This window comes from Carcharhinus amblyrhynchos, chromosome 12 (genome assembly GCF_965287045.1).
Source record: "Carcharhinus amblyrhynchos chromosome 12, sCarAmb.v2.hapA, whole genome shotgun sequence".
In the NCBI taxonomy this organism is placed as follows: Eukaryota; Metazoa; Chordata; class Chondrichthyes; order Carcharhiniformes; family Carcharhinidae; genus Carcharhinus; species Carcharhinus amblyrhynchos.
In genome coordinates, this window is record NC_137335.1 from 14,901,194 (window position 1) to 15,160,746 (window position 259,553).

The 259,553-nt window shown below is 47.3% G+C and overlaps 1 protein-coding gene across 1 annotated transcript; it reads right to left on the minus strand.

Moving 5' to 3' along the window:
- Positions 1-872: 872 nt before the first annotated feature.
- Positions 873-214,518, minus strand: esr1 (estrogen receptor 1). Its single transcript, XM_080200098.1, has 8 exons — positions 214,082-214,518; positions 201,840-202,039; positions 129,628-129,744; positions 94,333-94,659; positions 42,774-42,912; positions 33,925-34,058; positions 8,356-8,539; positions 873-1,230 (listed from the first exon to the last, which is right to left on the minus strand). The coding sequence occupies exons 1-8, from the start codon at positions 214,516-214,518 to the stop codon at positions 1,011-1,013; spliced, it is 1,758 nt and encodes a 585-aa protein (XP_080056224.1). The 3' UTR covers positions 873-1,010.
- Positions 214,519-259,553: the final 45,035 nt, after the last annotated feature.

The window sequence follows — 259,553 nt, forward strand, 5'->3', positions numbered from 1 at the left end:
CAGCAACAATATCTGGTTTAGTTGGCGGTATGCATTGTGTTGGCTATAATTAGTCCAGACCACATTTTGTGAAGTCCTAACTGAGTGTAAAGCAAGTACATCTGTTCAAATTAATAATGAACGGAACAGAAACAAAATTCACCAATAAAGATGATGCCAGAAGCATTGTCGCAAAGACCAACGCCAGTCTTAGCAGAAGAACTAAGCGGGGTGGGGAGGGGGATCGGTGGGGGGAGGGGGGCGACAGGGTCAGGTGGGTGATGGGTAATTCCACAAGGGGCAACGTTGTGAGGCTCACGGTTTGACCTTTTCCTGCTGAAGGTGAGGGAGCGATTGGGATTCAGAGTCAGAGCAAAGCTCCCCCTGCTCTGCGCCAGGAACGTGCCCCACACCTCAGAAGACTGGCACCCCCCCCCCCCCCCCCCCCCACCTCAACCACCCCCCTCCCCAGTGTGACGCCTCCTTTCCCCGATTTCCCACAAAGCCGTCCATCTCAGAGCCAGAAAGGTGCCTTTCTTTGGGAGAGGAACATCCAAAGACTCGGTTCACCTCTACCTCTTCCCTACCCGGCCTTCCATCCAAGCGGTCAACATTTGGACTTGACCTCGGGGTCGGAGGTGAAGGGTGAACTCAACCAAGCGTTTCTTACGAGACCAAGCACCATGCATTGAATGAAAATCAGTCCGACAGTTCTGTCGAGTGTCCGTGTTTCACGTTTCTCGCAGTAGTGTCTGTGCGAAGCATTTGGAATGGTGGTAACGTCTTCAAGAGTATGAGAGAACTTTACATAATTGCTGGGAACACGTCACCGCTCCTGCATTGTTCAGGAGCCCAAGGCGGTGGGTATACAAAATACAGGGCGTTCTGTACAGAGCAATCAGATGGAGTGCGTTGATAAAGCTGAAGCGATGTGATTGGCTGCAGTGAAGGTTGCTTCATTCGCAACGTGATCATAGGTAGTTTTTGCTGTTGGGATCTCCGTTAATACTGTCGACCAGTCAATCGGACACCTATCTGGATGTCTCAAAGTTCATGTCAGTTTTCTTTAGAGACAGCGAAGAGGAGGATGGCATGGTTCCTCTGTTCATTGGGCTGGCGCCATTGCCCCCAGGCTGGGCCTTGTCCATGGGAGTGTGCATTCTGTGGGCATCCAGCATCTCCAGCAGTAAGTCATAGAGCGGCACCACATTCTTACACTTCATACTGTACAGGTGCTCCATTCCTTTGTTACTGTTAATCAAAGAACATTACAGAGAGTTAGCTCGGCACACACACATACACACACTCACACACTCACTCACCCTCACACACTCACACACACACTCACACACATACACTCACACACATACACTCACACATGCACATTCACACTCACACACACACACACACATACACACACTCACACACTTACACACACACACACACACTCACACACACTCACACACACACACTCACACTCACACACACTCACACACACTCTCACACACACTCACACTCACTCACACTCACACACACACACACTCACACACACTCACACACACATACACACACACACACACACACACACACTCACACACACATACACACACACACACACACTCACACACACATACACACACACACACACACACACACTCACCCTCACACACACACTCACACACACACCCTCACACACACACACACTCACACACACACACACACACTCACACACACACACACACTCACACACACCCACACACACACACTCACACACTCACACACACACTCACACACACTCACACACACACACATACACACACTCACACACACACTCACACACTTACCCCCCCACACTCACACACACTCACACACACACACACACATACTCACACACTCACCCTCACACACACACACACACACTCACCCTCACACACACACTCACAGACACACTCACACACACATACACACACTCACACACACACACACATACACACACACACACACACACACTCACCCTCACACACACACTCACAGACACACTCACACACACATACACACACTCACACACACACACATATACACACACACACACACACACACTCACCCTCACACACACACACACACACAGACTCACCCTCACACACACACTCACAGACACACTCACACACACACACACTCACACACACATACACACACTCACACACACACACTCACACACTCACCCTCACACACACACTCACACACACACCCTCACACACACACACACTCACACACACTCACACACACACCCTCACACACTCACACACACACACACACACTCACACACACACACACACACTCTCACACACACACATCCTCACACGCATACTCACACACACACACACCCTCACACACACTCACACTCACCCACACACACACACTCACACAGACACACACAAGTTGACTCACACACACGCACACTCACACACACTCACACACACTCACACCCTCACGCACACACACAGACACTCACACCCACAAGTTCACACACACATACATTGACACACACACACACACTCACACGCTGACACACACACACATGCGCACACACACACTCACACATACACATATTCATACACACACACTGACACACACACACTCACACATACACATATTCATACACACACACTGACACACACACACAGTGCACAGAAAGATCCCAATCCTCCCTGGGCCATTGCCATGATTGCTCAGGGCAGCCAGCTCAGTCAATGTTAATTTAATATTAATGAGAACGCTTTAGGAAGGTAAAGGTGAGAGGATCACACAACTGGAAGTTGTAGTTGTACTGTCCAATGACATAATTAACCCTCCCCACACGTCACCCTCATCCCCACCCCACACTTCAACCTGGCTGCACCTGTTCTCACAATGGATAACTTCTCTCTCAACTAATGCAAAATGCAAATGAGCCGTAAGATAAGGGAGTAGGGTTAGGCCATTCAGCCCATTGATTCTCCTCTGCCATTCAATCATGGCTGATAAGTTTCTCAATCCCATTCTCCTGCCTTTTCCCCATGACCTTTGAACTCCTTACCAATCACCAGCCTATCTATTTCTCTGTTAAATGCACGATGGGGAGATGCCGGCGTTGGACTGGGGTGAGCACAGTGAGAGATCTGACAATACCAGGTTAAAGTCCAACAGGTTTATTTGGAATCAGGAGCTTTCGGAGCGCTGCTCCTTCATCAGGTGAATGGAGACTCCACTCCACACTAACACAATAAGAAATAGGATGAGGAGTAGGCCATTCGGCCCCTCGAGCCTATATTCCATTCACCCTGGTGATGGAGCAGCGCTCCAAAAGCTCTTGGATTTTAACCTGGTCTTACTATCTCTAATATACACTCAATGACCTGGCCTCTACAGCCCTCTGCGGCAATGAATTCCACAGAATCACCACCCTCTGGCTGAAGAAATTCCTCCTCATCTCTGTTCCAAAGTGTTGTTGAAAATGTCGACTCTATTCCCTCTCCACAGAGCCTGTCAGACCTGCTGAGATTTTCCAGCATTTTCTGTTTTTGTTTCGGATTTCAGCATCTGCAGTATTTTGCTTTTCTCCCTCAACTACACTCACTTCCTCCTAGGAAACGTGTTGCTATGGGAAACTGCGTGGGTCCTCACTCCGCCTGCCTTTGTGGGATGTATGAAGCATTCCATGTTCCTACTCGGACATCTTCCCTCACCTCTTCCTTCATTGAGGGAGTACCGGGGCCTCCAAACTCCAAACTGGGAGGTTTCATCAACTTTGCTTCTAATTTCCACTCTTGCACCCTGGTTAGAGTCATAGAGGTTTACAGCATGGACACAGGTCCTTCAGCCCAACTTGTCCATGTTTTTAATCCCTAATCTAATGCCAATTGCCCGCGTTTGCCCCATATCCCTCTATACCCATCGTACCCATGTAACTGTCTAAATGCTTTTTAAAAGACAAAATTGACCCACCTCTACTAACTATCTCCAACAGCTTGTTCCAGACACTTGCCACCCTCTATGTGAAAAAATTGCCCCCCGGACCCTTTGGTATCTCCCCCCTCTCTCACTTTAAATCTATATCGTCTATCTCTAGACCCCCTTACTTTTGGGAAAATATGTTGACCATCTACCTTATCTGTGCCCCTCATTATTTCACAGACCTCTATAAGATCATCCCTAAGCCTCCTACGCTCCAGAGAAAAAAGTCCCAATCTATCCAGCCTCTCCTTATAACTCAAACCATTAAGCCCTGGTCACATCCAAGTAAATCTTTTCTTCACTCTTTCTAGTTTAACAATATTCCATCTAGGCCCACCTCCTGCTCTCCCCCTCCTTGACATCTACAATCTCCAATTCTGGTGATAGGCTCTCAACAAATATTCGCCACAACAAAGTTCCCTCAAGCACACTTCCTCACACCCTGTTTCCTTGTGTGGGACCCCATTCCCTTCTCCCAATTTCCCTCCCCTTCACGTCTGCAATCTCCACATAACTGCTTCTGACAACTCTTCTTTTCTCTTCAATCGAGGATTACCCAACACTCCACCCCCATCCTCCCCACCACCACCCCCACACCAAGCAGGGCCCTCAACTGTGTCCACTCCATTTCCCCCGCTTCTACTCTCACCTCTCCCCACCTCGCAGAGCCATAATAGGGTTCCCTTTGTCCTCACCATCGCCCTCACCAACAGGCTCTGGGGGCGGCACGGTGGCACAGTGGTGAGCCTCACAGCACCAGGGACCCGGGTTCAATTCCAGCCCCGGGTTGCTGTCTGTGTGGAGCTTGCATGTTCTCCCCATGTCTGTGTGGGTTTCATTTGGGTGCTCCGGTTTCCTCCCATACTGCAAAGCTGTGCAGGTTTGGTGGATTGGCCATGCTAAATTGCCCTTTAGTGTCCAAAGATGAGCAGGTTAGGTGGATTGGCCATGCTAAATTGTCCTTTAGTGTCCAAAGATGAGCAGGTTAGGTGGATTGGCCATGCTAAATTGTCCTTTAGTGTCCAAAGATGAGCAGGTTAGGTGGATTGGCCATGCTAAATTGTCCCTTAGTGTCCAAAGATGAGCAGATTAGGTGGATTGGCCATGCTAAACTGCCCCTTAGTGATCAAAGATGTGTAGATTAGGTGGATTGGCCATGCTAAATTGTCCCTTAGTGTCCAAAGATGAGCAGATTAGGTGGATTGGCCATGCTAAACTGCCCCTTAGTGATCAAAGATGTGTAGATTAGGTGGATTGGCCATGCTAAATTGTCCCTTAGTGTCCAAAGATGAGCAGATTAGGTGGATTGGCCATGCTAAACTGCCCCTTAGTGTCCAAAGATGTGTAGATTAGGTGGATTGGCCATGCTAAATTGTCCCTTAGTGTCCAAAGATGAGCAGATTAGGTGGATTGGCCATGCTAAACTGCCCCTTAGTGTCCAAAGATGTGTAGATTAGGTGGATTGGCCATGCTAAACTGTCCCTTAGTGTCCAAAGATGAGCAGATTAGGTGGATTGGCCATGCTAAATTGCCCCTTAGTGAGCCAGGATATGTAGACTGGAGGGATAAATGGGAGAATACATGGGATTACAGGGATAGGGTAAGATGCTCTATTTTAGGGGCCAGTGCAGACCCGATGGGCTGAATAGCCTGCTTCTGCACTGTAGGGATTCTCTGATTCGATGATGATTTCTGCCACCCCAGTCTGATGCCACCACCGAACACATTTCCCCTCTCCTTTTTGCATTCCAGAAAGACCGTCCTGTCTGCAACACACTGGCCTACTCCTCACCCATTGCATATGGAAGGAGGTACAAACTTTTGGAGCACTGCCTCTTCATTGGGTGAAGGAGCAGCGCTCTGAAAGCTCGTGATTCCAAATGAACCTGTTGGACTTTAACCTGGCGTTGTGAGACTTCTTACAGTGCCCAGCCCAATCCAACACTGGCGTCTTCACGTCAAGGCCACCACCTTTTAGCCCCAAGAGCTCTATCTAATCCCTTCTTGAAATCACACAACGTTTTGTCCTCAGCTGCTTTCTGTGGTAGTGAATTCCACACATTCACCGCTCTCTGGGGGAAGACATTTCTCCTCACCTCAATCCAGAAGGTTTATCCCTTATCCCCAACCTATGACCCCTAGCTCTGGACTCCCCCACCATTGGCAACATTCTGTCTGTATCTACCCTCTCTAACCCTGTTAGAATTTAACCACTTTAATCTCTCTTGCCCTTCCCCTTTGACCTCGTCTCCTTTCCCCATGACAACGCGCACTTCCGCCATCTTCCAGTTGCCATGGCAACCTTTAATTGCTCTGTCTGCTTCTCTTTCCGCAGACACTGCTGAATGTTCCCAGCATTCCCTGTTTTAGTTTCTTAGCCAAGTGGCATTCAGAGATGGAATACTGCCCCAGGTAGTTAAAACTGTATAAAAAAATCAATGGTTGATTTAATTGAGATGTTTAAGGTGATCAAAGGAGGTAGTTGGGGTAGAACTGTTAGAGGAATCTTGAACCAGGGACAGTGGTGGCACAGTGGTTAGCACTGCTGCCTCACAGCTCCGGCGATCCGGGTTCAATTCCCGGCTTGGGTCACTGTCTGTGTGGAGTTTGTACATTCTCCCTGTGTTTGCGTGGGTTTCTTTCAGGTACTCCAGTTTCCTCCCACAGTCCAAAGATGTGTGGGTTAGGTTGATTGGCCAGGCTAAATTGCCCCTTAGTGTCCCAGTTAGAGGGATTAGTGGGGTAAGTAGGTGGGGTTATGGGAATAGGGCCTGGGCGGGATTGTCGTCGCTGCAGACACGATGGGCTGAATGGCCTCCTTCTGCACTGTAGGGATTCTATGATCTTGGGCGGAATTTTCCAGTCCCGCCTGCCACGGGACTCGTAGTGGGCGCAACACAGATAGTGCAAAGGTCTGTTGACCTCGGGCGGGGTTTTCCAGTCTTGGGGAGAGAGTGGCTGGAAAATCCCACCCTTTAAATTAGAAATTGGCTCTTCAGGAATGACTAGACAAAGGGAGCAGTGGAAAACAGAAATTCTCCTCAAAGCAAAGTGTTGCGGCTCAGTCAAATTTTATTAAGCAAGGCTGTAAAAGGTTGTGGAATTTAGGTGGTTAAGTCAAGATGCAGAACAGCTTTGATCTGACTGAATGCATGAATGACTAAATGGCCCATTCCTGTTCTCATGTTCTTAACCTCTATACCAAGGGGATTGTGGCTTGAAATTGTGACCAATTTTGAAGAGGCATTTATCTAATATGCAATAGGTTATCCATTGTGAATGTTCCACCACGTTTAACAGGGGCATGCAACTGTATCAACAGAAACAGGCTGAGCAGTTGGTTAAACATCTGCTTTTTCTGGATGACCTCCTTATGAATGCTTGGCTGAGTTCCAAGAAGGGTAATCAGTTCAGCAGGGGGTCTTGTTTACACAGTAGCTTCGGGGAATCTTAGCCTTGTCTGATTGACAGATTTGTATTTTGTATTTGGACAGGTTTAAGAGCTGTTAAGATGTATAAGCTTTATTCATTGATACTGTGAATCAGTTGCGATTGATTGACACTTTTATAAGGTTGTGAGATGAGTAGTTTTTTTCTCCCAAAGGAGATTCTTGAAGTTTCTTTGCTTATTGTGTCAGTTTCAGGAACATTTCAAATCATTGCCAGACTTGTCAGTGGCTCATTTCTTCTGTACATAGTGTATACTGGGAGAGTGGAGATGGAAAATGTATGGGGGATAGCGAAGGGGCATGGGGGTATGGAAGTACTATGGCAGGGCATGAGCAGCACGGTGGTACAGTGGTTAGCACTACTGCCTCACAGCGACAGGGACCCGGGTTCGATTCCCAACTTGGGTCACTGTTTGCGTGGAATCTGCATGTTCTCTCCGTGTCTGCGTGGGTTTCCTCTGGGCGCTCCAGTTTCCTCCCACAGTCTGAAAGACGTGCTGGTTAGGTGCTAAATTGCCCTCAGTGCACCCGAACAGGTGCCAGAGTGAGGCGGCTAGGGGATTTTCACAGTGACTTCGTTAGTGTGAGCCAACTGTGACACTCGCAAATAAACGTTAAACACTCTTGCAACTCCAGGAATCTACCCCTTAACCTGCACGTCTTTGGAGTGTGGGAGGGAACCGGAGTGCTGGGAGGAAACCCACGCAGTCACGGAGAACGTGTAGACTCTGCACAGACGGTGTCCCAAGCCGGGAATCGAACCCAGACCCTGGCGCTGTGAGGCAGCAGTGTTAACCACCATGTCACTGTGCCGTCCATGTCCTTTCAGCGACAGGGAGACGGTTGTTATTGTTAAGGAGGTGTGGTGATGTGCTGGCCGGGGGAGGTGGGGGAGGTGATCGGGGCTTGTGGGAGAGAGAAGAGATCGGCTCACCTCATGTGCCGGATGTGAGAGAGCAGGAGCAGGAGCTGGGCTAGTCTCCGGGACTGCTGTTGCAGCGAGAGCCCTGCCCTGGTGATGAAGTGGACCAAAGCATCAGTGATTTTGTCCAGGATGGTCTGAATCTGCTCACTGTCGTTCAAAGCCTCCATGGTGCTGGACAGGAAGGGGAACACACCTGCCGGATAAAGGAACAGAGCAGTTAGATAAAGAATAGCCAGAGGATCTGGAGTCTAAACACTTCTGCGGGACTGGAAGCCGCTCCCCCCCACCCCCCCCCCCCCGAAAACTACTGCTTGCATTTACATAGCGACTTTCCCATCCCAAGGTGTTTCACAGGAGAGTTTTTGTGTCGAAGGTGGTCATTGCTGGCCAGGCTGACAGTTATTGCCCATCCCTAACTGCCTTTGAAGTGATGCATTTAAAAGTCAACCGGGGTTCTGGACATGTAGACATTACAGAGACATTAGGGAGGAGGTTACAGAGAGGCATTACAGAGGAGATGTCAGGGGTAAGTTTTTCACTCAGAGGGTGGTGAGTGAGTGGAATCGGCTGCCGTCGGTGGTGGTAGTGGCAAATTCGCTGGGGTCTTTTAACAGACTTCCGGATGAGTACATGGGGTTTAATGGGATTGGGAGTTATATATAGTTCTGTGGCCTGGTAGGTATGGATATGATCGGAGCAACTTGTGGGCCGAAGGGCCTGTTTGTGCTGTGGTGTTCTATGTAGGCCGCACCTGAGGAGAGCAGATTTCCTTCCCGAAAGCACACCGGGGGAGGCGATGGCCTAGTGGTATTATCACTAGACTATTAACCTAGAAACTCAGCTAATGCTCTGGGGACCTGGATTCGAATCCCACCACTGCAGATAGCGGAATTTGAATCCAATAAAAAAAAATCTGGAATTAAGGATCGACTGATGACCATGAACATAAGAACATCTGGTTCACTAATGTCCTTTAGGGAAGGAAATCTGCCATCCTTACCTGGTCTGGCCTATGTGTGACTCCAGAACCATGGCAATGTGGTTGACTCTCAACTGCCCTCCAAGGGCAACTAGAGACGGGCAATAAATGCTGGCCAGCCAGCGACACCCATATCCCAAAATAAATGAAATAAAAATTAATGAACTAGATGGGTTTTTATGACGATTGACAATGGTTTCGTGGTCATTGTTAGACTTAAATCCCAGATTTTTATTTAATCCAAGTGCCACTATCTGCCAGAGTGTGGGTGAAACGCACATTCCCAGAGCGCTACACTGGGCCTCTGGATTACGAGGTAAGGTAAAAACACCACATTCCCGCAAGGCCATAGACTCAAAGGGGAAAGTTGATGGCGGTGATTTAACCTGAGATTCACCACACCTCAGGTCAAGGGCAGTGTGGGCTAGCTGGATCGAGAGGCACCCACACTGCAACCGCTCCCCTAGACATCACCAGCCCTGAATCACCCCTAGGCATCGCCACAACCCACCCCCCACCCCGATCACTGGCCCTGACCACCCCTTCCCTCGATCGCCAGCTCTGACACCCCCTCCCATTGCTGCCCTTGACACTCCCCCGATGGCCAAATTCCCAATAGCTGGTCTCGGCCTTCAGATCGCTGGCCCCACCACCAGCCCCCATCCCCTTCACGCAGAGTTCTCAGCTTCCCTCCCCTCCTCCCAAACCCATCCCCGGGTTTGGATCTACCCCTGTCTGGCACTGTCCTGCTGTGAAGCCACGGCCCCTCAGACCCCACCCTCTTGGCACTGCCCGGTGCTCGGCAGGCACAGCCAGTGTGCCAGGCTGGCAGTGCCAGGTTGTCACTGACAAGGGGCACTATCCCTGTGCCTCAAACTTCCCAGGGGGGAGCCGCAATGGTCATTAGTCCCACCAGCATTATTCGGGACCATACATGATCCCTGCCAGTGTGGACATCTGGACGATACTGTCCCGGGCTCGCTAAATAGATTGAGACAATCAACATTGTAATGAGCCTCACGCTGTTTCCCCTTCGTGAGACAGATTACATCAGAAAAAATGGCCCAGGAAGATCACCACTGGCCAGACTCCAGTCATGATTCCTATTTTTAGCCTCCTACTTAAATTTCCTGTCCTGCTACACTACTGGACCAGTGTAGGCAGGGCAGGAAAATCACACCCATTTGGCCAAATGTGGCCAAGAAATAGGTTTTTAAGAGTGTCCTACAGGATGACTGAGCAGTAGAGAGGTGGCGAGGCTTAGGGAGCCAATTCCATAACTTGGGGCCCCGGCAGCTGAAGACAAGTGGAGGGCGGCTGAGATCTCAGAGGGCCCAGTAAGTGGAAGAGAAATAGAAGCCATGGAAGACTTGAAGGTAGGAATTTTAAATTTGAGGTGTTGCTAGAACGGGAGCCTGTGTACGTCAATGGTGGGCAACCAGAACTTGGTGTGAGTTAGGATGCAGGCACCCGAAGTTCAGACGATAGGAGGCTGATTGGGATACTTACATTGGCTGAGGATTTAAAGCAACTATTCTTTCTTTCTTTCTCTCTCACTCATTTTCTTTCTCTCTCTTTTCTTTCTCTTTTTTTTCTTTCTCTCTTGCCCTCTTTCTTTCTTTTTTCTTTCTTTCCCTTTTCTCTCTTTCTCTTTCTCATTTTCTTTCCCTCGCTCTCTCTTTCTCTCTCTTTTTCTTTCTCTCTTTCCCTCTTTCTTTCTTTCCCTTTTTTTCTCTTTCTCATTTCCTTTCTCTCGCTCTCACTCTCTTTTCCTTTCTCTTTTTCTCTTTCTCTCCCTCCTTCTATCTCTCTTTCTCTCTTTTTTTCTCTCTTTCTCCGTCTCCATTCCCTTTGGCACAAAAACAGAAAATGCTGGAAAATCTCAGCAGGTCTGACAGCATCTGAGGAGAGAGAATAGATCTGCCAAAGGGTCATCCAGACTTGAAACGTTGGCTCTGTTCTCTACCCACTGGCACTGTCAGACCTGATGAGATTTTCCAACATTTCCTATTTTTGTTTCAGATTCCAGCATCTGCAGTGTTTTGCTTTTATCCATTCCCTTTGGCTCTGGAAGAGTCTTCTGTCATCCATCTCCCCTTTCTTCCAGCCTTTTAGTGATCTTTCTCTTGTTCTTGACCTAGCCACCCACATCTCTAACTTGGCCCAATTCCAATGAAAAAAGTTAGTGACCTTTCCGGGGTTCTCTCTCCACAGAGTTGCCGAGTATTGTCAACATATTCTGTTTTTTATTTCAGATTCCCAGCACCTGCAATGTTCTGTCTCACAAAGAGAAAAGATGGAGAATCCTGGCATCATCGCTGGAGGACCTGGAGCTGGGAGATGGCGGCCAAGATGGCGGTAGACCCAATGCAAGGCAGATGCGAGAGAGGGGGAATGTGAGAGGGAGGAAGAGAAAGAGACACTAAGGGTGGGATTTTACAGCCTCGCTCTCTCAAAAACCGCAAAATCCCACCCAAGATCAATGGACCTTTCCATTGTCCGCTCCTCGCCAGCTCCGATTCCCATGGTGGATGAGATGGTAAAATTCCAGCCAAAGAAATATGGGGATGATTGAGGAGGAAGAGTCTGAGAATCATAGAAACCCTACAGTGCAGAAGGAAGCCATTCGGCCCATTAATCCTGCATCAACCACAATCAGACCCTGGCCCTATCCTGTAACCCTGCTATCCCCCTGACACTGAGGGGCAATTTAAAATGGCCAGTCAACCTAACCTGCACCTCTTTGGAGTGTGGGAGGAAACCGGAGCATCCGGAAGAAACCCACACAGATACGAGAGAACGTGCAGACTCCACTCTAGACAGTGAGCTGAGGCTGGAATTGAACCCGGGTCCCTGCCGCTGTGAGGCAGCAGTGCTAATCACTGTGCCACCGTGCCACCCATGTCTTGGGAAAGGGAGAGAGAGAGAGAGGGTGCTGCAATGTACAGGGTTAACATTAAATATGTGAATAGAACAGTCGCCATCATCAGTGAAGATCATGTGACAACATAGAATGTTGAGCGATGGTTTTATGTAAAACCTCATGCTAAGCCTTGTACTGTACATCTTTAGTGTGACGTTTAATAAAATGTGCCCATGTCCTTGCCTCCTGTATCATAGAAACCATAGAATCATGGAATCCCTACAGTGCAGAAGGAGAGCATTCGGCCCATCGAGCCTGCACCAACAACAATCCCACCCAGGTCCTATCCCCTGCATTCTCTATTAACCCATAACCAAGGATATCCTCACCACAACGATAATAACACGGTTGGTAACACACAACATTGCTCACTTTCACACTTACAGGATAGCATTTTCCAGTCCCTCCGACCCAGAGACCGACAATTCTCGCCCAAGGTCACGGGACCTTTCAATGGTCCATCAAATTTTCCATCCCATCCGTGATGATTCCCACGGTGGGCGAGATTCCCCCCCTTAGCTGCTTTATATACTTTTCCAGGTTAAAAATAAAATCTTTATTTTTCCGTCTAAAACTCTCCTCTTGGGCATGCCTCCCAAGATTAACAAAGTACTGCCAGAACAACAGTAAGTGTTTCTATAAACATCCCATCCATAGAATGGTCTGTCTAAGTCTAAAGTTCATTTATTAATGTCACCAGTAGAATGACATTAACACTGCAATGAAGTTACTGTGAAAATCTCCGAGTCGTCACACTCTGGCACCTGTTTGGGTACACTGAGGGAGAATTTAGCATGGCCAATGCACCTTAGAATCCCTACAGTACAGAAAGACGCCATTCGGCCCATCGAGTCTGCATCGACCACAATCTCACCCAGCCCCCCACCCCCATATCCCTACACACTTACCCACTAATCCCTCCAACCTATGCATCTCAGGACACTGAGGGCACTTTTAGCATGGCCAATCAACCTAACCCGCACACCTTTGGACTGTGGGAGGAAACCGGAGCACCCGGAGGAAACCCATGCAGACACTGGGAGAATGTGCGGACTCCTCACAGACAGTGACCCAAGCCGGGAATTGAACCCGGGTCCCTGGAACTGTGCGACAGCAGTGCTAACCACTGTGCCACCGTGCTGCCCACACATAACAGGTGGGCTTCTCCAGCTGTTCACGCCAGCAGGATTCTCCAGTCCCGCTGCAGTAAACAGAGACTTGGCTGAGCAGCAAATTTTCTGTTCCCTCTGGCAGCAGCGGCAGGACATGAATGGCCAGCGAATTGACCAAGGTGTTTCTGACCATCGCATCGCATTCATTTTAAGAACAAACTTCTGTAGAAAAAGTTGGGAGACCAGTTGATCTGGAAGATCTTTTTTTGAGTTTGCTTTATTATCCGCCACCAGGAGAAGGAACGCTGGGGAAGGCGGAGGCAAAAGAAGGAAAATTGCTTAATTGTTGCCCAATCCTAGGCCAACTGTCCAGCACCAAGTTCGTGAATGTAGCCCAGTCCATCACGCAAACCAGCCTCCCATCCATTGACTCTGTCTACACTTCCCGCTGCCTCGGCAAAGCAGCCAGCATAATCAAGGACCCCTCGCACTCAAGACATTCTCGCTTCCACCTTCTTCCATCGGGATAAAGATACAAAAATCTGAGATTACGTACCAATCGACTCAAGAACAGCTTCTTCCCTGCTGCTGTCAGACTTTTGAATGGACCTACCTCGCATTAAGTTGATCTTTCTCTACACCCTAGCTATGACTGTAACACTACATTCTGCAACTCCCCCTTCCTTCTCTATGAATAGTATGCTTTGTCTGTATAACATGCAAGAAACAATACTTTTCACTGTGTACTAATAAATCTGATGATAATAAATCAAATCAAAAGTTTCTCATTGCTTTAACATGTTTTAGTGAAGGTGTAGAATGTTGAGTTAGAACGAGTTAGCAAGTTCCTGCAAGAACAGTTTGATTTCTAATTCACAATCTCCAAATCTGCCTCACCTCTGCAGAAGGCCTGAAAACCAAAAGGTAATTCCTGAAAATCAAAAACCAGGGGAAACCTCAGAAAGAGCCCACAAAAAGAAAAATTCACCCCTGGTTGAGGGTAGCATGGATAAAGGTTAACTATCAGAAAGAAACAAATAGGGATGAACGGGGCATTTTCCAGTTGGTATGGAACATCAGAATTAGGAGCAGAAGTAGGCAATTCTTCCCTTTGAGCCATTCAGGTTTACAGTTTATTTATTAGTGTCACAAGTAGGCTTACATTAACACTGCGATGAAGTTACTGTGAAATTCCCCTAGTCGCCATTCTCCAGCGACTGTTCGGGTACATGGAAGGAGAGTTTAGCACCTAACCTGCACGTCTTTCAGACTGTGGGAAGAAATCACAGCACTCGGAGGAAACCCACGCAGACACGGGGAGAACGTGCAGACTCCACACAGACAGTGACCCAAGCCGGGAATCGAACCCAGGTCCCTGGCGCAGTGAGACAGCAATGCTAACCAGTGTGTCACCATATTGCCGTACTCAATCAGATAATGGCTGATTTCTTCTTGGTCTCAGATCCACCTCCCCACCCATTCCCCATATCCCTTTGACCTCTCTTTTTTTATTAGAAATTTATCTATCTCCTTCTTGAAACCATTCAATGATTCAGACTCCACCGCACTATGGGGCAGCGAGTGCCACAAGTTCACTGCAAGAGTTATTCCTCCTCATTCAGTTTTAAATCTACCGCCTCTCAACTTATACCTGTGACCTCTTGTTCAACGTTGCCCCACAAGAACAAACATTTGGTCTACATTTAATCTGTCAATCCCTTTTAGCATTTCATATCCCTCGATCAGATCCCCCTCGTCATTCTAAACTCCAAACTGTTTAATCTCTCCTCTTACGTCAATCCTTTCATCCCCGGAATCAATCTGGCGAACCTCCTCTCAACTGCCTCCAACGCCTTCCTCAAATAAGGAGACCACACTGGACTCAATACTCCAAATATGGTCTCACCAACACCCTATACAATTGCAACAACACTTTTACACTTTTATACTCCAGCCCTTTCATAATAAATGCAAACATTCCATTTGCCTCTTTTATTACACACTGTACCTGCATGTTGACTTTCTGTGATTCATGGACAAAGACACCCAGATCCCTCTACCCAGATGCATTCTGAATCTGCTTTCCATTTCGATAATAACTTACCCCACGGACCAATGCTGGGGCCTCAAAAATGTGCAATTTATATTAATGACTTAGAAACGGAGACAGAGAGTGATGAATCTAAGTTTGCTGATGATAGATGAGAAGGTAAGCTGTGAGGAGGACACAAAGAAAGTACAAATTGAGTCTATATTCTCTGGTGTTCAGAACAATGAAAGTACAAGATAGTAAACAGGTTAAGCAAATGGGCAATGAGATTACCTTATGAAGTATAAAGTAGGGGGATTGTGATTTTCCTGTTAAGAATAGAAAAGAAAAATATCTTTATAAAGAAAGCCTGAAACCTGTAAATATTGATGCCTAGAGGGGGAAGGGTGTTCTTGTACAAGGAATTCAAAGTTAGCCTGTAGATGCAGCAAGCGATTAGGGATACAAATATCATGCCAGCCTGTATTGCAAAATGATTGGAGTACAAGAATAAAGAAGCCTTTAAAGGGCTTTAATGAAAGCAGCCTCTGGAATGTTGTGTGTAGTTTTGGTCTCCAAATTAGAGGGCTTTGTAGCACGGCACTGCTGCCTCACAGAGCCAGGGACACAAGTTCAATTCCACCCTCGGGTGACTGTGCGGAATTTGCACATTCTCCCCATGTCTGCGTGGGTTTCCTCCGGGTGCTCCGGTTTTCTCCCACAAGATGCGCAGGATAGGTTGGTTGGCCATGCTAAATTGACCCTAGTGTCAGGGGTATTAGCAGGGGTTACGGGAAAAGGGATTGTAGTCGGTGCAGACTCGATGGTCCGAATAGCCTCCTTCTGCACCGCGGGGGTTCTATATTTGCTTTAAGGGGTCGGTTAGCTCAGCTGGTTAGTGTGTGGTACAGATCAATACCAACAGCATAGGTTCGATTGCCTCAGCATCCTACCTGTGCGTGGGAGACAATGAGAAACCACCACTGTTAAGAAACTGCCAACAAAATGGTTCAGGATGGAGCATCAGCAGCCAATGAGCCAAGACCTTTGGGCAAAGCAGATGTGAATGAATGAATCATTATTATGGAGGCAGTGCAGTAAATGATCACCCGGTTAGTCCCTGGGATGAGGAGCAATGCCCAGTGATGAGAGGCTGAGTAAATTGGACCTAAATTCTCCAGCATTCAGAACAATGGGTGGGGATCTCATAGAAATGTACAAGGGCGGTACGGTGGTTCAGTGGTTAGCCTCACAGCGGCGGGGACCCGGGTTCGATTCCGGCCTCGGGTCACTGCCTGTCTGGGGTTTACACCTTATCCCCGTGTCTGCTTGGGCTTCCTCCGGCTGCTCCGGTTTCCTCCCACAGTCCAAAGATTTGCAGCTTAGGTGGATTAGGTTGTGGCAGATATGCAGGGTTACAGAAATAGTGCCTGGGTTGGAGAGCTGGTGCAGACTCGATGGGCTGAATGGCCTCCATCTGCACTGTAGGGATTTTATAAAGATTTGGAAGGAACTTGTCAAGGTAGACACTGAGAGGTTGTTTACAGTGGCTCAGGAATCTGGAACACAGGGGTGTCTCAGGATGAGGGGTTGAAAATTTAAGACAGAGTCAGAGAGAGGTTTCTTCACTCAGAGCGTTGGAGCTCTCAGTCCCACAGGATTGCTCGTTGTTCAATAGCCCTAAGGCTGTTCCAGACAGCACAGATTGCCTCTGAGGGGAATCAAGTGGGCTGGGAGGCAAGGAGTGGGAGGCAAGTGGGCTGAAGTAAAAGCCCAGCCATGACCGAAATGAATGGTGGAGGAGGCTGTGTGGTTATTGTAGTATAGTCCACAGCTGCACACATTTCTTATGTTCATATGTAACTGAGGAATCTGTAATGTATGTTATTGTAGCCACAGCTAGGTCAACCACTGAGTGTAATCTGGGCTAGATAACTCAATTCATTGCAGTTTGAGCTACATTGCCCAAGATATCGTAGTGTGGGCCATGCTATCCATGTTACTGTGCTGTGGACTAAATTACCCAGCTTTGTAGTGCGGGTTGTGGTACCCAGTTAGTGCAGTGTGGGCTGTGTTACCCAGTTATTGCAGTGTGGGCTGTGTTTCCCAGTTATTACAGTGCGGGCTGTGTTACCCAATTATTACAGTGTGTGGGCTGTGTTACCCAGTTATTGCAGTGTGGGCTGTGTATCCCAGTTATTACAGTGCAGGCTGTGTTACCCAGTTATTGCAGTGTGGGCTGTGTTACCCAGTTATTGCAGTGTGGGCAGTGTTACCCAGTTATTGCAGTGTGGGCTGTGTTACCCAGTTATTACAGAGTGGGCTGTGTTACCCAGTTATTACAGTGTGGGCAGTGTTACCCAGTTATTGCAGTGTGGGCTGTGTTACCCAGTTATTGTAGTGTGGGCTGTGTTACCCAGTTATTGCAGTGTGGGCTGTGTGACCCAGTTATTGTAGTGTGGGCTGTGTGACCCAGTTATTGTATAGTGTGCTGTGTTACCCAGTTATTGCAGTGTGGGCTGTGTTACCCAGTTATTGTAGTGTGGGCTGTGTTACCCAGTTATTGCAGTGTGGGCTGTGTTACCCAGTTATTGCAGTGTGGGCCGCGTTACCCAGTTAGTGCAGTGTGGGCTGTGTTACCCAGTTATTGCATAGTGGGCAGTGTTTCCCAGTTAGTGTATAGTGGGCAGTGTTACCCAGTTATTGCAGTGTGGGCTGTGTTACCCAGTTATTGTAGTGTGGGCTGTGTTACCCAGTTATTACAGTGTGTGGGCTGTGTGACCCAGTTATTGCATAGTGGGCAGTGTTTCCCAGTTAGTGTATAGTGGGCAGTGTTACCCAGTTATTGCAGTGTGGGCTGTGTTACCCAGTTATTGTAGTGTGGGCTGTGTTACCCAGTTAGTGCAGTGTGGGCTGTGTTACCCAGTTATTGCAGTGTGGGCTGTGTTACCCAGTTATTGTATAGTGGGCAGTGTTTCCCAGTTAGTGTATAGTGGGCAGTGTTACCCAGTTATTGCAGTGTGGGCTGTGTTACCCAGTTATTGCAGTGTGGGCTGTGTGACCCAGTTATTGTATAGTGGGCAGTGTTTCCCAGTTAGTGTATAGTGGGCAGTGTTACCCAGTTATTGCAGTGTGGGCTGTGTTACCCAGTTAGTGCAGTGTGGGCTGTGTTACCCAGTTATTGCAGTGTGGGCTGTGTTTCCCAGTTATTACAGTGCGGGCTGTGTTACCCAGTTATTACAGTGTGTGGGCTATGTTACCCAGTTATTGCAGTGTGGGCTGTGTATCACAGTTATTACAGTGCGGGCTGTGTTACCCAGTTATTGCAGTGTGGGCTGTGTTACCCAGTTATTGCAGTGTGGGCAGTGTTACCCAGTTATTGCAGTGTGGGCTGTGTTACCCAGTTATTACAGAGTGGGCTGTGTTACCCAGTTATTACAGTGTGGGCTGTGTTACCCAGTTATTGCAGTGTGGGCTGTGTTACCCAGTTATTGTAGTGTGGGCTGTGTTACCCAGTTATTGCAGTGTGGGCTGTGTTACCCAGTTATTGTAGTGTGGGCTGTGTGACCCAGTTATTGTATAGTGTGCTGTGTTACCCAGTTATTGCAGTGTGGGCTGTGTTACCCAGTTATTGTAGTGTGGGCTGTGTTACCCAGTTATTGCAGTGTGGGCTGTGTTACCCAGTTATTGCAGTGTGGGCCGCGTTACCCAGTTAGTGCAGTGTGGGCTGTGTTACCCAGTTATTGCATAGTGGGCAGTGTTTCCCAGTTAGTGTATAGTGGGCAGTGTTACCCAGTTATTGCAGTGTGGGCTGTGTTACCCAGTTATTGTAGTGTGGGCTGTGTTACCCAGTTATTGCAGTGTGGGCTGTGTGACCCAGTTATTGCATAGTGGGCAGTGTTTCCCAGTTAGTGTATAGTGGGCAGTGTTACCCAGTTATTGCAGTGTGGGCTGTGTTACCCAGTTATTGTAGTGTGGGCTGTGTTACCCAGTTAGTGCAGTGTGGGCTGTGTTACCCAGTTATTGCAGTGTGGGCTGTGTTATCCAGTTATTGTATAGTGGGCAGTGTTTCCCAGTTAGTGTATAGTGGGCAGTGTTACCCAGTTATTGCAGTGTGGGCTGTGTTACCCAGTTATTGCAGTGTGGGCTGTGTGACCCAGTTATTGTATAGTGGGCAGTGTTTCCCAGTTAGTGTATAGTGGGCAGTGTTACCCAGTTATTGCAGTGTGGGCTGTGTTACCCAGTTAGTGCAGTGTGGGCTGTGTTACCCAGTTATTGCAGTGTGGGCTGTGTTACCCAGTTATTACAGTGCGGGCTGTGTTACCCAGTTATTACAGTGTGTGGGCTATGTTACCCAGTTATTGCAGTGTGGGCTGTGTTACCCAGTTATTGTAGTGTGGGCTGTGTTACCCAGTTATTGCAGTGTGGGCTGTGTTTCCCAGTTATTGCAGTGTGGGCTGTGTGACCCAGTTATTGTATAGTGGGCAGTGTTTCCCAGTTAGTGTATAGTGGGCAGTGTTACCCAGTTATTGCAGTGTGGGCCGTGTTACCCAGTTAGTGCAGTGTGGGCTGTGTTACCCAGTTATTGCAGTGTGGGCTGTGTTACCCAGTTATTACAGTGCGGGCTGTGTTACCCAGTTATTACAGTGTGTGGGCTATGTTACCCAGTTATTGCAGTGTGGGCTGTGTTACCCAGTTATTGCAGTGTGGGCAGTGTTACCCAGTTATTGCAGTGTGGGCTGTGTTACCCAGTTATTACAGAGTGGGCTGTGTGACCCAGTTATTGCAGTGTGGGCTGTGTTACCCAGTTATTGTATAGTGGGCTGTGTTACCCAGTTATTGCAGTGTGGGCAGCGTTTCCCAGTTATTGTATAGTGGGCTATGTTACCCAGTTATTGCAGTGTGGGCTGTGTTACCCAGTTATTACAGTGTGGGCTGTGTTACCCAGTTATTGCAGTGTGGGCTGTGTTACCCAGTTATTACAGTGTGGGCTGTGTTACCCAGTTATTGCAGTGTGGGCTGTGTTACCCAGTTATTACAATGTGGGCTGTGTTACCCAGTTATTGCAGTGTGGGCTGTGTTACCCAGTTATTGCAGTGTGGGCTGTGTTACCCAGTTATTGCAGTGTGGGCTGTGTTTCCCAAATATTGTATAGTGGGCAGTGTTACCCAGTTATTACAGTGTGTGGGCCGTGTTACCCAGTTATTACAGTGTGGGCTGTGTTTCCCAGTTATTACAGTGCAGGCTGTGTTTCCCAGTTATTACAGTGTGGGCTGTGTTACTCAGTTATTGCAGTGTGGGCTGTGTTACTCAGTTAGTGCAGTGTGTGCTGTGTTACTCAGTTATTGCAGTGTGGGCTGTGTTACCCAGTTAGTGCAGTGTGGGCTGTGTTACTCAGTTATTGCAGTGTGGGCTGTGTTACCCAGTTATTACAGTGTGTGGGCTGTGTTACCCAGTTAGTGCAGTGTGGGCTGTGTTACCCAGTTATTGCAGTGTGGGCTGTGTTATCCAGTTATTGCAGTGTGGGCTATGTTACCCAGTTATTGCAGTGTGGGCTGTGTTACCCAGTTAGTGCAGTGTGGGCCGTGTTACCCAGTTATTGCAGTGTGGGCTGTGTTACCCAGTTAGTGCAGTGTGGGCCGTGTTACCCAGTTATTGCAGTGTGAGCAGTGTTACCCAGTTATTGCAGTGTGGGCTGTGTTACCCAGTTAGTGCAGTGTGGGCTATGTTACCCAGTTATTGCAGTGTGGGCTGTGTTACCCAGTTATTGCAGTGTGGGCCGTGTTACCCAGTTATTGCAGTGTGGGCCGTGTTACCCAGTTATTGCAGTGTGGGCTGTGTTACCCAGTTATTGTATAGTGGGCCGTGTTACCCAGTTATTGCAGTGTGGGCCGTGTTACCCAGTTATTGCAGTGTGGGCTGTGTTACCCAGTTAGTGCAGTGTGGGCTGTGTTACCCAGTTATTGCACTGTGGGCTGTGTTACCCAGTTATTGCAGTGTGGGCCGTGTTACCCAGTTAGTGCAGTGTGGGCTGTGTTACCCAGTTATTACAGTGTGTGGGCTGTGTGACCCAGTTATTACAGTGTGGGCTGTGTTACCCAGTTATTGTATAGTGGACTGTGTTACCGAGTTATTACAGTGTGTGAGCTATGTTACCCAGTTATTGCAGTGTGGGCTGTGTTACCCAGTTATTGTATAGTGGGCTGTGTTACCCAGTTAGTGATGATGTGGGTATGCCGGCGTTGGACTGGCGTAAACACAGTAAAAAGTCTCAGCCACTTCAGGTCTTGAACAGCAGGTTAGGTGTAAGGATTCGCATTCTAATCAGTAATCTCTAAACTGTCTGTGCTTCATATGCTCTGTCTGAGGCCAGAACTCTCCATTCACCTGACGAAGGGGCTAACCCGAAAGTTTGCGAGCATATTATCAAATAAGTAGGTTGGACTAAAACCTGGTGTCGTCAGACTTTTTACTGTGTTTAGCCAGTTATTACAGTGTGGGCTGTGTTTCCCAGTTATTACAGTGCGGGCTGTGTTACCCAGTTATTGCAGTGTGGGCTGTGTTACCCAGTTATTGTATAGTGGGCTGTGTTACCCAGTTATTGTATAGTGGGCTGTGTTACCCAGTTAGTGCAGTGCGGGCTGTGTTTCCCAGTTATTGCAGTGTGGGCTGTGTTTCCCAGTTATTACAGTGTGGGCTGTGTTACCCAGTTTTTGCAGTGTGGGCTGTGTTACCCAGTTATTGTATAGTACGCTGTGTTTCCCAGTTATTGCAGTGTGGGCTGTGTTTCCCAGTTATTACAGGGTGGGCTGTGTTACCCAGTTATTACAGTGTGGACTGTGTTTCCCAGTTATTACAGTGTGGGCTGTGTTTCCCAGTTATTGTATAGTGGGCGGTGTTACCCAGTTATTACAGTGTGGGCTATGTTACCCAGTAATTACAGTGTGGGCTGTGTTTCCCAGTTATTACAGTGCGGGCTGTGTTTCCCAGTTATTACAGTGCGGGCTGTTTTTCCCAGTTATTACAGTGTGGGCTGTGTTACCCAGTTATTGCAGTGTGGGCCGTGTTACCCAGTTATTGCAGTGTGGGCCGTGTTACCCAGTTATTGCAGTGTGGGCTATGTTACCCAGTTATTGCAGTGTGGGCCGTGTTACCCAGTTATTGCAGTGTGGGCCGTGTTACCCAGTTATTGCAGTATGGGCCGTGTTACCCAGTTATTGCAGTGTGGGCCGTGTTACCCAGTTATTGCAGTGTGGGCTGTGTTACCCAGTTATTGCAGTGTGGGCTGTGTTACCCAGTTAGTGCAGTGTGGTCTGTGTTACCCAGTTATTGCACTGTGGGCTGTGTTACCCAGTTATTGCAGTGTGGGCCGTGTTACCCAGTTAGTGCAGTGTGGGCTGTGTTACCCAGTTATTACAGTGTGGGCTGTGTTACCCAGTTATTACAGTGTGTGGGCTGTGTTACCCAGTTATTGCAGTGTGGGCTGTGTTACCCAGTTATTGCAGTGTGGGCCATGTTATCCAGTTATTGCAGTGTGGGCCGTGTTACCCAGTTAGTGCAGTGTGGGCCGTGTTACCCAGTTATTGCAGTGTGGGCTGTGTTACCCAGTTATTGCAGTGTGGGCCGCGTTACCCAGTTAGTGCAGTGTGGGCTGTGTTACCCAGTTATTGTAGTGTGGGCTGTGTTACCCAGTTAGTGCAGTGTGGGCTGTGTTACCCAGTTAGTGCAGTGTGGGCTGTGTTACCCAGTTAGTGCAGTGTGGGCTGTATTACCCAGTTATTGCAGTGTGGGCCGTGTTACCCAGTTAGTGCAGTGTGGGCTGTGTTACCCAGTTATTGCAGTGTGGGCTGTGTTACCCAGTTAGTGCAGTGTGGGCTGTGTTACCCAGTTAGTGCAGTGTGGGCTGTGTTACCCAGTTATTGCAGTGTGGGCTGTGTTACCCAGTTATTGCAGTGTGGGCTGTGTTACCCAGTTATTGCAGTGTGGGCTGTGTTACCCAGTTAGTGCAGTGTGGGCTGTGTTACCCAGTTATTGCACTGTGGGCTGTGTTACCCAGTTATTGCAGTGTGGGCTGTGTTACCCAGTTAGTGCAGTGTGGGCTGTGTTACCCAGTTATTACAGTGTGTGGGCTGTGTGACCCAGTTATTACAGTGTGGGCTGTGTTACCCAGTTATTGTATAGTGGACTGTGTTACCCAGTTATTACAGTGTGTGGGCTATGTTACCCAGTTAGTGCAGTGTGGGCCGTGTTACCCAGTTATTACAGTGTGGGCTGTGTTACCCAGTTATTGCAGTGTGGGCCGTGTTACCCAGTTAGTGCAGTGTGGGCTGTGTTACCCAGTTATTGTATAGTGGGCCATGTTACCCAGTTATTGCAGTGTGGGCTGTGTTACCCAGTTACTGCAGTGTGGGCTGTGTTACCCAGTTATTGCAGTGTGGGCCGTGTGACCCAGTTATCGTATAGTGGGCCGTGTTACCCAGTTAGTGCAGTGTGGGCTGTGTTACCCAGTTATTGCAGTGTGTGAGCTGTGTGACCCAGTTATTGCAGTGTGGGCTATGTTACCCAGTTATTGTATAGTGTGCTGTGTTACCCAGTTATTGCAGTGTGGGCTGTGTTACCCAGTTATTGTATAGTGTGCTGTGTTACCCAGTTATTGTAGTGTGGGCTGTGTTACCCAGTTATTGTATAGTGGGCCATGTTACCCAGTTATTGCAGTTTTGGCTATGTTACCCAGTTATTGCAGTATGGGCCGTGTTACCCAGTTATTACAGTGTGTGAGCTGTGTGACCCAGTTATTGCAGTGTGGGCTATGTTACCCAGTTATTGTATAGTGTGCTGTGTTACCCAGTTATTGCAGTGTGGGCTGTGTTACCCAGTTATTGTATAGTGTGCTGTGTTACCCAGTTAGTGCAGTGTGGGCTGTGTTACCCAGTTATTGTATAGTGGGCCATGTTACCCAGTTATTGCAGTTTTGGCTATGTTACCCAGTTATTGCAGTGTGGGCCGTGTTACCCAGTTATTGCAGTGTGGGTAACAAAGCCCACATTGCAATAATCTGGGTTAGCTGGTTGGTGTAATATGGGCAATGTGACTCAGTGTATTATAGATATGTTCTGATGTGCCTGGATACATTCACTATGTTTAGATGATGTGGGTTACAGAGGGCGAGATTAGTTGACCTGTGTTATTGTGCTCAGGTTTAGATGAGCCGGGTTGTTATAGGTTGGGTTAGATTACCCGTGTTATCACAGTCTGTGTTAGATGACGTGTGTTAATGTGAGTTGGGTCGGATGAACTGCGTTACTGTGGCAGGTTTAAAATTTTATCTTTTAAAAAACATTTAAATAGTTACATGGGTACAATGGGTATAGAGAGAAATGGGCCAAATGCAGGCAATTGGGCCGAAGGGCCTGTTTCCATGTTATAAACCTCTATGACTCTATAAAATGACCGGGGTTGCTATGGTTTGGTGAGCTGGATTATTTTAGTCTGGGTGAGATGACCTGCGTTAAAGTCTTTTAATAAGCCGTGTTATTGTAGTTCGGCTAAAGCCAAGGTTATTATTACCTGGGATGTTATCTCGTGTCCCCTGTCTTTGAGTGATCTTGATTATCCCAGTTTGCGCTCACAAACCTGGGCAGCTGGTTTTACAACCTGCTGTAGATTGCGCAGATCCCAGGAAAAAGCGTGCCGGCCTAAAAATCGGTATTGCACTCAGCCCCAGATGGTTTGCAGTTGTCTTGGTTCCCCCTTCCAATGGCACAGGCCAGATCCTGCCCAGAAAGGGTGTGAGGCCAATTGGCATGATTAAGTCTGCACAGCTCATTCCGTGCCGGATTCTCCCAGCTCCTGGGGTCTTCCGGCCTTTACCAGTGGAGAGCAGGCACTGTGGCCACTCCGGGGGGTGGGTGGGGGGAGATGTGTGTGTGTGTGTGTGGGAGGGGCTGATCAGGGTTTTAACTGGGCAGTGCCCACCTGGCCAACTGGCACCAACACTTTGTCAACTGCAATGCCAAGGTGGTGGAACCGGAGTAGGAGTTATGAAGGGGGAAGCTATGGAGGGGCGGGGGGGGATGGTGGGGGTCTTACGGTGGAGAGGGGAAGTGGTTAGTGTAGCTGTGGAGAATGATGTGGAGGGGAGGGGGTCATGAAGCGGTGGAGCATCCGGGGGCGGGGGATGGGTCATGCCAGGGGCCATGAAGGGGGGACCCATTGGGAAGATCCCAACGCCATGCTGCTGGCGATCCATGTTGGGGAGGGGGGGGGGGGTCCCGATGTCCGTGGGGGGAGGGCCGGGCTCTCGCAGTGCACTGTGAAATCAGCCCCCTTCCATGACGATGCCCAATCGCTTTGCAGCAGGCGTGTTTAGGCACTCCCCCCCCTCCCAGAACAGGTGCGCAACTCACCGCTCACCGAAAAGAATGTGTGGGACAATAGCGGCGCGGACCACGCCAAACAGACCAGCACAAGTCGCTCTGATATTCTCACTGTTCTGACATTTTGGGTGTGTCTTCGCGGCTGCCCGCAATGGTTAATCAGCGTGGTGAGATGGTAGATATGGCGAGAGGCGTAAAATCATATTCATGTCTGGTTTCTACCTCTCACGATATCGCCAACACTGCTTGGCCACTCGCAAGACTAATTTAAATATTAATGACACGCTTAACATGTCATTAACGAGCCCCAGACACAATATTTCAGGCTTATTCATCTCGCTCCCCTTGTCAGCTGAGGACCTCACCTCACCAACAAGGATCAGATGTAACGCCTCACCATGGGGGCCAGAGGCCATTGAAGCCCCAAGATGGTCCGAGCACAGCCGGGCAATCACAAGGGGAGAGGCCTGAAGCGGGCCTACTGGAAGCGGGGCCAGAGGGACTGGGGCCTAATGGGGGGAAAGGTCTAGGGGCAGGGCCTAATGGGGGTGGAGCCTGGGAAGTGCTGATCTATGACAGGGGTTGAGGTTGGTGGGGGGAGCTTCATAGGGGTGGGTGGTAAGGGGGGCAGTTGACTGGCCAAGCAGAGATCGGGGGTGGGGGCAACAAGCCAGGGCTGTGATCCGGCAGAGAGGGCAGGGGAGCTAATTTCAAGGCTGTGATCGGGTGGGCCAATTAGCCTGGGAAGCAATCCTGGGGGGGATGGTAGGCAGGGGGTGGTGACAGATCTCCCAGTATACTGTGAACACAGAGTGTACAGTTACACAGTGTATACTGGGAGATGGGGGCACCTGCGCAATGGCGCCCTCAGAGCTCAGCAGCCGGCCTCATAAACAAGTTGAGACTCCATCCCCCCCTCTACTGAAGAGATTCACACTGTATTGCACAGAATGCCATAAACTACCAGTACTTACCTCGCTGAGAAAGCCAGTGAGAAAACCTACCCTTTTACACTTAGAGTTCTTTTGAAAAAATTCCACTGTTTAAATCGTGCTCTTGCTTTCTGTTAAAGGATCATTGAGTTAAACATTGCTTCTGCCTCCACAGCGAATTCTGGACTTGCAAAGTATTTCCAGCACTTCCTGAGCCATGTTCTGGGGGAATGTGGGGAAGTGGGTCTACGTAGTCAGGGCTGGGGTGACCTGGGTTATAGTAATCTGCACGGAGACACCCTGAGTTAGTGACATTGCAGCTCAGAAACCCGAGTTAACCTGGATTGGGGTTTGTTAGTGTGTGAGCAAAGTGGCCTGGGTCATTGTAAATGACTAAATTCTCAAATAAATTAATAGATAAGAACCCATGATCCTTTTAGCAACTCTTGTTAACCATATTGCCTTGAGGCAGTCTGCATTGATTACAATCTGCAATTACTACTCCAATTCTCCCAAAACAAAACTTACTAAATCCCCTTTAACAACAGATTTTAATTAATTGGTGCCAAAGTTTAAAACTGGCTGTTGATTTGCTTGTAAATCAAACTGGCAAACAGCGAGTTATTTGAGGACTTAATGTTTCTGCCCTTCCTCCTCCATCCTCCCTTTTCCCTGTTGTTTCTTTTAGCTTCTTCTTCTCTATTTTAATACTTTTTCTCATTTGTATTGGAGGTGGAAACCATTATGTTAAAAGACCGTACGACATAGGAGTAGGCCATTCGGCCCATCGAATCTGATCTATCATTGGAGTACTGTGTACAGTTCACCCTATCATGGAAAGGATATTATTAAACTAGAAAAGATTTACCGGGATGCTCCCTGGACTTGATAGTTTGACTTATAAAGGAGGGGCTGGATGGACTGGAATTTTTTTCCCTGGAGCGTAAGTGACGTAGGGATGAACTTATAGAGGTCTATAAATAATGAGGGGCATAGATTAGGTCAACAACTTTTCCCAAAGGCAGGGGAGTCTAAAGCTAGAGGGTTTAAGATGAGAGGGGAGAGATGCAAAAAGGTCCAGAGGAGCAACTTTTTCACACAGAGGGTGGTGAGTGTCTGGAACAAGTCACAGGGACACATTTCCACAGTTCATCTGCTGTGATTTGGGAACAGAATGCACCAATTTCCAGATAAAAAATGGCAACACAGTTCACCAGGGTTTCTGTACCTGTGCATTGTCATTCTTATATCAAAAACAGGTAAGAATGGACTAAAATGCCTCCTTTTGTCACATAACATTCTTAAAGCGTTGGCCTTGCCTCAGTGGTAGCACTGAGAGAGAGTCATTGGCCTCTCAGTCAGAGATGTTTGGGTGCCAGTCCCACGCCAGAGATATGAGCCCATAATCTGGTCCAACATTCTGAGTGGGGTGCTGACGGAGTGCCGCACTGCCAGAGATGCTGGGCGGGATTTTACGACCTCACTCGTCCCGAAACTGTAAAATCCTGCCCGAAGTCAATGCACCATTCCATGGTCCACCCCTCACCCGCTCCGCTGACTGTAAAATTCCAGGTTAAGAATGAGACATTAAACCCAAGGTAGATCCTGGCCCTGTCGGGTGGATGGGAAGGATACAATCGCACTACTTTAAAGGACATCGGGCCCATTCTTCAGGACGGGTCATTGTCTATCACCACCAATCAGCGTCATAGATGACCAGATAATTGCTGTAAAACTCAGACGTGTGGATTGTTGGGACTAACACTGGCACTAGGGGTTGTAAATAGTGTTCACAGTGTACTCACACACCAGATGCATTAGCATAAAGACCGTGATGTCAATGAGCATGTGAGGCTCATTTGACACCATCTCTGACATTTAGAAGGTAAATACTCCAATTAGTGCCATTGTTTAAGCAACAGAATGGCCCAACAGTGCTAATAGAGAGGACCATCAACTATTTTCATAGAGTACAGAATCCCAACAGTGCAGAAGGAGGCCATTCAGTCCATCAAGAATTCACCAACAACAATCCCACTTAGCCCTTATCACTGTAACTCCACATATTTATCCTGCTAATCCCCCGACACTACAGAACAGTTTAGCAGGGCCAATTTTTGGAGTCTTGCAGCAGGGCTGTCTGTGTTCAAGCTCTAAGTGTTTAGTAGATGCCGATAGAGATATGTAAGTAACTAAGTGCTGAAAGAGTATGTATCAATAGAGGTTGTTGGTTAGTGAGTGATGGGGATGCATTGAGAGAGGACTGTCTGAAGCTAGTGGTGCAGTGACCGGCTCTGCCAGCTGAATATGAACTTGTTGACCTTGACTGTTGGTGTAAAATCATTGAACTTATTGCATTAGGGCTTCTGGCATTGGTGGCCATGGCTATCTGCTCCTACTGCCTCCTGGGGCTTTCATCTGGAAAGCCTCCTCTGCCTTTCCAGGTGTCCCTCCTTCTCTACACCTCCTCAACCAAGAGCTCCAATGCAGCTTGGAGGTGGCCATCCGCCACATTATTCCTGAGTATTTCCCAGGTCAGGAGCAGGTTTGGAATAGTTTCCAGCACCTCCTCTGTTCACAGTACACCTCTCCTTCAAGAGGCGTAAGCCATCCTTAAACAGCGCAGCCAGATTTAACCCATGCTAGCCTCACAACATTGGGTCCCCTGCTGAGATAATGTGCAGCCACACAACAGTGCAATTGCTGCAATTCTGTAAATAAGTAGTAGCGTGGAGTTTGCAAGCTATTTGCACAGAAAGCAACAGACGCAGGTTAAGTCCACATCAAAATTCCCGCACCCTTTTTAGGGGCAATCGGATTTAGCCCCCAGTGTGTTTTGTTTTAAATCACATTTTATTTGTGGGTGTTTGCTGTGCACAAATTGTCTATTGTGTTTTTTACATGACAACAGCAAATACACTTCTAAAGGATTCCATTGTCTGTGAAGCATATTGGGACACCCTGTGGCTCCAAAAGGTGCTATACAAATGCAAATCCTTTCTCCTAGAATTCCATAGAGTCCCTACAGTACAAAAAGAGGCCGTTTAGCCCATCCAGTCTTGGAAAGAGTATCTTACCCAGCCCCACCCACTGCCCTATCCTTGGAACCCCACACATTTACCATGGCTCATCCATCTAACCTATACGTCTTTGGACTCTAAGGGGCAATTTAGCATGGCCAATCCACCAAACCTACGCATTTTTGGACATTAAGGGGTAATTTACCATGGCTCATCCATCTAATCCGCACATCTTTGGACACTAAGGGACAATTTAGCATGGTCAATCCATCTGACCTACACATCTTTCGGACTGTTGGAGGAAACCAGAGCACCTGGAGGAAACCCACACAGACAGGGGGAGAATGTACAGCCTCCACAAAGACCCTAGATCGGAATCGAATCAGGGTCCCTGGCACTGTGAGGCACCACTGTGCCGCCCTTCCATTCTTTAACACATACAGCACCAACCTCTAAATGCAAGAAACCAAATCTGCCCCACATACATGTGTGCGTTTATGTTTAGAAGGCTTTTTTTCCACTCCTGAGGTACAGCGAGTGATGTTATTTGGATGTGATTGGCTAAGTGAGTGTGTATTCCATTGGTCCCACAAATGCACCTTGACGATCAGTAATATAAATTGGCCTGTGACTTCCCTGTGATGAAGGTTATTTTATAATCTTGTGTCACAATCCCTATGGCGGGATCCTGCATACCAAACTTATCAGTCAGCCCAACAAATGAAATTACTGACAGGATTTCAGTGGGGTAGATTTTGACAAACTGCACAAGGGGAAGATCTGCTGCAGGACCCTCAGATAGAGTACCGACAGAACCACTGGGGGGGGTGAGTGAGCAGGAACAAGTGATCTGGAAGTGCAGCAGCCAGAACCTGGTGACTAAATTCCAGCTCACATCCTTCCTGAGGAGCAGAGCCCTGGGATTCGGACTTCAGGTCTTCGCAGGCAAAAGAAGCATCAATCTGAACTCCCGCGCTCAATAAAAGTTTGCATTTGAAGTTCCAACCTCCAAGTCTTGTCCATTTTCAGTGTGTTCTCATAGTATCCCCACAGTGCTGAAGGAAGCCATTTGGCTCATTGGGTCTACACCGATTACAATCCCACCCAGGCCCTACCCCCTTAACTCCACTTATTTACCCTGTTAGTCCTCCTGACTCTAAGGGGCAATTTACTATGGCCAATTAACATGACCAGGACATCTTTGGACGGTGGGAGGAAACTGGAGGGAACCCACACAGACATGGGGAGAACATGCAGACTCTGCACAGACAGTCACCCGAGACCAGAATTGAACCCAGGTCCCTGCCGCTGTGAGGTAGTAGTGCTAATCACTGTGCCAGTTGGGGAGACAGAAAGAACGGGCCACTCTGTTAGACTTCACTGCTCTTTGCTGCACTCCAGTTTGCAATAGGTGATCCCAGCGATTGGACCCCACTAATTTCAGAGTGCTCTATTTCTGATAGGATTGTGGTGTATGCCATGTACCAAAGAGTAACAGAAATCCGCAACTCACTTCCCCATTGAGTAGGCCAATTGAAATTTCAAACCTGTGATTAATAATTTTTTGTTTGATAAGGGATATCAGCATCAAAACAGATCAATAGTGTTAAAATATTTAATTAGCTCATATTTTAGCTCATATTTTTCATATAATAGCCAAGATATAATTGAATGGGGGCATATGTGCAAGAGACAGAATGGCCTTCCTGGTGGCACAGTGGTTAGCACTGCTGCCTTATAGTACCAGGGACCCGGGTTCAATTCCTGGCCTCGGGTCACTGTTTGTGCGGAGTCTACACGTTCTTCCTGTATCTGCGTGGGTGTCCTCCCACAGTCCAAAAGATGTGCTGGCTAGGTGTATTGGCCATGCTAAATTCCCCCTCAGTGTACCTGAACAGGAGTGTGGCAGCTAGTAACTTCATTGCAGTGTGAATATAAGCCTACTTATGATATTAATAAATAACCTTCAAATAATTAGACCAAATGGGTTTTTATTTGCAAGCCTGCCATTTGGTAAATCATGGTAGGAAGCCTCACAACACCAGGTTAAAATCCAACAGGTTTGTTTGGAATCATGAGCTTTAGGAGCACTGCTCCTTCATCAGTGGTTCTAAATAAACCTGTTGGGCTTTAACCTGGTGTTGTGAGGCTTCTTACTGTGCCTATCCCAGTCCAACACCGGCATCTCCACATCTTGGTAAATCATGAACCTATTCTGAGCTTCTGGGAGGGTGAAACATGTAGGCAGCTGGATATAGCACTTGGGACAAATGGGATGAAAGGTTATGGGGAGAAAGCAGGATTGGGCTATTGAGTTGGACAATCAGCCATGATCGTGACGAATGGTGGAGCAGGCTCGAAGGGCTGAATAGCCTCCTCCTGCTCCTATCTTCAATGTTTCTATGTTCCTCTAAGCTAACCAATAGCTAGGCAATATGACCATAAGACTATAAAACGCAAGAACAGAAGTAGGCCATTCGCCCCATCGAATCTGCTCTGTCCACTATTCGATGAGATCATGATTGATCTGATGTGATAATCCTCAACTCCACTTTCCTGCTTTATCCCCGTAATCTGTGATTCCCTTCCTGATTCCAAATCTGTCTATCTCAGCCTTGAACAGTGACCCAGCCTCGACAGCTCTCTGCGGTAAAGAATTCCACAGTTTCACTACCCTCTGAGGGAAGGAATTCCTGCTCATCTCTGTTTTAAGAGGGCGGCCCCTCACTCTGAGATGCTGCCCTTTGACCCAGCCTCTCCCGCAATGGGACACAGCCGCTCAGCATCGACCCTGCCAAGCTCACTGAGAATGCGGTATGTCTCAATAAGGTCACCTCTCACTCTTCTAAACTCCCAATGGGCGCAGGCCCAGCCCAATCAGCCTCTCTTTGTAGGAAAATCCCTCCATACCGGGGATCAGTTCCACCTCCTGATGCTGTGGAGATGAGTGTTCCCCTAACCCAAGCCATGAGAGAGGTCAGTGTTCCTGGTCAGTTCAGGAGAGGGAGTCTCTATTCTAAGCCTCTGTTCTATGACCCATGTACTGCTTAGTACTCCACCATTCGACATGCCCTGTGCTTCACCCTGAGCTCCTTCCTCTGAACGGCTGATTAACTTTGTCTCTATCTGTGTGTTGGTGACAATGACGACCAGCGCTCTTCAGATTCACACTGAATTCAACCTCTCGCTCTGTGGAGATACTGGGTGGGTCATTATGGAGCATCTCAGCACGTTGATCCAGTTGAGTACAGTCTTATCAATATGTACAGTGTGTGTGTGTGTGTGTGTATGTGAGTGTGTGTGTGTGTGTGTATGTGAGTGTGTGTGTGTGTGAGTATGAGTGTGAGTGCATGAGTGTTTGTGTGTGTGTATGTGAGTGCGTGTGTGTGAGTGTGAGAGTGTGTGTGAGTGCATGAGGTTATGTGTGTGTGTGTGTATGTGAGTCTGTGTGTGTGTGTGTGAGTGTGTGCGTGTATGTGGTGTGTGTTTGTGTGTGTCAATGTATGTGCGTGTGTGTGTGTGCGTGTGTGAGTATGTGTGTGAGTGTGTTTGAGTATGTGAGTGTGTGTGTGTGAGTGTGTGTGTATGTCAGTCTGTGTGAGTGTGTGAGTGAATGTGGTGTGTGTTTGTGTGTGTGAAAGTATGGGTGTGTACGTGTGTGTGGGTGTGTGTGTGAGTATGAGTATGTGTAAGTGTGAGTATGTCTGAGTGTGTGGGTGTGTGTGAGTGTGTGAGTGTGTGGGTGTGTGTGTGTGTGGGTGAGTGTGTGTGTGAGTGTCTGTGTGTGTGTGTGTGTGTGTCTATGTGTGTGTGTGTGTGTGTGTGTGTGAATGTCTATGTGTGTGTGTGTGTGTGTGAGTGTGTGTGTGTGTGTGTGACTGTGTGTGTGTGTGTGAGTGTGTGTGTGTGTGTGTGAGTGTGTGTTAGTGTGTGTGTGTGTGTGTGTGAATGTCTATGTGTGTGTGTGTGTGAGTGTGTGTTAGTGTGTGTGTGAGTGTGTGTTAGTGTGTGTTAGTGTGTGTGTGTGTGGGAGTGTGTGTTAGTGTGTGTGTGTGTGTGAATGTCTATGTGTGTGTGTGTTAGTGTGTGTGTGTGTGTGAGTGTGTGTGAGTGTGTGTTAGTGTGTGTGTGTGTGGACTTGTTGATGAGAGCAGCAATCGCAGAAACTGCAATCAACAGGATAATCCAAAGGGAAGCTGGGACTGACCGGAATTGAGTAGGATGATGGCCTTCAGGCAGATGTACTCCTCACACTGGAGTTTTAGCAGTCGGAATCGCGACACTGTTGCTAGGAGCATGTCAAATATTTCCACCATCCCTTCAACACATTTCCCCTCGTTCCTGAAACAGCAAATTGGAAACACAAGTTCAGTCTTTACTTCTTAGAAAGAAGTGGGCAGCTTTGCAACTTCCTGAGATTTTATGGACTTGCAGCAGTTGAGAGCGGATCAGTGGATGCCTTTGTCCTCCTTCTGAGAATAACCAAATATGTGGACAGCATTAGAAACAGATCAAATAGGCAAACCTGTGGAAAACAGTGTGGACAAAGTGCAAGGACATGTAATTTTAACCCAAGAAGGATAACCAGTGACCAGGAACTGTGAAGGAGCAAAGAGATTTGGGAATCCAGGTACACAATTGTTTTTTAAGATAGTAGGCAGCTACACAAAGTAATCAAAAAGGCTAAATATTGGCTTTTATCTTCAAGGTGGACGAGACGCTTCTGTCTCACAGAATTCTGGTCAGAACCCACCAGGAGGACAGTGTTGAGTATCTCACCTGTGGAAGGATATATTGATCTTTGAGTGTGTACTGTACAGCTTGGTATCGTCAAAGTGACCGGGAGACTCCGAGAATTAAACTGTGAGGACAGATTACATAAACTTGCCCTCTGTACCCTTGAGTTTAGAAGGTTAAGAGATGATCTACTTGAGGTGTGAATTAGATTTGGAGGAATAGATGAAGAGGCATTTTTATTTCCTCTTGTGAGAGTGTCAAGGAGAACATAGTCTTAAAATTAGAGCTGATACTTAGGGGTGATATCAGGCAGCACATTTAATTGATTTGATTTATTATTGTCACGTGTATTAACATACAGTGAAAAATATTGTTTCTTGCATGCTATACAGACAAAATATATCACACATAAGGAAGGAAACAAGTGAATGTAGTGTTCGTTCATAGATAGAGTGCAGGAAAGATCAACTTAATATGAAGTGGGTCCATTCAAAAGCCTGTCAGCAGCAGGGAAGAAGCTGTTCTTGAGTCGGTTGTTATGTGACCTTAGACTTTTGTATCTTTTTCCCAATGAAAGAGAGAACGTCCAGGGTCTATGGGGTCATTGATTATGCTGGCTGCTTTTCCCAGACAGTGGGAAGTGTAGACAGCGTTAGTGGATGGGAGGTTGGCTTGTGTTGATGGATTGGGCTTCATTCACGACCCTTTGTAGTTTCTTGCGGTCTTGGGCAGAGCAGGAGCTGTACCGAGCTGTGATACAACCAGAAAGAATTCTTTCTATGATGTATCTGTAAAAGTTGGTGAGAGTTGTAGTGGACATGCAAAATTTCCTTAGTCTCCTGAGAAAGTAGGGACGTCAGCAGGCTTTCTTAGCGAAAGCATTGGGGTGGAGGGACCGGGACAGGTTGGTGGTGACATTCATATAAGACAGTGTAGAAACTTGGAACTCACTCCCCTAAGAGATGTTTCTTGGGTCAGGGGTACCAAAGGATACTGGCAAGCAAATGTAGCTTTACTTGAATGAACCATCTTAAGGAACTGAATGGTTAACTCCTCTTCCAAATGTTTCAATGTAAGGAAGTAACACAGTGGTATTGTCACTGGAATAGTAATCCAGAAATCCCAGCCAAGATCTGGAGACCTGGGTTCAAATCTCACCATGGCTGATGGCAAAATTTGAAATCAATAAAAAAATCCAAAATTAAAAGTCGAATGATGACCATGAAACCATTGTTGGAAAAACCCATCTGGTTCACTAATGTCCTTTAGGGAAGGAAATCTGCTGTCCTTACCCGGTCTGGCCTACATGTGACTCCAGAGCCACAGCAATGTGGTTGATTCTGAAATGGGTTAGGGTATATGCTGGGCCCAGCCAGCAATGCCCACATCACATAAATGAATAAAAACACAGTATCACGTCCTTTTAGAATGGGGTTTTAAAGGATGAGAGCATCCCCACAGTGCAGAAGGGGGCCATTTGGCCCATCAAGTCTGTATCAGCCACAATCCCACCCAGGCCCTATTCCCAGAAGTCCACACATTTACCTTGCTAATCCCCCTGGCACAAGGGTCAATTTAACATGGCCAATCAACCCAACCTACACGTCTTTGGAAGGTGGGAGAAAAATTGGAGCACCCAGAGGAAACCCACACAGACACGGGGAGAACGTGCAAATTCCATGACCCGAGGCCAGAATTGAACTTGGGACCCTGGCGCTGTGGGGCAGCAGTGCTAACCGCTGTGCCACCCAGTTTTAGTTCAAATGACAATGCTTTGTCATTGAAAACATATCAACATAAACAATTTGTACTTACTTAACATTCTTGAAGTGATAAAGTGTTGAAAGCCATTTCACAGGAGCATTACAAAGCAATGTTTGACATTGAGCCACACGATAAGATTCTAAAACCAAGGCACACATACTTGGTCAGAGAGCCAGGTTTCAAAGAGCAGGTTAATAGAGGAAAGGGAGGCAGTGAGGTTCAAGGAGATAATATCAAGGGTTTTGGCTGAACAGCTGAAAGCAAGGCCAACCGTGATGAAGCAATTGAAGTCTGGAATAATGAAGAAGATAACATTGGGGTGGCACGGTGGCACAGTGGTTAGCACTGCTGCCTCACAGTGCTAGAGACCTGGGTTCAATCCCAGCTTGGGCCACTATCTGTGTGCAGTTTGCACATTCTCCCTGTATCTGCGTAGGTTTCCTCCAGGTGCTCTGGTTTCCTCCCACTATCCAAAGATGCAGGTTAGGTGGATTGGCCATGCTAAATTGCTGCTTAGTTTCCCAAAATGAAACCACAAAGGTTGTAAAAGAAGCCCAGTCCATCACGCAAACCAGCCTCCCAAGCATTGACTCTGTCTACATTTCTCTCTGCCTTGCCTGGGGTCACGTACCAACTGACTCAAGAACAGCTTCTTCCCTGCTGCCATTAGACTTTTGAATGGACCCACCTTGCACTGAGTTGATCTTTCTCTACACCCTAGCTATGTCTGTAACACAATGGCTGAGATTTCCCCAAAAAATTCTAAGTGTCAATTTGCATAAAAACAGAAGTGAATCACATTGTTTTTAGCGGGCGTTTCAAAATGAATTTCCCACACTCCATGCAGTGCAGAGTGCACAAGCGTGATTCACGTTCAAAACCAGTGGGTGGGACCTAATCCCACTGGAGAAGCCAGCAGCGTAGTGCTGAGTGGGCCACTGCGCATGCGCCGATCTGTCAGCACCGAGATTGGCGCATGTGCTGTGGTCCCGCACTGCCAGCCCTGCTAAGCACACAGTAAACCCCATCACTGATTTGCAGGCCAACCCCACCCCTGTAACCTCTGGCCTCTGGCCCAGCCCTGACACACCACTCCCTGTCTGCCTCAATCTTCCTGAGCTCTCCCACCAACACACACACACACACACACACACACTTCCGGTCTGCGAATCCCCACCTGTTCTTGGCAGCCCTGACCCCCCTCCCTTCCCAGGAGTCATCCAGACCCCTGGCCCAATGAAGGAACAGCACTCCAAAAGCTCGTGAAAGCAAATAAACCTGTTGGACTTTAACCTCAACTTTAACCTTAATTGTTGTTGGAGATTCTAATTTTAAATGTACATATTATTTTGTTTCCTTTTCCTTTCTATCTCTTCTCTTCCTCTCCAAATAAAACCTTCCCTTCTCTCTTTTTTTTATTGCCCCTCTGTACCCAATTTGACATTGAGTTTTCCTGATCTGATTAACACTTCCTCGACAGTACCTGAACTGCTAATTTCACAATCCTAACTGGTTAAGGAAACACGCAGGGCGGGATTCTCTGGCTGCGCTCGCCTGAAAGCCGGAGATTCCCACCCGAACCCGATTTCAATGGACCTTTACATGGTTCCTGTGCCCCCTCCACACCACCCGCAGAATTCCAGTGGCGGGCAGGATAGGAGAATTCCGGCCACAGTTGCTTGCTGCATTCACTTAGATCCCAGATACCCACTTTCAAACCAGACCTTTCAGCAATTGCAGACAATTTTTAAACTTAGAAGTTGAAGGGCATGTCTAATTAATGGCAGATGCTCTTAGATGCATTCTTCCAAGCAAATCAGGCATTAATATCTTTGAATGAAATGTTAAAATGCTCACAGTTACTTAGAGAGACATGTTGCATCTGTTTCCACATCCTTGCCAGAGGCACAGTGTGACACAATGGTTAGCATTACTGCCGCTCAGTGCCAGGGACCCGGGTTCAATTCCCAGCTTGGGTCACTATCTGTGTGGAGTCTGCACATTCTCCCCGTGTCTGCGTGGGTTTCCTCCAGGCGCTCCAGTTTGCTCCCACAGTCCGAAAGATGAGCTGGTTATGTGCGTTGGCTGTGCTAAATTCTCCCTCAGTGTACCCAAACAGGCATTGGAGTGTGACAACTGGGGGATTTTCACAGTCACTTCATTGCAGTGTTAATGTAAGCCTACTTGTGACAATAATAAATCAACTTACACAACTTAAAGGAGGCTGGGTACAAAGCCAACCTGAAACAATTACAATGGGATTGAGAGAGAAAAGTAGAAACATGAGTTAAATGGGCGGCATGGTAGCACGGTGGTGAGCACTGCTGCTTCACAGCTCCTGGGTCCTGGGTTCGATCCCCAGTTCGGGTCACTGTCTGCGTGGAGTTTGCACATTCTCCTCGTGTCTGCGTGGGTTTCCTCCAGGTATTCCGGTTTCCTTCCACAGTCCAAAAATGTGCAGGTTTGGTTGATTGGCCATGCTAAGAAATTGCCCCTTAGTGTCCAGGGATACGTAGGTTAGCGGGGTTAGTGGGTATAATATGAAGGGATATGGGGATAGGCCTGGGTGGGATTGTGTTCGGTGCAGACTCGATGGGCCGAAGGGCCTCCTTCTGCACTGTAGCGTTCTATGATTCTAAATTGCAACATAGATTGGCCAAGTTTGCCTCAGGACGTGAGTGAGAAATATCATTACTTAATGGATATGGTCATGTAAAATAGGCTGCCAGTGACATTCAATAGACAATAACGACTATAAACTATACCAAAAATTTTAAGTTTATTTGTCAGTGGCACAAGTAGGCTTGCATTAACACTGCAATGAAGTTACTGTGAAAATCCCCTAGTTGTCACACTCCAGTGCCTGTTCAGGTACACTGAGGCAGAATTTAGCACGGCCAACGCACCTAATCAGCACCTTTCTGACAGTGGGAGGAAACCGGAGCACCTGGAGGAAACCCAGGCAGACATGGGAAGAATGTGCATACTCCACGCAGACACTGACCCAAGCACCTGGAGGAAACCGGAGTACCCGGAGGAAACCCAGGCGGACATAGGAAGAATGTGCATACTCCACGCAGACAGTGACCCAAGCACCCGGAGGGAACCGGAGTACCTGGAGGAAGCCCACGCAGACACGGGGAGAATGTGCAGCCTCTGCACAGACAGTGACCCCCGAGCTGGGAATTGGACCCGGCTCCCTGGCACTGTGAGGCAGCAGTGCTAACCACTGTGTCGTTGTGCCCTACATTCCTTCAAGACTCAAAGAAATATCAGCCAACTGTGGCTATGAGAGAAGTGAAGGATTGTATAAGATTAAAAGGAAAGGCTGGTAAAATTATCGGAAATAGTATTGACCCTGAGGATTGTGTTACGATCCCTCGTGATGTTGTAAATAGACCAGGCGATCCGAAAATGGAACCCTGGATCAAAAGACTGCACCTTTCACTCTTACAGAAAACCTGGAAGAACTGAGTCACAGCTTTTAACAACTAGAAAAAACATGGATAAAACATGAAAAGTTTGACTAGAATACAATACTCCATCACTCCTTCCTTATCTTCACAAAGCTACTCAGACTTCAAAGATAACACAGATTACACAATGTATCTTTTTTAAATTCATTCATGGGACATGGGCGTTGGTGGTTGGCCAGCATTTATTAGTCATCACTCGTTGCCTGGGGTCAGTTGAGAGTCAGCCACATTGCTTTGGCTCTGGAGTTATATGAAGGACAGACCAGGTGAGAACGACAAATTTCCTTCCCTAAAGGACATTAGTGAGCCAGACAGGTTTTTCCGACAATGACTTCATGGTTGTTAGTAGATTCTTAATTTCAGATTTTTTTCATTGAATTCAAATTCTACCACCTGCCATTGTGGGATTTGAACCCGGGTCCCCAATACATTAGCTGAGTTTCTGTATTAATAGGCTAGCAATAATACCACTAGGCCATTGGCTCCCCTAGTATCATATGCTGTAATATTCTCAATAAACATACAGTATCTGCATCCAGCAGGCTAACTGTGGTTCAACAGCACCCCACTCCGAACCCAGTGGCAGATGCCACTCAATCGAATTCTCCTCAAATTCTCCCTAGCTCATGGTCGTACGAGGGTTTCCAAACCCCACTCTCAGAAATGCACACTTCAAAATCTTCTTTCAAACAATACTTTTACTCAGCTGTTTTCATCAAGGATCCACCTCCGAGTTTTCCAACTCTCCTTTTAACATTCCTTTGTCTTGAAAGCTTTCATATTTTTCATAGAATCACAGAATTCCCACTGTGCAGGTGCAGCCATTTGGTCAATTGCACTGACTTTCTGACAGAGTATCTTACCCAGGCTTGCTCCCCTGTCCTATCCTGCTAATTAGAAATTTACCACAGCCAATCCCTCTAACCTGTACATCTTTGGGACACTAAGGGACAATTTAGCATGGCCAATCCACCTAACCTGAACATCCTTGGACTATGGGAGGAAACCAGAGCACCCAGAGGAAATCCACCTTGACACAGGTAGAATGAGCAACCTTCAGTCAGTCACCCAAGCTGGGAATCGAACCTTGATCCCCAGTAGTGTGAGGCAGCAGTGCTAACCACTGTGCCACCCTCAACACAGCCTTGGAGATCCAGCCAGCAATTGCCTCATTATTTCTTTCAACGATTGTCTCACAGGATATACAAGGATACCACAAACCTTAGGATCACATCAGATATCTTTGGTATTTTATTAGTCAACTTTACCAGTTGTTTAACTTTCCAGCTGTGTTTTTAGCTTTCTGATTGTTCATTTGACTTCTAATTTCCTGGAATTTCTTTTCATTCTCTCGTTTCCATAACTAGCTGTTCTTTATTTTCTAGTGTTCCTTTTGGGAAGTTTGCCTTTTTGTAGCACCCTTGTCCCGCTTCTGCTCCCGACAAAGCTGAGAGAAGTATTCTCTCTCTAGCTGAGCAGTCCCATCTGCCTGGATTCAGCTAAAATATCGTCACAAGGTCTGTCTCTCCCAAAGTGGCCCCTGGTTGCTAAGCACCACCATATTCTTTCCCCAGGCTCATGTTTACCTTTCCCGTTGTAAACTCTCTCTCAACGCAGTGGAAGCACAGTTTGAATTGAAATCGAAACCCCGTATACATGCAATACCTTTGTCTAACATGTGTTGTACCCTTTCCTACACAGAAATACTAAATTAAACCCTCTTAAATCTATAGCTTATTTCTAACAGCTAACAAATATAGAACATTTAAAACCAGCAGGACTTGATGGTTTGAGTTCTAGGGAGAGGTTGGATAGACTGGGACTTTTTTTCCCTGGAGCGTAGGAGGCTTAGAGGTGATCTTATTGAGGTCTATAAAATAATGATGGGCATGGATAAGGGAGATAGTCAAGATCTTTTCCCAAAAGTAGGGGAGTCTAGAAGGAGGAGCATAGGTTTAAGGTGAGAGGGGAGAGATACAAAAGGGTCCAGAGGGGCAGTTTTTCACACAGGAGGGTGGTAATTGTCTGGAACAAGATGCCAGAGATAGTAGTAGTGGGTACAATTTTGTCTTTTAAAAAGCATTTAGATAGTTACATGGGCAGGGTGGATATAGAGGAATATGGGCCAAATGTAGGCAATTGGGACAAGTTTAGTAGTTAAAAAAGGGCAGCATGGGAAAATTGGGCTGAAGGGCCTTTTTCTATGCTCTAAACCTCTATGACTTTATGATCTCTGCTTCTTGACAATTGGGAGGATTTTAGAATAGCAGATTGTAGAATCCCCCCAGAAGGAGGCCATTCAGCCCATTGAGCCTGCACCAGCCACAATCCCACCCAGATCTATCCACATAATCCCATGCATTCACCCGAATGCCCCCGACACAAACGGGCAATTTACCACGGCGAATCAGCCTAACCCGCACTGCTGCCTCACACTGCCAGGGACACAGGTTCAATTCCCAGTTTGGGTCACTGTCCGTGTGGAGTTTGGACATTCTCCCTGTGTCTGCGTGGGTTTCTTCCGGGTGCTCCGGTTTCCTCCCACAGTCCAAAGATGTGTGGGTTAGGTTAATTGGCCATGTTAAGGCGATCTTTAGTGTCAGGAGGACCAGCAGGATAAGTACGTGTGGTTACGGGAATAGGGCCTGGGCTGGATTGTGGTCAGTACAACCTCGATGGGCTGAATGGCTTCCTTCTGCACTGTAGAGATTCTATGATTCTATCTGGACCTTTCAGTATTCTGTAAATTTCAATGAGATTCCTTCTCATTCTTTAAAAATCCATTGAGGATCGATCCAAAGTCCTCAAACGCTCCTCATACGTCAAGCTTTGCACTCCCAGGATTATTCTTGTGAACCTCTTCAGGACCCTTTCCAAGACCAGCACATCTTTTCTTAGATACGGGGCCCAGAATTGCTTGCAATATTCCAAACGTGGTTGGACCAGGACCTTATAAAACATTGGCAGTCCATTCCTGTTCTTGTATTCTAGTCCTGTCAAACCAAATGCTAGCATATTTGATCAATGCACCATCTACGGAGCCCACAATGTGTGCAGCAATAAGCTAGGATGGGCATACCTGTCCAAAACCAGATCCGGTGCAAATATGAGCTTCCCGGGGTGTTCCATGGAGCGCCACACGAGACCAATCATCAGGATTTCTAACCAGCAGCATTCCAGCAACTGCACCTGGTCATGAAGGGTTAAATTCACAAATCCTGGGGGAGTGAACAGAAAAGACATACACATATTACACACAGACACCAAAGACAGTGAACACAAGATACTGAGCAAATACTGAGGCCGCCAGACCTTACCATCGACCAGCAGAACGAGCCGGCAAGATCACGAGAGCGCCGAGAAATCAGGTTTGTGCCCGATTTCGCGCCCCTCACAATCTTGCCGGCACCAGACATCCAGCGAGGTCAGCCTCGCACCCGAAAAGGTGGGACGCTCGGTCCGGGAGGGACGGGGATCGGACGCAAAGCCCTGCAGTAGCGGTGGGAGGAAAGAATCAACCACAAAGGCTGGCTTTAGCTGGGGGAGGCAGCCAATGATAGCTCTGCATTTGTAGTACACAGAGATCCGAGCATGCGCAATGGTGCCCTCTGCTGCAACCTGCTGGCTTTTGGCGAGCTTTGGGTCCACCCACTCCTGGCGAGAAACAGATTTAATTCGTTAGAGTGAGGTAAGATTCCGCTTTTAATTCGCCCAAAAACATCAAGATTGGTTCTCACCTGTTTTCACACTAGTTTGGCACTCGGAATATTTTTGGTCAGATTGCCCTGTGAGAATTCTGCCCACATTTGGAGATTGCAATCACATTGACAATATGGATTAAATGAAAATTGAGCCATTGATGCATCTTACTATGCTGTCCAAGAACAGTGATAATTTCTTCACATATAATTTGCAAAAAGGATGGGATTATGGACTAGGCTTGCATCCCCTTGAATGTAAAAGATGAAAAGGCAAACTAATCGAGGTGGTTAAGATGAGTTTGATAGACTAGATAAAAACTGTTTCTTCTGGTGAGGGGTATCCAGACAAGGAGATGTAGCCTGAATACTATACTTAGAGCTGTGCTGGAGTGAGATCAATGTGTGATGCTAAAGGGGACTAACAGGGTTGACGTAGAGTGGATATCTCCCCCTGTTGGACATTCTAAAATGACAGGTCACAGTTTTAGGTTAAACGGGGGGTAGATTTGAAACAGAAATGAGGAGGAATTATTCCACTCAAAGGGTCATGAATCAGTGGAATTTCCTACCCCAGAGTGCAGTGGACATTAGAGCAGCACAATGGCACAGTGGTTAACACTGCTGCCTCACAGCACAGGGACCCAGGTTCAATTACAGCGTTGGGTCACTGTCTGTGCAGACTCGGCACATTCTCCCCATGTCTGCGTGGGTTTCATCCGGGTGCTCCGGTTTCCTCCCACAGTCCGAAAGACGTGCTGGTTAAGTGCTAAATTCTCCCTCAGTGTACCCGAACAGGCGCCAGAGTGTGGTGACTAGGGGATTTTCACTGTAACTTCATTGCAGTGTTAATGTAAGACTACTTGTGACACTAATAAATTAACTTTATCTAAAGTGTGACTCAGTGTTATGTCCGTTCTCTTAAACTTTCTCTTCAGTGAAATGGGGGGATTTGTAATATTGTGTGCATGCCAATACAGATAGTGATACAGTTTAAAATCTTAAGTTTAACCATGAGATGGTGACAGCAGACAGTAAGAGACTGCGATCTTGATGAGTGAGCATTGGGATGAAAGCCCTGTGGTGGGCACTCCCCAATCTTCTGGTTGGCACTGCAGGTGGGCATGATGCCCATTAGCAGGCTGGATTGTAAACTGCTGCCTCCTCCAAGTCCTACAATAGAGCTACCTGATGAATTGTGTCATGTTCCGATTGATCCCGGTTGTCAGGGAGACAGGAATTTTAATACTGTAGCCTGTCTCCAGATTTGATGGGTTTTGGCCAGCTCGGAGAAAGGAAAAAGAAAGAACCATCTAAAGCTTGGCCAAGTCTTTCGTCTTTAATATCTTGTTTATTTTAATTTTATGGCTTTTCCCCTTTTGAAAGGTAGTAAAGACAAGGCAACTTGTATGCTTACTCGCTGTGCCTGGCTGGTTTGGCCAGACCAACATTGTTTCCGTTAAGATTTATAGACAGGGCATGGTTAAGAGGCTGATATCATCACGTTGGCTAGGATTGTGAGTCTAAGCTTCATTCTTCCCTTAGAAACCTGCCCTGTGCACTGAAGCTAAAAGAATATAGTGGCGCTACAACCACACCATCCACTCACACAGCACTCTAATCAAAATATTCTGCCACTTTTCCATCCTAATCGGTCTACTCCGGAAGTTCATCCGTGTTGATCTCCGAGATATTGAACAAGATGCCGCTGACCCCCAATGCCCCCTTGCACCCCCGCCCCCCCCCCCCCCCCCCCCACCATCTCCCAATGTCCATCAATGTCACCACAATGCACGGCCCTTGCTAACTGACTAATCCCAGCTAAACAGCTGCAGGACGGACACAGAAAGCACCATAAAATGGCGACTGCAGTGAAGGAGGCCCACTCTGTCCGTGCTGGCTCCCGGCTTTTACACTGCGCCACTGAAAGTCGCCTCCCTCCATTTACCCAGTTCTCTTTTGAAGGCTTTGGTTGAATCTGCCTCCACCGCATCCTCAGGCAGTGCGTTCAAGATCCTAACCTCTCACTGTGTTTAAAAAGAAAAAGGTTTTCCTCTTTTATCTATCACCTTATAGAATCATAGAAACCCTACAGTGCAGAAAGAGGCCCTTCGGCCCATCGAGTCTGCACCGAACACAATCCCACCCAGGCCCCACCCCCACATATTATAGCCACTAATCCCTCTAACCTACACATCCCTGGACACTAAGGGGCAATTTCTTAGCATGGTCAATAATCTAACCCACACATCTTTGGACTGTGGAAGGAAACCAGAGTACCCAGAGGAAACCCACGTAGAAACGAGGAGAATGTGCAAACTCCACACAGACAGTGACCTGAGCGAGGAATCGAACCCAGGACCCTGGAGGTGTGAGGCAGCAGTGCTAACCGCTGTGCTACCGTGCCTTAAACCAGTATCCTCTGGTTCTCCATCCTGCTGTGCAGGTGGAACAGTTTCTCCCTATCCAATCTCTCCAGGCCTCTCATGACTTTGAACACCTCGATCGAACAGCGGTCAGCACTGCTGCCTCACAGCGCCAGGGACCTGAGTTCAATTCCCGATCCGGGTCACTGTCTGTGTGGTTTGCACATTCTCCCCATGTCTGCGTGGGTGTCTTCTGGGTGCTCCGGTTTCCTCCCACGCTCCAAAGATGTGCCAGTTAGATGCATTGACCATGCTATATTGTCTCTCACTGTCGAGGGGATTAGCAGGGTATATGTGTGGGGCTATGAGGATAGGGCCTGTGTGAAATTGTTGTCAGTTCAGACTCGATGGGCTGAATGGCCTCTTTCTGCACTGGAGGAGTTCTGTGAAAGAACCAGATGACTTTTATGTGCAGTATCACCAAGTGTAATTGGTCATTTTTTTCCGGAATGTTTGTTTGATCATGGCTTTTGCTTTAAAATGATGGCGAAGAGTAAACTGGGGTGGTCAGTGCCGGGGGAGGGAGGCTAAGGCATTGGGCTGTTGATGAATGCGGAATTGGCATGGTGTTCACAGAGTCAGATAAATTAGTCACAGGCAGCCCATCCAGCCACTAAGGAACTGTCTAGGATACCTCCTCCTCTTCCCCCTCCTCTACCTATCTTCCTCCCCCTCTTCCTTCCCATTCCCTCCCTCTCTCCCTCCTCAGTTGGTGCTAAGAGATGCCCCTCGTAAAGCATGCAGGTGTTCAGGCAATGAAGAAGACACATGGTACATTATCCTTCACTGTTAGAGGATTTGAGTGGCACAGTGGTTAGCACTGCTGCCTCAGAGTGGCAGGGACCCAGGTTCAATCCTGGCCTTGGGTCACTCTCTGTGCAGAGTCTACACATTCTCCCCATGTCTGTGTGGGTTTCCTCTGGGTGCTCCATATTCCTCCCACATTCTGAAAGACATGCTGGTTAGGTGCGTTGACCCAATCAGGTGCCGTAGTGTGGCCACTAGAGGATTTTCACAATAACTTCATTGCAGTGTTAATGTAAGCCTTATTTGCGACCCTAATAAGTAAACTTTAGTTTTTACAGAAGCAGGGATGTGTTGCTGCAATTTTACAGGGCCACACTTGGAATATTGTGTGCAGTTTTGGTCTCCTTATCTGAGGAAGGATGTCCTTGCTATAGAGGGTGCACAGCTAAGGTTTACCAGGCTGATTCCTGGAATGGTGGGAACTGATGTATGAGGAGAGATTGAGGCGGTTAGGACTGTATTCACTGGAGTTCAGAAGAATGGAGGGGAGGACGGATCTCATAAGCCTGTAAAATTCTAACAGAACTAGACAGGGTAGATGTAGGAAGGATGTTCCCGATGGTTGGAATGTCCAAAACCAGGGATCATAGTTTAATGATATGGGGTATCTTGGACCAAAATGAAGAGATATTTCTTCACCCAGAGAGTGATAAGCCTGTAGAATTCGCTTACATACAATGTAGTTGAGGTCAAAACATTGGACCAGTGGCTCATTGGTTTAGAGATATGATTCTTGCTTCAAACTCCTCTCTAAATGAGTATGAGAGAGGTCCCGGTTTCGAATCCTGGATGAGATCTGTGTGTTGCCAATTTTCGTATCAAATGCCAGTTGTTTAAGGGCACGGTGATTAGCACCGCTGCTTCACAGCACCAGAGACCCGAGTTCAATTCCAGCCTCGAGTCACTGTCTGTGTGGAATTTGTACATTCTCTCCGTGTCTGTGTGGGTTTCCTCAGAGTGCTCCGGTTTCCTCCCACACTCCAAAGGTGTGCATGTTAAGTGGATTGGCCATGCTAAATTGCTTCTTATTGTCTCAAATTGTGTAGGTCAGGTGGATTAGCCATGGTAAATGTACAGTGTTACAGGGATGGAATAGAGGAGAGGGCCTGGATGGATTGGTCTTTCAGAGAGTCGGTGCAGACTTGATGGGCTGGATGACCTCTTTCTCCACTGTAGGGACAATATGGTTGTGTGGTTTGGTACTATCCTCCACCAAATTTCCAATAGGAGAATTGCTTCTTATCTAAGTGGATGTGGCCTCCTGTTAAGGGTCCTTTGTTGCCTTCTCCACCTCCTCCCTCTTCCAGCAGCTTGTCCTGTTCTGTGTCACCTCTACTCATTGTCCTGAGACACCAAAAGGGATATGAACTATTGTACCCATCCCTAGGAGCAAGTGACTTGTGCAGAATTCATGAAAGTCGGTACAAAACCCCACAGTACATACCACACTGCTGCCTATAGATTGAGAATTTTAAATAACTTTACAAATCTCCATACATCTCAGCCAGTCAAAATCAACCAGCAGCTCACCTGAAAGTAGTTGATTGTTTGTTTGTTCCTTGATCTCCCACACCGGAATTTCCCCGTCCAGCCTGCCACGGGAATCGTAGCGGGTGGGACAGAAAATTTGGCAGACCAGGCAAAGGTCCGTTGGTCTCGGGCGGGAATTTTGGGTCTTGGAGTGAGCGTGGCCAGAACATCCCCACCCCATTTCACCATAGGCATTGGGGGGGCTGGAATACTGAGAGGTCTAGATAGAGTGGACATGGAAAGGATGTTTCCACGAGTGGGAGAGTCTAGAACTCGAGGGCACAACCTCAGAGTGAAGGGACGCTCCTTTAAATCAGAGATGAGGAGGATTTTCTTCAGCCAGAGGGTAGTGAATCTGTGGAACCCTTTGCCGCAGAGGGCTGTGAAGGCCATGTCATTGAGTGTCTTCAAGACAGAGATAGATAGGTTCTTGATCAATAAGGGGATCACGGGTTACGAGGAGAAGGCAGGAGAATGGGGATGAGATTCATATCAGCCATGATTGAATGGCAGGGTGGACTCGATGGGACGAATGGCCTAATTCTGCTCCTCTATCTTGTGGTCTTATGGAAGGAGACCCAACTGGCAGCCAATGGCGAGTTGTCTCCACTACTGGAAGACCAGCCATGGGTGGGCTTAGGTGGGGAGCATAAAATCCCACCTCGAATTAGAGTAAAGAAAGAGAAACCCTTAGTTTTACCAAAAAGAGTAGGAAGCCAAATTCACCAAAAGCCAACCATGAAATCAATCGAGAGAAAATAGGATATGTGAGCGAACTAGCAAGAGACATAAAAACCGATGGTGGTATCTTCTATAGTTTTGTAATATGGAAAAATAAATCTAGGCCCCTCATAGGCAGAGAAAGGAGAAAATACGGGCTGGATTCTCCGGCCTCTCCCGCCGCTGGAATTCTCCAGACCCGCTGCAGTGAACCAAGATTTGGCTGAACGCCAAATTCTCCATTCTCGCTGCCCTTGTGAACGCCTGCAGAATTCTGCTTTATATACTTTTAAATTCTTTCATGGGAGGTGGGTGACACTGTCCATGCCAGTGTATCTATTGGCCATCCCTAACCATCCTTGAGAAGGTGGTGGTGAGCCGCCATCTTGAATGGCTGTAGTCCGTGCGGTGTAGTTACAGTGCTGCTAGGGAGGGAGTTCCAGGATTTTGACCCGGTGGCAGTGAAGGAACGGCCGATACATTTGCAACTCAGGGATGGTGAGGGTGGGCGGGGGAGCGGGGGTGGAGGAGGGGGAGGCAAAATACTGCAGATGCTGAAATCGGAAACAAAAACAGAAAATGCTGGAAAATCTCAACAAGTTTGGCAGCATCTGCGGAGACAGGATAAAGTCAATGATTGGAAGTGACAAAGGGTCAGCCTGACTCAAAACTCATATTCTCTCTCCACAGTGGCTGTCAGCCCTGCTGAAGTTTCCCAGGATTGTGAGGGGCTTGGAGGGGAACTTCCAGGTATGTGGTTTTCCCGGATATCTGCTACCCTTGCCCTTCCAGATGGTCGCAGGTTTGGAGGACGTTCTGGAAGGCAGTGGGGGAATAAGGAAATGGCACAGACATTAAACAAACGTCTTTATCTTTCTTCACAGTAGAGAACACAAAAAAACAAGTTTGAAATTATTGAGGCACTCCGGTCCAGGAAAATGAGAAACCGTTAAAAATTAGGATTTGCAAAGAAATAGCGCTGGTGAAGATGATGAGATGGAAAGTGGCCTGACCGGGTGGCTCACACGCTTGGGTTTAAGAAGAGACTGCAACAACAGAAGAAGATAGGCACCGACACCTCCTCCACGATCGTCTTTATCACCGGTGCCCCACAAAGCTGTGTTCTCAGCCCCCTTGCTATACTCCTTATACACCTATAACTGTGGTTAAATTCTTTTCCAACTCGATTTTCAAGTTTGCTGATGACACCACCATAGTGAGTTGGATCTCAAACTAGACACAGTACAGGAATGAGATAAAAAAATCTGGCAAACTGGTGCGACAACAACCTGTCCTGGTCCCCCCGCGCTGACACTATACTGAAGAAAGTCCACCAACACCTCTATTTTCTCAGAAGACTAAGGAAATTTGGCATGTCAGCTACAATTCTCATCAACTTTTATAGATGCAACATAGAAAGCATTCTTTCTGGTTGTATTACAGCTTGGTATGGGCTCCTGCTCTGTCCAAGGCCACAAGGAATTACAAAGGGTTGTGAATGTAGCTCAGTCCATCATGCAAACCAGCCTCCCACCTATGGACTCTGTCTACACTTCCCACTGCCTCGGAAACACAGTCAGCATAATTAAGGACCCCACACACCCCCCAGACATTCTCTCTTCCACTTTCTTCCATCGGGAAAAAGATGCAAAAGTCTGAAGTCACGTACCAAACAACTCAAGAACAGCTTCTTCCCTGCTGCTGTCAAACTTCTGAATGGACCTACCTTGCAATAAGTTGATCTTTCTCTACGGCCTAGCTGTGATTGTAACACTACATTGTGCACTCTCTCCTTTCCTTCTCTATGAACGGCATGCTTTGTATAGCACGCAAGGAAGAATACCTTTCTCCATAAGCTAATACATGTGACAATAATAAATCAAATCAAATCAAAAAGGTGACTACAGAGATAAGGGGTGGAATTTTCCAATCCCACCCATCCAGGACCGGAAATTCCCACCCAACGCCAACAGGTTCTTAATGGTTTGTCGAATTGTCCCCCGCCAACCCTGTGATGGAACTGGGACATTTTTCCCAGTTGATGTATTGATCTTCCAGAATTCCCTAGAATCCAGAATGTTCCCTGCGAATTGGAAAGTAACCCTACTATTCAGGAATGAGAGAGAAAATAGGAAACTAGCCTGACATTAATAAGTTTAAGCTTATGCTTATTTACTACTGTCACAAGTAGGCTTACGTTAACACTGCAATAAAGTTACTGTGAGAATCCCCCAGTCACCACCTGTTTGGGTGCACTGAGGGAGAATTTAGCATGGCCAACGCACCCTAACCAGCACTTCTATCAGACTGTGGGAGGAAACCGGAGCAAACCCAAGCAGACACGGGGAGAACGTGCAGACTCTGCATAGAAAGTGACCCGAGCTGGGAATCGAACCCTGGTGTTGTGAAGCAGCAGTGCTAACCATTGTGCCACCACATCGCCCTAGGCAAAATGCTGGGAGATAACATTAGAAACATGATAGAAAATTGTAACAGGATAGAGCAAAAGCAATACGGATTACCAAATGGAAATCAGGTCGCAGAGAGATTTTTGAGTTCGCAACTGGCAAAAGAATGCAATCAAATGCTACATATTATACAAAATGAGGGTTCAAGGAGCTGAGGGTAATCAGAGGATCCCTGAAGTACAGAAGGAGGCCATTTGGCCCATCGAGTCTACACCGACCACAAACCCACCCAGGCTCTATCCTCATAACACCATGCATTAACTCTAGCTAGTCCCCCTGACACTAAGGGGCAATTTAGCATGGCCAATCCATTCCTGTAACCCACAATGGCTTGGGTGGGATTGTGGTCAGTACAGGCTCAATGGGCCGAACGGCCTCCTTCTGTATTGTAGAGATTTTATGGGTTCAATGTCAGTGGGAATAGAAGGTGGAATTTTCCCATTCCACCTGCCGTGGGAATTGTAGTGGGCAGGAGTGGACCAGGTAAAACGATCTTGGGGCGAATGTGGCTGGAAAATCCTGCCCAAAATGTCTTCAAAGTCATGGGAGAATTGGGATTCAGAGGAACCTGAGTCTACTCATATCCAAATCACAGGAAGTTAACATGCAGGTACCACAAGCAACTGATTCACTCGATCTCATCCAGAAACTACTGCTTTGTCCTGTAAGGGAGGATTCAGTAGATTTGGCCTATATTTCCCAGAATTTATAAGATTGAGAGGTACATATAAAAATCTCAGGGGACGTGACAGGGTAAGATGTTGAGGATGTTTTCCACTCACTGGAGAGGCTAGAATTAGGGGTCAAACTCCCAGTCAACCATTTTAGACCGAGATGAAGTTCCCTCAAAAGATAGTATATTTTTGGAATTCTCTATCTCTCGGAGTGATACATGCTCAGTTGTTGAGTAAAGTTTATTTATCAGTGTCACTGTGTCAGGCTTACATTAACACTGCAATCAAGTTACCATGAAATTCCCCTCGTCGCCACAGTCCGTCACCTGTTCAAGTTAATGCACCTACCCAACAGGTCTTTCAGACTGTGGGAGGAAACCAGAGCACCCCCCACACAGACACGAGGAGAACATACACACTCTACGCAGACAGTGACCCAAGCTGGGAATTGAACCCAGGTCCCTGGTGCTGTGAAGTAGCACCGCTAACCACCGTGCTACTGTACCAATGTGCAAGTCAGCGAGAACAGTTACTATGGGAATGAAGGGATAGGGCATAGTGCAGGATGGAACAGCCATGATTTTAATGAGTTGTGATGCAGGGGCAAAGGCCTGAATGGCCTACTCCCACACCTGTCCTGGTAAGTTGTTGGAAGGTATTTTGAGAGACAGGATCTACAGGAATTCAGAGACACAAGGACTGATTAGGAACATTTAGCATAGCTTTGTGAGTGGAAAATCATGTCTCACAAATTTGATTGAGTGTTTTGAAGGCGTAACCATGAAGGTAGATGAGGGCATTGCAGTTGATGTTGTCGGCATGGACTTTAGCAAGGCCTTTGACAAGGTACCAAATGGTAGGTTGTTGCATAAAGTTAAATCTCATAGGGTGAGGTAGCCATATGGACACAAAATTGGCTTGATGACAGAAAACAGAGGGTGGTTGTAAAGGGTTATTTTTCAAACTGGAGGCCTATGACCAGGGGTGTGCCTCAGGGATCAGTGCTGGGTCCACTATTATTTGTCATTTATATTAATGATGTGGATGAGAATTTAGTAGGCATGCTTAGCAAGTTTGCTGATGACATCAGGATTGGTGGCATAGCGTACAGTGAAGAAGGTTATCTAGGATTGCAACAGGATCTTGATCAATTGAGCCAGTGGGCTGATAAGTGGCAGATGGAGTTTAATTTAGATAATGCATCACCTCACATTTTTGGTAGCTCAAACCAGGGCAGGATTTACTCAGTTAATGGGTGTAAGGTTGTGGAGAAAGTTATAGAACAAAGAGATCTAGGGGTACAGATTCATAGCCCCTTGAAAGTGGAGTCACGGATGGACAGAGTAGTGAAGAAAGCATTTGGCACACTTGGTTTCATTGGTCAGAACATTGAATACAGAAGTTGGGACATCTTGTTGAAATTTGTCCAAGACATCAGTAAAGCCACGCTTGAAATACTGTGTACAGTTCCAATCACCCCATTATAGAAAGGATATTATTTAAATAGAAAGATTGCAGAAAAGATTTACTAGGATTCTACCAGGACTTGATAGTTTGAGTTATAAGGAGAGGCTGGATAGACTGGGGCGTTTTTCTCTGTAGCGTAGGAGGTTTAGGGATGATTTTATAGAAGTCTATAAAATAATGAGGCGCATAGATCAGCTAGGTAGTCAATATCTTTTCCCAAAGGTAGGGGAGTCTAAAACTAGAGTTTAAGGTGAGAAGAGTCCAGAGGGGCAATTTTTTCACACAGAGAGTGCTGAGTGTCTGGGACAGGCTGCCAGAGGCAGTAGTAGAGGTGGGAATAATTTTGTCTTTTAAAAAGCATTTAGAAAGTTACAAGGGTCCAATGGGTATAGAGGGATATGGGCAAATGTGGGCAATTGGGACTAACTCAGGGGTTAAAAAAAGGAGTGGCATAGAGAAGTTGGGCTGAATGGCCTGTTTCCATGCTGTACACCTCTACTACTCTACGCTTCTTAGGTTCCTGTGCTCTGTATGGGGAGTGAGTAAGAGCAGGATTAGATTGATTGGAATATCACAGGGTGATGGGAAATAAGCAGGAGAGTGGGGTTAGAGAAGCCTGTTCTTGTGCAGAAAGACATCAGCTCAAACCTGATGAGCAACGTGACCCATCTTTAATCTGGAACATTCTGTGAAGAGGAAGGCTGGAAGTACAGTTGATGCTGAGATAGGACACCACCCAGAAAATTACAATAGGCCTCTACATTGCCAGCTACAGAGGGAGAGATCAGTCAGCTTGAGTTCTTGGCATCAATTGCTAACTAGTGACCCCACCCCCCCCCCACCACCCCGTCCACCCCCACGCACTGCAAATTTGACCACGAGGTCAAAGGTTGTGCAAAGTCAGCATTATGCTTGCCTGCGCAACCCACCCCCCACCATAATTAAATTAAAAAATTGACTACCTGGTCAACTTGATGCCTTTGGGGAAATAACCCAGCACAAGGCTGTATCATCAGTGAGGGCCATGTTGGTGAGGGGGGGAATTCAAATCTGAAAGTGTAAGTAGCACGGTGGCGCAGTGGTCAGCACTGCTGCCTCACAGCGTCAGAGCCCGGGTTCAATTCCTGCCTCGGGTCACTGTCTGTGTGGAGTTTGCATGTTCTCCCCGTGTCTGCGTGGGTTTCCTCCAGTTTCCTCCCACAGTCCAAAAATGTGTGGGTTAGGTGGATTGGTCATGCTCAATGGCCTCTTAGTGTCCAAAGATGTGTAGGTTAGATGGATTAGCCGTGGTAAATGTGTAGGATTACAGGGATAGTGATGGGGAAAAGGCATGGGTAATATTGCCTGGCAGAGAGTCGGTGCAGACTTGAATGGCCTCTTTTTGCACTGTAGGGATTCTACGATCAGTTGTTGTTCAATTCGTAATTAGCTCTGAATCAGAAGGGAGTGGGCCAACATTTTGCACTAGAGACTCAAGTTCATGATCTAGGCTGATACTACAGCTGGAATGGTGGAACTGTTCTATGAGGAGAGATCGAGGAGACAGGGCCTCTAGAGTTTAGAGGAATAGAAAATGGAAACATGCAAAATTGTTAGTGTTCAAGGTGCAGGAAGGATGTCTCCCCTCATTGCAAGGTTTAGAACCAGAGGATACCATCTCAGCCTAATGGGGGGAGCCATTTGGGACCAACATGAGAAGGAATTACTTCACTCAGTAGGTGGTGAGTCTTTGAACCCTCTACCCCAGAGGCCTGTGGAGATTCAATCAGTGGACAAGTTCAATACAGAGAGAGATTGTGTGATAGGGTGGCACTCCTAGAAGTTTACAGCATGGAAACAGGTCCTTCAGCCCAACTTGTCCACACTGCCCAGTTTTTATCACTAAGCTAGTCTCAATTGCCCCTATTTGGCCCATATCCCTCGATACCTATCTTATCCTAAATGCATTTTAAAAGACAAAATTGTACCTGCCTCTACTGCCAGACTTGGCAGATCGTTCCAGACACTCAGCACCCTCTGCGTGAAAAAATTGCCCCTCTGGACCCTTGTGTATCTCTCCCTTAAACTTCTGCCCTCTAATTTTAGACTCCCCTACCTTTGGGAAAAGATGTTGACTATCTACCGTATCTATGCCCCTCATTATTTTATAGACCTCTACAAGATCACCCCTAAGCCTCCTATGCACCAGGAAAAATGTCCTAGTCTATCCAGCCTCTCTTTATAACTCAAACCATCAAGTCCTGGTAGCAAATCCTTTTTGCACTCTTTCTTAATATCTTTTTTATAATAAGGTGACCAGAACTGTACACAGTATTCCAAGTGTGGCCTTACCAATGTCTTGTACAACTTCAACAAGACGTCCCAACTCCTGTATTCAATGCTCTGACCAATGAAACCAAGCATGCCGAATGCCTTCTTCACCACCCTGTCCACTTGTAACCCACTTTTAAGGAGCTATGAACGTGTACTCCTAGATCTCTTTGTTTTATAACTCTCTCCAATGTCCGACCATTAACCGAGTGAGTCCTGCCCTGGTTCAATCTATCAAAATGCATCACTTCCAGCAACATAAGGTACTTCAGCTTTGTTAGCAATAATAGGTATTTATTGATGAAGAGAATTCAGGTAGAGAGATTGCAGCCCATGGCAGCCTCAGGGCAGAGCTCCAGTCCTCATATGCTTACAACATGGCTGCTCGATGATTCTGCACCAGGGAGGAATCCACTCTCTGGAGTCATCACTGTCTCTGAGATCCCTTGGTCCCTCAAGCCAGGCGACCCTCTTCTGCTGTGCTGGCCACTATCACCACAGATACATCTCCAGCTATTAAAGACATCGAGGGATATTGGGAAGTGTCGCCATATCCCCAATTCACCTGGAAAATGTCATTGAGGTGGAGGATCAGCCATGATCAAATTGAACAGCAGAACAAACTCAAGGGGCCGAATGGCCTACACCTGCTCCTATGTCCTTAGGTGCCACTTTTCAGAAGGGATGTTAAACTAAAAAAGCCTTTTTGCTGACTGCAAAAGAATCCACTGCACTATTTGGAAGAAAGAGTAAGGGAGTCCTCCCTCGCATCCTGGCTACTACTTGTCCCTAAACCAACAACGCCTTCTCCAACAGCAGTCATGTTACTGTTGATAGGAGATTGCTGTTTCCAAATTGGACAGCTGTGTTCTGGACATCAAAACAGTGACTACTTAGGTTGATTGGCCGTGCTAAATTGACACTTACGGGGGAGTTTCCCATCCTGTCCGCCATGGGAACTGTAGCGGACGGGGACATGGACTATGCAAATATCTGTTGATTGGCCATGCTAAATCGATATTTTAGGGGTGACCTTTCCCATCCCGCCCGTCACGGGAATTGTAACGGATGGGGGGATGGAGGGTAAGGGGAGTGGGGGGGGGGGAGGAGGTGGAACATGCAAAGATCCATTGACCTCGGGTGGGATTTTGGGGTCGAGCCGGAACATCCCACCTTTAGCTTCAAGGGGGATTGGCAGGGTGGGGGTTGCGGGGATAGGGTCTGGGGTGGGATTGTTATTGATGCAGGCTGGATGGAGCGAACGGTCTCTTGCTGCACTGTAAGGGTTCTATGATGCTATGAGTACCCGTGAAAAACCATTTCTCTCAAAGGCACAACCCAATTGCAAGTCCCTTCTCATCTCATGCGGGGAAGAGGAAGATCTGTCTTTCTTTGGCTGTTGGCAATGAAAAGCTGGCTGGAAAGCTCTCGCGTGTGATGAGGGTTCAAATCCGAGAGAAGTCTGAGTTCGGTGAATTACAGATGCCTCTGGCAACTTCATCAAGAATGATCTAACTCCCTACCTGATATTTAATGGAAAGCCAGGAGCAAGGAGCAAGGATTCAGGTCACTATCCGCACTCTGGGCTCAGATTTTAGCTATTTGACTTTCTTTGCGAATTCAATGTACAAAAACAACCTGACCTATCCGAAAAAATGTGTTTCTGGATCCCGCTTTTGAGGTTACCTAATAAAAAAGAGCACAATTTATATTCCTAGTTATTGCACGATGCTATCATTTATTCAGGCCACTGCCAAGTTACATCTTAAGAGGGGGCTTTATCGATGGAAATGATCTCTCAGACAGATCAAACACTGGATGGGAGAGAGCCCATTACAGCTGTGCTCTCAGACATGGCTATCTGAATTGTTGGAACAAAGCCATCAGATAGGACACAATAGTCGGCCAGGAAATGCATTTCTGTAAAGGCGGTGTGGTGGCGCAATGGTTAGCACTGATGCCTCCTAGCATCAGGGACCTGGGTTCGATTCCCGATTTGGGTGCATTGAGTCTGCACATTCTCCCCGTGTCTACATGGGTTTCCTCCAGGTGCTCCAGCTTCCTCCCACACTCCAAAGACATGCTAATTAGACGCGTTGGCCCTGCTAAATTCTCTCTCAGTGTACCCAGACATGCACTAGAATGTGGCGACCAGGGGATTTTCGCAGAAACTTCATTGCAGTGTTAATGTAAGCCCACTTGTGACACTAAGGGGCAATTTAGCATGGCCAATCAGCCTAACCTGCATATCTTCGGAGTGTGGGAGGAGACGAAGCACCTGGAGGAAACCCAGGTAGACACGGGGAGAATGTGCAAACTCCACACAGACAGTGACCCAAGCTAGGAAGTGAACCCGGGTCCCTGGCGCTGGGAGGCAGTAGTGCTAACCACTGTGCCACCGTGCCACCCAGTCACGTCCTCAATGCTGCACAGTTGGAGGATCTAAACGTAAAGATATTGGAAGCCAGTCAAAGATGGCCCTGGGAGTGAAAGTGAGGCATGATGCTAGGGTAGCGTCCACTTGGAGCTCATTCCTAAGGCCAGTGGCACAGTCAGTGTCGCTACATTGGGCTTTTTGACGTAAGCACCCACAGTCCAAAGATGTGTGGGTTAGGTTGATTGGCCATGCTAAGAAATTGCCCCTTAGAGTCCAGGGATGCGTAGGTTAGAGGGATTAGTGGATATAATGGGGGTAGGGCCTGCATGGGATTGTGTTCAGTGCTGACTCGATGGGCCGAAGGGCCTTGTTCTGCACTAGAGGGTTCAATGAGTTTATCTGAGGCAGAAGTGGGGTTCTCTGATCCTGGGGGTACCCTGCCCGCTGCGAGTGAGAAGGGAAAATTTCATTCACTCCCGGCAGCACTGGAGATTCCCAGCCCGGACAAGGGTGGAGGTCTGCGGCGATATTTCAGCTTTCAAGTGAACAGGTAGCAAGACCTGTGAGCTGTCAACGCTGTGATTGGTGTTTTGTGCACATTTCAACCCAGGAAGTGTAACATTCGCACCCTTTTAATGAGTTTAACAGCCACATAGGAAGTGGTAAAGGAGTTACATTGCAGTTGATGCTGGGGGACTAAAGGCCAGTTTGCTCTCAGTAATTGGGGTCTGGTTTGGTCAGATAAATTGCTGTTCTTGAAAAGCACTTTCGTCAACTGTAGCCAAGCAGACTTGTTAACAAGACATTGATTTTCCAGGGGTAAACAGCATTCACACGTTCCCAAGTACGATGCTGAGAGAGAGGGAGCGAGAGAGAGACAGGGAGAGAGAGAATGAGAGAGGCACACATAGAGAATTGGTACCTAAGGGTGGCAGAGGCACCGCGGTTAGCGCTGCTGCCTCACAGTACAAGGGACCCGAGTTCGAATCCCGGCTTGGGTCACTGTCTGTGCGGAGTCTGCACCTTCTGCCAGGCAGGAATTTTACCACCACACTCACCCGAAGTTTGTAAAATAGTGTCTGAGGCCTGCGGAGAAAGCCATTTTAAGAGCCTAGCCTGCTCTAATTCCAGTGGGAAGAGGCAAGCCGGTAAAATCAGAGCCCCACGTCCTCCAAGCGCTTCAATTTCCTCCCATAGTCCGAAAGATGTGCTGGTTAGGGTGCATCGCCCATGCTAAATTCTCCCTCAGTGTAACCCGAACAGGCACCGGATTGTGGCGACTCGGGGATTTTCACGGTAACTTCATTGCAGTGTTAATGTAAGCCTACCTGTGACACTCAGAAATAACATACCAGGAACCCTGAAACAACAATCACATCAGCTGCACAAAATGGGGTGCGGTTGGCAGTGCCAGGAAGTGATGGGGTGGCTTACAGCAGCCCGGGTTTGAAACATGGAGCCCGAGAGAAAACATGGGCACCTCCTCTGCCCATTTCCACGTCCGGTTAAGTAAGGAAACTTTACTGAGCTGCTCTGGTGCCTGGGAAAGCACTCCACAAGCAGGTGATGGCAAGGGGTGACCGAAACAAAATGGGGTACGGTGGCAGCCATTTTGTGATGTACCTTCCACACGCCTGATGAAGGAACACCATTTCCAAAAGCTTACTATCAAATAAACCTGTTGGATTATAACCTGGTGTTGTGAGATTTCTTACTGTGGCAGCCATTTTACTAAGCCCTCACTCGGTGGCCATTTTGGATCTTTCAGGCCCTGTTTCTTAGGCCTGTGGGACAGGGGCTACTACTTGCCCATTTCGCAGGCCCACAAGTTAAGTATGTTATATTAAGGTAGCCGAAACAGGAGTTAAAAGGTAAAGGCAAGCAACGCTGAAATGGACCTAATCTCCCTGAAACATTCCAGGCCTAGATTTCGACAAACTGAGTTAAACACGACAGTGCAACATGAATCATCTGTATCTTTTTGTTTGGAGAGTTTTATATGAATTCATGAAAACATCATGTTTTTTTTTAATACATATTCTGACCTTCGCTCGGCAAATAACCAGGGATGGGCCAATAAAAGAAAAAAAAATTGGATAAGACATGTAGCTGTAAAGTACATCAAGACCAGATGTTCTTTAGAAAGGAGAACAGACATCTTACTGACGGGAAGATGCACTAAACACCCCCGTCATCTTCTGCTGCTTCACTGACCATATCCAAGGAGAAAAGAGGGGGGGCTGTAAGAAGAAAGAGGTTTTAATGACCATAAAATAATTGCATGACCACGGTGGAGAAGGAACTAGGCCTTTTGGCCTTGCTCGCTCCATTACATAATACCAGGGCTGGAACGTTCCCGTCCCTCCCGCAATGGGAATTGTAGCGGGCGGGACAAGAGCCGTTCTGTTGACCTTGGGCGGGATTTTCCAGTCTTAGGGCGAGTGTGGCCAGAAAATTCCACCCTGGGTGTCTGTGTGTCATCGCGGTTAATTCTAGGGCTGAGACTACATGGCTGACTGACAGTCTGACTTGGAGTTCACACTCGTTGTCCGCACGCGCACATTTAGACGTGTCCTCCCAATCGCTCCACTTCTGCAGACACTGTCTTTTCATGTCCTCATCGTAACACTGTGCGTTACTTTCTAACTGGGCTGCAATGTTTGCATTGGCTGAGCAAGGAAGTCTTCCTCTGCAACAGTAACTGTGATATGGGGGAGATGGAGCTGGTAAAGACAGGTCAGTTTGTCTGAGATGCTTTAGACGGAGCACTGCGTTATTTGGCAGCAGCGATAGGGGCTCAATGAGGTTGTGCAGTTAGAGAGTAACAGTCCCATCCAAGTTACCTTTATCCACCACATACTGAATTGTAACGTGAGTGATCCCAAATCCTCCTCTCCTACAGGTAATGTTAATTGTGGACACCTCAGCTTCACAACCACAGGCTGACACACGCACTCATACTCGCATACATTCATACACACACTCACTCACACACACACACATACTCACATACACACACACAGACACACGCACATTCACACAAACACACACACACAAACACGTACTCACATACATTCATACACACACACACACACACACATACACACACTCACTCACACGCACTCATATACACACACACACTCACACACACACACACACAAACACGTACTCACATACATTCATACACACACACACACATACACACACTCACTCACACGCACTCATATACACACACACACTCACACAGCACACACACACACACATTCACACAAACACACATGCATACTCACACACACACAAACACACACACATACTCACACATACACACACACACACTCATACTCACAAACACACACATATACATTCACACTCACACACACAAACACACACACACACACACACACACACACACACACACACACACACACACACACACACACACACACACACACACACACACACACACACACAGGATCTGGAAGATTTCTCACCGTACATGAGGCAGTCAAAGTCTGTGTCTATTTTCTGCAGTTGTTTTTCCTGGAACAGGGAGCTAGCCTGAAGCTATAACTTGAGGGACACCACTCCACATCAGGCACATCTGCCCAGGAGTCTCTCCCACTCTGTCCATGGAGTATGTCAGATGGATTTGGAGTTTGATTATCAATGCCGATAACTTTCAGAATGCCTTCAAGTCCTGGAGTGGGGCTCGAAACCAGAGCTTATACATCATAAACAGGGATGCTATCTGTGCCACAAGATCTACATGCAAACACACACGCATGCACACATGTACATGTAGATAAACGTGCAGAACACATTTCTGAATACATAAACACATATGCACAAACACATGGGCAAGCACATGCAGAGGAATGCACATAGATACACACAAATGTGTAACATACAGAGACAAGCACACACTCAATCATAAAAGCATACACATTGACAAAGACACACATGAACATGTGCTTAAACACACACACACACTGGCCCAACCATCTTCAGCTGCTTCATCAATGACCTTCCCTCCGTCACAAGGGGATGGTCGCTGATGATTGCATAATGTGTAGGACAGCACGGTGGCACAGTGATCAGCACTGCTGCCTCACAGCACCAGGGGCCCAGGTTCAATTCCTGGCTTGGGATCACTGTCTGTGCAGAGTCTGCACATTCTCCCCGTGTTTGCGTGGGCTTCATCCGGTTTCTTCCCACAGTAAGAAAGACGTGCTGGTTAGGGTGCATTGGCCATGCTAAATACTCCCTCGGTGTACCCAAACAGGGGCCGGAGTGTGGCAACTCGGGGATTTTCACAGTAACTTCATTGCAGTGTTAATGTAAGCCTACTTATGACGCCAATAAATAAATAAACTTGAAAAAAACGTTCAGCACCATTCACAACTCCTTAGATTCTGAAGCAGATGCAACAAGAACCGAGCGATATCCAGGCTTGGGCTGACAAGTGGCAAGTAACCTTAGCGCCACACAAATGCCAGGCAATGCCCACCTCCAACAAGAGAGAATTTGCCCCTATCTCCTTGACAGTCAATTGCATTACCATCGCTGAAACCCAATTTCAATAGCCCGGGGGTAACAAATAAGCAGAAACTGAACTGGACGAGCCATGTATAAAATAGATCAGAGGCTGGCAATTCTGTGGTGAGTAACTCATCTCCTGACTCCCCAAAGCTTATCCACCCTCAACAGGGTACAAGTGTGAGGAACACTTGCCACTTTGCCGGGATAAGTGGGCAGCACGGTGGCGCAGTGGTTAGCACTGCTGCTTCACAGCGCCAGGGACCCAGGTTCGATTCCTGACTTGGGTCACTGTCTGTGCGGAGTTTGTACGTTCTCCCCATGTCTGCGTGGGTTTCTCTGGGTGCTCCGGTTTTCTCCCACATTCTGAAAGGCGTGCTGGTTAAGTGTATTGACCCCAACAGAGTGTGGCGACTAGGGGAATTTCACAGTAGCTTCATTACAGTGTTAATGTAAGCCTTACTTGTGACCAATAAGTAAACTTTAACTTTGAGTGCAGTTCCACGACACACAAGATGGTTGACAGCATTTAGAACAAAGCAGCCCGCTTGATGGGAATCTCATCCAATCACCTTAAACATTCACTCCCTCCACCATCAAAGCACAGTGGCAGTAGTGCTTGCTGTCTGCAAGATATCCTGCAGCCACTCACCAGGCACCTTACAAACCCGTGACCTCCACCACCTAGAAGAACAGGGGTGACAGGTATATGGGGGCACCACCATCTGCAAGTTCCCCTCTGAGCCACTCACCATTCCGACTGGGAAACGTATCACCATTTCTTCACAGCCGCTGGGTAAAAGACAGTGGTTGAAATGGGGCATCCAGGTGGGAAAGGCCATAGATATGCGAAAGATATGCTGTATAGGGCATTGGTGAGGCCGCAGCTGGAGTACTGTGTGCAGTTTTGGTCGCCGTACTTACGCAAGGATATTTTGGCCTTGGAGGGAGTGCAGAGGAGGTTTACTAGGCTGATGCTGGAGTTGAGGGGGTTGAGCTATGAGGAGAGGCTGAATAAACTAGGCTTGTACTCGTTAGAGTTTAGAAGAATGAGGGGAGATCTCATTGAGACGTATAAGATGATGAATGGGATGGATAGGATAGAGGTGGAAAGACTCTTCCCGCTCAAAAAAGACAGTAGGACTAGGGGGCACAGCCTCAAGATAAAGGGGGGGCAGTTTAGAACGGAGTTGAGGAGGAACTTCTTCACTCAAAGGGTTGTGAATCTCTGGAATTCTCTGCCTGTTGAAGTGGTGGAGGTTGCCTCGCTAAATATTTTTAAGACGCGGGTTGATGGGTTTTTGATAAGAGAGGGGATTAAGGGTTATGGGGAGAGGGCGGGAATGTGGAACTGAGCCACGACAGATCAGCCATGATCTTATTGAATGGCGGGGCAGGCTTGAAGGGCTGGATGGCCTACTCCTGCTCCTATTTCTTATGTTCTTATGTTAAAGGCTGGGTTGCGAAACCTCTGAATCAACAGTTTGTGTGTTCAAGTCCCAGTCCAGGATTTAGAATCATAGGAAACCTACGTTGCAGAAGGAGGCTATTCAGCCCATCGAGTCTGTACCGACAACAATCCCACCCCAGGCCCTATCCCCACAACCTCTGACCTGCACATCCCAGGGCACTAACGGGCAATTTTCCAAGGCTAATCAACCTAACCCGCACATCTTTGGACTGTAGGAGGAAACTGGGGCACCTGCAGGAAGCCCATGAAGACACGGAGGGAATGTGCAAACTCCACACAGACAGTGACCCAAGTCTGGAATCGAACCCAGATCCTTGGAGCTGTGAGGCAGCACTGCTAACCACTGTGCCACCGTGCTACCCATATTTTAATTGAAGCATGTGAGTTAGGGCAATGCTTCAGCGTAGGATGACATGCTGGCACAGTGGTTACCTCTGCTGTCTCACAGTGCCAGGGACCCGGGTTCAATTCTGGCCTCTGGTGACCATTTGCATGGAGTTTACACATTCTCCCTGTGTCTGCATGGGTTTTCCCCGGGTGCTCCAGTTTCCTCCCTCAGTCCAAAGATATGTGGGTTAGGTGGATTGGCTATGCCAGGGGACTAGCAGGGGAAGTATGTGGGGTTACGGGGATAGGGCCTGGGTGGGATTGTTGTTGGCGCAGGCTCAGTGGGCCAAATGGCCTCCCTCTGCCTTGTAGGGATTCTATGATGGGGACAATGTGACAATGTCAGAATCTCTTTGCTCAAGCGTTGATGCATGATCTTATGTCTTGGCTTCATGAATATAAAAGATCATGTCTGTACAATGGAAAGAAGAGCAAGGAATTCTCTTGATTATCGGGGAGCGGCACGGTGTCACAGTGGTTAGCACTGCTGCCTCACAGCGCCAGGGGCCTGGGTTCAATTCCAGCCTTGGGTCACTGTCTGTGTGGAGTTTGCACATTCTCCCCGTGTCTGCGTGGGTTTCCTTTTGGTGCTCTGGTTTTGTCCCACATGTGCGGATTAGGTTAGCATTGGCCATACTAAATTGTCTCTTAGTGTACCCGAACAGGGTAAATATGAAGGGTTGCAGGAATGGGGTCCGGGCGGGGTTGTGGTCAGTGCAGACTCGATGGGCCGAATGGCTTCCTTCTGCACTGTAGGGTTTCTATGAATCTAAGATTATTCTTCTCCTGAGCTGACAGTACCATCACAGTCCACCATCTTCCCCTTGCATGTGATTCCGGCCATCCCAACCATTGCTGTTTCTGGATCTTGGTGCCACTTGATGAGGGCTCTCCACCTCCCCCATATCGTCTCCCATCAGGGGATTTTCACAGGAGCACATGTCAATAGTCATATTAAATTAAAACAAAAAGTTTCAACAGATTTCCCTTCAGTGAATCCTTAGAGGTTTTAGTTTTTTTATTAGTGTCACAAGTAGGCTTACATTAACACTGCAATGAAGTTGCTGTGAAATTCCCCTAGTCGCCACACTCCGGCGCCTGTTCGGGTACACTGAGGGAGAATTTAGCATGGCCAATGCACCCTAACCAGTACATCTTCCAGACTGTGGGAGGAAACTGGAGCGCCCGGAAATGCAAGTTTGTGGATGACTATTGCCATCCTTACTGGTTCTTTTTGAACCTTTTGGCGAGCTGCGCAGCACGGTGGCACAGTGGTTAGCACTGCTGCCTCACATAGCCAGGGACCTGAGTTCGATTCCCAGCTTGGGTCGCTGTCTGTGCAAAGCCTGCACATTCTCCCCATGTCTGCATGGGTTTCTTCCGGGTGTCCTGGTTTCCTCCCACAATCCAAAGATGTGTGGGTTAGGTTGGTTGGCCATGCTAAATTGCCCCTTAGTGTCCCGGGATGTGTATGTTGGAGGGGTTAGCAAGGTAAATGTGTGGGATTTTGGGGATAGGTCCTGAGTGTGACTGTCGTCAGTGCAGACACGATGGGCTGAATGGTCTCCTTCTACACCAAGGGGATCATACAGAAGGAATACGCAAGGTGGATAGCGGCAAATACAAAGTTTGGCCGAAGCTTCTGCATTGTGAGTTCTGCAAAACCTCTGCAAGTAAGCTGAGAAGTGTTTTGTCCAAATGTATGTATGATTGGGGGATGGGGGAAGAGGTTAGCAATGGAAACATGTTGGGGTGTACAGGGTTGGAGTTGTTGGATCTTGCTGTGCACACTTAGCTGAGCTGTGTCTGCTGCCAGAGATAGTAGTGGAGGCGGATACAGTTTTGTCTTTAAAATGTGTTTAGACAGTTACATGAATAAGATGGCTATTGAGGGAAATGGGCTGAATGTGGACAATTAGGGGTGGCTTAGTGGCTAAAAAAAGGGACGGCATGGACAAGTTGGGCCAAAGGGCCTGCATCCATGCTGTAAGAACATAAGAACATGAGAAATAGGAGCAGGAGTAGGCCAACTAGCCCTTCGAGCCTGCCCCGCCATTCAATAAGATCATGGCTGATCTGTCGTGGCTCAGTTCCACTTTCCCGCCCTCTCCCCATAACCCTTAATCCCCTCACTTATCAAAAACCCATCAACCCGCGTCTTAAAAATATTTAGCGAGGCAGCCTCCACCACTTCAACGGGCAGAGAATTCCAGAGATTCACCACCCTTTGAGTGAAGAAGTTCCTCCTCAACTCCGTTCTAAACCGCCCCCCCTTTATCTTGAGGCTGTGCCCCCTAGTCCTACTGTCTGTAAATCTATAAATCTGTATAACTCTAGGTGCTTGGCTCTGCAAGAAGTGTGATCATGCTTTGAAAGCGTTTCTTTGGATCTCGAGTGCTTTGAGATACCCTGAGAGAGCGGCACAGTGTGATAAAAGGAGGGGGGACGGGGGCATCATCCCAAAAGGACGTCTTTACCTGACAGCTACAGAGCCGATCTTTGAGAAATCAAAAGGAAATGTCAGTGGATGAAAGAGTGAGGACAAAACTGAGTTTACAACTGAAAGCCTCTCGCTATTTCAGAAAGTCAGATGACACCTCACCACCAACGTGACCTTGGGAAACTTGAACAGAGTTGTGCTTGGTATGCAGAGAATTCCAGAGGGAGAGTCCATAGCTTGGGTTCAACGGCGCAGAGCATCCAAGCAATAACCGAAACCTGAGTGGGGTTTTTTTTTCTGGCGTTTTCTTCTTTCATTAGCTGAGGACCAGAACGCGATCATTTATTCCTAAGCAGTTGGTGAGGGCCTTTGATCTGCAGCCAATATTTGAATGTTGCTCTCTGCTGTACATCAAAAGACAAGCGGGAGGAATTATTCCAACAATTTCCGTCCGTTGCCCATAAATGATTGGAACTGTGTGGGAGTTTCAGCGCGCGAGGCTGTTTGCAAGTTGCTCTCGAGACTCCTTGCTGTACATCAAAGAGACACGGGGCAGGGGGTAGGAATGGCGGGGGGGACAATAAAATAAGCCATCATTTACCCCACTCGCTGGCCACGTGGCCTGAGTTCTTCAGCTAGCGTGTAGGAGTAACAGTATGTGGAGGAAAGATGTGCACCCAAAATATATCGCACTTGATCAAAACACTTAAGACTCTGATGGGCAGGATGGACGTGGAGAGGATGTCCCTCTTGTGGGGGAATCTAGAACTCGGGGGTCACTGATTAAAAATAAGGGGTCGCACATTTAAGATGGAGGTGAGGGATTTTTATCTCTCACAGGGTGGTGGGGTCTACATAGAATTATAGAAACCATACAGTGCGGAAGGAAGCCACTCAGTCCATTGAGTCTGTACCAACAACAATCCTGCCTAGGCCCTATACCGTAACCTCACATATTTACCATGGCTAATCCCTCAGAACTTAGGTGTCCCGGGACACTAAAGGACAATTTAGCATGCACCTAATGCACCTAACCTATACATCTCTGGCCACTAAGGGGCAATTTGGAAATGGGGGAGGAGGGATCAGGATATTGAATTTGATGATCAGCCATGATCAAAATGAATGGTGGGGCAGGCTTGAAGGGCTGAATGGCCTCCTCCTGCTTCTAGTTTCTATGTTATTCTGTTATTCTTTCATGGGATGCAGACATCACTGGCTGGGTCAATATTTGTGCCAATCCCTAATTACCCTTGGACTGAGTGGATTGCTCAACCATTCCAGGGGCAGTTAAATGGGTCAACCACATTGCTGTTGGGTGTGGAGTCACATACACACACTCACACTCAGACACACACGCGCACACACACACACACACACACACACCTGCACACACACATACGTGCACACACACACAATGCACATACAAGTGCACACATGCACACACACACATGCACGCACGCATACACACACATGCACACACACATGTGCACACACGCATGCGCACACATGCACACACATGCACACATGCACACACGTACATACACACACATGCACATATGCACACAGACACATGTGCACACATTCACACATACATATAGACACACACACTCGCACACACACGGAAGGAAACTACATTTAGTGATCCAGATGGGTTTTTACAACAATCAATGTTAGTTCCACAGTCCCCATTATTGAGACAAGCTTTCAATTCCAGATTTGTGAACAGATTAGAATTTCTGCTATGATGGAACATGACCCATGATCCCAGCTGGGCCTTTGCAGAATCAATCCAGCAACATTCCCACGGCACTATCATCTCCCAGATAGACTTTACATACAATCTCATAACTCTCTGAATACAGACAATGCTTCCAGATTACTTTCTGGATATGTTACTTTGATATATATTGATAAAATATATATATTTATATTTACAGATTCTAGTTTTGAAGTCCCTCATAACTGGAAATATTTTCTCTATTTCTACCTTCTCGAAACAATTGATAATTTTAAAGACCTTTATCAGATCACTACTCTGAGTGTGGGTCTCTGTTCAACCTTCCTTCAAAGTTTTACCTTCTTAGTTCTGATATCATCCTCATGAATATTATGCTCACCTACTCCAGTGTCTCTTTCAGTGTCTGGGACTGTCACACAAAGGGTTAACGTGGTGTTGGGTACAGTATTACCCACAGAGGAATACAGAACCTGAGGCTAGAGGGCAGTCTTATACTGAACAGAGACTTGTGTACAGGTAAGCATGGAGGCAGCTCCCAGCTTAGACCTTACACTGTACATATTTGGGGTAACGCAGTGATTGGCGCTGCTGCCTCACAGCACCAGGGTTCAATTCCAGGCTCGGGTGACTGTCAGTGTGGAGTTTGCACATTGCCCCCATATCTGCGTGGGTTTCATCTGGGTGCTCCTGTTTCCTCCCACTGTCCAAAGATCTGCAGGTTAGATGGATTGGCCATGCTAAATTGACCCTTAGTGCCCAAAGATGTGTAAATTAGTTGAATTAAACATGTAAATGCACGGGGTTATAGGGATAAGGCGGTGGGGGAGGGGTGGGGGGGGTGTGGTGGGTTGGAGGGTGCAGGGTAATATGCTGTTTTGGAGAGTCAGTACAGACTCGTTGGGCTGAATGGTCTCTTTCTCCATAAGGACTCTATGGTTTTATATGTATACAGTTACAAGTAGTTAATAAACACTCACTATTAAACTATACAAGACTCAGAATCCCTTCTTTAGACCTAGTGGTATACAACAACATCTTACAACATGCAGGCAACTATCAGAACAACTCAGGGCCGCACGGGATCTGGAGAGCGATTACAAAACCGGAAAGACTGAGGCCGGGATTCTCCGACCTCGCCCGCGATTCTCCCTTCCCGCCGTTGTGAGTGGAAATTTGGCTGAGCGCCAAATTCTCCGTTCTCACCGGCAGTGGTGTGAGTCCGGAGAATTCCAGCCTGAGAAAGCAGCCTCGATGAGCCTGACCTGGGAGAAAGCACCACAATCCTGGGTGGAGGGCATCGCCAGACTAAAAGCAGGAACCAGAGGTAAAACTCCACACTTCGGCAGGTAAATCCTACGGGAACTCAACCTCAGTACCCAGAGAGCGCAGAGTCACAAGATCTACCAAAGATGAACTAAAAATATCTCCAAGTCTGGACCGGAATGAGCTTGCAAAATCTCCTACGTCAACTATAGTCAAAATTGTACTTTAAGTATCACCACAAAGACCCCAATTCCCATGGTGATGCCTGACCATTTTTTTAAAAGTTTATTTATTTAGGTTTATTTATCAGTGTCACAAGTAGGCTTACATTAACACTGCAATGAAGGTGCTGTGAAAATCTCCAAGTTGTCACACTCCAGTGACTGTTCGGGTACACTGAGGGAGAATTTAGCACCCAACCAGCGTGTCTTTCAGACTGTGGGTGGAAACCGGAGCCCCTGGGGGAAACCCACGCAGGCATGGGGAGAACGCGCAGACTCCATACAGACAGTGACCCGAGCCAGGAATCCTGGTGCTGTGAGGTAGTAGTGCTAACCACTGTGTCACCATGTCACCAAACTGAGAAATACAGGAAACCTTGTTGAGGAGAAGTGTTTGGAAAAGCCATTTTGGATTTCCTAACAGTATCTACACCTTCTGGATTTTAAATACCCATTGATCAAAAATCTACCCTTCCAGACCAGTTTGGACCCATTGTAGGCCCAATCCAGTCGCAGAATTGGGGGTGTTGAGACAGAGATACATGATTGCTTCAGATTCAGACAAGAAAAAAGAAGCTGATCAGGTTAACACACTGTTCTATTCGGTAGGTCCAATACAAACATATGAACATGTGAACAAGGAGCAGGAAGAGGCCATTCAGCCCCTTGAGTCTCTTCTGCTATTCAATAAAATCATGGCTGGTCTGATTGTAACCTCAAATCAGCATCCTGCCTACTCCCGATAGCCGATCACCCCCCTTGCCGACCAAGAATCTATCAATTACTTCCGTAAAAATATTCAAAGTCTCTACTTCCACCACCTTTTCAGGAAAAGAGTTCCAAAGATTTATGATCCTCTGAGTGAAAACAATTCGCCTCATCTCGGTTTTAAATGGGCTACCCCCTTATTTTTAAACAGTGACCCCCTAGATTCTCTCACAAGGGAAAACATCCTCTCCACATTCTGTCAATGCCCCTCAGGATCTTACGCGTATCAATCAAGTTGCCTCTTACTCTTCTAAACTCTGATGGATACAATGGATATGGCCTGTCCAACCTTTCTTCATAAGGCAACTCACCCCCATTCCAGGTATTAGTTGGATAAACCTTCTCTGAACTGCTGCCAACACACTTACGTCCTTCCTTAAATAAGGAGACCGGTACTGTACACACTACTCCAGATATGGTCTCACAAGTGCCCTGTGTATAATCTCCCCATTTTTATATTCAGTTCCCCTCATATTTAATGATGACATTCTATTAGCTTTCCAAATTACTCTCTGTACCTGTATACTAGCTCTTTGTGATTCATCCCTTCGTATCTCAGAGCTCTGCCAACAACATAACAGCGAGACAAAGGTCCAATGAATCCTTAGCAAAATCTGATGATGTTTTAAAATCATTTGAGTCATTTTCATTTGAGGTGGAAACGGATTCTTGAAAGAGCAACATATGTTTATATATGCATCCAAAAGACAACAGGACCTGGTGACCTCCTGCATTGAGGAGCTTTACAGAACAACTGAAGGTTGTGACTATAATGACCTAAAATCAAAGCCCATCAGGGACAGACTTGTGGTCAGAGTTTGTTTTATTAATTCCTGGGCCATGGGCGTTGTTGGCTGCCCAACATTTGCCCATCCCTAATTGCCCAAGGGCAGTTGAGAGTCAACCACATTGCTGTGGCTCTGGAGTCACATGTAGGCCAGACCAGGTAAGGATGGCAGATTTCCTTCCCTAATGGACATATGTGAACCAGATGAGTTTTTATACCAATCGACAATGGTATCAGTAGATTCTTAATTCCAGGTATTTTTTGTTGAATTCAAATCCCACATCTGCCGTGGCGGGATTCGAACCCGAGTCACCGGAACATTAGCTGGGTTTCTGGATTAATAGTCCAGTGATAATACCACTGGGCCATCGCAGATGAAGCACATTCAGACATGTTAAGGGACATTTGACCCCTGAAAATGGGAGGCGGTGGTTCAGTGGTATTGTCACAGGACTAGTAATCCGGAGACCCAGGGTAATGCTCTGGGAATCCTGGTTCGAATCCCACCATGGCAGGTGGTGAACTTTCAATTCAATAAAAATCTGGAATTAAAACTTGAAACCATTGTCAATTGTCGGAAAAACCCATCTGGTTCACTAATATCCGTTAGGAAATTTGCCATTCTTACCCAGTCTGGCCTACATGTGACTCCAGAGCCACAGCAGCGTGGTTGACTTGTACCTGCACTCTGGAATGGCCTAGCAAGTTCAAGGGCAGTTAGGGATGGACAGTAAATGCTCAGATCCCATGAACGAATTAAAAAAAAGGGCTGTTCAGATTGTCAAGCAACGCAAAGCCCATGTGCAGCGCAGATCCAACACAAGGAACGAAAGTAAGTCATGCTACAGAGGAACCCCCATTGACCAGCTTGAGTGCCAGGACACTCCAGGCCATGCAAAGTAATACCTTAACTGACCACAAGAGGGTGAGCAAGTAAGCCTGCACTGTGGAGCCGAGTGATCCTGCAGCCATGATCAATGACTAGTGGAGTTGGGCGGCACATCAGCCATGATCTTATTGACTGGTGGAGTGGGTACGAGGGCCTGAAGGGCCTACTTCTAAAACAAGAACAAAGAACAGTATAGCACGGTGACAGGCCCTTCGGCCCTCCAAGCTTGCACCAATCATGTTGTCCTATCTAGACCAACTGTCTGCATCCCTCTATTCCCCGCCTGTTCATGTGTCTATCCAGGTAAGTCTTAAATGTCACGAACATATCTGCCTCAACTATCTCACTTGGCAGTGCATTCCAGGCCCCCACCTCCCTCTGTATACAAACTATCCCTGCACATCTCCACTGAACCTTTCCCCCCTTATCTTGAACTTGTCCGCCCCTTGTAATTGTCATTTCTGCCCTGGGAGTAAAGCTTCCAACTGTTCATCCTGTCTATACCCCTCATAATTCTATAAACTTCTATCAGGTCACCCCTCAGCCTCTGTCTTTCCAGGGAGAACAATCCCATTTTATTCAATCTCTCCTCATAGCTAATACCCTCCATACCAGGCAACATCCTGGTAAACCTTTTCTGTACTCCCTCCAAAACCTCCACGTTGTTCTGGTAGTGCAGTGACCAGAATAGGACACAGTATTCCAAATGTGGTCTAACCAACATCTTATATAACGGTAACATAATTTGCCTGCTTTTATACTCGATGCCCCATCTGATGAAGGCAAGCATGCCATACGCTTTCTTCACCATCTTTCCCACTTGTGCTGCCACTTTTAAGGATCTGTCGATCGGCACGTCCAGATCTCTCTGTGTATCTATGTTCCTAGTCAGAACTGGATACTCCTGAGACCCCCAACAGCAAAGGTACCCTCGACTGGGATCTCAGTTCAGAATTCTCCCCTCCCTTTGCTGGTTTGCCCACTTTATTGGCAGGTGTCGGAAGATTGTCAGGCCAGCATACTACTTAGTTGGTTACCACAATGCTTCAAGTTGATGACAGCCAAGAGGCATGGTATGGTAGTACAGTGGTTAGCACTGCTGCTTCACAGCTTCAGGGACCTGAGTTCGATTCCTGGCTCGGGTCACTTCCTGTGTGGAGTTTGCACATTCTCCTCGTGTCTGCGTGGGTTTCCTCCGGGAGCTCTGGTTTCCTCCCACAGTCCAAAGATGTGCGAGTTAGGTTGATTGGCCATGCTAAAATTGCCCCTTAGTGTCCTGAGATGCATAGAGCTATCTTGGATCTGGTGCTATGTAATGAGGCGAGTAGAATTAGGGACCTTGCGGTGAAGGATCCTCTTGGGGAGAGTGATCATTGTATGGTGGAGTTTCTGGTGCAGATGGAGGAGGACAAAGTGGGTTCCCGGACGCGCGTCCTTTGTTTGAATAGAGGGGAGTACGGTAGGATGAGAGAAGAATTGGCGAATGTGGACTGGGGGAGCGCGTTGGAGGGAGGGTCTGCTGAGGAGCAGTGGAGGATCTTTAAGGAGATCTTTCTTGGTGCTCAGCGGAAATTTATTCCGATGGTCAAAAAGGACAGTAGGAGGAGAGGTAATAAGCCGTGGATAACGAAGGAGGTGAAGGAAAGTGTTAAATTAAAAGCGGAGGACTTTAGAGTAGCTAAGAGTAGTGGGCGAGAAGAGGATTGGGAGAGGTTTAAATGTCAACAAAGATTGACAAAGAAGATGATAAAGAAGGGTAGGAGAAACTATGAAGCTGGGTTTGCGCTTAATATAAAAAAGATAGCAAGAGTTTTTATAAATATATAAAAAGGAAGAGGCTGGCTAGGGTGAACGTTGGTCCCTTAGAGGATGAGAAGGGGGACTTAGTGGTAGGGGATGGGGATATGGCTGAGGTCCTGAATAACTTTTTTGTTTCTGTCTTCACGGAGGAGGACGTGAATAATTTGCCGGGTGTTAGAGATGGAAAGGTGGTAGGACTGGAGGGTCTTAATGACATTACTGTTACTAGAGAGGAGGTGCTCGACAGACTGGAGGGACTGATTGTGGACAAGTCGCCAGGACCGGATGGAATGCATCTGAGGGTTCTGAAAGAAATGGCGGAGGTGATAGTGGATGCCTTGGTGGTTATTTTCCTGACGTCGCTGGATTCCAGGGAAGTGCCGGAAGATTGGAAAGCGGCTAATGTTATGCCGTTGTTTAAGAAGGGTGCCAGGCAAAAGGCGGGGAATTATAGGCCGGTTAGTTTAACGTCTGTTGTAGGTAAAATGTTAGAATCCATCATCAAGGAGGAAATAGCGAGGCATCTTGAGAGGAATTGCTTGATAGAGCAGACGCAGCACGGTTTCGTTAAAGGGAAGTCGTGTCTGACAAATTTACTGGAGTTCTATGAGGATGTGTCTAGGGCGGTGGATAGAGGAGAGCCGGTGGATGTGGTCTTTCTGGATTTTCAGAAGGCGTTTGACAAGGTACCTCACAGGAGGTTATTGCAGAAGGTCAGGGGACAGGGAGTTGGGGGTAGGGTGTTAGCGTGGATAGAGGATTGGTTGTCAAATAGGAGGCAGAGAGTGGGGGTCAACGGGTGCTATTCGGATTGGCGGATGGTGACTACTGGAGTGCCTCAGGGGTCGGTGCTGGGGCCTCAGCTATTTACCATTTATATAGATGATCTGGAGGAGGGAACCGAGTGTAGGATGTCGAAATTTGCTGATGACACCAAGATTGGAGGAAAGGCAAATTGTGCGGAGGGTGTGGAGAGTCTACAGAAGGATCTAGATAGGCTGGGCGAATGGGCCAGGAAATGGCAAATGGAATTTAATGTTGGCAAGTGTGAGGTGGTCCACTTTGGTAGGAATAATGGTAGGAAGGATTATCGCTTATGTGGCGAAAAACTGCAGCAGGCGACGGTGCAGAGGGACCTCGGGGTCCTTGTGCATGAGTCGCAAAAACCCAGCCTGTAGGTGCAGCAGTGGTCAGGAAGGCGAATGGGATGCTGGCCTTCATAGCGAGGGGGATTGAATATAAAAGTAGGGAGGTCTTGCTGCAGCTGTATAGGGCATTGGTGAGGCCGCAGCTGGAGTACTGTGTGCAGTTTTGGGCGCCGTACTTACGCAAGGATATTTTGGCCTTGGAGGGAGTGCAGAGGAGGTTTACTAGGCTGATGCCGGAGTTGAGGGGGTTGAGCTATGAGGAGAGGCTGAATAAACTAGGCTTGTACTCATTAGAGTTTAGGAGAATGAGGGGAGATCTCATTGAGACGTATAAGATGATGAATGGGATGGATAGGATAGAGGTGGAGAGACTCTTCCTGCTCAGAAAAGACAGTAGGACTAGGGGGCACAGCCTCAAGATAAAAGGGTGGCGGTTTAGAACGGAGTTGAGGAGGAACTTCTTTACTCAAAGGGTGGTGAATCTCTGGAATTCTCTGCCCGTTGAAGTGGTGGAGGCTGCCTCGCTAAATATTTTTAAGATGTGGGTTGATGGGTTTTTGATAAGAGAGGGGATTAAGGGTTATGGGGAGAGGGCGGGAATGTGGAACTGAGCCACGACAGATCAGCCATGATCTTATTGAATGGCGGGGCAGGCTCGAAGGGCTAGAAGGCCTATTCCTGCTCCTATTTCTTATGTTCTTATGTTCTTATATGGGGGTAGGGCCTGGGTGGGGTTGTGGTTGGTGCAGACTCGATGGGTTGAAGGGTCTCTTTCTGCACTGTAGGGTTCTATGATTTGGTGAGATGAAAGATTGGCAAGAAGAACCTCAAACTCTGGCTCCAACATCTGTCGATAAGACATCACAACACAGACCTCTGGTTAATACAACCATAGCTAGGACAATGCTGGAAGAGGGAAGCAGCCATCGACTGACTACAGCACACCTCAGTGAGGCAAGGAAGTAACCCAATCAGGACAGAAAGTTAGACTGCAAGGTAAGCCCATTGATATGTCACACCCAGACAGGAAGAAATGTCACAACGCATTGAGAAAAACAGAATAAGAACCACAGACAGAGAATTTGATCTCCCCGCAATGAACGGGGTAAACTAAAGATCATCTATGATGCAAGACAGGGAGTTGGGAAGGAGCAGAGAATTCATGTCAGCCAACTCCAAGCCAGAATGACCACATTTTTTATTCAGTCATGGGACATGGATACCGCTGACTGGGCCAGCATTTATTGCCCATCCCTAGTTGAGAGTCAACTATATTGCTGTGGCTCTGGAGTCACATGTAAGCCAGACCAGGGAAGGACAGTAGATTTCCTTCCCTAAAGGAAGGGTTTTTCTCAACAATCAACAATGATTTCATCATCATCAGTAGATTCTTAATTCCAGATTTTTTAAATTGAATTCAAATTCTACCATCTGCTGCGGTGGGTTCAAATCCGGGTCCCCCCAGAACATTAGCTGAGTCTCTGGATTAATAGTCTAGTGATAATACCACTCAGCCATCACCTCTCCTACATCCAACACAACCTTCTATTCACCAAGGCTTACCCAGTACAAAACAGCTCCTTCAAACTGCTGTGAAGACCGGGAAGAATTATAAAGCCTGCAGACCACCGAAACCTGCAAACAAAGTCTTGACGGGCAGGGGGGGAAGGATGGTGGGGCAGTGGGGGGAGGTAGTAGAAATAATATAAATTAGTTGGGGAAACAGGAATTCATTATAATACGTTGGGTGAAGATTTGGTGAGAGGTATATATAAGGATTGGGCATAGGCAGGGTTGACATGGGACTGGGTACAGTCCTGCCTTTAGTACATCATCAATAACCTGTCCTGCTCCCTCCACACCAATACTATAGTTAAGAAACCCCAGCAATGCCTCTGCTTTCTCAGGAGGCTAAGGAAATTCGTCATGTCCACGTTGACTCTTACCAATTTTTATGGATGCATCACAGAAAGCATTCTTTCTTGTTGCATCACAGCTTGGTATGACTCCTGCTCTGCCCAAGACCACAAGGAACTATGAAAGGTTGAGAACGTAGCCCCAGCCCATCATACAAACCAGCCTCCCATCCATTGATTCCGTCTACACTTCCTACTGCCTCAGAAAAGCAGCCAGTATAATTAAGGACCTCATGTACCCTGGACATTCTCTCTTCCACCTTCTTCCATCGTGGAAAAGATACAAAAGTCTGAGATCATATATCAACTGACTCAAGAACAGTTTTTTCCCTGCTGCCATTTAGACTTTTGAATGGACCTACCATACATTAAGTTGATCTTTCTCTACACCATAGCTATGACTGTAACACTACATTTTGCACCCTCTCCTTTCCTTCTCCCCTATGTACCCTATGAACGGTACGTTTTGTCTGTGTAGCACACAAGAAACAATACTTTCCACTATCCCAACACATGTGGCAATAATAAAGCAAATCAAATCCAATCAAAAAATATGAAGAAATGCATGACCCAAGCCCAGAGGGTAGTTGTGTACTGAATAGGCAAATGGTATATGATTATAGAAGGAAGCCATTCGGCCCATTGAGTCCACAGTGACAATAATCCCACCCAGGCCCTGTTCCCATAACCCCACACATTTACCCTGCTAATCCCCCTGACACTAAGGGACAATTTAGCATGGCCAATTCATCTAACCCACACATCTTTGGAGTGTGGGAGTGTTGTGAATCTGTGGAATTCTCTACCTCAAAGTGCAGCGGATGCTGGGATAGTGAGTAAATTTAAGGAGGAGTGTGACAGATTTTTAATTGGTAATGGGGTGAAGGGTTATGGGGAGAAGGCAGGAAAGTGGGGGTGAGGACCATGATCGAATGGAGGAGCGGACTTATGAACTTATAAAACCGGAGCACCCGGAAGAAACCCACAGAGACACGGGGAGAACGTGTAAAAGGACAGGGACTTAATGTCGGAATCAAACCCAGGTCCCTTGTGCAGGAGGCAGCAGTGCTAACTACTGTGCCACCATGCCGGCTCGACAAGATAGAGATGTGTGTAGCAGCAAACACGGAGATGGCTCCCAGCTTAGACCTTATTTATATATATTTGGTAATGAGTAGTTAATAAACACCTATTCCTAAACCAAACTAGGCTCAGAACCTCTTCATGAAACCTACTGAAATATACACGACATCTTACAACGCCTCTACATCCTTATAGCGACCAGAACTGGGTATAATGTATGATACAGTGAATGTAATGTATTCTGCACTGGGAAATGTATTATAACCTCAGCGGAAAATGGTGCTTTTGCTTTGATGGTTCTGATTCAGGGCGCAGCAATTTCTTGTAGGTACACGCACTGAAATACGAGTACACACCACGCCAATCGAGTGGAGAAGAGCTGCTCACTGTGTTCTCATTAGCTGCATCATTGATTTCCTCTGAAGTTTCAGCCACCTGGACTTTGCTCCCCGTGGTACGGTTTTCTAATCAGCTTCAGAGCTGCTGGCTGGACAAGTTTCATTTTGCCTGCGAGTCTTCCCTTGCTGAGAGACCCAGAAACGTTTATTGAAGGCTTCATTCAAATATCCGAGGGAAATATATACATCGCTGGTGTCAGTGCCCACGAGAACCTGGAGACGATGTGAATGGCAACCTTCAGGTCAATTCGCCGCAGCGCATCATGCCTGGAAGGACAGTAGTGAGGACACTGCATGCGTGTGCCGGAACACACACAGCATGGGCAGATCATGGTACCACTCAGTGCCCAGCCCACCATTTTGGACACTGTGGGCTGGCTCATATGTCCCACTTCCTGCTGGCAGGTTTGAATGTTGGTGACTTAGTGATCCAAAATGTTCAGGTTAGGTGGATCGGCCATGCTAAATTGTCCCTCAGTGTACCCAAACAGGCGCATTGAGTCCACAGTGACAATAATCCCACCCAGGATACAGTAACTTCATTGCAATGTTAACGTAAGCCTACCTGTGGCTAATAAATAAACTTTATAAATGTTCATCATAACTTCCTTGCTTTGTACCTGAATTCATAGGTCATAGAATCATATAGTGCAGAAAGAGGCCCTTCGGCCCATCGAGTCTGCACTGACCACAATCCCAATGAGACTCTACCTCCATATCCCTACATATTTTACTCGCTAATCCCTCCAACCTACGTATCTCAGGACACTAAGGGACAATTTTATCATGGCCAATCAACCTAACCTGCACATCTTTGGAGTGTGGGAGGAAACCAGAGCACCGGGAGGAAACCTACGCAGGCACGAGGACAACATGCAAACTCCTCACAGACAGTGACCCAAGCCAGGAATTGAACCCAGGTCCCTTGTGCAGGAGGCAGCAGTGCTAACTACTGTGCCACCATGCCGGCTCGACAAGATAGAGATGTGTGTAGCAGCAAACACGGAGATGGCTCCCAGCTTAGACCTTATTTATATATATTTGGTAATGAGTAGTTAATAAACACCTATTCCTAAACCAAACTAGGCTCAGAACCTCTTCATGAAACCTACTGAAATATACACGACATCTTACAACGCCTCTACATCCTTATAGCGACCAGAACTGGGTATAATGTATGATACAGTGAATGTAATGTATTCTGCACTGGGAAATGTATTATAACCTCAGCGGAAAATGGTGCTTTTGCTTTGATGGTTCTGATTCAGGGCGCAGCAATTTCTTGTAGGTACACGCACTGAAATACGAGTACACACCACGCCAATCGAGTGGAGAAGAGCTGCTCACTGTGTTCTCATTAGCTGCATCATTGATTTCCTCTGAAGTTTCAGCCACCTGGACTTTGCTCCCCGTGGTACGGTTTTCTAATCAGCTTCAGAGCTGCTGGCTGGACAAGTTTCATTTTGCCTGCGAGTCTTCCCTTGCTGAGAGACCCAGAAACGTTTATTGAAGGCTTCATTCAAATATCCGAGGGAAATATATACATCGCTGGAGCTGTGAAGCAGCAGTGCTAACCACTGTGCTACTGAGCCACCCTTCATAAAGCCCTGGATCCCATGTGGCTTTTTAACCACATTCTCCACCTGTCCTGTCACCTTCAATGACCTGGGTAAATATTCTTCTCCGCACCCCCCCAACCCCTTCTTCCCCTCTCCCCACCCACTGTCTGTCCTCCTGCACCTAACCGTAACTTGCCTGCTACCCTGAGGAGGGACTATTGGGATGAGACCACCCACACATTTTTAATCCCCCTTCCCATTTTATTTTCCACCGACTTCAATGTAGAAAGAGTGGGCCATCTCAGTTCCCTGCCCCCACCCCCACTCCGTGTGGGTTTTTTAAACTGGTCTCTCGCTTAGCTGCACGGATACAATGAAAAAGAAGGACCTCGGTCTGGGTCCACCTTAATTGAAAACAAAACAGTGTGCAAATGAACACATCAGAGCCCACTCATAGAATCCTACAGTGGAGAAGGAGGCCATTCAGCCCATCAGGTCTGCACTGACCACAATCCTATCCAGACTGTATCCCCATAACGCCAAGTATTTACCCTAGCTAGTCCACCTGACACTAAGTGGCAATTTAGCATGGCCAATGCACCTAACCTGCACATGTTTGGGAGGAAACTGGAGCACCTAGAGGAAACCCACACAGATACAGGGAGAACATACCGACTCCACACAGGCAGTGACCCAAGCCGAGAATTGAACCCAGGTCCCCGCCACTTGAGGCAGCAGCACTAACCACTGTGCCACCTTCTTGGAACTTTCGAATGCAAGTGGCCTCAATTTCTTTTCATACATTTTCTGTTGAGCCTGTACAGTAGAATAGAATAAAACCTCTACAGTGCAGAGGCAGAAGGAGACCATTTGGCCCATCGGGTCTGCACCAACCACAGTCCCATCCAGGCCCTAACCCCACATATTTCTTGTGGCTAAAAACCTCTGACACTAAAGATTAATTTAGCATGACCCACCAACCTAACCTGCACATTTTTAGACTGTGGGAGGAAACCAGAGCGCCTGGAGGAAACCCACGCAGACATGGGGAGAATGTGCAAACACCAAACAAGTAAGTGGGAGCTCTGTTCACAAACTCCCACTTACCTCATGAAGGGGCAGCACTCCAAAAGCTAGTGGCTTTTACATAACATAAGAACATAAGAAATAGGAGCAGGAGTAGGCCATCTAGCCCTTCGAGCCTGCCCCGCCATTCAATAAGATCATGGCTGATCTGTCGTGTCTCAGTTCCACATTCCCGCCCTCTCCCCATGACCCTTAATCCCCTCGCTTATCAAAAACCCATCAACCCGCGTCTTAAAAATATTTAGCGAGGCAGCCTCCACCACTTCAACAGGCAGAGAATTCCAGAGATTCACCACCCTTTGAGTGAAGAAGTTCCTCCTCAACCCCGTTCTAAACCGTCCCCCCTTTATCTTGAGGCTGTGCCCCCTAGTCCTACTGTCCTTTCTGAGTGGGAAGAGTCTCTCCACCTCTATCCTATCCATCCCATTCATCATCTTATACGTCTCAATGAGATCTCCCCTCATTCTTCTAAACTCTAACGAGTACAAGCCTAGTTTATTCAGCCTCTCCTCATAGCTCAACCCCCTCAACTCCGGCATCAGCCTAGTAAACCTCCTCTGCACTCCCTCCAAGGCCAAAATATCCTTGCGTAAGTACGGCGACCAAAACTGCACACAGTACTCCAGCTGCGGCCTCACCAATGCCCTATACAGCCGCAGCAAGACCTCCCTACTTTTATATTCAATCCCCCTCGCTATGAAGGCCAGCATCCCATTCGCCTTCCTGACCACCTGCTGCACCTGCAGGCTGGGTTTTTGTGACTCATGCACAAGGACCCCGAGGTCCCTCTGCACCGTCGCCTGCTACAGTTTTTCGCCACATAAGTAATAGTCCTTCCTACCATTTTGCTATCAAATAAACCTGTTGGACTTTAACCTGATGTTGTGAGACTTCTTACTTTATCCCAGTCCAACGCCAGCATCTCCACATCATGGCTTTTATGGCCAAAAAATTTGCCGATGACACCAAGATTGGTGAAACGGCAAATTGCTTGGAGGGTGTGCAGAGTCTGCAGAAGGATCTAGATAGGCTGGGCGAATGGGCCAGGAAATGGCAAATGGAATTTAATGTTGGCAAGTGTGAGGTGGTCCACTTTGGTAGGAATGATGGTAGGAAGGACTATTACTTACGTGGCGAAAAACTGCAGCAGGCGATGGTGCAGAGGGACCTCGGGGTCCTTGTGCATGAGTCGCAAAAACCCAGCCTGCAGGTGCAGCAGGTGGTCAGGAAGGTCAATGGGATGCTGGCCTTCATAGCGAGGGGGATTGAATATAAAAGTAGGGAGGTCTTGCTGCGGCTGTATAGGGCATTGGTGAGGCCGCAGCTGGAGTACTGTGTGCAGTTTTGGTCGCCGTACTTACGCTAGGATATTTTGGCCTTGGGGGGAGTGCAGAGGAGGTTTACTAGGCTGATGCCGGAGTTGAGGGGGTTGAGCTATGAGGAGAGGCTGAATAAACTAGGCTTGTACTCGTTAGAGTTTAGAAGAATGAGGGGAGATCTCATTGAGACATATAAGATGATGAATGGGATGGATAGGATAGAGGTGGAGAGACTCTTCCCGCTCAGAAAGGACAGTAGGGCTAGGGGGCACAGCCTCAAGATAAAGGGGGGGTGGTTTAGAACGGAGTTGAGGAGGAACTTCTTCACTCAAAGGGTGGTGAATCTCTGGAATTCTCTGCCCGTTGAAGTGGTGGAGGCTGCCTCGCTAAATATTTTTAAGACGCGGGTTGATGGGTTTTTGATAAGCGAGGGGATTAAGGGTTATGGGGAGAGGGCGAGAATGTGGAACTGAGCCACGACAGATCAGCCATGATCTTATTGAATGGCGGGGCAGGTTCGAAGGGCTAGATGGCCTACTCCTGCTCCTATTTCTTATGTTCTAAATCCATCTAGCTAGTGAAATTAGTGAGATATGACCTCTCACACACAAAACCATGCTGTCTGTCACTAAGAAGACATTCAGTTCCAAATGTGTCTAGATCCTATTCTTAAGAATCTTCTCCAACAATTTCACTATCTATGACGTCAAGTTCACTGGCCTATAATTACCAGGGTTATCCTGGCTACCCTTCTTAAATAACGGGACAACATTAGCTATCCTCCAATCCTCTGGGACTTCACCAGTGGCCAATGAAGAAACAGAGATTTCTGATAGAAGCCCAACAATTTCAGCTCTTGTCTCCCTCAGTAATCTGGGATAGGTGCCATCTGGCTCTGAGAATTTATCTATCTTAATGGTTTTTAATTCGCCTAACACTTCTTCACTCATAATGATGACTTGTTCTAAAGGGTTTACATTCCCCTCCAAGACATCATCAATCGACACGTCCCTCTCCTTTGTCAATACCGATGCAAAGTCCTCGTTAAGAATCTCACCCACTTTCTTTGGTTCTACACATAATTTCCTTTCTTTGACGTTAAGTGGACAAACTCTTTCTCCAGTTCCACTCTTGTTCCTAATATGTGTATAAAATGCCTTGGGATTCTCCTTAATCCTGCCTGCCAAGGACATTTTCTGACCCTTTCTTGCCCTCCTAACTCCCTGTTTGAGCTCTTTTCTACTTTCCCTGTACTGTTCAAATGCTTTATCTGTTTTTAGTTGCCTAGACCTCATGCGTGCATCCTTTTTCTCACGAATTCCCTGGTCATCCACGGTTCCTGAATCCTGCCTTTTCTGTCCTTCTTTTTCATCGGCACATTCCTGTCCTGCACTCCTATCAACTGCTCCTTAAAATGTGGATTTACCCTCAAGTAGCATCTCCCAACAACAGCCTCCAAATCCTGCCTAATTTGGTTGTAGTTAGCCTTTCCCCAATTTAGTAACTTAACCCTAGTTCAACACTTGTCCCTTCCCATTAGTATCGTAAAGCTTACGGAATTTAGGCATCATCTTTGGACTCATCTGATGAAGGAGTCGTTCCAAAAGCTCATGATTCCAGATAAACCTGCTGGACCTTAGCCTGGTATTGTGAGACTCCTTATTGTGCCCAGCTCAATCCAATGCCGGCACATCCACCTCATCGTTGGCTCAATGTTAGGGCGGCACAGTGGTACAATGGTTAGCATTGCTGCCTCACAGCACCAGGGATCTGGGTTCGATTCTGGCCTTGGGTGACTGTCTGTGTGGAGTCTGTACATTGTCCCTGTATCTGCATGGGTTTCCTCAGGGTGCTCCAGTTTCCTTTCACAGTCCAAAGATGTGTGGGTTAGTTTGATTGGCCATGCTAAATTGCCCCTTGGCGTCCCAAGATGTGTAGGTTAGGGGATCAGTGGGGTAAATAGGTGCCGAATGTCCTCCTTCTGTACTGTTGGGATTCAATGAAAAGACCAACTTTAGCAAGGCATCTATTGTGACACTACGGTTGGGATTTTCCGGCCACGTTCACCCCAAAACTGGAAAATCCCGCCTCAGGTCGACAGGGCTTTTCATGGTTTCCCCACCACCCCCCTGCCCCCCCCCCCCCCCCCCACCGCCCCCTCCCACCCCCCCCACCCCCTCCCACCTCACCTGCTGCAATTCCTGTAGCAGGCAGAATGAGAAAACTGCCCCCTCCTGTGTCTTGAACTGTTAGAGATGTCCTATTTTGAATGAGATATTAAACTGAAGACTCTCTTACCCACTCGTTCTTCTATTTATTTATTTATTAGTATCACAAGGAGGCTAACATTAACACTGCAATGAAGTTACTGTGAAAATCCCCTACACTCCGGCGCCTGTTCGGGTAACACTGAGGGAGAATTTAGCACGGCCAGTGCGCCTAACCAGCGCGTCTTCTGGGGTGTGGGAGGAAACTGGAGCACCCGGAGGAAACCCACGCAGACACGGGGAGGAAGTACAACTCCGCACAGACTGTGGCCCAAGCCAGGTATCGAACCCGGGTCCCTGGCGCTGTGAGGCATCACTGCTAACCACTGTGGCACCCTAAATGGAGATAAAGGGAGGATAAAATATCCCATTGTGCCATTGGTCAACAGGCCGGTTTCCCAGGTAGACATTTATCCCTCAGAAAGGATCACTACAACAGATTATCCAACCTCCATCACATTTCTATTTACTGGAGCTGCGTTGCGGAGGTGGGGAGGGGGATCTGTGTGGAAAATTGCTTGTTGTACTTCATGCATTGCGACGATAACTACAGTTCAAAAGTTCCTCATAGGCGTAAAGTGCTTGGGAGTTCCAGTGCTCACAAAAGGAGCTATATAAATGCAGCTTTTCTCAGTCAAGCCTGCTGGGCAAGTTGCCTTGGTGAGTCCGTGACTCGTTCCCAGATCTCTGTACATGAAGCCACGGTGGCTACATTGGCAGCAAGCAATGGAAAATGGAGGACAGGAAGATAAAGTTTGAGCGCAGCAGTTATAGATTCGTTGGGGAAAAAAGCGGCACCAGGCCAGTTCCGCTCAGGATCTTTCCACAAAACTGACAGAACGCTGCCTCAGTTATTAATAACACAAATCAACCGAGCTTTCCAATGACTGCAGAAAACTGCTGGATGACATTAGAAAGGCTGCCAAGAATCAGACTGCCTCCAGTTGCAACTGGAGCCCCCTGCCAATTTCAGAAAGCGGTGATCCAATTGGGAGAGAAAGTGCCTCGGTTCCTCAAGGTGGCAGCCAGAGCAGCTGAAAGAGGGGCTGAAATTAAACTGGAAGGTTCTAGAGAATCCCAAGTCTTTGTTCATGAAGGAGAGGTGCGGTCACCGTTTGGTAGGTAAATCTCCTGGTGTTTGCTGGAAGCGAACTAGCTTCATGCCTTCCCGAGGCTTTCTTCAGCAAAAACACCCCTTGGGACAATAGGAGATGATAGTGCAAGGGAAAGGATACATTTTGTACCCCATGCATTCAGGATTTCCCACACGCTTTTTAACCCATAAGATATAGGAGATAGGAGCAGAATTAGGCCATTCGGCCCATTGATTCTGCTCCACCATTCAATCATGGCTGATATGATGCTCATCCCCATTCTCCTGCCCTCTCCCCTTATTGATCATGAATCTATTAATCTCTGTCTTAAAGACACTCAATGACCTGGCCTCCTCTGCCGCTACGAGTTCCACAGATCCACCAACCTCTAGCTGAAGAAATCCCTCCTCATCCCAGTTTTCAAGGAGCGTCCCTTCACTCTGAGGTTGTGACCTCGAGTTCTAATCTCTCCCACTAGTGGAAACATCCTCTCCACATCCACTCTATCCAGGCCTCCCAGTGTTCTGTAATTTTGATCAGATTCCCCCCTCATCCTTCTAAACTCCATCGAGTACAGACCCAGACTCCCCAACTACTCCTCATATGACAAACCCTTTCATTCCTGGGATCATTCTTGTGAACCTTCTCTGGACCCCCTCCAAGGCCAGCACATTCCTTCCTTAGGTATGGGGTGTAAGGCCCCTAAGGAAAACTTTTCCTTCAAGTGACACGGGAAGACTAACCCTCCCCACTTCCTCTCACCACCGCCCTCCCACGACCCCACTGCCACCGTCTATTTTACCTCACCTGTTTGACATCTCCAGTTGCGCCAAGCTGCCCAATTCTGATTTATTAATTTACAACTGGGAAATGAAAGAAATAAATCAATACTATTTTCGGCCCTGAGTGCCAAGAATGAAATTTGTATTTATGGAGCATTTTTTTCAGTTTCTCAGCCTGTTCCCAAAACACTTCATGGTCAGTGGATTAACCTCTGAAGTGGACTCACTGGGGCTCAGTTTCTGTGATTGTTGCCCCAGTCGATCACACAGTTTGAAGTTTTCTCATTTTATTTATTCGTGTTATATGTAGGCTTACATTAACATGCTTTCTGGGCTTCCTTTGTAGCCGACTTGCATCCTTGGGGCTCAAACAATGCCGAGACAGAGAACAGGAATGAGATAGACAGTCTGGTGAACTGGTGCGGCGACGATAATCTCTCCCTCAATGTCAACAAAACGAAGGAGATTGTCGTTGACTTCAGGAAGCGTAAAGGAGAACGTGCCCCTGTCTACATCAATGGGAACGAAGTAGAAAGGGTCGAGAGCTTCAAGTTTTTAGGTGTCCAGATCACTAACAACCTGTCCTGGTCCCCCCATGCCGACACTATAGTTAAGAAAGCCCACTAACGCTTCTACTTGCTCAGAAGACGAAGGAAATTTGACATGTCAGCCACGACTCTCACTAATGTTTACAGATGCATCATCGAAAGCATTCTTTCTGGTTGTACCACAGCTTGGTATGGGCTCCTGCTCTGCCCAAGACCGCAAGGAACTACAAAAGATCGTGAATGTAGCCCAATCCATCACGCGAACCAGCCTCCCCATCCATTGACTCTGTCTACACTTCCCACTGCCTCAGCAAAGTAGCCAGCATAATCAAGGACTCCACGCACCCCGGACATTCTCTTTTCCACCTTCTTCCTTCTAAAAATGATACAAAAGTCTGATGTCATGTACCTACGGACTCAAGGACAGCTTCTTCCCTGCTGCTGTCAGACCTTTGAATGGACTTACCTTGCATTAAGTTGATCTTTCTCTACGCACTAGCTATGACTGTAACACTGCATTCTGCACTCTCTCCTTTCCTTCTCTATGAACGGTATGTTTTTGTCTGTATATAGTGCAAGAAACAATAGTTTTCACTGCATGTTAATACATGTGACAATAATAAATCAAATCAAATCAAAATCTTCGCAATTTTGTCATCAACAAATGCAATAACTTTGCCTTCCCGGGAGTCTTGGGCTTCACAAATAGAGGTATCGAGTACTAACCCAGGAAGCTAAAACTGAACTTTTACTAAGTTGTAGTTAGGTCACATAGAGTATTGCAACCAATTCTGGTTACCACATTTTAGGAAGGATTTGAGAGTCCATGAAAGGTTGTAAAAGGGATCTACTGGAATGATTCTAGGGATGACGGAATTTAGCTATAAGGTCAGGTTGGAGACGCTGGGTTTGTTCCCCATGGAGTAAAGGAGAATGAGGGAAGATCAGAGAGAAGTGTATAAGACAGGCTTAGTCAAGGAAGATTACAGAGAAGCTGTTCCCATTAGCTGATTGGCTAAGGACTAGGGGGACACAGGGTTTATGGATTGGAGCAAGGAAGGATGTGATGAAGAACACTCCACACAGCATATGGTAAAGTTTAAATTTCCAAAGTTTATTTATTAGTACCACAATAGGCTTACATTAACACTGCAATGAAATTACTGTGAAAATCCCCTAGTCCCCACATTCCGAGTATACCGAGGGAGAATTTAGCATGGCCAATGCATCTAACCAGCACATCTTTCGGACTGTGCGAGGAAACCGGAGCACCCGGAGGAAACCCATGCGGACGTGGGGAGAATGTGCAGACTCCGCACAGATAGTGACTCAAGCCGGGAATCGAACGCTGGCCCCTGGTGCTATGAAGCAACAGTGCTAACCACTCTGACACCATGCCACCCTACACCAGTTATAAAGAAGGCATCAGTGTTAGTATTGAATTGGGTTGCAATCGAACATATTAAATTTGGTAATTAAGCACAGCTGTTCCCCCATGGGGAAAGGTTGAAGGAATCATTGCAAGATGATATAAACCAGTTCACTTTGGGTGTTGGGGAGGAGCTGGGTGAGTCTGTAACTTTGCATTGCTATCTTTGGATATAAACCTGGTTTAAGACAGTGGCTAGCTTCAGACGCAGTCCTCCTCAACATTCCATCATTGGAGGTAACAATCTGGATCTCTTAGCTTACCATTGCTATCTGAATTCCCAGTCCTACCCTATTCCTATCTAGAAGTGCAAATGACCCTTTCCTCTCTGAACTGACTGCAGGGTCAACATAAGCAGGTCAGATGGGGGAGGCACGGTGGCACAGTGGTTAGCACCGCTGCCTCACGGGATCAGGGTACAATTCCCGTCTTGGGTCACTGTCTGTACAAAGTCTGCACATTCTCCCTGTGTCTGCATGGGTTTTCTCCGCGTGCTTTGCTTTTGTCCCGCGGTCTGGAAGACGTGCTGGTTAGGCATGTTGGCCATGCTAAATTCTCCCTCATGTGTACCTAAACAGGCGACTAGGGGATTTTCACAGTAACTTCAGTGCAGTGTTAATGTAAGCTTACTTGCAGCACTACTAAATAAACAAAATAATAGATTGCTAACCTAAGAAGAAAGGCTTACCATGTTATTATTGTCACACGTATTAGTATACAGTGAAAAGTGTTGTTTCTTGCACGCTAAAGATCAAAGAAAATTGCAGCACAAGGACAGGCCCTTCGGCCCTCTAAGCCTGAACTAAACCCCCTACTCTTCCAGGGACCATATCCTTCAATTCCATCCAATTCATGTATTTGTCAAGACCCCCCTTTAAAAGTCTCTACCATATCTGTTTCCACTACTCCCCCCGGCAATGAGTTCCAGGCACCCACCACCCCCCTGTGTAAAAAACTTGCTTCGTATACAGACTGTAAACACAAAACATACCATTCATAGAGAAGGAAAGGACAGCGTGCAGAATGTAGTGTCACAGCCACAGCTAGGGTGTAGAGAAAGATCAGCTTAATATAGTTCTTGGGGGAAAAGGTTCAACAATAAAATACAAATGCGTTTCGTGCCCTGGTCGTGACATATTCGAGTGTCATGGCAACACATTCCAGTGCATTGCCCACCAGGCAAATGGGTACCTTTCATGACCGAGACCCTTCTTAATCTTTCCGCTATCCTTATAGTTCCACAAATCCTACAGAAATACAATAGCTGCCAAGATGTCTCGCCGTGAGCCAGGCATTTCATCACAAGAGGGCAGAAACAATTTGTAAAAACCAACCAAGCACAGAGTTCACAGCACAGAAAGAGGCTGTCAATCCTTCACTGCTACCAGTTCCTGACACACACACATACCTACGCAGGTGGGATATTGGGGCAATGGGGCCAGAGTGACAGTACCTGGCACACACACATACCTACGCAGGTGGGATATTGGGGCAATGGGGCCAGAGTGACAATATCTGGCACGCACACATACCTACGCAGGTGGGATATTGGGGCAATGGGGCCAGAGTGACAGTATCTGGCACGCACACATACCTACGCAGGTGGGATATTGGAGCTATGGAGCCACAGCGACAGTACCTGGCACACACACATACCTACGCAGGTGGGATATTGGGGTGATGGGGCCAGAGTGACAGTATTTGGCACACACACATACCTACGCAGGTGGGATATTGGGGAAATGGGGCCAGAGTGACAGTATCTGGCACACACACATACCTACGCAGGTGGGATATTGGGGCAATGGGGCCAGAGTGACAGTATCTGGCACACACACATACCTACGCAGGTGGGATATTGGGGCAATGGGGCCAGAGTGACAGTATCTGGCACACACACATACCTACACAGGTGGGATATTGGGGCAATGGAGCCAGAATTACAGTTCCTGACACACACATATGCCTACGCAGGTGAGATATTGGAGCTATAGAGCCACAGCGACAGTTCCTGACACACACACATACCTACGCAGGTGAGATATTGGAGCTATAGAGCCACAGCGACAGTTCCTGACACACACACATACCTACGCAGGTGGGATATTGGTTCTTTGGAGTCAGGGCCACGGTACCTGACATGTTATCCTATATAGTCAAACAGGCCATCAACTCTGTGCTGTCATTTGCTTCTACGTGAATCCCCCCTCCCCCCAGTCTAATCCCCCTCTCCTTTCATATAACCTCAGCAATCACCACCCTTTGACGTTCAGTGTGTTACCATCACTGAATCCTCCACATTCTTGGGGTTACCATTGACCAGAAACTCAACTGGACAAGTCATATAAACACAGTGGCTACAAGACACGTCAGAGGCTTGGAATACTGTGGCGAGCAACTCACCTCCTGACTCCCCAAAGCCTATCCATCATAGAAATCAAGAGGATCCCTACAATGTAGAAGGAGGCCATTTGGCCCATCGAGTCTGCACTGAAAGCAATCCATCCAGGCCCTCTCCCCATAATCCCACATATTACCCCGCTACAAGGCACAAGTCAGGAGTGTGATGGAATACTCCCCACTTGCCTGGATGGGTGCAGCTCCAACAACACTCAAGAAGCTTGACACCATCCAGGACAAAGCAGCCTGCTTGATTGACACCACATCCACAAACATTCACTCCCTCCACCACCAACGCTCAGTAGCAGCAGTGTGTACTATCTACAAGGTGCACTGCAGCAATTCACCAAAGATCCTTAGACAGCACCTTCCAAACCCACGTCCACTTCCATCTAGAAGGACAAGGGCAGCAGAAACATGGGACCACCAGCACCTGCAAGTTCCCCTCCAAACCACTCAGCATCCTGACTTGGAAATATATCGCCGTTCCTTCATAGTCGCTGGGTCAAATTCCTGGAATTCCCTCCCTAGCGGCATTGTGGGTCAACCCACAGCACGTGGACTGCAGCGGTTCAGGAAGGCAGCTCACCACCACCTTCTCAACTCAGGATGGGCAATAAATACTGGCCAGGCAGCAATGCCCGTGTTTCACGAGTGAATAAAAGAAAATGGTTTGTGGCAATGATTTGTACCTGTAGTTTAAGATTACTCTTGTAACTGCGCATGAATGTTTTGTCAGATATCAAACCCACACAATCCTGTTGAGGCACATGTTCTATGCCTCTCACACATCTCCCAATTTTGTACAATTGGACACAACATGCCACACATTCCATTATAACAATGGTTTATTCATCGCCTTTCAAACCAAACACTCTGCATTCTGCGTTGAGAGAGGCTGGCACTGTGTTCTAGCCAGTAAAATAAGATCCCAAAAGAGAAAATGCTGGAAAATCTCAGCAGGTCTGGCAGCATCTGTAAGGAGCGAAAAGAGCTGATCTTTCCAGTCCAGCTGACCCTTTGTCAAAGCTAAAAGGTGTAGAAAGCGGGAGATATTTGTACTGCAGGGTGTGGGAATGAAAGATGAGTCATAGCCACAGAAACCAGGGGAAATGCTGCTAATGGCAGCCCATAGAGAGAACAAAGGGTGTGAATGGCCAAACAGAAATCAGAGGGTAAACTGTGACAGATGAAGATGTTGGAGGGAGGGGGAATAGGTGGGTGAGAGGTAAAATTTAGAAAAAGGGGGAAAGAGGAAGCAAAGGGAGAGAAAAGGTAATAAAAGGGGATAAAATAGGGGGAAAGAATTGGGGAGAAAAAAATGAAGAAAGACAATAAAGAAATAAAAGGCAGAGATTAGTAAAACATTAAATAAAATGAAAATAAAGGGGTCAAGGTGGGGTAGAGCTAATCTTGGGGTCAAGCTTCTCTCTTTGTCTTTTGGTTTCAGATTCCAGCATCTGCAATAATTTGCATGTATCCAGTAAAAAAGATATTTAAACATCAAAGAAATGATGTGTGATTTCCACGGACTCGAGCAGTTTGAGATTTGTACATTTGGCAGAGATAACCAAGGTAATGTAAGCTGCATCGCTCTCAGTCTTTGTAGCCAAGGCACGAAAGAACACTGAGCAAACTTGGAACAAGGTCATATATCAGAATGAAGGTTATATTTGAATATATTCATTCATCTGCCCTTTGTTCTGACACATGTCACATTTAGATAAACGTGAGGCGATTTTGGTAGTTCGAACCAGGGCAGAATTTACTCAGTTTACTCAGCTGGCGTTGGACTGGGGTGGGCACTGTAAGAAGTCTCACAATACCAGGTTAAAGTCCAACAGGTCTATTTGGAATTACAAGCTTTTGGAGCGCTGCTCCTTCATCAGATGAGTCTGACTCTTGGTCTGACTCAGGTTGACTCAACTGAGGAAGTAGCAGTGCTCCAAAAGCTTGTGATCTCAAATAAACCTATTGGACTTTAACCTGATGTTGTGAGACTTGTTACCCAGTTACTGGTAGGGCACTGGGGAGAGGTACAGAACAAAGAGATGTGGGGGCACATGTTCATAGCTCCTTGAAAGTGGAGTCACAGGTGGACAGGGTGGTGAAGAAGGAATTTGGTATGCTTGGTTTCATTGGTCAGAACATTGAGTACAGGTGTTGGGATGTCTTGTTGAAGTTGTACAAGACGTTGATAAGGCCACACTTGGAATACTGTGTACAATTCTGGTCACCCTATTATGGAAAGGATATTATTAAACTAGAAAGAATGCAGAAAAGATTTACTAGGATGCTACCGGGACTTGATGGTTTGAGTTGTAAGGAGAGGCTGGATAGGCTGGCACTTTATTCCCTGGAGTGTAGGAGGCTGAGGGGTGATCTTATCGAGATCTATGAAATAATGAGAGACATAGATAAGGTCGATAGTCAACATCTTTTCCCAAAGGTAGGAGAGTCTAAAACTAGAGGGCATAGGTTTAAGGTGAGAGGAGAGAGATGCAAAAGGGCCCAGAGGGGCAATTTCTTTCACACAGAGAGTATCTGGAACAAGATGCCAGAGGTAGTAGCAGAGGTGGGTACAATTTTGTCTTTTAAAAAGCATTTAGACAGTTACACGGGTAAGATGCGTAAAGAGGGATATGGGCCAAATGAAGGCAATTGGGGTTAAAAAAAAGGGCAGTATGGACAAGTGGGATTGAAGGGCCTATTTCCATGCTGTAAACTTCTATGACTCTATGTCATCTCTGCGTATGCTCATGCGATGACCTTTACTGTTGCGAGTTAGAAAAGACATTGAAGAGGATAGCAAAAGCCCTCTGGTCCTACCTGGAACTTTCTTAGCCCAGATGATCATGTGTACCAATTCCTTATCGGCCAGGTTTGTTAGCAGAGTCATCATGGAGGCCTCGGTGAACGGCTTGCTGGGATCGTGTTCAGAGTAAACCATGGGTGGCTCGGCCTCCAGCAGCGTGCTGAGAATCTCATCCGATGTCAAGGCCAGCACCGAGCTCTGCTTGGCATTCCTCTGGACTGGGCACAGGCTGCTGGTGGCTGGCCGGTTGGCGACCCCGGGACTTTTGATGACGTGATCCTTCTCGTCTTTCCTCCGCTTGTGTTTCAGCATCCTCCCGCCCCGCCGGTCCTTCCGGATACCTGGCAATCGGAGAGAGGAAAGGTAAAAGCCCAACCTGCTTACAGGGTCTGCATCGGCCAGTCAGAGTCCCGGGGCGTGAGCGTACCGGCCACACTCCCACTGCCACAAGGTCGGAGAATTTGGAGTCCAACCTTTAAATGTGACCTTCAAACCCATCTAACCTCTTGGGTGGATGTTTTGTTTTGGTTTATTATTGTCACACGTATTAACATATAGTGAAAAGTATTGTTTCTTGTGCGCTATACGGACAGAGCATACCATTCATAGAGAAGGAAAGGAGAGAGTGCAGAATGTAATGTTACAGTCCTAGCTAAGGTGTAGAGAAAGATCAACTTAATATATGGTAAGTCCATTCAAAAGTCTAACAGCAGCAGGGAAAAAGCTGTTCTTGAGTCAGTTGGTACGTGGCCCCAGACTTTTGTATCTTTTTCCCAATGGAAGAAGGTGGAAGAGAGAATGTCCTGGGTGCCTGGAGTCCTTGATTATGCTGCCTGCTTTGATGAGGCAGCGGGAAGTGTAGACAGAGTCAATGGATGGGAGGCTGGTTTGCCTGATGGATTGGGCTACGTTCACAACCCTTTGTAATTTATTAGACGGAGCAGGAGCCCATACCAAGCTGTGATACAACCAGAAAGGATGCTTTCTATGGTGCATCTGTAAAAATTGGATGTAAACTATTTAGTTGGACGGGGAGCAGGAGAACTCTCCCTGGTGCACTGACCAATATTTATCCCACAATCAACATCACAGAAAAGCAGATAACTTGGTCACAATCGCATTTTTCTGTTTGTCGGAGTTTGCTGTGCGCAAATTGGGTGCTGTCTTAGCTACTTTAGAACATGCTTCGAAAGTCCCACAAAGACTGTGAGACATCTGGAGGTCACAAACAGTTATGAACTCGAGTCTCTCTCGCTCAGATTCGATCTGATCGCTCTGCCTGCATTCCTCCTATCCTCCAGAAGGCGGACTCATGAGCACTCCGGAGACGGGAACAGCAGCCACTGATATGAAGCCCGTGACCAAACAGAACGCCATGAGCACAATGACCTTTCAACCTCTTATCCTTCATCTTAACATCAGAAATAATACAACTGAGCCCATGGCCTAAGGGCCTAACCTTCAAGTGAATGGCCAGTGTTGCTGCACTGACTCTCCAGAGATAACATCCCCTTAAACTCTTTCAAGCTCAAATGTTTCACCTGGTGAGAGAGAGAGAGAGAGACACCTGAGGTAAAGTCTACCCCTTCCCCAACTCTCTGGCCGGAATATTACCACCTCGTCCGCCCCTGCTCGCAGAACGGAATTCTCCATTGGCAGGATTTTATGAGCTATGCCCGAGCGAGGTCGTAAATAGCAGTAGCTGTGTCAAAGGTCAGCTTACTGCGCAGTGATATCAAAGCTAATATCCCCCCCGGATGGCAAGGAATCCGCATGCCTGGTTCTCTCTGGGATTCATGTTGGACTCAATCAATCTCAGCCATTCTAAGAAAATAGCATGATGGGTACAGCCGTAGGCCATTCAGTCCCTTGGACCGATTTACAGAAACCTTACAGTGCAGAAGGGGGCCATTCGGCCCATCGGGTCTGCATCGAGAACTATCCCAACCAGGCCCCATCCCGGTAACCCCAAATATTTAACCTGCTAATCCCCCTAACCTACACATCCCGAGACACTGAGGGGCAATTTAGCACAGCCAACCCACCTAACCCGCACGTGGGAAGAAACCGGAGCACCCGGAGGAAACCCATGCAGGCACGGGGAGAATGTGCAAACTCCACACAGACAGTGACCCAAGCTGGGAATCGAACCCAGGTCTCTGGCGCCATGAATGTTAACCACTATTGTGCTATTCAGTTAGATAATGGCTGGGTTGTACCTCAGCTCCACTTACTCTCGTTCCTTCCACACTCCTTGATGTAATTACCCATCAAATCGCTATTAAGGGGTGGAGTTTTCATTTGGGGAATATTTTAACAGCCTGAGGTTACAGATGAAAGTTTCCCTCGGAGGAGCTGGGGAATGTCATTGTCTCAAAGCCAAGGGGTGGGCTTAAACCCCACCCCAGTAACTAAGCTGAAACTTCTAGTGCTGCGCTGAGGGAGCTCTGCGCTATAAAAGGCAAGGTCTTGTTGGCCCACTTGGGTGGCCACTATTTGTTTTTTTATTATTAATGTCACAGATAGGTTTATATTAACAGTGCAGTGAAGTTACTGTGAAAATCCCCTAGTCGCCACATTCTGGCGCCTGTTTGGGTAACACTGAGGGAGAATTTCGCATGGTCAATGCACCGAACCAGCACATCTTTCAGACAATGGGAGGAAGCCATGGCACCCAGAGGAAACCCACTCAGACATGGGTAGAATGTGCAGATTCTGCACAGACGGTGACCCAAGCCGGGAATCGAACCCGGGTCCCTGGCACTGTGAGACAGCACTGTCACTGTGCCACCCTGAAATAGGGCCGAGAGGTTCCCTCAACCAACAACACCAATAACAAGCTGTCTGCTCATTAATCTCAATGCAGTTTGTGGGATCTTGCTATGCATACATTGGCTGCTGTGCGTCCCATGTTAGAACAATCACTGCCCTTCAAGCGTAGTGCATTTGTCGTGAAGAGATCCTTAGATCCTGAAGGAAATGTGAGATTTTATTCTGGTACACAGGGAAACAGGTTTATGATTTGATCGGATAGTTAGGCAGCGGGTCTATACTATGGAGAAAATGTTACCAGAACAAATGTGTTCGACAGTGTGCAAGTGTTTAAAAGGATACAGGAGCAGGACATTGTGTAAGTACTTTGGGTATGTATAAATGGGGACCGCTGGAACACCAGAGGGTGTGAGGAGAGCAGTGAGATTGACCAATGTCAATATACTCTCTCAGTAAAGAAAAACTCTGTGTGGGTGTGATCTTATCCAACATGCACGCCACGCTCCCACTGCAGCAAGCTCGGAGAATTTGGCAGCTAGCTAAATCTCAGTTCACTGCGGCGGGATAGGAAAATCCCACCAGTGTGAACGGTGGTAAGATGTGTCTTGATTTTGACTTCTTCAACTGGCTTTGGTCTCTATTAACGTTAAACAACCGTGCGCTTCCTCTTCCTGCATCTCCTACATGCTACACTATGGCTACAGCAGAGATAGAGACAGGCTGCTCACATCCCTGCTCCTACTGTTCTGACGCTCTTGGCCAATGTCCTTTGTGTTTCGAAGCCTGTGCGGGTGCTCTGCAGGCTGTTCCTCCTGCACTGCACAGGGGCAGACCCAGCCACTGGAAGAGGAGGCAGTGTGTGAGGTATTGACCCCTGGTGCGGATGGGGTGTTGTGGCAACAGGTGAGAAGTGGAAAGTGCATTAAGCAAGTTCCCACCTCCACATTCCCTTTCCCCACCCCTGGCCCACTCACATTTTTGGGTGGATTTTCAATGGCGCACTGAAGGCCCATAGAATCCCTACAGTGCAAGAAGAGTCCACTCGGCCCATTGAGGCCACATCTCTGAAAGAGAACCTCCCTTCTGTCCTTTCCCTGTAACACGCATTTACCATGTCTAATGCTCCTAACTCGCACATCTTTGAACACTAAGGGACAATCTAGTGTAGCTGATCCACCAAACTTAAGCACCTTTGGACAATAAGGGACAATTTCCCATGGCCAGTCCACCTAACCTACACATCTTTGGACACTAAGGGGTAATTTAGCATGGCCAATCCACCTAACCTTCACATCTTTGGACACTAAGGGGTAATTTAGCATGGCCAATCCATCTGACCTGCACATCTTTGGACACTAAGGGTCAATTTAGCATGGCCAATCCACCTAACCTGCACATCTTTGGACACTAAGGGTCAATTTAGCATGGCCAATCCACCTAACCTGCACATCCTTGGACACTAAGGGTCAATTTAGCATGGCCAATCCACCTAACCCGCACATCTTTGGACACTAAGGGTCAACTTAGCATGGCCAATCCACTTAACCCACACATTGTTGAACACAAAGGGACAATTTAGCATGGCCAATCCCCCAAACCCTCACATCTTTGGACAATAAGGGACAATTTAGCATGGCCAATCCCCCAAACCCTCACATCTTTGGACAATAAGGGACAATTTAGCATGGCCAATCCACCTAACCCGCACACCTTTGGACACTAAGGGGCAATTTAGCATGGCCAATCCACCTAACCCGCACACCTTTGGACACTAAGGGGCAATTTAGCATGGCCAATCCACCTAACCTACACATCTTTGGACACTAAGGGACAATTTAGCATGGCTAATCCACCTAACCTACACATCTTTGGACACTAAGGGACAATTTAGCATGGCTAATCCACCTAACCTGCACATCTTTGGACACTAAGGGACAATTTAGCATGGCTAATCCACCTAACCTGCACATCTTTGGACACTAAGGGACAATTTAGCATGGCCAATCCACCTAACCCACACATTGTTGGACACTAACGGGCAATTTAGCAAGGCCAATCCACCTAACCTACACATCTTTGGACACTAAGGGTAATTTAGCATGGCCAATCCACACATCTTTGGAGTATGGGAGGAAACCGGAGCACCTGGAGAAAACCCACGCAGACACAGGGAGAACATGCAAATGCCACACAGACAGTGACCCGAGGCCAGGGTTGGAAGATCCCACCACTGGCCAGTGGGCTCTGCTGCTACACGACACAGGGTTGGTGGGGGGGGGTCAGAAAATCTTCCACCAAGGAAGACCTGCATTTATATAGCACCTTTCATAACCACAACATATCCCAAAGCGCTTTACCTACCAACACAGTGCTTTTCTTTTTAGGTGTGGTGATCCAATTTGTGCACAGCAAGATCCCACAAACACAGCAATCAGATAACAATCAGGGTCGTCTGTTTCTGTGATGTTGGTTGAGGGATAAGTGTTAGCCAAGAGGGTCTCTCCGCCCTCTCTCAGTATTGCGCTTTGGGATCTTTTACCCCACCCTGAGAAGTTTCATCCAAAAGGCAGCATCACTGGCAGCTCAGCACTCCTTCAGTGCTGCACTAAAGTGCAAAGTGGAACTGGAATAAGAGTAATGGGAATGAGAGGAGCACAGATAAAAGATAGGATGGGCAGAGGGGAGGGGGCAGAGAAGCAGAAGTAGGTAAGTGACGGGGGGAGGAGTGGGGGGGGGGTGATCACCAGATTTTACAGATAGAGGAATAGAAGAAAAGGAAGGGGGGAAATATCTCACTGTTGGGAAATGTCAGCTCAAATGTAAGGGGGAGGGGGTGGTTTCACGGGAGGGGGAGGGACACAACTATCCATTTACCCCGTCTACACTTCCCGCCGCCTCGGAAAAGCAGCCATCATAAATAAGGACCCCACGCACCCCGGACATTCTCTCTTCCACCTTCTTCCATTGGGAAAAAGATACAAAAGTCTGAGATCACGTACCAACCGGCTCAAGAACAGCTTCTTCCCTGCTGCCATCAGACTTTTGAATGGACCCACCTTACATTAAATTGATCTTTCTCTACACCCTAGCTATGACTGTAGCATTACATTCTGCACTCTCTCCCTTCCTTCTCTATGAGCGGTATGGTTTGTCTGTATCGCGCGCAAGAAACAATACTTTTCACTGTATACTAATACATGTGACAATAATAAATCAAATCAAGTCAAACCAAAAACATCTAAGGGTGGCACGACGGCACAGTGGTTAGCACTACGGTCTCACAGCCCCAAGAACTCGGGTTCGATTCCGGCCTTGGGTGACCGTGGAGCGATTCTATAACGAAACCATGAGGGGCCTGCATGGGGTAGGCAGACGGGAAGGAAGTGTGGCCCTCGGCAGGGGGCTGAGAGTCAGAGGTGATTAACAAAAGAAGCAAAGAGATCACGAGGAAGAACACTTACTGCGCAGTGAATGGTTAGGATCGGGAATGCACTGTCTGAGAGTGTGGTGGGGGCTGAGTCAGCCGAGGCTTTCGAAAGAGAAATAGAATTATTATCAGAGGAGGAAAGGTTGTTGAACAATGGGAGGGAAAGTTGGGAGCATAAGGATTTGCTCCTGCAAAGATTTGGCACACCTACGTGTGAATTCGGAGCCAGAGTAGGCCACTCGGCCCGTCACGCCTGTTGTGCCATCCAGTAAGGTCATGGCTGATCCAATTGTAACCTCGACCTCTCCAATAACCTTACACCTCGTTAGTCAGGAATCTATCTCACTCTGCCATAAAAATATTCAAAGACTCTGCTTTGAGGAAGAGAGTTCCAGAGACTCACTACCCTCTGAGAGGAAGAAATTCTTCTCGTCTCCATGTTAAATGGGCGACCCCATATTTTGAAACCGTGACCCCTCCCTCCCCCCCACTTTCTAGATTCTCTCACAAGAGGAAACATTCCCTCCACCCTGACAATACTCCTCGGACTTTTAAACGTTCCGATCAAGTCGCCCCTTATACAACAGGCAGAATGTCTTTCTCCTGTACCACAACTCCGCTACCAAGCTATGCTTCCATCACTTCTGTGCAGCAAACAACAATGGAATTTACGACCAGATAATCTGTCTTGGTGATGTTGGTTGAAAGATAAATACTAACCAGAACACTGATAAGTACTTCCTCGTTCTTCTTCAAATTAGAAACGTAGAAACTAGAAGCAGGAGGAGGCCATTTGGCCCTTCGAGCCTGCTCCCCCATTCATTTTGATCACGGCTTATCATCAAATTCAATATCCTGATCCCCCCTTCCCCCCCAGATCCCTTGATTCCGTTATCCTCAGGAGCTATATCTAATTTCTTCTTGAAATCAGACGACATTTTGACCTCAATTACTTTCTGTGGCAACAAATTCCACACATTCACCTCTGGGTGCCCTCCTCACCTCAGTTCTAAAAGGTTTACCCCTTTCCTCAACCTATGACCCCTAGTTCTGGATTCCCCCACCATTGGGAACATTCTTTCTGAATCTACCCTGTCTAACCCTGTTCAAATTTTTATAAGTTTCCATGAGATCCCCTCTCACTCTTTTAAACGCCAGTGAATATAATCCTAACTGACTTAGTCTCTCCTCCTATGACAGACCTGCCACCCCTGGGCAGCCCAGTGGCAGAATGGTTAGCACTACTGCTTCACAACGCCAGGGACCTGGGTTCAATTCCCGCCTTGGGTCACTGTCTGTGTGGAGTCTGCACATTCTCCCCATGTCTGCGTGGGTTTCCTCCGGGTGCTCTGGTTTCCTCCCACACTGGTTAGGTGCATTGGCCATGCCAAATTCCCCCTGAAAATACCTGAACAGTCACTGGAGTGTGGCGACTAGGGGCTTTTCACAGTAACTTCATTGCAGTGTTAATATCAACCTACTTGTGACATTTTAAATTTCAGCCTGGTAAACCTTCGCTGAATTTCCTCTACAGCAAAGGCCAAAGGTATGCTGGTTAGGTGGATAGGTCATACTAAATTGTCCCTTCGTGTCAGGAGGACTAACTAAGGTAAATGCATGGGGTTATGGAGATAGGACCTGGGTGGGATTGCAGTCGGTGTAGACTCGATGGGCCAAATGGCCTCATTCTGCACTGTTGGGCACTGTCGTGTGGCGATTAGGGGATTTTTGCAGGAACTTCATTGCGGTGTTAATGTAAGCCTTACTTGTGATTAACAAATAAATAAACTTCAAATTTTCAATTTCCTCAGATAAAGACTCAAAAGGTTTGGGATTTGGGTTGGCAGGTGAATGGGGGGGGGGTGGGTCAGTGCTGGTCTTTTGTTGGGGACTGGGGGAGCTGTCAGTGGAGGGGGGGGAAGGTGGATTGTTGGTCCGAGCCTCTGTAAGACAAACTAGGCAGAGACGTCAGATTTCCCGATACTGCGGACCTGCCAGGTACAAGCTGTGCCTGCGATGGAGGGTGTGTCTGCTGGGATCTGGGCCAGTGCAGCTTTGGATCCAGTGCGTTTAACAATTCTCCTGTACTGAGAGTGCAGTTCACACGTATCTGTTCACTTTATCACAGCCCAGGAACATGGGTGGGCCAGTTTTGAGTACGCCACACCTGGAATCTCGGCAGTGTGGACTGCTGTGTACATGTTCCAGGTTACAGTATCGTGTTTCTAATCACTCTTGTTTCTTGTTTAACACAATCCATGGCTCTGATCTTCACAGTTCAATTACTTTCTGAGTAAATAAGCTGTCCAATGGGCAGAGCATTCAGTAAACAACACAATTTACTCCTGATTAATCCTTTGATTTCTATTACAACTCAAAACAAGAATGTCCAACCTCTTTTTTTTCAATCTGTTCTGTGACTCATTTTATACTCCACGGACTATCGTCACTCTGATTGATGGATTGATTTTTAAAATCTTACAAAGAACAAAAGTGTGTTACTGAGCCAGCTGGCAATCGCCTTTGACTGTCCCCCAATTTGTGGATGACGGCTGCTCTGGGGAGGGTTGCGGGCGGGGGGTGGGGGTGGGGAGGGTGGTGGTGTCGTGTGTTCCTGTCATGGGTCTTCATGCGTTGAGGGTGGCACAGTGATTAGCACCACTGCCTCACAGCGCCAGTGACCCAGGTTCATTCCCGGCCTTGGTTCACTGTCTGCGCCGAGTCTGCACATTCTCCCCGTGTCTGCGTGGGTTTCCTCCCACGGTCTGAACGGTGTGCTGGATAGGTTGATTGGCCCATGCTAAATTGCCCCTTAATGTCAGGAGGATTAGCAGAGGTCGTCAGGATAGGGCCAGGGTGGGATTGTGATTGGTGCAGACGTGATGGGCTATATCAACTACTTCTGCACTGTAGGGATTCTGTGATTCTGTGACTGAATATCTCAACCTGGAGATCTTTGGGCACATGAAGCAGGGCAGACCATAAATTAATGGAATCCAGAATGAGTGATACAGACATCACTTAGATCTTTACTCCTAATGATGACATAATCCAGTCAATGCATTGATTTAGGATGCCTCCATGTTGATTTGCAGTAGACATGACATATGTATATATACTGTATGTTGGGGGTTTGGAGTGCGGACTGCCCCTTTAAGAGTGCAGGTCAGGTGACCCCTAGGCAATTAGCTCCTCCCTGTGTGAGACCCAGTTGTGCAATCTGAGATCTGACTATGAATGAGTGCACGCCTTAAGTGACCAAGCCTACCTCGTGATTCTTTATGCTCCTTAGTCCAACGGGGCACACATAATAATAACAATGGCCTAGAGGTAATATTGCCGGATTATTAATCCAGAAACTCAGCTAATGTTCTGGGGATCCGGGTTCAAATCCCACCATGGCAGATGACAGAATTTGAACTTAATCAAAGGTATCTGGGATTAAGAATCTACTGATGACCATGAAACTATTGTCGGAAAAACTGATCTGGTTCACTAATGTCCTTTAGGGAAGGAAATCTGCCGTCCTTACCCAGTCTGGCCTACACGTGACTCCAGAGCCACAGCAATGTGGTTGACTCTCAACTGTCCTCTGGATGGGCAATAAATACTGGCCAACCAGCGACGTCCATGTGTCAGGAATGAATAAAAAAAGGAGACGGTACTTTGTTACCTTTGGGCCACTTTGTCATCAGGAGAACAACCCTTTTTCCCAATGCCCAGCCCTGGCACTAAGTCCCCGGGAGGATGACTCTTTCCTGTTTTGGGATGGCAGTGAGTTCTTCATCCTCAGCAAGGTGTTCATTGGGCACAAAACTCCCAGGACTCTCTTAAGGTTAACATGCAGGTTCAGTTGGCAGTTAGGAAGGCAAATTCAATGTTAGCACTCATTTCTAGAGGGCTAGAATACACGAGCAGGGATGCACTGCTGAGACTGTAGGGGTCCAGAGGAGGTTCACAAGAATGATCCCAGGATGAAGGGTTTGTCATATGAGGATTGGTTGAGGAGTCTGGGTCTGTACTCGATGGAGTTTAGAAGGATGAGGAGGGACTAATCAAAACATATAGAATACTGAGAGACCCCGATAGAGTGGACGTGGAGAGGATGTCTCTACTAGTGGGAGAGACTAGAACTCAAGGGCACAACCTCAGAGTGAAGGGACGCTCCTTTAAAATTGAGATGAGGAGTAATTTCTTCAGCCAGAAGATGATGTATCTGTGGAACTCGTTGCCACAAAGGGCAGATAGGTAGGTTCTTGATCAATAAGACGATCAAGGGATACAGAGAGAAGGCAGGAGAATGGGGATGAAAATGAGGATGGGGCGGCACAGTGGCACAGTGGTTAACTCTGCTGCCTCAGAACCCCAGGGACCTGGGTTCAATTTCCCAGCTTGGGTCACTGTCTGTGTGGAGTCTGCACATTCTCCCTGTTGTCTGCATGGGTTTCCTCCGGGTGCTCCGGTTTCCTCCGACAGTCTGAAAGCCGTGCTGGTTAGGTGTATTGACTATGCTAAATTCTCCCTCAGTGTACCGGAGTGTGGCGACTAAGGGATTTTCACAGTAACTTCCTTGCAGTGTTAATGTAAGCCGATTTGTGGCAAATTAATAAACTTTAACTTTGAGAATCATATTAGCCATGATTGAATAGTGGAGCAGATTCGATGGGCTGAATGGCCTCATCCTTCTCCTTTATCTTATGGTCTTATAGAATAATGCTACACACTTGACTCTTGGTTAGTTTTTTTGTCTTCTATTGCATTGCAAAACATGTTCTTTATCTTCTTGATCAATCTATTCTATGACTCATTCAGAATTCAAGACCTATCGTCATTGCGATTGTTGGATTGATTTAAAAATCTTACAACAGTGACTGAGCCAGCTGATGTGCGTATAATATGTAATCATTCACACGATCTTTCATTGGGTCTTCCAGATCCTGTTCTACCAAAAATTAAGAGCGATCTAGCCTTCTAAATGCTTTGATGTGAGTTTGATCACCAGTTTATTGGTGGGGCTTCCAAGAGTTGGGATTAGCACATTTTATAGAACATAGAACACTACAGCACAAACAGACCCATCGGCCCACAAGTTGCACCAATCATATCCATACCTACCAGGCCATAGAACTATCTGTAACTTCCAATGCCATTAGATCCCATATACTCATCCAGAAGTCTTTTAAAAGACCCCAGCGAGCTCGCCTCTACCACCACTGACGGCAGCCGATTCCACTCACTCACCTCCCTCTGAGTGAAAAACGTACCCCTAACATCTCCTCTGTACTCGCTTCCCAGCACCTTAAACCTGTGTCCTCTCGTAGCGACCATTTCAGCCCTGGGAAATAGCCTCCGAGAATCCACCCTATCTATACCTCTCAACATTTTATAAACCTCTATCAGGTCGCCTCTCAACTTTCATCTCTCCAGGGAGAAGACACCGAGCTCCCTCAACCTATCTTCATAAGGAATGCCTCCCAATCCAGGCAACATCCTTGTAAATCTCCTCTGCACCCTCTCAATAGCTTCCACATCCTTCCTGTAATGAGGCGACCAGAACTGCACACAGTACTCCAAGTGGGGTCTGATAAGGGTCTTATAAAGTTGCAGCATTACCTCCCCACTCCTAAACTCAATCCCTCGATTAATGAAGGCCAGTACACCATACGCCTTCTTGACCACATCCTCCACCTGCGAGGCCGATTTAAGACTCCAATGGACCCGGACCCCAAGATCCTTCTGTTCCTCAACACTGCTAAGACTCCTACCCTTGATATTGTACTCCTGCATCCCATTGGTCCTGCCAAATTGGACCACTACACATTTGTCCACATTGAAGTCCATCTGCCACTTCTCCGCCCAGTCTTGCATCCTATCTATGTCACGCTTCAACTTCTGACATCCCTCCAGACTATCCACAACACCACCAACATTCGTATCGTCGACAAACTTACTAACCCATTCCCTCCACTTCCTCATCCAGGTCATTTATGAAAATGACAAACAGCAAGGGTCCTAGAACAGATTCCTGGAGCACTCCACTGGTGGCCGACCTCCATGCAGAAAACGACCCATTGTGAGCCCTTAGAATCTTCTTTCTTTCAACAGTTAGAGAGTTGGTACTACAAGACTCGAGTATTGCTCAGAAAAGAAGGATGCTGTCAAAGTTTTTCATCTTGTACTCATCAGGACAGACCCCAGAATATCAAATTACAAAGGGAACAACAATTTATACCGCATGAGAAGAGAGCATTGATTGATTGGCAAGTCACCAACCAACCGATGAGTGTTTGCTTCTTAAACATAGTCTGTAATAGTCTTTGCTTGCAGGAGGGCAATCCCAGCCTCCCTGGACTCTGCGCACAATGTTGTATCTGAGGTCTAGCCAGTGATGAATTCAATTGATTCAATTCATGGAATGTGGGTGTGATTGGCTGGGCCAGCATTTATTGCCCCTCCCTAATTGCCCCTGAACTGAGTAGCCCACTAGGCCATTTCAGAGTCAACTATATAGATCAGGAATTACATATCAGCCAAATCAGGCAAGGACAACAGACCTCCTTCCCTAAAAGGACATTAGTGAAGGGGCGGCATGGTAGCACAGTGGTCAGAACTGCTGCCTCACAGCGCCAGGGATGCAGGTTCGATTCCTGCCTTGGGTCACTGACTATGTGGAGTCTGCATGTTCTCCCCATGTTTGTGTGGGTTTTCCTCCGGGTGCTCCAGTTTCCTCCCACATTCTGAAAGACGAGCTGGTTAGGAGTATTGACCCGAAAAGACGCCAGTGTGTGGCGACTAGGGGAATTTCACAGTAACTTCATTACAGTGTTTAATGTAAGCCTTACTTGTGACTAATAAATTAACTTTAAATTTTAACATTTTACCCCAATTGTTTTGTGGTTATCATTAAACTTAAAACTGAGGTCAAATTTCACCTTATGCTGTGGTGGGATTTGAACCCATGTCCAGGTTTCTAGTCTAGTGCCAATACCACTATGCCACCACCTCCGCTACTGAGTGCACAACGAAACACTATTTACCACAACGGCACAGTGGTTAACACTATTGCCTCACAGCGCCAGGAACCCGGGTAAGATTCCAGCTGGGGTCGCTGTCTGTGTGGAGTTTGCACATTCTCCCCACACTGTCTGTGTGGTTCCCTTTGGGTGCTCCAGTTTGCTTGCACACTCCAAAGACGTGCGGGCTGGGTTGGTTGGCCATGCTCAATAAAATTGCCCTTAGTATCAGGGTTAGCAAGGTAAATACATAGGGTCACATAGAATCTAGAAGCAAGAGTAAACCATTCCGCCCTTCGAGCCTGCTCCATCATTCATTGTGATCGTTGAATTCAATATCTGATCCTCCTCCCCTTGATCCCTTTAGCCCCAAGGTCTATATCTAATTTCTTCTTGAAATCACACCACGTTTTGGCCTCAATTACTTTCTGTGGTAGTGAATTCCACACATTCACCACCCTCTGGGTGAAGATATTTCTCCTCAGCTCAGTCCTAAAAGGTTTGCCCTTATCTTCAATATGAGCCCTAGTCCTGGACTCTCCCACCATCGGGAACATTCTTTCTGAATCTAACCCTGTCAGAATTTTATATGTTTCTATTGGATACTTCCTCACTCTTCTAAACTCCAGTAAACATAATCCTAACCAATTTAACCTTTCCTCATATGACAGACCTGCCTTCCCAGGAAACAGCCTGGAAAAGCTCCGCTGCTCTCCCTCTACAGCAAGGGCATCCTTCCTCAGAGTTATGGAGATATGGGCTGGGTGGGATTGTCTTTGATGCAAGTGCAATGGGCTGAATGGCCTCCTTCTACATGGTAGGGATTCTGTGATTCTATGGGTCTCAGCGTTTGTACTAGGTGTAGCCAAGTATGAATGTTTAGAGCCACTCTCACCCGGAAGGCTAGTGAGGAGGTGAGGATTCCAGGAATTCATGGAGAGGGCATCTCCATGGATCTTTATCTCAGCATTAACATCCCACTTCCCAGCTAAGTATGGCAGACAGGTGCCCTTAAGATCCACACCCAACTGTTCAACAATTAAAAGGGACCCAAGTGAGGGTCTGAATGGAACCGTTCTACAACAGACAACTGGAGAGGTAGCAACTGGAATCAAAGACAGAAGGTTGGCACCATGTCTCTGTGAGGCATCCCTGGAGATCAAGCTGTTACCTGTAAGGGCTCACAGCAGTGACCTAGGCTGGTGAGTGGGTCATCTCAGTGGGGCCACAAGGTTAAAATCAGGCTTGTTCACTAACTGTGACATGTCCATTGACTCTGTCTACACTTCCCGCTACCTCGGAAAAGCAGCCAGCATAATTAAGGACCCCATGCACCCCAGACATTGTCTCTTCCATCAAGAAAAAGATACAAAAGTCTGTGGTCACGTACCAACCGACTCAAGAACAGCTTCTTCCCCACTGCCATCAGATTCTTGAGTGGACCTACCTCACATTAAGTTGATCTTTCTCTACACCCCAGCTATGACTATAACACTACATTCTACACTGTCTCGTTTCCTTCTCTATAAATGGTATGCTTTGCCTGTATAGCATGCAAGAAACAATAGTTTTCATTGTATGCTAATATATGTGACATCAATAAATCAAATCAAGTCAAATGACGCAATGAATGAGATTAAATGCATTTCATACATTTCAAAATGCTTCATCGTTTCTATATTAATAGAAATGTCATCAACTTCGAATGGTAAAAACATAAGAAATGTTTAGACTTTGGGCACAGATTCGTTTCTCACGGTCAACATTGAGAGCAATCAACACTCACCTCACTTCACTTGCACTTGCTTTATGTGTGAATTACTTCAGTCACACCCGGGGTGGGGGTGGTGGGGGGTGGGGATGTGGAGAAACTATGCAAGTGGAAATCAGCAAAATGTGGCAACACCACACATGGGTGACAGTCGACAAAATGTCACGCAGGCCGCACTCAGAACCCACACGTGGCCCCTAGACCACAGGTCGTCCAGCACTGACCCACGGGGAGATACTGCTCCCAGTGAACATGAGAATACAGCCCAGCTCTGAAACTAACAAACATTGCTAGTTGAAGCAGAGGGGGTGAGCAGCAAGAGTGTGCTCCCTTGCTCATGGGCCAGTGCCGTAAGAAGTTGAATGACCTCATCGAGCCAGGGGAGGTAAATTGCATGCCACATTTAAGTGCCAACTCCCTCATTCAAGCTTCCCCAGTCTTCTCTTGCACAGTGTTCCTTGGATGAGCGCACCTTTGCAGGTCCAGCTATCGCTCTCTTTGCCTCAGCACCTCCTGACAACCCCACCTGAACAGCCAACACTCAAAGTCACCATCCGCAGTCATTCCATTAACGCATTCTATTTCTCACACTCATCACTATAGTTAAGAAAGCCCACCAACGCCTTTACTTTCTCAGGAGGCAAAGGAAATTTGGCATGTCTACTACAAATCTCACCAGCTTCTATAGGTGCACCATAGAAAGCATTTTTTCTGGTGGTATCACAGCCTGGTATGGCTCCTGCTCTGCCCAAGATCGCAAGGATTGTGAATGAAGCCCAGTCCATCACTCAAACCAGCCTCCATCCATTGACACTGTCTACACTTCCTGCTGCCTCGGCAAAGCAGCCAGCATAACTAAGGACCCCACACACCCTGGACATACTATCCATTGGGAAAAAGATACAACAGTCTGAGATCACATAGCAACTGACTCAAACACCACCTCTTCTCTGCTGCCATCAGACTTTCGAGTGGACCTACCTCGCATTAAGTTGATCTTTCTCTACACCCTAGCTATGACTGTAACACTACATTCTACACTCCATGAATGGAATGCTTTGTCTGTATAATGCACTGTATCCAATCCATGATAATAATAAAGCAAATCAAATTAAATCATTGCCTTCTTTTCTCTCCTTGCAGGAGAAGAGGGGACAGAACTCCAGGACTGGCACCACAAGAGGCTCAGTTCTTGTCCCCTTCCCAACATGTCAACCTCCTTCCCAAAATGTCAGCCATTTTTGCTTCTTTAAGTGGACTGACACCCATACTTGACAGATTAAAACTCCCTCACTACATCTCCATGTGGACAGTCCATGCGTCCTTATCTAATGACATTCACACATCACAGGCAAATTTTCCCATTCCGCCCACCATGGGAATCGGAGTGGGCGAGGAGCGGACCACGAAAAGGCCTACTGACCGCGGGCAGGATTTTCCCGTTTGGGGGTGAGCTCAGTCGGAAAGTCCCACTTTACATATGTGACCCTTGCACTAGGAAAGGATTCTTTTAGCAAGCTTTAAATGATAGCAAAGTCTTATAGGATGAAAGAACTAAGTTAATTAAAAATACTCCTATCCATTTTTGGAAACAATAGTCATCTCACAGAATGGTGTTCAATGATTCACGGGCAGTTAAAGTTCACTGTTTGATGACTAGCAACTCCAATGTACTGGATGGAGGTCACAGAGGGCAGGATCTTGGAGACCATCCAACGGTTACTTCTGGCCAGAAACCAGGATTCCTATCGCATTTCAAATATATCGAGCCGAAACCCACACAAACTGCTCAACTGGGCTGTCCTTTAAATAAACAGCAATCTCCACAACTTCAGGAAAATTACCGTGACGCAGGGAGTTAGCATCCCGGCCTCTGAGTCAGAAGCTCCGAGTCTGAGTCCCACCCAGGACTTGACGGCCAAAGAAGGTGCGTTGATTAGGCAGCCAAATAGGTTGAGTGTCAACCTGTAAAGTCCTTCCAAACTCACCAATAGCTGGTGGTAAGAGCGGGAGAGAGTCCTGGTCAGCCACGCATGATGTGGAGTGGCGCTCCTCGAGCTAGAGCCTCAGGCTCATGACCTGTTCCAGGGAAACCAAGCTATGGAGACAGGAACCATGGAAACAGGAAGCTAATCAAGGATAAGCAGCAATAGGCTTTGCCAAAGACATGCTGCGCCTGACCAACAAGATTGGATTCTTTGATGAGGCAACGTAGAGGACTGATCAAGGTCATCATCATAGAAAAATCATCATAGAATCCTGAAAGTGCAGAAGGAGGCCATTCAGCCTGTCGAATCTGCACCGACAGCTATCCCAGCCAGGCCCTATCTCCGTAACCCCACATATTTATCTCGCTAATCCCTCTAACCTATGCATCCTGCGATACTGATGGGCTATTTAGCATGGCCAATCAACCTAACCCGTACATCTTTGGACTGAAAGAAGAAACCGGAGCACTCAGAGGAAACCCATGCAGACATGGGGAGAATGTGCAAACTCCACACAGACAGTGACCCAAGCCGGGAATCGAACCCGGGTCCCTGGAGCTGTGAGGCAGCAGTGTTAACCACTGTGCCACCGTGCTGCCCACTGAGGTCACTGAGTTAGAGTGTCTCTAAAAGCAGTAAACTTCCACTCTGCCTCACAGCGTCAAGGATCTGGGTTCGATTCCCGGCTTGGGTGACTGTCTGAGCAGAGTCTGCACATTCTCTCTGTGTTTGCGTGGGTTTTCCTCCAGGTGCTCCAGTTGCCTCCCACAATCCAAAGATGTGCAGGTTAGGTGGATTGGCCATGCTAAATTGTTTTTTAGTGTCAGGGGCACTAGCCAGGGTAAATGTATGGGGTTCTGGAGATAGAGCCTGGGTGGGATTGTGAGCAGTACAGACTTGATGAACCAAATGGCCTCCTTCTGCACTGTAGAGATTGTACGATTCTAAACAACCCTAAACGTGATCAAACCATATTTGACACTGAGCCACATACGGGTCTATTTGGGGCACATGACCAACTGGTCAAAGAGGTAACACTGATGGAGTGTCCGAAAGGGATTCAGAGCATTAGGGAGCTGGGTAGAGGTCGGAGGGGAATTACACAGCTCGGAGCTGATACGTGGAGTGAAAAGTCAGAGGTGCTGGAGAGGAGTTCTGGTGTCTTGGAGGATTGAGGAACGGGGGTAGTTCGCAGAGGGTGAGAGGGGGTGAGGGATGAGAATGTTGAAGGTGAGGTTTTGTTTAACCGGCAATGAGAGTATGTCCACATGCACAGGCACCATGAGCCTTTCTCTTCCATCTGCCAGTCACCAAACAAAATCAATGTTCATACCCAGATATCCAAGCTAAACTCTCTGGCGTAATCGCACGGATAGTGTATAAGCCTCCTGTGAAATTCCTCTGAAGGCAATGTTTGGCGATAAAGGCTCTGATAAGGTTCAGTTCCAGAGTCTGATCAGAGAATCCATGGTTGCTTTATGGAGTGCTTTAATCTTCCACCTTTCAGCTCCCTGAGTTGCTGTTACAAGCCTGCTTTGATGTGCGCTGTCATAGAATCAGAGAATCCCTTCAGTGCAGAAGGAAGCCATTCGGCCCATCGCGCCTTCACCGACCACAACACCACCCAGGCCCTATCCCCACAACACCATGCATTTACCTTGCTAGTCCTCTTGACATAAGGGGCAATTTAGCATGGCCAATCCACCTAACTCGCACCCCTAGGGGAATTCTATAACTTTATTGCAGTGTTAATGTAAGCCTTATTTGTGACTAATAAATAAACTTTAAAACTTTAGTCTTTGGACAGTGGGAGGAAACCAGAGCACCCGGAGGAAACCCACGCAAAACCACAGGGATAATGTTATCTCCTGGTCACAGCAGACACGGCCTCTACAGAAGCCCATTTGTTCCACAGGGGTACTGGACTCCCTGGGTAACTTCAAAGCCCGCAACAATCCAGAAGGACATGGGCAGAGTACCCCTCCCGCAAACATCCACACCCTCCATCACTGACACAGAGTGGCAGCCGTGTGTACCATCTACAAGACGCACTGCAACAACTCACTAATGTTCCTGTAAGCAACACATTCCAAACCCACAACCACTACTGTCTAGAAGGACAAGAGGAGAAGATACTTGGAAACATCACCATCTGGAGGTGTTTCTCCTCCAAGTTGTTCACCATCCAGATTTGGGAACTTAGGTCAGAATCTTATTTCCAGTCTCGCTGATGGGATTTTCCAATCCCGCTGACATGAATGGAGATTTGGCAGGGAACTAAATTCTCCATCCTCGCTGCAGCATGAACAGCTGGTAAGATGGCGCCCTTAGATTTCGATGAGGTAACGTGTTTAGAAAAGATAGAGAGGGGAAAAGGGGGTGGTGCAGTTGTTTAGCCAGGCAATGGCTTCCAGATTGGGTCTGAGCTCTCCGCTGATGGGGCAGAACCACAGCAGCAGGCTGGGTTCCCCACAAGGTCCTATTCGTGGCCGTTTGTTGCAAAAAGGCCTTAGCCAGCACAGAGGCGGATGGGAAGTGCCCATAGTTGGCGTGGAAACTTGAAGCCGGCTATGTGGAGTGTGGGATCTGTAATGAGGAGGTGGTTAATTGTGCTGGCCTGCAATTAACAGGGATAATGTAACAATGGCAGCAAAAGGGATATAGCAATCGACAAGAGGAAAACAGAACCCACATGGGCGGCACGGTAGCACAGTGGTCAGTACTGCTGCTTCACAGCTCCAGGGTCCTGGGTTCGATTCCCGGCTCGGGTCACTGTCTGTGTGGAGTTTTCACATTCTCCCCATGTCTGTGTGGGTTTCCTCCGGGTGCTCCGGTTTCCTCCCACAGTCCAAAGATGTGCGGGTTAGGTTGATTGGCCATGCTAAGAAATTGCCCCTTAGTGTCCAGGGATGTGTAGGTTAGCGGGATTAGTGGGTATAATATGTAGGGGTATGGGGTTAGGGCCTGGGTGGGATTGTGGTCGATGCAGACTCGATGGGCCGCAGGGCCTCTTTCTGAACTGTCGGGTTCTATGATCTGATCTATGATCTATGAATAAAGATCAAAGATAGTGAAGGATTCATCAGATAACTGGGTGTAGTCTCCACACCACCTAATAGTGGAGGAAAGAATATGCTGACAAATTAGGGAACTGAGTAAAAACATATAATAATCATGGTGGATTTCAACTATCCTGATATCAATTGTCCTGATATTAATTGGACAGAAGAGGCTAGTAAAGGATTAAGGAACCGCAGTCCCTACAATGACCTTTCTAATCGAATATGTAAAAAAGTCTAACAAGGGATATTCACGGTAGACTCAAGTATTGGGGAATGGTCCAGAGTAGACAAAAGAAATAAATGTCGAGGAGCATCTAGACAATACTGATCATAATATAATAATGACCTCTGATGATGTTAGAGAGGGACCTGGGTTTGATTTCCAGCTTGAGTAACTGATAAAGCTTCACTATACTCCCTCAATAGGAGGAGTATTGAGGGATATACTCCTTCTTCCTCAGATAAAGACAGACCTGCCATCTCTGGGAGGCATGGTGCCACAGTGGTTCACACTGCTGCCTCACAGCGCCAGGGACTCAGGTTCAATTCCTGGCTTGGGTCACTGTCTGTGTGAAGTTTGCACGTTATCCCCATGTCTGCATGGGTTTCCTCCGACAGTCTGAAAGATGTGCTGGTTAGGGTGCGTTGGCCATGCTAAATTCTCCCTCAGTGTACCTGAACAGGCACCAGAGTGTGGCAACTCGGGGATTTTCACAGCAACTTCATTGCGGTGTGAATGCAAGCCTACTTGTGACACTAATGCTTAAACTTAATTCCTACATTTAAGATAGGGGATTGAGCATTTTCTGGGAATTACAAACCAGGCATTAGTAGCAGGAAAAATAATGGAATTCCTGCTAAAGGAGATCGGAAAAATAAATCTAAGAACGACAAATATAATCATGACAGCATGGATTTCAAAAGGGAAAATCTTGTTCAACCAGCCTTATTGAATGTCTTGAGAATGCCACACATGGGGACATGACCAGATCTTTTCATAGAATCCCTACAATGCAGAAGGAGGCCATTTAGCCCAACCCACCCAAATCCTATTCCTGTAACCCCACACATTTACCCTTCTAATCTCCCTGGCACGGGGGTGAATTTAGCATGGCCAATCAATCTAACCCGCACATTTTTCGGACTGAAGGAGGAAACTGGGAGAACCCAGAGGAAACCCACGCTGACACGGGGAGAACACGCAAACTCCAAACAGACAGTGATCCGAGGCCGGAACTAAGTCTGGGTCCCTGATGCTGTGAGGCAGCAGTGCTAATTACTGTGCCCCCATGCCATGAGGTGGAGGGGCATCTCCTCCATTGTGCCCGTTTGACACTTGGGTGGATAGTTATAAATCTGCCATTGTAGAGACTCCTCCAGCCAATGGAGACTAACTCTCATTCCATTTATAGATACTCAAATCAGAAGTAGCGAGGGGTAGGACATGTGGCATGAACTTGTGTTGAAACTGGGCCGTGGTCCCTATCTGCACACAACTCACGGGCACAAACCCATTGTGTAGAAGCCACCATGCATAACTGAAATACCCTGCGTAAATCTTGAACAAAAAGCATTATCTGGGTTTTCTATTGTACTTGTTTATTTTTAAAAGAAACGCTACAACATTCATTCAAAGCACCATTATTGAAACAGCACACTCATTACCGGCAGTCCATCAGCCATGAGTACAAAACGTGCTTTGATGTGACTGATCAAAGTGGTCTAGACTACTTAAGGTGCCACCATGCAGAGGATCCTGGAGAAGGAGTTGGCAAGATGCGGGCAAAACAATGGCAGCAATGTTCCCGCTTTCTGGACAGACCCAGCCTGGTTTCGGCCCAGTCAGTGGGCAGCTCACACCGGTTTGTACCAGCTGATGCCCGGGCTCCCGTTTGTGCCCACCGCCCCAGCAGCAGTGAGCTGGGTCAACCGGAGGGGAGGCATGTTAGCCATTTGATTACCCGTACTTCCTGGGTCGAGGGTTCGGGTGTTTGATACAAGACTGTTCAAAAGAAATTAAAAATGGAGGTATAGTATATATACCTTGTGCATTGCCAGTTTTAATATTGCAGTTCTCCCTTACATAGAAACATAGGGGATAGAAGCAGGAGGAGGCCATTCAGCCCTTCAAGCTTGCTCCGCCATTCATCATGATCATAGCTGATCATCCAACTCAATAACCCAATCCTGCTTTCTCCCCATAACTTTTGATCCCAAGTGTTATATCATGCTGCCTCTTGAATACATTTATTATATATTTGTTTATTAGTGTCAGAAGTAGGCTTAAATTAACATTGTAATGAAGTTACTATGAAAATCCCCCCGTTGCCACACTCCAGCACCTGTTTAGGTACACGGATGGAGAATTTAGCATGGCCAATGCACCTAACCAGCACGTCTTTCGGACTGTGGGAGGAAACCGGAGCACCCGGAAGAAACCCACGTAGACACAGGGAGAACGTGCAAACTCTGCACAGACAGTGACCCAAGCCGGGAATCGAACCCAGGTCCCTGACGCTGTGAGGCAGTGTGCCTCATTCAATGTTTTGGCATCAATTACTTCCTGTGGTAATGAATTCCACAGCCTCACCACTCTTTGGGTGAAGAAATGTCACCTCAACTCCATCCTAAATGGATCTATCCCAAATCCTCAGACTGTGACCCCTGGTTCTGGATTCCCCCACCATCGGGAACATCCTCCCTGCATCTACCTTATCTGGTTCTGTTAGAATTCTGTAAGTCTCTATGAGATCCCCCCCCTCATTCATCTGAACCCCAGCAAAAACAATCCTAAACTAGTCAATCTCCCCTTATACATCTGTCCTGCCGTCCCTGGAATCAGCCTGGGAAACCTTTGCATTCCCTCGAGAACAAGAACATCCTTTCTCGGATAAGGAGACCAAAACTGCACACAATACTCTAGGTGTGGTCTCACCAAGTCCCTGTTTAATTGTAACAACACACGCCTGTCCCTGCACTCCAAACTTCAATGAAGTTCAACGGCAATGAAGGCCAACATACCATTTGCCTTCTTTACTGCCCGCTCCACCTGCATGCGTACCTTCAGTGACTGGTACACAAGGACACCCAGGCCCCGCTGCACACTCCCCTCTCCCAATTTACAGCCATTCAGGTAGTAATCCTTCAGCTCCTTAGACCCTAAACTTTAGATTGGCGTCTCTCAGGCTATCATTTCCTCCATTAATATATCCCTCCTAACCTATCTCCTTGGCCAAACATTTATCATCCACCCTCATATCTCATTAGGTAAGTCAGTGTCAAGTATTATCTCTCTTGAAGGACTTTGAGACATTGAAGGCATTATATAACCATACATTGTTGCTGTTTTTTGATACAGTAAATTACATTTGTATAGCACCTTTAACATAGAAGGACACCCAAAGGTGCTTCACGGAGTTGTGGGCAATATTAATGGATGCCAAGAGATCTTAGGACTGTCCATCAAAAGTTGATCAAAGGACTAGGTTACAAAGATGGTCTCACTGATGGAGCAAACAGTTGGGAGCCTGAAGGGAAAGGGAATTTGGAGGAATATCGGTGATATGAAGCCTAAAAAAGCGGAGGCTCAGACACCAGGAATGGGATGAAGGGAAGCATGGAGAGAAGGTACAGTCTTATCTGGATCAAAGCTAGCCTCTGACGTTAAAACCAAGGTGTGGAGATGCCAGCGTTGGACTGGAGTAAACACAGTAAGAAGTCTCACGACAGATTAAAACCAAGGCACAGAGCTCTTCTTTGTTCAGAGAGTTATTGACTTTGTACATTCTCATAGCTCTCCCTCTCCGCCCAGTGTCCCAGCTGTCCCCTGTTTCTACACGCTCAAAAGTATTTAATGAAACAATGCCCCCACATCTTAACAATGTGACAAGCACGTCATCTCCACACAATGTGAAAAGGAATTTGGAGATGGGGCTGGAGATCAGGAAGTGATTCACAAAAAACACTCCCGGCCATAACAAACGGCCCAGGCAACCCTGCAGAGTTCTCCTCACCAACTCCGAGTAAATTGAGCTGTCCCACAATAAATACTTCTGGTCACCCTATTATAGAGAGGGTATTATTAAACTAGAAAGAGTGCAGAAAACATTTACGAGTCTACCAGGACTTGAAGGTTTGAGTTATAAGGAGAGGCTGGATAGACTAGGACATTTTTCCCTGGAGCGTAGGAAGTGATCTTATAGAGGTCTACAAAGTAATGAGGGGCACAGGTCAGCTAGATAGTCAATATCTTTTCCCAAAGGTAGGGGAGTCTAAAACTAGAGGGCAGAGGTTTAAGATGAGAGGTACAAAAGGGTCCAGGGGGGCAGCTCTTTCACGAGGGTGGTGAGTGTCTGGAACGAGTTGCCAGAGGTTGTCGTAGAGGCGGATACAATTTAAGAGATACATGGGTAAGATGGGTACAGAGGGATTAGCACCAAATGCGGGGAATCGGGACTAGCTTAGTGGTTTAGAAGAAAGGGCAGCATAGACAAGTTGGGCCGAAGGGCCTGTTTCCATGTTGTAAACCTCTATGACTCTATTAACTCTAATAACCTTGCAGAGTCATGCCCATGGAATCATATCTTTCAGCCAACCTCCCAGACTCATTCATGACCATCCCTGGGCATGTCCTATCGCATCAGCTAAAGCGAGCCAGCAGAACTGGTGGCGCAGTGGTACACAGTCGAGAGGGAGTAGACCTGGACGTCCATAGTATTGATTCTGGACCTCATGAGGTCTCGTGGCATCAGGTCAAGAATGGGCAAACAAACCTGCCCACCTCTCACTGCCCACCCACTCACCTCCTGGTTGAAACCATGGGTGAGATTCTCCAGCCTCCCAGCCATGTGGCGCTGGCGGAGATGTGGAGATTGTTTGCTGGTGGCAGGATTCTCCAGTCCCGCTGCTGTCCATGGGAATTCCTTGGGACTCTCTGTACTCTGGGACATCAGTGTCCATCATTCTGACTGACACTGCCGACGTATCTACCAGAAAGGCCTTCAGCAGATGCTGAAAGAACTCAGACAACGGAAAAAACCTACTTGATCTCATCCTCACAAACTGTGATGGCTTCCATCTTATAAATCAATGGTTTAAGTCTTGGTGATCAACTTGCCCAGTGGAGTCCCACTCTGGCAGGGCAGTCTTTGCCAGGTTTGCTGTGGGGGACATCGGTGGGCCTCTTCTTTAAATTAATTTATGGGATGTGGGCATCGTTGGTTGGGCCTAACATTCATTGCCCGTCCCTTACTGCCTGCCTTCCATTTCAGAGACAGTTTGAGAGTCAACCACACTGTTGTGGCTTTGGAATCACATGTAGGCCAGACCGGGTAAGAACGCCAGATTGCCTTCCTTAAAGGACATTATCACAGAATCCCTACAGTTCAGAAGGAGGCCATTCAACCCATCAAGCCTGCACCAACAACAATCCTACATAGGCCCTATCCCTGTAACTACACATATTTACCCCACTAGTCCCCCTGGTTCTAAGGGGCAATTTGGCATGGCCAATCAACCTAACCTGCACATCTTGGGACACTAAGGGACAATTTACCATGGCCAATCCACCTAACCTGCACATCTTTGGACACTAAGGGACAATTTACCATGGCCAATCCACCTAACCTGCACATCTTGGGACACTAAGGAGCAATTTACCATGGCCAATCCATCTAACCTGCACATCTTGGGACACTAAGGGACAATTTGGCATGGCCAATCAACCTAACCTGCACATCTTGGGACACTAAGGGGCAATTTACCATGGCCAATCAACCTAACCTGCACATCTTGGGACACTAAGGGGCAATTTACCATGGCCAATCAACCTAATCTGCACATCTTCGGACACTAAGGGACAATTTACCATGGCCAATCCACCTAACCTGCACATCTTTGGACACTAAGGGACAATTTACCATGGCCAATCAACCTAACCTGCACATCTTGGGACACTAAGGGACAATTTAGCATGGCCAATCCATCTAACCTACACATCTTTGGAGTATGGGAGGAAACCGGAGCACCTGAAGGAAACCCATGCAGACACGGGGAGAACATGAAAACTCCACGCAGTCACCCAAGGTTGGAATTGAACCCGGGTCCCTGACGTTGTGAGGCAGCATTCTACATGACAACAAGAAGCAGCTTAGTGAACTGGATCTGGAAAAGTCTATGGTTCTCGAAAGCATCAAGGCATAGTGTTGAACATTTGTGTGCCAGGACTATCAACACTTCCAACCAATGTATCCCTGTACAGCTACAACACTGGCATCCTGGCAAGGTGGCAAATTGCCCAGATACACGGTGCCCACAAAAGGCAGGAAGGATACAACTGGATTAATTATAGCCCCATCGGTCTAATCTCAGTCACCAGCAAAGGAATGGATGGGGTCTTGCCCATGCTATGAAGTGGCACAGAATCACCAACAACCTGCTCACCAACCTCGGTTGGTGGCTTGTGCCAAACTGTCTCAGGTGAATTGCTCTTATGGAGTGCCAGGACAGACACAATGGTCTCACTCATCAGTGCAGCCTGGGACAAAACGTGGACAAAGACGGCCGAATTCCAGAGGTGAGAGTGACCCAGCCAGACATCAAGGCAAAAGTTGACTTATAGTCAACATCAAAGAGCCCTAAACTATTGAAGCTGATGGAAATCAGGGGTAAAACTCTCCACTACTTGGCACTGAACCTCGCACAAAAGGAAGATGATTGTGGTTTTTGGAGGCCAGTCATTTCAGCCCCAGGGCATCACTGTTGGAGTTCCTCCAAAGAGTGTCCTAGGCCTTGCTTCATTAATAACATCACCTTTAATATAAGATCAGACACAGCTGATTGTCACACAGTGTTTATTTTCATTTGCCACACCTCTGCTAATGATATAGTTCCTGTCCACAGGCAATAAGAAAGGGGATTCAAAACTAGAGGGTATAGGGTTAAGATGAGAGGGGGAAGATTTAAAAGGGACCTGAGGGGCAACTCCTCACGCAGGGGATGGTGCGTGTATGGAATGAGCTGCCAGAGAAATTGGTTGAAGCAGGTACAGTAGCAATGTTTAAAAAGAATTTGGATAAGATGGATGGGAAAGGTTTAGAGAGATATGGGCCAAACATGGGCAATTGGGATTAGCTGGGAAGGCACCATGGTTGGCGTGGACTGGTTGGGCCAAAGGGCCTGTATTGCTCTATGAGTTTAAGACCTGGACAAAATGTGGGTTAGGGTTGATAAGTAGCAACACCTTGCCAAGCATTGACTATCTCCAAGAAGGGAGTCCGACCATCTCCCCTTCATTCCATCATTAACTCTTTCTACAATCAGTACCCTGAAGGGAGAGGGTAGGGAGAGTCACCATTGACCAGAAAAGTGGTCAATACTGTGCCCAAAGGGACAAGTCTCAGGTTGAGTATTCTGTGGTGTGTGACTCACCCCCTCAAGCCCACCCACTTATCCACAAGTCAGGAGTGTGATAGAATACCAGACTCTTCCCGGATGGATGCTGCTCCAACAACATTCAAGGAATTTGACACCATCCAGGATAAAGCAGCCTGCTTAATCCACCATCTAAAGAATCTTCGAATGGTTACGGCACATAACGAGGCCATTTGTGTCCATGTTGGCCCTCAGCAAGAGTAACTCACTTAGCCCTACTTCCCCATTCTTCTAGTAAAAACTAAACATGCAAAGATATATAAATGAACACTTACTCCCTCCGCCATTGGTGTGCTAGGATTGAGGTGTGTGCAATCTACAAGATGTAATGCAGCAACCTTCCAAACTCACAACCTCGATCCCTGAGGATAAAGGCAACACCTCCACCTGCAATTTTCCTCTCTGAGCCACATTCCTGAGTTGGAAATATATCGGCCGTTCCTTCACTGTCGCTGGGTCAAAATCCTAGAACTCCCTCCCTAACAGCACTGTGGGTGTACCTACACCACATGGACTGCAGTGAAGACAGCTCACTGTCACCAGGTTATAAGGGGTAGGTAACAAATGGGCAGCACGGTGGCGCAGTGGTTAGCACTGCAGCCTCACGTTGTCAGGGATCTGGGTTCAATTCCGACCTTGTCTGTGTGGAGTTTGCACGTTCTCCCACCATGTCCCTCCGGGTGCTCTAGTTTCCTCCCACAGTCCAAAGATGTGTGGGTTGGGTTGACTGACCATGCTAAATTGCCCCTTAGTATCAGGAGGCCTAGGAGGCTAAATACATAAGGTAAAGGGGATAGGGCCTGGGTGGGATTGTTGTCATTGCAGGCTCGATGGGCTGAATGGCCTCCTTCCACACTGTGGGATTTCTATTCTGGATTCTATTAAATGCTGGCCAAGCCAATGATGCTCACATCCTATGAACAAGTAAATATAAGTACAATTTGACAAGAGTCCATTAGCAGTACCTCCCAAACCAATATCAAACCTTGGTTAGGCTGTATTTGGAGCATTGTGTGCAGTTCTGGTTGCCACATTACCAGAAGCTTTGGAGACAGTGCAAAGGAGGTTCGCCAGGATGTTGCCTGGTCTTGAAGGTGCTGAAAAAACTCGGATTGTTTTCACTGGAAAGACAGAGGCTGAGGGGAGACCTGATAGAGGTTTACAAAATGATGAGAGGCACAGACAGAGTGGATAGGCAGAGGCTTTGTCCCAGGGTGGAAGTGTCAATTTCACGGGGCGTAGGTTCAAGGTGAGAGGGGAAAAGTTTAAGGGAGATGTGTGGAGGTAGTTTTTCACACAGCGAAGAATGTGAAATCAGGCACATTAGCAACATTGAAGAGGCATCAGGATGGTTAAGTGAATAGGGAGGGAATAGAGGGATACAGGCCAAGTAAGGGCAGAAGGTTTTTTTGAAGTTTAGTTAGGGCATCATGATCAGCACAGGCTTGGTGGCCTGAATGTCCCGTTCCAGTGCTGTACTTTTCTTTGTTCAAACCTGTGACTTCGACCATATGGCAGAATAAGGGAATCAGGCACGTGGAAACACCACCCCTGCAAGTTCCCTCCCAACTTGCACATCATCCTAACTTAGAACTTTATCGCCATTCCTCCACTACAGCTGAAGTCAAAACTCTGGAACTTCCCCAACCAGCAGAACCATGGGTGTGCCTACACCACATGGACCTCACCAGTTCAAGAGCCTTCATCTTCTCAAGGGCAATTAGAACAAAGAACAAAGAAAATCACAGCACAGGAATAGGCCCTTTGGCCCTTCAAGCCTGTGCTGCCCGTCTGAACTAAAACCCCCTACTCTTCTGGGAACCAAATCTCTCTTTTCCCATCCCATTCATGTATTTGCCAAGGCACCCCTTAAATGTCACTACCGTATCCGCTTCCATTACCTCCCCCGGCAGCGAGCTCCAGGCACCCACCACCCTCTGTGTAAACAACTTTAAACCTTGCCCCTTGCATCTTAAACCTATGCCCCCTAGTAATTGGCTCTTCCATCTAGGAAAAAGCTTCTGACTATCCATTCGGTCGATGCCCTTCATAATCTTGTAGATTTCTACCCAGTGAGAACAAACCAATTTTCTCCAACCTCTCCTTATAGCTAATGTCCTCCATACCAAGCAACATCCTGGTAAATCTTTTTCTGTACCCTCTTCAAAACCTCCACATCCTTCTGGTAGTGTGGCGACCAGAATTGAACACTATATTCCAAGTGCGGACTAACTAAGGTTCTATAAAGCTGCAACATGACTCGCCAATTGTTAAACTCAATGCCCCGGCCAATGAAGGCAGGTGTGCCGTCTTGACTACCTTCTCCGCCTGCGTTGCCACTTTCAGCGACCTGTGTAGCTGCTAGGGATGTGTAATAAATATCAGCCTGACCGCATTCCCGTGAATCCGCTTCTGATAAAGCCAGCGACTGGAATGGGAATCCAGTCATGAAAGGATTTCGACTTGAAAGTGGGAATTTCAAGTCGGACAATGGAGTAGTTCCAGCCCAGTTGCAACAACTTCTCTCTTTGAAGCGGAACGGAGTGTAATTGCTCCAGACACCAAGCACACATCAGTCACTTGTCAGTAATGGGCAGTTAGTCTGCCCAGAACCTGGTGCCATTTTGCAGTTTCAAAGAAAATGAAGATTCCTTGAGGAACGGTGAGAACAGCCAAGGGAACACCTGGATTGCCTCAAACCCAAAAAGACTGGGAGGCTGGAGGGGAAGAGAAGTGTTGTGGCAGGGAGTGTGAAGTGAGTTGAGAAATTAGCAAGTCATGTTACAGCTTTACTGAACCTTAGTTAGGCCACACTTGGAAGATAGAATGTAAAACATAGAACGTTACAGCACAGTACTGGCCCTTCGGCCTTCGTTGTTGCGCTGACCTGGAAACCAATCTGAAGCCCATCTAACCTCCACTATTCCAATATCATCCATATGTTTATCCAATGACCATTTAAATGCCCTTAATGTTGTCAATTCCACTACTATTGCAGGCAGGGCATTCCATGCTTTTACTGCTCTCTTGAGTAAAGAACCTACCTCTGACATCTGTCCTATATCTATCACCCCTCAATTTAAAGCCATGTCGCCTCATGTTAGCCATCTCCATCCAAGGAAAAAGGTTTACACTGTCCACCCTATCTAATCCTCTGATCAACTTATATATCTCTATTGAGTCAACTCTTAACCTTCTCGCTAATGAAAACAGCCTCAAGTCCCTCAGCCTTTCCTCATAAGACCATCCCACCATACCAGGCAACATCCTGGTAAATCTCCTCTGCACCCTTTCCAATGCTTCCACATCCTTCCTATAATGTGGTGATCAGAACTGTACGCAATATTCCAAGTGTGGTCGCACTAGAGTTTTGTACAGCTGCAACATGACCTCATGGCTCCTAAACTCAATCCCTCCACCAATAAAAGCTAATACACCGTACGCCTTCTTAACAACCCTATCAACCTGGGTGCCAACTTTCAGGGATCTATGCACATGGACACCAAGATCTCTCTGCTCATCCACACTACCAAGTATCTTACCATTAGCCCAGTACTCTGTATTCCTGTTACTCCTTGCAAAGTGAATCACTTCACACTTTTCCGCATTAAACTCCATCTGCCACCTCTCAGCCCAGCTCTGCAGCTTATCTATGCCCCTCTGTAACCTGCAACATCCTTCCGCACTGTCCACGACTCCACCGACCTTAGTGTCATCCGTAAATTTACTAACCCATCCTCCCACGCCCTCATCCAGGTCATTTATAAAAATGACAAACAGCAGTGGCCCCAAAACAGATCCTTGCGGTACATCACTAGTAACTGAACTCCAGGATGAACATTTTCCATCAACCACCACCCTGTAGTGTTCAATTCTGGTCGCCACACTACCAAGAAGGATGTGAAGGTTTTAGAGAGGGTATAGAAAAGAGTTACCAGGATGTTGCCTGGTATGGAGGGCATTAGCTATGAGGAGAGGTTGGAGAAACTTGGTTTGCTCTCACTGGAACGATGGAGGTTGAGGGGCGACCTGATAGAAGCCTACAAGATTGTGAGGAATATGGACAGGGTGGATAGTCAGAAGCTTTTTCCCAGGGTGGAAGAGTCAATTACGAGGGGGATTAGGTTTAAGGTGTGACGGGCAAGGTTTAAAGGAGATGTACGAGGGAGGTTTTTTTACACAGAGGGTGGTGGGTGCCTGGAACTCATTGCTGAGGGAGGTAGTAGAAGCAGATACAATAGTGGCTTTTAAGGGGGCCACATGAATAGAATGGGAATAGAGGGATACAGTCCCCAGAAGGGTAGGGGGTTTTATTTCAGCATGACCAGTGCAGGCGTGAAGCACTGAAGGGCCTGTCCCTGAGCTGTAATTTTCTTTGTTCTTTGAGTGACGCTGGACTGAAGATCTGACCGACCAGAAGAGAAAGGGCCACGGAGGATAAGTCCTGTTCCAAGCCAGCGTTAATTCCCAAATGCTGGCCTGCAGCTCCCAGGCCACCTGTCAGCTTTGATCAGTAACCTCAGACGAATGAGTTTGGGGTCAAGCCCACTTGAAGTAGATGATTCCAGAGGGCGAGGTATTTCATCTGGACCGAGTAGGGACTGACCGGGAAAGGAGTCTGCAGAGACATGAAAGCTTCCCCACATTGGCCAAACACGTGACGACTTTGATGGCGGCTGCAGCGGAATTAATGAGCCAGAATATGTCTCGGATTCACGGTGGTCTTCAAAGAGGAATCTGGCCGGCTTTGTTCTTTGTTATAATTGAAAAGCTTTCATGGCAAACGGTGGAAGCTGAGGTGAACGAAGCCACGTCTTTGAGGAATACAATTAAGTTAATCACAGGGAACGAGCTCCTTACAACAAGGCCCGGCTGTATCAGCAATGCCGACGGGTTAAATTTTAACAGCGGAACACGACATGGCTTTTTGAACATTGGTCCTTATCTGCCCAACCCTGCACTCAGAGGAGAAGGAGGAAACATGAAAGAATGAGACTCGCCGAGTGCTCCAGGTTGCAACAGGTGTGGTTATCCTTCATCACTGTGGATCCGTCATTCACCCCGTTTTTCACTCAGATTTTAGATTGTTGCCCTTAAGACACGTCTTTTAGCGCTGTCTATGTTCTGGAACTGTGGACGAGGCTAGAAAAGTGGCATTTATCGTCCATACCTATTGAGGCCATTCACAAAGCATGTCACTAGGATCACACTGTGCCACAATGGCACAATGGCACATTGTTGTCTCACGGAGCCAGGGACCCGGGTTCGATTCCCAGCTGGGGTCACTGAAAACTTGTGTGGAGTTTTCAAGTTCTCCCCATGTCTGCGTGGATTTCCTCCGGGTGCTCCGGTTTCCTCCCACGGTCCAAAAGACCTGCTGGGCAGGGTGCACTGGCCATGCTAAATTCTCCCAAACAGGTGCCGGAGCGTGGCGATTAGGGGATTTTCACAGTAACTTCATTGCAGTGTTAATGTAAGCCTCCTTGTGACACTAATTTTTTTTAAAAAACCAGCTCAACATGTGCTCAAAGTGCAAACACGTGTGCATAGTCTGCTCGGGCAATGGGCTAACGGAATTCCAAAGGAGAAAGTAATGCCTCAACCCTATTGAAATTAAATTAAAAAGCATTTTTTTTGCTACAACAGGGGAGGAGATGGCCTAGTGGTATTATTGCGAGACCATTGATAGAATAGAATCCCTACAGTCCACATGGAGGCCGTTTGGCCCATCATATCTCTACCGACAACAAACACACCCAGGCCCTGTTCCCATAACCCTCATTTATCCTGCTAATCCCCCTGACACTAAGGGGCAACTTAGCATGGCCAATCAATCTACCCGCACATCCTTGGAACATGGGAGGAAACCAGAGCGCCCAGGGGAAACCCATGCAGACACGGGGAGAATGTGCAAACTCCACGCAGACAGTGACCCGAGGTCGGAATTGAACCCAGGTCCCTGATGCTGTGAGGCAGCAGCGCTAACTGTTGTGCCACCATGCTGCCCTCATTAAACCAGAAACTCAGCTAATGTTCCGGGGAATTGGGTTCGAATCCTACCACGGTAGTTGGTGGAATTTGAATTCAATAATTTATAAAAACCTGGAATTAGGGATCTACTGATGACCACAAAACTGTTGTCAAATGTCTGAAAAATCCATCTGGTTCATTAATGACCTTCAGGGAAGGAAATCTGCCATCCTTATCCGGTCTGGCCTACATGTGACTCCAGAGCCACAGCAATTAATTCTGCAATACTGTAGATAGTAACACTAATCACTCACAACCTAGTTTTCTTTTCTTTCATTCATTCGTAGGACATGGGTGTCGCTGGCTGGCCAGCATTTATTGCCCATCCCTAGCTGCCCTTGGAGGGCAGTTGAGAGTGGTCCTGGAGTCACATGTAGGCCAGACCGGGTAAGGATGGCAGATTTCCTTCCCTAAAGGACATTAGTGAACCAGATGGGTTTTTCCAACAATCGACAATGGCTTCATAGTCATCGTACGTAATCTCACAACACCAGGTTAAAGTCCAACAGGTTTATTTGGAATCTCAAGCTTTCGGGGCGTTGCTCCTTATCAGATACTTATGGTCAGCAGCAGATTCTTAATTCCAGATATTTTTTATTGAATTAAAATTCCACTATCTGCCGTGGTGGGAATTGAACCCGGTTCCCCACAACATTAGCTGAGTTTCTGGATTCATAATCTTGCGATAATACCACAAGGCCATTGCCCATGCCCATTTCCTTATGCCTCTAGTTGTACCCTCATTATCTCCACATCTTTACCTTTCACTGTTCCTCTCATTCTCTATGTCTTCTCATAGCCCATTCTTCCCATCTCTTTTTTACAACTCTGAGATTTAACCCGCCCCTTCTTTTTCTAGCTCAGTCCTACCCTTGAACAAGCGCCACAACTGAAACGCAGCTATATTGAGCTCCAGCAGCCCAGCCACCTGGCCCCAGAGCCAGGAGCAGCTGAGGAGAGGGCTGATGGCACAGCTCTGTCTGTGAAGAACATTGGTATCCCAGTGAATGGCTGCATTGTCCCTCTCGACCCCCTGTTATCTGAGCACACAGCATAACGGAGGCACGCAGATATGCTCAAAATGCACATGCACTCCTTTCAGAGTTTATAAACAATGAGGATTGCACAAATCAGCTCACAAAGGATGGCGGAGACCTTGAGTTAAATAGGTTCCACTCTTCTCGAGTAGATAACTTCGACTGATGCTTCAGTGAGGGAGTTACATTGCTGAAGCTAATGGCTCACGGGTGAGATATTCAACCTACACCCTCACCCATTTATCATAGAATCCCTACGGTTGTAGAAGGAGGCCATTTGGCCCGTCGAGTCTGCACCCCCCCACGATCCCACCCAGGCCTTATCCTGGAAACGTCACGTACTTACCCTAGCTAGTCCCCCTGAGACTAAGGGGCAATTTAGCATGGCCAATCCACCTAACCAGCACATCTTTGGACCGTGGGAGGAAACGGAGCACCTGGAGGAAACCCACGCAGACACGGGGAGAACGTGCAGACTCTGCACAGACAGTGATCCAAGCTGGGAATCGAACCCTGGGTCCCTGGCAGCAGTGCTAACCACTGTGCTACCATGGCACTGTGGGGGTTGGAGCTATGGTTGGATGTTAGAATACCTGATAACAGTGAATCTCTCTGGCATATCGAAAGGTTAGGTTAGGAGTATTAATTGATTAGGAGTAATAATGATCAGGAGTAATAATTTTTGTCCTTGTCCCTCCTTACGGGGAAAACATTGATTCAAAACATTTTTGCTTTCACAACTAGATGGCATAAGAATTGAAAGTCAAACACTACATACCACCTTTCATCATGCCCACTTCATAGCATTTACGCAGCCTGCAGGCCTGGCAGCTCTTCCTCCTGTTCTTGTCGATGGTGCACTGGTTTGTTGCGGGGCACATGTAGTCATTGTGTCCTGGAACGAGAGGAGAGATTCTAAATACATCTCAACCATCACTCCTACCTCAACAGCAACAACCGCTCACACCATCCACACTTCTACCCGGACACACTCTCTTCCGCCTTCTCCCATCAGGAAATGGCTCCTGCTCTGCCCAAAACCAGAAGAAACTACAAAGGGTCGTGAACGTAGCCCAGTCCATCACACAAACCAGCCTCCTGCCCACTGACTCTGTCTGCACTTCCCGCTGCCTCGGAAAAGCAGCCAGCATAATTAAGGACCCCACACACCCCAGACACATTCTCTCTTCCACCTTCTCCCTTCGGGAAAAAGATACTAAAGTCTGAGGTCACGTTCCAACCGACTCAAGAACAGCTTCTTCCCTGTTGCTGTCAGGCTTTTGAATGGACCTACCTTGCATTAAGTTGATCTTTTTCTATACTTTAGCTATGACTGTAACACTACATTCTGCACTCTCTCCTTTCCTTCTCCCGTATGTGATCTATGAACGATATGCTTTGTCTGAATAGCGCGCAAGAAACAATATTTTTCACCGTATACCAATTCATGTGTCAATAATAAATCAAATCAAATCAAACTTGCATTCATTTCAGCACCTTCAATGTAGTGAAATGTCTGAAGGTGCTTCACCGGAGCGTTTCTAACGAAATTGTACATTGATTCACGTAAATAATCCAGGCAAGCAAAAGATTTGTCAAAGATGAAGGTTTTAAGAAGCATTTTAAAGATAAAGCTTAGGCATGGAGGTCAAAGGTTTAAGGCTTAGCTATTTGAAGGTACAGTGGCCAATGGTGGAGTGATTGATATCAGTGAAGTGTAGGATTTAGAGGAAGGGAAAGGTTTTTCCTTGTTGTAGAGCTTGAAGAGGGTCTGCAGGGAGGGAGCGGTAAGACCATGGAGGGATTTGAAAACACGGGTGAAAACTTTGAGGCATTTCTTTAAGCCAGGGGTTAATGTAGGCCAGCGAACCCAGAGGTGGTGAGTGAATCTGACTCGGTGCGATTTCAGGTGGGGGTATGTTGGCGGTGATTCTCCCATCGTGACCCGTATATTTTCTGGCGGGTCGGGTCGGGAGATGCGCGTGTCGGCCATTTTGTGGGATTCGAGCATGCGTTCCCAACGCACGAGTGTCTCCCAGAGCCAGAGAACAGCCCCAGTCGGGATGGCGCTGGAAACCGGCGGGAAGGGAGGAAAGTGATTTTAATCTGTTTTAAATGTATTTTTAATCTATTTTAAATGTGATTATCAGGCCCGGCACGGAATTCTCCGCGTCCGATAGCATCTCCCACCCTACCAGGAGTATTTCATTCCAGTGAGGTTTAGATAGAACATAGAAAAACTATAGCACAAGCAGGCCCTTCAGCCCACAAGTTGTGCTGAACATCTCTACCTACCAGGCATACCTACAACCCTCAATCCTCGTAAGTCCCATGTACTCATCCAGAAGTCTCTTAAAAGACCCTATCGAATCCGTCTCCACCACCAACGCCAGCAGCCGATTCCACTCGCCCACCACCCTCTGAGTGAAAAACCTACCCCTGACATCTCCTCTGTACCTACTCCCCAGCACCCTAAACTTGTGTCCTCTTGTGGCAGCCATTTCAGCCCTGGGAAAAAGCCTCTGAGAATCCACCCGATCAATACCTCTCAACATCTTATACACCGCTATCAGGTCCCCTCTCATCCTTCGTCTCACCAAGGAGAAAAGACCAAGCTCCCTCAACCTATCCTCATGAGGCATGCCACCCAATCCAGGCAACATCCTTGTAAATCTCCTCTGCGCCCTTTCAATAGCTTCCACATCCTTCCTGTAATGAGGCGACCAGGACTGAGCACAGTACTCCAAGTGGGGTCTTATAAAGCTGCAGCATTATCTCCCGACTCCTAAAGTCAATTCCTCGATTTGATAAAGGCCAGTACACCATATGCCTTCTTAACCACATCCTCTACCTGCGCAGCCGATTTGAGAGTCCTATGAACATGGACCCCAAGATCCTTCTGATCTTCCACACTGCTAAGAGTCTTACCCTTAATATCCTTCATCCTATTTGACCTCCCAAAATGAACCACCACACACTTACCTGGGTTGAAGTCCATCTCCCACTTCTCCGCCCAGTCTTGCATCCTATCTCTGTCTCGCTGCAACTTCTGACATCCCTCCAAACTATCCACAACACCTCCAACCTTTGTGTCATCAGCAAACTTAACAACATCCCTCCACTTCCTCATCCAGTTCATTTATAAAAATCACAAACAGCAAGGGTCCCAGAACAGATCCCTGGGGCACTCCACTAGTGACTGACCTCCATGCAGAAAAAGACCCATCTACAACTACTCTTTGCCTTCTGTAGGCAAGCCAGTTCTGGATCCACAAAACAATGTCCCCTTGGATCCCATGCCCCCTCGCTTTCTCAATAAGCCTTGCATGGGGGACCTTATCGAATGCCTTGCTGAAGCCCATATAAACCACATCTACCGCTCTTCCTTCGTCAATATATTTCCTCACATCTTCAAAAAACGATCTGCCTTTGACAAAACTGTGCTGACTATTTTTGGTCACATTAAACTTCTCTACATGTTCATAATTCCTGTCCCTCAGGATCCTCTCTATCAACTACTAAGGTTAGACTCACCGGTCGATAATTTCCTGGGCTATCTCTATTCCCTTTCTTGAATATAGGAACCACATCCACAATCCTTTCATCCTCCGGAACCTCTCCCGTCTCCATCGATGACGCAAAGGTCATCGCCAGAGGCTCTGCAATCTCTTCCCTCGCCTCCCACAGTAACCTGGGGTACATCCCATCTGGTCCCAGTGACTTATCTAACTTGATGCTTTTCAAAAGCTCCAACACATCCTCTTTCTTAATGTCCACATACTCAAGCTTTCCAATCTACCGCAAGCCTGCAGATGTTTGGAAATCTAGCGGGGGACCCTACTGGAGTGAAGGGGAGCAATTGGGGGCCCCCCAAGGGGTCAGGCAGAGGGGGGTGTTGCTGCTGGGCATGGGCACCCTGGCAGTGCCAGCCCTGTGCCCCCTGGCACTGCCCAAGAGGTAAAGTGTCCATGCCCAGGGGGCACCTTGGCACTGCCCATCAGGATTATTGTGGGCTGGGCCTAGGGGGCAATGGGTGGGGGCGGAGGGTCCCGCTGCCACTCTGCAGACAGGATCAGCACGGGCTGGAGAGAGGCCAGTGATCAGGGCGGGCTGGAGTGGGAGTCAATGCCGGAGAGTGTGAGGGTCTGCCTCCCGTCAGGGGGTCTGTCTCCAGGAGGGCTATTGGTCCTCTGTGAGGTATCAATGGGGAGGGGTGCAGAAGGGAGGGAATCTCCACTGCTGGTGGGTGGGTGGGGTGGTGGGGGGGGGGCAGTGGGTGGTGGGCAGGCTGGAGATTGGGGCACTCTGGGACAGTGAGGTTTGGGGCTGGCCCGGGAATAGTTGTGGGACCACAGTCGGGCCATGGTGGTGTCGGTAGCTCTGCGGAGGTCCCGGCTGGTCAGCAATTGAGCGTGCACAAAGTTCCAGAACTGTCAGATGCTGCTGTGAATAGGCCCCGCCCCACTTCCCCCGGGTTTTTAATAATAAGAGCTAAGAGCTTTAAGAGCGCTGACAAAGTGTATGTGTCTGAGAGTGTGTGTGAGGACGTGTGTGTGTGTGTGTGTGTGTGTGTGTGTGAAAGTGTGAGTGTGTGTGTGTGATTGTGAATGTGTGAGTGTGTGTGTGGCGTGTGTGTGATTGTGAATGTGTGAGTGTGTGTGAGGACGTGTGTGTGTGTGTGTGTGTGTGTGTGTGAAAGTGTGAGTGTGTGTGTGTGTGTGTTTGTGTGTGTGTGTGTGAAAGTGTGAGTGTGTGTGTGTGTGTGAAAGTGTGAGTGTGTGTGTGTGTGTGTGTTTGTGTGTGTGTGTGAAAGTGTGAGTGTGTGTGTGTGTGTGTTTGTGTGTGTGTGTGTGAAAGTGTGAGTGTGTGTGTGTGTGTGAAAGTGTGAGTGTGTGTGTGTGTGTGTGTGTGTGTGAAAGTGTGAGTGTGTGTGTGTGTGTGTGTGTGTGTGAAAGTGTGAGTGTGAGTGTGAGTGTGTGTGTGTGTGTGTGATTGTGAAAGTGTGAGTGTGTGTGTGGCGTGTGTGTGATTGTGAATGTGTGAGTGTGTGTGTGGCGTGTGTGTGATTGTGAAAGTGTGAGTGTGTGTGTGTGTGTGTGTGTGTGAAAGTGTGAGTGTGTGTGTGGCGTGTGTGTGATTGTGAATGTGTGAGTGTGTGTGTGGCGTGTGTGTGATTGTGAAAGTGTGAGTGTGTGTGTGTGTGTGTGTGTGTGTGTGTGAAAGTGTGAGTGTGTGTGTGGCGTGTGTGTGATTGTGAATGTGTGAGTGTGTGTGAATATGTGAGTGTGTGTGAGTGTGTGAGTGAGTGTGTGTGTGTATGTGTATGTGAGTATGTTTGCGTGTGTGTGTGTCTGTGTGAGTGAGTGTGTGTGTCTGTGCATGTGTGTATGTGAAAGTTTGAATGTGTGACTGTGTGTGTTGTGAGTGTGTGAGTGTGATTGTGTGTGTGAGTGTATGAAGGTGTAAGTGTGTGTGAGTGTGTATGTGTGTGTGAGTGTGAGAGTGTGTGAATGTGTAAGTGAACATAAGAACATAAGAAATAGGAGCAGGAGTAGGCCATCCAGCCCTTCGAGCCTGCCCCGCCATTCAATAAGATCATGGCTGATTTGTCGTGGCTCAGTTCCACTTTCCCGCTTTCTCCCCATAACCCTTAATTCCCCTGTCTATCAAAAACTATCTACCCGTGACTTAAATATATTCAGCAAGGTAGCTTCCACCACTTCAACGGGCAGAGAATTCCAGAGATTCACCACCCTTTGAGTGAAGAAGTTCCTCCTCAACTCCGTTCTAAAACTGCCCCCTCTTTATCTTGAGGCTGTGCCCTCTAGTCCTGCTATCCTTTCTGAGCGGGAAGAATCTCTCTACCTCTACCCTATCCATCCCTTTCATTATCTTATACATCTCTATAAGATCCCCCCTCATCCTTCTAAACTCCAAGTGGGTGTGTATGAGTGGGTGTGAGTATGCATGTGTGTGTGAGAATGTGAGTGTGCCTGTGAATGTGTGTGTGTGTGTGAGTGAGTGTATGATTGTATGAGTGAATGTGGGTGTGAGTGTGAGAATGTGTGTGTGTGTGTGTGAGTGTATGAGTGAATGTGGGTGTGAGTGTGAGAATGTGAGTGTGTGTGTGTGTATGTGTGAGTGTGAGTATGTGTGTGTGAGTGTGAGGATGTGAGTGTATATGTGTGAGTGTGAGGATGTGAGTGTGTGAGTGTGAGTGTGTGTGTGTGTGAGTGTGAGGATGTGAGTGTGTGTGAGTGTGAGTGTGTGTGTGTGAGTGTGAGGATGTGAGTGTGTGTGTGTGTGTATGTGTGAGTGTGAGGATGTGAGTGTGTGTGTGAGTGTGAGACTGTGAGTGTGTGTGTGATGCTGAAGTGAATGGCCAGTTTGTGTGCTGGGACCTCAGTGGGAATATCTGAGGCTCCGTGCTTCCTCACTGTTACTGAAGTGAGTCTTTGCTCTTTGGGAGAGAAGCTTCTCTTGAGTTAGTATTTACACAAACTCTGACAGGAGTTTGACTGCGGTCCTCTTAACAGCCGCACTGTTTTAACAGCCGCTTTTAAAGGTCCAAAATGCATTGAACACAATTAAATATTTTTTGCGTTTTTGAAAGTGCTGCCCCTCTTCACCTTCACACCGATTTCCCTTCCAATATTCTTGCACTCAGCACAGACTTGGAGAGACAAATTGTATAAGACGCGAGCTGCAGCTTTTGAATAAAATACATGACATTTCAGGTCAAGAGAGATTAATAGTAAAGATAGTGGGGGGTCTGATTTCTCTGGCTCAAGCATGCAATCTATATTGGCAATAAAACAGAAACCCAGTGACAGGGTTCCTGACACACACAAGACATCCCTGTTGTTTCCGCAGGAGACGGCTGTAAAGTATGGCGATAAAAATGTTCAAAGGATCTGCTGAGAAATGAGAGAAATATCTGCTTTTAATAAAACATTAATGAACAATGCAGCCACCCGGGGGATAGATGCTCTCTCTCTCTCATTGCACCCTCCCTTCAAGTATTCCCCATAAAAGGAAATCTGTCTTCAGAGAGAGGATTATTCATGAAACCTGATGGGCTTTGAGACAGGTTTGTATATTTACGCAGATGGTTCAATTTTGTTCAAATGACTAGCACAGGGTCACCTGGGTACATCCCAATTCGAGTCAGCGCGGTGGCACAGTGGTTAGCACTGCTGCCTCACAGCGGCAAGGACCTGGGTTCGATTCCCAGCTTGGATCACTGTCTGTGTGGAGTTTGCACGTTCTCCCCATGTCTGCGTGGGTTTCCTCCAGGCGCTGCAGTTCCTTCCCACCGTCTAAAAGATGCGCAGTGTACGTTGATCGGCCAGGTTAAATTGTCCCTCAGTGTCAGAGAGATTAGTAGGGTAAATGCGTGGGGTTGTGGGAATAGGGCCTGGGTGGGGTTGTGGTCGGTACAGACTCGATGGGCCAAATGGCCCCCTCCTGCACTGTCGGGGTTCTATGAGTCACACAAAGGGTCGGATGTGTTTGTGGAATTAAGTGAGGTGTGGCGTTCAGGAACAACAGTGCAAAGTAGCAAACTGCCTTCATAATCTCAGCTTGACATCAGTGACGGTCTGTCAATGGTAACAGTTCCCAGGAACACCAACCCACCAGCTCGCTGCGGGGGTTGTGAAATCACAGACTGCTTACTCCATGAGTGTAATTTCAGCCTATCTTGCCAACTGTAAATCCCACTGGGAGTTAAGCTTGTGTTTCATACCCACCTCGTGTTACTACCCATGGACACGGATAGTAGCATTGCACCCAATCCCATCCGCTCGACAACGGGTCAGTACGGTTCAAACTGTTATAGAACCCCCTACAGTGCAGAAGGAGGCCATTCGGCCCATTAAGCCTGCACTAACAGCAATCCCACCCAGGCCCTATCCCTGAAACCCCATGTATATAGTCTAGCTACTCCTCCTAACATAAGGGGCAATTTAGCATGGTCAATCCACCTAACCCACATATCTTTGGATATCCTAACATTGTTAACATCTGGGTAGCACAGTAGTTAGCACTGCTGCCTCACAGTGCTAGGGATTCAGGTTTGATTCCAGCCTTGGGTTACTATCTGAGTGGAGGTTGTACTTTCTTCCCCGTATCTGCGTGGGTTTCCTCCAGGTGCTCCAATTCTCATCCACAGTCTAAAGATGTGCAGGTTAGGTGGATTGGCCGTGCTAAATTGTCCCTTAGTATCAGGGGGATTAGTAGGGCAGATGTGTGGAGTTGCAGGAATAGGGCTTAGGTGGGATTGTGTTGGTACAGACTCAATGGGCTGAATGGCCTCTTTCTGTACTAGAGGGATTCTATCCTCTCCCAAAATTCTCCCAATACATGTCAATCAATGAAAGATTGACATCAACAATGAGGATCCATCAGATGGTCATATCATTCCAGACCCAATCACTCAGCCATTCATTTTATTATGTTCACAATCAGACACAGTCAGTCATTACTGTCACACCAGCAATCAGAGGTGACCTGGTATTGATCAGGGTCAATATCAGATGACACATCTAACATTAGAATTGTTTCATTGCAAGCCATCAGTCAGACTTGATATCGTTAAATCAGCTTGCAGCCGTGATAGCATTATTATAAAGTTCATTTATTTATTAGTCACAAGTAAGGCTTAAATTAACATTGCAGTGAAGTTACTGTGAAATTCCCCTAGTGGCCATACTCCGGCGCCTGTTCGGGTCAATGCACCTAACCAGCACGTCTTTCAGACTGTGGGAGGAAACCAGAGCACCCAGAGGAAACCCACGCAGACACTGGGAGAGCGTGCAAACTCTACATAGACAGTTGGCCGATCCAGGAATCGTACCCGGGTCCCTGGCACTGTGAGGCAGCAGTGCTAATTACAATGCCACTGTGCTGCCATAGCAATATTACAGGGTGCATGGAACATGAGGGACTTGAATGTCCATTAGCAGTGGTCTCAGTTTGCAGGACAGCTGGTTAGTGATGCAGAGCCACACCAACAGTGTGGGTTCAATTCCTGCCCTGGTTGTAGTTATTCGTGAAGGCCCCACCTTCTCAACCTTGTCCCTTGCCAGAGGTGTGGTGACCCTCAGGTTAAATCACCACCAGTCAGTGCTTTCCTTTGGGGAACGGGTAGGCAATGGCGTAGTGGTGTTGTCACTGGACTAGTAATCCAAAAACCCAGGATAATGCTCTGGGAGCATTATCCCAGCATTAATGCTGGGATAATACATTATCCCAGATAATGGATTATGGGTTCTGTTTTATGTTAATTTTCAACTATTCTTAAATTATCTTTTTGCCCTTTCACTTCCCCTCTCAGTTTATTGTATTTGATTGAGTTCTGGCTTGACAGATTCCCCTGACATGTATCATACAGCCTCTTTCTGTTCGTACACCCCAGCAGATGGCCAAATTTCATGGCGGCACAGTGGTTAGCACTGCTGCCTCACAGCGCCAGGGACCCAAATTCGATTCCCGGCTTGGGTCACTATCTGTGAGGAGTTTGCATGTTCTCCCTGTGTCTGCGTGGGTTTCCTCCAGGTGCCCTGGTTTCCTCCCACAGTCAAAAGATGTGCTGGGTAGGTGCATTGGCCAGGATAAATTCTCCCTCAGCGTATCCAAACAGGTGCCAAGTGTGACATCTAGGGGATTTTCACAGTAACTTCATTGCAGTGTTAATGTAAGCCTACTTGTGACACTAATAAATAAACTTTACTTCAATTCAGTGGAAATCTGGAACTAAAAGTCTAATGAAAACCATTGTCGCTTGTTGGAAAAACCCATCTGATTCACTAATGCGGAACAGTGGCACAGTGGTTAGCACTTCTGCCTCACAATGCCAGGGACCCAGGTTCAATTCTGGCTTCGGGTCACTGTCGATGTGGAGTTTTCATGTTCTCCCCTTGTCGGCATGGGTTTCCTCCGGGTGCTCGGGTTTCCTCCCACACTCCAAAGATATGAGGGTTAGGTTGATTGGCCGTGCTAAATTGACTCTGGGTCTCAGGGGGATTAGGAGGGTAAAGTTATGTGGGGTTATGGGGATAGGACCTGGGTGGGATTGTAGTCAGTGCCGGCTCAATAGGCCAAATAACCTCCTTTTGCACTGTGGGGTTCTGTGATCCTATGAATGTCCTTTAGGGAAGGAATCTTAAATTCAATAAAAAACATCTGGAATTAAGAACCTGCTGAGGACCTTGAAACCACTGTCAATTGTCGGTAAAACCCATTTCATTCACTGATGCCCTTTAGGGAAGGAAATCTGCCACCCTTACCCGGTCTGGCCTACATGTGCCTCCAGGGCCATAGCAACACTCTTAAATGGCCTCAGGGATGGGCAATAAATGCTGGCCCAACCAGCAATGCCCAGATCCTATGAATGAATTTATAAAATCTGGGACTATGGCAACTTCATGTGAGTGAGGTGGACTAAGTGTCCATGTGAGAACACTGAGGTATCATCAGGTTTGGATTAGTAATGGGGGAAAAGCAAGGGACAATCAAAAGTGGAACTTCACAAAATTGGCAGAGGAATAATTTCAGCAGGATGGCATCCAGCCAGGGAAAAATGAAGCCAAAGTTTGACAGGACAACTTTTAGCAGTACAATGGGTGATCTCTAAGGAACACATGTTTCACCTACAGGCTTGGTTTGTTCCAACAAAAGGGAAAAGCAGGTGAATCAAAGCCAGGAATGTCTCCTCGGAAGAAACTCTTCACATTGCAGACAATGAAATATAACAAAACTTATTCCAACTTATAAATCAAAGAAAGGGTTTAATAAAGAAACTTCATTCCTCTAAACTTGAGGCCTCACCTTGGGCCAAGTTCCCCACAGTTCCCAACAGGTTCTTATTTATAGCAAGTCAGCTGACCATCATTCTGTAATTGGTTCCATGGTTTACTGGGTCAACTGGCTCTTACAGCTTGTTACCATTGGTCACATTGCATCCAATACAAAGTCGTCACTGGTTACATTCTAACCAGTGGATGACAAAGGGTGGTGGAGAGTGTAAAGAACAGAAAATCATGTTGCTTGGGCAGGTCCAAACCCGACCGGAGGCGAGTAAATTCGTTTGAGAAGGTTTCGAGCAACATTCCATCGTTATCACACTTCTGCACAATATTCCGGGTTAGCAAGTTCATACGAAAGTCAGAAGTATGTCCACTGACCATGAGGCAGGTAACTTAGCCCATTGAGGGGACCAACTCAACACAGTTTCAATTGGCCTCAACTGCTTTTACAGTCGGCAGGTGGGCCAATTGGCCAGACAGCCTTTGCATTTTAGCTGTGGCCTCGATCCAGGGCGGGATGATGTGTCCGGGTTGAAATACTACTAACAAAAGCGTCTGGGGACCAAACTCCCTATGTGATTGTGCAGCCCAGACCCGAACAGGCACCAAAGTGTGGCATCCGGGGGATTTGCACAGTAACTTCATTGCAGTGTTAATGTAAGTCTACTTGTGGTGCTAATAAACCTTCTACTTTTGTGGCAGAGTTTTAGCATCAATATGGATTCGTCACAGGTCAGCGCATCCCCGAGATGCCTCCGCAGAGGCTGCCCTCCCTTCTCCCCAGCCCCGTTGAGGGAGAATATTGGCAACACACTCTCCGTCTTCCTGGGACACGTTCTGTCCAGCAGCACTCAGACCTTCACACTGCTCACTTCATCCTCAATGGCTGGCAGCGTGAAACTGCGCTCCGGGGCCCACCACTGTCAGGAACACCCTTCACTGCAACCACAAGGGCGCTTGCCTGAATTAGCCCATTGAAACGAACAGAAAGAGGCTGTATGATACATGTCAGGGGAATCTGTCAAGCCAGAACTCAATCAAATACAATAAACTGAGAGGGGAAGTGAAAGGGCAAAAAGATAATTTGAGAACAGTTGAAAATTAACATAAAACAGAACCCATAAATCTTCTCCCAGTTTATGAATAGTAAGAGGTAGGATGGGATCTGTTAGTCTTAAGGAGGGTCACTGTATGCATATGGGGGTAGGGCCTGGGTGGGATTCTGGTTGGTGCAGACTCGATGGGCCGAATGGCTTCTTTCTGCACTGTAGGGATTCTATGATTTAATCGGGACTTCTGGTGTTTACTGAGGAGAAAGATACTGATAAAATATCATTCAAACCATCATTTTTTTTATTTATTCGTGGAACATGGGTGTCTCTGACTGGCCAGCATTTATTGCCCATCCGTAGTTGCCCAAGGGCAGTTGAGAGGCAATCACATTGCCAGACCGGGAAAGGACAGCAGATTTCCTTCCCTACAAAGAACCAAATGGGTTTTTCCGACAACTGTCACCAGTCGGTGCTTAATTCCAGAGATGTTTAATTGAATTTGAATCCCACCAGCTGCCGTGGCGGGATTCGAACCCGGATCCCCAGAACATTAGCTGAGTTTCTGGATTGATGGTCTAATGATAACACCACTTGGCCTCCCCTTGTTAATCAATAATCTATCAAGCCATGCTGCTTTCTGAGGTTTCTTCATAGCCTTTTTACATCCTCTTCACAATTTACTGTCCTACCTATCATTTGGTCATCAGCAAATGCAATAACCGTGCCTTCCCAGGGGTCTTGGGCTTCACAAATAGAAGTATTGAGTACTAACCAAGGAAGGTAAAGGCGAACTTTTACTAAGTTGTAGTTAGGCAACATTTACAGTATTGCATCCAGTTCTGGTTACATTTTAAGAAGGATGTGAGGGTCCATGAGAGAGTGGAAAAGGGATCTACTGGAATGATTCGAGAGATGATGGAATTTAGCTGTAAGGTCAGGTTGGAGAAGCTGGGGTTGTTCCCCTTGGAGTAAAGTAGAGTGGGGAAGATCAGAGACATGCCACTGTAATGATCTAGAATGCGTTGCCAACAAAAGTGGCGGAAGCAGAGGGCACCAGTGATTTCAAAAGGAAATTAGGTGAGCACTTGAGGGTATAAACTTGTGGAGATAGAGTGGGGGAATGGGGCTGAATAGTTTCCCTGGAGAGACAGTCTGGAGCCAGAGGGCTGAATGGCTTCCTTCTGTGCCGCAATTACTCCATGACCCTCTGACTATTGTGCTAAACACGGCAGATTAAGAAGAGATCTAGTAGCTCAAAACTAGGTATCCAAGAGATGCCATGGCTAAGAACTGAACCATACCCTGCCATAACTGGTAACTGGCATATCCACTACCAGGGAGTCTGGTGATCAGCCCTGGTTGGATAAGGAGTGCAGTGGAGCATATCAGGAGCAGCACCAGGCATACCTGGTGACCATGTGTATGTTAAACAGCAGACGCCGCGTGTTTAAGACAAAACAAAGCAACCCCACAATCAGATCGAAGCTCCGCAGTGCCATCACATCCATGATGGCATTGTGTTGTGAATGGGGGTGAGTAGCAGGCTGGAGGAGGAGGCTGCCTCCCCAAGCTCAGTGCTCACAGAGCCCAGCACACAATCGTGTTTACAATCGGCCTGGATGGATGGATGGCCATCCCCGAGGTCAACCTTCAACCAATCCGATCCACTCCAGCCCGAGCGCATTGGCCAAGACACTGGCCATTATTTTACCGCCCTTCACACTGGCAGGATTTTCCCATCCCGCCGCAGTGAGCAGAGATTTGACCAGCCACTACATTCTCCAACTTCGCTGCAGCAGGAGCAGAATGGCCAGTAAGGCTGCATCCGATGGGCTCCAGTGACATTCCGTCTTCTATGTCCGAAGATTCGTGCTCCGGAACTAGCTGCGCCATTCCATTACTGTCACAAAGAGTCGCGAACATAGCCCAGTCCTTCGCCCTGCCTCCCATCCATTGACTCTGTCTACATTTCCCACTGCCTCGGAAAAGCAGCCAGCATGATCAAGGGCCCCACGCATCCCAGACATCGTCTCTTCCATTGGGAAAAAGACACACAAGTCTGAGCCCACAAACCAGGTGACTCAAGGACAGCTTCTTCCCTGCTGCTGTCAGACTTTCGAATGCATCTACCTCATTTTTTTAAATTCATTTGTGGGCCATGGGCATCGCTGGCTGGCCAGCATTTATTGCCCATCCCTAGTTGCCCTTGAGAAGGTGGTGGTGAGCTGCCTTCTTGAATCGCTGCAGTCCACGTGCTGTGGGTTGACCCACAATGCTGTTAGGGAGGGAATTTCAGGATTTTGACCTAGCAACTGCGAAGGAACGGCGATATATTTCCAAGTCAGGACGGTGAGTGGCTTGGAGGGGAACTTGCAGGTGGTGGTGTTCCCCTGTATCTGCTGCCCTTGTCCTTCAAGATGGAAGTGGTCATGGGTTTGGAAGGTGCTGTCTAAGGATCTTTGGTGAGTTGCTGCAGTGCATCTTGTAGATAGTACACATTGCTGCTACTGAGTGTTAGTGGTGGAGGGAGTGGATGTTTGAGAATGTGGTGCCAATCAAGCAGGTTTCTTTGTCCTGGATGGTGCCAAGTTTCTTGAGTGTTGTTGGAGCTGCACCCATCCAGGCAAGAGGGGAGTATTCCATCACACTCCTGACTTGTGCCTTGTAGATGGTGGACAGACTGTTGATCTTTCTGTAGTTGATCTTGAGTTGATCTTTCTCTACACCCTAGCTATGACTCTAACACTACATTCTGCACTCTGTCCTCTCCTTCTCTATGAACGGTATGCTTTGTCTGTGTAGCGCGCAAGAAGCAATACTTTTCACTGTATGCCAATACATGTGACAAAAATAAATCGAATCAAATCAACGCACAACACACAGTTGGATATTACCCAGGTACGTCCTGTCCACAAGTAATAGTGTATTAAACCATGTGTCATGAAGCTAAGGTATAACTCTGCCCCATTCTGAGACCGTGAAGAGATTTCTCCCTTTAGTTCATACTGCCAGCTCTTCCAAATCCATCTTTGGAGTGGGTATGTAAATGTTGCAGTTGAGATGGCAGCTCACGGGTCAATGCCATCCTTCCTGCCACACAGCTCTTGCCAACCCCTCAGTAATGCACCAGCAATCAATGTAATGTCAGGATAGTATCATCGGATCAGCAATCTGCCAGACATTGCCTTATGCTGGTACCGTCACCTCGGCCATTAGTCACCTTTTTTGTCAAACATTTATATCATTATGTCATTAATCAGAAAAAAACAGTCACCATTTGGTCCCGCTATATTAGCAAGTCGATGCAGTCAATCATTACAGCTGGGATTCTCCAGTCTTGTATGCCCCACTGCCGCTGCCAGCGAGAATGGAGAATTTGGTGCTCCAGCCAAATCACCGTTCACTGCAGTGGGACTGGAAAATCCCAGCCGCAGGCAAGGCTGGAGAATCCCAGCTGCGGCGAGGCTGGAGAATTCCAGACAGGGACAAGGCTGGATAATCCCAGCCACGGGCGAGGCCGGAGAATCCCAGCTGCGGGCAAGATTGGAGAATTTCAGCCTTGGGTGAGGTTGGAGAATCCCAGCCACAGGCAAGGTTGGAGAATTCCAGCCATGGACAAGATTGGAGAATCCCAGCTGCGGGCAAGATTGGAGAATTTCAGCCTTGGGTGAGGTTGGAGAATTCCAGCCATGGACAAGGTTGGAGAATCCCTGCCACGGGCGAGGTTGGAGAATCCCAGACGCTGGCAAGGTTGGAGAATTCCAGCCACAGGTGAGACTGGAGAATCCCAGCCACAGGCAAGGTCGAAGAATCCCAGCCATGGGCGAGGTTGGAGAATCTCAGCCACAGGCGAGGTCAGAGAATCCCAGCCACGGGCAAGGCTGGAGAATCCCAGCCACGGGCAAGGCTGGAGAATCTCAGCCACAGGCAAGGCTGGAGAATCTCAGCTGCAGGCGAGGCTGGAGAATCCCAGCCATGGGCGAGGCTGGAGAATTCCTGACTACATCAATAATCAGATGCAACCTTGTTTACTTGTAACCTTGGGTGGGATTTTCGAGCTGCCAATGGGGTCTTCCAGTCCTACCAATGGCCACCTCCCCTCCCCACCGTAGTTTCCACAGTTGCAGACAGTGCGAGTGACGGGAAACCCCGGTGACAGCGATGGGAGCAGAAGATCCTGCCATTTGCCAGTGACGGGGCCTGGGGAGGGGTTTGCCATCCCCACTACCGCAAAACACACCGCAGGGGGGGCTGGAATTCCCACCCATTACAATCACATGCAGTGTCTTCATTAAAGCATAGAATTACAACAGTGTATAGCACAGGCCATTTGACCCCTCAGATCTGTTCTGGCTCTTTCAAAGAGCAACCCAGTGAGTCACAGTCCTCCCCCGTAACTCAGCAGTTTTTATGTGGAGAGAATAGAGCCAAAGTTTCGAGTCTAGATGGCCCTTCATCAGGACTCAAAACGTTGGCTCTAATCTCTCCCCACGGACGCTGTCAGTCCTGCTGAGATTTTCCAGCATTTTCCGTTCTTGTTCCAGATCCCAGCATCCGCAGTATTTCGCTTTTACATCTTTCGAGTATTTATTTAGTTTTATTTCAAAGGCACATGCATTTTCTTTATTCATTTGTGGAAGCATTTATTGCCCATCCCTAGTTACTGATTGGCTGGTTTGGCCATTTCAGAGGGCAGTTGAGAGTCGATCACATTGCTGTGGCCCTGGAGTCACGTGTAGGCCAGGCCAGGTAAGGACGGCAGATTTCCTTCCCTAAAGGGCATTAGTGAATCAGATGGGTTTTTCCGACAATCGACAATGGTTTCATGGCCATCCGTAGATACTTAATTCCAGATTTTTTTTAATGCATTCAGATTCCACTACCTGCATTCAAACACAGGTCCGGGTCCCCAGAACATTAGCTGATATTCTGGATTAACAGTCTAACAATAATATCACTCGGCCATCGTCTCCCCGGATACATAAGTCTGAATGTTAGAACCAGACTGAGATGTTTAAGTGCTGGGTCTGGTTCCTCAAGCTCTGCATCCAAAGTAGGGGGTGTAGCAAACTGGTGCTCATCTCTTCTGTCTAGAGCATCAAGGCACGGGTTGACTCCCTTCTTCGGATAGTAAGAGAGTAGACGCAGCTATATCTACAGTGTCCATTTCAGACTCAAAGATTCCAATGACTGAAGAGGGAGCCTGTGGGTCTCAGAGGTTTTTCCGAGGTTCTCCACATGCTTAGCATTGTTTGTTCATGAGTGGCCTGGGAATGTAAAGCTTTCAAATGGTCCAGATATATTCTCAGGATGGCATTCCCTACGTGGAGCCTGTATGAAACCAATCCCATTCTTGTCACCACTGAAAAACTCCTCTGAGGCCAGTGTCCCTTCACCACATTTATATGTGGCCAGCACTCAGATAGGTGCTTCCAAGAATGGAGTATAAACCCCTTGTCAGTAACCCTGACTCTCCACATTAAGTACACAAACAGGGCTCTGGGGGATAAGCCTCAATCTGGGAGCTCATATTCCAAGAGTCCACATCACAGGCCTTGTTAAAGTCATTACATCGACTTTTCAATAGACATGTGGAAATGTGAACATAAGAACATAAGAACATAAGAAATAGGAGCAGGAGTAGGCCATCTGGCCCTTCGAGCCTGCCCCGCCATTCAATAAGATCATGGCTGATCTGTCGTGGCTCAGTTCCACTTTCCGGCCCTCTCCCCATAACCCTTAATCCCCTCTCTTATCAAAAACCCATCAACCCGCTTCTTGAAAATATTTAGCGAGGCAGCCTCCACCACTTCAATGTGGAAGGGGTTGAACATTGTACAGCATCTGTGAACATTCCTGCTCCTGACCTTCTAATGAAGGGAATATTATTGATGAAGCAGCTGAAGGTGGTTTGGCTTAGGGCACTAAGGAACCCTGCAATGATACCGAGGATTGACCTCGAACAACCACACCCATTTTCCATTGAGGTGGATAATGTTTTAAGATCGTTAGAAATAGGAGCAGGGACAGGCCATTTGGCCCAATGAGCCTACTCCACCAATAAGACCATGGCTGATCCACGTTGCTGCCTATCTCCCATAGTCCTTGACCCTGGGCCATCATAACTCAGCTTTGAATCTATTCAATGCCCAGTGTCCACTGCTCTCCAGGGAAGAGAACGCCATAGACTAATGGTGCCCCAAGTAAAAGGTTTCCTCCAAGCCTCCATCTTAAAAGGGAGATCCTTTATTTTTAAACCAAGACCTCTAGATCTAGACTCCCACACTGACATGGTCCAAGCTCCCTCAGAATTTCATATGGTTTTGTTCATCAAAGATACTGAGGGCAACGAGACAATGGAGTTAGGTGACAGATCAGCAGTGATGTCATTGAAAGGTAAATGTTGAGGGAACAAAGAGAGTTCTCCTTCTTTCTACATTGATATGGGTCACGTTATACAATCATTGTATCAGCAATCAAGTGCAATGTTATTCATTGATATCAGTGTGGCAGTAATCAAACAAGAGAGTAAAAGTTTAAAGTTTATTTGTTTGTCAAACGCAAGCTTACAATAGCACTACAATGAAGTTACTGTACAATTCGCCCAGTCGCCACACTCCGGCGCCTGTTTGAGTACACTGAGGGAGAATTTAGCACAGCCGATCCACCTGATCAACACATTTTTCAGATTGTGGGAGGAAACTGGAGCACCCAGAGGAAACCCACGCAGACACAAGGAGAATGTGCAAACTCCACACAGACAGTGACCCAAGCCGGGAATCGAACCCGGGTCCCTGACGCTGCGAGGCAGCAGTGCTAACCACTGTGCCACCGTGCTGCCCATCAATTAGCCCTGGTCACACGCTCAAGTGGAAACGCTTTCTCGACATCAGCATTACGGCAAAGTGCAATGAGACAACTCAGTGACCCACCTGCCAGCATGTGAATGCAGAAGACAACATTGAGGTGTTTGCAACCATTTCCAGCCTGAATTGGCAAGTGGGTGAACCATCCTGGTCTCCACCACAGAGGTCCTCACCCTCAGAGAACCTAAACTTCAGCTAATTCACTCCTGATGATGGGGGGATATTCCCATTCTGCCTGCCACAGGCAAAGGGTGGGGGTGGACCATGCAAAGATCCATTGACCAGCAGGATTTTCCAGTTTTGGGGTGAATGTTGGTTGTAAGCAGTTATGCTTTGAACCGATCATTTACTTCTAGAGTTGGGGTCTAAAGAAGGTTAGTCAGCACTTCCACCAGGATACAAAGCCCATATCATCATAGCCCTGGTCATGAGCTGTGAGAGGAAACTCCATTGGAAGCCATTCACCGGATGGAGTTAGAAGCTTTCGTAAAAGGTATCCCTGAAACTCACAGGCAAGTTCGTCTCCGGTTCACCATGCAGAAATGATAGTGAGAACTTGCACGTGGATTGAAAGAACAGAATTCATTAAAAACAAGGCTGGAAGATTTACCTAGCTTGAGCTGGAGGGAGAAACTCCAGAGAAACCCCTCACTGTGAAAGATAGTTTTAGGGTTGAACGTTACTAGGCTGGGAAAGAAAAGGAATGGAAGTGATCCCACGCAATCACTTTGGACTGGTTGTGGGAAAATTGAATGATGACCCAAAGGACAGTGTGAAGTATAATTGTGAATCGAGATTCTGGTTGCGTCTGGAAGCTATGCACTGGTAGAATTACATCAGCAATGACAGTCGCATTGTTACATCGGCAATCAGCTGAAGTATGAAACAATAGTCTGATTGCATCAGCAATAACTGAAACAGTTTGCTCATTAAGCCAGCAAATGGAATGCACCATGGGAACACATTAATCAGATAGTTAGATGCTCTTTCCTAGGGTAGAAAAGTCAAGTACTAGGGGACATAGGTTTAAGGTGCGTGGGGAAAAGTTTAGAGGAGACAAGTTTTTTTACACAGAGGTGGTGAATGTTTGGAACGCGCTGCCGGGGGAGGTGGTGGGAGCAGGTACGATAGCCGCATTTAAAGGGGCAACTAGACAAATACATGAACAGGATGGGAATGGAAGGATATGTGCTCCGTAAGTGCGTACGGTTTTACTTTAGGCAGGCAGCATGATCAGCTTGTTCCTGTGCTGCACTGTTCTGTGTGCTTTGCAAGCACGCGTTGGTGTTTTACATTAGAAATCAGAAGTAGTGGGGCAGACATTGCTACCCGTGCACCAGCAAGCAGATGGATCATAAAACATTACATCAAACCAAAATATAATTGCACCAGCAATGATTTAAACATGCTGACAACTAAATCAGCACTTTGACACAAGGACTGGAATTTTCCCATCCGCCTCCCACCCGGAAACCGTAACAGGCAGGGATGGGGGGAGTGGGGGGGGGGGGGGGGGGGGGGGTTGGCAAGCTTTGCAAAGGTCCATTGATCCAGGGTAGGATTTTCCGTTTTTGGGATGGACGCAGCTGGAAAATGCCACCCACTAACTCAGATTTCGGATACGATTGCTTCAAGAATCAGAGCTCAAGATCAAATGTTGGATTTACAACGTCAGCGAGAAGTCACTACCTGTCACGCATTCGTGCCAACACATCAGCGTGCAGTCACGCATGTGTGCAATCAACCCTGCATTGGTAGCTGCCAGCACTTGCCCATGGCACTGGGCGTCACCACCACCAGCCAGTGAAGATAATGAGACGCAGTGCAAAATTTTCCCGTCTCGCCCACCACGGGAACTGTAGCGGATAGGATACAGGCCATGCAAAGGTTCATTGACCTCGGGTGAGATTTTCCAGCCTTGGGGTGAGCGTGGCTGGAAAATCTCACCCGTTGAAGCGGAATTCAGGTGCAGTCAGATATTTTTATCGCTGCAATTATGCCAGAGCTGGGGGGGAAGGAATTGTCACATTTCCAAATACAACCAGAGACAGTCAATCAAACATTGATATAATCGCAGGAGCAATCAGATGCAAGGTACCGTCAGTACAATCAAATCAGCAAACAGTCATGCACTGTAATCATTGACAATCAGAGACAATGATACACTGTTAACATTAGCAACAGGGAACAATCAGTTGGGCATCAGTACTGTTACATCAGTGATTAGGTACAGTCAGATATGGGTGTATTATCTCAGAAAACAGTTGCAAAATATCATTGGCATTGTTGCATTGGAACAAAGAAATTAAAAGCAGGCGGAGGCCATTCAGCCCTTCGAGTCTGCTCCGCCATTCATTTTGATCATGGCTGATCATCAAATTCAATATCCTGATCCCCCCACTTCCCCTCCATATCCCTTGGCCCCTTTAGTCCCAAGAGCTATATCTAATTTCTTCTTGAAATCAGATTTTTTGGTCTCAACTACAAGGGGTGGCAGGGTAGCACAGTGGGTTAGCACTGCTGCTTCACAGCTCCAGGGACCTGGGTTCGATTCCCGACTCAGGTCACTGTCTGCGTGGAGTTTGCACATTCTCCTCGTGTCTGCGTGGGTTTCCTCCGAGCGCTCCGGTTTCCTCCCACAGTCCAAAGATGTGCAGGGGATAGGTTGATTGGCCATGCTAAATTTGCCTCTTAGTGCCCTGAGATACGTAGGATAGGGGGGTTAGTGGGTAAAGGAGGTGGGGGTAGGGCCTGGGTGGGATTGTGGTCGATGCAGACTCGATGGGCCGAATGGCCTCTTTCTGCACTGTAGGATTCTATGATTCTACAAACAGTGTTAGTGAATTCCACACATTCACCACCGTCTGGGTGAAGAAATTTCTCCTCACCTCAGTTCTAAAAGGTTTGTAGCCTCAAACAGGTTGCACAGTGGCACAGTGGTTAGCACTGCTGCCTCACAATGCCAGGGACCAATTCAGGCACCCAGGTTCAACTCCTGGCTCGGGTCACTCAGTGTGCAGTTTGCACATTCTCCCCATGTCTGACTGGGTTTCCTCTGGGTGCTCCAGTTTCCTCCCACACTCCAACGATGTGCTGGTTAGGTTGATTGGCCGTGCTAAATTGGCCCTCGCATCAGGGAGATTAGTAGGGTGGATGTGTAGGATTGTGGGGATGGGGCCTGGGTGGGATTGTGGTTGGTGCAGACTCAATGAGCCGGAAGGCCCCCTTCTGCAGTGTTGGGATTCTATAATTCTATGACCCCTAATTCTGCAATCCTCCACCATCGGGAACATTCTTTCTGAATCTACATCTGCAATGAGATTCAGTCAAGAAGGTACTATTGCATTACATTGGTAATCAGACATAATGCGTGGGATATTTCAGCCGTGCTCACCCCAAGATAGGAAAATCCTGCCTTCGCCCGCTACGATTCCCGTGGCGAGCGGGAATGGGAAAATTCCACCCAATGACTCATTCATTGCTTTCATTATAACGGTTGTCAGATGTGATAGGCCAGACGTTGGTCTCAGTTCATCAGTAATCAGACTCCCCCTCAAACCAACAGTCACATGTTGGTACCATTACACTAACAATGCCATATCGATCATTGGCATCATGATGTCAGCAGTTAGATACATTCATTGCTGCCATTAGGTCAGAGATCAGATCTAATGGGAAATTGGTCCAAAGATTATCAGCTCATAAAGCAGCCAGTGCTTTGGTATCGCTGAGTCAGCAAGTGGTGGCATTGCATCACCGGTTCCGACCCTCTGCAAAGCGGCAATCATCGTCCGACTGCTGTTCCATTCAAGCCTCTCCACCTCCCTGCGCTACTCCACATTTCCTGCTGGGTTTTCCAAACCCAGCTTCACCCAGAGTGCCACGTTTCTCGAAGGACTCTATCACGGTGCTGCGGCAATCGGAGGGAGACAAGATGGTCCCCTTTTTAACAACACTAGATACCCTATGATAAGGTCAAATGTGAATGTTAGTGAACGGGTGGATAGAGGATTGCTGGTGAAAGGGTGAGTCAGGTGAATGAGAGAATGGGTAAGGTAGGCTGAGGTAAGTGGACAGGCAGGTAAGGTGGGAGGTGTGTATGATTGCTGATAGGCTGGCAGGTGGGTGAGATGGCAGGTGGGCAGGATGGCAGATGGGTAGGGTAGCAGGTGCGTAGGGTGGCAGGTGGATAGATAGCAGGTGGGTAAGGTGGCAGATGGGTAGGGTAGCAGGTGTGCAGGGTGGTAGGTGGATAGATAGCAGGTGGGTAAGATAGCCGATGAGTAAGGTGGCAGGTGGGTGAGGTGGATAGGTGGGTCAGGGGGAAGTTGTGCCTGGTTGGAGGGGTAGTTCTGAGGTCAGGGTGAGTCAGGGGTGGGGTCAGTGTGAGTGAATGGAGGTTAGTAACCCAGAAAGTTAGACTAGAATTTTTTTTGCCTAGCCTTTTCTTGGGTAACTATTCAGGTGAATCTTATGGAACTATCCAAAATCTCTGATTGTAATTCAGCCTCAGAGGTTTCCTTCATGCCAGGGTTTCTGTTATGTCAACCCAAACAGGCAGACTGGGCCTTGGGCTTAATATCTCATCCAGAGGGCAGCGCCTCTGACAGTGCAGCACTCTCTCAGCACTGCACTGGAGTGGCAGCCTTCATTTTTCTTTTGTTCTCATCTTTCAGAGCAGGATTTGAACTTAGAAACTTGTGATTTGGGGTGCCATCAAAGTGAGCTACGCTGATCCCTGAGGCACACCGCCGGCCACAGGTCTCCAGTTTGAAAAACAGCCCTTTACAACCATACTGTGGCTTCTGTCATCGTCTAAACCACCTAAACCCCTCGAATAGCTTCCAGTCTGCAACTCGCTCACGGGTATCTGTTATTCTACATATAAACTACCTCAAATCCTCGATTAGAATCTAGTCTGTAACTCACACCCGGGTATCTGTTATTCTATATAGAAATGTACCACAACAATTCCAGCAACTAAAAGGCTGGCATTTATATAGCACCTTTCACACAACCACAGGACATACCAAAGAATCAATTTGGAAGTATACTCACTGGTTGTGATGTAGGAAACTTGATAGCCAAATATCTGTACACAGCAAGATCCCACAATTTGATCATCCCTTTACATAAGAACATAAGAACATAAGAAATAGGAGCAGGAGTAGGCCATCTGGCCCTTCGAGCCTGCCCCGCCATTCAATAAGATCATGGCTGATCTGTCGTGGCTCAGTTCCACTTTCCCGCCCTCTCCCCATAACCCTTAATCCCCTCTCTTATCAAAAACCCATCAACCCGCTTCTTAAAAATATTTAGCGAGGCAGCCTCCACCACTTCAACGGGCAGAGAATTCCAGAGATTCACCACCCTTTGAGTGAAGAAGTTCCTCCTCAACTCCGTTCTGAACTGCCCCCCCTTTATCTTGAGGCTGTGCCCCCTAGTCCTACTGTCTTTTTTGAGCGGGAAGAGTCTTTCCACCTCTATCCTATCCATCCCATTCATCATCTTATACGTCTCAATGAGATCTCCCCTCATTCTTCTAAACTCTAACGAGTACAAGCCTAGTTTATTCAGCCTTGAGGGGTAAATATTGTCAGCGACACTGGAGGTAACTCCTCTCCTCACCTAGTGCTACAGGATCTTTCATATCCACCAGAAAGCACCAGCACAGCCTTGGGTTTAATTTCTCACCCGAGAGATGGCACTGATGACAGTGCAGCACCCCCTCAGTACCACACTAGAATACCAGCCAGGATTTTGGTGCTCGGGTTCTAGACGCAATTCAGTGTCGGCATCATTACATCAGTGGGACACACTCCTGAGTTTGTATCACAGACGTTAAAACATAGAAACTAGAAGCAGGAGTAGGCCATTCGCCCCTTCGAGCCTGCTATGCCATTCATTATGATCATGGCTGATCATCCAAATCAATATCCTGATCTCCCCTCCCCTTCATATCCCTCAATCCCATTAGCCCCAAGAGCTATATCTAACTTCTTGAAATCACACAATGTTTTGGCCTCAGCTACTTTCTGTGGGAGTGAATTCCACACACTCACCACCCTCTGGGTGAAGAAATTTCTCCTCATCTGAGTTCTAAAAAGTTTACCTCTTATCCTTAAACTATGACCCCCTAGTTCTGGACTCCCCCACCATCAGGAACATTCTTTCTGAATCTACCCTGTCTAAACCTATTAGAATTTTATAAGTTTCTATGAGATCCCCTCTAATTCTTCAAAACTCCAGTGAATATAATCCTAATCAACTTAGTCAGTTATCATTCAGTCAGCACCCAGCCATTCGCTAAAAGAGCAAGAATCATAGAATCCTACAGTGCAGGAAGAGGCCATTTGGCCCATCAAGCCTGCACCAACCACAATCCATCCAGGCCCTATTCCCGTAATCCCGTGCATTTACCCTAGCCAGTCCCCCTGACACGAAGGAGCAATTTAACATGGCCGATCCGCCTACCACCCATCTTTGGACTGTGGGAGGAAACCCACGCAGACATGAGGAGAATGTGCAAACTCCACACAGACGGTGACCCAAGCCGGGATTCAAACCCTGGCACTGTGAGGCAGCGGAGCTAACCACTGTGCTAGTGTGCCAGCCCAAAATATCTTCTCTATCAGGATCTTCTACATCCACTAGAGCAGGCAGAATGGTGGTACCTCTAACAATGCAGCACTCTCTCAGCACTGCACTGGAGTGTCAGCCTCACTTTTTCATACTTAAGCCCCGGGGGGGGATTTGAACTTGGAACCTTGCAACTCAGAGGTGGCAGTGCTACCCACTGAGCTACACTTGTCCAATGGTTTCAACCCATCGACCTCTGGGTTATGAGCCTAGCATACTTCCATTCTGCTACAAGAAAGACTTGCTATACATGGGAACACCACCACCTACAAGTTCCCCTCCAAGACACTCACCATCCTGACTTGGAAATATATCGCTGTTCCTTCGCAAAATCCTGGAATTCCCTCCCTAACGGCATTGTGGGTCAGCCCACAGAACATGGACTGCAGCGATTCAAGAAGGCAGCTCACCACCACCTCCTCAAGGGCAACTAGGGATGGGCAATAAATGCTGGCCAGCCAGTGACCCCCTTATCCCACGAATGAATATAATAAAAAAGGCACCTTTCATGCGGATCTTAGCATGTCACAGCCATTGAAGCACTTTAAGCATAGTCACTGTTGTAATGTAGGAAGTTTGGCAGCCAATTTGCGCACAGTAAGCTACCCCTAGCCACAGTGTGATAATAACCAGAGATTCTTGTTTTAGACATGGCAGCTCAAGGGTACCCTTCGACCGGGTCACCAGGGGTAAGGCCCCTGCTTCATTTTAAAATGGCGTCATGGTATCTTATACCTCCAACAGAGAGAACAGATGGGGTTTAATGTCCCATCCAGCAGCTGGTGTGTCCAACAGTGCAGCACTCCCTCAGTACTGCCCTGGAGCGCCAGTCCAGAGTCATTGGAGTGGGACTTGTACTCCCACTCTTCCGACTTAGCTGGCAAGAGGGTACTTAGTGAGCCATTGCTGACTAAGTATGGTGTTCCTCCATCAGAACCAATGGTCAGAATTCTCCAACCTCGCCTGCGGCTGGGATTCTCCAGTCCCACCGCAGTCAGCGAAGTTTTGGCTGAGCGCCAAATTCCCCATTCTTGCCAGCAGCGGCGAGAGGGCGAACGAGATGGGAGGAACCCAGCCAATCAGTTAGATATGGCCACCATTGTATCAGCATTTCAAGCTGTACATTAGCAATGTGGTGTAGTCACATCGATATTATTACCTCAGGAATCAGACATAAAATAATCAGAGAAATCTATCACATTGGAAAACAGAAACAAAATTGTTTTGCTAATTAATAATTCAATTTGTTAGTTGCATTGTTAATTCTGTTAACAATATGAAGCAATCAGTCAGTCATTATTAATGTCACTATTATCAATACAAAAAATACTGCAGATGCTGGAAATCAAAAATAAAACCAGAAAGGATGTTGGAGATACTCAGCACGATATTCCTGCCCTTTTACCAACCCCCTCCTCACTGTCCAAAGGCCAATCACTCCTTCCAAGTGAAAGCCATATTCTTTTCTCAATGTAGCACACTGCATTCACTTCCCACAATGTGGTTTCCATTCCATTGCAGAGCCAAACGCAAACCATTTTGCAGATTCCGTTCAGTCCACAACGGGGACCCTGAGCTCTCGGTCTCCTGTAATTTCCAATTCTCTCCCTTGCTCTAACTCTGACTTCTCTATCCTTGGCTTTCAACAGTATAAAGTCTCACAACACCAGGTTAAAGTCCAACAGGTTTATTTGGTAGCAAAAGCCACTAGCTTTCGGGCCTCTGACGAAGGGACGAAGGGTCAGAGGCCCGTCTCATCCTCCCCGTGCCCCACGTCTTCTCCTCACTCCAGTCTCTTCTTCCGCACCCCAACATTTCGAAGAGTCAGAGGCCCGAAAGCTGGTGGCTTTTGCTACCAAACCTGTTGGACTTTAACCTGGTGTTGTGAGACTTCTTACTGTGTTTACCTAAGTTCAATGCCGGCATCTCCACATCACTGCAACAGTATTCCAGTGAAGCTCAACATTCAAAGGACACCAGCTCCACTTTCGACCCAGGACTCTACATCCTTCTGGACTCCACATTTGTGTTCAATAACTGTAGATCAAAACAACTTCTCCAATTTTGTCCAGCCTTTTTCCGGATGTGGGCTCTTACATAGTCCCTTTATTTGAATGGTTATTAATCTGCCATTCTTATTTTCGCTTTGCTTATCCCACAGTGGTTAGCACTGCTGCCTCACAGCACCAGGGACCCGGGTTTGATTCCAGCCTTGGGTCACTGTCTGTGCGGAGTCTGCACATTCTCCCCATGTCTGTGTGGGTTTCCTCCAGGTGCCTCAGTTTCCTCCCACACTCCAAAGATGTGTGGGTTAAGTGCATTGGCCATGCTAAACTGCCCCTTAGTGACAGGGGGAATTGGCAGGGTAAATATGTGGGGTTACAGGGATAGGGCTTGTGTGGGATTGTGGTCGGTGCAGACTCGATGGGTCGAATGGCCTCCTTCTGTACCACAGGGATTCTATGATTCTATGATATTTCTCCCTTTGGCTTTTGTACCAAGAAACCTTTTACCTTTTCATCCCTCTTGTTCTTCATCCGAACACAAACCTTCCCTCAGATTTCTCGTCACCACACTCACCGCCCCTTCCCCATCCCCCGTGCCCCCTTCTCCAACCACACCTCCCCTTCCTCACCCCCACCTCACCTCCCCTTCCCCAGCCTCACTTCCCCTACTCCACCCTCCGCCTCACCTTCCCCATGCCCCACCTCTTCTCCTCCCTCCAGTCTCTTCTTCTGCACCTCAACCTTTCCTCACGCTGCCCCGCCTCTTTTCCCCACCCCTACCTCTTCTCCCCCACCTCCCACCTCTTCTCCCCCACACCCCCATCTCCTCTCCACCGCCCTCCACCTCTTCTCCCCCACACCCCCATCTCCTCTCCACCGCCCTCCACCTCTTCTCCCCCACACCCCCATCTCCTCTCCACCATCCTCCACCTCTTCTCCCCCACCCTCCACCTCTTCTCCCCCACACCCCCATCTCCTCTCCACCGCCCTCCACCTCTTCTCCCCCACACCCCCATCTCCTCTCCACCATCCTCCACCTCTTCTCCCCCACCCTCCACCTCTTCTCCCCCACACCCCCATCTCCTCTCCACCATCCTCCACCTCTTCTCCCCCACCCTCCACCTCTTCTCCCCCACACCCCCATCTCCTCTCCACCGCCCTCCACCTCTTCTCCCCCACACCCCCATCTCCTCTCCACCATCCTCCACCTCTTCTCCCCCACACCCCCATCTCCTCTCCACCGCCCTCCACCTCTTCTCCCCCACACCCCCATCTCCTCTCCACCGCCCTCCACCTCTTCTCCCCCACACCCCCATCTCCTCTCCACCGCCCTCCACCTCTTCTCCCCCACACCCCCATCTCCTCTCCACCGCCCTCCACCTCTTCTCCCCCACACCCCCATCTCCTCTCCACCATCCTCCACCTCTTCTCCCCCACACCCCCATCTCCTCTCCACCATCCTCCGCCTCTTTTCCCCACCCTCCACCTCTTCTCCCCCACCTCCCACCTCTTCTCCCCCACACCCACCTATTTTCCCCCAACCCCCGACATCTTCTCCCCCACCCCCTGCCTCTTCTCCCCCACCCCCTACCCCTTCTGTCCCACCCCACCTCTTCTCCCCCACCCTCCACACCTTCTCCCCCACTCCCACCTCTTCTCCCTAACTCTTCTCCGCCAACCCACCTCTTCTCCCCTGTCCCCCGTCTCTTCTTCCCCACTCCCACCCCTTCTCCCCCACCCCCCCACCTCTTCTCCCCCACCCTCCTATGTCTTCTACTCCAAAGATGTACACTTTGGTTAACTGACCATGCTAAATTGTCCCTGGGTGTCAGGATAAATGTAGGGGTTACAGGGATAGGGCCTGGGTGGGATTGTTGTTGGTTTGACTCGATGGACTGAATGGCCTCCTGCTGCACTGTAGGGATGCTATGATTCTGTAATTCTATAAACCCCGAATCCTCTTCCTCCGCCCCACCTCCCTTTCCCATTCCATACCCCCTTCTACATCCCTCCCCCCATAGCCACCCATCACCCCCTCCCCACATCGTCACTTTCACATTTCAATCTCTTCCCAGTCCATTGGGTGGGATTTTCCAGGTCCCGGCTTTGGCGGGCAGCGTGGCGGGCTAAATGGAAAATTTTGGACAGCCGTCGACTTTTGATCCCTGCCCGACTCGTGACAATACTCGCCGGGGTCAGGGCTTGGATATCTCCAGCTGTGACCTGTCCAGATGCTGTGAGAACTGCCAAATATTTCCAGCACTTTATTGCTATCGTTATGTCGATGCAATGTCAAAAACTATCGGGTAAATTTTCCAGTCCCGCCCAGGAGTTGTCACGGCTTGGACAAAAGATTTAACGGACAATTTTAAGGTCCGTTGACCTGAGGTGGGAATTTGCGGTCTAGGGGTGGAAAAATCCTGCCACATGGGTACAATTTTCCAGCCTTGGATCTTCCAGTCCCGCCAATGGTGACCCCTGCCACAGGGAGTGGTAACTATGGAAAGCGCCATTGACAGCAGCAGAACCAGATGATCCCACCACTGGCCAATGTGGGCCACCTCCATGAAACGCACGATGGGTAAGAAGTGGCAGGGGATAGGAGATCCCACCCTGTGTACACAATACTGGAAACCAAGAAGATTAATTTATCTCACGTCAGCAATCAGCCATTCATTTTGATCATCATGGAGGTAATCTAATTCAATGCATCAGATATTGGTGTCAATGTATTTGTAATTATTCAAAATCAGTCACTGAATTCAGAGAATAGAATCTCTACAGTGTGGAAAGAGACCATTCGGCCCATCGAGTCTGCACCGACAACAATCCCACCCAGGCCCTATCCCTATAACTCCATTTGTTTACCCTGCTAATCCCCCTGATGCTAAGGGGCAATTTAACACGGCCAACCCACCTAACCCACTGCACATCTTTGGAGTGTGGGAGGAAACCGGAATACCTGGAGGAAACCCATGCAGACACGGGGAGAACACTCCGCATAGACAGTGAACTGAGGCCAGCATTGAACCCAGGTCCCTGGTGCTGCGAGGCAGCAGTGCTAACCACTGTGCCACCGTGTCGCCCTAAGCTGATAGCGTTATGGCAGCAATTGGACACAATAATCAGACATTATTCCCTGCACAGACCCTACAGATCTTTGACAGCTATATCTAAAATCATAGAACCATAAAGTGCAGAAGGAGGCCATTCAGCCCATCAAGTCTGTACCGACTACAATCCCACCCAGGCCCTATTCCCGTAACCGCACGCATTCACCCCATCGCTTTATTCAAAATACATTCGGCACACGGATTAAACAACTCAATCAGGCCCTCTTAATTCAACCGTCTCGGTTATCCCTGACTTCCCACCCCAGTTCCAGCTCACCGTTTCACAATCAGGTTTTTAAGATCTAAGCGGAAAGTTGAACTCACCCTCTGACTGCAATCGGAGCGGTTTGGACCGACTGGGTGTGGTTCTGGGCCAGGATCTGAGCCGCCGGGTATAGCACTGGACTCCGGGAGCCTGGTCCCGTCGCATTCACCTGGGCTTGAGCACCCTGGGCCTGAAGCAAAACCAAAGTAACAGCCAAAGATTCATCTCTTTGTCCCCAGGCATCAACAGAATGGAGACTGTACAGATAGCTTAACAACTCGCCCGCTCCTTCCGATTTCAGAACACCGATTCGCGCAGGCATGCGTTTGCTTTTGGCGCCGCAGTTTGTGCTAAAACATTGCTCGGGGAAACCGAGGTGCGTTTCGAAACATGGCACGCTTTTTAACCGGAATCGCAGCACCGAGCCGGGGTGGGGGGAGGGGGGGCATCATTTAGCCCATCAAGTGAATCTGTTTTACTATTTAAAACAACCCGTTAGTATCCCTTGTTAGCAGAGAAGAGAAACAGTAAAATCTCAGGGGGTATTTCACAGAGTTCAGGAACACTCCCCCACCCCTCCAGATTAGCTCTCTCCCCGTCAATAAATTGAATCTCATGCCTCTCCTGGTCTTTAGAAGACTCACACCCGTATTTCACCCACCCTGCCAGCTATTCAACCATGATAATCACATCAACCAAATACATTGCGCCACATTCACCAACACACTTGCTTTTGCCTTGCGTAAGAAGTTAGTGCCTAACTGTTGTAGGATGTTAGGCATGGTTTGATCAGAATTATTAAGGTATTCGTAGCCTTAGATAGTCGAACAGTAAGTATTTATTAATTACTGGAAACTATGTAGATAAGTACAGTAAAGGTCCAAGCTAGGGGTTGTTTCCATGCTTTCTTCTACACACATCTCTGTCCAAACGCTCCACTAACCCCTCGATGTGGGTGATGTGTTCACCGTGTATAATCAGTCCCCCATTTGTTTTGTTCTTTATTCTTCCCTGGGATATGGGCATCACTGGCAAGGCCACCATCTGCTGCCCATCCCTGATTGCCCCTGGGTGGCAACCACATTGCTGTGGCTCTGGAGTCAGAAGTCGACCAGACCAGGTAAGGATGGCAGATTTCCTTCCCTAAAGGGCATTACTGAACAAAGGGTTCTTATGACAATTGATAACAGTTCCATTGTCACCAATATTGAGACTAGCTTTGTATTTTTATAACTAATTTAGTTCACATTCCATCAGCCACCATGGTTGGGATTTGAACACATGACCCCAGAGAATAAGCCTGGGCCTCAGGATTTTGATTTGATTTATTATTGTCACATGTATTAGTATACAGTGAAAAATACTGTCTCTTGCGCTATACAGACAAAGCATACCATTCATAGAGAAGGAAAGGAGAGTGCGGAATGTAATGTTACAGTCAGAGCTAGAGTGTACAGCCCAGGGATCAGAAACCTGTAAGAATGAGAGCATTATTATAGAGTTTAAAATAGTTAGAATGAAGTTTTAGAAGCATAGAACTAGAGTAAAAAATCGAATTAGAAGGCAGTGACATTACCACAATCCCACTGCCTTCCCTCAACGCATATCATGGCCAGAATTCTCCTATCCCTATTGAGTAGGGTCCCATTCGTAGACATGCAGGGTAAAATAGGTGTAGGGTGATGCGGTGGCGCGGGCTCGTTGGGCCGAAGGGCCTGTTTCCCGTGCTGGGTTGTTCTTTGTTCTCTTTGTTCTTTGTTATCCCGTCGCCACTGGAATTCTAGCGGGGATTGGTGGGGGGGGAACGGACCATGTAAAGGTAATTTAAGTTGGGCGGGAATCTCTGGTTTTCAGAACAGCAAGGCCTGAGGACCCCGCCCCGTAGATATATCTTTTTAGAGATTGGCATAGAGGCGGGGTCCACCTCTGGAGAGCCACCAGTGGGTGGCATCCAGGAGGGGCAGGGGGGGAAAGGGTAGCACAAGTGCCAGCTCCCTGGAGGGCAAGATCACACACAGGCTCTGCTACACAGGTCAGGTCCTCAATGGGATTGCCATCAATGGAGGTTAATGGGTTTACAAAATAAAATCCTTGTTGCACTGACGTGCCCTGCCAGAGGCGAAATGTTAAGGAGCATAGCGGGGTACAACGGCCATCTCGCACAGAGGTTTGCGCAGAGCTCGGAGCCCCATCCTGTCCAACTCGAACAGATTCATTCGCGCACTTTGTGAACTGAGCCATCATGCAGTGTTTTATAGCTAATATTACATTGCATTGTCGCTTCACAACAGCAAGCACACTTCCAAAAATCCTTCATTGGCTGTAAAATGCTCTGGGACATTGAGTGATCATGAAAGGCGCCATATAAATGCAGGGCTTTCTTCCATGCCTGAGATTCCATTGCAACACCAGCAGCACTCACCTGTTAGGAAGTTGGAATGATGTGAAAAGTAAAGAATTGTAAAGATAGGCACACAGTTGCACTGATGACTTGTAAGATTATAGGTGAGCCTAACTGCAGGGTGAAACCCATTCCTTTGTTCAGCAAAGTGGAGTCAAGCAGTCTATTGTTCTAGATCATAACCGCGCCCTGTTTGCAAACAGAGTACCTTTCTCTACTGGAGAGAGTCAAGTTGTTGTAAAGATAGCTGCCTGTGTTAGACTCCAGAAATTCAACTTTATACTGGAAGAAAAGTTTCCAAGAGGCAAGCAACAAGGCACGTGTGGTAACTATTTGCTGGATTTGGCTCACAACGTGAAAACCTATGGGATGATGTTTTGGGGATCCTCAGAATTTAGGGAAGTAGAGAGTGTTGGATTGGGGTTAGTTTATGGATATTATCTGGGTAGCCATTATTGTAGTTACTTGTAAACCTAGTTCTTTATTATTGTTTCAAAGTTTAATTAACACTGAATATTTGAATAACTTAACAACGCATTCCTCATCCAGTTTCATCTCTTTTCTCACACTCTCACAGGGCAGCACATTGGAAAACTGGTTAACTCTGCTGCCTCACAGCGCCAGGGACCTGGGTTCGATTCCAGGCTTGGATTGCTGTCTGTGTGGAATTTGCATATTCTCCCCGTGTCTGTGAGGGTTTCCTCCGGGTGCTCCGGTTTCCTCCCACAGTCCAAAGATGCGTGGATTGGCCGTGCTAAATTGCCTCTTAGTGTCAGGGGGTAAATGCTAGGGGTTATGGGGATAGGACCTGGGTGGGATTGTGGTCGGCGCAGACTCGATGGGCTGAATGGCCTCTTTCAGCACTGAAGGGATTCTATGATCTTCCCGAATCACAACATTAAACGCGTTTCATGTTTTGCTTCTGAGAATTGGGATGCCCTTGTGTTGAACATCAGTGGGATTCAGAACACGCCCAATATCTGAGAGTGAAAGCTCAGACTGAAGTCATGCCAGCTCATTTTTATTGTTGTGTTGGCACAAGTTGCCTCAATCATGGCTTTGGTTACCAGCATCAAAAGGGGGCTAACAATGTACCGCAGGCACCCAGAAATCTGTCCTCAAGCTAGTTATTAGGGTTGCTGAGGAGGGGTAGCAATATCATCGGGGAGCATAACACTGCTGCCAGCTCCCAGGGTGGCCACATCTGTCCTGCCCCTGCCCATCGGTCAGCCAGGTCAGACTTGTGCCAAGACGGTGAAGTCCGAAATTGGGCCTTTGGTGCTTCTGGTCATCCTCCAGAACCATCTGTCTTCCTCAGCGATGGTCAGCTGCCAGGCCGGGGTAACCTTGTCTCGGAGCCCCAGGACTGGCTGCGCCAGGCAAGACATGGGAGTGGGGGGCACAGGTTTAAGGTGCAAGGGACAAGCTTTAAAGGAGATGTACGAGGCAGATTTTCTTACACAGTGGGCGGTGGGTGCCTGGAACTCGCTGCCAGGGGATGTAGTGGAAGCAGATACGATAGTGACTTTAAAGAGGCATCTTGACAAGTACATGAATAGGATGGGAATAGAGGGATATGGTCCCCGGAAGAGTAGGGGGTTTTAGTTCAGTTGGGCAGCATGGTTGGTGCAGGCCTGTTCCTGTGCTGTAATTTTCTTTGCCTTTTGTTCTTTGTTCTAAGGCAATGCACAAGAGTTGTCTTTTGTTCTGTAATTTTGTGGGCAGCACAGTGGCACAGTGGTTAGCGCTGCTGCCTCACAGTGCCAGGGACCCGGGTTCAATTCCGGCCTGGGGTGACTGCCTGTGTGGAAGTAAAACTGAGTGCTTCTTCAGTGAAGGGGAAACAGTCCATGTACTGATTTCAGCAAAATCCTGCTGGAATCTGAAACCTGAACAGAGGATGCTGGAAAATCTCAGCAGTCTAGCAGTATCTGTAAGGAGAGAAACAGAGTCCTTTAGCTCTTTGTCAGAAGCGAAGGGCACAGTTGCTCACTGGACCTGAGCTCCCTGAAGACAGTGAGTGGGTATGATTGATAGCCCCTCTCTCCCTCCATCTTTGAACGGATTGCCCTCCTCTGGGCTGTTTCTCCCTCTCCTTCCTGGAGCCCAAGTTGGATTTAAACACCAGCATTAATACCTGGGTATGACTGATCTGAGCACAGCTCTTGAAGTAATCCATCACACCACTCCCCCAAAGAAGATGCCAGACGAAGTCACCCCTTTATAACTTGTAAAGAAGCAGTATATAGTAACCCCAGGAGTCAGCGGTAAAGGAACAGTACTTTATTGCAGAAAATAAAGTAAAGCAAAACCTGTGGTGAACACAAACGGGTCCCAACAGGGACTATACAATAATGGACCCACTCAGGGGCCTGCTTTATACAGGGCTCGGTATTCCAGCTCCATCTGGTAACATAATTATCAATCCCAGGGAGCTTGTATTCATAGAGTCATGGAATCCCTGCAGTGCAGAAGGAGGCCATTCAGCCCATCGAGTCTGCACCAACCACAATCCCACCCAGGCCCTACTCCTGTCACCCCACATATTTACCCTGCTAATCCCCTGACACTAGGGTCAATTTAGCTTGGCCAATCCACCTAACTCACACATTTTTGGACTGTGGGGGGAAACCGGAGCACCCGGAGGAAACCCATGCAGACACAGGGAGAACATGCAAACTCCACACAAACAGTGACCCAAGCCTGGAATCGAACCCGGGTCTCTGGCGCTGTGAGGCAGCAGTGCTAACCACTGTGCCACCCACATTCTATGAGTATTCTATGAATCATACAGGGAGGTCAATCAGTGATGCAAGCCCTGGGGGTTATTGCACAGTCAAAATGAATCAGCAGCTGAGCTGAGGATCTCTTTAAATAACACTGATAAGGTGGCACTGTAGGGATTCAATGACTCTATGAAGAAACTTTCCCTCATCTCAGTCCTAACTGGGCGATCCTTACTCCGAGACGGTGATTCCCTTGCTCCGAGCAGGGTAGGGATATCAGCATCAATGTTTCCAAGTGCCTTCGAATTTTATATATATCCAGGAGATTGCCTCTCATTCTTCAAAACACCAAGGCCTAATGAATCCTTCCTGACTGGACAATCCCTTCATTCCAGGAATCTGTCCAGTTAACCTTTGTTGAACCCCTTTTGAGTCAAGTTTAGTTTTCCTTTGGTGAGGAGTTGAAAACTGTACACAGTACCTCAGGCAAGCTCTCACCAAGGTCCAATTGCAAGGAGACTCTTTTTGCTCTTACAGTCCATTCCCTACAAAATAAAGGCTATTATATCATTTGTTTTCCTCATTCCTTGCTGTACCTGCATGTTAACTTTCTGTGATTTGTGTCCAAAGTCACCTGGGTCCCTCTGAATCCCAAAAACTTCCGGTCTCCCGTTTTAGATGGATCGCAAGCCTTCCAGGTTTAATTCCTTACTCCAGCCTCGTCAAGGCAGGATTGAAAATCCCCAAGGAGCTCCAGTGGATGTGCTCCTTATGGCCAGAAACTAACATCTAAAGTTCGAGCCTGCGTCAGATCCCAATTTTTACAAATGCACCATAAAAAGCATCCTTTCCGGATGTATCACCGCGTGATATGGCTCCTGCTCTGACCAAAACCATAAGAAACCCCAAAGGGTTGTGAACAAAGCCCAATCCATCAAGCAAACCAGCCTCCCACCTATTGACTCAATCTACACTTCCCACTGCCTCGGAAAAGCAGCCAGCATAATCAAGGACCCCACACATCCTGGACATTCTCTCTTCCACCTTCCTTCATCAGGAAAAAGATACAAAAGTCTGAGGTCAGGGACCAACCGATTCAAGAACAGCTTCTTCCCTGCTGCCATCGGACTTTTGAATGGACCTATTAGATGCTAAGTTGATGTTCTCTACACCCTAGCTATGACTGTAACACTACTTTCCATCTCCTCAATGGGCTGACTTGGGTCACTGTCCGCATGCAGTCTGTACATTCTCCCCATGTCTGTGTGGGTTTCCTCCAGATTCTCCGGTTTCCTCCCACAGTCCAAAGATGTGCAGGTGAGGTAGATTGTCTGGGCTAAGTTTCTCCTTCGCATCAGGGGATTAGCTAGGGTAAATGCATGTGTTTACAGGGAGAGAACCTGGGTGGGATTGTGGTCGGTACAGACTCGAATGGCCTCCTGCTGCACTGTCACGATTCTATGATATACTCTATGAACGGTATGTTTTTGTCCATGTAGTGCACAAGAAACAGTACTTTACACTATATCCCAGTACACGTGACAATAATAAATCAAATCAAATCAAATCTGATCGAAAGCAGGTGGAAATCGGGCATGACCCCAATATCCTCGCGCCCTCGCATAATATGGTGGATGTAAGTCAGAAATGTGCCCGCTAACAATCACAAAGCCAATTTAAATTCACTAAGCCACAATTGACTGGGGTTTTACAAGGCCCGTCTTGCCTTCAGAGAGGGCCGAATGGCCAGGGGGCCTTTACATTTTAGCTGTAACCTCGATCCAGGGAGGGATGAAATTCAGGGCAATAAACAGAGGTGTTTGGAGATGGGGTTCTGCATATGATTGTGCTACACCCACACTCGGGGCAGAGATTTATTGATTTTTTTTTACAGTCCGCTTGTTCCATCTCTGCAGTGGCTGTCCCCCCTGAGGGGACACATTGGAACCACCAGCCCACACTGACTTCAGGCATGCATCGAAAATAATATCCAGGCCTACACGTTTAGCCACATCCTCCCCATGTAACACTGTCCTTAATCTAACTATGGCTGGTTGATCTCGCTTTAATGAGACTGCACTGTAACATCTGTTCTTTGTTCACTCTACCCAGTACTATGGAACAGTGAATGAAAAACAGCCTTCCTCTTATCTCTTCCCAATACATTCATAACACAAGCCTATTCATAACAGACTACCTCCCTGCACTAATTTACTCTGTGCTAACTAGGCTTCTTAATGTTTTCTCACAAACAATAATTGAAGTAAATTCTCCCGACGGCTGGACTCTCCATTGATTACAGCAGCTCATTAGGCTCTCATCTTAGACTAATGTGTACTGGAGTTTTTGTAGTGTTGTTGATTTTCATGGACGCAAACATGAAGGGCGGCACGGTGGCACAGTGGTTAGCACTGCTGCCTCACAGCTCCAGGGACCCAGGTTCGATTCTGGGTCTGTGCAGAGTTTGCACATTCTCCCTGTGTCTGCGTGGGTTTCCTCCAGGTGCTCTGGTTTCCTCCCACAGTCTGAAAGACGTGCTGGTTAGGGTGCATTGGCCATGCTAAATTCTCCCTCGGTGTACCTGAACAGATGGTGGCGAGGGGATTTTCACAGTAACTTCATTGCAGTGTTAATGTAAGCCTACTTGTGACACTAATAAATAAAATTTAAATTTTTAGTTGCCCGAGGGCAATTGAGTGTCAACCACATTGCTATGTCTCTGGAGTCACATGTAGGCCAGACCGGATAAGGACAGCAGATTTTTTTCCCTAAAGGATACTTGGAATACTGTGTACAGTTCTGATCACGCTATTATAAAAATAATATTATTAAACTAGAAAGAGTTCAGAAAAGATTTACTGGGATTTTACCGGGACTTGATGGTTTGAGTTATAAGGAGAGGCTGGATAGACTGGGACTTATTTCCCTGGAGCGTAGGAGGCTTAGGAGTGATCTTACAGAAGTCTATAAAATAATGAGGGGCATAGATCAGTTTGATAGTCAACATCTTTTCCCAAAGTTAAGGGAGTCTAAAACTAGAGGCATAGGTTTAAGGTGAGAAGGAAGAAATGCAAAAGGGTCCAGAGGGGTAATTTTTTCACACAGAGGGTAGTGAGTGTCTGGAACAAGCTGCCAGAGGGAATAGTAGAGACAGGTACAATTTTGTCCTTTAAAAAGCATTTAGACAGTTACATGTATAAGGTGGGTATAGAGGGACATGGGCCAAACATGGGCAATTAGGACAAGCTTAGTGGTTTAAAGAAAAGGGCGGCATGGACATTTTGGACCGAAGGGCCTTTTTCCATGCTGTAAACCTCTATGACCCTATGACTCCAAGACATGAGTGAACCAGATGGGTTTTTCTGACAATTGACAATGGTTTCATGGTCATCAGTAGATAATTAATTCCAGATATTGGAAGGTTAAGGTGGTAAATTTGAATGAGAAGCGATGGATTAGAGGGCGCATAAGCACTGACATGAGCTGGTTAAGCCAGGTGGTCTGTTTCTGAGCTGTGTATTTTTGATAATCCAATATTTTCCTCACACTACGCTCTGCAAAATCAGGAACCATTTCCCTTAGCAATGCTTAAAAAGTATCTTTTTACCTTAATTACTCAAACTAAAATACAAAGGTATAGGAGAAAAACAAACTCAAATTGCAATCCATTACGCAAAGCTTCTACCTTTTCGTTCACAGTTCCTTCGAGGGGTCGTGGCCCCAAAAATCTGCTGTTTGCCTAGTCCCCCATGTCTGAGTTTTATTTCCGCTGAACTTTAGATTATAGTCCCCACCAGTGAATACATTGTCAGTCCTTACATCCTGCGGCAAACGTCACTTCAAAAGAACTTGTTCAATAAGTACTTTTGCGGCTGCGGCAGTCCGGTGAGGTGAGGGAATAACTTTGACTCAGTCAGCTATAGCTGGACGACAATTTGCACTCATTATCTGATGACAGCTGCCCTGTGTGGGCCAACTTGCAATTGTTCCCCAGACCCCTTAGGGTAATGACTAAAGACCTAGTCTCGCTTCCTTAGGTAGGGACTATTTCAATGTGCACGGGAGAGATCAGTATTCAGGTGGCCCATGACATCATTGTTTTACTGAAACCCCCACCACAGTCTGGAGTCAGTCCTCTGGGTGCTCCAGTTTCCTCCCACATTCTGAAAGACATGTTGGTTAGGTGCATTGTACCAAACAGGCACCAGACTGTGGTGACTAAGGGAATTTCACAGTAACTTCATTGCAGCGTTAATGTAAGCCTTACTTATGACCAATAAATAAACTTACTTAAACATAGAAACTAAAAGCAGGAGTAGGCCCTTCGAGCCTGCTCCGCCATTCATTATCATCAAATTCAATAGCCTTTTCTTTTATTCATCTGTGGGACATAGGCGTCACTGTCTGGGCTAGTATTTATTGCCCATCGCTAGTTGTCCTTGCTCACAAGGCAGTTGAGAGTCAACCACGTTGCTGTGGCTCTGGAGTCACACATAGGCCAGACCGGGTAAGGATGGCAGATTTCCTTCCCTAAAGGACATTAGTGAACCAGATGGGTTTTTCCAACAATGGTTTTCTGATCATCAGTAGATCCTTAATTCTAGATACTTTTTTTTATTGAATTCAAATTCCACCATCTGCCGTGGCGGGATTCGAACCCGATTTCCCAGAACATTAGCTGAGTTTCTGGATTAATAATCTCATAATAATACCACTAGGCCTTCGCCTCCCCTCCTGATCCTATCTTCCCTCCATATCACTTGATCTCTTTAGCCCCACGAACTATATCTATTGAAAAGATTGTGTTCGCCTGTAATATTATTATTATATTATTTATTAGTGTCACAAGTAGGCTTGCATTAATACTGCAATGAAGTTATTTTGAAAATCTTCGAGTTGCCATACTCCAGTGGCTGTTCGGGTACGCTGAGGGAGAACTTAGCACGGCCAATGCAACTAACACGCACGTCTTTCGAACTGTGGAGGAAACTGGAGCATCCGGGGGAAACCCACGCAGACACTGGGAGAATGTGCAGACTCCTCACAGACAGTGACTGGGAATCGAACCCGGGTCCCTGGCTCTGTGAGGCAGTAGTGCTAACTACTGTGCCACCCAGTTTGAGAGGAGCAGCAAGCTGCAGTAAAGGGTTAGTAACTAAGAAGGTGCTCCAACATCAAGGAGATCTCACACCAACTTAAGATTTTAAATGAAAAAATGGATAACACAACCAGGCTGCAACTGTGAGGGAGAAGTCCTGTAGGCCTTCCTGGAGAACTGGCCTCCTTTGGACACTCCAGGAAGTTAATCTGCCCTGGCATTGCGTCTAGGAACTGGAGACTGATGGAAAATCCCAGTCGGCCTCCTTTAACACCCCCCTCACTTATTGAGCCTAACTAACTGACTCTGTCATGGGGGCATGGAGCAATGGTGAACTCCCGGGCCTGGTTCAGCAAAAATGGCTGATGCTGGCACCAGGGTCGGGACTATGGAATGCCAGCCAGTGCAGGTATTTACAGGCCTCACTCCTATATTCACAATGTCAGGGGCCAGTGGGTGAGAGATGGGGGGGGTGCTGGGGGTGAAAAATCCAGCTTGTGATCACAGAAACCAGACCTTTACAACTGCCCGTGGCTTTTAGGGGCTCACAATGTGCTGATTGATTGGTGTGGCGAGCCGGTGAGAGGTGAAAAACCAGGTTCGCACCCAGTTTCTCACCACTCTCAACGTCATTGGCTCCTTGCTGTTGGCATCATCAGTCTCATGCCCAGGAGGGGCCCATTACATGGAGGCGAGCGGGGGTGATGCATTCTGGGATCAGCTGAGGTGGCAATTGTCCTGGGGTTAGATGGGAGCTAGCGATCGGTGGTGGGGGGGTGGGATTTGGGGGCATCAATCGGTCAGGGCGGTGATTGGTGGTAGGGATGTGTTGTTCGGGGGGAGGGGGGGCAGTTGGAGGGGTGGTGGGTGACTGGGGGGGGGAAATTAGAGATCTCTCAATGCACTGTGTAGACTTATACACAGTGCACTGAGAGATTGGGGCCCATGCGCAATAGCGCCCCTATAGCTCAGCAGCTGGCTTCATGGTGTGAATAGGCTCTGCCTGCTCACCCTATTGGTGAGAATCACATTTTGGCTCTTTTTTTTTGCTAAGTGCCATAAGATAGCATCAAGAAGTATCTCTTCAGGTTTTAGGCTCGTTCGACATTTAGAATTTTTTTGGTAAGATTGCCCCGAAGCCTCTGTGCACATCCTATAGATTTGTTCAACTCAAATCCCAGAATTGGACAGTTCAAAAGGAGGAGACGCAGCCTGTTGTGCAGTTGTTGACTCTTTGGAAGGCAGATTTAGTCCTTTATTCCAACTTTTAGTCCATAATGTTACAAGGTAATCCTCTTCAACTGCATGTGCGATTGCCCTTTGAAAGCGCTATAGAATTTGATTCCCTTACAGGTAGCGCATTCCATATTTAAATATTTTCACCTATCCCTTGTGTAATGGCCTCAAAATAGAGCAATATTTAACTTGTTGAAAAATTCGGTTTGTATCTCTGCTTATGACGGTGTGCATACTTTTCAAAATAAATCCACAGTGAGGAAAGCAAAACACCCACTACATTTAAAGATTAAGTACAAAGTTTAAGAGATTCCAAGCTGTTTACGTTACAAGGGGCTTTCTAAACTTTTTACCTGTATATTGACTTTACATTCATCCAACACTAAATTACATTTAATATGTCAACCCAACGCCCCTTGTCATTCATCAGCCGTAGCTTGCTGTTTTTTTCAGTCTGGCATCAACAGCAAACTTGTAGAATTTTGTTTGTGTCCAGACTTTCAAAGGGAGAAAATAGCTCCAAGAATCATGTATGTAATGAAAATGATAAATTCAGCATATTTTAAAATTAGATTAAGTGTAATTTTTCCTGTCTTTGCTCAAAATGAAGTATTTTGTTTGTTCTTTATTTGGTGTCACTGATCTGTATGGCTCAGCTACTAACTCACAATAGTTGTCTAGTGATTGGGAGGCCTGCTATTCTAACCCTTAGTGTGGGGTTTGGCTGTCAACTTTTCTCGTTTTCTAAATACCGACACTATAGCTTTTGACTTAATAGAGACATATAGACGATCTGAGGATTAGATAGGGTGGACAGTGAGAGCCTTTTCCCTCAGATGGAGTTGGCTAGCACGAGGGGACATAACTTTAAACTGAGGGGTGATAGATATAGGACAGATGTCAGAGGTAGTTCTTTACTCAGAGAGTAGTGAGAGCGTGGAGTGCCCTGCCTGCAACAGTAGTGGGCTCACCAACACTGAGGTCATTTAAATAGTCATTGGATAAACATATGGATGATATTGGAATAGTGTAGGTTAGATGGGCTTTAGATTGGTTTCACAGATCGGAGCAACATCGAGGGCCGAAGGGCCTGTACTGTGCTGTAATGCTCTATGTTCTGTAACTTCTGGGTAAAAAATGTCTCCTCATTTCCCTTGCTATGATTTGAACCTAAAATAAAGCTTATAAAAAGATCCTAATACTAATTAATATGATACTCCCTGTCAAACACAATTAAATTCTGTGAAATACTTTTCAGCCTACATTGGTCTACTTCACTCCTTGTTTTCCAATGTTCCAAATAATGTTCCAATAAGAGACATTCTAACCACCACCCCTTGACACTCAATGGTGTTACCATCACTGAATTCCCCCAGTGTCAACATCCTTGGGGTTACCATTGACTGGAGTCACCACATAAACACAGTGGCTACAAGAACAGGCCAGAGGCTAGGAATACGGCAGTGAGTGACTTATTTCCTGACTCCCCAGAGCATGTCCACCATCTACATATCAGGAATATGATGGAATACTCCCCACTTGCCTGGATGGGTGAAACTCCAACAACACTCAAGAAGCTTGACACCATCCAGGACAAAGAAGCCCACGTAATTGGCACCACATCTACAAACATCTACTCCCTCCACCACTGACGCTCAGTAGCAGCAGTGTGTACTATCTACAAGATGCACTGCAGCAATTCAACAAGGAACCTTAGACAGCATCTTCCAAACTCATGACCACTTCCATCTAGAAGGACAAGGTCAGCAGATACATGGGATAACCACCACCACCTACAAGTTCCCCTCCAAGCTACTCACCATCCTGACTTGGAAATATATCGCCGTTCCTTAGCAGTCGCAGGATCAAAATTCTGGAATTCCCTCCCTAACAGCATTGTGGGTCAACCCACAGCACATGGACTGCAGCGATTCAAGAAGGCAGCTCACCACCACCTTCTCAATGGGTGACTTGAGGGATGGGCAATAAATGCTGGCCAGCCAGTGATGGCCCCCAAAAATGTTTACCAATCTTTATCTTAAGTGACTGTACTGTGGGTGCAACGTATAACTATAAAGAACTTGCGTTCTTAGGAAATGCTGTTAAAACAAGCAGAAGCCACTAGTCAGTCAGTAACATCACTGTTAGTTTCAAGCACAAACATGCCGAGGAAGACAGTCTTTTAGTTTCTCCATTTCATTGAAGAAACAGATGTCCTGAAATCTCTATAAATGTTTCTGATTAAATCCCCAACGTTTGTTCAAATGTTTGTATATTTTCATAGTTGAGACGTCTTCAATGTCCCTCAGGTTATTCACCTTTTGGTAGTCAATGGAGTCCAATCACAAGAGGGCTTCATGAGTTGTCGTGGTAACCACTGACGATCCCCTCCCTCACTCCCACAAGTTTTGCTTAGGCTTCAGGTCACTGAAGCTCATTAATCACAAGATCAAAGGAAGCTGTCAGCTTCAACAAACTTAATTCAATATATATCCAAGATAAAATTGCTGCTGTAATCTATTTTACAGTGGAGCAAGGGACAAAGCAGGGCTTCCTTCAATCTCACGAACATAATCGTAAGAGAGACATCATTCCTGGCCTTGTATTTAACCAGGCTTTCTGAGCTATTGCCTGTGTTCATGTTCCCCAATACTTGGCACAATTCCAGTTACATGGGGCAGCACGGTGGCACAGTGGTTAGCACTGCTGCCTCACAGCGCCAGGGATCAGCGTTCAATTCCTGGCATGGGTCACTGTCTGTGTGGAGTCTGCACATTCTCCCCGTGTCTGCATGGATTTCGTCCGGGTGCTCCGGTTTCCTCCCACAGATCGAAAGATGCGCTGGTTAGGTGCATTGGCTGTGCTAAATTCTCTCTCAGTGAACCCGAACAGGCACCAGAGTGTGGTGACGAGGGGATTTTCTCAATAACTTCATTGCAGTGTTAATGTGAGCCTACTTGTGACACTAATAAATAAACATTAAACTTAATTGCATTTCACCATTAAGTCTTTCCAGAACTTCAATTATTGGTTCCCTGTTAAGGGCAATGGACTTACAGTTGTTATATGGCACTCACATGCCATGACGGAGAGACTTTGTATACAACACCAACTTGCATCTCTATAGCACCTTTAAAGTCCAGCTGGTAGTTTGCTGTGGCCGTTCACAGATGTTGATCTAATCATTTGCACAGATATACAGATTGGAGATCCTGACCTCACCTCACAGTGCAAAGCAAGAGCCCATCACCTCGCTGGCCCATTTCACATCATCAAGAGCTACCCTAATGTCTTAGATGTTACTCATCTCTTCCCAGCACTGGTGGGCAGCCCCCTGGCAGAAGCCCTGGGCACTGACCACCCCTGACAACCTCCTGCTCCCACTCGGACTCCTCCTTCCATCCTTGAGGAATGGGAAACCCCACCTGACCTCCACTGCGTTGGACAACGTTCCAAGGGAAGTGTCGCTGAATCTGAGGGCCAAAGCTCCCTGGGGCCATCTCCTACTTCCACGGTGAGTTTACAACAAAAGAGTTGTTGTCTGGGCACCTTTCAAATGGGGAGACAATGGCCTAGTAGTATTACCAGTAGACTTACTAATCCAGAGATTCAGCTAATGTTCTGGGGAGCCAGGTTCAAATCCCGCCACGGCAGATGGTGGAATTTGAATTCAATAAATAATATCTGGAATTAAGAATCTACTGATGGCCATGAAACCATCGTCGATTGTCGGAAAAACCAATCTGGGGTTAGAATATAAAAGCAGGCAGGTCTTGCTGCAACTGTACAAGGCACTGGTGAGGTCGCAGCTGGAGTACTGTGTGCAGTTTTGGACCCCTATTTGCGTAAGGATATATTAGCCTTGGAGGGAGTACAGAGAAGGTTCACCAGGCTGATACCGGAGATGAGGGGATTAGCTTATGAGGAGAGATTAAATAGACTGGGCCTGTACTCGTTGGAGTTTAGAAGGCTGAGGGGGGATCTTATAGAGATTTACAAGATAATGAAGGGGCTAGATAGGGTAGAGGTAGAGAGATTCTTCCTGCTTAGAAAGGAAAACTGAACTAGGGGGGCACAGCCTCAAAATAAGGGGGGGCCAGTTTAGAACGGAGTTGAGGAGGAACTTCTTCACTCAAAGGATGGTGAATCTCTGGAATTCTCTGCCCATTGAAGTGGTGGAGGCTACCTCGCTAAATATTTTTAAGTCACGGGTAGATAGATTTCTGATAGACAAGGGGAATTAAGGGTTATGGGGAGAAAGCGGGAATGTGGAACTGATCCACTGTAGATCAGCCATGATCTTATTGAATGGCGGGGCAGGCTCGAAGGGCTAGATGGCCTACTCCTGCTCCTATTTCTTATGTTCTTATGGTTCACCAATGCCCTATTAGGAAGGAAACCAGCCCTCACCTGGTCTGACTTACATGTGACTCCAGAGGCACAGCAATGTGGTTGACTCTTAACTGCCCTCCAAGGGCAACTAGGAATGGACAGTAAATGCTAGCCAGCCAGCGACACCCATGTCCCACGAATGAATTAAAAATAAGGTGGTTTCTGGATATAATGGCAAGTCAACCAAACACGCAAAATGCCGGAAAACTGCCAAATGCATAAATAATGGGCCCCACATCGCGGGAAATATTCCCAATTCCCGGTCTTGCTGCCAGATTCAGGCGAGAATGGAAAATCCCAGCCAATGTTATGAAATGATACAAGTTCTCAGGCAGCACACGCTCATACAGACACATTATACTCAAAGTCTTGCTTCAGCAAACTTTCCAACTGATAGTAAAACTCAACATAACCGTGAGGAAGAAGTTAGCTTTTGTAGTTAATCGAAGAGTGAAACTTTGTAACATTCTAAACACAAAGTCTCACATACCAGAGCCAATACCGCAAACACCAAAATATCACGCAGGCTCCTAAAGAGACAATGCTTCGGAAAGAAAAGATAGCCTTTTCACATTTAGTCCATTTTTTTTAAACCTCACTAGGACTTTATTTAGAGAGTGGTGGAGGCTGAGGGTTTATTTTTCCAGCAGAGGCGGCTGGATCCTTGACTATGGACGGGTCAAAGATTACCCAGGATAGATGTGTATGTGGACTTGAGACCACAATGAGATCTTATTCAATGGCAGAGCAGACACAACGGGCAGAATGGTCTATCCCTGCTCCTGATACAGTTTATTTGCCTGTTGCAGAGAGGGAAGACCATAACAGCATTAACTGGGATATACACGGATGAACAGATGCTGGGAAATTAGTTGGATGTTCCAGCTTTTGTTTATTTGTTCGTGGGATGTGAGTGTCACAGGCTGGGCTAACATTTGAGAGTCAACCACATTGCTGTGGACCTGGAGTCACATGTAGATCAGACCAGATAAGGAAGGCAGATTTCCTTCTCTAATCATTGAATCCATAGAATCCCTACAGTGCAGTAGGAGGCCATTCGGCCCATAGAGTCTGCACTAACACCAATCCCACCCAGGCTCTATCCCCATAACCCTTCATATTTATCCTGCTAACCCCCCTGCCACTGTACTGCCGCAAAGGGCCTTCACACAAAGGGTTGAGAATCTGTGGAATCCCCCTCCCAGTGAAGCAGTTGAAGCTACCTCATTGAATGTTTTTAAGGCAAGGAAAGACAGATTTTTGAACAGTAAAGGGATTGAGGGTTATGGTGAGCGGGTAGGTAAGTGGAGTGAGTCCATGATAAGATCAGCCATGACCTTACTGAATGACTGAGCAGGCTCGAGAGGCCAGATGGCCTACTCCTGCTCCTCCATCGTATACTCTTATTGTTCTTCTGTCCAGAATCCCCCTCCTTCAGGTACCTTGGCCCTGAGGACATTGGCAACCATGGACACCCATTGCATTTCTCCATCATTACTCTTGGCAAAGTGCTACAATATTGGCCGTTACCTTCTGTGGTATGGCCAATCTGGAAACTTGCCAGCTGTTGCCGCTGACATCAGGCCATTTGGAAAGATTTACAGGGGTGTAATCAACCTGTGTCAGCCCCGTTATGAACGCACCCTCCGTGACCATCGAGTCCTGAAGTGGGTACATGAACCCAGAGCTCCTGGCCCAGAGGCAGGAACGCCACCCACTGCATCACAGGTCCCCCTCTCCCAAAATAGAAAAAGAAAATAAGTTGCGCGGGGGAATTTAACATCAGCCCTTTCGCAGCAGATAGAGCAGCACAGTGGTTAGCACTGCCGCCTCACAGCACCAGGGTTCGATTCCAGCCTCAGGTCACTGTCTGTGTGGAGGTTACACATTCTCCCAATGTCTGCGTGGGTTTCCTCCGGGTGCTCCGGTTTCCTGCCACAGTCCAAAGATGTGCGGGTTAGTGGATTGGCCATGCTAAATCGTCCCTTAGTGTCAGGGAATTAACAAGATAAATATGTGGGGTTACGGGAATAGGGCCTGGGTGGGATTGTAGTCAGTGTAGATTCGATAGGCCAAATGGCCTCCTTCTGCACTATAGGGATTCTATGGCCCTTAGTGTAATGGGGATTAGCTAGGGTAAATATGTGGGGTTACAGGGATAGGGCAGGTGGAATTATTGTTGGTGCAGGCTCGATGGGCTGAATGGCCTCCTTCTATACTGTAGGGATTCTACGATTCTGTGGATATGATAATTACTAATAAATACAAATATAGGTTCAGGAGTTATGTTGGGATGTGGGACTCTGAAAGAGCAGTTGAGGTAAAAGTGTGTTTAAGGAGAAGCTAGACAGGTACAGTGTGTGAGAAAGGAGCAGGGGGATCTGCTGATTGGGTGGGATGAGGCTAAGTGGAGGAAGGCATGTGTGTGTGGCACATTAACCAGCTGAACCAAATGGCCAGTTTCTGGATCAGCAGAGTAAATATACGGGAAGAGGGGGGATGGCTGTCAGTGCTGTCTTGATGGGCCGAATGGCCCCCTTTGCCCCCGTAGGGACCCAATGGTTTTATGTAAAGGAGTTATTCGATCCGTGGAGAGTAGAGTTGGATAAAAAGGGATAAATTAAAAGCCCTCCCAGCAAACACAGAAATGACAAGATAAAGTGCAATGAGAGAAAACAATCGCTTCAGCTTTCCAACTATCTCTGGGAGTGTGTGCTGCTTTCTGCTGCTTCATTCCTTTCCCTGTTGGAGAACTGTTGTAGTCCCTCTCATTAGTATTAAGTTTAAATTTATTTATTAGTACCACAAGTAGGCTTACATTAACACAGAACCTAGGACATTATAGCGCAGTACAGGCCATTCGGCCCTCAAAGTTGTGCCAACCTGTGAAACCAGTCTAAAGCCCATTTAACCTACACTATTCCAATATTATCCATATGTTTATCCAATGACCATTTAAATGCCCTTAATGCTGGCGATTCCACTACTGCTCTCTGAGTAAAGAACCTACCTCTGACATCTGTCCTATATCTACCACCCCTCAACTTAAAGCTATGTCTCCTCGTGTTAGCCGTCTCCATCCCAGGAAAAAGGCTCTCACTGTCCACCCTATCTAATCCTCTGATCATCTCATATGCCTCTATTAATTTAGCTCTTAACCTTCTTCTCTCTAATGAAAACAGCCTCAAGTCCCTCAGCCTTTCCACATCAGACCTTCCCACCACACCAGGCAACATCCTGGTAAATCTCCTCTGCACCCTTTCCAATGCTTCCACATCCTTCCTATAATGCAGCGACCAGAACTGTACGCAATATTCCAAGTGCAGCCGCACCAGGGTTTTATACAGCTGCAATGTGATCTCACGGCTCCAAAACTCAATCCCTTTACCAATGGTTGCTTCAGTCTTACCAGCATCATTTTTTCTGAAGAGGAGAAAAGCATGACAGCTTGGAATCAAACAAAACCAACAAAACAATAAATATATTCAAGGGAGGGTGAGCAGCACATTATATTCTACTGACATGAGGAATGGGAGATTTGAAAAACTTCAAACTTAGTTTTGTTTTCTTTTTGCCAAGTTTGAAGAAGCCCAATAGGCCTTCTTCCTCCTTTTCATTCATACCAGAGATACTTAAAGCACTTTGACTCAACTCTGTAACACTGCAATGAAGTGACTGGGAAAATCCCTTAGCCGCCACACTCCGGTGGGTACACTGAGGGAGAATTTAGCACGGCCAATCCACCTAACCAGCACATCTTTCGGAGCACCCGGAGGAAACCCAGGCAGACATGGGGAGAATGTACAAACTCTACATGGACAGTGACCCAAGCCAGGAATCGAACCCGGGTCCCTGGCACTGTGAGGCGGCAGTGCTAACCACTGTGCCACTGTGCTGCCCTTGGGTGAAAAATGAGCATTGTGGTTATTGGCCCAGACTTTGCTGCGAAAGATAATAGCAGCAGCGTGGCACGCAGTCTTCGGGATGAACAAATTGACAGGTGGTGAGGAAGAGGTTAACCCACCAACTGGCATAAGTGCACCACTCCACACACACATACACATTTCAGCTGATTATCACCCCATTGAACCATGTTACGAATGCTCCTTCCAAGACCAATAAGTCCTAGTGTCGGATTCGAACCCAGAACCTCTGGTCAGGGGGTGAGGGCGGTACCCACTGCACCACAAGACTCCCTAGTCTGCCATCACAACAATGACATTTCACCCTTAACCTCCCTGTGAAATTGCTGAATAGGCATATTAATTACCCAGTAAACTCGTGGCTGGAAGTTAGGCCTTGTAATCTAAAGAGTAAGCACCCATTTAACAACATGATTATTGCCCGTGACTTCCAATTGACCTCTCCACCAGAAAGGGAACAATTCTAACAAATGGGGGTCTCATTCCTTTAGGTTGTGAATTGTTTCAGGAGTTTTTTTTAATATGTCAAATTCCAAATTGTGTTCCTTTTCTGCCGTTTTCTCTCCCTCCCTTTTTTTCACTTTCTGTATCCAATTTGACACTTGCTTCACCCCCTCCGAATCATCCTTCTTCTCAGTCACTTCAGCCCATTCCTCAATCTTTTGATCTCATTGACATAAAAACTATTTGTCCCATTGGCCACCATGTGCCCAGATGCCCTATTGGGGCTCACTCTGCCATTATTGGAGCATTTGGTGGGCAAAAAAAAGTTTAAAATCTAAATCTGCACAAATACTACTAATTAATGCTCAATGCTCTACTTTAGGCAAATCTAGCCATTCGGTGTTCTGTCAACTGTTTCCATTTTGCAATTTTGTGTTGTTCTGGATCTGAAGTGAGTAACTGATGTGAACTGGCCTGAGGGTGACATAGTGGCACAGTGGTTAGCACTGCTGCCTCACCGCACCTGGGACCCAGCTTCGATTCCCGGCTTGGGTCATTGTCTGTGTGGAGTCTGCACATTCTCCCTGTGTCTACGTGGGTTTCCTCCAGATGCTCCAGTTTCCTCCCACAGTCCAAAAGACGTGCTGGTTAGGTGCTAAGTTCTCCCTCGGTGTGCCCGAACAGGCGGCGGAGTGTGGTGACTAGGGCATTTTCACAGTAACTTCATTGGAGTGTTAATGTAAGCCTACTTGCAACTAATAAATAATCTTCAAAAAGCAATGCTAGTTTTTCACCCAGAGAGGCCTGCTGGTTAAATTTGATTTGATTTGATTTATTATTTTCACATGTACAGTGAAAAAGAGTTGTTTCTTGCGCGCTATACAGACAAAGCATACCGTTCATAGAGAGGGAAAGGAGACGGTGCAGAATGCAGTGTTACAGTCATAGCTAGGGTGTAGAGAAAGATCAAATTAATATATGGCAGACCCATCCAAAAGTCTGCTGGCAGCTGTTCTTGAGTCGTTTGGTACGTGTCTTCAGACTTCTGTGTCTTTTTTTCCGAAGGAAGAAGGTAGAAGAGAGAATATCCGGGAAGGGTGAGGTCCTTGCTTATATATGAACAGTGACTAGCTCATGGAATTAGCATCAGCCATCGACAGTTTGAACTCTATAGAGAATAATTGGCATGAAAACAAGGCGATTGGAGTTATGTTAAATATTGGAGAAAGGGACATCTGAGGAAATAGAAGCAAAATACCGCAGAGGCTAAAAATCTGAAATAAAAACAGGAAAGGCTGGGAATGCTCATCTAGTCTGGGGAGAGAAACACAGTTAACATTTCGAGTCCTTGTGAATCCTCTTCAGATAGCTAAGAAAGTCCAGTTAAAATATAAGGATCGGAATTTTCCATCCTGCCAGCCGTGGGAATTACAATGGGCAGGGGGTTGGCATTGGCCATACAAAGGTCCATTGACCTCGGAAAGGATTTTCCGATTTTGGGGTGAGCACAGCCAGAAAATCTCACCCCAGGCATGAATAAAGTTCAGGTTAATGCGTGCACCCCAAACACGTGGGAGATTTAAGGTAGTCCAGCTTTGCCTCACGTAATACGGTGCAACATTGAAGTTAATTCAGGTTTGATTTGATTTGATTTATTTTTGTCTCATGTATTAACATACAGTGAAAAGTATTATTTCCTGCGTGCTATACAAAGCATACCGTTCATAGAGAAGGAAACGAAGAATGTAGTGTTACAGTCATAGCTCGGGTGTAGAGAAAGACCAACTTAATGCGAGGTAAGTCCATTCAAAAGTCTGACAGCAGCAGGGAAGAAGTTGTTCTTGAGTCAGTTGGTACGTGACCTCAGACTTTTGTATCTTTTCCCTGACCGAAGAAGGTGGAAGAGAGAATGTCCGGGGTGCGTGGGGATCCTTAATTATACTGGCTGCTTTGCCGAGGCAGCAGGAAGTGTAGACAGAGTCAATGGATGGGAGGCTGGTTTGCGTGATGGATTGGGCTACGTTCATGATCTTTTGTAGTTGCTTGTGGTCTTGGGCTGAGCAGGAGTCCATACCAAGCTGTGATACAACCAGACTGCATATCGCAGCCTAGAAATAGTGGATTATTTCAGATAATGAATGGATGGCAGAAAAGCGATAGTACCTCATTGCGATTTAAATGTACGGACTGCCAAAGTGTTGGTAAAATAAGCAGTACTGAATGCCACACAGCTACAAAATGGATAAATTAATTGGCAACGATGCTGCTTTATCGTGCAGATATTTATAGCAGCATGCTGGTGCGCATGACACAAGGTCAGAAAAAAATCTACATTATGGAATGAGATGAAGAAATTGAAAGCCGGCCCTCTCAAACAGGATCGCGGTTCCCGAAAATACGAGAGGCCACCGTGAGTGATAGTACTGATCAACTGATGGATTCTGCTAGTTCTTAATTAAAGACAGCAATAGTGTTGGTAAAGCCCTTATCCCTGGAACAGTGACGTTCAAGGGGAAAATACAAGAGCCCAAAGCAGAGTAGCCAAGAGCCCTTTACACGGTAAATCATTGCGCATAGTATTGCATTAATCACTTTAACTTTAATTGCATCACCATCTTTGTGACAGTTACATGTTGAATAAAATTGAATGCGGCAAGTTTGGAGAAATCCAAAGGATTTACAACACCAACAGGTTACTGAAGGAATAAATAAAGAGAGGACAAAGGGGGTCTGGAGAATTACTGCTAGCGTGGCATGCTATTTTGAATTAATAGAGCTTTCTTCAACTCATTGCTATTTTTCAATCTGTGTACTAAGCCGTATTCCTGACGCCATCATACCCCACCCAATGTTTCCCACATCCAAAAATGTAATTAACCCCTTACTGCTTTTCTACTCTTTCAGGGAGATATGGGCCTCATTGGCCGGGCCACCATCTATATTGTCCATCCCCAATTGCCCTTGAGAAGATGGTGGTGAGCCGCCATCTTGAACCGCTGCAGTCCATTGTCAGTCACAACAAAGTTTTGCCTCACATTGAGGTGTGACTTCAGCGTGGAACTGATGGGACAGCCTCCAAGGCCATGGTTACTCATCCCAATGCAATCCCACCAATCAAAAGGTTTCTTATTCTTTTACCGACGCGAGGGTCGCCGGGTAGAAATTTTTACTCATCTCCAATTGCCCTTCTACAAGGGTGGGAGCATTTCCATCTTAAACAGCTGCAGCTCGTGCGGTGAAGGTACACCCACAATGACGTTAGGGAGGGAATTCCAGGGTTTTGACCCAGTGACAGTGAAGGAACGGTGATATATTTCCAATTCAGGATGGTGAGTGACTTGGAGGGGAGCTTGCAGGTGGAGGCGTTGTCATGTGCCAAGTGGATGATCCATCTTAGCCTCCTCCAGAGGTCCCCAGTGGGCTGGGACAAGCGCCCCATAAGAAGTCTCACAACACGATGTTAATAGGTTTATTTGGCAGCACAAGCTCTCTGAGTCACGGGAGTCTCAGCTGAGGCTCCAAAAGCTAGTGCTTTATTGGACTTTAACCTGATGTTGTGAGATTTCTTACTGTGCTTACCCCAATCCAACGCCGGCATCTCCACATCATGATAACGCTCCCTCCCCCAACTCCCACCCCACCGATTTTCAGTCTCCATAATGTTTAAATGGAACAATTTGCAGCTCATCTAAGATATGGGAAGATCAGTCTCACAACAAAGAGGTGGTGACACGATTGGGAGACCCCAGGACGGCATTGTGGCACAGTGATTGGCACTGCTGCCCCACAATGCCAGGGACGTGGGTTCACTTCCGGCCTCGGGTCACTGCCTGGATGGGAGTTTGCATGCTCTCCCCATGTCCGCGTGGGTTTCCTCCGGGTGCTCCGGTTTCCTCCCACAGTCCAAAAATGTGCATGTCAGATGGATTGGACCGTGCTAAATTGCCCCTCAGTGTCAGTGGGATTAACAGGGTAAAATACATGGGGTTACGGGGATAGGGCCTGGGTGGGATTGTTGTCGGTGAAGGCTCGATGGATCAAATGGCCTCCTTCTGTACTGGAGGGATTCTATGATCCTATGCGGTGGGCAGGAGGAGCCGGACGTTATCAATATAAATGAGGAGCCTGACCCCATGTCGGTGAGTGGCATCGCTAAAGGCAAGCAGGTGGTTGAGGAAGAGGCGAGGCTTAAGGATAGATCCGAGGGAGACCGCAGACATGACAGTCTGGGGAAGGAAGACACCACAAGAGCTTCTTTACAGTTAGAGTTAGACTCAGTTTGGGAGGCGATGGCCTATTGGTATTATTGCTAGACTATTAAACTCAGCTAATATTCTGGGGACCCAGGCTCGAACCCCGTCACGGCAGATGGTGGAATCAATCAAAAATATGAAGTTAAATTATTAGTCAGCTGTAAGGCTTACACTAAAATGAAGTTATTGTGAAATTTCCCTAGTTGCCACGGCCTGGCGCCTATTCAGGTCAATGCGCCTAACCAGCATGTCTTTCAGCCTGTGGGAGGAAACTGAGGCACTCAGAGGAAATCCACGTAGACATGGGGAGAATGTGCAGACTCCACACACAGACAGTGAGCAAAGCTGGGAATTGAACCTGGGCCCCTGGCGCTATGAGGCAGCAGTGCTAACCATTGTGCTAGCCATTATTTAGAATATCTGGAATCTAGTGATCACCGTAAAAACCATTGTCAATTTTCAGAAAAGCCCATCTGGGTCACTTTGGGGAAGGAAATCTGCCGTCCTTACCCAGTCTGGCCTACACGTGACTCCAGAGCCACAGCAATGAGGTTGGATCTCAACTGCCCTCCAAAGGCAACTAAGGATGGGCAATAAATACTGGCCAGCCAGTGATGCCCATGTCCAATGAATGAATAAATAGAAACAAAATTGAGGATAATTCCACTAAAGAGGGGAGTTGGAAGACAGTGATTATGAAGATTTAAATGAATGAGGATGAGTAACAGCCTCTCAGCATAATATTTTGACTTTGATTAGGGTTATTTCAGTGTTGTGGCAGCGATAGCAGTATGATCTAACATCTCCGCCTATAACAGGTCAAGAGAAAAAGACCAGCCATCACCTTTCCAGAGAATCGCAGTATGTTTACAAGTACAGGAGAAGGCCATTGAGGCTAAAATGTCCAGGCCAGCTCTCTACAAGAGTGACTCACCGAGTTCCACTTCCCCAACTGGTCTCATGACTCAGCCGGTAGCCCTCCCTGCCTCTGAGCTGGGAGAACACGTCCAATACCCATATCCAAACCCAGTGGCCATGGCAGGGGTATTCCCAGGCTGGTGATCAGGCTGCAAGTCGCTCCAACACTCCACATCATGGGAGAAAAGAGTGCGGGGATACGTACAACAAACAATCCCCCGCAGCTCCACAATCCTCCTATTTTCCGATCATTCTCTTCTGAAGGTCGTGGTTGAATCTGCCTCCACTCCCCTCTCAGGCAGTGCATTCCAGATCCTAATCACTGGCGTAAGACAAGCATTGCCTCATGTTGCTATTGCTTCTTCTGCCAAACACTAGACATCAACGTCCCCTCCAACACTCCAGCAACGGGAACAGCTTCTCCCTATCTACTCCATCCAGAACCCGAATCATTTTGCACACTCTTATCAAATTGCCTCTTAACCTCCCCTTCTCCAGAATAATCCCAGTATTTCCAATCCGTCTGCGTAACTGAAGCTCCTCATCTCCACTGGCAAGTCCCATGAATCTTCACCGTACCCTCTCTGGCATTTTCAAGGGCAACAGTCAGAGTGAGGCAATAAATGCTGGCCCTGATAAGGATGCCAAAATCCTAAGAAATGTAAGGTGGATAAAGGATGCTTGAATCTGCGGTCAGGATCCACTCATTTTAGCTACGCAAACTTAACTTTGGTGCAAATGTGAAGCTTAATAGAATCCCTACAGTGCAGAAGGAGGACATTTGGCCCATCAAGCCTATACCAACTCTCTAATGGAGCATATTACCCCGCCCTATCCCCTTAACCCTGTACATTCCCCATGGTTAATCCATCTAACCAAGCTATCTAGAGACGCTAAGGGGTAATTTAGCATGGCCAATCCACCTTACCTACACATCTTTCGCACCGCAGTAGAGAACCAGAGCACCCGGAGGAAACCCAAGCAGACATGGGGAGAATGTGCAGACTCCGCACAGTGACCCAAGGCCTGAATCGAACCCAAGCCGCTGGTGCTGTGCGGCAACCGTGCTACCCTGCTGCCCCTGAGCTCCTTCAAAGCAAGCTTAATTTATTAGTGTCACAAGTAGGCTTATATTAACACTGCAATGAAGTTACTGTAAAAATCCCCAAGTCACCACACTCCAGTGCCTGTTTGGGTGCACTGAGGAAGAATTTAGTACAGCCAACGCACCTAACCAGCACATCTTTCAGAATGTGGGAGGAAACTAGAGCGCTGGGAGAAAACCCACGCAGACACGGGGAGAACGTGCAGGCTCCACACAGACAGTGACCCAAACTGGGAATTGAACCCGGGTCCCTGACGCTTTGAAGCAGCAGTGCTAACCACTGTGCCACCGTGCCATCCTCAAAGCCAGATAGTAAAATCAGAGATCCCTTAGATACGTCAGCCAGAATTTTATTGTCCCGCCCACCACAGGAATGGAGGGGGCAACGGAGGGGTGGGACTGGGCAGAACATGGGAAGGTCCGTTGACCTCGGGTGGGATTTTATGGGGTCCGGGACGAGCGAGGTCGTCTATCCTGCCCACCATGTTACCATTAACCATTTTACTGTTGGTGTAACCGATAAACAGGGAATCACTGGGTGAGTTGGTGACATTTGCAAGTTCTCATCGAGAGGGTGAGGTTGGTTAATCACCCACACAAGATGGGGGTATCAGTACCCCCTGTAGGATCAGCTGCTGGAGATGCCTTTCACCCAAAGCTTCCACGTTTAAATCCAGAAAATGAGCAACAATTGAACTTTTACCACAGAATGTGTGCTGATGCAGACATTTTGGGAAATGAACAGAACAGTAAGGAATGTGGAAACTTGATTATGGACTGAAGAGCTATTACTGTGTAATCTGCCAATGGCTCTGTTCTTTCTTTACTGTGGAATCGATAGAGGATGTGGAATGTGTAATTTGTATCTTATCAGAACTCTAGGTTACAGAATGTTCAATCAGACAAGTCTGAATTCAAGACCTCATTATTTCTTTTAGTTCTCTGAATACAGTTTTGCGGGCTTATTAACTGCAGTTATCTGAGACCCTTCCTCCAGCACACTGCCTTTCATAATCAAAGTTTACAGTTTATTTATTAGTGCCATAAGTCGGCTTACATTAACACTGTAATGAAGTTACTGTGAAAATCCCCTGGTCACCACACTCCGGCGCCTGTTTGGATACACTGAGGGAGACTTTAGCACGGCCAATCCACCCAACCAGCAGGTCTTTGGAACTGTGGGAGGAAACCGGACCACCCGGAGGAAACCCACACAGACATGAGGAGAATGTGCAGGTGCCGCACAGACAGTGACCCAAGCCAGGAATTGAACCCAGTTCCCTGGTGCTGATAGGCAGCAGTGCTAACCACTGTGCCACTGTATCACCCTATCCTGGCTAATCTTTATACCTCCCTCAACTAATTTCACTAAAACTGGGTTTTCTGGTCATTATTCCTGCTTGGGGGATCTTGCTGTGCACAAATTGATTGCTGCATTTCCAATATTACAAGCATGGCTACACTTCGACAATAGTCTGTTCGGATTTCAGGATGTCCTGAGATAGTGCGAGGCGATACTAAAACAGAAATCATTTTTTTCATAAATGGGATGGGAAGAGGCTGCTCTGGGGCAGCACGGTGACACAGTGGTTAGCACTGCTGCCTCATGGCGCCAGGGACCCGGGTTCGATTCCCGACTTAGGTTGCTGTCTGTGCAGAGTTTGCACGTTCTCCCCATATCTGCATGGGTTTCCACCAGGTGCTCCAGTTTCCTCCCACAGTAAAAAGATGTGTGGATTAAGTGGGTTGGCCAGTAGTGTCAAAAGATGTGTAGGTTAGGTGGATTGGCCACGATAAATTACCCCTTAGTGTCTAAAGATGTGCTGTTAGGTGGATTGGCCATGCGAAATTGCCCCTTAGTGTGAAAAGATGTACAGGTTAGGTGGATTGGCCATGCTAAATTACCCCTTAGTGTCTAAAGATGTGCTGTTAGGTGGATTGGCCATGCGAAATTGCCCCTTAGTGTGAAAAGATGTACAGGTTAGGTGGATTGGCCATGCTAAATTACCCCTTAGTGTCCAAAGATGTACAGGTTAGGTGGATTGGCCATGCTAAATTACCCCTTAGTGTCAAAAGATATACAGGTTAGGTGGATTGACCATGATAAATTGCCCCTTAATGTCCAAAGATGTGCAGTTAGGTGGATTGGCCATGCTAAATTGCCCCTTAGTGTCTAAAGATGTGCAGGTTAGGTGAATTAGCCATGCTAAATTGTCCCTTAATGTCCAAAGATGTGCAGTTAGGTGGATTGGCCATGCAAAATTGCCCCTTCGTGTCTAAAGATGTGCAGGTTAGGTGGATTGGCCATGCTAAATTGTCCCTTAATGTCCAAAGATGTGCAGGTTAGGTGGATTGGCCATGCTAAATTGTCCCTTAGTGTCTAAAGATGTGCAGGTTAGGTGGATTGGCCATGCTAAATTGTCCCTTAATGTCCAAAGATGTGCAGGTTAGGTGGATTGGCCATGTTAAATTGTCCCTTAATGTCCAAAGATGTGCAGGTTAGGTGGATTGGTCATGCGAAATTGCCCCTTAGTGTCTAAAGATGTGCAGTTAGGTGGATTGGCCGTGCTAAATTGTCCCCTCAGTCTCCAAGGATGTGCAGGTTTGGTGGATTGGCCGTGCTAAATTGGCCCTTAGTGTCTAAAGATGTGCAGGTTAGGTGGATTGGCCGTGCTAAATTGTCCCCTTAGTATCCCAAGATGTGCAGGTTAGGTGGACTGGCCATGCTAAATTGCCCCTTTAGTGTCCCAAGATGTGCAGGTTAGGTGGATTGGCCGTGCTAAATTGTCCCCTCAGTGTCCAAGGATGTGCAGGTTAGATGGATTGGCCATGCTAAATTGTCCCCTCAGTGTCCAAGGATGTGCAGGTTAGGTGGATTGGCCGTGCTAAATTGTCCCCTCAGTGTCCAAGGATGTGCAGGTTAGATGGATTGGCCATGCTAAATTGTCCCCTCAGTGTCCAAGGATGTGCAGGTTAGATGGATTGGCCGTGCTAAATCGCCCCTTAGGGTGGAAATTTATGGCTGTGCTTGCCCTAAAATTGGAAAATCCTGCCCGAGATCGACAGACCTTTGCATGATCCACATCCCACCTGCTACAATTCCTGTGACATGATGGGAAATTCCGCCCTTGGTGTCCAGAGATGTATGGGTTAAGTGGATTGGCCACGCTAAATTGACTCTTAGGCCAGAATTTTACCGTCCCACTCACCATGGGAATCAGAACGGACCATGGGAAGGTCCGTTGAACTCGAGCGTGTTTCAGGACGAGTGAGGCCATAAACTCCTGCCCACAGTGCCGAAAAATCTGTAGGTTGGATGGATTGGCTATGTGTGGGATTACTGGGATAGGGGCAGGGCTGGGTGAGATGCTCTATCTGAGAGTTGGCGCAGACTTGATGGGCTGAATGGCCTCCTCCTACTGCACTGTAGGGGCTCTATAGTTCCCAGCTGCCCCTCAGCCTGGTAACCAGAGCAAAGGGACAGATCGCCCACAGGATTAGCCTGTGAGCATCACAGATACCAGAGTTAACACAGTGAGCTTGGCTGGACTCCCTTTCAATAGCGCTGGCTGCCCTTGACTCTGTTAGTTACCGATACAGGCTGCTATTGAGATAGAGAGAGTACACAAGGCATTGTGCCCATGACCACTGGATAATGAACGGCCTTGTTCTGCCAGCTCTCAAGCCGTCTGCTATTTTAGTCAAGCCATTGCGGTGTCATGGCTACAGTGAACTTGTTCACTTTTGCAGCTGCTTGACGCTGTCCACAAACCAAACCGCACTGGGAGAAAACCCTAATCACAGAGCAGAGCCTACACTACGTCAACTCCCGACCCACTGCCTATCTCAGCTCTGATACAGCAGGCTCACAAAGTGAATCCTCCACACAAGCTTCCTCCACAAGGCCTCCCTAATCTCTTCACTACATAATGAAATTGTGGGATGGGCTGCCAGAGAAAGTGGTGGAGGCAGGTACAACAACAATGTTTTTAAAAAGCATTTGGTGTGGAGTCGTAGAGGTTTACAGCGCGGAAACAGGCTCTTTGGCCCAACTTGTCCACGCCACCCTTTTTTTGAACCACTAAGCTAATCCCAATTGCTTGTGTTTGGCCCATATCCCTCTGTACCCATCTTACCCATGTAACTGTCTAAATGCATTTTAAAAGACAATTGTGCCCACCTCTACTACTATCTCTGGCAGCCTGTCCTAGACGCGCACCTCCCTCTGAGTGAAAAAATTGCCTCTCTGGATCCTTTTGTATCTCTCCCCTCTCACCTATGCCCTATAGTTTTAGACTCCCCTACCTTTGGAAAAAGATATTGACTATCTAGCTGATCTATGCCCTTCATTATTTTATAGACCTCTATAAGGTCACCCTTAAGCCTCCAGGGAAAAAAAATCCCAGTCTACCCAGCCTCTCCTTATAACTCATGGGGTGGGAAGAGATTAGAGGGTTATGTGCCAAACACGGGCAATTGGGACCAGCTGGGAGAGCACCTGGGTTGGCATGGACCTGTTGGACTGAAGAGCCTGTTTCCATGCTACATCAGTCTATGACGCTATAGGGGGAATTTTGACCTCAGGTAGGATTTTCTGCTTTTGGGTGAGCACAGCCGACACGGTGGCACAATGGTTAGCACTGCTGCCTCACAGCACCAGGGACCTGGGTTCAATTCCAGCCTTGGGACACTGTCTGTGCAGAGTTTGTACATTCTCCCTGTGTCTGTGCGGGTTTGCTCCGGTTTCTTCCCACAGTCCAAAGATATGTGGGTTAGGTGCATTGGCCATGCAAAATTGTTCCTTAGTGTCCCAGGATGCACAAGTTAAAGGGATCAGTAGGGCCTGGGTGGGACAGTTGTTGGTGCAGGCTTAATGGGCCGAATGGCCTCCTTCTGCTCTGTGGGGATTCTATGAAAATTCTACCCTGTACCTCTATAAAAAAATGTGATGGAATTGCAGAACAGAATGACTGAGAGGAAATTGAACAGACATTTATATTGTCGACGATTCCACCTCTCAGATAATTTTAATTTGTTCTTTCAAGGCATGTAGACATTGTTGGCAAGGCCAGTTATTGTTGGCCATCCCTAATTGCCCTTAAACTGACTAGTTTGCTAGCCCTCTCACAGGGTAGTTGAGAGTCAACCACACTGCTGCGGCTCTGGAGTCACATGTAGGTCAGACCGGGTGAAGATGGCAGATTTCCTTCCCTAAAAGGCATTAGTGAACCAGAACCCTTTAGATAAGAATTGCTGATAGATTTGCAGTCGCTATTACTGAGACTAGCTTTATATTCCAGAATTTAATAACTGAATTCAGGTTCCACCAGCTGCCATGTGACCCCAGACCCTGGGCTTCTGAATTACTACTAGCCCAGTGACATTATTACTATGCCACACTCATAAGTTTATAAGATATAGGAGCAGAGTTAGGCCATTCGGCCCATTGAGTCTGCTCCGCCATTCCATCATGGCTGATATGCTCCTCATCCCCATTTTCCTGCCTTTTCCCCATAACCCTTCAACCCATTACCAATTAAAAACCTGTCCTTACATGTACTCACTGTCCCAGCATCCACTGCACTTTGAGGTAGCCAATTCCACTGATTCACAACCCTTTCTCCTCAACTCTGTTGTAAATTTGCTGCTCCTTATCCTAAGACTTTGACCTCTCATCCTAGGATGTCCCACAAGAGGAAGCATCTGCTCCACGTCCACTTTATCCGTACCTTTTATCACCTTGTGTACCTCAATTTGATCTCCCTTCATTCTTCTAAATTAAAGAGAGTTCTGTTCAATCTGCCTGATGATGTGGGGTGACATTGCACATGCTTTCCAACCTATCACCTTTTGTCATATTACTAAATTAGATTGGTTTATACTGATTTTCTATCTTCAACAGCGGTTATTGGATGTTTTTTCATTGAACCTATATAGCCAAGTTACATTTTGGTGACCTTTTCGAGAATAGCAAGGAACATTCAATAAGGACACCATTCTGTCCTAAGAGTTGTCGGGCTTCTTGACTATTTTTGCAATGGCATTCATCCAGAAAGACGGGGAGCGTTCCATCACCCTCCTGACTTGTGCCTTGTAGATGGTGGGGCAGGCATTATGGAGTCAGGAAGTGAGTTACTCATCGCACAATTCCCAGCCTCTGACCTGCTTGTCATGCGGCTGACCCAGTTAAGAGGTCTTGGTGACTCCGGGATGCTTTTGGTGGAGATTGAAATGATGGTCATTCTATTGATTACCAAAGGGAGATGGGTAGACTGTCTCTTGCTGGAGATGGGCATTGCCTGGCACTTGTGTGGCACAAATGGTTTGTCAGCCCAAGTTTGGATGTTATCCAGGTCGTGCTGCAGTGGATACGGGCTGCTTCAGCGTCTGAGGAATTGCGAAGGGAGCAAAATATTGTGCAGTCATCAGCAAACAGTTCCACTTCTTTGGTGCTATTTAAGAGGCAGCGATAATTCTCTCGACCAACATTCACCCCTCAACTAATTCCACCACCATTACATTAACCGATAATTGATTTCTTTACCTGTTTATGGAGCTTTGCACCCAAAGCTCTAGCTACATATGTCATAAGGAAGGCAATGGTCTCATGTATTTTGCTAGACTATTAATCCAGAAACTCTAGCTGGGGACCCAGGTCCGAATCCCGCCACGGCAAATGGTGGAATTTGAATTCAATTAAAAAATAATATCCGGAATTAAGAATTTACTGATGACTATTGTTGGGAAAAACTCATCTGGTTCATTGATGCCCCTTAGGAAAGACAATGTGCCATCCTTACCTGGCCTGGCTGACATGCTACTCCAGAGCCACAGCAACGTGGTTGGCTCTCAATTGCCCTCGGGCAGCTAAGGATGGACAATAATTGCTGGCCAGCCAGCGACGCCTGTGTCCCACGAATGAATTTAAAAAATGACCTGGCCTCCACAGCCTTTTATGGCAGTAAATTCCACAGATTCACCACCCTCTGGCTGAAGAAATTCCTCCTCACCTCAGTTCTAAAGGGTCGTCCTTTTACTCTGCACAGACCTGAGGCTGGAATTGAACCCAGGTCCCTGGCACTGTGACACAGCAGTACTAACCACACTGCCATCGTGCTCACCCCAAAACCAGAAAATCCCATCTGAGGTCAAAATTGCTCCTGTAGAGTCCTAGAGTGGAACAGCATGGAAACAGGCCCTTCGGCCCAACCAATCCATGCCAACAATGGTCCTCTCCAAGCTAGTCCCAACTGCCCGCATTTGCCCCATAACCCTCTAAACCGCTCCCATCCCATGAGTTGTAAGTGGAGGCTGGATAGACTGGGACTTTTTTCCCCTGGAACGTAAGAGGCTTAGGATCTTATAGAGATCTATAAAATACTGAGGGGCATAGATCAGCTGGATAGTCAACATCTTTGCTGAAAGATAGGAGAGTCTAAAACTAGAGGACATAGGTTTAAGATGAGAGGGGCGAGATACAACAGAGTCCGAGGGGCAACTTTTTTCACACAGAAGGTGGTGAGTGTCTGGAACAAGCTGCCAGAGGTGGTGGTAGAGGCAGGTACAATTTTATCTTTTAAAAAGCATTTAGACAGTTACTTGGGTAAGATGGGTATGGAGGAATATGGGCCAAATGAAGGCAATTGAGACTAGCTTAGAGGTTAAAAAAAGGGCAGCATGGACAAGTTGGGCCACAGGGCCTGTTTCCATGTTTCTATGACTCTATACACGTACTTACCCAAGTGCTTTTTTAAAAAAGTGTTATTGTACCTGCCTCCACCAGTTTCTCTGGTAGCCCATCCCACAATTCCATTATGTAGTGAAACGATTAGGGAAGACCTTGTGTTACTCTGCTAGTCCCTCTAACCCACCCCCTGACACTAAGGGGCAATTTAGCACGGCCAATCCAACCAAACCCACACATCTTTGGACTGTGGGAGGAAACCAGAGCACCTGAAGGAAACCCACACAGACATGGGGAGAATGTACAAACTCCACCCAGACAGTGACCTGAGGCAGGGATTGAACCCAGGTCCCTGGAGCTGTGAGGCAGCAGCGCTAACCACTGTGCCATCCCTGGTGTTCCGTTTTAAAGTATATAAGACCAGTTTGCTGAGGCCTATTTTCAAAACAAAACTTTAGCAGCAATCACGAGTAAATCATTCATTAAGTTTGATATTTATTCTAAAAGACAGAAATACAGTCATCCGAGATGTCGCTGAAGTGTTTAAGCTGACGCATTCGACAGATATATAGAATGAAATACAAGTGCCTGTGATGGGGGGAAGGGGCAGCAGAGGGGGGCAGGGGGGACATCCCAAGAGGGAGAGCCACCCAAAAACAGGCCGTAAAAGGGGCTTTAGAGGTAAGGCGAAAGAGTGCAGATTTAATTCACTTTGGGACATGGAGGTGTATGAATTCAGGGTAGCACGATGGCACAGTGGTTAGCATTGCTGCCTCACAGCACCAGGGACCCGGGTTCAATTCTGGCCTCCGGTTACTGTCTGTGTGGAGTTTGCACGTTCTCCCTGTGTTCTGCGTGGGTTTCTTCTGGGTGCTCTGGTTTCCTCCCACACCTCTAAGTTGTGCGGGTTAGGCGGATTGGCTGTGCTCAATTGCCCCTGAGTGTCAGAGGCACTAGCAGGGTAAATGTACAGGGATAAGACCTGGGTGGGATTGTGGTTGGCAGAGACTTGATGGGCCGAATGGCCTCCTTCTGTAATGTAGGGATTCCAAGAATGCCGTGGAGTAGGGCAAGGGTGGTGGGAGTTGTGATGGGCGAGTGCAAGACACTATTGAAAGCGAGATTATTTTTTAGCAGCGAGACCCAGAACCAGGGAAAGTAGCCGCAGACCTTACGTAAATAAGTGAACTTCTTTGTCAGGAAGCATATCCAAATCAGCACAAAGGCCATAAATCAGCGCAAACTATACGTAATACAGCCTTTTCCGAGGCCTCCCCCTCGCAGCTTTTAAAACTGCCTCATGAGGGTGCCTCCTTTCTGCTTCACTCTTGCTGGCTTCCCCGAGCAGGGAGCCGGCCCAGCGCGCAAGCTGTTCTCTCCCACATCAAGGTCAGACAAGCTATCTCATCTCTGCTGACAACAGTGACTGCCACGAACACATCAATCTCATTACTCCTTCTTATGAGTCGAATTCCAGCTGGGACAATGGGCCCTGCCTCCTTCCCCACGCTCCCCCGCACCCCCCCCCACCCCCAGCTCACAAATCGTGACACCGGCTAACCCCCGGAGAAAGTTTGGAATGGGGGCAGCCAACCACAGCAGGGAGTGCGGCCAACGCTTTCATGTCAGGTGCCTGTTGCCCTTTGTACCGAGTCCCTGCCGACAGCCCCGTTTGGCAGCTGTACGAGGAGGGTGGCAGTCTCCCTGATTGTAGGGCACCCCAGGATATGTCACAGAGATTGGTGCCAGGAATGCTTGGGGAATTGCATTGGGGGGGGAAATTGGTGGCGATTACAAGGGGTGCTGATGCTCCACGCTGCAGGAGTTAACCCTCCTGCCATCAGGATTCCCCCGTATCTGTTCCAAATACCAAATAATCACCAAATTTGGCACTAACCCGAGCTCAGATTGAAATTCCTGTCCCCTCCTGCTGCCTCCAGCTGCTGTTTCTCCCTTTACTTCATTCGCCCGCCTCCAGCCAGGGAGGTTCCTGGGATTCCCAAATTCCCAGATCACATTCTCTTCTCGCAGGAGAAAAGCAAACCAGTTGTCCCTGTGTCCCGGCCAACACTCATCTCAAAAATAAAAGAGGAACCTTCGATCTCGTACACCACTGCCAGTGAGAACGGAAAATTTGGCACTCAGCCAAATCTCCATTCACCGCAGCGGGAATGGAGAATACTAGCCGCGGGCGAGGTCGGAGAATCCTGGTCTTGAGCTGGACATTGTGGGATCTTGCTGTGTGCAATTTCGCCGCATTGCAGTGACTGAACTTCAAAGAAATTTCACGTCACGTGTCAAGTGCTTCAGGAGGCATCCTTAAGATCATGAAAGGTACTATACAAATGCACGTCGCTTCATTCCTAGAAGAATGAGGGGAGATATTAGAAGAATAGGGGAAGGTATCACAGAAGCATATAAGATTATGAAGGGAATAGACAAGATAAAAGCAGAGAGGTTGTTTCCACTGGCGGGTGAAACTAGAACTGGGGGCATGGCCTCAAAATAAGGGGGAGCAGATTTAGAACTGAGTTGAGGAGGAACTTCTTTACCCAAAGGGTTGTGAATCTGGAATTCCCTGCCCAGTGAAGCAGTTGAGGCTACCTCTTTGAATGTTTTTAAGGCAAGGATAGATACATTTTTGAACAGTAAAGGAATTAAGGGTTATGGTGAGCGGGCGGGTAAGTGGAGCTGAGTCCACAAAAAGATCAGCCACGATCTTATTGGATGGTGGAGCAGGCCCAAGGGACCAGATGGCCTACTCCTGGTCTTAGTTATTATGTTCTTATGTTCATTTCTCCTGGACAGTGTTCCAAATATCAAGACATTTCAGTGACAAAGCCTTATTGCTGTCAACTCCAAAATATAAAGCAAGCCTTTAGTCAAGAATAAAGCTACCGCCCCTCCTGTGCTCCAATAATCAATGTCTGAAACAAGAAATGAGAACTAAATTTGGATTATTTTTGTCTTAGATGTTCTGAAACCTCACAGCTAGGGAAATGGTGGCAGGGTCAAGAGGTCAAATGTGCACCAATGCTATCTAAACGCTCTCCAGACCAGTGAAGCTCAGCGTTGAGTCCTCCAGGTATTATTTACCCAACAAGGTGGGAAGTCTGAAATGAAAATAAGTCACCGTTGCGATGACTTGTCTCCGGAGAGAGGCCCAAAAGATTAGAGGGTGAAAATGTACAAGGTCAGAGCTGAAGTCAAAGAATCTGATGGGACAAGAGACGGTTATTCAGACCATCGAGTTTGTTGTACCATTGTTCATAAGTTCATAAGATATAGGAGCAGAATTAGGCCATTTGGCCCATCGAGTCCACTCTGCCATTCAATCATGGCTGATATGCTCCTCATCCCCATTTTCCTGCCTTCTCCCCATAACCCTTCAACCCATTACCAACTAAAAACCTGTCTAACTCCTCTTTAAATTTACTCACTGTCCCACCACACTTTGGGGTAGCAAATTCCACAGATTCACAACCCTTTGGGAGAAGTAGTTTCTCCTCAACTCTGTTTTGAATTTGCTACCCCTTATCCTAAGACTATGATCTCTCGTCCTAGAATGTCCCACAAGAGGAAGCTCCATGTCTACTTTATCCATACCTTTATCATCTTGAATACCTCAATTTGATCTCCCCTCATTCTTCTCAATTCCAGAGAATATTGGCCTAAACTCTTCAATCTCTCCTCATACGATAAACCCCTCATCTCTGGAATCAATCCAGTGAACCTCCTCTGAACTGCCTCCAATGCCACCACATCTTTCCTCAAATAAGGGGACGAAAACTGTGCACAATACTCTAGGGGTGGCCTCACCAATGCCTTGTATACTTGCAACAACACTTCCTTCAATTTGTATTCTATTCCTTTGGTTATAAATGCCAACATTCCATTCAATTTCTTTATCATCTGCCGTACCTGCATACTTGTATTCTGTGACTCATGAACGAGGATACCCAGATCCCTCTGCACTGGAGCACCCCAAAATATTTCCCCATTTAGATAAGAAATCGCTTTCCCATTTTTCCGACCAAAATTGGTTTACATCATGCCAAAGTTCTTGGTTTGATGACCACAAAGCCCGGGTGGGTGGGGTAGGGCAGGGGGGGAAATCATCAGTAGCTCTCCCCGTAGGCTTTGTGGACTATGAGCTGCCTTATTAAGCGAGTGGAGCTCACCCAATGGGAAGCAGCCAGCAGGGGTTTTTAACCTGTAACTTTACCCTGAGAATGTTATAACTCCTGTGGTGAAGATTCCCTGACTGTAAGCTGCAGGAGCAGCTCTTTCTTTTGGTGCACAATAAAGGGTAACAAGGAAACTGGCCTTTGGCTGGGTTATTACACTGGCGATGAGGACGGGGTGGAAAAGCCCATCACATGAGCTTCCAGGACACTTTTGGATTCAAAGATATTCTCAAATTGAGAAGGAAGGATTGACTTTGATTTGATTCATTATTGTCACATGTATTAGTATACAGTGAAAAATATTGTTTCTTGCATGCTATACAAAGCATACCATTCATAGAGAAAGAAATAAGAGAGTGCAGGATGTAGTGTTACAGTCATAGCTGGGGTGTAGAAAAAGATCAACTTAATACAAGGTAGATCCATTCAAAAGTCTGACAGCAGCAGGGAAGAGGCTGTCCTTGAGTCGATTGACCTCAGACTTTTGTATCTTTTTCCCAACGGAAGACGATGGAAGAGAATATGTCTGGGGTGCGTGGAGTCCTTTATTATGCTGGCAAGTTTGCCGAAGCAGTGGGATGTGTAGATGGTTGGGAGGCTGATTTGTGTGATAGATTGGGCTTTGTTCACAACCCTTTGTAGTTCCTTGCGGTCTTGGACAGAGCAGGAGCCATACCAAGCTGTGATACAACCAGAAAGAATACTTTCTTTTGCAGTCACATTTGCTGTGAAGAAGTTCCATCAATATGTCCGTAGATTTTTTTAATGGTTATTGACCACAATACATTACTGGGCCTCTTCAAAGAGGACAAGGCAATTTCTCCCATTGCCTCTGTCAAATTTGGCACTGGGCTTTATTATTGGTAGTATATGAATGTCTTCTAGAACCCTGGAACCCGGATAGTCAATGCTGACTCACTGAGTCGCCTCCCTTTGCCCATTAGCAAGGCCTCTTTACCAGCATTGGAAGAGGTTGTGATGACCCTGAACCTTTTGGAGACCTGGCCGGTGTCGGCAAGGCAGATTCAAGCCTGGACCCAAAAAGATCCAACCCCCGATGGTGACCAGGAAGGTCAGGGGGGAAATCATCAATAGATCTCCTCATGAGCTCCGAGGACGATGAGCTGTCTTATTGAGTGGGTGGAGACCTGTCCAATGGGAAGCAGTCAGCAGGGGATTTTAAGCCTGTTACTTTACCCAGAGAGGGATATTCATAGAATCATAGAATGCCCACAGTGCAGAATGAAGCCATTTGGCCCATCGAGTCTGTACTGACAACAATCCTACCCAGGCCCTATCCCCATAACCTCACATATTTACCCTCTAATCCCCCTGACACTAAGAGACAGTTTGGCATGGCCAATCCACCTAACCCGCGCATCTTTGGACTGTGGGAGGAAACCGGTGCCCCCGGAGGAAACCCATGCAGACATGAGGAGAACGTGCAGAGTCCACACGGACAGTGACCCAAGGCCAAAATTGAACCCAGGTCCCTGGAGCTCTGAGGCAGCAGTGCTAACCACTATGCCACCGTGCCACCCAATGATCTTCTAATGACCCCCTTATAAATCCGGAAAGATGGGGCAGAATTTTCTGCTGTCCCCTGTGGTGAGTTTGTTGGCATTTTATCAGGCAGGATGGTGGGATGCCTGCTGCCTTCGTACCCCTGCCCCGATTAAGTCTGTGTTGGAAAGCTTTGTATACAGCCTTCCTCCCCTGCCACCAACCCAGGCCTTATGTGGGAACTTTAAGGGTCTCTCCATGCTGGCACTGCTGGTATTACGCCAGGCATGGACTCACTCATGTCAAGCAAAGCTATGCAGGGTTCCTGTGGGCCTTCTGGGGATGGTCACCCTCCATTGACTGTACAAAGAAGCTGATGGATCCGGCATTGGGATGGTGCCGTGCAGGGGGGGGGTCGATTGAGAGTCAACCCCCTGTCCTGTCACAGGAACGTATGATTTAGCAGCAGGAGTTAGCCACCAGGTCCTTCAAGCCTGCCCCACTTTATAATGTGATCATGGCTGATCTAGGCCAGCCTTTTCTGTACCATTTCCCCATCGCCCACCAATCCTCGATCTATCAAATACTCATCCATCACCATTTTAAGTACTCCTAATGATCTACAATCCCTTTCCAGGGAAACCAAAGATAATCAACAAGTATCCACTTTCTCCATGATTAGGGGTGGTATGATGCACAGTGAGTGGCACTGCTGCCTCACAGCAGCATGGGCCCGGGTTCAATTCCAGCCTCAGGAGTCTGAGTGGAACTTGCACGTTCCGGGTGCTCTGATTTCCCCCCATATTCCAAAGATGTGCAGGTTAGGTAGATTAGCCCTGGTAAATTGTCCCTTAGTGTCCAAAGATGTGCAGATTAAGCAGATTGGCCATACAAAATTGACCTTTAGTGTCCAAAGATTTGCAGGTTAGGTGGATTGGCCATGTTAAATTGCCCCTTAGTGTCCAAAGATGTGCAGGTTAGGTGGATTGGCCATGCTAAATTGCCCCTTAATGTCTAAAGGTGTGTAGGTTAGTGGATTGGCCATGTTAAATTGCCCCTTAGTATCTAAAGATGTGCAGGTTAGGTGGATTGGCCATGCTAAATTGCCCCTTAGTATCTAAAGATGTGTAGGTTAGGTGGATTGGTCATGCTAAATTGCCCCTTAGTATCTAAAGATGTGCAGGTTAGGTGGATTGGCCATGCTAAATTGCCCCTTAGTATCTAAAGATGTGCAGGTTAGGTGGATTGGCCATGTTAAATTGCCCCTTAGTGTCCAAAGATGTGCAGGTTAGGTGGATTGGCCATGCTAAATTGCCCCTTAGTATCTAAAGATGTGCAGGTTAGGTGGATTGGCCATGTTAAATTGCCCCTTAGTGTCCAAAGATGTGCAAGTTAGGTGGATTGGCCATGCTAAATTGCCCCTTAATGTCTAAAGGTGTGTAGGTTAGTGGATTGGCCATGTTAAATTGCCCCTTAGTATCTAAAGATGTGCAGGTTAGGTAGATTGGCCATGCTAAATTGCCCCTTAGTATCTAAAGATGTGCAGGTTAGGTGGATTGGCCATGCTAAATTGCCCCTTAGTGTCCAAAGATGTGCAGATTGGGTAGATTGGCCATGCTAAATTATCCCTTAGTGTCCCAAGATCTGTAAATTAGGGGGATTAGTGGGCTAAATACATGGGGTTAGGGGGATAGGGCTGAATGGCCTCCTTCTGCACTGTCGGCATTCTATGTGATATCTGGATGTGGATTTACTGAGGACTTAACATTCTGTTACAATTCCCACACTTTCCAACTGCAACGTGACAGGACCTGAGCAGCAGGAGAAGTCCTGGGCTCAGTGACAATGCTTAGCCCTGCACATCCACCAATCCTCCTTCACAATCGTTTGCCCGTCACACTTTGCTCCAGTGACTGCTCAGCATCTACTCTGTCCCTGTCACTCCACTAGAAAACCAATTAGCAAAGACCTCCTTCTCCTCTTCCTCTTTCCAAAGTCAGATTCCATCTACGAGGTTGGAATCAAGGCTGAAAGACAAGGTCTCTCCCCCTGTAATTAGTTAATTAGCATTAATCGTAACCAACTAGCAAACATGGGGGCATCAAGATGCCAGGTTGAACTGTCACTAATGCCAGCCTGTAAGATTAAATGTTAACATCATCCCAAGGATAGAAGCTGCTTACTGATCAGTGGCTATGATTATGGTTGTCTCCAAGGCAACTTGAAAATAATGCAACACATCCCTGCTCATCACACACAAAAACAAACTTCACACGGCTAAGGTTACACAAAGTGCCCATCACTTAAATCTTCTGCTCACTCCGCCGTTACCACGCCAAATAGCACCGAGAGATTATACCCAACCTGTTACCTTGAATGCTTCTCTTGAAAAAGGCTTTGCAACCTTCGCATGACCAGACTCCATAGTGATAGCCCGAGGCATAGTCGCTGCACACCGCGCAGTACCGTGTCTCCTTGCTGGATTCTAACGTGCCCGCGGATGGGCTGCTCTGCTCACTCGTGCTGGAGAGGTGGTCGTTAGCTCGCTGCCGTCGAGTGTCACTGTTGACCCTGTGGAATGACAGCAGAGGGGAGAGCACAGGATGAGACGCAGTGCGTGTGTGCGTGTGAGTGTGTCTGAGACTGTGTGTAAAAGTGTATGTGTGTGTGAATGTGAGTGTGTGTGTGTGTGCGAGTGTGTATGTGTACATGCGCATGTGTGTGTGTGAGTGTGTATGTGTACACACGTGTGTGTGTGTGTGCATGTGTGTGTGAGTGAGTGTGTATGTGTACACACGCATGTGTGTGTGTGTGAACGTGTGTGTACATGTGTGTGTGTGAGTGTGCATGTGTGTGTGTGAGTGAGTGTGTATGTGTGCATATGCATGTATGTGTGAGTGCATGTGTGAGTGTGTATGTGTACACACACATGGGTGTGTGAGTGTGTGTGTGTGTGATTGTGTGTGTGTGTGTGTGTGTGAGTGAGTGTGTATGTGTGCATATGCATGTATGTGTGAGTGCATGTGTGAGTGTGTATGTGTACACACGCATGCATGTGTGAGTGTGTGTGTGTGTGATTGTGTGTGTGTGTGTGTGTGTGTGTGTGTGTGTGTGGATACAGTGAGGCCTCGCGCATGGATTTCCCAACTCAACATTCCCAATGTTCTTCCTCATGTTCCCCCACCTATCTTTTCTGGTCTCTGTCCCTTAATCCTCATGCAATCATCTCACAGGAACAGGTTCTCTTTGCCACACCTTAACCCTGCCGTAATCTTGTTCGACACACGCACACACACACAGTCATGTACATACACATGCACACACACACACTCCTGCACCTCCATCTACCTCCAAGGAAAGCAACCTCACTTTTTCTAACTGCACCTTGTGAAATAAAGTGTCACTCATCCCTGGACCCATTCTGGTCAATCACCCTCTGCACCCTCACAGGACCTTCCTCCCTGTCGCGTGTGACCAGAACTGGATGCAATACTCTAGTAGCCTAACCAGAGCTCCATAACTTTCCTGCTTTTACACATCTATTTATGAAGCAAGTGCTATCTCATATGCTCTGTTAACTCTTCCCTCAATATGTCTTCTTTTTCATTCAAGGGATATGGGTGTCACTGACTGGGCCAAAATTTGCTGCCCATTCCTAACTGTCCTTGAACTGAATGTCTGTAACCCTGGAGTCACATGTAGGCCAGACCAGGTAACAACGGCAACCTTCCTTCCCTAAAGGGGCATTAGTGAAGCAGATAGGCTTTTACAACAAATAGACTTTTTAATTCTAGACTTTAATTCCAATTTCACCATCTGCTGTGGTGGGATTCGAACCCGAGTCCCCAGAGCATTATCCTGGAGTTCTGGATTACTACTCCAGTGACAATACCTCTATTCCACTACCTGCCTGCGTCAGGTCCAAGAATCTGAGTGGACCCTCAGGTCCCTCGAAATCTGGTAGACTCTTCAGAATTGCGCTCTTTGGTAAAAGTTGTCTCTTCCTATCTCATTAAGGGGAAGCAATGGCCTAGTGGTACTATCGCCAAACTAATAATCCAGAAACTCGGCTAACATTCTGGGTTCGAATCCTGCCACAGCAGGTGGTGCAATTTGAATTCAATTTAAAAATATCTGGAATTACTGATGACCATGAAACCATTATCGGAAAAACCCATCTGGTTCACTAATGTCCTTTATGGAAGGAAATCTGCTGTCCTTACTTGATCTGGCCTACATGTGACTCCAGAGCCACAGCAACTGCCCTCCATGAGCAACCAGGGAAGGGCAATAAATCCTGGCCAGCCAGCAATGCCCATGTCCCATGAATGAATAAAAGAAGAAATCTGAGGAAATACATCATCTCATGCTTACCTGTGGTACATCCAGCTGTCCCATCTGCCCATTCTGCTCACCTTTCTATATCCTGATCTATCTATTCTCTACTATCTATATCCTATATATACTGAGCCTCTATTCTCTACAAGCAAATTCAATCCTAAGGGTATTACTGTACAGAGAATCCAAGCTCAGTGCAAGCAATGGATCAAAGCTTAAACCTACTCACTCTTCATCTGAGGCCTCAGAGGTTCCCAGGATTGAAGTGTTTATCATATGAGGAGCGGTTGAGGGGTCTGGGTCTGTACTCAATGGAGTTTAGAAGGATGAGGGGAGACCTATTCAAAACTTACAGAGTACTGAAAGACCTGGATACAGTGGAAGTGGAGAGGATGTTTCCACTAGTGGGACAGACTAGAACTCGAGGACACAACTTCAGAGTGAATAGTCTGTTGAGGAGGAATTTCTTCAGCCAGAGGGTAATGAATCTGTGGAACTCATTGCCACAGAAGGCTGTGGAGGCCAGGTCATTGAGTGTCTTTAAGGCAGAGATAGATAGGTTCTTGATCAATAAGGGGATCAAGGGTTACTGGGAGAAGGCAGGAGAATGGGGATGAGAAGCATATCAGCCAAGATTGAATGGCAGAGCAGACCGATGGGCCGAATGGCTTAATTCTGTCCCTATATCTTATGGTCTTATGGTTTACAGCAATGAACATAAATCACCTATACACATCCCAAACAAGAATAGATTGGGTGAATAAAGGGAATGGGATAAACATGCAGCATTTACAGGAGCAAGAGAAAGGAGAGCACTATTAGAAGATAAATTATTTTCACTGCCTTCTTTCAAAACCATTGCAATTTGGAAGAAATAGGTTTCAAATTAGCTTAAACCTTAATGAATAGGAGAGCAGCCATTTTTGTTCCCATTCTTCAACGAGATCAGAGCTGCTTTGCACTTCAGCTCCATTTGCTTCACAGTCCTTGATACACTTACATAACAACAATCTAGTAGGAGGTCTTGTGGCGCAGTGGGTTAGTGTTCCTACCTCTGAGCCAGAAGCTCTGGGTTCGAGTCCCACCCCAGGACCTGACGGCCAAGGGAGGTGCGTTCATAAGGTGGCCAAACAGATTGAGTGTCAACCGACAAATCCTTCCAAACGTACCAATAGCTGGCAGGAGAGACTCCTGGTCCACTCTTGGTGTGGAATGGCACCCCTCAAACTATAAACCCCCGGTGACAGACTAGTGACCTGCTCCAGGAATCACTAACTACAGAAACAGATGAAAATCTGTCTTAGTGCACCACTAGGTGCAGGAAGGGAACTGGGACAACAATCTATTTATTCACTCTCACAGTTCCAGAATTCCACCAAATTTTGTCTGAAGAAATATTTCTTAATTTCACCCTGAATGGGCTCACTCTGGTGTTGATGTCCTTTGCTGTGGATACACTAACCAGAGGGAATAATTTCTCCATCGATCCCGATCAAATCCTTTTCTCAATTCAAGCAACTTGGTCAGAGTAGATTCCAACCTTCTGAACTCAGAGGAAGGCCCACCTTTATGCAGATCAGATCATTTAACCCTTTAAACCCTGACATCAGCATCAGGAATGTAGTGAAATTAGCTAGTCGTGTTGTGGTTTGTAGAGAAGAACAAAATTTTAGGCGGAATGTTCCAATCCTGCCGTGGCGGTGGTCCGGACAAAAGTCCATTGACTTCAGCGGGACTGGGAGATCCCACTGGTGGATAGAGCCAGGAAGTTGCACCCTTTGCCTTACATAGAGAGGCAATGGCCTTGTGGTATTATCACTGGACTATGGATAGGATTTTACAGCCTCGCTCATACCGAAACCACCCAAAATCAACAGACCTTTCCGTGTATTACATCTTGCCCGCTCTGATTCCCGCAGCAGGTGGGCCAGTAAAATTCCAGCCTATTAATCCAGAAACTCGGCTAATACTCTGGGGACCAGGGTTCGAATTCTGCCAATGGTGGAATTTGAACTCATTAAAAAATACCTGGAATCAAGAATCTACTGATGATCGTGAACCCATTGTCGATTGTTGTAAAAATCCGTCTGTAAAGTCTTTTAGGGAGGGAAATCTGCCGTCTCGACCTGGTCTGGCCTCAGGGAGGGGCAATAAATGCTGGCCAGCTAGCGACGCTCATGTTCCATGAATGTATTTAAGAAAAGCTACGCTTGATTTACATTCTAGAGGACTATCTTGTCCCCAAAGGTCTGTTTCTGTGGAGTTTTGTTTATTCATTCATAGGACATAGGCATCACTAGCTGGCCAGCATTTATTGTATATCCTTAGTTTCCCTTGAACTAAGTGGCTTGCTGGGCCATTTCAAAGAGCAGTTGAGAGTCAACCACATTGCTGTGCTTCTGGAGTCTCAAGTAGGCCAGACCAGGTAAGGAAGGCAGATTTCCTTCCCTAAAGCGCATTAGTGAACAAAGTGAGCTTTTCCGACAATCAACATCCATTTCCCGGTCACCAGTAGATTCTTAATTCTGGACTTTTTTATTGAATTCAGATTCCACCATCTACCATGGCGGGATTCGAACCTGGGACCCCAGAACATAAGCTGAGTTTTTGCATTAATAGTTTAGCGATAATACCATTCACCATCACCTCCCCATAATAATACTTACTCCCTCTAGTTTGGTGGTTATCAGATGGTCTGTGGTGGTTCAACGTGACGGCTCACCACCACCTTCTCAGGGAAATTAAGAATGGACTCTCCAAGCTAACGATGCCCATATTCCATGAAAAAAAATGTTTAAACTTACTTTGTGCCAACAATATGTTTGTCAACAAGTACAGAACTACTCATCTTGGCCTGGGTTTCTTTTACACAGGGGGCACACAGAAAAAGCTGGAAAATCAAATTCCAGTTAGGAATGGAATCATAGAAAAGAATCATAGAATCTACCATGCAGAAGGAGGCCATTTGGCCCATCAAGTCTACACCAACAACAATCCTATCCAGGCCCTGCCTCCATAACCCCACATGTTTACCCTCCTAATCTCCCTGACACTAAAGGGCAATTTAACACGGCTAATCCAGGAAACCGAAGCACCTGGAGGAAACCCACGCAGACATGGGGAGAACGTGCAAATTCCACATGGACAGTGGCCCGAATTGAACCCGATCCCTGGTGCTGTGAGGCAGCAGTGCCAACCACTGTGCCATGCTAAATTTCAAATCCTGGCAATAAAATTGCCAACCCGTATTGGCAAATGATCAATAGATGTCCCACAACTACCTCCCGCCCCACTGCCGCCCATCTTGCTGCCTCTCCAATGCCACCAAAAACCACAGCTTGCTATAATTCAACGAATAAACTGTCGAACTAAAGGAGAATGGTGAAAATCTAAACTCAAACCAGGAAACATAGGAGCCAACACTCAATGCAGGGAAAGAAATAGAACAGGTTAGAGCAGAAAATTCTGGATGAATTCAGCAGGTCTCACAGCATCTGTAAATAGAGAAATGGAGTTAATGTTTCTCTACTGTAGAAGGATCATTTAGATCCAAAAAGTTAACTCTGTTCCTCTCTCCACAGACACTGCCAGACCTGCTGAGTTTATCCAGTGTTTTCTGTTTTTGTTCAGATTTCCAGTATCCACAGATTCTTGCTTTTACATAAAATGACATAGAATTCCCTACAGTGCAGAAGGAGCCATTTGGCCCATCGGATCTGCAGTGACTCTCTGACAGATCACCTTACCCAGCGCCCAGCTCTCCCAGTTTATCTCCATAACCCCGCAGCCAATCCACCAAACCTACACATCTTAGGACACTAAGGGGCAATTTAACATGGCCAATCCATCAAGCCTACACATCTTGGGACACTAAGGGGCAATTTAGCATGGCCAATCCACCTAACCTGCACACCTTTGGACACTAAAGGGCAATTTAGTGTGGCCAATCCACCTAATCTACACATCCTGGGACACTAAGGCGCGATTTAGCATGGCCAATCCATCTAACCTGACATCTTTGGAAAGTGGGAGGAAACCCACGCAAACATGTGGAAAATGTGCACACTCCACACAGACAGTCAACCAATGCTGGAATTGAACCCTGGTCCCTGGCGCTATGAGGCAGCAGTGCTAACACTGTGCCACCCTGTTTCCTAATTGGCTCCTTGACACATTGATCTAGAAAACATAGTAGTTTGAATGCATTCCATAAAGTCATCCCTATATCCTTACTGCAATTGAACTCCGAATACAATTCATTACTATCACTGAATCGGATATTGTATTGAATGGAATGATAAATGGGCAAGTGAGTGAGGTTGGAGTGAGCAGGATATTAAATGGCATGTGGAGTGAGCAAGAGTGGATGAGAAGGGACATGGAATGAGAAGGCAAATGGAAATTACAGTCATAGCGTTTTACAGCACACAAAGAGACCTTTTGGCCCATCGTAGTTGTACCTATCAACTCTAGTCCCATTTTCCCATACTTGGCCCATTGCCTTGTGCTATGGCATTTCAAGTGCTCATCACAAAGCTTAATATTGAGAGGATGGTTTCAACTCTTTACTGGATTCAGATTTCACCATCTGCCGTGGTAGGATTTGAATCCAGGTCCCCAGAACGTTACTCTGCACCTCTGGATTATTAAATCCTGTCCACCTCAGGATGATCAAATCTAGTAATTGGTACCACTCTGCCGTCACCTCCCCTGTTCCAGTGTTTGAGGAACGGGAGGAGAGGCAATGTATTCTGGATGGGATATTGAAAGGTATTGGGTATGTACAAATAAGTGACATTTGTCCGGAGAAGGTATTAAAGCGTATGAAAGGACAGCAATGAAAGATTGGACTAGGTGAGAAGATAAAGGATTTGGGGAGTGAGTAAGTATGGGATTAGACTGGTGGGATATTAAAGCGATTGGGGAGTAAGTATGGGATTAGACTGGGGGTGGACATTAAAGATATTGGGATGTGTGGGAATATGGGATTAACGGGGGGATATTAAAGGGTTTGGAGAGTGAGTAAGTATGGGATTAGACTGGTGGGATATTAAAGCAATTGGGGAGTAAGTATGGGATTAGACTGGGGGGGATATTAAAGACTTTGGGAATGAGTAAATATGGGATTAAACTCACTGCCTTATGGACAAAAGAGCAATGTTGTTGGGCCAAATGGCCAGTTTGTGTACTAGAACATTCCACAGTTCCTAGTTGTCATGCAGGATGTTTCCCTTAAGCTCCTCATCATAAAATACATTGTAAAATCCCTTTTTCTGATCCTGTGATTTCCAAACTAATCCTGGGCCCCATTCCGAAAATATTTATTGACCAATTCTTGAAATCTGACATCTTCCCGAGTCAAACACTGGATACTGGCAGCCGTATTCATGTTTGCCGAGGTTTAGGTCTCATTTAAGTTTTATCTTTCACCTTGCCCTGATGTTGATGAGCTCTCCTCTCCTGCTGCTCTGGCTCTGTTTCTACATAGCGGCTCCCACTCCCGGTGCACCCAGCTCGAAACCAAGAGGTGGTCATTGAGGAAGGTACCCAGCAGTTGTGAGGATGTCACAGTCACCTGGTACGTTGGTCCAGAACCCATTTATCATGCATGGGGCGAGAGAGGAAGAGTGACCATGCTAACAACCTGGCCAGGGAATCGCCACCAGACCTATCCTCATTTCCATCTCACCTTCACACAGCTACTCCTAACGAGGGTGGCTGGATAGTGATCAGGAGATGCTAAGTTCATGGAACCGCTACAGTGCAGAAGGAGGCCATTCAGCCCATTGAGCCTGCAATCCTACCCAGGCCCTATCCCTGTGACCCCATATCCTTATCTGCTAATTCCCTTGACACGAAAGGGGCAATGTGGTATGGACAATCCTACCCAGGCCCTATCCCTGTAACCCCTTATCTTTACCCTGTTAATCCCCCCGCCATGAAGGCGCAATTTTGCACGGCCAATCCATCTAAGTCACACATCATTGGGAGGAAATCAGAGCAACCGGAGGAACCCCATGCAGACACAGGGAGAACATGCAAACTCCACACAGACAGAACAGAATTCTCCCACCTCACCCATCAATGCAATCGTAGCGGGCGGGTTACAGATAATGTGAAGGTCCATTGACAGTCGGGCGGGAATTTTTGGCTTTCTGACCAGCGTGGCTGGAGAATTCTGCCCACGGTCACCAGAGGCTGGCACTGAACCCAGCACCCTGGCGCTGTGAGGCAGCGGTGCTAACTATTGTGCCACCGTGTGTCCCTTCCTCCACGCCCAGATCCCCAGAGGATTTACAATGGGTCAACGGGGGGGGGATCAAGGTTGGGGGGGCGGGGGGGGGGCGGTGGTGGTGGTGGGTCAGAGCAGCCTTATGGTACAGGCTTTACCCTCCAACCACTGCAGCTAGGGCTGGGCTCAATTCCTGAGCCGGAGGGTTGGGTCCTTGAAGGAGTGCCAGGCTCCCCTAACCCCACAGGAACAGCTGGCAAAAACACGACAGGGCAGTCATCTACCTGGGGCACAGCCAGCTGAGTGCCGGGGGGGGAGGCTAGTGAGGAGGAAGCAGTGGAGGGGAATCCTCCTCAGTAGGAAGCTCGACCCCCACAGTCATAGCGAAGAGGGTGGTAAAAGGTAAATATACATCGACATAGCAACATTCGCAGTGATCACACGGAGACAGCACCTGTTAGTGCCACCCCTACATGTGCTTGGAATGTTCCATGGCAATCTACTGCTCAACCTCACCTTCCTATATTGTCTGTGTTATTGCTACCTGTGCCTTAGTCAGGAATTCTGTCACACTCCACAAGCTATTTGTTCTCTCCCTCCCCAGATCCAGTGGGAAATTTCCACCCCATATCCTGAAATAGACTCCATTGAATCAAAAGGAGGCCATTTGGCCCACCAAGCCCGCACCGACAACAATCCCATCCCATTCCCGTAACCCACACGTTTACCCTGCTAATCCCCTCGGAACTAGGGTCAATCCAGCATGGCCAATCAACCTAACCCGCACAGCTTTGAACAGTGGGCAGCACGGTAGCACAGTGGTTAGCACAGCTGCTTCACAGCTCCAGGGACCAGGGTTCGATTCCCGGCTTGGGTCACTGTCTGTATGGAGTCTGCACATTCTCCTTGTGTCTGTGTGGGTTTCCTCTGGGTGCTCCGGTTTCCTCCCACAGCCCAAAGATGTGCGAGTTAGGTTGATTGGCCATGGTAAACTTGCCCCTTAGTGTCCTGAGATGCGTAGGTTAGAGGGATAAATGGATCAATGTGTGGGAATGGAGGTGGGGGGGGAGAGCCTGGGTAGGGTTGTGGTCGGTGCAGACTTGATGGGTCAAATGGCCTCCTTCTGCACTGTAGAGTTTCTATGATTTCTATGAAGCCGGAGAACCTGGAGGATACCCACACAGACACAGGGAGAATGTACAAACTCCACATAGCCAGTGACCCAAGGCTGGAATTGAACCCAATCCCTGGTGCTGTGAGGCAGCAGTGCTAACCACTGTGCTTGTACATCTTTGGACGTTAAGGGACAATTTAGCATAGCCAGTCAACCTAACCCGCACATCTTTGGAGTGTGAGAGGAAACCGGAGCAGCCGGAGGAAACCCACACAGACATGGGGAGAATGTACAGACCCCACACAAACAGTGACCTGAGGCCAGAATTGAACCTGGGACCTTGGCACTGTGAGGCAACAGTGTTAACCTCTGTGCCTGTACATCTTTGGGCAATTTAGCATGGCCAGTCAACCTAACCCGCACATCTTTGGAGTGTGGAAGGAAACCAGAGCACTCGGAGGAAACCCACGCAGACACAGGGAGAACATACAGTCTCCACTGACAGTGACCCGAGGCAGGAATTGAAGCTGGGACCTTGGCATTGTGAGGCAGCAGTGCTAACCACTGCGCCACCGTGCCGCCCCTAAATGCAGACAAGGACATAAGGACCAGGAATCAGGAATAGGCCATTCAGCCTCCTTGAGCCTGCTTTGCCATTCAGTACGATCATGCCTGATCCCATCTCTGCCTTCCTGCCTCCTCCCGACATTCTCTATAACCCTTTAACCCATTACGACAATTCGCAGGAGAGAACGGATCAGAGTGTAGTCATTGCCACTCCCGCAATGGGCACGTGACTTCACTGCGCCAAACCCTTAGTAGCCCAATCAGGCTGAATCATCGAAAATCACAATGCAGAAGGCCATTCAGGCTATCATACGCATGCCGGCTCTTTTGAAAGGACTATCCAATGATCTCACCGCCCACCCACGCTCCCCCCAAACAATCGCCCCCTCCCCTCCCCCAATCTCTGCTCTTTCTCCGTTTTCCTGCAGTATTTACCGGATTCCCCTTCTGCCATTCCTTATTTCCAGCACCCTTTCAATAGTGCATTACAGCCCGTGACTTCACTATCAAATCTTGCACATCTGTGGCTGTTACCAGTTATATTCGAGCTGTGTCCCTCTCCCCTGCACCCGCAAGCCCCTCATCCCCTCCCCTGGCCCCGACACCCCTCAAAGTTTCTCCCTTTCCACTTCATCAAAGGTTTTCAGGACACAAAATTATTTAAGAGAGAAAAAAAGTTCTCATTTGGCCTCGCGCTGTGCAGAGGATTGATATCCAAACTATTGATTGCACAATCGGAACAAAGCACAGCCGTAGCCCGAGCAAACGTCAAAGGATGCCTGCCTCGACATGTTGAGAAAAATCAAAGAATAGAAAATCCTGGGTCTAATGGACTTGAGGGGGTGCAAATCATCTCTTGCTGCCCTTTATCTAGAAGCCAGTGGGTCTGAATCCCTTCCTACTTCTCCCAGGGCAACTTTAACTCTGCTATTCTTTAAAGCGTTGATAAGGGAGTTCTATTCAAGAGATTTCAAATTATCAATAATATTATTGCCACAGAGCGAACTCGCATCCATTTTATATACACACACAAACACTCGCACACACACACATACACACACTCTCACACACACACACACTCGCGCACACACACACACACACTCGCACACACACACACACACACACACACACTCGCACACACACACATACACACACTCACACACACACACAAACACACACACACTCGTGCACACACACACATGCACACACACTCGCACACACACACACACTCGCACACACACACTCGCACACACACACACATACACACACAAACACATATACACACTCGCACGCACACACACTCGCACGCACACACACTCGCACGCACACACACTCGCACGCACACTCGCACGCACACACACTCGCACGCACACACACTCGCACGCACACACACTCGCACGCACACACACTCGCACACACACACACACACGAGAGAATATCCAAGAGGGATTTTCCTCCCAGGATTTTTCACTGAGTGAAAAGCACCACAGAATGTGTCCCCTGTGGAACTCTATGTTTTGGGCTGTGGGGAACTTTTATTTGGGTTCTGATTCTTCTCGTCTAGGTTCTGTTTTAACTCGGGTCAGTTAAAGGACAGGATCAAATCTCAACCTGGGCTGCACCATTGCACCCACTGCGTTCTCACCCTCAAACGGTGGCGCAAAGTATCCCCGAGATTTACTCTTCTCCTCCCTCGGAGGGAGCTGGGAAGACCCAATCCTGAATCCCCTGCCTCTTCCTCCTCCGACAGAATGTTAACATCACCCCGAGACCCCCCGACCTGCTCGACTAATCGGAGCTTCTAATTGTGCGGGGACGCATACCTCGCCTGCCAGAGCAACCTCCCCCCACCTCCCCCCACCTCCCCCCACCTCCCCCCACCCCGTGCAATCAAGGTCGAGACTCAAGTTCCAGCGACGTCTCAGACAAGTTCAGAGAAGGGTCCGGGGGCGGGGGTTCTGAAGCAACCCCATCGACCAGATCTGCTCAGTGGAAGAGTCGGGGGGGGGGGGGGGGGGGGGGGGGGGGGTGGGGGGGAGACAGACCCATCTAAACGTGGCAGCTGAAGAGAGATGCAGCCTCAGTAAATCTCATCCGACTTGTCACAAGGGGAAGGAGAAAGGAGTCACGGTGTCCAGATGATTCCAGGTTCATTCCCGGGTGGCACACTGAGTTTGAGGAGGTGCGAGGGGGTCGGGGGGGGTGTCGGGGGGAGGTCATTGTCAAAGGGGACGAGGCTGTAAGTTCTTCCCCCCTCCACCCAAAGCACCCCTCAAATCAACATCCCCCCCCCCACCAAAACCCCAACCCCCTCTGCTGCCTTGCTGCTCAGGAACTCGGAGAAAGAAGGTGGCCTCCTCACCTGTAGAAAGTGGAAGGGGGCGCGTCCCGCAGCCCAAAGCTGCTGCAGCTGCTCTGCTCGTTCTCCACGTAGTAGGGGACCTGCTGCCCGTGGCCCACGAAGGAGGAGAGCTGGGGCGCGGTCTGCAAGAAGACCAGCGGGCTGGGCGACATGCTGTTGAGGGAGTGGAGGCCGCCGAGGTTGCCGGAGCCGTGCGACTCGGAGGAGGCCGCGTAGCCCAGGCCGCTGGGGTTGTACAGGGTGGCCGCGAACTCGTAGCCGCCCTCCGGATAGTTCATCGCTCCGGATAGGCCCTTCTCCGCATAGATTTCATTCAGAGGTCCATCGCCGCTTATAGGTAACTGTAGAGTTTGCCTGCCAAACGCGTCCAACTCGTTGGCCTGAACCTTCTGCAGCAAAGCGATTGTAGGTGATTTGTGATGGAGCGGGATTGCCATGGCCATCCAGAGAGGGGTGGGGTGGTGGGGGGGGGGGAGGGGGGGAGGGGGGAGGAGGGTGGGGGTGGGGGTGGGGTTATGGGAGGAGAGAGGGAGGGAGGGAGGGAGGGGTGGGGAGGGAAAGACAACCCTGCTCTCAGTGCCACAACCTGACACTGTCGCCTGTAGGTTCGCACTTCATATCAATTGTCCGACCGAGTGGAAGAGAGACAGAGAGAGAGACAGAGAGAGAGACAGAGAGAGAGACAGAGAGAGAGGGAGAGAGTGGGGAGCGCCCCGGCCAGGGGAGGACGGGTCGTTACTGCGCTCACTCCCGATGACAACACTCCACAAACACTCCGAGGGCTGTGCTCCTCTCTCTCTCTCTCTGTCTGTCTCTCGTCTGCGTGAGGCGGAGGAGGATACGACTGAGAGAGAGAGAGCGCAGGGAGAGGAGCAAAAAAAGCAAACTTCAGACCAAGTCTCGCACATCTGAACTAATAAGCATTACAAAGGTGCTGGCAGCGAGCCAGAGGGAAAAAAAGGGCAGTTTTTCACCAACCCTGGTTTTATATTTCACCGCAGGCAGACACACTGTTAAAGTGACATTGGACAAACCTTTCACCAGACAGGCAGCACTCTTTAACATTCACACCTCTCTGCGCTCCTGTGCAGTTTGGAGGGAGAAAGATTCCTGCCGGGTTTTTTAACCTTGCAACACCGCTGTCCCGACCACCCCTCCGCCTCCCTCCCCTCACCTCACCTCCCCTCCGCCTCCCTCCCCTCACCTCACCTCCCCTCCGCCTCCCCTCACCTCACCTCCCCATCACCTCCCCTCCGCCTCCCCTCACCTCACCTCCCCTCACCTCCCCATCACCTCCCCTCCGCCTCCCCTCACCTCACCTCCCCGTCACCTTCCCTCACTTCCCCTCACCTCCCCTCACCTCCCCGTCACCTTCCCTCACTTCCCCTCACCTCCCTGTCACCTTCCCTCACCTCCCCTCACCTCCCCTCACCTCCCCGTCACCTTCCTTCACCTCCCTGTCACCTTCCCTCACTTCCCCTCACCTCCCCGTCACCTTCCCTCACCTCCCCGTCACCTTCCCTCACCTCCCCGTCACCTCCCCGTCACCTTCCCTCACTTCCCCTCACCTCCATCTCACCTCCCCTTACCTCCTCCTCACCTCTCCTTACCTACCCCTCACCTCCCCCTCACCTCCCCTCACCTTCCCTCACCTCACCTTCCCTCACCTCCCCTCACCTTCCCTCACCTCACCTTCCTCTCCCCTCCCCCTCACCTCCCCCTCACCTCCCTCTCACCCCCTCACCTTCTTTCACCTCCTCCTCACCTCTCCTTACCTCCGTCTCACCTCCCCTCACCTCTCCCCACCTCCCTCTCACCTGTGAAACCATCCCCACTGGAATTTTCAAACTATGTCCCAAGGGTGAATGCCACTCCAATACCCGCTAGCCCACACACACATCCTAATCTCCCTTGCATTCCCTCACCCCGTCTGCACCCCCTCAACAGGCAATACCACCTCCCTCCCCCACCACCACCCCCACTTAGGAACCCCCTCCGCACTGCGAGTTCTAATTGCACTCCGGGCTTGGATTAACGAGAAGGCGAATCTCAAACTCAGCCTGCAAGGGGTCAGATCAATCTGGGACAAAGTGTAAATGAAGTGTCAAAGGGTTCTCGCTCAGTCCTTGCCCTCGCTCAGACCCCTGCGCACCTGAGTCTTTCCCTGCTACAGCCCACTGTAAGTTGTTCTCCCTCATGTATAACGTCTGGGTTCAGTCTTAAAGTGTCTGTGCTTTCACTCAGTGATTTATTGGTTAGAATAAAAGCGTCGATGGATCAACAACAAAAAAAAATCATTGCAAAGAGGGCTTCCTATAACTGAAACCTCCCACCTCCCCACAAGGCACATTGACAACACCATTGTGGGGTGGGGAGGGGGACGAGAGGGGACAATGAAAGAACCACCTGTACATTGCTTCATCCAAGAAGGTTTGTTTTAATATCCTGTGCCGTTAGACTTAGGTTTCTGATAGACAAGGGAATTAAGGGTTATGGGGAGAGGGTGGGAAAGTGGAACTGATCCACTTCAGATCAGCCATGATCTTATTGAATGGCGGGGCAGGTTCGAGAGGCTAGATGGCCTACTCCTGCTCCTATTTCTTATGTACCTTACAATACTTGTGTTTAAACAGAGCATTTTGCGTTGGATAGGTTCATTACACGCGCTGATTTGCTTTGATTTGATTTGATTTATTGACGTCACTCGCATTATTATACAGTGAAAAGTATTTTTTCTTGCGTGCTGTACAGACAAAGCATACCATTCATAGAGTACATGGGGAGAAAGAAAGGAGGGAGTGCAGAATGTAGGATTACAATCAGCTGGGGTGTAGAAAAAGATCAGCTTAATATAAGTAGGTCCATTCAAACATCTGTTCTTGACATGGTTGGGATGTGATCCCACACTCTTGTATCTTATTCCCGCCGGAAGAAGGTAGAAGACAGTATATCTGCGTTTTGTGAGGTCCTTGATTATGCTGGCTGCTTTCCCTAGGCAGCGGGAAGTGTAGACTGAGTCAATGGATGGGAGCTTGGTTTGAGTGATGGACTGGGCTACATCCACAACCCTTTGTTGTTTCTTGTGGTCTTGGGCAGAGCAGGAGCCATACCAAGCTGTGATACAAGCAGAAAGGATGCTTTCTACGGTGCACCTATAAAAGTTGGCGAAGCTCGGAGCGGACATGACAAATTTCCCAAATTTCTGAATTCCGATCAGAGGCTGTAATATAAGGATCAGATACATAAAGGTGGATGGTGTCAGAGAACACATGACCCACACCTAAGGGTCAGCGGAGTGTTAGACAGAGCTGTGGGTAGGAGCAAGCATGGAGACCGCTCCTATCTTGAATCTTTATTTAACAATTATGCATAAGGTGTGAGCTGACCATGCCTGGCACAGATCGTGCCAATCCTGAAGATTAGCATCCTGGCCTAAAAATGAGTTTGGTGCCCAGATGCCCAACAGTTTGTGAGTCTCCCAACCCCTTTCTAAAGACACAAACCAGATCATGCCCAGATTATGCCTAATTAGCATATTTAAAGTAGTATTTAAATATGCATAGCTCATACAAACCCCAGCGCGTGGAATTCACCAGCCTTACACCGCGACAAGATGATGCTATGAATCACTACTGACCTCACTAGTAGAGGCCTGGCTCAATGGTTATAACGTGAGTCTCAGACGCCACTGTAGCCCCCAGGTGGTTGGAGACAAGGCCAGGCAGTGCCATGGGACAGTGCCCACCTGGCGGACCCCACCTGGCACATTGGCGGAATGGACCAGACACCTCAGCAGTGACCACCTGGCACCCCGGATGTACCAGTTGGACACAGCCAGTGTGCCAGATGCAGTGCCATGGGACAGCTTTGGTTGGGGTGGGGGGGGCGGGTTCTGCAGGGGTAGATCATATCGTGAGTCACGATAGGATGGTATGTCGATGGCCAGACAGAGGTTTCACCGGGAGTGACCCAATGCCATGATGTCGGTGACCTGCACCAGGGAGCGGGAGGGGGAACATGCCACCAATGAGGGGGGCATCCCAATGTCCATGGGGGAAGGGAGTGTGTCTCCCATTGCACTTGCGAGATGGGACCCAAGTGTTCTGAAGCCGGGCTTACTGTCTTGTTTAGGCCCCGTCTCCCCAGTACCGGCACGGAACTCTCAATTCTCCAGAAAAAGGATAGAATGTGGGAAGATTGGAATGTGGAAAGTGCCTGAGAGAGTAACGCAGATAACTCTATTATTCTTGCCGTTATGGCACTTGGCATTTTTTTGGGAGAATTCTGCCGGTAGTTTCTAGTAGTTAATAAATGTGTATTATTGAACTACCTAAGTCTACAAATACTTCCATAAGACCTACCAAAGTATGTGCAGCACAATGACAACAAGTGGAACAACTCAAAATCTCATGGAAACCGCAGAAGAAAATTAAAACCCTTAGAAAACAGATGTAAAAGATTAAAGAAGCGTTTGGACCTGAAGAAAAGTTCAAAAAGTTAAGCTGCAGGAGCAAATCACCAGAGAAAAGCCCCAAAGAAAGGCTTGGAAGCTGAAGGCAGAATCTAGATTCTGCACCACAGCAAAACACTCTACTGAATCCCATAGAAATCCAGTTTCAATACCCAGAGTATGCAAACCCAGCAGGAGTCAACTGGATATTTAACATTCCTGGATAACATTCTTGGATAAGATTCCTGGAAGTCCTGCCTTGGTCAGAAATTACTGTTCAAATCTCAGTCCGAGAAAATTGATTCCCAAGTCGGCGCCTGAGCAACCGCGAACAAAGAAAAAAAAATGATTAAAAGTTAACAGCGACTGAGTCAGCAACTTAAAAAACAGCCCAAGCCAGATGCCCCTGAGATCCGGGAGCATTATAGTAAAGCAGGGAAGAAGTTAACCTCTAGGAGAGATGATGGCCTAGTGGTATTATTGCTGGACTGTGAATACAGGTTCTGGGAACCCGCGTTCAAATCCTGCCGTGGCCAATGATGGAATTCAATGAAAAAAATCTGGAATTAAGAATCTACTGATGACTGTGAAACCATCGTCAGGAAAACCCATCTGGTTGACTGATGTCCTCTAGGGAAGGAAATCTGCTGTCCTTAGCTAGTCTGGTCTACAAGTGATTCCAGAGCCACAGCAACGTGGTTGGCTCTCAGCTCCCCTCTGGTCAGTTAGGGAAGGGCAATTAATGTTGGCCTAGCCCACATCCTATAAATTAATTTTGAGAACAATTTAAGGAGGAAATTCCAGAGCTTAGTCTATCATCAAGGCCGTCAATACTGGAAGAAAATAAATTGGTGATGTGCAAGAGGCCGGAATTGGAGGAACACAGGGATCTGGGTGGATCGGAGAACTGCAGGAGATCGCAGCACTCGGGAAGGGAAGACTATGGAAAGATTTGAGCATGAAGATGGGAATGTTAAAATCGAACCAATGCCAGGTTAGGAGGCAATGTAGACCAGCGAACACAGAGGTAATAGGTGCACAGGACTCGGTCTCTGTATAGAAACACAGAGGCTGATATCCCTGAAAAATGGGTGCTATTAAAAGTGGCAGAACGGAGACAGAAAGAATCGCTAAATGCTCCCTGTAAAACTACCCTTTCAGAAATTAGTGAAAATAGTTTGGAAGAAGCCATGGTGTTTGCTAAGGCAGAGAAGCTCATTCTTAAACACATAGAAGCTAGAAGCAGGAGTAGGCCATTCGGCCCTTCAAGCCTGTACTGCCATTCACTTTGATCATGGTTGGTCATCGAATTCAATATCCAGACCCCACCGCCCCCCTTTCCCCTACATCCCTTGATCCCTTCCCCCCCGCAAGAGCTATATCTAATTCCTTCTTGAAATCAGACAAAGTTTTGACCTCAACTCCTTTCTGTGGTGGTGAATTCCATACATTCACTACCCTCTGGGTGAAGGAATTTCTCCTCACCCCAGTCCTAAAAGGTTTATCCCTGATCCTCAAACTATGACTCCTAGGTCTGGGCTCGCCCACCATTGGGGACATTCAGGGCGATTCTCCCATTGCGGCCCCTGACTTTTCGGGTGGGTCAGGATGGGAGATGCACATTGCCGGCCTTGTTCCGGGATCTGAACGTGTGCCGGGAATGTATGTGCATCTCCCAGGACCAGGAAACAGTCACTGGTCGGAACACACTGGAAACCGGTGGGAAGATAGGTAAGTCATTTGAATTTTTTTTTAATGTATTTTAAGTATGTTTTCAATGTCATTATCGGGAACTTGCCGGTCCCGATTTAATCTCCCACCCTGCCAGGAGTACTTCATTCCGGTGGGGTTCAGACTAGCTCGCCATGTTCAGGGAACTAGTGGGAGGTCCCACGAGAATGAGGGGGGGCATTCGGGGTCCCCCACGGGATCGGGTAGCAAGGGGGTGGTGCCTCCTGGGAATGGGCACCCTTGGCAGTGCCGGCCTGTGCCCCCGGCACTGCCCAAGAGACAAAGTGCCCATGCCCAGGTGGCACCTTGGCACTGCCCATCAGGCATTGGGCAGTGCAAAGGGGCGGGGTCTCTTGTGGGCAGGGCCTAGGGGCAATCAATGGGGTGGGGTGGGGGGGGTCTCGCTGCCATTCTGCATGGCGTTCAGTCTGGGATGATGGGAGGGCAGTGATTGGGACGGGCTGTGGGGGGGGTAGGGGGTGGTCTGTCGGGAGGGGCCTGCCTTCCAGATCGGGGAGGGTCTGACCCTGTGGGGGGGGGGGGCTCTGCCTTTTGGGAGGGTCTGACTCCAGGATGGGTGTCAGCGGGAGTGGGAGTGGTGCCAGGGTAAGGAGGGTGAGGGGGCTGGACATCAGGGCACTCTGGGGTGGAGGGTGTCAGGACTGGTCCGGGCCACAATCGGGCTGTGGGCAGGGGTGGCGGGGGGACGCTGGAGGGGCAGCGCTGCAGGGGTCCCAGGCAGGTCGGTGATTAGACTGGCCAGCACATGGAGAGGCTGACCGATTGGGACCACTGCGCGTGCGCCAGAGTTCCAGAACGGTCAAACTCTGGCACGAATAACACCCCCTGGCCCCCCACCCCCCCCCCCCCAGGTTTTTAATGAGATTCACGATCGGGACCTTGCACAGAGTGCAGAGATTCAGGTGAGAAGTTAAACTGAGAAAACAGTCATGATCTAGAACACTTTTCCCTCTTTTGGGAGAATTGCCCCCATTCTTTCTGAACCTACCCTGTTAGAATTTTATAAGCTTCTATGAGATTCCAACTCACTCTTCCGAACGCCAGTGAATATAATCCTAACTGACTCAGTCTCTCCTCAGATGACAGACCTGCCATCCCAGGAATCAGCCTGGTAAACCTTCACCGTACTCCCTCTATACGAGCACCTCCAGCACCCTCTCAGTGCTGTATGGAACCTGTAACCTTTGGACTCTTCGGGAGCAAGTACTACCAGGCCAAATTGGCCGCGCTAATGAGGAACTTGTCGAGCTGCCAGGGTCATCAGGCTGGAGAATGAGTTACTTCGGTCCAGGTCAGTTCTGGTGCTGTTAAACCTAATGATCTGGAACTTCTGAAGTATCAGCAGAGGTGAAGGTGACAGATTCTCTCATACATCCAGTTAGCTGACTGGAAGAGGAGCAGGGTACTTAATCTGAGGGGGGCAGGAGGGGAAAGAACAGGCAGTGAGTTCACCAGGGGTGATTCCGAACAGTCAGAGTCGGTACACAACTGCGGAATATTTTAGACTTTTTTTTAAGAGGAGCGAATGCACTAAAAGATCGAGATTTATTCCTGCAGGGTGGTGAGGTGGGGCGTTGGGGGTGGGGGGGGGTGGGGGCAGAGAGATTTGAGGCAAAGGTCCACAGAAAACACTGATTCTTGACATCTCTTAGATATAAATCTTGCAACACTTTGGAGGGTAAAGGCAGCTTCTCACAACTAACGTTGTAAGGGCTGTCACAGCTCTGCGTGTTTACACTATTCTGATTACTGCTGGGGGATTGAGACTTGCTTTTAAAGGTATAATTTTTCGATGACGGCCCACAAGATGTAGCAGAAGCAGGAATGAAAGTTCTAAAAAGCTCTGTAAATGGGGCATGAGCTCAGGCTTACGGCGAGAGATCGAAAAGCGATCGAAGAATAGAGCATGCACAAAACGCCTGGCCCATTCACCAGTATTGGCTCAAAGCCTATCACTGGTAGTGGAGTTGAGGTGCTGCGCTCTAGGGCACCACGCTGTTGTCTTTCTTCCATGTGTAGGCAATCTGTGCTGTTGAGTAGACGGCACGATTTGCCCTCCTTTATCTCAGTGGGCCGCAAGATTGAAATGGGGCTTGTTCGCTCACCATAGAATCCCACAGAAACCCCACAGTGCTGAATCATAGAATCCCTACAGTGCAGAAGCGGGCCATTCGGCCCACTGAGTCTGCACCAACCCGCAATCCCATCCAGGCCCTATCCACTATTTCAGTAGGGCAGCATGGTGGCACAGTGGTTCGCACTGCTGCCCCACAGCGCCAGGGACCCAGGTTCAATTCCCAGCTCAGGTCGCTGCCTGTGCAGAGTCTGCACATTCTCCCCGTGTCTGCGTGGGTTTCCTCGGGGTGCTCCTGTTTCCTTCTTCTGAAAGAAGTGCTGGTTAGGTGCATTAACCTGAGCAGGCGCTGGACTGTGACGACTAGGGGAATTTCACAGTAACCTCATTGCAGTGTTAATGTAAGCCTACTTGTGACTAATAAATAAATAAAACTATAAGCCCACATATTTACCCTGCCAAAGCCCTGACACTATGATCAATTTAGTATAGTCAATTCACCTAACCTGCACATCTTTGGACTGTGGGAGGAAATTGGAGCACCCAGAGGAAACCCACGCAGACACGGGGAGAATGTGCTAACCCCACACAGACAGTGACCGGAGGCAGGAATTGAACCCAGGTCCCTGGTACTGTGAGGCAGCAGTGCAAACCACCATGCTGCCTTTTGGCCCACCATGTCTGAAAGAATGTCATTCCCAGACCCACCCCTTACACATCTTGGGACACTAAGGGTCAATTTAGCATGGCCAATCCACATAACCCGAACATCTTTAGACTGTGGGAGGAAACTGGAAAACCCGGAGGAAACCCAGGCAGTCACATGGAGAACGTGCAAACTCCACACAGACAGTGACCCAATAACTTAAGAACATAAGAAATAGGAGCAGGAGTCGGCCATCTAGCCCTTCAAGCCTGCCCCGCCATTCAATAAGATCATGGCTGATCTGAAGTGAATCAGTTCCACTTTCCTGCTTTCTCCCCATAACCCTTAATTCCCCTGTCTATCAGAAATCTATCTACCCGTGAATTAAATGCATTCAACGAGGCAGCCTCCACCACCTCAATGGGTAGAGAATTCCAGAGATTCACCACCCTTTGAGTCAAGAAGTCCCTCCTAAACTCTGATCTAAACTGCCCCCCCCCTTATTTTGAGGCTGTGCCCTCTAGTTCTGTTTTCCTTTCTAAGCGGGAAGAATCTCTACCTCTACCCCGTCTAGCCCCTTCATTATCTTATACGTCTCTATAAGATCCGCCCCCCTCCGGCCTTCTAAATTCCAACGAGTACAGGCCCAGTTTATTCAATCTCTCTTCCTAGGCTAACCTCCTCATCTCCGGTATCAGCCTGATGAACCTCCTCTGTACTCCCTCCAAGGCCAATATATCCTTTCGCAAATAAGGGGACCAAAACCGCACACAGTACTCCAGCTGCGACCTCACCAGTACCCTGTACAGTTGCAGCAAGACCTCCCTGCTTTTATATTCTATCCCCCTTGCTATAAAGGCCAGCATTCCATTCGCCTTCTCGATCACCTGCAGACTGGGTTTTTGCGATTCATGCACAAGGATCCCCAGGTCCCTCTGCACCATAGCATGCTGCAGCTTTTCGCCCTTTAAATAATAATCCCTCCTACTATTACTTCTACCAAAGTAGATAACCTCACATTTGCTGACATTATACTCCATCTACCAGGTCCTCGCCCACTCGCTCAGCCTATCCAGATCTCTCTGCAGACTTTCCACACCCTCCACGCAATTTGCTTTTCCACTCATCTTTGTGTCATCAGCAAATTTTGTTACCCAACACTCAGCCCCCTCCTCCAGATCGGCTATATAAATGGTAAACAGTTGAGGCCCCAGCACCGATCCCTGCAGCACTCCACTAGTCACCAACTGCCAACCAGAATAGCACCCATTGATTCCAACTCTCTGCTTCCTGTTAGACAACCAATCCTCTACCCACGCTAACACTTTAATCCACGCTAGCACCTTAACGCAGAGGCTGGATTTGAATCCAGGTCCCTGGCTCTATGAGGTGGCAGTGCTAACAACTGTGCTGCCCCTACATTTCTTTTTAATTCTTTTTTCCACAGTCCATAAGATATGCTAATTAGGTGAATTGGCCGTGCTAAAATTCTCCCTCAGTGTACCCGAACAGAATGTGGCAACTAAGGGATTTTCACAATAACTTCATTGCAGTGTTAATGTAAGCCTATTTGTGACACTAATAAACTTACACTTAAAGTAACTAAAAACTTAAAAGTATTCGAAGAAAATGAGGAAAGCATGTGATTTTGTTTTAATGGATTGCTCACGGCAGTGTCTGGAAAATTCATTTTTAATCTCCTGGGGACTCTGGCTGACTGCTTAGGGTCTGAAAACTTTTTGCTGATTATTAAAGTCTTCTTAAAGCAATTCCTTTCAGCATAGATCCATACTTAGAAGTTTTAAAATAAAAAGAGCTTCTACACAAGACAAAAGAGGAGGGAGGATGGGGGGGAAATCATCGATAGTTCTCCCCGGGGGCTTTGTGGAATACGGGGTTCCTTATTGAATGGACAGGAGGCATACCAACGAGAGGCCTAGACAGGGTGGACATGGAGAGAACTTTTTCACTCGTGGGAGAGACTAGAACTCGACGGCACAACCTCAGAGTGACGGGACACTCCTTTAAAACTGGGATCAGGAGGAATTTCTTCAGTCAGAAGGGGTGAATCCGTGGAACTTGTTGCCACAGAAGGCTGTGGAGGTCGGGTCATTGAGCGTCTTTAAGACAGAGGTAGATAGGTTCTTGATCAATAAGGGGATCAAGGATTATGGGGAGAAGGCAGGAGAATGGGGATGAGAACTATATCAACCATGATGGAATTGCAAAGCAGACAATGGGCCGAATGGCCTAATTCTGTTCCTATATCTTATGGTTTTATGAGGGGAGTGAGTGGGCTTTTTCAAAGTTCCTGCTTAACTCGGATTGTCGTACAGGTCCCGAGGTGTGGACTATCTCGCTTTAAGCCAGACACAGCCCTCCTCTTTGGTACACAGCAAAGGCTGTTCGGTGATGGGAAACTGGCATTATAAAGTTGTAAAGTTTATTTATTAGTGTCACAAGTAGGCTTACATCAACATTGCAATGGAGTTACTGTGAAAATCCTCTAGTCGCCGCGCTCCGGCGTACACTGAGGGAGAATTTTGGTTAAATTACTACACAGACATGTGGGCCTAATGGTCTATGCTGGTGTTCATGCTAAACACAAGCTTCCTCCTACCATAAGGTGATCTTTAAGACAAGGATAAATAGATTTTTGAACATTAAAGGAATTAAGGGCTATGGTGAGCGGGCGAGTAAGTGGAGCTAAGTCCACAAAAAGATCAACCATGATCTTATTGAATAGTGGAGCAGGCTCGAGGGGCTAGATGGCCTACTCCTGCTCCTAGCTCTTACGTTCTTATGGCCTGGTAGTTTTATCACTAAACTATTAATCCAGGAACTCAGCTAATGTTCTGGGGTTCAAATCCCACAGATAAAAAATACCTGGAATTAAGAATCTACTGATGATTGATGTCAGGAAAAATCCATTTGGGTCACTAATGTCCTTTAGGGAAGGAAATCTGCCGTCCTTACCCGGTCTGGCCTACACGTGACTCCAGAGCCACAGCAATGTGGTTGACTCTCAACTGCCCTCCAAGGGCAACTAGGGATGGGCAATAAATGTTGGTCTAACCCACATCCTGCAAATGAATTTTTAGAACAATTTAAGGAGAAAATTTCAGAGCTTAGGACATCATCAAGGCCTAAATGCTGGCCAGCTAATGACGCCTAGGTCCCACGAATGAATAAAAAAAACATCTAACCCTGTCAGAATATCCTTCTGTTCCTCTCTTCCTCATATCTAGCTTTCCTTTACATGTTTCTCTGCTAATCACCTCAACAAGATCATATGGGAACATGGCACCATCCCTCTGGTCCCACTCTTACTCACACACCATTCTGACTCGGAAAAACACCACAGTTCCTCCGTTGTCATTAGGTCAAATTGCTGGAATTCCCTTCCTAGTAGCACTGTGGGAGTACCTTCGATATACAGACTGCAGCTTAGAGAAGGCAGCTCACCACCACCTTCTCAAGGGATTTCTTCTTCATAGAATCCCTCCTGTAGAGAAGTTGGCCATTCGGCCCATTGAGTCTGTACCAATCACAATCCCACCTAGGTCCTATTCCCATAACAAAACGCATTTATTCTGCTAAACCTCCTGACACGAAGGGTCAATTTAGCATGGTCGATCAACCCAACCCCAACATCTTTGGACTGTGGGAGGAAACCAGAGCACCCGGAAACCAGCCTCCCATTCATTGACTCTGTGCCACAGGCCAGACTGGAAAATCCCAGCCACGGGTGAAATTAGAAAATCCCAGCACGGGCAGTGTTGGAGAATCCCAGCTGTGGGCGAGGCTGGAGAATCCCAGTTGCAGGCAAGGTTGGAGAATCCCAGCCACGGACAAGACGGAGAATCCCAACCGCGGCACGGTAGCACAGTGGTTAGCGCTGCTGCTTCACAGCTCCAGGGACCTGGGTCAGATTCCTGTCTCGGGTCACTGTCTGTGTGGAGTTTGTACATTCTCCTCGTGTCTGTGTGGGTTTCCTCCGGGTACTCCGGTTTCCTCCCACAGTCCAAAGATGTGCAGGTTAGGTTAATTGGCCATGCTAAGAAATTGCCCCTTAGTGTCCAGGGATGCGAAGGTTAGAGGGATTAGTGGGTATAATATGTAGGGACATATATATATATAAAATATGTAGGGATATCGGGGTAGTGCCTGGGTGGGATTATGTTCGGTACAGACTCGATGGGCCGAAGGGCCTCATTCTGCACTGTAGGGTACTATGGTCTACACTATGGCCCAGACATTCTCTCTTCCACCTTCTTCTGTTGGGAAAAAGATACAAAAGTCTGAGGTCACGTACAAACCGACTCAAGAATAGCTTCTTCCCTGCCACTATCAGACGCTTGAATGGATCTACTTTGCATAAAGTTGATCTTTCTCGACATACTGGCTATGACTGCAACAGTATATGCTGCACTGTCTCAGTTCCTTCTCAATGCACGGTATGTTCCGTCTGTGTAGTGCACAAGAAACAATACTTTTCACTGTATACATCTGACAATAATAAATCCAATCAAAATCAAAGGAGGAAACCCATGCAGACATGGGGAGAATGTGCAAACTCCACACAGACAGTGACCGGAGTCCAGAATTGAACCTGGGTCCCTGGCTCTGTGAGGCAGCATTGCTAACCACTGTGCCACCATTTCGCCCAGATAAGCAACATGTGCCGGCCTCACCTGCAATGCCCCCAGCCTGTGAATGAACTAAAAATCCCTACACGAGTTCCACACTCTCCCTGGGCAAAGAGGCTTCTCCTCAGTTTTTTTTTATTGGATTTATTGGTGACTCTTTTATATTTGTGACTTTATTCACCAGCAGAAATATCTCCTGTAGGTCTGTCCATCAAATCCTCATTTTAAAAAGCTGCATCAACTCATTCCCCATTCTTCTCTCTATTGGACACGAGAGTAGAATTCCTGCGGTATTGGCCATGATTCTCCAGCCTGGCCTGCAGCTGGGATTCTCCAGTCTCACCCATGGTTGGGAATCTCCAGCCTCACCAGCGGCTAGGATTCTCCAGTCTCGCCTGTGGCTGGGATTCTCTGACCTTTCCTGTGGTTAGAATTCTCCAGTCTCATCCATGGCTGGGATTGTCCAACACCACCTGTGGCTGGGATTTTCCAGTTTCACCCATGGCTGGGATTTTCCAGTCTCGCCTGCGGCTAGGATTCTCCAGTCTGTCTGCAGTGAACAGAGAATTGGCTGTGCACCAAATTCTGCCAAGGGTGAAAATATCTTCCCATAAAAATATTTATTTATACTTTTCAGGAATGTGTTTAAGTCCAAAATACTGCACAGATAATTCATTCCACTGACTAACATTTTAGATTAAGAATTCTGTTTTTTCAACATTTGATGTAAACAAATAGTACAAATGATTGTTTCCAGGCAATGTCCAGAATTCTCTTGTCTCGTACGCCCTGCCATCACTGCCAGAGAGAACGGAGAATTTGGCGCTCAGCCAAATCTCCATTCATTGCAGCGGGACTGGAGAATCCCAGCGACAGGCGAGCTGGGAGCGTCCCAACGGACGCGAGCTGGGAGTGGCCCAGCAGTAGGAAGAGTGGGAGAATCCTAATGACAGGGGAGGTGGAAGGATCCCAGCGGTAGGAAGAGTGGGAGAATCCCAATGGAAGCAAAGTGGGAGAATCCCAATGGAGGTGAGGTGAGAGAATCCAAATGGAAGCGAGGTGGGAGAATCCAATGGAGATTAGATGGAAGAATCCCAATGGAAGTGAGGTGGGAGAACCCTAGCTGCAGGAATGGTGGGAGAATCCCAATGGAAGCAAGGTGGGAGAATCCTGGCTGTAGGAAGGGTGGGAGAATCCCAGTGGAAGCGAGGTGGGATAATCCCAGCAGCGACCGAGATCGGAGAATCCCAGTCTATATCTCAGCAATCCTTCTATTGGATGCATCTCAGTTTGCTGATACATCCCATCTCCAGTGTCAGCAATAGCATCACTGATTCTGTGGCTTGCCCTTAGCACCTATTGCTCACACCTCCTTGTGCCAGAAATAAACAAACATGAAATACTTGGAAAAACAATGTGAGGTTTTTCAGAAGAATCACTCACTCACAGCTGCACACCCCTCAGGAGTTGAGTGATGTCACAAGGTCTATCTTTTGTCAGAACTCTGCATGAAAATCAAAGGATCCCAATGTGCCCTGGCTGCCTTATCTCAACGTTATCATTCTGCTCGGAATACTTCGTCACAGAAGCTGTCCTGTCCTTATTAAGGGAGACTCAGTTTCTGATAACACCATAACATATAGGAGCAGAATCAGGCCATTCAGCCCATCCAGACTGCCCTGCCATTTGACCACGATTGATAAATTTCTCAACCCTATTCTCCTGCCTTTTCCCCATAATCTTTGATCCCCTTACCAATTAATAACCTATCTATCTCTGTCTTAAAGACATTCAATGACTTGGCCTCCTTCCATGGCAATGAGTTCCACAGATTCACCACCCTCTGGCTGAAGAAATTCCTCCTCATCTTGGTTCTAAAGGCCATGCCTTTACTCTGAGGCTGTGCCCTCAGATCTTGGTTTCTCCTACAAATGGAAACATCTTCCCCACATCTCCAAGTTTCAATGAGATCCCCCCCTCATCCTTCACCAATTACAGAACAAAGTTCTCAAACACTCCTCATACACCAAGCCTTTCATTCCTGGAATCATCCATGTGAACCTCCTCTGGACGCTCTCCAAGGCCAGTACATACTTCCTTAGCTCCAGGGCACAAAATCGCTCGCAATATTCCAAATGTGGTCTGACCTGGGCCTTATACAGCCTCATCTCTTCTTCTGTGTGCTAGTCCTCTCAAAATGAATGCTAATACTTGCCTTCCTCAGTAGCAACTCAACTTACAAGTTAAGAGAATCCTGAACTAGGACTCCCAAGAACTTTGGCACTTCCGATTTCTAACTTCTTAAATATTTTCTGTGCCTTCTTAAAACTCTCTTAAGTGGAAAAATGTATTTTTATATAGCTTTTCCCAAACTCTGGACATCCCGAAATTATTAAGAACCCCACTGATGTCACCTGCAAGAGTGTCTCAGAATCCTGAAGAATAGACAGTGTTCCTCCTCCTCTGTGGCATGTTTCGTAGTGGCGGGAGGTGCCAGGATCTTATGGCCCTGCTATTGTCAATAGTTGAGTGCACCCCTCACTGCTGAGAAACAGGGGGTGTACCATCAGCAGGACTGTAAGATCCCACCGCTGTAAAGCAAGGTTTCGGTGGATAGCTTGAAACACTGGTTCTTAGCAGTGTATACTTGTTTGGAACAATGTGAGGAACAATGTACAACCCATTGAGCAACTAGTCTGGTCATTGTGTAAGCTTAATAAATAGTATTAAACACACAACTAGAAAGACTAGTATACACTATTAATAATTAAACACACTGTTTTATCTGAAATGAAATGAAATTTCAAATAATTATACCCACCTTTCCTGAACACATTGAGACACCACTTTTCCCAAACAGCATCCCATTCGGTAATTCTGTAAGTCAAATGCAGCTTATAGTCACAGCTTAGATGACCAAGTCTGGGAAAACGTCCTTTCCTGGTTCAGCAAAGGCACAAAATTACATTTTTTAAGAGGAGAATATTTGCAAACTGCCGTGGCTGCCATTAACTGGAACAGGCCTCTGCCTCACTGATGGATGGAAAACCAGTGAGGATGCTACCAGTTATATTGTTCAGTTTCTTTGCTATTCCACCCTGTGGATTCAGCTGCAAACCACTCTCAAATTTCTTTAGAAGTTATCAAGTTTGTTTTCACCCATTAATCTCTGGTAAACAGTTTATCTGATATGGCCCCTCAAAAGCTATTGTTTCCTGCTAATCTTGTTAATGGACAATTGCATCTTATTACTCCTTTAGACACCTGCTAATCTTGTTGCTGGGCAAATTGCCTCTTATTACATCTCTAGATGCCTGCTAATCTTGTTACTGGACAAGTTGTATCTTATTACTCCTCCAGACAGCTGCTAACCTTGTTACTGGAGAAATCACATCTCATTACTGTTCTAGGCACCTGCTAATCTTGTTACTGGACAGATATCATCTCATTATTCTTCTAGACACCTGCTAATCTTGTTACTGGACAAATCGTATCTCATTACTCCAGACACCTGTTAATCTTGTTACTGGACAAGTTGCATCTCATTATTCCACTAGACACCTCCTAACCTTGTTACTCATTTGTTATTTTGTTTCCACCTCAAGTTCAAATGTTAACCTTATTAATTTCCGAACAAAAGGCTTTACAGCCCATGAAGTGTGTTTAAACTATAATTACTTTTGTAATGAAGGGAAATGTGGCAATCAATTTGCACACAGAAAAGTCCCACCAAAACCAATGGCAGAAAGGATCAGTTATCCTTTTTTACAATATTAGTTGAGGGGTATCAGCTGGGTAGCTCTTCGTCGACTGGCCCAGACATGATGGGCTGAATGGCCTTATTCCTTTTTGTAGATTTTCTATGATTGTATGACACCAACATAGCTTTTCTGTTCTTTGAGTAGCACCACAGGGTTTTTATTACAACCACCTCAATGTGTATACCAGACTTCCACTTAACATTGTATTCAAAATATTCCTTAACAGGGCAGCACTCCCACAGTACTGCACTGGTGTACCTGTCTGGCATTGTGATTTTAATGCCCTGGAGTAAAATTTGAACCCACAACCTGCTGGTAAAGGAGGGAGGACCACTACCACAGAGCCAAGGCTGATGCCACAATCAGATCAGTCATGATCCTATTGAATGGTGGGCAGACTCAGTGGGCTGATTGGCCTACTAATGCTCCTAACTCACATGTGCGTAATAGCTCACAACTCGCTTTGTATACTTTGGACAGCACAAGATGAAGTGTGTCCAGAAAGAATGTTCCCGATGGTGGGGGAGTCCAGAGGTCATGGTTTGAGATTAAATCTTTTAGGACTGAGGTGAGGAGAAGTTTCTTCAGTGGTGAATCTGTGGAATCGTCATCGACTTCAGGAAGCGTAGTGGAGGATATGTCCCTGTCCACGTCAATGGGGACAAAGTAGAAATAATCGAGAGTTTCAAGTTTCCAGGTGTTCAGATCACCAACAACCTGCCCTGGTCCCCACATGCCAACACTATAGTTAAGAAAGCCCACCAATGCCTCTACTTTCTCAGAAGATGAAGGAAATTTGGTACACCCATCACAAGTCTCACCAACTTTAATAGATGCACCATAGAAAGCATTCTTTCTTGTTGTACAGTTTGGTATGGCTCCTGCCGTGCCCAAGACTGCAATAAACTACAAAGCCCAGCCTCCCACCCATTGGCACTGTCTATGCTCCCTCCTGTCTGGGAAAAGCAGCCAGCCAAATTAAGGACCCCATGCACCCAGGACATTCTCTCTTCACTTTCTTCCATTGGGAAAAAGATACAAAAGTATGAGGTCACGTACCAACCGACTCAAGAACAGCTTCTTCCCTCCCGCCTTTGAATGGACCTACCTCGCATTAAGTTGATCTTTCTCCACACCGTAGCTATGACTGTAACCCTACATTCTGCACTCTCTCCTTTCCTTCTCTATGAACGGTATGCTTTGTCTGTATAGTGCCAAAGAAACAATACTTTTCATTGTATACTAATATAATACTAATACATAACTCAAGTCAAATCAAGTAGGCTTACATTAACACCGAATTAAGTTACTATGAAAATCTCCCAGTCACCACACTCCGGCGCCTGATCGGGTACACTGAAGGAGAACTTAGCACGGCCAACGCGCCTAACCAGCATGTCTTTCAGGCTGTGGGAGGAAACTGGAGCATGTGGAGGAAACCCATGCAGACATGGGGAGAACATGCAGACTCTGCATAGACAGTGACCCAAGCCGGGAATTGAACCCGGATCCCTGTCACTGTGAGGCAGCAGTACTAACCGCTGTGCCACCGTGCTGTCTGGATGAAGCTGCGATGGAATGTTCAATCGTGAATAGCATTTCTTGGAGATTTGCCATTTTGAGCTAACATGAAGGTGAAGGCCACAAGTACCCTCTGGCACCTCAATCTCCCTCCAATCAAATAATATATCCTGGGACTAACAGGGGAAGTGAAAAGCTTGTTGTAAAAATTTCCCTCCGCGTCCAGACTTTCAAACCATTTTGTGATTTCCATTTCTAAAAACTTGGCTGGCGTCCTTTTCCAGCCTGAGTTTATTTTTTCCTTGTGGTGAGAATGGGACATTAGTCTATCCAATAGCTCAGTCACCTGGAAATATGGTTGCAGTTTTACCTTGAACCCTTTCCAAGGTCGCAATGTCTTTCAGTGAGTTCTCTAAGTAGACGAAGACACAGCACTTCATGGGTGGTCTCTCTCTCTCTCTCTCGCTCGAATGTTTTGTGGACAACCACCACCACTGGGAATGTTAGTCTGAATCTTTGATCGTGATTTGTGTATCCTGTTCCTATTTAATTAAAAACTGGAAATCTCCTGTCTACTTGTTGGACCTGTTTGTATGATCGTGAATCACTCAATGTAGAGACACACTTACCATTGATTAGCCTTTCACTCTCAATTTTTATTAGGCAATGCCTCTACTTTAAAATGTTGTACATCCCTCCCTGACACTCCCTACCCCTAGCAGTCCCACAACCCTCTGAAATCTCCATGTTCCTTCAATTCCAGCCTCTTGCACATCACCGATTTTCATTGGGCCACCATTGATGATAGAGCCTAGGCTTTATCTTTGCTCCTCAAACTTTTTCATCTCTCCCTCTCTGCTTTTTAGTTGCTTGTTTAAACTCACCTGTTTGAATATTTCCCTTTTGGTATCACTTTTTGCTTATTAAGTGCCTCTGTGAAGCAGTTTGTGATGTTTTGCCACATTAAAGGCGCTATCTAAATGCAATTTGTTGATGTCGTTATCTCAAAGCGCCTCATAGTCATTGAAGTTCTTTAGACGCCCAGTCTCCAGAGGCAGAAGTCTCTTCAACAAAATCCCTTTATTTACAAACTCGAACAGCAGTACACAGAGTGCTGGCAGTCAGCAGTCTACTTCCGGGGGGCGTCAGAGGAACTGACACGCCTGGTTAATTACAAGGAAAAGGTACCCTGATTGGCCCATCAATTGGATCCTTAATCAGGGAGTTCATACTCCAATAGGCCAACGTCAATGGCCTGATTGAAGTTAGTACACCCAGCTATCATTTGTGTAGAGGACTTGGCACTCCTGAACTTCTGCTCTCTCGCACCCTAATTACTTTGTGTGAGATGGAAGTGAGACAGCCAACATCAATGGGGATGGGTTCCTCGGGTGGCAGGGCTGTAAACTCCATAGAATTCTTCCCAGAGTTAATGGGTAAGATCTTACCCAGTTCCAGCTTGGCGGGTCCCGAGAAGCATGGGCGCCGAGCAACAAGAATGGCCATTGATTTTGGTGGGACTGGAAAACATCTCCGGCGGCCAATGGTGAGCTGCCTCCACTACAACGGGAAAACCCACTGCAAGGCGGGGCTGGATAATCCCAGCCAATGTTACCAGCTGATTACCTTTGGAATGGGGGTATGATAGAAAAGTGTCTGGTCATGGGGTGGGATTTTATGGCCTCCCGAAGCCAATGGAGAATTCCATTCTGGGAACTTCCCCTGCCCTGATTCCAGGCCAGGCGGAATGGTAAGGTTTTGGCCATTTTGTTCTGGCCGTCTTGGTAAATGCAATTGAAGAGTTTATCTATTTAATATCAAGGTTTAATATTGAGTGATATTGAGGTTTTTCTGCCTGCATTTAACCTTTAATTATCAAGCCATGTCCTGAATGTACATTTAGCACAGCAGCACCTGTAGTAAGCCCTCTAGACAGAGCATTTGGGCTGAATTCTCCAGTCTCCCATCTGTTTCCCGCCAGTAGGTGGTGGCATGTTGTTTACCCGGTGGGCAAGGGGCGCACCACCAGTGGGACCGGAGGATTCAGGCATTGATCTCAGAGGTAAGAAAAATAATTAAAGATGGCAAAATGTAATGGTTGATTGATTTCACTTCATAAGACCATAGAAATATGAGGAGATCGTTCAGCCCATCATTCTGTACTAGCGAGGTCCTTTAAGGAGGAAGGTGTTCCCTAAGAGTTATGTGAACCAAGGAGACTCTATGAATTGTTCCGGTGGGAAGTTGAGCCAATCAGCAAGAGGATCATAGAATCATAGAGTCCCCTAAGTGCAGAAGGAGGCCATTTGGCCCATCGAGTCTGCACTGACTACAAGCCCACCCAGGCCCTATCCCCATAATCCCATGCATTCACCCTAGCTAAGAGGTAATTTATCATGGCCAATCCACCTAACCTGTACATCTTTGGAGTGTGGGAGGAAACCGGAGCACCCGGAGGAAACCCACGCAGACATGGGGAAAATGTGAAAACTCCACACAGTGACCTAAGCCGGGAATCGAACCCAGGTCCCTGGCGCTGTGAGGCAGCAGTGCTAACCACTGTACCACCATGCCACCCTACATACCTGGTACCATGGGTAGAGGAGAGACTGACAGTTGGAGCCAGGGAGTTGGGTAAAGCGGATACATTATAATAGAGCCTGACCTTGCTGTATATATTATTCTTTAATTGGTAATAAAGCCTTTGTCGGTTCAAGCCACATTGAATTGTCTGTGATCAATCACACACCTTGTGCTGCTCCTTAGAAAAAGCAATCATGCATTTTTATTCATATCTCTTTCTCATCCTCTAGTACTTGCCCACCTTCCTTGTTAACACTAGTACAGTAGGCACATTTTCAGGGGAGATCATTCTAGATCCTTCTTCCGAGTGAAGGAAGTTCTCCTTACCTTGCCTCGAGCTCATTTACCATTTACTCGATAGCTGGGATTCATTCATAGAAACATAGAAACCCTACAGTACAGAAAGAGGCCTTTCAGCGTTATCAAGGCTGCACCGACCACCCAGGCCCCAACCCCCACATCCCTACATATTTACCCACTAATCCCTCGAACCGACGCATCTCAGGACACTAAGGGCAATTTTTTTTTAACATGGCCAATCAACCTAACCCGCACGTGTTTGGACTGTGGGAGGAAACCCACTCGGACACGAGGAGAATGTGCAAACTCCACACAGACAGTGACCCAAGCCGGGAATCGAACCCAGGTCCCTGGAGCTGTGCGCCTGATGCCTGGAGTGCTGGAGATTTCTGCAGAATCGCAGCAGATTCCACGTCCACTCTGGGGTTTCCCAGTTCGTTTTAAGGGAATGATCCACTGGCCCCTTCCCGACCCCCTTAACCCCCCGCCCCCACCCCACCTTCCCACCCCCCCCCCACACACCCCCTCCCTGCCCGCAGCTCCCAGCCCTCAGCCACAAAGGGAGGAGAGATCTGGAATCTCTCGCCCTCACTTCACTGGGAGGCTTCAGGCCTCCGACTCAGTAAGGAATGGAGGTTAGAATGGTCAGCAAGGTGAGTGATGTCACCTTCCATGTGCGAGCAAGTCGGGCTCTCCCCATGGAGGGCTCCAGAGAATATTTAAAATGAGATCAGCCTCTTTACATTAGAGCAGAATCATAGAATCCCTACAGTACAGAAAGCAGCCATTCGGCCCATCGAGCCTGCACACTGACAACAATCCCACCCAGGCCCTATCCCCGTAACCCCACATATTTACCCTCCTAATCTCCCTGATACTGAGGGGCAATCGAGCATGGCCAACCCACCTAACCCACACACCTTTGGACTGTGGGAGGAAACCGGAGCACCCGGAGGAAACCCACGCAGACGTGGGTAGAATGTGCAAACTCCACACAGTCAGTGACCCAAGCCGGGAATCGAACCCGGGTCCTTGGTGCTGGGAGGCAGCAGTGCTAACCACTGTGCCACCTATCTTGATGGAAAGCATGAGAAAGGTTAGAGGGAAGCTACTCGGGTGGGGGCTCAAGGTCAAAAAAAGACACTCAAGTTGCATCCTTTTAATGAGATGCTATGAGGGAATATAACTGTGTTTTGGAGACAGTTCAGAGAAATTTCACTCAACGGTGATGAATCCGCACGTTAAGAGGAAAGATTGAGGAGGTTGTTCCTTTACTCATTAGAGTTTAGAAGAAAGGCCTCATTCAATCATATTAGATCCCAAGGGGGTTTGATTGGGTGGATGTTGAGAGAATGTATCACAAAGGTCGCAAGAAACTACAAAGAGTTATGAACGTAGCCCAGTCCATCATCAAACCAGCCTCCCATCCATTGTCTCCATCTACACTTCCCGTTACCTCGGAAAAGTAGCCAGCATAATTAAGAACCCCACTCACCTTGGACATTCTCTCTTCCACTTTCTTCCATTGGGAAAAAAATACAGAAGTCTGAAGTCATGCACCAACCAACTCAAGAACAACTTCTTCCCCGCTGCCATCAGACTTTTGAATGGACCTACCTTATATTAAGTTGATCTTTCTTAACACTCTATCTATGGCTGTAACACTACATTCCAAAACCTCTCCTTTCCTTCTCCCCTCTATATTCCATGAACGGTCAGTATATTGTGCAAGAGACAATACTTTTCACTGTATACTAATATAGTGGGTGGCAGGGGAGCACATTGGTTAGCATTGCTGCCTCACAGCACTAGGGACCAGGTTTAATTCCGGCCTCGGGTCACTGTCTGTGTGGAGTCTGCATGTTCTCCCTGTGTCTGTATGGGTTTCTTCCAGGTGTTCCCGTTTCCTCCCACAATCCAAAGGTGTGCGGGTTAGGTGGATTGGCCATGCTCAGTTGCCCCTTAGTGTCAGGGAAATAGCTGGGGTGAATATGTGGGGTTAGAGGAAGAGGGCCTGGGTGGGATTGTGGTCTGTGCAGACACGATGGGCTGAATGGCCTCCTACACTGTAGGGATTCTATGATTCTATGTGACAATAATAAATCAAATCAAATCGTAAGGATGTTATCCCTTGTGGGGGTCCCTGAGCAAGGCAAAGCCATTTAGAAAATAGGAGTCCCTCATTTAAAAACTTTAAAGATTAGTTATTTGTGTCACAAGTAGGCTTACATTAACACTGCAATGAAGTTACTGTGAAAATCCCCTAGTCGCCACACTCCGGCATCTATTTTGGTACAATGAGGGAGAATTTAGCATGGCCAATTCACCTAACCAGCACGTCTTTCAGACTGTGGGAGTAAACCGGAGCACCCGGTGGAAACCCATGCAGACATGGGGAGAAAGTGCAGATTCTGCACAGACAGTGAGCTGAGGCAGGAATTGGACCCGGGTCCCTGGCACTGTGAGGCAGCAGTGCTAACCACTGTGCCACTGTGCTGCCCATGACTGAGATAAGAAGAATTTATTCTCTCAGAGAGGTCATTAGTCGATTGGATTCCCTTTCTTAGTGAGCAAAAACAGGAGTTGAGATCTCAATCATGTCAGCCATGATCTTATTAAGTGGCAAAGCAGGATGGAGGATCCGAATGGCCTATTCCTGCTCCCAATTCTGGTGTTCTTGTGTTCTAGTGGTGGGCTGTTTTGAAATCAGGAATCAGAATAAGTAACTGAACCTTGGAATTCTGTCCCAATGATCCAGGATTGAAACATTGAAATAAGAGATTAGTAGGTATTTTGTTAGGCCTGGGACTATACTAAGGTGAGTAAACTTGAGTTAAAATGCAGATCAGCTGCGATCAAATTGAACAGTGATACAGAGTCAAGGGGTTGAATGGCCTCAGCCTGTTCAAACATTGCTATATGATGCATTTGTAAGAACCAGTTTTCCCCTGTAGCCTCTCTGGTTACCAATCCACGCACCCAGCCTTCTTTGACTAATGAGTTGTTGCTGTAATAACCATTGACATCTACTCTGACAGCAAGTGAGTCATGCACATCCTGTAAGATGTGGGAAACATAGCTAGTCTGGAGAGACTGACGCTCACCAAATCCAGTACAGAATGCAGACTCTCCAACTTGTCCCCAAACTGAAACTAGCCAGCTGTTAGTGTGACAATACTGTGCCTTTAAGAAATGTATTTTAATCATGATTCACTGCAAAATACTTCTAGCAGTCCCTGGCATTTTATTGGAGCCATTTGTTTACAACCGGTATCCTCTATTCTTACTGAAGCAATATAGTTGATACAATGTTTGTTTTAATCTGAACAATGTATATTCCATTGTTTCCCTGGGATTGTAGAGTTTGACTGGAATGATTGACAGGTCAGGTCACATGACTGGGGACAACTGGGCTTTCATAGTGAATTCCAGCTCAGTTGCTGTTTTCAGATGCTGTTTTTCCCCTCTCTGGAGTTGGAGGTTTTGCCATCTGCATCTTACTGTTTTGGAAGCTGAAGAGAGAGACTTATCCTTCCATGTCTTTGAAGTCTAAAGACTGGAAGCTGCTGGATATATCTTCTCTGTTTTGAAGATATATTCTTCTCTGGATTTCTGTCTATAGGTGTTTAAAATCTCAAATCTAGCATCATGTCAGCATAATTGTTTTAGTGCAAACTAATTCTGAAGGGTATATGCATATGCAGTATTGCTTTTAAACTGGAACAACAGAGATAGCTAGTGGTTAAGGATTATACTGTGGCATGTTTAAGTCTTGTAATTGGCAAAAAGTTATGCCAATTATTTTTGTTATATTCTGTGTTCTTAAATAAACTCACTTTGATAAAAACTTCCTAGTGGGTCACTTGAATCATACCTGGCGTGAAACAACTTATACTCATCAGTGTCAAAATTAAATGTAATAACTTAGGGTTGAGGCTATCTTCGCAAAACACATTGGAGCTTCTGGTTTGGGTCTAAACATTAGGAATGGTCTTCGACCTGAGACATTAACTCTGTCTCTTTTTCTACTGATACTGGCTGATTTGCTGGGCATTTCTAGCATTTTCTGTTGTGTTAAGGTCAGATTGCCAGCATCTGCAGTATTCTGCTTTTGGACCTGGTGGTGTTCATGGCTAAGAAAGGTGCTAATAGCAGCACATTAAAAGATCAGAATGTCTCAATGGCAGAACAAATAGTGTGAGAAAGGACAATCTGAAATAGATAACTGATGGCCCTGGTGGGTAGACAGCTGGGAGTTTGGATGCAAGAAATGGGTTTAACCATGAATCTGACATCTCTTGCCAGTCACTGGGGTAATATAAGAATTGTTGCAACAAAATTCCCAAAAAGCCTCAATGTGTTACTGACCAGATCGCCTGGTTTATTTTGTGATGTTGCACTGCCAATAGTTGGTTGCCACAACCATGTAATCTGTGCAATGGAATTACAGAGAAAAGACACTGTTCCACAATGGAGATTTAGGGTGGCATTTTCCAGTCGCGCTCGTCTCTGGATCAGAAATTCCTGCCCCGAGGTCAACATTTGCATGGTCTGCCAAATTTTCTGTCCCACCTGCTACGATTCCCGTGGCGGATGGGACAGGAAAATTCCACCCGGGGAATCAGTAGACTATGACACAGCCCCCATCCCCCACTTTGTAAAACATGCCGATAGTAAAGAAACAGGGTGGCACAGTGGCACAGTGATTAGCACTGCTGCCTCACAGCTCCAGGGACCCGGGTTCAATTCCCGGCTTGGGTCACTGTCTACGTGGAGTTTGCACATTCCCCCCGCGTCTGTGTGGGGTTTCCTCCGGGTGCTGCAGTTTCCTCCCATGCTCCAGAGATATGCAGATTAGGTGGATTGGCCAAGCTAAATTGACCCTTAGTGTCCAAAGATGTGTAGGTTGCAGGGATAAATGCTGGGGGGCTGGGTGGGATGCTTCATCGGACAGTCAGTGCGTGGGCCGAATGGCCTCTTTCTGCACTGTAGAGATTCAGATTTCAATTCAAAATGCAGAATAGAATGGATTCTTCCTTCTTATTCTGTAAATTAAGGAAATCTGCATTTTGCAACATAATGTAATTATTTGTTGAAATGCTCATTATTGTGCAATACTCTTATTTCATATTGTATTTTTATTTTACTGATTGTCTCTAACTGAGTTATACATTACCATTGCTTTGTTTGTGTTGTCCTCATTATTCAGTATGTGTTGCCATGCTATATTTTCTCTTTGTGATCTTGCGCCCATGCTTTCCGTCTGCGAGGTTGCCATCAAAGACTCAAGATTCAGAAGGAGCAGTTCCCACCGGCAAGAACATGATTTTGGATCTTCCCCATGCATTTAAATATAATTAACCCAATCCCTCACTATATATTGACCCTTGCCATATGTGGATCCCCCGTTGTATATTGACCTCCCTATCATATACTGACCCTCGTGCCATATATTGACACCCAACATATATTGACCTCCCCCTGCCGTATATTGATCCCTGCCATATATTGAGCCCACTGCCATATATTGACTTCCCTGCCACACATTGACCCCTCCCATATGTTAACCCCTTGCTGCATATTGAACCCCCTGCCCAATATTGACTCCTGCCATATATTAACCTCCTGATGTATATTGACTCTCCCGCTGTATATTAACCCCCCTGCTGTATATTGATCACATCCATATATTGACCCCCCCCCATTATATATTGATCCCTCTTGCCATATATTGAACCCCCTGCCATACATTGACCCTCCTGCCATATATTGACCCCCACTGCTGTATATTGACCCCCTTCCATATATTGACCCCTGCCATATATTGACCCCAGATCATATGATCTGGAGGGAAAGCTGACGAGTTTCTCTCAGCAAAAACTGGTTTTCTCACCAGAAAGAACACTTGCTATGCTTTGGTAAGATTTAGTAAGGTGTCTCACAACACCAGGTTAACTCCAACAGGTTTATTTGGTAGCACAAGCCACTAGCTTTTGGAGCACTGCTCCTTCATCAAGTAAGGAGCAGTGCTCCGGCAAACTCACAGAAGGCAAATCTAGTTTTGTCTGTTTAGCTATAGTTTTGCTTGCACCTCAGCCCCACATTCCTAATCTATAGAGGCCTGGTGGGAGGCATGGAAGGGGAGGAGGAGGAACTCTTTGTGATCCTGCTCCTGGACCTAGCCACAAGCGCCATCAACATATCCAGGCAGTGGGCAATGGAGGAGGTTGTCTGATCTGACTGCCTGCCCTCTACCCGGGCTACATTCGTGCCCAGCATCCCTAGAGAGGGAGCACACAAAGCCTTGGCACCTCTGGGATTTGGTGTCCTTCTCTGAGGAAGGATGTCCTTGCTATCCAGGGAGTGCAGCGAAGGTTTACCAGGTTGATTTCTGAGATGGCAGATCTGCCATATGAGGAGAGATTAAGTTGGTTCAGGTTATATTCATTGGAGTTTAGAAGAGTGAAAGGGAATCTCATAGAAACTTATAAAATTCCAACAGGTTTAGACAGGGTAGGCTTAGGAAGACTAGTCCTGATGGTGGGGGCGTCCAGAACTAGGGATCATAGTTTGAGGATAGGACTGAGGTGAGGAGAAATTTCTTCACCCAGAGAGTGGTGAATGTGTTGACTAATTTGCAGGAGAATGATGTTGTAAGGGAGTGTCATGGTGGCACAGTGGTTAGCACTGCTGCCTCACAGCACCAGGGACCTGGGTTCAATTCCGACCTCGGATCAGTACCTGTGTAGAGTTTGCACATTCTCCCCGGATCTGCGTGGGTTTCCTCCGGGTGCTCCGGTTTCCTTGCACTGTCCGAAAGATATATGGGTTAGGTGGATTGGCCATGCTCAATCGACCCTAGTGTTGGGGGGATTGGTAGGGTAAATATGTGGGGTTATGGGGATAGGGCCTGGGTGGGATGGTGGGTATTGCAGACCTGATGGGCCAAATGGCCACCTTGTGCACTGTGGGGATTCTATGATTTCAAGAAGAAATTAGATATGGCTCTTGGGACTAAAGGGGTCAAGGGATAAGGGAGAAAGGGGGGATTAGGATATTGAATTCGATGATCAGCCGTGATCAAAATGAATGGTGGAGCAGGCTCGGAGGGCCGAATGGCCTACTTACTCCTGCTTCTAGTTTCTGTGATGTCTTATTGACCCTCTGAATCACATCTGGATTAAGGTTTTAAGCTTTATTTGAGATTTGTTTTTGCCTGACGTAATATACTTTCAGTTTATTTGACTTAGTTTAATTAGCTATTGGATTTATCCAAAATAGCAATCACACAAGTGCCTGCATGTGGAGGGCAGATCGTAAGATTAGCGAATAAATCCAACATTATAAACTCAGTGATGAAAACATCCCGTTTTTTTAAAGTGCATTGGGTGTAGGAAGTAATCGTGGATCGAAGAAAGAAAGACTATTAATAGCAGGCTTGGGGAAACAATGGGATTGGATTTTTAATTGGATGCTCACTTCCTAAATGATTAGCGACCTCACAACCAGTTCCACGTCTTTGGACTTTATTTCTTTTTCTCAGGTACAGCATGACTGAATTGCGTGTGAACTACAGAGGAACAAAAAAAAAGAACCTCTTTGATTTTTTTCAATAGCGCGGGGAGATCAGTCTCGGAGAGCAACATGTAAGAGATCCCCCTCGCCGGCAACGAGCATCAAACAGCAAAGGTGCAACAATTGCCCGCTCCAAGAAGAACAAGCCTACTTCAAAAAGGCACCTTGCTGCCTGGGTCACAAATGTCTGTGTCCACACATCACCCCCGAACAGCAATCGTCATGATCACAGTCCATCAGGTTAGCACTTCAAAGTGCCACTTGGCTTGGCATACCAGCTGCCTTTGCGTACCAGCTGAACAAACAAAATGTACCAGACCCTTGCTTTATATTGCGTTACGGTATAGAACACAGTGTGCCGAGGCAGGCTGTGCCATTTCCGACACGTAATCTAACAGACCAGGGCTGAGAAAATGGAGATCACAGTGCAACCCCTTCCACAGTGACCTCCAATCCACCAAACCTAATCAATGCTAATCTATTTTCCCTTGCAAATCACACCTACATTAAACAGGCATGCTCAGTAGGAATGGTTCATTATTTTGACGGCACGGTGGCACAGTGGTTAGCACTGCTGCCTCACAGCGCCAGGGGCCCGGGACCAATTCTGGCCTCAGGTCACTGTCTGTGCGGAGTTTGCACATTCTCCCCGTGTCTGCGTGGGATTCCTCCAGGGGCTCCGGTTTCCACCCACACTCTAAAGATGTGCGCATTAGATTGATTGGCCATGCTAAATTGACACCTAGTATCGGGGGATTACCAGGGTAAATGAGGGTTCTGGGAATAGGGCCCGGGTAGGATTGGGGTCAGTACAGGCTCAATGGGCCAAATGGCCTCCTTCTGTGCTGTAGTGATTCTATGGTTCTATGATATCCCACACGTTGACTCTTGTTCATGTTTTACACCTAAATGAACATACTCAGCCTGTCACTTTTAACCAAGATTGATCAGAAGGGGAAGTATTTGGGACTTAGGACTTGATTTATTATTCTTACATGTATTAGTACACCATGAGAAGTATTGTTTCTTGTGCGCTGCACAGACAAAGCACACCGTTCATAGAGAAGGAAAGGAGAGAGTGCAGAATGTAGTGTTACAGTCACAGCTAGGGTGTAGAGAAAGATCAACTTAGTGCGAAATAGGTCCATTCAAAAGTCTGAGAGCAGCAGGGAAGAAGTTGTTTTTGAGTCAGTTGATATGTGATCTCAGACTTTCATATCTTTTCCCCAACAGAAGAAGATGGAAGAGAGAATGTCCGGGATGTGTAGGGTCCTTAATTATGCTGGCTGCTTTTCTGAGGCAGTGAGTAGACGGAGTCAATGGATGGGGAGGTTGGTTTGAGTCGTGGATTGGGCTACATTCACGGCCTTTATTGTTCTCGGTGATTGAAAGCTCTAATGCAGCACGCAGTATGGAAGCCTTAGCTAAGATACGAATGGAGACTGCAGCTGTTTGTGTTACTAAGGTTTGAGTGGGGTTCTTACACAGTACCAGCTGCTGGTGCCAGCAGCTTTTTGATTCATCTTCTCAAGGATCTTGCTGCGAAATTACTTTTATCCCTTTCTCAGAGTTACAAGGTCAATGTTGACGTGCCAAGCCCTCAATCCAACTCTTTGCTTGCCCCAAAAACCAATTCAAATTCCAACTGAATCCAACTCATGATGTCCTCAAGAGGGATGTACAAGATCCAAGAGGGCAAGGAAAGGTGTTGCCCGCGATCTTGGGGCTGGAACCAGTGCTTGTCCTTAGTCAAAAGTCTGAGGATCTTGCTGCAAAGTGAGTTTGCAGAGAATGGACAGGGTGCTATCGTCATTTCTATATTCAGTGTTGAGACTTTTGCGGATTTGTGTTAGCGATCAAACTTGTAGAGCCTGGATTTTGCAGTGGTAATAACAAGAAAACATGAAACTCTCTAGAAACTGAGAGCAATTTCTAATCTACAGATGTGCAGAATAAGGCAAAAATCCAGAAGTTGCAGTCAGTAATTCTATAGTTTTCCAGAAAGTTTGTTATTGAAGTCTAGATTGCATCCCTAAACAATCAGGACTTGATGGAAACTTATCCGAGGAATGATGTCGTCGCTATAGAAAAAGGTAATGTTAAAGTTTATTTATGAGTCACAAGCAGGCTTACATTAACTCTGCAATGAAGTTACTGTGAAAATCTCCTAGTGCCTGTTCAGGTACACTGAGAGAGAATTTAGCACAGCCAATCCACCTAACCAGCATGTCTTTTGGGAGGAAACCGGAGCACCCAAAGAAAACCCATGCAGACACGGGGAGAATGTGCAGGCTGCACAGCGTACAGTGGAGGTTTACCAGGCTGATTCCTGGAATGGCAGATCTGTCGTATGAGGAGAGACTATGTCGGTTGGGATTATATTCACTGGAGTTTAGAAGAGGGATCATGGGATATGGGGGAAAGGGAGGAATCAGGATATTGAATTTGATGATCAAAATGATCAAATTAAATTAGGGGCAGCACGGTGGCACAGTAGTTAGCACTGCTGCCTCACAGCACCAAGGACAAGGGCTCGATTCCTTGGGTCACTGTCTGCGCGGAGTCAGCACATTCTCCCTGGGTCTGCGTAGGTTTCCTCCAGATGCTCCAGTTTCCTCCCACAGTCACGTGCTGGTTAGGGTGCATTGGCCATGCTAAATTCTCCCTCAGTGTACCCAAACAGGCGATGAGTGTGGCGGCAAAGGGATTTTCACAGTAACTTCATTGCAGTGTTAATGTAAGCCTACTTGTGACAATAACGATGAAATAAATGAATGGTGGAGCAGGGCCGAACGGCTCCTGTTTCTAGTTTCTATGTAATGTCCTCTTTGAGATGGCACTGTCTCTCTCATGGAATCATAGAATCATACAATGCAGAAGGAGGCCATTCGACCCATCGAGTCTGCACCGACCACAATCCCATCCTTATCCCCATAACCCCACGCATTTATCCTAGCTAGCCCCCCTGACACTAAGGCGCAAATGTAACATGGCCAATCCACCTAATCTATACATCTTCGGACTACGGGAGGAAACCAGAGCATCCGGAGAGAACTTGATCTGAGGAGAACATGCAGGCTCCACATAGGCACTGACCCAAGTCGGGAATCGAACGCAGGTTCCTGGCGCTGTGAGGTAGTTGAGCTAATCACTGTACCATCATGCCGTCCCCCTTACTCTGTCCCTTTTTAAACTGGGCATCTCTTGAAGTGCCGATTAGTTTAGACATCTGATTCCAAGAAGTCTGAAGGTATGGTTACCAATGATGTGATGAGGGACACTGGGCTGCGATGCATGTGAGGCCTCAGACTCAAACGTTCGTTGTTTTGTAAGTGACCATAACCTTGGTCACTTACAGATTGAAGCATTGTTGATCTGGAACCTCCTTTTCTTGACAAGTTCCACACTGTTATTTTGAAGGTTCTCTGTAACCCTAGCAGGGTGTTTTCCTCCAGCCATTTGCACCTCAGTGAAATGCCACGAGGTTTATGAACTGGCTTTCACCCTGGCGTGCCTTTCACAGCAAAGGGATGAGTGTTTGCATTCATTCAAAATTGCTAAGTGCAACTAAATCTCCAACCAGCCCTTCACCTGTACATAGGTACTGTGGGAGATCATTCATTAAATAATAATTTACATCCAATGACTTACTCCTGCAGTGACTCCGAGAGCAGGACAGGAAATTTTCCACATAAAGCATGGAATTCCTACAGTGCAGAAGGAGGCCATTCAGCCCATTGAGCCTGTGCCCACTCTCTGACAGAGCATCTTATCCCCACCCTATCCCTGTAACCCGCTAATTCCCCCTAAACTACACATCTTGGGACAGTTTACCCAAACTGTGCATCTTTGGACTGTGGGAGGAAACCAGAGGAAACCCACACAGACACAGGGAGAACGTGCAGACTCCACACAGTCACCTGAGGCTGGAATCGAACCGGGTCCCTGGCGCTGTGAGGCAGTTGTGCTAACCATTGTGCCGCTGTGCTGCCCGGTTACGCTCAGTAATCGGACATACTATATGTTAGCACACTAAACTGCAGCCCAGTACATTAAAAAGGACTTGCGTTTACGTAATGTTTACAATCATCTAAGCCCTTTGTATCCAATGAATTGCTTCTAAAGTGTAGTGACTGTTGGAGTGCAGACAATTTGTGCATAGCAAGATCCCACAAAACATAAGGACACAGTAATCTGTTTTGGTGAGGCCAGCTGAAGGATAGATGTTGGTCAGAACCCTGTTAAAAGATAAAAGTGAACTCCTGCGGATGCTGGAATCTGAAGCAGAAATAGAAAATGCTGGAAAATCTCAGCAGGTCTGACAGCATCTGAAGGGAGAGATGAGTGTCTGGCCCTACCCATCTGGTTCGCTAATGTGGGAAGGAAATCGGCCATCTTTACCTGGTCTGGCCTATATGTGACTCCAGAGCCACAGCAACGTGGTTGACTGTCAACTGCCCCTGGGCAACTAGGGATGGGCAATAAATGCTGGCCCAGCCGGCGATGCCCATGGCCCACAAACGAATGAAGAAAGAATACGGCCAACGTTTCGAGTCTGGAAGACCCTTCATCAGAGCCACCCAAACTACACATCTCTGTCAAAGGGTCACCCAGACTTGAAACACTGGTTCCATTCTCTCTCCACAGACGCTGTCAGGCCTGCTGCGGTTTTTCCGGCATTTTTGCCCCTGCTAAGGACTCCGAGCGCTCCTCAAAATAAACCGTACCAACCTTTTACAACCACCTACAAGGGTCACACTGTAGCTTCCCGTAACGCAGTGCCCCCACAGTACTGCACTGGGGTGTTAGCCCAGGATTTATGCTGAAGTCTCTGGACAGAGGTTGAACCTACAGCCTGCTGACTCAAGAGGTGAGAGTGTTATCAACCAAGGCTCAAATGACAGGTTAATAACGATTAGATACATTGATAAAGATGGAGTCATAACATATCGACCATATAATTATTTACAGTACACAAGAATAAGCTTACAAAGCACACAATTAATCACGTCTGACATGTTGTCAGAAAACACAATATAAATGTACTCTTTTTTTCAATATTCTTGGAAGCCACCCATCGTTATACTTGAATTCTCGAGCTGATTTATGTCTATTTTCTTAAAAAAGGCCTAATTCCTCATTCCAGCAAGATCCAGCATAAAGAATGAAGTAACAGATTGTGTCCCAGGAAATAGCTCTGAGCTGAGGCGATGGCCTAGTGGTACTATCGCCAGGCTATTAATTCAGAAAGTCAGCTAATGTTCTGGGGGACCCGGGGTTCAAATCCCACCACGGCAGAAGGTGAAATTTGAATTCAATAAAAAATATCTGGAATTAAGAATCTACTGATGCCCCTGAGACCAGTTGTTGGCAATACTCATACGGAAAGAAATGGGGTGGCACAGTGGTTAGCGCTGCTGCCTCACAGCGCCAGGGACCTGGGTTCAATTCTGGCCTCGTGTCACTGTCTGTGCCGAGTTTGCACATTCTCCCCGTGTCTGCATGGGTTTCCTCCCACAGTCCAAAAAATGTGTGCGTGGGTTAGGTTGATTGGTCATGCTAAATTAACTCTAGTCTCAGGGGGATTGGCAGGGTAAATTTGTGGGACTATTGGGTTAGGGCTTGGGTGGGATTGTGATCGGCGCAGACTCAATAGGCCAAATAGCCTCATTCTGCACTGTAGGGATTCTATGAAATCTGCCGTCCTTACCTGGGCTGGCCTACATGTAACTCTGGAGCTACAGCAAGACTCTCAACGACCCTCTAAAAGGGCTGAACCAGACTCTCAAAAAACAAAGAAAATTGCAGCATGGGAACAGGCCTTTTGGCCTTCCAAGCCAGCCCCGACCATGCTCCCCAACTGAACTAAAACCCCCCCCCACCTTTCCGGGGACCATATCTCTCTATTCCCATCCTATTCATGTATTTGTCCAAACGCCCCTTAAAAGTCACTATCGTGGCTACTGCCACCACTTCACCTGGCAGCAAGTTCCAGGCACCCACCGCCCTCTGTGTAAAACACTTGCCTCATGCATCTCTTTTAAACCTTACCCCTTGCACCTTAAACCTATGCCCCCTAGTAGTTGACTCTTCCATCCTGGGTTCAAGGGCAACTAGGTGTAGGCAATAAATGATGGTCCAGCCAGCGATGCCCATGTGCCACGAATGAATAAAAAAAGCACGCAGAGAAAGAGGATGATTTCAGTGGAACAGGCGAAGCAGGAGAGGTAGGTCACTCAGGCATGTCCTGCCCTTTCAATATCAGGCTCATATTTCATCACCGCTGCATTCCCTGCACGATTCCCATCCCTTCTGATTCCCAAAGTGGCCGCACATCTATCGATCTCCATCCCGAACATACTCAACGATGGAGCAGAAATCCAAAGGTTCACAACCCCCCATGGTGAAGAAATTTCTCCTCATCTCAGTCCTAAATGACCAACCCCTCTCTCTGAGAACGGCGGCCTGGATTTTCATCCTCGGGGTGGGTAGGGGGAGTTGGAAAAATTCCCGGCTCTTCCCGTCCACTATGGGAGAAAGTGCCCATGAAGGTGGGATCCTCACAGCTGGAGGGATGGGGGTGGGGGGGGTGATGGCGGTGGCAACTTTGGGCTAGAGTCCAGCCAGACAATCTAGGAAGGAGGGCAGAGGCAGCCACAGGGGCTGTGTGGTGCTGAGGCTCCCTGTTTAAAAGGCCCACCTCAGTACTGTGGGACTTTGTCCCAGTGGAAGAAAGTCCCTCGGACTTTTCGATCCCACCCTGTTCACCCTCCAAACATTATGCATGCCCCATCCATGTCCCTTCACATCTCCCTGTTCCCTCATGTCCCCTATACCAAGTTCTGTCCTGCCACTCACCCTCTCAGGCTTCTCATGCCCCCTCTGCCAATCTATGGCCTTTTGATTCACCGTATACTTTTATAAACCAATGAACCTCCAGAGTGTATAAAGGTATGTGTAAATAAAAAAGCTTTGAATAAAAAAGCATTCGATTGAGAACTTTCTCCTATGCCTGAAAACTAATGTCTGGACTGCAAGCTAATTAAAATGTCAATTATCCAGGCTCTTTAAAGTTTCAAAGATCATAAACCCTTGAAACTACTAAACTTGTGCAAACAAACATTGTGAAATTGACCATCAAAGTATGTTTCCTGTTAGCGCGAGTGGGCGAAACGACCACTACGGACTCAGGGTGAAGTTCAATAATGGCACAGCTTTATTTTCTTTTACGTCGACAGAGAAGCGCAGTCAGGACATACAATCGGACTGTCCCGAAAGCACTCTGCCCGCCCCTCACAGCGGGCTATAGTTATACCTGAACTTCAGTGCAGTATGCGATTCAAATGCTAATACTTTATTTACAGTATTTGACCTTAGCCATCCTGCCTTGATGTTTCCAAGTGTTGAGGAAATTGTTTTAGGTGTGTGTTAATTGTTTTGTCTGATTGGTTATTTAATAGTCTAGAAGCTCCGGTGTTTGAACCATAGGTGTGTCATTGATCTCAAAAGAGGTTTTGAGGGGCCAGGAATGTTTCCTTAACTATGCTAATTTTAGGTGTCTCCATGGGTTGTTTGACTGTTTTAAAGGTGCTGATTTTGATGGGGTGGAGATTTAGTTTCTGTAGGTGCCATCCTGTCCAACTTCCCTTATGTGCTAGCCCTCATTTGCATTCTAAAAGCATGCTCTTGCCTACTGATCGGTGTCTGTTACTTTGTGATTCTTAGTGGAGGGGCTCTGAGGGTAGCTTTAGTTTGCTTCCATTTTGTGTGCCCAATTTCATAAAATTTGTTGTCCGATAACATTTCCCAATTTATATTAGCTGACTTGTTCTTCATACCTACGTGGTGTGCTTTGTTCAGATTTAAGACTCGAGTGAACTGAATTCAATCACTCTCAAACTTAGTATAAAATTCAACCACATTATGATCACTCTTTCCAAGGGGTTTCCTTACTACAAGGTTATTAACACGGTCTCATTGCATAATAATAGATTCAAAAGCTCTCTATTTGGTTCCTCAACATACTGATCTAGAAAACTATCCTGAATACATTCCATGAACACCTCCCCCCCCCACGCAATTAAAATTAGTTTGCCAAGTCCATAAGGAGAATAAAGTCCCCGAGATTATCATATAACCATTGGTTCAAGTGTCTCTAATTTATTGATTTATACACTGCCTGATAATCACTATCAGGGATAAAAACAGAAAATGCTGGATAAATTCAGCAGGTCTGGCAGCATCTGAGGAAAACTACATTGGGAAAAGTTAATTTCAATTCCCTTCCCATTCCTGATGGTGCACTACTTTGGTGGTGCAGACTTTAGTCTGTTTCCATAGCTAGTAATTCCTGGAACAGGTTGCTAGTCTATCACCAGGGACTTATAGCATGAGGGGTACCACTCCATATCAAGTGTGGATGACCAGGAGTCTTTTCCATTCTTATGGCCAGGCATTGGCACATTGGAAGGATTTATAGGTTGAAACTCTCAACCTGTTTGGCCGCGTTATGAATGTGCTTTCCTTGGGCCACTAAGTCTCGGGGTGGGACTCAAACCCAGAGCTTCTGGCTCACAGGCAGAGACACTAAACCCACTGCATCATAAGACACCCGTGAAACATTGTCCTGTCTGGTTCACTAATGTACTTCAGGGAAAGGTGTTTTTGATAAGTGAGGGGATTAAGGGTTATGGGGAGAGGGCGGGAAAGTGGAACTGAGCCACGACAGATCAGCCATGATCTTATTGAATGGCGGGGCAGGCTCGAAGGGCTAGATGGCCTACTCCTGCTCCTATTTCTTATGTTCTTATGTTCTTATGTTCTTAAAGATACCTAATATCTCTTGTGGCCTCTGTGTGACTCTAGATTCACAACAATATTGACTGAAGCTCAAAAGCATCTTCTCTGGGGTAATTAATGGTGGGCAATAAACATTGACTTTACTAACATCTTGCGAAAGAAGAAAGTATCTCAATTCCATGTGTGCATGTAACAAACAGGTCAACTGGTTTCATCCCAGAATAGTACAAATTACCCTCATTTGTAGAAATGAAACATGAATAGGGATCAGGAGTTGGATTTTAAACATGCCTTGGTACTCACTGATCATAAGGGAAATGAAATGAAGATGCAGCATCTGGAAGCAATCATATTATCGAATATAAAATGATTACATTATAAAATTGTACAAATAATCCATAACCATAGAACCCCTACAGCGCGGAGAGAGACCATCTGACCCATCGAGTCTGCACCGACTCTCCGAAAGAGCATTCAACCCAGGTCCTCCCTTCCACCCTATCCCTGTTACCCCCTGCAGTTACCATGGCCAACCCCACTAACCTTCACATCTTATGATACTAAGGGGCAATTTAACATGGCCAATCCACCTGACCTGCACATCTTTGAACACTAAGGGGCATTTTAACATGGCCAATCCATCTAACCTACACATCTTTGGACACTAAGGGGCATTTTAACATGGCCAATCCACCTAACCTACACATCTTTGAACACTAAGGGGCAATTTAGCATGGCCAATCCACCTAACCGGCACACCTTTGGATACTAAGGGGCAATTTAACATGGCCAATCCATCTAACCTACACATCTTTGAACACTAAGGGGCAATTTAACATGGCCAATCCACCTAACCTTCACATCTTATGATATGAAGGGGCAATTTAACATGGCCAATCCACCTGACCTGCACATCTTTAAACACTAAGGGGCAATTTAGCATGGCCAATCCACCTAACCTACACACCTTTGAACACTAAGGGGCAATTTAACGTGGCCAATCCACCTAACCTACACATCTTTGGACACTAAGGGGCAATTTAGCATGGCCAATCCATCTAACCTACACAGCTTTGGACACTAAGGGGCAATTTAGCATGGCCAATCCATCTAACCTACACAGCTTTGGACACTAAGGGGCAATTTAGCATGGCCAATCCATCTAACCTACACATCTTTGAACACTAAGGGGCAATTTAACGTGGCCAATCCACCTAACCTACACATCTTTGAACACTGGTGGGTGATTTAGCATGACCAATCCCCCTAACTTGCACGTCTCTGGACTGTGGGAGGAAACCAAAGCACCTGGAGGAAACCCACTCAGACACGGGGAGAACATGCAAACTCCATACAGACAGTCATTTAGGGCTGGAATTGAACTTGGGTCCCTGGCACTAATATATGAAATCTATACGTTGCAATGCTCCCTCAGAGCAAAAAACATATTTTTCCCAAATATTATTGCCATTAAAAATAACTGAATTCCTAATCACTATATTTTTAATTAAAATTTTGAATTCAGAATATTCTCATCATATCCATACTAGGGGGTGTAGCTGAAGCTTTAGCATGATGTTTTAAAGAAAACAAACACTAAACCATAAAATTCAATTGCTCAGATTTTGTGTGAATGAACCATGGTTCATCGCATGCCTGTGCCTATTCAGATCGAGGTGGGTAAAAGGCAAAATTGGTCACCTGCTTGATTTTGGGGCAAGAGCCTATGTCTGAAAGCCTCTCTGTGTGTTTATGGCATCGATTTGCACCTCACTGCTTTGGGTAATAATCTGGGTGGGGGGTGGGGGGTGGGCAGCACGTTGGCCCCTTCAAAGAATCCCATGATTTTCACTGTGTTGATTCCAATGGGATGAGAATCCGAGGGTTTGAGGCGATCCTTCCCAGGAAATTACTGTCCAGGCAGCAAAGGTAAAAATCTGACCCCATCACCTTTACCTCAATAGCGATGAATCTGCAATCTAAATGTTTGAATAGGTAGAGTTTATGATAAGATGGAGAGTGTCATGGGTTTGAGAAGGAGATTGAGTGAGTGTGTGGAGCCTGTGGTAGGGGATGGTGTACAGTCTCAGATGGCCACCATCCCCATTCATATCATGTGGGAGTGCATTTAACCAGTCGCTCATGTGTGAACCGGAGCCGATGCTTCATGCAACCAAGTCCAGTTGTACTCCCAGCATTCTGACCTAACATTTCTCACTGTTAGATTCTCACTGGGGTAGCACGGTGGCACTACTGCCTCACAGTGTCAGGGACCTGGGTTCAATTCCCATCTTGGGTAACTGTCTATGTGGAGTTTGCACCTTCTCCCCGTGTCTGCGTGGGCTTCCTCCGGGTGCTCCAGTTTCCTCCCACAGTCTGAAAGATGTGTTGGTTAGGTGCATTGACCCGAAGAGGTGCCAGAGTGTGCAACTAGGGGAATTTCCCAGTAAGTGACATGAATAAATAAATGTTAAACTTTACCCTCAGAAGGGAGTGGGAGCAGGTGATTAGAAAGGTCAAATCCCAGAGTCTAGAACCCAGAATCTGAATGTGAAAGTGCCAGAAGTAGTCTAATGGCCTCACGCGGGCGGTCAAGGTCAGTGTTGCATTCTTATGTGGCATTTCCCATCACCAGCTGCTCACGATGCCCAGTGCATTACACACCCATCGCTCACCCAGGGCTCAGCATTCAAACCCAACATCCAGAAACTTCACCTCACTCCCATACACCAGTCTCTGACCTCTTGCTGACAACACATATCCCCAACTATTCAACCATGGCAGGCACATCACACTAACTCACATTGCAAACATAACCTCTGACATTCTGCCCTCTCTCTTACGTGACACGATGGTACAGAGTAGAGGGGAGCAGAGCAGAACCAGAGGAGAGCTAGGACACCTGCATCTCCTGAGCTTGATGTGGAGATGCCGGCATTGGACTGACTAAACATAGTCAGAAGTCTCACAACACCAGGTTAAAGTCCAACGGGTTTATCTGATAGTAAACGCCACAAGCTTTTGGAACGCTGTTCCTTCGTCAGGTGAGTGGAGAGTGGTTGAGGCCGTCCTCATGTGTGCGCAAAGGTACAACCAGGATCTTGGGTTCATGTCACACTACCTTTAACCCCCATGACTTGCCTGAACTTGCAACATGTCACCTACTGTCCTGTCTGGAGACAATACACATCCCTTTAACCTATGCTTAATGCTATCTCCACTCACATTGTCTGCACCTTTAAGACTTAAATAGCAGATTAGCTGTAAAGACTCACATTCTAATCAGTATTCTGTAAACTGTGTGTGCCTTTATATACCCTTCTCTGATCAGAACTCTCCACTCACCTGACGAAGGTACAGCGTTCCGAAAGCTTGTGGCGTTTACTATCAGATAAACCTATTGGACTTTAACCTGGTGTTGTGAGACTTCTTACTGTGTTTACCCCAGTCCAACGCTGGCATCTCTACATCATGATTACCCAAAGTCCGTCAGGTCTAGGAGCAGAATTAGGCCATTCGGCTCATCAATGATGGGCTGGTGCTCTTCCATGGGGTCAGTCAGGGTCGGTTAAAGAATGCACGGTTGTGTTGATAATCTCATGCTCGGGTATGGAGATGGGCTAGGTTCCTGCATGAACTATGTTTGCCCTCAGAAGCGGCTCTGGTGCTGAAGAAACAAAGGGAGATGAGTATAGTTCCAAAAGGGCAATAATTGCCTCAACCAAGAAAAGTACAGCACAGGAACAGGCCCTCCAAACCTGCAACGCCAATGATGCCTGCCCAAACTAAAACCGTATGGTCTTACAGAGACTGTATCCTTCCATTCCCATCCTAGTCATGTATTCGTCTAAATGCCGCTATTGTACCTGCTCCAACCACCTCCCTGGGCAGCATGTTCCAGACATTCGCCACCCCCTGTGTAAAAAAGCCTGCCTCGCACATCTCTAAATTTCCCCCATGCATCTTAAACCTATGTCCTGTCGTACTTAACTTCTCAACCCTAGGAAAGAGCATCTGACTATCCATTCTGTCCACGTCACTCATTATCTTGTAAACTTCTATCAGGTCGCCCCCTCAACTTCCGTCATTCCGGTGTGAACAAACCGAGTTTATCCTCATAGCCAATACCCTCCAGGCCAGGCAACATCCTGATAAACCTCGTCTGTACCCTCTCCAAAGCATCCACCTCCTTCTGGGAGAAGGATGTCCTTGTGTCTAAGAGGACCTTGGAGGTCTGTTAGTGTGTTTATTAAAAAAGCAACACAACCTCCTCCAAGCCACATTCTTGAAGTTCTGCGTTATGCAACGATGGTAGGGCATTTGAAAGTCAAATCTTTACAGCTGTCTCAAGGTCTTCCAGGCTCCTCCAGATGCTCCTCCACAAAATGGAAGACGTTTTGGCCATTGGGATGTAAATTTATGAACTGTGAGGGAGCAGTCTTGTCTGCGATGTGATTGATTGCTCGCTAACTTTCAACGTTTCAAGGTCTCCAACTTCTTCTTCAGTCGACAAGACCATCCTTCTAGTGATAATAGACATAAAAAGGTACTACACGATTCAATTCTCCACTAAAAAATACATTTCAGATTCACAGACCAAAAAAATATTTTATCTGCATTTGCAAAAACATTCCAGTTGCTACCATATGCTACTGTCGTGTTCAGATTCAGAATACTAGTTTTCATTCCAAATCTACGGGCGCAATACTATATAATTACACCAGTTACAGATATATTTCATCATATTCACTTTTCAAGCTTCCAAACGCCACATTACTCCCTTTACATTCAGAAACTTTTTAAGCTCCAAAATAAATGTACATGGCCGGAATTTTACCATCCCGCCCACTGTGGGAATCGGAGCGGGCGAGGGGCGGACAATGGGAAGGCCCATTGATCTCGGGCGAGATTGTACGGTTTCAGGGGTGAGCGAGGCCGTAAAATCCCGCCCGTAGTGTTTCACTATCAAACGCCGTTCGATTGTGCTGTTCGCAAAGTTAAATAAATGGCACTTCTGCGTGGAAATGGCAGAGGGTTAAAATATTCCAAATGGCCAGCTATTGAATGGCAAGAAGTGGCTGTGTACGTTCTGCAGGGTGTTTAATCCCAGGGTCATGTACTTCCAGCACTGCGGTCATAATCAGAGTGTGTGGGCTTTGCAGAATCAGGGCTATGTTTGCCCATCTCCAGTCTCTGGCACTCAACATGCCCCCCCCCTCTCATTAAGAACCCCCTCTAAGATCCGTTTTATGAGTGAAAAATAACCAGACAATCATCTTGCAACTACACAGTGCAATTCAAGTGCAGATTTCAAGTCAGTAAAGAGAAATAATGAAATGCAGGATTGTCATATATAATGGAGCAAATGAAAATCATTAAACAGACAGAAAAATCACAGTGCTGTGCAAAGCCAGCTTCCCCCTGCAAACTTACACACATTCATTGTTGTCGGATAACAGCGATTTTACAAAGACATAAAGAAGTCCAAAGATTCCAACTCCAGGAGGTAGAATTCCTGCTGTTTCTCTCTCATTCCCACCACCAAAGTCAGGAGAGGGGATCAGGGAAACCCCATTTAATTTCCAGGTGCAGGAGAGGTGCACTTTCACTATAATGGGGCAAAATATATAATCCTACAGAGCAGAAGGAGGCCATTCAGCCCATCAAGTCTGCACTAACCCCAATCCCACCCAGTCCCTATCCCCATAACCCCATGCATTTACCCGAGCTATCCCCCTGACACTAAGGGGCAACTTAGCATGGCCAATCCCCCTAACCAGCATGTCTTTTGAAATGTGGGAGGAAACCAGAGCACCCGGAGGAAATCCACGCAGGCACAGGGAGAACATGCAGACTCTGCACAGATAGTGGCCTAAGCCAGGAATTGAACCCAGGTCCCTTGTGCTGTAAGGCAACAGTGCTAACCACTGTGCCACTATATCCATCCATTGTCTGCAACTACTTCCATATCTCCAACCTATTCAAAATTCTGGAATGCCATGTTGCCTCACAGGGGACACCCCCTGAACTCTCATCTAACTCATCTCCACCTAGGACAAACCCAGCTAATGTACAATCTTAAAGTCAAAACTTATTTATTAGTGTCACAAGGAGGCTTACATTAACATTGCAATGAAGATACTGTGAAAATCCCCTAGTCATAGAACATAGAACATAGAACACTACAGCACAAACAGGCCCTTCGGCCCACAAGTTGCGCCGATCACATCAATACCTACCGATCCATAGACCTATCTATAACCCCCAATCCCATTAAATCCCATATACTCATCCAGAAGTCTTTTAAAAGACCCCAGCGAGTTCGCCTCCACCACCACTGACGGCAGCCGATTCCATTCACTCACCACCCTCTGAGTGAAAAACTTACCCCTAACATCACCTCTGTACTTGCTTCCCTGCACTTTAAATCTGTGTCGTCTCGTAGCAACCATTTCAGCCCTGGGAAATAGCCTCCGAGAATCCATCCTATCTATTCCTCTCAACATTTTATAAACCTCTATCAAGTCGCCTCTCAAAATTCGTCTCTCCAGGGAGAAGAGTCCCAGCTCCCTCAACCTATCTTCATAAGGAATGCCTCCCAATCCAGGCAACATCCTTGTAAATCTCCTCTGTACCCTTTCAATAGCTTCTACGTCCTTCCTATAGTGAGGCGACCAGAACTGCGCACAGTACTCCAAGTGGGGTCTGACAAGGGCCTTACAAGGGACTTATATTGTCGCCACACTCTGGCACCTGTTCGGGTACAGAGGGAGAATTTAGCATGGCCAATGCATCTAATCAGTATGCTTGCAGACTGTGGGAGGAAACCCATACAGACACGGGGAGAACGTGCAGAGTTCACACAGACAGTGACCCAAGCCAGGAATTGAACCCAGGTCCCTGGCGGTGTGAGGCAGCGGTGCCACCACTGTGCCCTGGGGCCACAGTGTGTAACGTGAACAAGCCTCCTTCACAGCTCCTCCCTCCCCTGTGACTCCCCATAGCAGGAAGGGTAAGGGCAGCAGGTACACAGGGACACGATCAGCCCAAACTACAGTGCCACTCACACACTAACCTAATTACATTGGTGAGCCTTCATCAATGCAGAGCCAAAGACCTGGAACCTTAAGTGAACAGCAAAGCGGGTGCACCTTCAATACACTGACAGCAGATGGTTAGGAAGGTCCACCTGCACCTCCTGTTATGAGCCTCCTTTCCTGTCTCAATGGTTTCAGTCTTCCAGGAGATTCTCCTTTCCACCGATGGAAATATGGGGAAGGGGGATCAGGATATCAAATTTGATGATCAGCCATGATCGTAATGAAGGGGTGGAGTAGACTCGAAGGGCCGAATGGCCTACTG

Bases quoted from the DNA above. Each gene is read 5' to 3' on its own strand.
- esr1 (XM_080200098.1), bottom strand. From the start codon at position 214,518: ATGGCAATCCCGCTCCATCACAAATCACCTACAATCGCTTTGCTGCAG. The intron at 42,913-94,332 runs GTAGGACCAGAG...TCACTCCCCCAG, and splicing joins CTGGGCTAAGAAAGTTCCAG to GATTTGTGAATTTAACCCTT. The intron at 8,540-33,924 runs GTCAGTCCCAGC...TTTATCCGGCAG, and splicing joins CATCATCCTACTCAATTCCG to GTGTGTTCCCCTTCCTGTCC.